We start from the raw sequence: 288,358 nt of genomic DNA on the forward strand, positions 1-288,358 counted from the left end.
TATGTTAATCTTAGAGTTCTTAAAGAGATTTTGATTCTTTATAAATTTAGTATATTGTATGAATATTGGAAGTTGACCAAATTATGTATAGTTTTTTAGTTAAAAGGTGAATTATAACTAAAAATTAGAAGGGGAAACGAAACCAAAAATGACTAAGAGAAACTACAATATGGAGAAAGGAAAGTTGGAGGTTTTGCATTTAAAAAATGAGAGAAAAAAATACAAAACAAAGCATTCATCATCAATATATTATAGAATATTATGGTTCATAGGAAATTGTTTATAAGCTTCTAGTGTTCACATGGGCCATTTTTGAACACTCATAGTGAGAAACAAAGCTTAAATTGCTCAGGATGGTGGAGATTGAGTTGATTTCCATTGGTAATAGAGCCAAAAGTAAATGGTTGTTTCAAATTAGATTGAGCTGATCTCCATTGGTAATAGAGCCAAAAGTAAAAAGTTTTCTCAAATTATTGTCACCCAACAAGCTAAAAGAAAGAGTGTCACTCCCTCTATTGACATTTTTCTATAGAAAAAGCCAAAAAATTGGAAAGCATAAATACTTAAAGACATAACCTAAAAACAGTTACCAATTTTCAAAACTTTATCATTAATTCATTATAATAGAAAATTAAATCTTATAATAAATATATATATATATATATATATATATATATATATAAATATAGTTGTATAATTATTTTTTTAGAAACATATTCACTAAATTATTTAACTACTGTTTATAAAAATAAATAGTGTGATTTTATAAATTTATAATTTTGTATTTAAAAAACTCACTTTTAAATATTAAATACAATGAAAACTCATTTTTAAATATTAAATACAATGAAACTGTACACTAAATCCACTCTTAAATATAATCCACACAAAAATTAAGAAATGTGACCAGCCTTTCACTGTTGTAGGGGACATCTTCCAAAATAAAATTGCCAAAAGAAACTGATGGTTTCTGGAGGAACCAGTTTGGTGGATTAAGAAACGAAAAACAAAACGCCGTTTTCCGCACCGTTCATACATACATACATAGATCATACAAGGTCTTCACATTTATTTACTTATACCAATGTTACATATTCTATATCATGATGGACTATTGTGCAAAGTTGATTTAAATTCATGGATGCAAGGGTGTATGAGTGTTGGTTGCAATAATATACATATTCGGTGGACCTACCATTGTCATTGTCATTACATAGACTACAATTTCTCAAAGCTCACTATTATAGCCATTACATGGATGACATATTTTTAAAGTAAAGTGAAGACAAAATCTTTGTAATATATTTAATAATTGTTATATGCCTATTTCCAAGGTTGGAATTTGGATTTCTCATTACCCGTTATACAATTTTTTTATTTTTTTTTAATGTTTTGGGTCCTTATGCTTACCATAAGAAACTTTATTTTTAAAATTTTGCTCATAATAAATTAACATTTCACCAATAAAAATTTAATTAAAAAATTATCTTTCAATAACATAATAATGTTAAAAAAATTCACATATATATCACAGGGGAAAAACAAAATTAACATAACACACAAATGATTTATTAAATCTTGAATCTTGGTTTGAAATTGCATGGAACACTCACAATAAAATCTTTGGAACCTAAAATCAAATGTCCTTGACCCTGACATGTCATTGCATTTGTATATATGACATATGACTAAGGAGATCTTATGGGACATATAAGATGACTAACACATTAAAACTATTGAATATTGTCACTAAAAACTCAAAAGTAGATTAATTAATATGGTTTATGTTATGGTTTACATAATCTAATATATACTATTCGATTTAAAGATAAAATATACATTTTATCATATATATTTTAGCATTGCTTTGGATCATGGGATATACACTAATATTAATAAGATTGAATGCATAGTATCTGAACTTTTTAAAAATTAAAAAACTAAACTTATAATAAATGAACATTGTGGATCTCTTAACATAATGTTATAAGATTATGTTATGTTTTCCTCCTTCATTATTACATTCTCAGCCAACATTGAAGCTTGAACATCTGTGAAGTACTAAAGGAAAATTGAAATAATAATTCGGTTGGTGCTTTTTTTACCCTACTCCAATGTGCCTCATATTCCAATGCATTGGCGCATTGATAGGTATAGGGCACACTGCTAACATGTTTTACTCTATAAAATATCTTAACCTACCTTGTTACATATGTTTATGTTATGCACCAATTTGTAGCTATGTTTAGTACACTTCAAAATCCATTTTCTAAATAAAATAATTTAATGGGATCTTGATGCAATGCTCCTTGTATAAAGATACATCAATGCAATAGTCTATTTAGAAAAAACTAGAGAAATGGTATGTTTAGTGCACATTGCACAACAATTCTTTTAAAACTTATTATACTACACATTGTATCACTTGAATCAATGTAGCTATTTTATTTATTGTATTAACAATTTTTTATCAAATGTTAGCCTAATGTAGTGTGCATGGTATTGTACACATGAGTGCCTCGTCTTTTTAAATTGTCATTTTAGAAAAACTTAGGTTTCATATTAACCCTAAAACTAGCATGTTTGGTAACATGATGTACATGTGTGTTGTACTTAATAACAAGCATTGAGAAAATTATATGTTTTCCTTACCATGTTGCATCTTTTTCAATGTATGTTTTTTACAAAAATTTAGCATATGTTATGAAAATGTAATTATCGAGACTTTATGTGCTCAAAAAATACACTGCTAAAATTTTTTCCTTGTCTATTCACCTCCACTAAAAAGAGAACAAAACCAAGTGTGTTTGTTAATTTTTTTATTAATTGGTGTTTTCTTTGTAGTGATTGGACTCTTCTTTGTTGGAGGACATTCCCTTACTTAGCTTCTATATCATGAGCTCGAGGTGTCATGAGAGCCATTAATCTCATAGGTAATTATGGAGATGGTGCATAAGCATGACTTGTGATTTTTATGGTGGAAAGTATGTATATATGATTTGTCTCTTAATATTTGGTGTAGTTTAATTGTTTTATATTTTGGTCTTTTTGTCAAAATTTGATGATAAAATTTTGGGCAAAATTGCAATTTTCTATTATTATTTATATTGTGTCTTTGAATGCATAAATGGATTGAATGCCCTAAAAAACCCTTGGAGCACTTAAATTGTGTGGAATACATAACTAAAATTTACGATCCAACAAATCCATTAACCACAAAATTTACTCAAAAAAATCATTAGACAATTAAACTACATTTTTACATTTTAATATCACCCTAGATTTCACAAAACCCTTTATCCACATATAAAACTACAAAATTGTATATTTTGTAAAAAAAAAGAGGAAAGAAAATTACTAACTAATATATTGCAGGGATTCCATCTAAAAGTAAATATGAAAAAAAATGTACTTGTTTTTTCCAAGTTTGTTTGAAGCTTAGTGCTTTGACATATAAATGCTAATATACATTTTTCTTATGGGTTAATGATTTTTTTTTTGTAAGCTTGGTAGTACTTTCTCTATTTATATTAACTAACCATAATCAAGTTTTTCCAATAGTAACAGGTGGCCTCAACCTGCCCATAGGAAACCAGGTTGGCCACCTGTCAGTGTTAAAAGCTGTCCAAAATTTGAATAAGTATTTTTCTATCATCCTTACAACATTGTCTATTTTATCTATACTGAATATCAACTTTGAAAAGTAAAAGCTACTCGGCATAAAAACAAAATTTTATCTGGAACTCTGTTTTACTCCTCGTCCGAGGACTCCACCGGGGCTGGGGCTTTAGCGTTGGATCCCGGCATCTCGCTTCTCCTCATGTCCTGCAGACTTTGCTCGATCCTACTCAGTGCCAGGTTGTTTCGGTATGTTTGAATATGAATTGCTGCTATCTCTCTGAGGAGATCTGCTCTGCTGGGTTCCTTCATTTTGGTTTCCTCTTGTGCCTCCTGTCCTTTGTTTACTACATATTCTTTGTTGAGAGTCATGGCTCGGGCCACTACATTCTTCATGACCCAGTATTGCTGGATCGTTTATCTGAACAAAGTGTGGCAGTCACGGGTGTTCCCTAGGTCTTGTACCATGTCTTCCCATTCTTCTGTGGGAATATCTTTGTTGGTGATACTGTCATTTAGTTCTCTCTCCCAACCCGCTATTTTCGCTCTGACCTTGGGTGGATTACCTGCCATGTATGCATCGATAAGGGTCTTCATATGCTCTTGTCCTATATTTCTTCCTCTCTTGCGTTGGTCTCTACTAGAGGTTCCCACCCCCACCCCGGGCGGTCTGTTTCCCTACTTTGCCTACTCCTTTGTTGCTCTTCTTAGCCACTTCTTTTCCGTCTCTCATCATTCTTACGTTGTCCCGGTTGTAGTTTTCTTCGCCCAATTCGCTTTCCTTTGTGTGCTTGGTTGCCTCCACACTGTACTAGACGTAGATTATAATTAAACCTAAAACAATACCATAAGAAGTATCAGTAGTCTGAAGTTATACTTCCTATTCTGTCTTGTATTTAAGTGTTCCGGGTTCGGTCTCTCGCTCAAGTCCTGACAGCTTGAGTTTGCCTTTCATCTCCCCCAGATTTCCCCCTGATAGCTCTTGGGTTAGCATTTTGCGGCCTCTCAATTATTCTTCTCTCATATTCATCTCTCCCCGTCTACCCACACTTGGATGGTTTACCTTAAAAGACCTATCGGGGAGTCTACAAAGGGAGACCATGTCCCTGTTGTGAATTGCATGAGGTTTCTTCATTCTATTCTCGCACCTCTCTATTGTCTTCGCTCTAATTGAGCCCCTGGTTATCCTCTCAGTTTTATTCTGGATATTCCAGTTAGGTTTCTCAACAGCCCAGATGTCCCTTGTCTTAGCTACTGTGGCCTCTAGGGTAGTTTCCTCTCTATACCAGCTACCTAAATTATCCCCTCCGTGCCTCAGGAGCCACCTAGCCAGAGCTATATTCTTTCTGCCTTCTCCCTTACCAGGTTCTCTCTTCTCTCCCTGGCCTCCCTCCTTCCCTCTCTATGCTTTCTTCAAAGGCGTTTCTTTATCTTTTGCTTCTCTCTCCCTTTCATCCTCGTTCCTGACCCAAATAGTGTTCCAGGAAACCCTAGTTCCGACTCTTTCTGAGTCCTAACTTTCCCATGTCTCTTTCCCTAATACCATTAAAATTGACATTACTGTAATTCTGATGTTAAGGAAATGGAGGAATACATACCATCAAATTGAGTTGACACAGTTGCATCCATCGGCCTGCGTCCTCGTCCTGTGTCCACCACCTTTCACTGCTTTTACCCTCGCTCTTTCTTTCTGCATGCAACCATCTTCTTTCTCTCTTACCTTTTGTTTTAACTCATTGTCCCTGCTGCCTTTCGTCACACCTCCCACCTATCCTCCTAATTTTCTCACCGCCCTTTTCCTCATTCCTACTCCTCGGAATGATGGCCCTCTGGCGCTTCCAGCTCTGTCCCTCATTAACTCCCTCGTGCCTCCGATTGCTCCTGCCATGGGTTCTTCTCTATACTCCTGCCACTTGCTGGCATCAATCTGCCCGCTCTCTCGCTGGCCCCCATGCCTTCCTCTCTGCCTTCCCTTCGCAACCACACCTGTCTTCTTTCAGGGCTTTCTCCCTTCCTGCCCTGCCCTTCATGCTGTCCTCTTCCCCTACATCCCGATGTGTTCTCTATCCTTGTGCTCAAGTGGATGATCCCTAACATCTCCACTTCCCATTGTCGCTGGCCCATCTCCTCTTCTCTGTCACACCCCGATCACGGGTGGGTTAATGAAATTTTTTTAAATTGTATATGAATGATTATTTTTTAATCATTAATGTTAAATTAATTTAAAATACAACTAAATTTATTTTTATAACTAATATAAGAAAAATATGAGTAAGTGACAAATAAATTGATTGATATATGTTAATCATTATTTTTTACCTTTTAAAAGTAACGGGTTGATTCACATGGTATTATTTGTTATTTGATCATTTGTGTCGTGATTTCATTATTGTATTAGGTAAATGTAAAAAGGTAAATATTGATAACTATAATATATCAATATCTTGCATTTATGACCATTAGCTAAAGATTTAGATTAAAATATAAATAAATATAAGAATCTTCCATAAAAAATGCCTATCAACCTAAATAAAAACAACTTTTTATAATTAAAAAAATCAACAATTTTCATAACAAAAAAACTATATTTTTTTGTATAGTAAAATTAAGTATTATTATACATAACCACATTCAAATTTCTTTCATTGTTATTTCAGTGATATTGTTATTCGAACCCATTAATGTTGTTATTCCAACCCACTTACTCATTATTCATATAATTACTCATTATTCATATAATTTTTAGAGGCAATCATCACATTTCTTATCTCCAATAGATAACATTGGTATTTACTTATTTTATCCCCATATTAAATTCAAGTCACATGCAAACGAGAAAACATGTAAAATAGTTGAACGAACCAAGTCACCACCCAACCACATACATCTATATATTATACATACATCTATATATTGTATTTCCTTCTGCATTAATCCTCAATCATAGCACCAAGAGGATAAAAAAAATTGATGCCTCATTCATGAACATATACTTGTCTAATTCTCCAGAAAATGAGAACACTAAATTATATATATTTTCAAAATCTTGATATAAAACTAGAGATAATTTATAGTGATTAAAAATTTGTGAAAATTTATAATCACTTTAATTTTTTAAATGATGAAAAAATTATTAGAAAGGTGGAAGACAAAGGTCTTCACTTAAGTTTCTTATCAGAGTTAATAGATAGATTGTTGATTAAATTTGCAACGCTGAGCGGCTTCTGAAAGTCACATGAGAATTGGAAGTAGGAAGATGTACCAAAATATCCCATAATGATAATAATTCCTATAATGATTCCCTAGAATATCCCATGGGACCACACTGTATACAATCTATGCCATGTATGGATTCATATCATCTCTTCCATGCCTTGTCATTCATACAAAAAAATGCACGTAAATAAAACGAAACGTAATTTTTTTTTAGCAATACCGTTCATGCCATGAGGCAATGATACTTAGAATAATATTTGATTTCGTGACTGCGCCGACAGCGTAGTAACTGGGTTCCTCATTTATACAATGCACTGAGATGCCAAGTTGCCAACAATGCCGACGGTAGATGCCAAGATGCCAACAATGCCGGGAGGCTGGAATTTTATCGGGTAGGAAAAGTACTTGCAAAATAGAAATTAACAAGGTCGCATAGTTAGCTTTGTCTGTCGCTTAGTTTAATTATTGAATTTTGAAAGGCATGAACCAACTTCCACATTTGAATAAGAGTTAGAGAGTAGCTACTCTCGCTTAGTTTAAACATAGTTAAATTAGAGTAAAAAACAATAAAAACAAACGAATTTATATTAATAAAAATTACAATTAAAATAGAAAGATAATTCATGATTGCATTATCTTTGGCTACTAGGCAAAGATAATAATAACTCTATTTTGAGATGGTTATTTTTATAAACTTTATTATCATAATTGTTCATTTTAATCTATTATTTGTATAGATTTGTATGGAAATTTTATTTTTTTGACAAAAGGTACAACTACCTTCTAGAAACGCTCTCATGGGAAAAAACAGATGTGTGGTGTTAGATTAAAATATAGTTAAATTAACTTAGTTTAAATATAGTTAAATTAAAATATATGTTAAGAAAGTGGTGGAAAATTGAGTCCACCTAGCCAAATGTGAGACAAATATGACCTTGTTCGTGACTAAGGGAACTTGAATTACTCCAACAAATACATGGTTTTGAATTAACCTTTCCAACTTCAAGTGAATGTGTATATGTGATTTTATTATATTAAATAATTAGATAAATATTGTTTAGATAATGGTTAAATAAAGTTTAAATGTTAAATAATTGAATGCATTGGATTTAAAAACTATTCTATAATGCTATTCCACATTACACATTGATCAAGACTAGGTCATGATGTACGTACTAGATTATAATTCAAATCAATGGAATAAGGCTCTCCTTTCAAATTCTAGTTTATGGTTATGATATATTTAATTTTGTTGTTTATCTATTCTATAAAATGACTATTCTTTGATTGGATAAGTTATTTCACCTATTGGTTAGAATGATATTATTAGAGATAATGGTTATCAATTAACTCTTTATGTGGTGATTTTGGTATGGTGATCAATGGTCTATAATATTGATTGTTTGCTAAGGATGCATTTTTAGGATGGACATTGATCATGTTAGCTATATTAATTAAATCCATAGACAACCATTGATGGTTGGGTATAATGCGGGTGAAACATCTCCCATCAAGGGGATTGAAAATGCTAGCACCTAGATAACAATGAACCTCTTATTGGACATCGATTTGTATCTAGGCCTCAAATTGATAAAAAAAATGGTTTCATCATGGGATATTATCATGAAGTTTGTATGGTTTTGGAAGTATTATTTTCATGTTAACCTAGCGCTATGTGGAGCATCATTAGTTTAGAAAAATAAACCTATTTTTGAGTCAATATGCCAAGGTTGTCAATGTGCATTATTTCATGATTACCATGACAACTATGATGTCATCTCAGTATAATCGCTAGTGGTGTTTTTTGACTAGATGAGTAGAGTAGGGAAGCATCCTTGACTAGCCTAGAAAGTGAGGAGAGGGATTTAGTGAAATGTTTAGAACCTAATTGTATTGTATATAGTCAATCTTGAAGTTGTAAGAGTTGTTGATTTTCATGTTAAAATCATAATAGAAGGATACATCACTGAATTTGCAACTAAATTTAGCCATTATTTTTCACAAGTAGAGGAGGAGTTCAAGAAGGGAGCTTTTGGAAGGATGGTAAAAGAAATTGTAACCTACGCGAAGATGGTTTTGGTGAAATGAGACTATATTCTTTTTAACGCACCAATCACGGTAGCATAAGAACTTGTGCTTGGTAGTAGTCTATGGTGAATCCAAAAGAATGAATAGTTAAATTCAAATGGTACTATGGAGGAGGCATAAGATCAAGGGAGAGAAGAGCAGTATAAGAAGTGAGGTGTAATATTTGAAAAGTGGTGGAAGGACAAGGTATGGGAGATTCTTTTAGAAAGATGAAGTGGTGAGTGGAGTTAATGAAGAGAAGGGAAGGACTAAAGCATGAATGGACAAGTTGAATATATGGAAAAGGGGATAGAAATCTAACCAATGGTTGAGAGAATTTTTCTTGGAAGTTGAAAGAAGGTTGTGGAGGAAGTGTTAGAGGAACCACAATAGGAGCATGAATGTGATATAGATCATTTATATTATATATATTTCATCAATAAGATACCTCTAAAACATTTATTGATTAGTCAATAGAAGAAGTCATGGGCATGGTTAGGTATATATTTTAATTTTCTTGATTTTTTTTCTCTTATTTGGTAAAAGGGAACAAAAATGAGAAAGCTAAGAAAAATAACATAATAGATGGAAGGTAAATAATTTTCAACATCAAATGTCATCTAGTAAATACTGACCCCCTTTTCCATTGAACTATATGACAAGAACAAGCTACAATAATTTCTACTACTTTGCTTTATTGTAAGCAATAGTAAGCTCTTGAAAGCACATGCATATATTATTCCATAACCTAACTATAAGTTTCTAGGAAAGATGGATAATTGTTTTAAAGATACACTATTATTTTATTATGTAAACACAAACTTATTATATTTATGGCAATGATATTTATCACCGCCTCTTTTCATTTCACTTCCACTAGTATAAACTTAATTCTAACATTATGTCACAACATCTTGTATTTTATTTCCAAAACCGTTTGAATAATAAGAATTAAACACTAAATTGTATATCAATAATTACTTATAAAAAATAATAATAAATAATTTAGTATTATAAATGATCTATTCATTCATGAATTTACCATACCTATTTATGATTTTAACCAATTTAAACAAATAATTATTAAAAAGTAGTTAAAATACTTATTTATTGTTTTCTTAAAAAAAAAATTAAAAATAAAATAAATATTTAATATTCAAAGTTAATTAAATAAATTTTTACTATTCAATTTTTACTTTGAAGTATTCATTTGACTTTTACAAAATGTCCGGCAATAAGATTAGTGAGAGTGGATGAGAAATCAACTCAAAAAGAAATGATAAATTCACCAATCTAACTACATGTATTATTGAGTTGAAAAGTTTCTTGTTTACTATTGATGAAAAAGTGTTGAAATATATATTTTCTTATTTACTATTGATAAAAAACTGTTGAAATATATATATATATATATTTCAAACAAAATAAAAGCACGGTTCCCTTTATACCAATTTTTTATAATATGACATTTATAGGGCTTGTTTCCCAATTAATAATCATGGTTAGTATATAATTACATGCCCATGGTGATGGAAGGAAATAAAGTTTATATCAATTTTGTCCCACATTCTTCCTATCTAAAACCCATGTATATTTATGTATGATATACACTTTCACAACTTTATTAAAGCCATCATTTAAAAGAAAAGATAACTTTATTAAGGCCATCATTTTAACCAGAAAGTATAAATAACTATTACAATGACGTGTTCTTTTTTAAGTTTTCCATAGTGTTTTGAAATTTATACGAAGTAAAATTGTTAAACATAATTTCTACAAATGTTTGGACATCTTTAGTCTTCCACTAATATCGCATGTAAATATAATATTTTCTCCCACTATGACCCCGTGTACAAACATCTTTAGATATAATTATTATAATGGTGAGAAAATATAGGACTTTGAAAAATCATGTAAATATAATATTTTCTCCCAACATGACCCCATGTAAAAACATTTTAAATATTATTATAATTGTGAGAAAATATGAGACTTTGAAAAATCGAGCCCTTTTAACAGTGATCATATGGTTTCTTTGATGTCTTCAATGGCATGCATTGGCTAATACTAATGTTTTATACTTCAATCATAAATCCATGGCTCTGGCGAAGTCAGATCTTCCATATGCTGTCAAGCTCACTGTAATGCCCCGGAATTGATGTAAATATTTAATTTTACTGTGGTAAATGGCAAAACTGTTGTGACATTACTATCTGTTGAATTTAAATAATATTGGCTTAAAAAAAAAAATATTTAAAGAAATGTTTTATTTAAAGTTGGCAACTTCCCAAGGAAGTAAAAAGGCAAGACAGTTGCGGATTCCCAACCCTAACTGTTTTCATTAACTGGAAGGGTTTCCAGAGGAAAAAGGAAGAAAACAGGGAAAAAAGGGAGGTTCTGCTGTGTTGTGGGGACAGACAGAGAGAACGGGGAAAAGATGGCTAAGTCTGGTGATGACCAGATAGCCAGGCACTGAGTGCAAATATCTTGCTGCAGACAGCGGTCCTGCAAGAGAGCAAGGGGGGAGATTCTGGTCCCGAAGGACGAATCTCACAGACAGGAGGCAGACTGGAAGCAGATGAGCAGAGGTAATCTCAGCTTCTTGAGTGATTAAGCAAGCTCCAGGGAAACCAGGTAAGTGGCTGAACTGTGTAAGAAACATTTAAAATATTGAAGCAGTAAGCTATATTTTATGGTAGTATTGCTAATGCTGTGTTAATTATTAAAGATTGAATCACGGATAAAATAGTATTGTTGTGTTAATTATTAAAGACTGAGTCACAGATAAAATAGTATTGTTGTGTTAATTACTAAGGAGAGAGTCACGGATAAAATAGACACTTATCAGTAAGCCACGGAAACTGACAGTTTCCTCTGTCTTGTTTTTTTTTTTAAAATACACATAAAAGAACACTGCTAGGATTATTATCATTCAAGCAAACGTACATTTGAGAGGAGACAATGCCCATACGTAAATCGGGACTCAGGGTAGAGAAAGCCTAATAAATGAGTTTGGAATAGCAGTGAGGTGGCTATTTAAGGATGCCGACTGTGGGACAAAAATGGCAGTCCATGCACCCAGAACCCTAGGAGCAGAGTTTTACTCTCCATAATTATAAGTCTGTTGTAGCCACAGATGGAAAATATATATATATATATATAGAGTAAAAGGGAGTCCTGAGTTGAGGGTCAACCCGGTTCTGTTAGTGAATAGTGGACTTACATTCCACAGATAGCACAGTACCCTTCACTTACAGTGTTTGTATGTGAACCTCGGCGGAGGTAACTCATCACCAAGCTAGTTTCAACATTGGATGAATTATGCCCAGCAATACTCTGTCTCAGCCGTAGTAAATAAGAAAAAAATCTCTACTATTATTGCCATAGCTAGGTTGCCTAGTGTCACATGCATGTCGTTGTATATTATTATCAAACAAAAAAAATACGTAGCTATCACCCCAGCATTCAAACGAGGAGAACGGCTACCTCATACTGGGTGTTATCAATAAAAAGAGAAGTGAAACCGTGGCTTACGGCCGACCTGTAATCGGCCAGACAACCTATAGGACCTTAAAACGTTGACCTGTACAACTGGAAGGAATAATTTGGGGTTTAGTGGTATTGGAAACAAACCAAAACTCTATGCAATAACAGATTAGGGTGATTCCTGCATCAATAATCACGGAATGTACATCGAATAAATATTGATATACCTGAAACCCAGCAGTAATAACAATAGAAACCCTTGTTGGGATAAACAAATGCGTAATAAACGCCTTGGGGCCATAACAGGTTGACAGTAGTCACAACCGAACAGAGAGCATTCCGAAATAGAGGAGAATAATTCATTCTACAAACATAAGTAAACAACAGGCGATTCCGGTAAAAATTAATGAGAATAACCACAAAGTAGATAACTGTTTCCAACTTAAGAAATTACATATAGGCCGCGAGGCTCATATAGTTTCAGAGGGAAACCCTCGCAGCTCAAACCCTCTTCCAAAATATGACATAGTACAAAAAACAGAGTTTGGCAAGTGCCAAGACCTGGTCGAGACAATATAGATAAGTACTAAACTCGGAAGCTAATACTGTCACAAACACTTAGATACCATTACAGAGACTGCATTTAAACTCTGAGATGAGCCTGTCGCAAGAGAATTAACATAGTTTTCATTTGCAACCATAACAGGCAGAAAGCCTCATACCCAGCCAGGATTGGAGCGAATCTTGGAAGGACGAAGGCGAAGCGGGGCTCAAGCTCATAGTCTGGGTTGAGGGAGCCTGCCAAAACAATCATCAAAATTTCATTAGGAATCCGACAGCCTTAGAATATATGGAGGAAATTAAACAACTCAGGCACACCTCAATGCATGAAAAACAAAAAAACAAAACTCAACCTTATCGCGTAAGGAGAATTGGCAATCCCTGAAATTAAAAACTTACCCGTGACAGAACCTGAAGACAAAGACCAGGGTAAGGCAGGTTGAGCGCCCCCCATGACCACCGTAGAAGCCTTAAGCAAGCAGGGGAATCAGAATGGGCGAGAACAGCACCCAAGCAGAGGGTCGAAAAGGCGAAGGAATGAGGACTTGGAGCCAGACCAAACGATGTGTACGAGGGCCACATACTCCACAGTCGTCGAATCGCCTGACTAGTTCCAGCACCGTTGATCCAGGAGGGATCCTGAGGGCGCTACAGAGAGCGAACAGCGTTGCACATGCCACGTACAGTGGTAGTGCAGGGTTAATGCAGAGTTTCCAACTATCAGCAACAGCAAATACGGAATCGACGGCCAGATCTCACAACTCGAATTTCCACGTTGACAAATGGCATAAATCAAGTTTGCACCGTGCCTACATTAAGGCTGGCTGTCGCCCCCATTAATACAGCAAATATGCGTACAGATATGGATAGAGTTAATCACATCAAACAGAATGTAAACCGCATGTAATCGCAAACACCTATACCTTGTAACTCGGGAACTTAACAATAGTAAACATAGTCGTAAAAAAAAATAATAATAATAATAAAATAAAATAAATAAATAAATAAATAAAAATATAAAATAAATAAAATTAAATATAAAATTAAATAAAATAAAATTTGATATGGGAATATGACAAGTGGTATCAGAGCCATGTTTTCAAAACTGTGGCTTCTGGGAGATAAGTGGCTGAAGTAGATTCATTATATATTATCTCTGTATTTTTAATTATTCATAAACAAAAGCAAAAAAAAAAAAAACTGTGTTGTGCTAATCTTTTTCTCTGTTCAGGTTCCTAGGAGAAAACAAGGGACAGCCAACATGAGAAGGGCAGGCAGCGAACCACATAGGTTTGTAGCAGGTCAGGTACCAGCAACAAGCCCTAGAAGGAACCCATAATTATGGGTACAAATTGGAGAGGAGGCTCAAATACGAACCATGCAATATTGGAGACAGTACAATAACTGAGAAATGAAATAGCTCGATTACGAGAAGATAACGCCAAAATAACCATGGAGTAGGAGAGAATTTTAAAGAGCCTATCAGACAAACAAAATCAGCAACCGCCGAATCCCAGTGCTAAGCAGCCAAGAATGTCAGAGGAACAGAATCTCCACACAGAACCAGAAAGGTCAGAAGGAAGGAATGAAGAACGGGAGGAACGATCTGATAATGCCTCCGAGCAACAAACATCAAAGAGGCAGCGGATCGAATTGCAAGGGGAGTTCCGCAAGATCAAGCCGCCGCACTTTGACGGAGAGCAAGAGGAAGCAGCAAAGGCATGGTTAATTAATATGAACAAATACTTCCAGCTGTACGAATATGATCACAACCTCAAGGCACGATTAGCCATCTTCCAATTACAAGGGAAAGCCACCTTATGGTGGGAGGAAGTCAAGATTGTGAGAGGAGTAAGTGAGAAGAATATTACCTGGGACAAATCTCAAAAATATTTTAAAGATAGATACCTGACGGAACGGTTCTACGACAAAAAGGCGAGAGAATTCCATGATTTGCGTCTGGGACAGCAGACCATGGATGAATTTATCACTCGCTTTACATCATTACTTCGTTATGTACCTTATATTAAAGAGGAAAAGGCTAAAGTACAGAGATTTGTCAGTAGTTTACCCTTGTATATGAGGGAAAGGATTGAATTTGACAATCCGAAGACAATGGACGAAGTAAGACGTAAAGCCAAAATTTGTTACCAGCAATGTAAACAGAAAGGAGAGGTTCCAGGGAAAAGAGGGGCTAATAAGAGAAACAACAGATTGGCTGGAAATAATAAAGGGAGTCGCGGTGGAAGTAATAAGGGCTTCGCAAAAGGACAGAACAGCAGAAATTTCCAGAAAAATTCACTCAGGTCAAAGCCAACCAGTGAGTCAAGAACCAGTGAGCCCCCTGGCAAATTAGACAGTGAAGGGACAGCAAGGCCTCCCGTGCAGTGTTGGGGTTGCAGTGGACCCCATTACGTTAAAAACTGCCTGCAACGGAAGGGAACCGAACAGGTTTCCCAGACCCATGAAGCATCGACAGTTGGTGACGTGGGACGTAGTATACCCTGGATTAATGCTGCCCTGGAGGACCATCAGGCGGAGTACCAGCCGACCATGGTGGAATTCGCAGGTAAAATTCTAGACTTTACTGTAACTGTTTTAATTGACCCGGGAGCCACATTAAGTTATATTAGTCCTAAGGTGGTAGAGCATTGTAAATTGTAACCTGTAAAATTCAAGAATCCTTGGCTAGTATAGCTGGCTACAGGGGCCAAGAGACGAGTGCTTGCTAAAGTCACTGACTGCCCCTTAAAAATAGTTGGACAGCCAGTGATAGCAGACTTAATTGTGCTTTCCCTTGGTTCTTACGACGTCCTAATCGGTATGGATTGGCTAGAAAAACATTGGTCCCTCGTCAACTGTAAAACAAAGACTATCTATTACAGGGATGAGCTGGGAATACAGCAGGAGATGCGGGGAATTAAGCTACCTGTGCAGATTCGACCGATAACTGCCTCTCAGTTGGCAAAATGTATTAGAAAAGGGTGTCAGATTTATGCTATCCAAGTAGGCTATTCTAACTCGAAAGATAAAACAACCGCATTAAACGACATCCCTGTGATACAAGAATTTGCAGATGTGTTCCCAAAGGAAATTCCCGAATTTCCCCCTAAAAGAGATATAGATTTCACTATCGAATTGGTACCAGGGGCAGCCCCGGTATCCCAAGCACCTTACAGAATGAGTACACATAAGTTGACTGAGTTAAAGATGCAGTTACAGGAACTTCTGGACAAAAACTACATTCGTCCTAGTGTATCTCCCTGGGGAGCTCCGGTACTGTTTGTGAGGAAAAAGGACGGAACGCTTCGCATGTGCATAGATTATCGTCAATTGAATAAATTGACCATCAAAAACAAGTATCCCTTACCACGGATCGATGAACTATTCGATCAAGTGAAAGGAGCAACAGTATTCTCCAAGATCGACTTGCGATCAAGGTATCACCAAATCTGGATCAAGGAAGAAGACATAGCTAAGACGGCCTTTAGAACAAGGTATGGACATTATGAGTTCGTTGTGCTACCCTTTGGATTAACTAACGCCCCAACAACTTTCATGTGTTTGATGAACAACGTATTTCACCAATAGTTGGACAGATTTGTGCTGATCCTTATTGACGACATACTGATATATTCCCGTACTATGGAAGAGCACAAGGAACACCTTAGATTAGTGATGCAAACCCTCCGGGAACACCAGTTATATGCTAAGTTTAGCAAGTGCGACTTCTTCAAGGAAGAAATACAGTACCTGGGCATGAATAACAAAGGAAGGGATCGCAGTAGATCCCAAAAAGATAAAGACTATAATGGAATGGCCAGTACCGAAGGATGTAGCAGACATCAGATCCTTCATGGGTTTAGCCGGTTATTACAGACGATTTGTGGAAGGATTCTCAACAGTAGTGTATCCTATCACCTCCTTACAAAAAAAAGGAAGGGCTTTCAGGTGGACCCCAGAATGTCAACAAAGTTTCGAGCAGCTTAAACATGTGCTCACCACCGCACCCATTCTAAGCATAGCTGATCCCAGCAAGGATTATGTAGTATGTACTAACGCAAGCAAAGAAGGCGTTGGAGGTGTGTTAATGCAAGAAGGGAAAGTAATTGCTTACGAGTCCAGGAAATTGAAAGAGCATGAGCAGAAATATTCCGCTTATGATCTAGAGTTGGCAGCCATCATTCACGCCCTGAAAATGTGGCGACATTATCTTTTGGGGAAAAAATTTCTACTCTTGACAGATCACCACAGTTTAACCAATTATTTTAGCCAGCCCACTTTAAATGCTAGGCAAGCACGGTGGGTGGATTTCCTGAGTGGTTTTGACTTTGAAATCAAACATTTGAAAGGGAAAGAGAATCGTGTGGCGGACGCATTAAGTCGAAAATTGCAGTGTTTATATGAAATTACCTGTAGTGAATGGAAAAGCCCCTTCGGGGAGATGATTAAAAAAGCAGCAACGCAAGATGCTGTATATCAGCAGACAAAACAGCGACTACAACAGTCTGCCAGCAAGGAAAATCAGCAAGATTATGGGGTGGATGATGCTGGAATGTTGTACTACAAGAAAATACTATATGTGCCCAATCATAACAGCATTAAGAATTTGATTTTAGATGAATTTCATATCAGTCACTACGATGGACACCCAGGATATCAGAAAATGATCACTGCTCTCCGAAAGGAATATTACTGGCTGGGTATGAAAAGAGAAGTGGCGGATTATTTAGCATGTTGTTTAGAATGTCAACAAATCAAAGCAAAACACCAGCATCCTGCAGGGTTATTACAACCATTACCCATTCCGAAATGGAAGTGGGAAACCATTTCTATGGACTTTACAACAGGTTTGCCCAAGACAAGGAAAAATAATGATTCCATCATGGTGGTGGTGGACAAATTGAGTAAATCAGCACATTTTATACCAGTGCAATCTACTTACAGAGCTGTGCAGATTGCTCATATTTTCATGTAAAACATATTTAAATTGCACGGATTGCCGAAAACAATAATCTCCGACCGTGATGTAAAATTTACATCGGTCTTTTGGAGAACATTGTTTGCAGAATTGGGAACTCAACTGAACTTTAGTATGGCATATCACCCTCAGAGGAACAGGCAAAATGAACGGGTGAACCAGGTGGTGGAAGATATGTTGAGGGCATACGTAATGCAGCGACCGACCAAGTGGGAGGATTACCTGCACTTGGTCGAATTCACATACAATAATGGGTTTCATACATCATTGCAAATGAGCCCATTCGAAGTACTGTATGGGCGGAAGTGCCGCACACCCTCAAGCTGGAGTGGATCAGAAGACAAATTAATGTTGGGCCCAGATATGCTTAAGGAAATGGAGGAAATGGTCAAGAAAGTACGGTCTAATTTAAAAGCTGCTCAGGATAGGTAGAAGAATTTTGCTGACCGGAAAAGGAGGTTTAAAGAATACCAAGTTGGTGATCATGTGTACGTAAGGATTCAGGCAAGAAGGAGTGCATTGCAATGGAGCAGGTGTACCAAGTTGGCACCCCAATATTGTGGACCATTCCAGGTCCTGGCAAGAGTTGGGCCGGTGGCTTACCAGCTCGCCCTGCCAAGTCACCTCCGAGTTCACAATGTCTTCCACGTCTTCGTATTAAAAAAATATGTTTATGATCCTAAACATGTAGTCAGGTGGCAGGATGCACAGGTGAGAATTATTTCCAGTAGACCAGTCTAAAAGTTGTCTTTAAAAGAAACTGACTTAAAATGTTGCATGTTGCAGGTCGAACCGGAAGGCGAAATATTGGTCGAGCCGTTGAACATTCTCGACCAGAGAGAAGTACAGCTGCGGAAGCGAGCTATTACCCAAGTTAAAGTGCAGTGGCAGCACTTTGGGCCTAATGAGGCCACTTGGGAAGATGAAGAGCTCATGAAATAGACATATCCAGGACTGTTTGTGGCCGCAAGACATAGAGACGATGTCTAATTTCAGGAGGGGGAGATGTAATGCCCCGGAATTGATGTAAATATTTAATTTTACTGTGGTAAATGGAAAAATTGTTGTGACATTACTATCTGTTGAATTTAAATAATATTGGCTTAAAAAAAAAAATTATTTAAAGAAATGTTTTCTTTAAAGTTGGAAACTTTCCAAGGAAGTAAAAAGGCAAGACAGTTGCGGATTCCCAACCCTAACTGTTTTCCTTAACTGGAAGGGTTTCTAGAGGAAAAAGGAAGAAAACAGGGAAAAAAGGGAGGTTCTGCTGTGCTGTGGGGACAGACAGAGAGAACGGGGAAAAGATGGCTAAGTCTGGTGATGACCAGATAGCCAAGCATTGAGTGCAAATATCTTGCTGCAGACAGCGGTCCTGCAAGAGAGCAAGGGGGGAGATTCTTGTCTCGAAGGATGAATCTCACGGATGGGAGGCAGACTGGAAGTAGATGAGCAGAGGTAATCTCAGCTTCTTAAGTGATTAAGAAAGCTACAAGGAAACCAGGTAAGTGGCTAAATTGTGTAAGAAGCATTTAAAATATTGAAGCAGTAAGCTGTATTTTATGGTAGTATTGCTAATGCTGTGTTAATTATTAAAGATTGAGTCACGGATAAAATAGTATTACTGTGTTAATTATTAAAGACTGAGTCATGGATAAAATAGTATTGTTGTGTTAATTACTAAGGAGAGAGTCATAGATAAAATAGACACTTATCAGTAAGCCACGGAAACTGACAGTTTCCTCTGTCTTGTTTTTAAAAAAAATACACATAAAAGAACATTGCTAGGATTATTATCATTCAAGCAAACGTACATTTGAGAGGAGACAATGCCCATACGTAAATCAAGACTCGGGGTAGAGAAATCCCAGTAAATGAGTTTGGAATAGCAGTGAGGTGGCTATTTAAGGATGCCAACTGTGGGACGAAATTGGCAGTCCATGCACCCAGAACCCTAGGAGAAGGGTTTTACTCTCCAGAATTATAAGTCTGTTGCAGCCACAGATGGAAAATATATATATGTATATAGTAAAAGGGAGTCCTGAGTTGAGGGTCAACCTGGTTCTGTTAGTGAATAGTGGACTTACATTCCATGGATAGCACAGTACCCTTCACTTACAGTGTTTGTATGTGAACCTCGGTGGAGGTAACTCATCACCAAGCTAGTTTCAACATTGGATGAATTATGCCCAGCAATACTCTGTCTCAGCCGTATTAAATAAGAAAAAAATTTCTACTATTATTGCCATAGCTAGGTTGCCTAGTGTCACATGCATGTCGTTGTATATTATTATCAAACAAAAAAAATATGTAGCTATCACCCCAGCATTCAAATGAGGAGAACGGCTACCTCATACTGGGTGTTATCAATAAAAAGAGAAGTGAAACTGTGGCTTACGTCCAACCTGTGATCGGCCAAACAACCTATAGGACCTTAAAACGTTGACCTGTACAACTGGAAGGAATAATTTGGGGTTCAGTGGTATTGGAAACAAACAAAACTCTATGCAATAACAGATTAGGGTGATTCCTGCATCAATAATCACGGAATGTACATCGAATAAATATTGATATGCTTGAAACCCAGCAGTAATAACAATAGAAACCCTTGTTGGGATAAACAAATGCGTAATAAACGCCTTGGGGCCATAACAGGTTGACAGTAGTCACAACCGAACAGATAGCATTTCGAAACAGAGGAGAATAATTCATTCTACAAACATAAGTAAACAACAGACGATTCCAGTAAAAAATTAATGAGAATAACTACAAAGTAGATAATTGTTTCCAACTTAAGAAATTACATATAGGCCGCGAGGCTCATATAGTTTTAGAGGGAAACCCTCGCAGCTCAAACCCTCTTCCAAAATATGACATAGTACAAAAAACAGAGTTTGGCAAGTGTCAAGACCTGGTCGATACAATATAGATAAGTACTAAACTCGGAAGCTAATACTGTCACAAACACTTAGATACCATTACAGAGAGTACATTTAAACTCTGAGATGAGCCTATCGCAAGAGAATTAACATAGTTTTCATGTGCAACCATAACAGGCAGAAAGCCTCATACCCGGCCAGGATTGGAGCAAATCTTGGAAGGACAGAGGCGAAGCGGCGCTCAAGCTCATAGTCTGGGTTGAGGGAGCCTGCCAAAACAATCATCAAAAGTTCATTAGGAATCCGACAGCCTCAGAATAAATGGAGGAAATTAAACAACTCAGGCACACCTGCATGCATGAAAAAAAAAACAAAAAAAAACAGAACTCAACCTTATCGCGCAGGGAGAATTGGCAATCCCTGAAATTAAAAACTTACCCGTGACAGAACCTGAAGACAAAGACCAGGGTAAGGCAGGTTGAGTGCCTCACATGACCATTGTAGAAGCTTGAAGCAAGCAGGAGAATCGGAATGGGCGAGAACAGCACCCAAGTAGCAGGTTGAAAAGGCGAAAGAATGAGGACCTGGAGTCAGACCAAACGATGTGTACGAGGGCCACATACTCCACAGCCGTCGGATCGCCTGACCAATTCCAGCACCGTTGATCCAGGAGGGATCCCAAGGGCACTGCAGAGAGCGGACAGCGCTGCACATGCCACGTACAGTGGTAGTGCAGGGTTAATGCAGAGTTTCCAACTATCAGCAACAGCAAATACAGAATCGACGGCCAGATCTCGCAACTCAAATTTCCACGTTGACAAATGGCATAAATCAAGTTTGCACCGTGCCTACATTAAGGCTGGTTGCCGCCCTCATTAATACAGCAAATATGCGTACAGATATGGATAGAGTTAATCACATCAAACAGAATGTAAATCGCATGTAATTGCAAACACCGATACCTTGTAACTCGAGAACTTAACAATAGTAAACATAGAAACAAAAACAAAAAAAAAATTGATATGGGAATATGACACTCACTTTGTGTTGTACAATTATAATATAATTAAATATTAAATGTAAAATATGGTATTTACTTAAAACATTAAAAATGTTATAAATGTTATATAGTTTGATTTATATTTTAAAAATGTTAATAAAATTTGACTTATATTTTAATATTAGAAGCTTATTAAAAATAATAATAATAAAAATAAAAACTATGAAAAGTCAAATCATAAATTATAACGTTTTACTTTCACAATGACTTTAAACTCAACATTATTACAGTAAAAAAAATTAATAATAAAAAATAAATTCCGAATTTATGTACGATTTTACAACCATCTTTATGTATGACATTTTTTAAAATTTTATTCACAAAATACCCTATACCCTGGGCCACACGATTTTACAACCATCTTTATGTATGACATTTTTTAAAATTTTATTCACAAAATACCCTATACCCTGGGCCACAGGGATAATAATGTTTTAGGGAAAAAAATAAGTTTTTCACCATTCCAAACCCATCCAGAAAAACGGGTATTGAAAATGTGTAAACGTACGGTCAAAATAGCAAAATGCCCATCAAAATGCCCATCAAATTGCATCCCTATCTCATGTGTTAATATATTTATTAATCATGAATAACAAAAAAATATTTAATAAAATAAAAATAAATATAATTTATTTTTTATATTTTTATCTATTAAAATTATGAGTTTTGAGGCTTTAAAATTAAAATAATCCATAATTTTATAATAAAGTTTATTGCGATAAGTGATAATATTACAATAAAAATTATTTTTAAAAATGCCAGAAAGAAATAAGTAAATGTAATAAATTTATTATTATCGTAATAAAGTTTATTGTGATAAGTGATTTATTTTTGTATGTAGTTTACAAGTTAATTTGTTTTCCATTTATTTTTCACGATGGTCCCTTTGTTAATTAACACATCATAACAATTCATTCCAATTTTGTTATCGTTGCATGTAAAATCAATAAATAATTATACTCATATATAAAATTAATACATGAAAATGGTTTCCGAAAAACCCTTAGTATATTGAAAATTTGTTTGCAATATCGAAATCGTAACTATGTGTGTTGTGCACAACTTTATATTTAAATGTATGTGAATATTGTACCTAAATTTAAAAATTGTATTTAAAGGAGAGGTGATTTAAGTAAACAAACTTTTATTTTTTTTCAAGGGGTGTGTATATTTAGGACGTGTGTATTTTGTAACTGTATTTTTTTGGGTGTGTATATTATATTATTTTTTATAAAATAACGGTGATCTCCCTGTTATTTGTAAATATACGGTGGTGACGTGTATATTATATTAATTAAACTTACTAGGCTGTGGATTGATGGTGAATGGGTGCACTGTTGAGGCACTCTTTATGATAGATCATTGGTTCAAATTCACTCTTTATGATAGATCATTGGTTCAAATCTCTCGTGGGTGTTTACCTACCAAAAAAAATATATTACATTAATTAAAAATAAAAAGTAATTATATATATATATATATATTTTGATTGTGTTATGGAGATATCCAAATTTTTATATTAATATAGATTTAGATAAATTATTTGAATATGTAAATTAATTAAATAAATTATTTGAATATTTATGTTAATTAATTTATTCAATATTGATATTATATATATAGATAATTTATTAAAAAATATTTAAATATCCAAAAAAATTTATTAAAATAAAAGAATTTAGATATTTCTTTAGAGATAGATGTAAAATTCATTTAATTATTAATATAAATTAATAATAGATATTTAAAAAATAATAATAATAATAATAAAATGAATGTGAATTATAACAAAGTATAAGTAATATTAATATATATTCAAAAATATATTAATCACAAGAAAAACATTTAATGTGAATAATGTGATTTATAATAAAATATTTCAATGCTCATGTTAAATAAAATATTGTAATGACAACTATGTATATATTATATATAGTTAAAATATATATATGATGATGATGATGGTTAACGTCCACTGAGACCAAATTTTGGTCTATCGGACCTATAAAACAATTAGAAAACAAATTATTATTATTAAAACATTTAAAGTAGTCTTACTATTCTCTGTTTTGGTCATTTTTCTAAAATAAAACAAGTACCAAGAAGAATCAACTCTCTCTAAATACAAACATTTTTCCAAAATTTATTACTTGAAAAATCAAAAAATTTAATCCATCTCTATCAATGATTAAGATAATTTTATATTAGTCTAATTTAAATTTATATTTGATTTAAACACAAAGTCAATCTAAACCAGTCAACATCAAAAAATTAAAAAAAAAACCATAATTTTCATATTTCTAATTAATTTAATATAAAATTTTAAAATATATATTTTACGACACTATATATATGACATTCCAATTTCAAATATATATCTTAATCTCTATAACGCCCTGAACAAAATAGGCTGCCGAGTGGAGGAGTGTTGTCGAAAGCATCCAACCAGGTGTTTTTTCCCTGCGTCTTGATGGTCTCCATCCTATAATCAACTTACAGGTGTGTTCTTCCTAACTGAGAAGATATAGAACCAATGCATGCCGCTCATGCTATATTTTGCCACGTTTTCCCTCATGTCGGTTACTGATTTCTTGTCTGGAGCGGTTCCCATGCATGCCTGATGTTTTTCTCCCCGCTACTCCTACCGACATCTGGCTTACACTGAGAAAGGTGTCTTTGCATGCTGGCCCATCCTGCGACACGTTCTTTCCTCTTTCATATCATATGCTGACCCCCCATCTTAGTTTTTCTTCTATAAAACCATCACTGTCTTAAGCGGAAAGTTTTTTTGGTTCCTCTTTCTATTCCCTGCACGTTTTGGCGCAGGGGTGGATCTTTTACACCGGTATCAACTGTCTGTTTGTGGTATGCTGGCGAACCTTTCAACACTCTTCCCTCGGCATGCACGCGGGTTAGGTCAGTGTTTCTTCTTTTTCCTTGAATTCTATACTTTATCTTGATGTTTTCAGCTCTCCTGAATTTTATATGAACTTCAAAATAATGTTTTTAGTGTTTTGACTTGAACCTATTTTGCTATTATCTGGGATGTGTTCCTTCTTCCTACTGGTTTTAATGGCCTAATATGTAAAATGGATTATCCATATGATACTTAACTGTTTAATTTCTAGTGAGATAGATACCTGGCTTTGCTATAGTTGATTCTGGTGTATCCCATCGATTACCCATGTTAGGGGCTGTTTCCTTTGAATGGTTCTGGGTTTCCATTAAAAATTTCAGAAGATTTTTTATTATTACTAGACCTTGTGAGGATTTTCGTATTAAAATTGGACAATGGTGGTGCATATATGAATTTTGTTGTTGTTGCATAGTATGCCCAGATACATCCTCATGATCTCTAGGCTATGCATATCAGATGATCCCTCTGGTTATTCCAGTGCGTTTTTTGTGCTTCCAGGTACTTTTCCGACTAGACGGACTGGCATCACGTACAGCGTTTAAATTCATAATCCTTCTAAATTTGAATGCTGCCTTTTTCATGTTTCCTTTCTCCTATCTATCTGACGTATCTGGAACCTTACTGCTCTAGGTTTTTTATTATCTGTGTTCCTCCTTCGTTGTCATTTTCTTTTTCTCCAGAAACCTCCGCTCTTCGTACTGCTTACTCTGCAGATCCTCGTCACCTTCTTTGACTTCACTTGACCTTTTTCTTAAATCTTTCCTTTTTCCATTAATTCCTGGAGATATCTTGTCCTGTCCTATATCTTCTCTGTACTTTGACCTGATCTTCTGGGAAATATCGTCTCTAACTTCCATAAATTCGTCGGAGATCTAAATCCCGAGGTAGCTATTTTTTCTGGGGTATGGTACTTTTCTCCAGTTTCACCCGTGTCTCTTTCTTTATCTTTGTCGAGTCATTCTTCACCTGCTTATATGGAGATTCTTCATGTTGAATCCGACACGTCGGATTTAGTTAAAGCTGCCATTGAAGTAGAAGCTTTACACTTTGGCACCATCCAGGCCTCAAACTGGCACTCCAAGCTGGCTAACCACGTGCTTCCAACTCATCACGCTCCTGATTCGCGAGAGGCTTCTCCTTCTGTGCCCTGAAGAAAACATCACCATCGGCCGGCCAAGATTACCCCTCCCCCGTCTGCTATTTGTTTGGATGGTGTTATGTTAGCAGACCGAATAGCAAGTCTACAATCGCGTGCACTGATTGGCAAATGGCACTTCCCTGACATGGAAGATGATCAGATTAGGAAGTGGCTGGGTTCTTGATGGCGTCCCCTCATTGGTTACACTCCAACCATTGTTCGTTTGATGAAAGACTGGTACAACTTTCATTTCCTAAAAGTCAAGGATCTCAACACCATCTGGGGTCTCCCTTGGGTGCACGGGAGGAGCTTTCTTGCTCTCCACAAATGGTACATAGGTTTTGACCCTCTTTGGAACACGCCGTAGAATAATTTCATCTGGGTCAAACTACCTGCCCTTCCTATTGAACTGTGGACGAGGGAATCTCTTTCCTTCATTGGAAATGCTATTGGAAAATTTATCTATGTTGATCCCAAATGTCTTGGGGCGAAAGATAAGCGTGTCACCTGGATCTTGATAGAAAAAGATTATAGGGGAGGGTTCCCGGATCACATCGACCTATTCTGGGGTGAATTATCAGCCCGTCAAAGGCTTGATTACTGGGGAGTCCCATTTAGGTGCTCCTATTGTCATAAAACGGGACACCTCAAAGATAAATGTCCTCATCATCCGCATGGAAAGGTATGGAATAAGGAATATAAGGTGAATCGTAAATCTAAGAATTTGGGCTCGTCCCACTGCTATGAGGAAGAGGAAAATAATAACTACAAAAGATTTTCTCCTTTGGCAGACATATCCTCCCCCACCCGCTCTCACAGTTTGGCCATTTCACGTGGCCTCTCAGGGATGCCATCTCAACGGCCTTTTTTCTCTCCCAGGCATCATAAATCCCCCCCCATTACTATGAAAAGATCGAGCTCCATGGAGAATCTTTTAAATGTGGGGGTTTGTGACTTTCCCTCTCAACCTCCCTAGCCCCTTGAGCCATCTCTAGATATTCCGGTCATCCCCCCTTCTCCTATTCCCAGATCTCGCTTTCTTACCCCTCTCAAAAATGGCATTACCATTATCCCTTCATCATCATCGCCTGCTGAATCTGGTCAAATCCCTAAGTTTTCACCTCCTTCAACCTCTGTTCATAAAACCTCATATAATGTCTCCCCTTCCTCAAAAGGTAAAGCCCCCATGACCTCGGCTTCCCCCCCGACTTCTCCTCTGCCATCTCCCACTAACTCCATTGGCAGTGACCTGGACATGCTCCTTCAACGAGAATCTCTAAAATTTCTTCCCCTAACCATTCACAAACCCAGAAAATCTTCTTCACCCGTCATTAGCCCCAATTCGGCAAAAAATATCACTGTTCGCCGAAAACAAAACAGGGGCAGTCGTCATTTCAGGGGGAGAAAGGGCATCTCCAAACTGGATTATCAGGAATCCTCTCTTATTGACATACCTATTTCTAATCTTCCTCAAAACGGGCCTCTTAGAGCAAATTTGCCTGGGGAGAATTACAAATGATGAACATCCTCTCTATTAATATAAGGGGTCTTGGGGCAGACCCGAAGTTTCTTGCCCTAAAAGAATTATTTCTTTCTGCTCCTTACAAGATAATCTTAATACAGGAAACCATGCACGCTCGACAAGATACAATCTCTTTTTTCAGGCGGATGCTCCCGACTTGGTACATTGCAGCTATAGAGGCGACGGGTCTCTCAGGTGGTCTAGCGGTTCTATGGGACCCAAGATGGATATCTGCAAAAACTTTTCGATGTCTTGATGGTATTTTGATCATAGCTAATTACCGTGGCAGAGCCGACAAGATCCATATTTTAAATGTGTATGCACCATATAAGGATCGATATTCTTACTGGAACTGTTTCATTTCCTCTGGAATCCTGGAAATTAAATCGCTCCTCATTGCTGGTGATTTAAACTGCATGTTGGGACCGGATGAAGTATGGGGAAAAGGGAAAAAAGTTGATCAAATTGGAGAGAAAATCAGAGAGGCCATTCTACAATTCAACTTTGTTGATATCTGTCCAAAATCTTTATTGCCTACTTGGGACAACGGCAGGACGGGGAATGCTTATATTGCTAAAAGATTGGACAGGTTCATCATTCATGAAAAGGTGTTGGAGAATTTTGGCCTTCCATGCTCACACACTCTTCCTGTTTTTATCTCCGATCATCGTCCCATCTCTTTGCAATGGTCGTTTCAATTTTCTCGAAAGAACTATCCTTTTAAGTTTAACAGAATATGGCTTGAAGATGAGACTTTCAATAATATGATCCGTGAAGCTTGGTTATCTTTTGACCCTTTGGTTGGATCTTCCCATTCAGATAAATTAATTGGAAAAATGAAGAGCCTAAGGAAGAAAGTAAAGGAGTGGCAGGCTATGAAAAAGAGATCAAACAAATTAGAACTTCTGGATATTAAAAAAGAATTGGAATCCATTGCCTCTGGTATGAACACGCAGTCCCTCCCATGGAGTGTTCACTCATAGATTTGGGAACTGGAGAAAAAAAAACAGAAGCTACTATCTATAGAGGAAGCGACTTGGTGACTTAAAAGCCGGGCGATCTGGTTAAGGGAAGGCGATAAAAACACTAAATTCTTCCATCGCTTTGCAAACAAAAGACGTGAAGCAAATTCTATATGGAAAATCAGGAAAGAAGATGGTAGTTTTATATACACTCAAGAAGAGATATCCAAGGAAGTTGTTAACCACTTTCAGAAGGCATACAAAAGGGACTCCCACAGAGAAATAAATGATATTATATGGGGAATCGATCTTTTTCCTCGTATGTTTGAAGAGGTAGAAAACGACCGCTTATTTGCTGCTGTATCGGAAGATGAATTGCTAGCTGTTATGAAATCCTTTAAAAAAGACAAATGTCCTGGCCCTGACGGCTGGACCATAGATATTTTCATCCACTTCTTTGACATGATGAAAAAAGATATTTTGGAGATGGTTGAAGAATCCAGAATGAGGGGGAATATCAATCACATCATTTCCTCAACCTATATTGCTTTAATCCCCAAAAAAAGAGATTCATTATCTTTTTCAGACTTCAAACCTATTTCATTATGTAACATTGTTTATAAAATCATCTCTAAAATAATAGCTGAAAGGATTCGTGGCATTCTCTCTCAATATCTCACAAAGGAACAACACGGCTTCCTAAATGGTAGGAATATACTAGAGGCAGTGGCTATTACACAGGAATGCTTACACTCAATGCATACGAAAAATATTGGAGCTGCCATTCTGAAAATAGATCTCAAAAAGGCTTATGATTGCCTTGACTGGAGTTATCTGAGGTGTCTGCTCATTAAGATTGGGCTGAGTGACCAATGTACAAAATGGATTATGGCATGTGTGGAGGGAGTCAACTTCGCCATTCTCATTAACGGATTCCCTACTCCCTTCTTCTCGGCTGAAAGGGGACTCCGGCAAGGCTGCTCCCTTTCTCCCCTTCTGTTTATACTTGTAATGGACACTCTCAGCCTTCACCTAAGAAGGGTTGTTTCGATGGGGACTGTAAGACCACTTTGCATAAACAGAGGGATATCTTTTTCTCATAATCTTTTCGTAGATGATATTCTACTCTTTGCTATGCTTTGTAGGCAAACATGGCAAAATCTGCATGTCATATTAATATCTTTCCAAAGAGCTACAGGTTTATGTATCAACGAAGGCAAATCATCTTTTCTTTATGGAAAGGTTAATATGGATGATATGGACTATATTTCACAACTCTATAAGATTCAAGCAATTTCTATCAATGAAGGCATGAAATACTTGGGTTATCAATTGAAACCCACGGGCTACTCCTTATCTGACTGGTCTTGGATCCCCAACAGATTTTATAAAAGGATATCAGGATGGGAATTCAAATGCCTATCCTTAGCTGGCAGGATGATTCTCACTCAATCTGTGCTTGCTCAAATTATTGTATATTGGGCACACCTCTATTACATTCCTACTGGTATCATCAAAAAATTAAACAGTTTAATGGCCACCTTTATATGGGGGGGCGGAAAGGAGAAGAAGAAATTCCATCTCACAAACTATCTAATATCACCCTCCCCAAAAAAATGGGGGGTTGGGGCATAATGAACCTTCGCCGTTTTGGTGTAGCTCTCTTATGTAAATCCCTATGGAGAGCGGTTTTTGGAGATTGCTTATGGAGTAATGCTATAAAAATGAAATATCTGAGAAGAAGAGACTTCATATATTGGTACAGAGACAGATCACTGGGTCCTTCACAAGGGTCAGCTATCTGGAGGAGTTTCCAAAAGGTGTTTCATTTCTTCTACAAGAATCTGGTATGGAAGTTTCAAACTGGAAACAATATTCTTATCGGCATTGACCCTATCATGGGAGTAGAAGTGGAATTCCCTTTCTCTCTTCAACTTTTAAACTTTCTTCATCAAAAAGGTTTATTTTTCTGGGCACAAGTTATTAAAGACTGGCAGGGAGCTATCCCGAGATGGAAATCTGCTAGTGAATTGGGTCTAGATGATATAATGACTGCTCAATGGGAAAAAGCTATATGGGAGATGAAACATGCAGGGATATACAGAACAGAGGAAAATGACAGCATGGCCTGGTGAGATGAAAGAGGCAGAACAAATGTTTTGGTAAGAGATATATATCTATCCATAACAGTAGAACAACATGAGTTTTCCGGAATATTTTTCCAAAAGCTTTCTGGAAATCAGGGTGTCCTTTAAAAATTATACTTTTTTCCTGGTTAGTATTCCATAATAAAAACCTCACATGGCCTAATCTTCAAAAACGGAACTGGCAAGGCCCAACAATATGCTCTATCTGTCTATCTGAGACAGAAGACAACTTGCACATGTTTCTATATTGCCCACTCACTCTGATCCTGTGGAGGCAGCTGGCTACTCATTTTGGTTTTACTATCATTCCTCATTCCTCCATTATGGATGCCTTTGAATGGTGGAGTGCCCAGAAAACCATATGGCAGCCTATTCTTCCTATTGTTTGTTGGTTTGTTTGGAAATGGCGGAACAGAAAACTATTCCAAAATAGCAGGGAGGATTTCAAACTCCTATATGACAAAATCATTCCTTTCTATCTCTCAATCCTTCCATATATACCCCAGCATTTGAAGCATCATGAGATAGAAGACATCAATCATCAATCTATCTTTCCACGGGCTCATTTTGATGGTGCTGCTAAAGATGGACGATGTGCATGTGGTTTTTACATATGTATTGATAAGGATCAGCATTATTCTGTCTACTGGAATGGTGGCATTGGGACCAACAACAAAGCTGAGGCCATGGCTCTGCATGGTCTACTCACCTTCTGCTCTTTTTTGGACATGGGTCCCATTCAAATCTTCGGGGACTCCAAGATCATTATTGAGCATGTTACCGGCATACAGTCCATAAAAAATGACAGTCTAACAGGATGGCTACACAGGATTTCATCATTATGGAAGCGCTCACTCTATCCTATTTCTCATATCAGGAGGTCTCAAAATGAGGAGGCTGATGAGCTTTCAAAGAAAGGACTGGAATCTCAATGCGGTGTGTGGTACCTGAACATCACGGTAGAATCCAACACATACTGCATTCAACCTTTCTCTATGCCCGGTATATAGCTCAGTATTTAACCTGGTATGTTTCATGAGCCCGTTCACTCATTTATATCATATGAACAGGTAGAAGATTTTGACTACAATCTCCTCTATGCAGAGAAATCATAAGTTTTTCTTAAAGCAAACTTTTTTGGACTATCATCACAAATATGAACAATGAGCTTGAATATATTGATATGTATTTTGATATACAGTTATCAACTTTTCCTTACTGGCCGGAATATGGTCAATTTCCATATTTGTATTCCACATTTAAAAATATAATCAATATACAGCTTTTTCTTTCTTGAAAAAAAAACAAAAAAAAACCAAAAAAACGTTTAATTCACTGATCGTATTGTTCTTGATTCAATTAACCACGTACATCGTTATTCAAAATCGCTGTGATATAAAATATACATTTCTATATATAACATTGTGATTTAAAATATATATCTTAATCTCTATCAGATTTAATTAATTGTATTGTTTTTATACAATTACCAGATACATCAATGTATATATAAACAATATATCTTAATCTATATAAGATTTAATTAACTTATTACATATACATCCTTATTCAAAATCGATGAATTTATTTATTTTGAACAAAGCATTAAGTTGTAGCTTTAGTGAACCTATTGGTTAATTAACCCAAGATGAAGGAGTATCATTTATTTTCCATAAGTATAATAAAATTTACCATTCTCTCCAATAATTAATGAAGATGAGTTGGTTTTACTCATATATCATGTTAATTGGTTTTACTCATATATCATGTTAATTGGTTTTATCCATATATCATATAGAGTAATAACTATATAAAGTAGGCAGATATTGAGGGAGTTGAATATTTTAGGGATGGTGGAGATATTCATGGTTAGGTTTCAATTTTTTTTTGGAAATTGAAGATATTATTTATTTATTTTGTGGTTAAAACCATTTTTTATCATTTATATAAATATTATTGTTTTGAAATTAAATGAGTATGTAAAATTAAAATATTGAATTGTCGAATTGTTAGATATATATTATTATTTTTTTATCGGAACTAAATTGAATTTCGGTATAAAACTATGAGAAAGTTGTGCGAATGATGTATTATTGTGGATGGAGAATATTTTCATTGAGTTAACATTTTCAGTCAGTTCCCATGTTGCATTGAAGATAGGCCATCAAGCACTTGTTGAAGCATGAGACAAGGTTGTTGAGTACATGCTACAAACCTTGTTAATGTGTTTCGAGTGTCTCTGAAACCAGATATTTCGATGCTGCAAAATTTTGGAAATGTGTCAATTGAGTTGGCCATAATTGAGAACAAGAGTACTAATGAAGAGAATGCTACATTCCTCACGATTTGGTGAAAACGATGGATGCAAGAAGGTGAATACAAGTTTGGAATTCATTTTGTTTTTTTGGATTGAAGTCAGTTGTTAGATCAAACCTAGATAGGCAATAACTATATGTGTGCATTTCAAATAGGAAAATCTAGGCATAATGGTTAATGGTAAAGTTTGATATTTCTAATGGGAATTTTCAAAAAAAATCTACTAGATTTTTTCAAAATCTTACCAGAATTTCCATCATTTTCTTAGACTATAAATTTTTTCAAAATCTTACCAGAATTTCCATTATTTTCTTAGACTATATTTAAAACTAAGAAAATTTCGATATGATGGTTATGTACCCTCGGTCGGTTGATAGACCGATGATAAACCAAGGAATGTTATTGTTATGGGCCTGAAAGGATTACGAGATTCATTCAAAGCCATTGAAGTGCATTTTCTATTTGATATTAGATTCATATTTGAGGATCTACGAGATCACTATTTGATACCAGATTAAGTAACAGGCCTAACCACCTAATCCATCAAGGAAGTAAGCGGATGCGAAAAGTGACAAATAAGCACATGATGCAGAAGTCTAGTCATCACTTAATCAAAATAAATGAAGTGGCTCATTGGAATTCAAAAGGAAAGTACAAATATTTTTATGTAAAAAAATGTGAAGTTTTTTTAGAAAATCAATGAAAATTTATAAAGGGATTGAAGCAAGTTACATAAGTGATGAAGAAAAATCACAAGAAAACATGAAATTAAAAGAAGAGAAGGAAAGTGTAGAAGAAAAGATTATGAAGGTAGGTTGTAAACTTTAGTTAAAAGTTTTTATGTATCAAGGAAGGGTTAATGTAAAAGAATTGAATGATTGAATTGTAATAATGGATGACTATTTTGAATATGAAGAGGTACCAAATGAGAGGAAAGTTAAGTTTGTTGTTACAAGATTGAAAGGTCATGTCTCATTATGATGGGATAAAATTAAAAATGAAAGAAGAAATAAAGGTAAACAATAGATTACATCATGGGTGATAAGCTTGTAATATTTTAATGCTACATGTTATTGAGATTCATATTGAGCTTGTTATGAGTAAGATTAGTTGTCATGAGTAACAAAGTACATATAAGCCTTAAATGCCCCATCTTGGATTTGTATCATTATTGTTTCTTTCCAAGAAGACTTGATTATGTTGTCCCCACAGTGCATTAATACAAATTGTTAACTTAGAGTCGAGATGTTGTACTTTAGAGTTGGCCGCAAAGGACATTCTGTGAGTTAATTCAAGTTTGCCTTTATTATGACGTGTTGTTTTAGATCCTTGTATAAAGGATTGCAAGAGTTTAGGTCACATTCCTATCCATGAGAGGATTGGCTCAATGTGCAAGACCACATTTGATGAATGTGAAGATGGGATTGAAATAATAGGGAGGGTTCTTAAGTAGAATTCAAATGAAAATGCTTCTAACATGAATACTATTAATCAAGGTCAATTGCAATATTGTTGACTTCATTATATACTTTCTATCGTGGATGGATCAAGCATTGAGTGAGGTTTGAAGGTGGGATATAGTTGGGATTGATTAGTGATCAATTCAAAGATTGTGGGTAATATTTGGAAAATATATATTCATTGAACCAATGAATTAGTGTTTCTATCTTATCATCATGAACCTTAAGAACATATTATGATTTTTTCACTACCCTTACAAAGATTTCTCTGAAAGTGCATTTAGTTGTGATTGTTTCCTAGGTAGAATTTCAACAACAATAACAAGATTTGGGGTCACTAGAGGTAAAATAAAAAGGCACCAGCCCTATTCATTTCAATACCAACCTCCCTTTCCTCTCATCCTTGTAATATAGTTTTATACACTAAGCCTTGGATATCTTCATGATGTCTCTCCAAACAATAATAAGATAACTCCCAAATATACATCCATGTGCTAGTTGGCCTAAAGTGAAGGTGATGCACGTAATTAACATATTGACACTTTTTTGGGGCCAAAATTCCTTCATATGAGGCCTGAAATTTGGCTTTTAGTGTTTTTTCAAGAATTTTATAAAACTATAATTAGCTTTAGATTTTTCGAGTTAGCTTTATATTTTTCAAAAATAATTGCCCACAAAGGGTGGTTTTTGTATTGTAGATAAAGAGTGTTTATTTTTCATTGTAAAGGGGATGGAGAAAAGAGAGGTTAGAGGACAAGCATGGCAATGGCATAAGGGAAGGCCATCACTGTGTAATCATGCCAAGGAGAAATGTGGATTACTAAAATGTATACAAAGAAAATTTTATTAATAAAAATTTTCCGAGTATGTTTAAGCCAATAGAAATTGCAGTCCCATTTTTTTTGTTACATCATCTGGTATTAGAGCAGGAAGATGGCTAGGAGTTCTTGCTCACATGCATAGAGATATGCAGAATCTCCAATGCCATGTAGTAGATCTTACAAACACGTTGGAGATTCAAAGAATGATACCAAGAGGAGATGTGTCTGATGAAGAGACAAACCATGAAGATCTAGATTAACATACAAAACTTCAAGAAGAAAAATTAGAACACACGCCTTTTGAAGAGAGATTACTCAGGGCTCTAGAAGAAAAAAAATGATGGGACAAAAATGGAAGTTTCAGAGTATGCAGGTAGTCTTAAACTGGAAGAGTTAATAGATTGGCTAAACAACATGGAATTTTTTTTTTAATGGAAGCTTATGACAGAGGAAAATAAGGTAAAATTCACATGCACCAAGTTGAAGGCTCCTGCAATGACCTGGTGGGGTCGTTTACAAAAAGAAGGAATTAAAAAGGGAAAATACATAATTAGGATCTAGAATAAGATGGAGAAGAATTCAAAGGAGAAATTTCTTCCTATGGACTATGCACAAACCCTTTTTCATAGATTTCTAAACTTGAAGTAAAACCTATCTACTATGGAAGATCTTACAAAGGAGTCTTATGAATTGTCCATTCGTGTGGATCACTAAGAAACTAATGAGAAATTGGTTGCAAGGTATGTGAATTATCTAAAATTTTCTATCCAAGATGAATTAAGCATGCATAGGGTTAAAAATATGGAAGATGCATAACAATTAAACTTATAGGCCGAGGAAAATCAAAATCAACAATACTTTCAAAGGAATAGAGGAGCATGGAGGGGCACATCATCTCCGTTGTGAGGCGGTTCAAACTATATTAGAGAAGAATCATCCCAAGGAGTAGAGAAATCAGAAGATACTTGACAAAATAACCCAAATCAACAAAGAGGAAGAGGATTTCATAGGGGTAGAGGTTATGATGGTGGCAAAGGATTGGGAAACTAGAAAAGACCATTTATTTGTTTTAGGTGTGGTGAAGAGGGTCATAGAACATTTGATTTCCTAAATTATTACATTTAAGAACACAAACAAGGAGAGCAACCTAGATTGAACTTGGCCTAAGATGAGAATGAAGAAGTAGTTGAATCTCAAGCTCCACCAGATGTGGGGGAGAATCTCATGATGATTATAGAAATTATGCTTCCAGAAAACAAGCAAAGACAAAGTAGTAACAATGAATATTCTTGGCTTTAGAAAAATATCTTTCAAACTAGGTGCACTTTTGGGGGAAAGGTATGTCAAGTTATTATTGATAGTGGTAGTTGTGAGAATATGGTTTCCATAGAGATGGTAGATAAATTAAACCTACACTATGATAAAAATACCCATCCTTACTGAATTGCATGGTTTAAAAAGGGGAATGAAGTCACTATTGACAAAAGGTATTTGGACAAGTTTTCTATAGGAAAGACTTACAAAGATGAAATATGGTGTGATGTCATCCCAATGGATGCATGCCATATTGATGTAGGAGCATCAAAGATTTTGGAGACAAAGCTCCAAACCAGGTCTTGACATGGAAAAGGAACTTTATTTCCTTATTGTAAATGATTTTAATTTCTTTATTTCTTAGAGAACTATAGATAGAGATAAGATTTAGTAGATAATATTTTTAAGAAGAAAATTTTCCTTTTAAGGCATGAAAAATTTAGGAAATAAATCATGAGAGGTTGTAGGAGAAAAAATCTTGGTAGCAATTAGCAAGTTGTTAGGATAAGAAAAAGTTTAGAAATCTTAGAAACTATTGGGGGTGATTTTAGGATTTAGAAAAGTTATGGATAGGCAAGATTTTGTCAATAAGGCAAAAGCGAGTCTACCTTGAAAAACATGAGTGATTTGTGGATTGATTTATGGATATAGGAAAATTTATTTTGTTTGTATATGTTATTATAAATATTGTAAGCCTAAAGGGAAAACAAATGGCCAAATGAATGTAGAATCAAGCCAAGAGAGAAATGTATGATTATGAGTTTATGCATGTATAGTTTTCCTTTGTTTAATGGAAATGTAAATTCACCAAAGCCTCTCTATATGACTCTTTGTATTATTGTGCGTGTTATTTTAACTGCTTTGAGATCTGGTGAATAATAGTTAATTGACTAAATAACGGAATCTGTGCATGTAATCCAGATTGAGAAGTTGAAATTTGCAGGAAACTTCAATTTTTCCTGCATCACATATGTTGTTGGGGAGGCCATGGAAATATGATAGAAAAGTCATGCATGATGGCAAGAAAAATACATATACATTTTGGAAGGATGGATCTAAAGTCATCTTACTACCCCTTAAGGATGAAGGGAAAGCTAAGAATGTGTTGTTTGAAAGATAACTTGTTAAGGAAATGAAGGTAACATGATTATGATACGCATTAATGGTGCAGAGAGGAGAAGGAGAAGACATACCAACACCTATTGAAGTGGCAAATGTACTAGAAGAATATCTAGATGTTATACCAAATGAGTTATGTGGTGGTCTTCCACCAAATCAAGATATTCAACATCACATTAATCCTGGGGCATATTGTTCTTGGATATTTGGATATTCGTACTGATTCAAGAAGCCTGGGGCATCAGGTTCTTTAAGAGGAAAAAATGGAGTGGAAGAATTTCAGCAGGGTTGTATGAGGTTTTGGGTGCCTCTCATGACACATTTGATTAGGAGATCAATTCCTCTTACTATAAGAAGGCTTTAAAGTATCACCAAGATAAGAATGCCAACAAGTCTAAAGTGGTTGAATGGTTCAAGGAAATAGCCTATTCTTATGGCATTCTGTCAGATCCAAAAAGCATTGTTAGTATGGTGCAACAAGTTTTAAGGAAATTGAAAATGAGAATAAAAAAATAGAATTGTATTTTTCTAGACCGTGAGTTGTGAATACCATGTTTGCTACTCTTTTCAAACTCAAAACCTTGATAATGGCATCTAGAGGATTGGTCAAGATGGCTCTCCTACTCACCTGTTTTGCTTTGATATCCTCCACTCATGTTTATCTTAAAGAGTGATTCAATGATGGATGGGAAAATTTTTGGGTGATATTCGATTGTAAGAAGGATGAGGCCACAACAAAGGAGTGACTTTACACCATTGAAAAATGGAATGGGGACACTAATGACAAAAGGATGCACATCTCTTCACCATTTGGGTTGAGTTTCTAGAGTTTAAAAACAAGGATAGGGCACTTGTTCTTCAATTTTTTATCAAGCATGAGCATAAACTTGATTGTGGTGGTGGATATGTGAAGCTATTGAGTGGTGATGTTGACCAAAATAAGTTTGGTGGAGATACACCTTACAATATCATGTTTGGTCTAGACATATATGGTTATAGTACATAAAAGGTTCAAGTAATTCTTGGTTGTAGAAGAAAGAAGCATCCTATCAAGAAGGATGTATCATGTGAAATGGACAAACTAACTTATGTTTATACTTTTATTCTTAACCCCAATGTTGCCTAAAACATTCTCATTGATAACAAGGAGAAAAAATCGGGAATTTTATGCACTTATTGGGATATTTTACCACAAAAACAAATTAAGGATCTTGATGTTAAAAAGCCAGAAGACTAGGAAAACAAATAATACATTCTTAATCCAGAAGACAAAAATCTCAAAAGATATGATGATATTTTGTAGGAAATTCTTGTTCCAGATGTCATAAAGCTAGAGGACTAGGATGATGAGGAGGATGGTGAGTGGAAAGCTCCAACCATTATGAATCCAGAGTATAGGGGACCCTAGAAGCCAAAGAAAATGAAGGATCCAAAGTACAATGGAATATGGGTTTCACCAATGATTGGAAATCCATATTTTAAGGATGATCCAAAATTGTATGTTTCCCTCAGTCTTAAATACTAAGGAATTGAGCTATGGCAGGTGTTAGGATCCTATAATCTAGGATCAAAGTGTGTTTGCCACTTATCATTCATCTAGGAGGTCTGCAGGCATTGGAAAAACTACTTCAAGAGTTATACACCATCACTCAGACATTTTAAGCCTACCCATTTGATCCATTTTTCCAGAGGAGGTGTGCAAACATACAGAACATGGAGGGCTACTTGGACTTGCTATGAATTTGCTGCGAAAATGATTGTTTTTGCCATCATTTTCAAAAGTTGTTTCCAACTAAATGGAGCTAAATTTTTGAAAACTAAAAGAGGTTTTTGTCACCAAATATCAAAATTGTCCTTCAGATTATGCATAAGTGTCATATATTGGAAGATTCAAATGCATCTTTACAATCTATTTTTCAAGTTTTGTCATTTCCTATTTTAGTTATGATGTTTGGGTGTAGATTGTGAGGAGTTGGAGAGGAATTTTCGGAAACAAAGAGAGGGTTCCCTCAAGGACACTCTCATATACAAAATCCCCTCTCGTTTTTCAACAACTATCTAGATTTAGGATATATGAGCTAGTTTTGGACCCCTATTTTTCTAGAAATTTTGTCCCTGTTTCGTAGTAGACTTGCTGTGCAAACATATCAGTCAATGTTATTTTGAGAAATTTCGAATTTTTGAGCTTCTAGAAGTAATTTTAGTTATTGGATAAGCGTAGATAAGTTTAAAGTCATGTAGTTTTAAGTTCAAAGTCATGTGTCGATAAGTTCCAACTTGGTTGATGTTTCTAAATTGTATTAGTCTTGATATAATAGTTTCTGCTTTTTTTACATAGCAAGTAAAGATGCATTGCATCTGGACCATTCAACTTTTATGAAGTGAATTCAACCACCTAGAGTGGTAATTCAAATTCCTCTTTGTATATAATGATGTAAAGACATGGAAAATGGTGCTGGTTGGTCAGATTGGAGAGGAAAGAACACTGTGCATATTGTAATTTTTTCTGAGTTTTAATGAAATTGGTGGATCAGAAGTACCTGGTTAAATATTTTCAGAGATTCATGTGATTCAGCTCTCTTATGTGAGTGTTTCCTATTTTGTGTGTGTTATATTTCTTCCTATGATGTTTAAATGAAAAACTTGTTTCATAATTCATCTATTTAATGGTGTTATGTTGTAGTCATTTAGACATTCCATATGTTTTTTCTACCATAATCATTTTAAGATTCATCCATTGTTTGATGCCTTGAGATGGTTATCTAATTTATTTATTCTTCTCACATCTGCAACTATTAATTGGCATAAGGAAGTGTTTCTATCTTGCCTCTAAACAACTTTTCCCAATTCACCGAGCACCCACCATGTCATTGATCTCAATTTTTACTAACTACATGCCTAATGGGTTTTTCTTTGCCATGCCTCCAAACTTATAAACTCTGCTATTTACCAAATATCTATCCATTTTTCTTCATTGAAACCAGTCTTTAGTGACAGAGTTGAAAGAGAGATCGCTCTCTGGGGTTGGAAGGGCTAGTTTCCAATTCTACAAGTGGATTGTGGTTACCTCTAGGTTTCCTTCCTATAGCAAAAGGAAATTACGGAGTGCTAACAACAGGTAAAATTAGGAACATTATTTGGTAACGATTTAGTGTGTGATGATCCTAAATATGTGAATAAGTTGGTAGAGGAGACACGGGGAAAACACAAGGATGTTGAAAACGAAGTTTTTGAAGCAGAAGAGAAAAAGAAAGACGAGGAGGAGGAATCTAAGCATTCCGACGATGAGGACAACAACTTGTAGGTATTGTCTTCTTTCCGACTAGCGGAGAATGATGCATGTAATTAGTATATTGGCACTATTTTAGGGCAAAATTTCCTTCATATGAGGCCTCAAATTGGGCTTTCAGTGTTTTTTCAATATTTTTCCAATAATGTAATTAGCTTTAGATTTTTCAACTTAACTTTGGATTCTTTGGATACAACTACCCAAGAAGGGTGATTTTTGTATTGTAGATAAAAAATGTTTATTTTTCATTATAAAGGGGATGGAGAAAAGAGAAGTCAAAGGAAGAGGATGGCGGGGGAAAAAGGGAAGGACATCAGTGTGTAATTGGGCCAAGGTGAAAGATGGATTACTGAAGTGTATACACAAAAATTTCAATTAATAGAATTTGTCCCAGTACATATAATCCAATAGAAATTGCATTCCAGTTTTGTTTTGGTTACATCATCATTGATATTTGAACTAGGATCAACCGAGGAATACATTTGAGGGAATGATTAATTGGGGTTAGGACTATTGCCCCTCCAAAGTAAAACCTCTCTCATTTTTCTTGAAAGAACATATTATTTTGGGGGACAACAAGAGTGCTCTACTTTAGCAACTATATTTTCATCATGCATAACACCTTTCCTTTTATCATCCATGGTAGAAATATAGTACAAGCATATGAATGTGGATGAAAAGGCCAAAAAGATAAGTCCAATAATGAGAAGGTAAACAGGGAATATAAGCACCATTTTGTCGAGGACGAGGCTCAATGTTTTAGGATTAAAAATATCAACTAGAGCAATAAATTTTGAGATGGAAATAACAAGTAGAATTCTAGAATAATCACTATTACCATAGACTAAAAAAAGTTAAACCAATATTGTATACCTCAACTATTCAAATCAAACTAGACACTTTAAGTGGTGAGGGCTATGAATTTTTCAAGGTAAGTTGGTCTTGAGAAGCAGTGCATAGCCACAAAAAATGTCCTATAGGACGGAGCATTGAGTATACAAGTATCCCAAAGGTATTCAACTTTATGCAAGTACTATGTTAAAACCAATAAAAATTTGATATTTACTTTAAAAACTAGCTATGTAGTGATCCACCATATATATAAACCCTAAGAATTTCCATATTTTGTAAGTTAATAAAAAACGATCATTTGGGGAAGTGCCTCTAAGAAATTCAAGCTTAAAAGCCCAAGGTTCATAATTAGTAAGAGGAAAATTGATGCACTACTTGTTGAAAGCCATCATAGGTCAACTTAGCAAAAAGTTTGATAACAAGATTTAGTATACTTCATCTCACAAGTTCAACTATAACCCAATGTGGAGATACAAAACCCAAAATGTATTTTGGAGAAATTTGTGAGATCCCTCCTTCATTTTAAAGGGTGTTAATCCTCATGTAATTAAACCCATTATAATATAAGAGTAGGCATATTATTGCACAAATTACAAGGATCTAGACAAATTTATCAAGGATACAACAAAACCAAACTAAAGTGGAAAATGCAGTTTTATTCAATCTCACCAAATCATGTTGGTGCTATAGTTTCTCAAGGAGGGGAGACATTTTGTTGTCATTGCGACAAAGACGCTCCAAATTTTTTGCCTAACTCAATTTTGGAGCCTACATGAACTATCGGTCCAAGCTATTTAGTGTCATCATATTGTTTGATTCGTTATCCTTATGTTTTCTCTAAGTGTCGCATCCTCCTAAGTCAATGTTTTCTAAGTGTCATCACTTACCTTTAGAAGCGCTTGTGTTATTTTCATCCTACTAACAAAATATCTCACCTAGGTTTTCCTATGAACCTGTCATGTTAGTATTTTTGTTGGTCCTTATTCTCCTTGGACCTCCATTCTAATATTTACCTACTCTTCACTCTTCTTTGTTCAAGCTTCACTAGATTGAGGGCTTCTTCTTGCCATCAAAGTCTTGTTAATTTTGCTTGCACTTTTCTCTTTGTCTTCTTCTGTCATTAAATATGATTCTTTATTTGTTTACTTCATTCATGGGGTCTTCTTCGTCATTGCTTCATTACTTTTGAAGTCTTCTTCTTCTTTTTTATTGATCATCATTCTTCTTTGAAACTTCCATTGTACTTGCATAAATGATTCTTATAAGAGAGGCACCTCTATCCAACAAGACACTTACAATTTCATGTTTACAAAAATATGTTTCCTATTGAGTTATATAATGTCCAACAAGGAAACATATGACCTTGGATGGGAAAACGTAATTGATGCACCAATGACATGACTTCAACTTCACTTTACTTTGAATCCATATTCTCACTTAATTACTCAACCAAAAATTGAAACCTTGGGTGTCAGGTAACACCAAACATGCACCCTTCTTAATACAACACATTACTGACACCAATTTCAGAATATTATTGACACCAGATGTGCTTCTTTGTCAACATCTGTTTACTTCCTTGATGGATCTGGTTAGGCATGTTTAGTATCTTTCGACCACTTGAGCTGGTATCAAATAACGATATCGTAGATCCTCAATAGGAATCTGGTATCAAATAGAAAATGCACTTTGATGGATTTGGATGAATCTCGTAACCCTTTCTGGCCCATAATAGTCCCATTCCTCAACTTATCATCAGTCTATCAACCAACCAAGGGTACAATTAACCACATGTAGGTTTTTCCAATCTAGGTTTGATCTAGAAAACTACTTCAACACCACCAAACAATTCAATAATAAATTTGCATCATCTTAATAATACATAAAAATAATAAAAAAAATAAAAATTAAATTAAATTAAAAAAATAAAAAAAATAAAGAATAAAGAATAAAAATAAAAGTAAAAAAAATAAAAATAAAAATAAAAAAAATTTCCAAACTTGTGTTCACCTTCATGCATCCATCTTTTTCACCAAATTGTGATGGGATGTACCATCTTCTTCATCAATACTCTTGTTCTCTATTATGTCCAACTCAATTGACATATTTCCAAAATTTTGTAGAACTGAAGTATTAATAATTATGCTGATAGACATGTCTATTTCAATTTAGTTATCAATAGGCTTTTATAATTTTAATTTAGTTATCAATAATTATTAGGTGGATGGTAGGGATTTAGTCTCCACAAAATATTATAGAATATTCTTATTATTATTCACAAATCAAAGATTGATTTACCTCGAAAGTAGTTATATCCTTTTTTTCCTTTTATTTGAATTGATTAATTAAAAAAATGTCATATGAAATGAGTTATGTTTTTTTGGGCATATCATATTGATAAGCCTTGGTATTGGCCCATGGTATTATAAAAAATTCCTATTTACATATTAAGAATCTCCATATTAATTTAGTTAATTTTTATGGTTTTTTATACTATTAAAAATATGAGATGTATCAGGGTGCTAAGAGCAGGGGAGTAATTTTTCCCTAAGAATCAAGAAGAACATAGGCATGCTTGGGTTTAGGTCACACTTCCAACAATGTTACTAAAACCTATTCCTTATATAAGGTTTTGAGGCAAATTCTGAATATGGGAATTTAAGTGGTGATTGTTTTTGTTGATTCCTTGAATATAATTCACCATTTATATTCACGAACTCTCTCCCTCGAATACAAATTTAACATATATTTGCAATCATATTTATCAATTGTACCAGTCTATCCCTAAGAAGAAATGTATCCATGTTCTCAAATAAAACAACTCCAAGGTTGATCACATGTCTAATTTTGGGTCAAGGGTAAATCAAGGTGAACTTTGGTGGTAAGGGAAAAAGGGGTAAATTCCCATTCCTTAATGGTTGATCAAGAGACTAAAAAATCAAAGCAAAGGAATATTTCCTCATGGTTTAATGTAACATTTTAATGCTTTGTAATTTTTAATTTTTGTTAGGTCAGTATTGGTGGATTTACAAGTGGAGTACTGTAAATATTGTAGCATTTTGTTCAAAAGATTCAAGGTTAGAATTTTGTAGATGGTCATTGATACATACTCCATTCCAACCATGTTCATTGGTTTCAATTTTCTTATGTAAATCATGTATCTAAATTGAGTTTTAGCACAATGTCTTTAATATAATATCTATTCTAAGTTCTTGTTAAAAAAATGTGAAATGTATCATGAAGTAAGTGTTTTGAAGATTATCATGGATTGATGCCTATTGACTTTTACCAACCATTTAATTTACATAGTTGCACTAGTTATTATCTCAATGTAATCTTGATTTATCCACCATAAAATTAGTATTACTAGCCATATTGATAACTTTCAATATTAATTATTGTTTTATATATATGTCTGCGTATGCATGTTTAAATTGTAGAAATTTTGAATAATATAACACTTATTCACAGAGATTATCCTGATTATACACTATTTGCGGAATGCATGCATAATACATAACCTCCTCTACGTTGATCATCAATTTTGCGGAATTAAAAACAATGAAACATCAATCGCATGCGCACATTAACACAGTATGTACTGGGGAAAGCATACAGCTGAAAACCCCCAACTATCTGTATATTATAATGATAGAGAACATGTAACAATACATAGTACAATACTCCTCACAAGTACTCAGTACTATCTCCACCTGCTACACACAAACTAGCTCAGATCTGAATCAAGTCACAAGTTCAAATCTCCTCCGCTGTCTGCCTGCCTCTACTGCGCAATCCAAAGTGAGAATAGATCTGATCCAAACTCGTTTTCCCTTGACTTGTACCATGCAATCCTCATTGGCAATCTCAATCATTGATTGTGCAAATCTCATGCACAGCTATAGTCACAACTGATAGTAGTCTCCACCTCTAACACCTGTCTCCACTGAATTGTCCATGCACTGAGTTAACTGATGTATTCTTTAGTTGCTTTATGAGTTAATAATTAGTGAATTAATTAATAATTAATTCACATCACTCATCACTAGTGTATTTTGCAGTTAGACTAAATACAACTAGTTCAACTAAGTCAAACTGAACACAACTCCATCAACTCCTCAATCAACTCCACCAAACTCAATCACTTGAGTTCTAACTGAAGTCCATCATGTAATAGCTCAACTGACCCATAAGAAAAGTGTATTTCCTTCTAGCAGCTGCATGTGCCACATCTGTAGCTCGAACTGAAGTGCTCCAAGAGGATAAGATAATGTTTATAGTCCAAATATTATAAGAGCTAATAATATTCGACTGTTCTATTTTTAGCCTGGCAGTTTAAAAATAGACTCTGCCCATATGTCTAAAAATATAAGTCCATCTATTTTTATCAACATGACCAATCATCCACAAATAGCATCCTGCAACTCATAGACCATGATCCATATGTCTAAAAATAGACATAGTCTAAAAATAGACTTTGCGACGAAAATAGCCTGCGGGCCCACTTAGTGAAGGCGACTCCTTTTCACTAAGCTCCATCATCTTGTTGCATTTTCAACACTCCCTCTCAACAAGATATGGATTATCTACAACCCCTATCCTGCAACTCTGGAATGTTCTGCATGCAACACATTTGCTCGGTCCACTTGCTCCAACAACACTTGGAACAAAAACACTCCCAACTGACCACTCTGTTGGGCTAGGAACATACTCTGATGCTGAAGCTCTACCTGCTGCTGACAAGTGCTCCCTCTCTGACATCTGCGCTACTGCAACATCTCCATGCATCTCGCACCATTGCACACTTCTCTATGCCACCTAGCACTGTGCAAAACACTTGTGCCTCTCGCATTGCTACAGCCTGCTAGCTATGCGCTGTCCTGGGATTCCCTACACTGTCGCTCTCTCTGTCGCTCCATCCGCATCTGTCTCTACCCAATCAGTCAGTTCTTGCTACTCCACATCGGGGCTCCCGTAGCAAGGTCTCATCCAAGAGGTTGGGTACCTCAAGGATCCTGCCCCTCCTCCTTGGGACGATCAGTGCACATCACCCCACCTCCTACCTAGAGGTATGGCTGCATGTGATCCCTCAGCCCACCTGGCTCGAAGTTTCCCCCTACTGGAGGTCTCTGTATGAGTAGATGTCTCTACTCGATCTCCTCTCAGCTTCCCTTGTTGTGGCTGCTCCACAACCTCCTGAAGCTGCTGCACCAATCGTGGCTCCTCCAAAATCGTCTGAGACTTCTTCTGGCTCTGCATGTTGAGAGGTAATATACGCTCCCTCTCAACCACCAAGTCTCCATCAGTTGCCTCGCTGCTCAAGGCTTTGCATGCATCTTGAACCTCAAGAGCATACAGGTTCTTGACCCATGAACCAATCTGCTTCACCTGTCTAGTGACGATGTGTCTAAGGAAAACATTTCCCTTACTGAAGACTACGTCATAGCCTCCGTCTTCCAGCATCGTGATCGACACCAAGTTTCTCTTCAGTCCTGGTACATACTTGACATCAGTCAAGGTAAGGTGAGCTCCATGCTCCCTCTGAAAAATAACCATGCCTACACCTGAGACACTATACTTCTCATCATTACCCATCGCTATGAGTATCTGGAGATCTTTCTCCTCCAAAGTACTGAACAAACTTTTGTCACCGGTCATGTGGAAGGAAGCTCCACTGTCAAGAAACCAACCACTTCTCTCCATGGATGAAACCATGCATGCGAAGAGTGTGAAATCCAACTCAAACTGTGAAGCAAGTGCCTCACCTTCAGATCCTTCCCCGGATCCCTTCTTGGATTTCCTCTGTGGACAATTTGCAGCGTAATGGCCCACCTCATGACAATGAAAGCATCGCACTTTCGATTTGTCAACCTTCTTCCCATCATTGGAAGAACTGGATTCGGAAAGAGAACCCTTCTCCTTCCCCTTCTTTGCTTTGGCAGCCAAATCTCAATTTTCTTCATCGGATGCCTTTGATGAAGATCTGTCCCTGGTATTTCGCCTGATCTCCTCTTGCACAAGTTCTTACCAAAGTCTCTCCCATCCTGGCAATTTCTCCCCACCATTGACAGAGTCCTGATAGGAATGCCAACTCTTCGGAAGACCAAGGAGAGCCAAGCTCACCAAGTCCTCATCATCGACAGTCACCCCCACACTTCCCAGCTCATCTCGGCATTGGGTGAACTTCGTGAGATACCTAGGCATACTGTCTCCATTCTCACACTTAATGTTTTTGAGTTTATCCTTGAGCGCCAACTTCCTCTGGTCGCTCTTGCTTTGGCATAAATCTATCAATGCTTTCCACATCAAGTATGGAGAAGCCTTTCCATGTAGGCTGGATACAATGTGATCCTTCATGCCCTCCAATAGAATCCTTCGACACTTTGTTGTCTTCTTTTGCCAAACCTCAATGTGAGCAACATCAGTAGGCTTTGGGACCTCAACCTCTATGAACTCCTTCAACCCATTGTTATCTAACACCGCCTCCATCCTGTCTTTCCATGCAATATAATTTGAGCTGCCTGCAAGAGCATACTCCAATCACAATCTGTTGAAAGACATTTCAACTTTGACACCAAGAAAACACTGCTGCAAACTTGAATTCCACCAGCTCAAAACTCAACCACTTCTGATCTAAAATTCATGAGAACAAAGTATTTCTCGTACAGAGATTGACTGTATGGGCTTTTACCGGATATCTCACCTTCCAAAGGAAGGATGAATCCAGAGGCTACCTGGCCCGATTACAGACTCTGCCTGAAGAAATAAAATGTAATCACTTTCTGAATAATAGATCTGATGATCAACTCTGCTCCGATACCATGTAGAAATTTTGAATAATATAACACTTATTCACAGAGATTATCCTGATTATACACTATTTGCGGAATGCATGCATAATACATAACCTCCTCTATGTTGATCATCAATTTTGCGGAATTAAAAACAATGAAACATCAATCGCATGCGCACATTAACACAGTATGTACTGGGGAAAGCATACAGCTGAAAACCCCCAACTATCTGTATATTATAATGATAGAGAACATGTAACAATAAATAGTACAATACTCCTCACAAGTACTTAGTACTATCTCCACCTGCTACACACAAACTAGCTCAGATCTTAATCAAGTCACAGGTTCAAATCTCCTCCGCTGTCTGCCTGCCTCTACTGCGCAATCCAAAGTGAGAATAGATCTGATCCAAACTCGTTTTCCCTTGACTTGTACCACGCAATCCTCATTGGCAATCTCAATCATTGATTGTGCAAATCTCATGCACAACTATAGTCACAACTGATAGTAGTCTCCACCTCTAACACCTGTCTCCACTGAACTGTCCATGCACTGAGTTAACTGATGTATTCTTTAGTTGCTTTATGAGTTAATAATTAGTGAATTAATTAATAATTAATTCACATCACTCATCACTAGTGTATTCTGCAGTTAGACTAAATACAACTAGTTCAACTAAGTCAAACTGAACACAACTCCATCAACTCCTCAATCAACTCCACCAAACTCAATCACTTGAGTTCTAACTGAAGTCCATCATGCAATAGCTCAACTGACCCATAAGAAAAGCGTATTTCCTTCTGGCAGCTGCATGTGCCACATCCGTAGCTCGAACTAAAGTGCTCCAAGAGGATAAGATAGTGTTTATAGTCCAAATATTATTAAGAGCTAATAATATTCGACTGTTCTATTTTTAGCCTGGCAGTCTAAAAATAGACTCCGCCCATATGTCTAAAAATAGACTTTGCGCCAAAAATAGCCTGCAGGCCCACTTAGTGAAGGCGACTCCTTTTCACTAAGCTCCATCATCTTGTTGCATTTTCAACATAAATATTAACATAATATTGCATTATATAGTTAATGAAAATACAACAACACAAGATAGGTTAAATATATATTATTGTTGTATTTTCACACACACACGCGCGTGTGTGTGCGCGCACACACAAACAAACAACCTACTTCTTATTGTTGTATTTACATTAACCGATATAGTAAATAACTACATCCACACACACAACCTACTTCTTATTGTTGTATTTACATTAACAGATATAGTAAATAACTACATCTACATTTATCATTAGTCCCTACCTTTTAAGCTATATGTGTTATGGTAATTAATTCACCTTTTGCCTATTGATTTTGCATGGAAACTAATGAGATGTATATTTTTTCAAGCTAACACTCCTTCAATTTATACTAGTATTCCATTCCATTTTTTTGTTTTTAGCCTACATTTATATTTACTTTGTCCATGGATAGCCCATATGCTCCTAAGTTCCATGAAAACATCAACCCACATTAGGGAAAATCATTACATTTGAAAAAGTAAAAATTTAAAGCAATTGAATTGCCTATATCTTCTAGCTTAGAATTGTTAAGATACCCCAAATCCCATGGTGGTTCTATCTCTCTAGCTATCTAGTCAACAAGATCACCCTTATAGTTTACTATAAATATTGAATGGATAAAGTGGAGATTAGAATATTAGGAAGCATACATGGGCGCTAAGAGCAACTAGGTAAAGACACTTGTAACTTCTACTAATGGATATGTTGGTCATGTATTCACTTATACTATTGGTGTGTCTAATTATGCTTCTGGTTCAACTGCTTCACTGACTAGATCTATTAGTTATGGCTTGCATCTATTATTTTTGGATCTACTAGTGCTAGTTCCTAGAATTGGCTTCGGGGACTTATCAATGTAGGATAATGCTAGTGATTGTATGACCTCCTTCTCCTTTGTTCATGTTGATAAGTAAATAACCATCCATCATACCTCTTTTCTTATGTCATTTACTATATACAATTAATTTGGGGAGCTAAAATGTTAAAACACGTATGAGACCACCTATGTTACACACTATGCTAGTTGTGTTAATCAACTATGATATAGTTGTCTATTGTTCGGTCAGAAATGCCCTCAATTTCAGTCATTTTACCTTCATTAGCAAGGGAATATATGTAGAAATTCTCATTGTAGATCAACCCAATAATGAAATATACTAAAGCAAAATACTTAATCTACTTCTACAATCAAACTTGCAGAAGCTTAATCGATTTGAGCAAGATCAAACAGAACACATATAACAGAGAAGAAGAATCAATACACATGAAACACAGAAGAATACTCTGGGGAAAGCCTCAACTAAAAACCCTGCTATCTATATTATCATATAAGGTGGAAATACATCAAGATTACACAAAGCTTTAGCTCTCACAGCTAGCCAGCTCTCAGTACAATCCTCCTGGATGCTCACAGGAAAACAAAGCTTCTCACAAACCTTCTCCTCTGCCCTCCAAGCTCCTATTTCCTTACACAGTTTCTCTGGGTGATCCTCCTATTACCAAGTGTAACATTGATCTCACACCCTGTAAAACTGCGCAATCCTCAAGGAACCTTATTCCTTCTGCATGGATGAGTTTCCTTTATAGGAAAATTCCTCCAACTGGTAGTACACTGTCCCTGCCTTTAATCTCAACTGGGTCTTTGTTTGAACTGAAATGCATGAGTTATTTATGAGAGAATCTTCAGTTATCTGGAGTACACTAGTTGGATGCATGCATGCATTAACTGACTGAACTCACAATTAGTTCCTCAAACTAATTGGAACTAATTTAACTGGACATGACTTAGTTAACTGAGCTAACTAATTACAACTCAAATACAACTCATCATTATCTCTTTAATTAAGGGATAATCTCCTTAATCAAAGATAACTATTGCATGACTTCACAAAGACTTCTAGCTTGAATTTCTCCAACTAATTAACTCAAGATGAATTAATTAATTATTTTTCAAGCAGCTGGTGAGACTAAATTCGAATTTTAATTCACAATTCTAATTCAAGGACAAACTAAAATTGGAATACAATGAATGCTATTTTTAGCATTTCTTGTTGTTATTTTCAACACTCACTCTCAACAAGAAAGGAATTCAACTTGATCCCGATCCTGAACCTTTGGAATGTTCTGCATGCAACACTTCTCTCAAGTGTTGTTGCTCCAACAACTCAGAAAAAAAAAATTGTCCAACCTGAATCAGAATGATGCCTCTGTTATGAAAGTCTCTAACTGTTATTGCCTCTGTCGACTGAAAACTCTGTGCTTCTCCTGACTCAGCCTTTCTACACTATTGTCAATCCTTCTATGCGCTCTTCAGTATCTGACTGCTCTAGCCTTTGTCACTTTGATCTCTGATTGCATCAATTCTACTGATTCCTCCCGCTACTATGTACTTTGAGCTCCTGTAGCAAGGTACGATCCATGAGATAAAACCTCTCAATGGACCCTGCCCAATTTCAGCCTTCTTGAGACTATCACTTTACATCAACCCACCTCTCCCCTGGAGGTATGGTTGCATGTGCTCCCTCTGCCCACTTGGCTCGAAATTTCCCCTTACTAGAGGTCTCTGCATGAGTGGATGCCTCCACTCGGTCTCCTCTCAACATCTCCAATTGTGGCTCCTCCACAATTGTCTGAGACTTCTTCTGGTGCTGCATGTTGAGAGGTAATTTACTCTCCCTCTCAACCACCAAGTCTCTAACATTTGCCTTGCTCCTCAAGGCTTTGCATGCATCTTGAACCTCAAGAGAATATAGGTTCTTGACTCGTGAACCAATCTGCTTCACCTGTCCCGTGGTGATGTGTCTAAGGAAAACCTTTCCCTTACTGAAGACAACATCGTAACCTTTGTCCTCCAACATCACGATTGATACCAAGTTCTTCTTCAGTCCAGGCACATACTTCACATCTGTCAAGGTGATGAGAGCTCCATGCTCCCTCTAAAAAGAAACCGTGCCCACTCCTGAAACACTAAACCTTTCATCGTCACCCATCTCTATGAGTATCTTGAGGTCTTTCTCCTCCAAGGTACTGAATAAACTTTTATCGTCAGTCATGTGGAATGAGGCTCCACTGTCAAGAAACCAACCACAACCCATCATCGATGAAACCATGCATGCGATGAGGGTAAAATCCAATTCGAACTGAGAGGCCAATGCCTCACCTTCAAATCCTTCCAAGGATCCCTTCTTGGACTTCTTCAATGGGCAATTAGTTGCATAATGGCCCACCTCATGACAATTAAAGCATCTCACTTTAGATTTTTCAATCTTCTTCCCTCCATGAGAAGAATTCGATTTGGAATGAGAATCCTTCTCCTTCCCTTTCCTTGCCTTACCTGCTAAGGCCAGATTTTCTTCATCGTCCTTGGATGAAGAACCAGCTCATGTGCTCCTCCTGATCTCCTCCTGCATGAGATCCGACCACAGTTGTTCCCAATCCGACAGTTTCTCCCTTCCATTCATAGAGTCATGGTAGCTATTCCAACTATTTGGAAGGCCGAGGAGAGCGAGGCTCACCATATCTTCATCAGCAGTAGTTATTCCCACACTTCCAAGCTCATCTCTACAGGTGGTGAGCTTGTTCAGATATGTGGAAATAGTATCGCCGTTCTCCATCTTGATTCTCCAAAGCTTATCCTTTAGCACCAATTTCCTCTGGTCACTACTGTTTTGGTAGAGGTCCTTCAATGTCTTCCACATTGAATATGGAGTATCCTTCCCATGGAGACTCGAGACAATATGGTCTCGAACTCCCTCAAGGATGATCCGTCTCGCCCTCGCCACACACTTCTTCCATTCAGCCAACTCTTGTGCATTAGTTGAAGCTGGCTTTGGGATTTCTCGATCAATGAAATCCTTCAAGCCGTTGTCTTCTAATATAGCCTCCATGCGATCTTTCCATGCTATGTAATTCGAGCTGCCATCCAAGGCATACTCGAGTCTCAAGCCATAGAACGCCATTGACCAACCTAAAGTATGAGATGAATTCGATTTGTACCTGCAACCTCGAACTTCAAACTTCGAATTTCCCTTCTCAGTATACTGTTCACAGCTTCGATCACCTTTGCTCTGATACCGTGTAGAAATTCTCACTGCAAATCAACCTAATAATGCAATATACTAAAGCAAAATACTTGATCTACTTCTACAATCAAACTTGCGGAAGCTTAATCGATTTGAGCAAGATCAAACAGAACACATATAACAGAGAAGAAGAATTAATACACATGAAACACAGAAGGATACTCTAGGGAAAGCCTCAGCTAAAAACCTCGCTATTTGTATTATCATTTAAGGTGGAAATACATCAAGATTACACAAAGCTTTAGCTCTCACAACTAGCCAGCTCTTAGTACAATCCTCCTGGATCCTCACAAGCAAACAAAGATTCTCACAAGCCTTCTCCTCTACCCTCCAAGCTCCTATTTCCTTGCGCAGTTTCTCTGGGTGATCCTCCTGTTACCAAGTGTAACATTGATCACTCACACTGATCTCACACCCTATAAAACTGCACAATCCTCAAGGAACCTTATTCCTTCTGCATTGATGAGTTTCCTTTATAGGAAAATTCCTCCAACTGATAGTACATTGTCCCTGTCTTTAATCTCAACTGGGTCTTTGTCTGAACTGACATGAATGATTTATTTATGAGAGAATCTTCAGTTATTTGGAGTACACTAGTTGGATGCATGCATTAACTAACTGAGCTCACAATTAGTTCCTCAAACTATTTGGAACTAATTTAACTGGACATGACTCAGTTAACTGAGCTAACTAATTACAACTCAAATACAACTCATCCTTATCTCCTTAATTAAGGGCTAATCTCCTTAATCAAAGGAATAACTGTTGCATGACTTTAAAAAGACTTCTAGCTTGAATTTCTCCAACTAATTAACTCAAGATGAATTAATTAATTATTTTTCAAGCAGCTAGTGAGACTAAATTCGAATTTTAATTCACAACTCTAATTCACAATTCTAATTCAAGGACAAACTAAAATTGGAATATATTGAATGATATTTTTAGCATTTCTTGTTGCTATTTTCAACAATATATATCAATACCAAAGAGGAATTTCTCCCAAAACCCTTTCCCTATGTTATTTTCTCCTGCTTGGTCATTTTCCTATTGGTGCTTCCTTATCTCCCTTCACCTAGTGGGGTTCGTAATAATACATTTTTATGCTAGGGAAGGATGCAAATTTTGTAAGATTTGAACCTTTAGTTGGAAGCTCTTGTATGTTCCCAAAAGGAAATCACCAGGCATTTTATTTTATAAATTTATGCATTAGGATGCTTGAGGAAAACATTTTTTACAACCTTCACCTTTATTCACTAGGATTAGGCACTTGCCAACACACTGTTACCACTTGAATAATCTATCCTAACATATTTTAGTCTATTGGACAAAATTTAGGGTAACTTTAGTTGATCTAGTAGCTTCTGTTAATCCAACACCAATACTATTAGTCTTTGTCATTTCAATTTTTTACTAACATGGGTGAAATATTAGATATATTTGATCATCAGGCCTATGGAATTGATGCACACCCAACAATTCAATCTGTTAATTATACATGCTCATTCAAAGCACAATAATAATATTTATACAAATAATGAGGAATTACATGAACCATGACATAATTGTTTGTATCCTCCATTCTTAGAAAATATCAAATCTAATCCCTTGAATATCTCCACCATCCCTAAAAATATTAGACTCCCTCAACTATATGCTTACTTTATACATTTGTTACTTGTGACGTTATATGAATAAAATCATCTCATCCCAATTAATTATTCTAGATAATTCTAGACTTTATTACACTTAGGGAAATGAAAAATTAAATGATGCTTTTGCATAAAACTCCCAGGGAACACAATTTTTTCATGGACTCCTATCTGTAAAGTCTTTGTTGTTGTTTCCTTCACTCAATTTTGAAATAAATTTAGGTACATTTCCAAAATAAAATTCTTTCTTCAAATATTTTCCTCTTGGATCCCAAGGTCTATTGTTGGATTTAGGCCTGGTTTGCTTCTCAATTGTACTTTCATATTTTTATTTGGAAACTTGATTTCTTCTTGAAATTGATCAAAACATAATGAAATCTTGTGTATGATTGAAGTCTTCTCATGATTCAATTCTTCAATTTATTTCTTCAATTTTTTCTTGTCCTCCTTGACTACATTTTCACATAAAGCAAACATGTTAAAGGAAACATTTTGTTCATTAGACTTTTGAAGCCCATCCTCAACCACAAAAATGACTACCATGTAGATTACTGCCATGACAACTTGAAAAAAATTGTCTTCTTCTTCTTCTTTTGTCTTTCCTTTCTTCCATATATGTATGGGCCACTATCTCATTTTGCACCTCATATGCATGAAATTGTACTTGCATCATTTGTTTATGCTCCTACTTTCTCAAATATACAAATACTTTCTCTTTCACAATCTCGTCACAACAATTTGTAATGATATAATTTTCAACGTTAGTTTGAGGTTCCTCACAAAGAAAATCCCTTGTCATTTCCAAAAACAACCTCTCGCTCTCCATTCTTCTATTGTTCACCTATTACAATTTATTTACTATTTCCTTGCATCACAAAGCCTTCCTAATTTTTTTCTTCTGTAGTAGGTATCACTAGATAATCTATACATGTTCTCATCAACACTTCATTGGATAATTCATTAGTCATCATATTATCATGCTCTTTATTTCCTAAAATCAATTCAATTACCTCAATGTTCGCAACCATTATCATTGACTTACTAAGTAATGTATAACTTGTCTTATCTTTTTCTTGCTTCAAAAATTATTTCTTACTCATCATCAACACTTGATTACTGATCTCTATTGCTACATATTCATCCTTTAATGGTAGAAATGTGTGCATCTCACCATATTTTTCAAAGGTATATGTATTCCCCCACACTCCCCCAACCCACCACAATGATGGATTGCATTTCTTATGAAATTGCAATGGTATACCCAATAAAACATGACAAGCATCCATAGGTTTTCCATCACAAAGGACTTCATCTTGATAACTACTTATCCTAAGTCCTACTCTGCATTATTCATACACCAAAATATGATGTTACTTATGGAACCATGAGACTTTGTAAGGTATTATAAGACGAATAAATTTTTTCAAGCCCAATTTCTCAACCATTTCAAGAGATACTTGATCATTTGTACTATCACCATCAATAATCATTTTGCAACACTTATCTTTTGACTTACAAGTTGTTCTAAACAAATTCTTTCTCTCTATTTTCTCTTTTGTCTCCCCTCTTGGCTTTAGAAGTGTCTTTTTCACCAATAATGATGATCCTACACTTTATGTATCTTTCACTTGGAAAATTTGATTATAATCTTCATGTAGAAAATTTGGGAATTCAGAAGATCTATGACCATATTCATTGCATCTAAAACACTTACCCTACAAGTGTTCACCTTCTAATGTTATTATTTTGTATGAATGGCCTCGACTTTGACTTGGATGCCTTTCTTCTCTTCCTTCATAAACATGAATTGAATTGTTGTCATCGTGTTGTCTCTTCCCTATGAAATGATTTCTTCTATCTCCTAGATATTGAGTTTGTTTCCTGAACAATTTTTCATTTTATTTCAGTGCAAGTTGATAAGCTTCCTCCACTATTGATATGAAATTCCTGATCATTAAAATTTGATGCTTGGTTCATAAAATTGTTAAGTATGTTTGCATGAGTTAAACCACTAATTAAAGCCTTAGTAAAAATGTGAAATTGCTTGTGGATATTTTTTTAACAAAAACATAAAATGAGAACAACAAACCATAAAACAATACACCTACAAATTGATAACAGAGTTCGAATTATCTCAAAAGCCTACGTCTTTGGGACCTTTGGTCTTCAGTGAGGAGGCATCTTCTATTAAATCTTCAGTGCTCAAAAAGAACATCAAAAGTACATAAAATGGATCTATGTTTGGTTCCACTGTGTTTTGCTTGAGCTCAGAAATCGAACGCAAATGGTGGCACTGAAAATACTGAGTACAATTCCTGGAATTAGCCTCCATAGTTTTTCTAGGTCGTTGGCTTTCTCTGCATAAAAATAATGACTTCTGCATGAAATTTTAACTTAACCTGTACTGGTACATTGGTAAAATTTTTATAATAAAATAGGGGAGGTTAGCGGTCCAAAACTGCCTCCCCTTCCTCTGACCATCCATTAATACAAAAATATTTTATAATATGGTTCGTTGAACCATATATTATACTAATCCATGTGGTCCAACCATATTAAAGTGATATATAATATATTACCATATAATATGGCATATTTTTAATAATCCACCATCTTTTTCTTGTAAGCTTCGTAAATATATTTCTATTACTATTAACTGAAATTACATTGATATCTTCTTATCGCCCAAAAACTTTTTGGGATCCCATATTCCCAATCGTGAAAACAAAATTCACCATTCGTATTAGTACCAACCTTAGATACCAAGGTGAACTTCCTAGATTATTAAAAAACTTGCAAAAACTTACAAGAAGGATCAAGCTAGGTAGATAAGGCTTGTTTAAAGATATAATGAACATGGTTGTGCCCATTGCCCATATATAGTTACATGTATGTGTGTTTAGAGGAAAGCAGACAGAAAACCAGTGTTGGAAAATGGTATACTAAGAAACCATGGAAAAAATACAAGCATAGAAAACCTAGGCGTAACCTGTTTGCAAAAGGAGATGCCAAAACCATGAGAAGTTGTTAATCTGATATGACAATTGGAGAGAGGGAGTTGGAGTTTCCTTGGGGCAGATTCTATGCTAGAGTGTTGATGACTGCTAGTGCTTAAGGTTGGGTATCAGATCCAGAGTCCGAGTCAGACACCACGAAGCACTCTACCTGTGTTAATCTGGTCACGATGTCATCTAAATTGTATTTAATATCCTGGAGAATATGCTTAATTTTCTCTTGTCTTATAAATAACTAATAATTTTCGACTTTCTTATCACTGATGACCATGTGAAGCAAGGTTTCTAGATGACGGTCACACAACCACTGAGTGAAGGAAATGGATCCTCCTCTTTCTAAATTTTCTTGGGTTAGGAGTCCACCTGAAGGTGCTACCATTGACTTTAGAGTAAAAAAAGTATAATCAGTCCCCGAACTCCATTACTTCTAAGTTAAGAATTTCATTCCTCACTTTAGGAGGAATGAAGTCGAAGTGATAGGCCACTGAGTTTCAACCAAAAAGACACCAAAAATGAGAGGAAGATGCGCTTGAAGCGCCACCTCGATGGTTGGGTAGATGTTGTCTGGGTGCCATGTAATGGAAGGGGATATGAGTATGGATGAGTGAAGGAAGTATGAATAGGATACTCTGATGGTCAACAAGCAGTATTACAAAGGTGTGGAGACTTGGAAGAATTATGGCATTGTCAACCATAAGTAGGAAGAACGACCTGAAATGTTGGAGAGAGTAAAACCCAAAATAGTAAAACTACAAATGAATGAAATACACTTCCAACAGGACAACTGAATGAAATACCTATGGAGTTAGTAATTTGGGGTGACGCATTGGGTAACACAACAACCAAATCAAAATAGGGACCCGTCATTGTGTTATGAAGAAACAAAGAAAAGAACATGAGCACCTGTAAGGACTAGATAGACTGCCAAAGAGAAATTACAGACATAAACTAGTAGATTGACAATGAGAAAGAAATTATGAAGTTGGGAAATACACAGACATACCTTCCTTGAAAGTGTTGAGCTCCCTCCTTGGCAACCAAGAGCAGAACGATAGTTCGAAATCTTCCACTTTCCCTTGAACAATGTTGAAAATCCACCACTCCGTGACAAGGCCCATGTGGCTATAAACGGGATACAACATGATAGCATCGAATGGGTAGGAGAGAAGACTTGAACGAGAAAAAATCAGAGAAGGACAAGTGTGTGTCATGGAATGCAATTCTACAACAACATTAAAAACCCAAATCATGTGATATTGGGTGTGTGCCTTTCTTATGTCAGAGTCTCGACACTTCGTAAGCAATCTTCCTTGGGATGAAGCCATAACAAATTGTGATGCCTGGAAACAACAAATAAGGAGAATGTTGTACTGTGACCCCTTTACCACCAAATGCTCACATTTAGAACAATGTGATGAGGGTAGGTGAGTTTGTAACTGAGGGTTGTGTGAACGCCATGTCGGGATGTGCTCGAGATAGGTGGACAGCTTGGCTCTCATCCCCATGTCTGCATTCACCTTCACCATTATTTTTTCAAGAATGCCAGTCATGTTAATCGTCGTGCCCAATAATATTAATGCCACCCCCATCGACGATTTAATAATCCACCATCGTAACAATGAAACATTTATGATATATGATAAGATTTGTGCATATGTCGTGGCAGATGTTATGGTGGGTGATCACCATTTACTATAACATATACAACGTATGGTATTTGATATAAAATCACCGCTTTAAATATAAATGTGCCATTAACATCTAACAAGCAATGTGTGTGGTGTAACAGTAAGTCATCGGATTTATTGTTGAGATGTTAGGTGTTCAATCCCCACCCAAGCCGTCGGCCAATAAATTTTGACCCATTCGGCAAAGCCACATGTCCTTCTCCAATAAGGCCACATGGTGCTTTCCAATAGGGCCACATGGCATCATTTCATATGGCAATATTCATGTATCTTGATTTGACCATGTGGCGGTCTCTGACTAGGCGTTGAATTTTGACCATTGACCTTTTTGCCTTTGTTGACCCAAAACTTCACACTGCAATAACTTTCACATACTGACTCAGTTTGGGCCTATTCAAATTGCATCGAAATCTATTTTTCTAGTTCTACACATTGACGCAAGTCTCGCTCGAATCCAGAGACTTTAAATATTTGGCCATTTACAGATACTTTTGGATCAACTATTCTTGGAGAAAATAAACAAATTTCATCCTGAATGTTGAATTGTAGACCATTTATATGCCTCACTACCTTTTCCAGATCTCTTCCCTTATATTCAACTTGAAGAATTCTTTTGTATAAGATTTCACACTCATTTCCTTATATCTCAAATTCTGAAGTCTTTTGAACAATTGTGTGGCGTAGTCCCTTGGCATGAATTTATATTTCAAATTAACTACCATTCTATTCATTATATTTATTAGTACTTGCACAGAGTTCTTAAACATATAATATCAAACCATAAATAACTTGTCCCACCCTCCCACAATTAATCAAAGAATGACACATTGTAATTTCAATAATTGATAAAAGACTATATTAATATCAATAACCACACCTAGTAAACCCTAGATAGAGAGAGAGCATGTCCAGTAAAATATAAACTTTAATCAATTCCATAACCATCACCACTAAATCATATCACAATAGAAACAAAAAAGGAAAAAAGTTTGTAACGACCACCTCCCACATCCAGCCAAGTAACCGGCCCACCGGGGTAAACATGTGATGAGAAGTTACTATGATATGATTCAATCTCCTAAGTCGCCTTAAGGAAGTGGAATCGATGGAAACACGCCATACAGACCTTCTACGCCAACTACAGGACTCCCAGAATGCATCTCAGTCATTCCCTTGACCAGCCTCTAGGTCCCACTAAAATTTTAAACCACTAAACCCCTAGAAGCTCCCTTAATATGGGCAAGGGTGTGTCTTAGGACCTCTGGACGCATGCACATCATGGGTATACTAGCGTCCAGGGACTTTTCTGCTTAGATGTGTTCTTGCATCGCTGGGATTTGAGCCACTTTTTAAGCCCAGAATCCAAGACACTGCCTAGAAACCGTTGTAGCTTTTAGAATCCATAAATACATTATGACCAGACTTGCAAATCAAAAACTGACTCCAGGACTAGGCCTGACCATCCCCAACTGGGACTGACATTTTTTCAAACACTTGGCATCAATGCAATCTACAGGAAATGAATACAAGACAGAGCATAAATAACTGATAACTCATATGAGACTTGACAAGAAGGATCACCACCCCCTTCCTTGAACTATTTTGACATCAATTAGGTCTTGCATCCATTATCCTTTGAGTTACAAGTAAATACCTGAAATAACCATGAAAATAACCAGTCACATAACCATGCTTATAACCAACATTAAACCATGAAAATAACAATGAGATAATAGGCATTAAATCCATATATTAATAAGTACAAAAGCAAGAAAACTTAGCTTTTATTAGACATAGGCAAAGCCAACTATGTTTGGGACTTCCACATACCACTTGACTGTAGACATGGCTGAACCAAATATTTATTTCAGCCAGTCACCCCCGTGCCATATTCCAAGCATGAATGTGGGATCTTATGGATAAACCAATCCAAAAACAACTAATGGAATCCATAGGTTAAACCACCTCCACCCTCACCAAACTATGATCTCACAAAAACCGACATCGAGACCACAAAACCAAACTGAGCTAGGAATGCCTTCAGACTCCATCATTATCCTTGAGAAATTTTCTATCTCCTTGCCTCTGTGGCTTTACCGCAATCCACAACGGATCACTAGGCCCTAAACCGAGACAGCAGACTCTCAACCTTTACCGCAATCCACACTAGATCACTGGGCCCTAAACCGAGAATCCACCTTCAGTGTTTACTGTGTATCCCACCAAAACCGCTCAAGGGATTCTTAGGCCTTTTGGATTTTGCTAAGACCACCTCTGCTCCAGACTCCGAAAACATCCGACAGTTCTAAAGTTCAAAACCGAGAAAGTAATCCCATCACACAATGGCTATCCAGAAAAAGGAAAGGCTAGGTTGAAAACCACTGTCATAACCCAGCAAAACCATGCCATCGACAGCAAGAGAACCATACACCAACATGTAAAGCCATGCATGTCAAAACCAGCTAGGAAATCACACATGTAATATGCTAACCACAAGTATTCATGTTGAGGCTGCTTGATCCTGCTCTTCCTTGTTTAATCATTTATTTCCTTCCTTTCCTTTGCTTGCTTTTCCCTTCCTTGCTCCAAAGCTAGAGTGCTCCAAGAAACTCTACATGTCCAAGAGTGAGTGAGTGAGAGAGAAAATAATGAGAGAGCTCCAAAACTGAACTGGAAAAAGGTTACAAATTGATCCTCAAAATCCTTTTTATTAATTAGGCCTCTATTTTCTTCATTTTCCTTTATTTTCCTCCAATTTCATCCTCACATGCAACTTGTAACCTTTTACCTTCCTTTTCTCCTATTTTCCTTTATTTTCATAAATAAATGTGCCAAAAATGCTTTTTTTTCCTTTTTAATGGCTTTGCCTTTGCCAATTTCCCTTATCCATAAACACATCCAGTGATTCCCACTAGGATATCTTTTCCCAACATTCAACTTGGAATATGTGTCCCTTAACCGTGGTCTTATTTTGCCTTTATTAACTTTTATTACATGAACTTTTAACCAGGGGTTGTTATAGACCCCTCCCCCTTGGGGAACACCATCCTCGATGTTAAACCACACCAAGACCTCAGCAAAACCACTGAAAAGAAAACATACTACCCATGGAGCTTTATAACTTAGCTCGTTGCAGTATTTACAATGAATGACCTACTCAAAATCAAAACATCATGACAACATGACAAGATAACAACCATACTACTTATTGGAGCTTTATAACTCATCTCATGGCGGTATTTACATCCATATACATATATACATATACCAAAACATCACCAAAACATATACCAAACATTAAACCAAAATTTCTTTGCCTCAACTGGCAAATAATGAAGGATACATGGCCCGCATCTGATCTGCCATCTCCCATGTAGCTTCTTCGGGCCTAAAGTGCTTCCACTACACTTTAACATGCTCTATGGCTTTGTTACTAAGAATGAGTTTCTTCCGCTGCAATATGCATTGAGGCTCCAGCCGGAATTCTCCTTCTTGCTCCACCTGCAATAAAGACCAATCAATAACATGATCAACATCCTTTATATACCTCTTAAGCAATGAAACATGGAAAACATCATGGACTTTGATTGTTGGAGGTAATGCAAGTTGATAGGCCATTGGTCCAATCCTCTTAAGGATTTCAAAAGGCCCACAATATTGTGGTGCCAACTTGGCACATGATCCAGTCCTCAAAGAGTTCTTCTTAGGATTGATGCGCAAATACACATGCTCCCCAACTTGAAACTCCTTGAATGCCTTGTGTTGGTCCGCATAACTCTTTTGTATATCTTGTGCTACCTTTAGATTCTTATTTATAACCTGCATTTTCTATTCCATGTGTTGGGCATGGAATCCCCCCCACGGTATGTTTTGGGGCTCAAAGCCCAAGTCTTGAGTTGATCTTGTTGTAAAGCTCTGCAAATTGCGGGCGTGAAAGTATAATAGAGTCATAGGGTTGTCCGCCCTAGTTTTGTAAAGTAATGTTGACTAGATAGACCTACCCATGGTCCGCGGACCATGGGATTGTATAAATAGAGCGAGGCTCTAAGTGTAGAAGCATGAGGATAGAAGAGAAGAATAAAAGTCTAAGTGATTGAGTCACAGTACGAAGTGTGTCTTTGGGTTGTAGAGTAGGAGAAGGCTCTGCACCTGAGTACGCAGAGGCCTAGTAGAGTCCACAGCTGAGTGCACGGACCCCTGCAGCTGAGTGCGCAGGGTGGAGTCGAGTCTGTAATCAGAGAAGAGATTAATAGAGAAAGGTTTTGTTACCAATTTTGTGTATCTGCTCCGAGTTATTATATGTTGGATATCAATTGAAAATATATTGTTTCTTTGCTGTGCGCACTTGTATGAATGGTGAATCTTGTTAAGTATAACTGAAAACCTACAAATAAGCTAAGTTAATCAACTAATACTAGATGACTAGTAAGGACTTGGGTAATCATTGTACGGCCCTCAAGTAGGGTTGCGCAAAGGCAGCATCTCAGGCTGCGAGGAATGGGTAATTGCACGTAGCGACGTTCGCGTAGGGTTGAACCACGGACCACTTGGAACCATCAAACATCTCCAGGGTGCGGAAACTTGGTTCTAGCACCCTCCCCTACTACTTCGGGTGAGACCTTAGTCCGCACTCCACGGACTGTTGCCGAAAGGGCCAATAGTATCGGGATTTGTTTGGCTAAATCACCTTTGAACCTGGGTCAGGCCCCAACAAGCTGACAAATGGTTCCATTTCCGAGATCAGGATCTACATGAGGGATGTCTGATTTCATGTCATTGGAATCCGATGAAGAAAGAAATTGAAGGGTGGTTGGACAGAAAAACTCACGAGTTCGCGGCGTAGGAAAATAGGAATCTACGAGTATCAAAGGAACAGTGGTTAGAGTGCTACTTATATATGGAAATCCACGAAATTTTCTTTGCATAATTCCCCTTTGAGTTGTATGAGTGGATCGCGAAGCTAGTAGACAGTCAGGGAAGGTGTAGGCTCGACAAACCAATTGTGTGGACTCCAGAATTGGTACGCAGACTAGAAGCATCGAAAGATAAGATCGCGTGCATTGTGGACCATTGGCTCGAATTATAGGTGGGTTTATCACCGAATTCACAGTAAACACGACATTCAACTATAGCGAGGCAGAACGACGCTTCCTCAAAGGACCGTAAGGTAAGTACATTAAATCTTTGAACACTTGGATTAAAATGCTATTGTGTGAAAAGCGGGTTATGCGAATAAATTGATGTTTGGGGCTACGCGGAGTGGGAGGATCTATAGAAATGAAGGTAGCGCAGAGATAGAGAATAGCCCCTTGATTTTACCTTCGTGAGAAAGCAAGGAGGAGCTCGCGAAAGTTTCACCAAGAAGTGCGATCAGTCTAATAAGGCAGCGAATTCCGCACATACCACCTCCACCTACACCACCACCAGTCTCACCACCTTCACCCCCATCTCTACCCACACCACCTCTGCCACCACCATAGTTCAATATGGCGAGCGCAATAAAATTTCCAGTGTTCAAAGGAGTAGGGAACAAAGATCCGGACCAATTCTGGTTCGTAGTAAAAGTGGTATGGGAAGCACAAGGAGTCGTGGATGACAATATAAAGAAGGCAACGCTGGTAAGCATGTTGCAGGATCGCGCACTAATATAGTACATTAAACATTCTAATGACCATCCAAACGCGGGGACCGCAGATATCCAGGCTGCACTGAGCAGGGAATTTAGCAGGCCAAAATCGGAGACACGGTCGATTATCGAGTTTAAGGAAATTGCGATGCTTCTAGGCGAGAACCCTTGGGAGCTGGATCAGAGACTAAAGAGTATGATTCACGAAGCCACCATGACCTTGATGGATCGACAACACCGCGCATGGTTTGTAGCATCACTAATGTCACATCTAAGGACCGCGCTGTTGCAACAGAAGTTATCCACCCAGGTTGAAGCTTTGGAGATTGCAATGAGACTACACGAGACCCTGAAATAAGATCCTGGCCTGGGAATCCAACAAATCCACCCGCAACTGAAAAATTTGTCTGGAAATGCAGAGTTTGAAACAAGACAGGACAACTCGCCCAGAGGCACACGAGGAGGTATGGTGCGTAAAGTGCAAGGAACAGGGACACGACAAGGACCATTGTCTAGTCTTCGCGATCTACTTGGTGGGAGGAGGGCTGGTGCCATTAAGACCAGAAGCACAAGCAGGATCAAGCACGACGCCTGCATTATGGTGCGCGATTTGTCAGATAGGAGGAAAACATACTACGGATAATTGTCACCAATTACAGAAGTATACGCAGACGTCCCAGTAGTTGTTTTGTAATTTCTGTAGATCAGTAGGCAATGACAAACGCACCTGTAGAAGTTATGAATTGGTGATGGATTGAACTCCTGCCTACAGAGTTCAGACCGAAACGTGAGCCCTCGATCAAAATGCAAGAATGGCATGCACTAGATTCCAGGGGCGCAGACGAGGTCGAGGCAGAATGGGACTAAGAAGGGGTCACGGACAGCTAATTTGTTACAATTGCGGAGGGCCAGGGCCTTATGCCCGCGATTGTACAAATCCAACGAGGGCATCATGTTTATATTGTACCCAGTTTGATCACGAGACGGAGGACTACCCTACACTGATAGCGAGGTTGCACGATAAAGGAACACTCCAGCCTGCCTCGACTCAGAACGTACAAATTATGAGGTCTGAGCCGCGTGAAGAGGACCTGAATGTAAACATCATGCTCCGAAGCGTTATCACAACAGGAGACGACAAGGACAAGTAGCCTGAAGAAAGTGCATGGTTTTGCAAGGCTCCCACAAAGGAACCTAAATTTGATTTGGAGCGCGCGAAGGAGACGTTCATGGAAGCTAAGAGGAGCTTCATGGAGGCCTCCACTTCAGGTAGTAAGGATCAACTAGAATCGGAGATGGATCCTTCAATGCTCACTACCTTTCTGGAGACATGCATGAGGTTGTTGCGTGACAGCAAAGTAGTAAAAGGACTGCAAGAGCTCATCACTAGATGTGTTGGATCAGGGGAACCACGCGTAGTCCAAAAGCTCGGAAAGCACACATTGCGAACAGGAAAGGAAATGAGATTGACTGCACAAATCGGGGAGTATGAAATGGATCAAGTAATTCTGGATCTAGGATCAGATGCGAATGTACTACCAAAGCAGACGTGGAAGCACATGGGCAGGCCCATGTTGCATTGGTCCCCTATTCAATTGTGAATGGCGAACCAGCAGAAGATACTACCGATGGGAATATTGCAGGGAGTAACAGTGGATATTGAAGGTGCGAGCGCGCTTGCAGATTTCGAAGTGATAGAGATTGTCGATGACAGTAATCCCTATCTCGCGCTACTCGGAATAGATTGGGCCACTAACATGAATGAAGTGATAAATCTAAAGAGGTGCAAAATGATTTTTGAGAAAAAATCATTGTGCATAGTGGTACCCTTAGACCCTACGGAAGGATCGCGCTACACGGAGCCAGTGCATGACGACGATCTAGACTGTATCTACAAGATAACTGCCCAGGAACAGTATTGGGTGAATCCAACTATGGATGGCAGGATTTCATGGGAACGTGAAAGCTTTTGCACATCAGATTTGGATGAGGAAATAGAACGATGGCAGAACCGGTTACACGAGGTAACCACGCTCAATTGCAACATGATGGTAATATCACTGCGCTGTGTGACAACAGAGGTAAGGGACCTGCCTATGTATGATGGGCTGACAACGGTGGATGAATTCCTGAACAAATTTGAAAGAGAGGTGACAGAACAACAGCGTTTTGATGCTCTAAAATGGGCACTGCACGCTACACCCACAAGGTGGTGGGGTATGCATTAGAGAAGTTTTGAGAACTGGCACAAATGCATAACGGTGATGCTTACACAATTTGGAAAGCCTCAATTGTGGATGGAAGCTAGGTATGATGGACGAAACAACGTGTGCACTCACCTCTCCAGATGGGTACAGGCGTATGGTACACGGCTTGCACGAACGCACACCGTCCTCACAATAGAAAACATGAACAACAAGCCGGAGCAGGCACGACAAAAGCACGAATGACGAAGTATGATACGACTAAGTGTGCCGAAGATTACACACAGGGAAGCCTTTCACAAGGTGTGTGAAGTGCTGAACACGGTCCACCATGTGAGACGCACTGACTGGGACCTGCGCATACCAACGGTTCTATGGGTTTATAGGACCATGTGCAAAACCCTGACCGTGCAAGCACTTCCGAATCTGAAGTATGAAGTAGGGGTTGTGATCCCTACGGAGCAGGAAAAGCCTACTTTGTGCATAGCAACACCCGTAGATACGAAGGTCCGCGAAGCTCGGAACGAAGGAATCACACAGCTACAAGAAAAGGAACACATGAGACTCAAGGAAGAAATCTAACAGGGAAACCTTAGCCTTCGCAAAATTGAAAAATACTGGGTACAGCTAAGGGAGAAAATCGCTTTGACAGACGCGGAGGTCAAGACGCTGGAAGACGAAATACAGGAAGAATTTCTCGCCGAAAAAGCGAGGATGGTAGAGCAAGGTGCATACGATCATATTGACAAGTTGAAGGACTATCGCCGTGAACTGGTTAGTCTGCTGCCTTGGCTTGGACCGCATATTTCCAAACGAAGTGACCAGGGTAGTACGTTGCAAGTAGTAAAGTGTGTGATGCCGATCACAAAAATGGAAGGTGAGGATTCTCCGTGAACCATGGTGGAGGATGGGATGGAGCCCTGCATGGGTGGTGCGACCACCTAACTAGCCGTAGGAAGAACAGTCTTAGCGCTCCGGGCAGTTGAAAGGGAGCGCGGGACTATAAACTATTATGCCTGGAAGTTGCGTGATATGGGAGATGCGCGCAAAAGTAGAATGTCACAAGGTTCGCGACCGCGCACAGAGGGCTGCGCTGCCATGCAGGTTGGCTGGGAAGTGACTGTTGAGGTCACTATTCACGATGGGATGTGCAATCTGAGGCCAAATGGAGCAAGCGACGGGAATTTAAGACGCGATTTATGGGCAAGATTTGGGAAAATCTACCGCCAAGAAAGCATTAATGTCCTGAAATTAGGGGGAATGGTCGAATTCGAATTCAAAAGGCGCTATAAAACATAAAGGGCTGGCCAGTGAACAACACTTGGTCATTTGAGAGTTGAGCGTTTGAGCAGAGCACTAAGCATTGAGAGCCGAGTGGTAAGTGAGCCCCTAAGTTCACGAGTGACAGAATACAGCCTAGATACAATGACGACCACTAAAGACGGTTTGGGAATCGAAGAGGTAACTACCGGTGAGGCCGCGCAGACCCCAATGGTGGAGGACGTCCCAGAAGGTGTCGAGGTTTTGGTAGAGATCCCCAAATCACCGCGAATGCCGAGGTCCAAGAAAGATAAATAGGCAATGGCTCTCGTACGCGTGTCCCCGAGGAACCCACTATGCAGTAAGTTATCAATGGCTGAAAAGGGGAAAGCTGTCACGATCTACACAGATGAGGAGGAAGAAGATTTGCAGGCTCTTATCATCGCAGCCAAAGAAGAAGAAGACATGGAGGAAGACATTCAACTGATCCGCTCTGCTACAAAATTGTCCGCATATGTCCCTCCGCGAAAAGGGAAAACCAAAGTGCCGAAGGACCTGGACGAAACCAAGAGTTCACTCCAGACCCCGCTCCTCCCAGATGGCATAATGTTTGAGGGCCCGCACCTGGGCCGCGTGCCGACCATGAAGTTCGAAGATTGGGACCTCACTGATGGCGAGAAATTCCCTCACCTGGAGACCAGGAATCTCATGAAGCAGAACAATGCGCAGACAATGTTAGAGCCGTGAAAGTGGTTGCGCGAAGTGGAAAAGGCCGGGCTGCTGAACTTATTATGGGTGCCGCATTTCCACCGCACGCCCATAACCATTTTCGTCATCAAGCAGCTGCTTTGCTTGGTGCATGATGGGTACCTATGGCTGGAGGAGCCTATCCCCATTACGGCAGACCTAATCCACCGCATCTCTTGGCTCCCCTACAAAGGAAAGGACCCCACGACCATATCAGAAGGGAAAGGTAGTGATTTGGCCCTCGCGGAGGCCATGAAGACAAAATACAAGCTGGAGAAGAAGAAGAGGGGATACGCTATCTCCACTATCAAGGACAAAGCGGTACGCGTAGCTACCCAGATCTTGGCCGGTAAAGTCATGCGAAAGTGTCGTGCAGATGAGGTACCTGCACCGGTGATCACACTGGTTGAGCAGTGCACGGAAGGAGTCCAGTTTAATTGGGCTGAATTCCTCTGTATGGAATTCTTGGAGAACTCTCGTGAAGCCCAGGAATAGGGTAAAACCTTCCACTACGCGTGGTTGTTGTTATCCATCATGCTCGTAGCAGGGGAACTACCAGGAGACAGTCAATTCCCCCCAATTGACAGAGATTTACAACAGGCTGCAAAGTACGCTTTGCTCTGGGCCACGAAGGACACGAAAAGAATACGCGACACCAAAATCTTCTAGGTGCTCATGGAGGCGAGCATCCGGATGTGGATCAATCGAAGGGCGTTCCTATCACCTACAGTGTACAATAGTCTGAATAGTTTTGCAAAGTTTAAATCCGACATGCATAATGTCTACATCAGGGTGTGCAAGGATACAATAAAGCAATGGATGAAGCTCCCATTTATAGCCACTGACAACACCATCAAGGATAATTTTAGGGGCGAATGTTCGCCCTTTGGCGAAATTAAGGGGTTTTAAATTTTTAGTGGGCGAATATTTTGTATCATAGTACATTTTTACAAATCACCTCAAATAGCCCACCTTATTTTAAGGGAGAGGGTAAAAAAGGTAAATTTAGCCCTTGAAATTAGGACTTACAACCTTCCATTCGCCCATTTTCAAGAATAGGTTTTATTTAAGTGAATCCATTCGCCCATTTTCAAGAATAGGTTTTATTTAAGTGAATCCTATGGGGCAAATACCATATTTATAAAAGAGGTATGGTAAATTAATAAAAATATAAATAAATGAGAGGTATGGTAAATAAATAAAACATTTTTTATATTTACTCCATAAGTCACCTTATATACATGTAAGGGTGTAAACAAATAAAAATATAAGTAAAGTGGAGTTATGGTAAATAAATAAAACGTCTTTTTATACTTACTCAAAAGGTATGGTAAATAAATAAAAATATAAATAAACTAGACATATCGTAAATAAATAAAACCTCTTTTTATATTTAGTCCATAACCCTCGTTCTATTTATGAAGGCTCAAGAAAGAGGTTTTATTTAAGTGAATCCTATGGGCCAAATACCATATTTGTAAAAGAAGTATGGTAAATTAATAAAAATATAAATAAATGAGAGGAATGGTAAACAAATAAAACATATTTTATATTTACTCCATAAGTCACCTTATATTTACGAACACTAAAAAAATGGGTTATATTTAGGTGAAACCTATGGCCAAAATACTATGGGACAAATACCATGGACTAGATTGTTATTAATACCATGCAAAAAAACCATTATTAACCCTAATATTAGAATTAATAAAAACAAAAATGGCACATGGTATTGACCCATGGTGTTCACCAAAATGGCACATGGTATTGACCCATGGTATTCACCTGGAATGTAGCCTATTTAAATGGGGGAATTAAACCAACATGTAGCCTATGCTAAGATTCATTAGGACTTTACAAAGTTTTATTATTTAGTGAAAGACTCGCCAAGATCTTACAAGATTTTATAAATGACTAAAATATTCGCCATGCCTGGTGAGAGATTCGCCAAAAAATTATATATACATATTATATTATTGATAAAATCGCCTTCCATTTTTCCTATATACCATGGAGATTCGCCCATTTATTATATTTATAAATTTAGGGGGGGTTCTTAAAATTTTCCCTGAACACCATCTTCACTATCTTGGAGACATGGCCTCCGGAATGGTGCGCCCCAGATTTGGCAGAACTGGAGAAGGCGACAGCACAGAAGAAAAAGGATGATGCCAAGCTGCGCGTCACACAATTGGCTGAAAAGAGGTGGTAGGAAGCAGCAACAGCTAAGGAAAAGGCAGCGCGGGAAGCGACGGAAGCAGCAGCAGCAGCACAGGTGGCAGTGGCAGCAACCACAAAGGCGGGTGAGGGCAAAGCAATATCCTCGCAAGGGTAGGAGTTTGAGGACACAGAAACAGCAGAAGGGGGCGCGGACCCAGGGACCACGTCCACACAGTTAAAGCGGCCACACATCACAGAACGAGCAGGACCAAGGAAGAAGGTCAAGGCCTTGAAGTTGGCCATTGACCCGATCACCTTAACTGAAGGTGATCTCCATGACATCGGCAAGACGGTCCGCGATGTCACAAATGAAGCGCTTCAAGATTTTATGCAGGAGCACTAGACTGTGTTGGGGGCCTTCAGAGCGGAGCTGCATGAGTTACAGGTGTGGCCCCCTTAGGTGGGTACCCTTTCTACCCACCTCGCAACAGGATCCTCGGCAGTAGAGTAGATGTTGGCACACGAATGGAAAACACGATAGTGTTACCGAAAGGGGCCCTAGTCGTAGCGAATGTGACCGATAGGTTTTTAGTTAACATGTTGAAAGGCTTTGCGTTAATTTGGCCGCCCTTCCACGAGAGACACTGTATCAACTACAGGATGGGATAATGGTAGAGCTGCGAGCCAGGGAGAGCCGCGCGATCCAAGTTCTCAGCGAAAAAAAGATCAACATGGAACAATTCAGTCTACAGCGCGAGGAATTGGTGTCACAGAACCAACAGTTGGGGCAGGTGGTAGATGACGCCTGTCGACGCGTCCCGGAGCTGGCCATCCCAACAGATCTACCGGTAGAGGTGTGGATCCATAGATTTGCAACCAGAGTCTACGAGGCCAGGGAAGAAACGAAAAAGGTTCAGCTGGAGCTGAATCTTTAGATCGTCGAGCTACGTTGAAGGCGCAACCTTCCACTCCCCCGGAAGTCAGAGAACAACACGCTAGCGCTATCGTAGCAGGGATGGAAGAAATTGGGGGTGCAGTGCGAGACTGTACCGACATGTTGGAACAGGCACTTGAGGTCCTTACAAATTTGCAGGAGGACCCCAACATCCAGCGCCTAGAGACAGAGGCGCAAGAACTCCAGCAGCAATACGATAGTATCCGAGGAACTGCGCAGACAATCGTCCTCACTCAGTGGCTTGCGAGGATGCAGCAAGCTAAGGAACTAAAGGAGCAGGTGGACGCTTCGCGACACAAGGAGGCAGTACTCAAAGCGCACGTTCAACCATGGATTGACGAGGCCTTCACAATCACGACGCATATCGAAGGAAAGCTCGCACACATACAGGGGATGCACGCGCAGATGTAGGGAAGCACGCCAGACACAAAGGTCTCAAAAGAACGGATGCAGCAGGTTTAGCAAGTAGCAGCTCAGTGCGCTGCAGATATCAGTACCGTTCAAGAACAGTTGGAGGGACTCCGCGCCAAGATCACCGCACCGATAGAGTGACTCGAGGGCGAGTCACGATGTTTGTGTTGGGGGCCTGTTGGGCATGGAATCCCCCTCATGGCATGTTTTGGGGCTTAAAACCCAAGTCTTGAGTTGATCTTATTGTAAAGCTCTGCGAATTGCAGGCACGAAAGTATAATAGAGTCATAGGGTTATCCACCCTAGTTTTGTAATGTAATGTCGGCTAGATAGACCTACCCATGGTCCGCGGACCATGGGATTGTATAAATAGAGCGAGGCTCTAAGTGTAGAAGCATGAGGATAGAAGAGAAGAATAAAAGGTCTAAGTGATTGAGTCACAGTATGAAGTGTGTCTTTGGGTCATAGAGTAGGAGAAGGATCTACAGCTGAGTGCACAAAGGCCTAGTAGGGTCTGCAACTGAGTGCGTGGACCCCTACAGCTTAGTGCGCAGGGTGGAGTCGAGTCTGTAATCAGAGAAGAGATTAATAAAGAAAGGTTTTGTTACCAATTCTGTGTATCTGTTCCGAGTTATTATATGTTTGATATCAATTGCAAATATATTGTTTCTTTACTGTGCGCACTTGTATGAATGGTGAATATTGTTAAGTATAACTGAAAACCTACAAATAAGCTAAGTTAATCAACTAATACTAGATTACTAGTAAGGACTTGGGTAATAACACTGTTCAGGCCCCGAGTAGGGCTATGTGAAGGGATCATCTCACGCTGCGAGAAACGGGTAAGTGTGCGTAGCGACGTCCACGCAGGGTTAAACCGCGGACCACTTGGAACCATCAAACATCTCCAGGGTGCGGAAACCTGGTTCTAGCACCCTCCCCTACCACTTCGGGTGAGACCTTAGTCCATGCTCCGCAGACTGTTGCCGAAAGGGCCAGTAGTACCGGGATTTGTTTGCCTAAATCACCTTTGAACCTGGGTCAAGCCCCAACAAGCCAACACCATGTCTACCAACATATCCGGTCCAATAAGCACCTTGTTCACCATATCACTCTAGTTTATGGGAGTATTACAACTCCACCCATATAGTTCCTCAAAAGGACTCATCCTCAATGACTCTTGATAACCATTGTTGTATGCAAACTCAACCAATGGAAGATACTCCTCCCATATTCTTTGCCGGTGCATCACATACATCCTCATCATATCCTCCAAGATCTTATTGACCCTCTATGTTTGTCCATATGTCTGCAGATGATAAGTTGTATTCAAGGCCAACTCTGTACCCAAACCTGCAAATAGTTCCTTCCAAAACTTGGAAGTGAACTTCGCATCCCTGTTTGACATGATCTTCTTCGGAACACCATGTAATCTCATGATCTCTCTAATGAAAACCTGTGCCACCTCACTAGTTGAATATGTAGTCTTTACTGGAATGAAGTGAGCTATCTTGCTCAACCTGTCGACCACGACCATAATAGAATCATGTTATGTCACTGTTCTCAGAAGACCTGAAATGAAATCCATGGAAATGACCTCCCATTTCCATTCTAGAATTGGAATAGACTACAGTAGACCAACCGGATGCTTACGTGCCGCCTTTACCTACTGATAATCCAAACATATAGCCACAAACTCCGCCACTTCCTTCTTCAGATTCAACCAATAGTAGAACTTCTTCACCGCCTCAATGTCTTCTGATATTCTGGGTGACCTGAGTATGGCTTGACATGAAACTCCCTCAATATAATCTTCTTGAGCTCATTGCAATCTGACACATAGATCATGTCCTTGAATCTCACCAAACCGTCTGCTGCAAGGCGATATTCTGCATCCTAGTCACTTGTATCTGTATCTAAACTTGTACATGTACCTATGCATGTACCTGTACCTGTAGTTTGTTGTAACCTGTGCATAATATCCATGTACCTGTCATCCCGTTGTCCTACCTGCAAGATCCTATCCTGTAACTTTGTCCCATAAGAGCTCATAGCTGCTATATGATTCACATGTACCTTCCTACTAAGAGAATTTGCAACCTGGTTCTCCTTTCCCTTAATGTATCTGATCTCGAAGTCAAACTCACTAAGGGTAGCCAACCATCTAGCTTTCCTAGAATTTAGATTCAGCTGGTCAAACAAGTATCTCAACCCACTGTGATTGCTCATCAATACAAATCTCCTGCCAAGAAGATAATGCCTCCACATCTTCAAGGCATGAATAATAGTTGCCAACTCAAGATCATGAGTCACGTAGTTCTGCTCGTGCTCATTCAACTTCCTGGACTCATAGCACACCACCTGTCCCTCCTGCATAAGGACTCCACCAAGTCCTCTTTTACATGCATCTGTACACACTACAAACTCTTTATCCAGATCTGCAATCTTAAGGACTGGAGCATTGGTCAACAACTGCTTCAGCTGCTCAAAAATAGCTGCACATTCTTCTGTTCATTCAAACTTCTTACAATTCCTCTGCAAGGATGTCATAGGATATGCAATGCATGAGAAGTTCTTGATGAACCTCCTATAGTAACCTGCCAATCCCATGAATGATCTCACCTCATCCACATTCTTAGGAGCTACCCACTCCATGATGGCCCTTATCTTTATGGATCTACTGCTATGCCTTCCTTGGAAACAAGATGTCCCAAGTAATGCACCTCTATCTGAAAGAATCTACACTTGCTAAGCTTGGCATACAACTGATTCTCTCTTAGCAATATCAACATTGCTGCTAAATGCTTGACATGCTCTTCTTCATTCTTGGAGTATATCAAGATGTCATCAATGAATACAATAAAAAACTTGTCTAGATAAGGATGCAACACACTATTCATCAAACACATAAATGTAGTTGGGGCATTAATCAAACCGAATGGAACTACAACAAACTCATAATGCCCATACATGATCTTGAATGTAGTCTTGTAGATATCCTCTTCCTTGATGCATACCTGATGGTATCTTGATCTCAAGTCAATCTTAGAGAACATTGTTGCTCCCTTCAACTGATCAAACAAATCATCAATCCTCGGCAATGGGTACATGTTCTTGATAGTTACCTTGTTTAGCTACCTGTAATCAATGCACAATTTGAGAGTACCATCTTTCTTCTTTACGAACAACATTGGTGCACCCTAAGGTGATACGCTTTTCCTAATGTATCCCTTGTCAAGCATCTCCTTTAACTGCAATTTCAACTCTACTAGCTTAGGTGTGCTCATCCTGTAAGGTGCTTGCGATGCTGGTGTTCCCCTTGGCACCAACTCAATGGATAAATCTACTTCCCTGTGAGGAGGTAACTCAAGAATCTCTGTTAGGAACACATCCTGATATTGTTGCAATATGGATACCCCTCGAAGATTTTTGCATCCTGACATCTTTACCCTTGTCACTAGATATATGCATTGCAAACATCACACAACCTTTCATGCAACTACTCTTAGCCTGCATAGTGGTAACCATCCTCACTAATGTGGGCTTCTTCTTTCCCTACAAAATTATCTTTTCCCCATTATCATCCAAGCACTCAATGGCCTTGTCGAAGAAATCCACTTTGGTCCTGTGAAGGTACAACCAATCCATACCCTAAAGCACACTATACGATCCCAATGGCAATACATTCAAATGTGTTGTTGTAGGCATACCATTTAACCCAAATGCATAAGCTCTTACGCCATTGTGAACTCTATTCTTCGTACTTGTAGCCAACTATACCAACCAAGATTCTGCATGCACTTCTTTTCTTAAACCACATTTATCCACCAAGTCAAGATTAATATAACTATAATTAGATCCAGGATCAATCAAAATATAAACAACTTGATCTCAAAGCTTACTGTCCATCTCAAGATAGATTCCTGATGATTTTCTTGCCTGTTGTTCATGGCTACATAAATCTGAGGAATGTTATGACCAACATACCCAACTGTATGTGCCATCTAAGCACTATAGATGCGGGGTCTACCACCCTGATATTGCAGACAATCCCTCTTACTATGATCCTTGCCACATATCCAACGCTGCAACGATGCTCTATCATCGCCTCTAGTTTGCTACTCTCCACGTCCCTTCTTATTTGTATTGAACTTCTTGTAAGAGACTACATTTTCTTTCTCACCTACATCTTGAGGTCTTCCTCGCTTTGGTGGCCATTTTCCTTTAACTTTCTCACTTCCTTTCAAGTCATGCTTATGCTCAACTTTGCACTTCGACTGCTCATAACAATGTTTCAGCTTTCGGATGGCCTCCTCCAATGATCTAGGCTCATCGAACTCAATCTATTCTCTGTATGATACTGGAAGTCCACTAATGAATCTCTGAACCTTGGCCTTGTACTCATTGATTTAAGGCATGTATCTCAACAACTCCAAGAACCTGCTAGTATACTCATCATCTGTCATGGAACCCATATGCAACTCATAAAACTCCTTAACTCTATCATCATAGTACCTTTCCGACAAATACTTCTTCTTGAAGAGCCTCTCAAACTCATTCCAAGTCAAGTCATCTTCCCAAATGCCTTTAACATTATTCACATCTTCCCACCAAATATCTACTTTACCTTTGAGACTGAAAGTGGCTATCTTTGCTTTCATGTTTTTTGAATAATCATGCAATCTGAAAAACTTCCTCATACCAAGAAACCATGCCTCTGCATCCTATGATTTCTTCATCTCTCCATCGAATGTAGGTGGCTTTGATTTCTTAAACTCATCTAGAAAATATCCCTTGTCACTCCTCCTATAAGGATGATGACAATGAAGGTCATAATTCCTGTACGAACCAGAACTAGAATAATACCTATGTCTATCACCCCTCCTATCTAGAGTATCCAAGGACCTGCCATCTTTGATCATGTCATCTTTATTCGACATGTAACCCCTATGAGACCTACTGCCATATGCCCCGTTAGTTCTATCCTCCTGTTCATGGTTGATCCGAAGTGGTCCCTGTCGCTGCAATTTTGAGAAACTCTGAAGTATCACTGCATTTACCTCTGCTTGTTTCTCTTGTGCCTGTATGATTATGTCATTGTCTACCTTACAACTCCTTATTTTTTCCTTTAAGCTTCTCAGTGTCTCTACCAAATCAGAAGAGTGCCCAACACCACACTGCTCATATGATCCATAAGGAGAGTCTCGGGAATTATAGTCTACCATCTTGCTAGTCATATTTATTATTCTTCCTGCAAGGTATATCATGTCAGCTAAACCAAATCACACTAAACCAACATACCTTAGCATAATTCGAGGAGGATACCTTGTCTGCAAGACCAACAAATCAACGTAATACATGTGTAACATAATCATGATAGCATATAGAAGTATAACACATAAGCATGTAACCATATATCCATCATTCTAACTAGAGTCCATTCATCAATGTATGACCATATCAACTACACATACCATGACCTCATGCATGACAACAACAACCATATCACTGTACATTTGACAACATGCAAGCACTGACACACATAGCAATGCATAACAAATCACACACTCATGATGACATACTCCGCAACAACAACATCCTTTTTCACATGGAAACATCACTACAACCATGACTGACACCTTGCATATGCAACAAGCATGCAAGGATGATTAACACACATGAAACCAATATGAATGCATGACCATCACACAATCCATCTAGTCCGAGGGGTGAACCATGCTCTGATACCACTTTGTAATCTACCCAAGTAACCAACCAACCATGGTAAAAATGTGATGAGAAGTTACTATGATATGATTTGACCTCGTGATTCACCTTAAGGAAGTGGAATCGACAGAAACACACCATACAGACCTTCTACACCTGCTATAGGACCCACAAAATGCATCCCAGTCATTCCCCTGACCATCCTTTGGGTCCCACTAAAATTTTAAACCACTAAACCACTAAACGCTCCCTTGATATGGGCAAGGGTGCGTCTGAGGACCTCTGGATGCTCCCTTGATATGGGCAAGGGTGCGTCTGAGGACCTCTGGACACTCCCTTGATATGGGCAAGGGTGCGTCTGAGGACCTCTGGATGCATGCACAGCATGGGTATGCCAGTGTCCAGGGAATTTTCTGCTCAAACTTGTGCCTGCATCCCCAAGATTTGAGCCACATTTCAAGCCCAAAATCCAGGACACTGCCCATAAAGCCATGTAGCTTTCAGAATCCATAAATTACATTATCACCAGACTTACAAATCAAAAACTGACTCCAGGACTAGGCCTGACCATCCCCAACCGAGACTGGCATTCTGTCAAACACTTGGAATCAATGCAGTTTACAAGAAATGAATACAAGATAGAGCATAAATCACTAATAACTCATATGAGACTTGACAAGAAGGATCACCACCCTCTTCCTTGAACTGTTTTGACATCAATTAGGTCATGCATCATGATACTTTCATTGACAAGTAAATACATGAAATAACCATGACAATAACCAGTCACGTAACCATGCTTATAACCAACATTAAACCATAAAAATAACAATGAGATAACAACCATTAAAGCCACATATTAATAAGTACAAAAGCAAGAAAACTTAGCTTTTATTAAACATAGGCAAAGCTGACCAGGTTCAGGACTTCCACGTACCACCCGATCGTAGACATGGCTAAACCAAATCTTTCTTTCAGTCAGTCACCCCCGTTCCATACTCCAAGCATGAATGTGGGATCTCATGGATAAAACAATCCAAAAACAACCAAGGGAATCCAGAGGTTAAACCACCTCCCCCCTCACCAAACCGTGATCTCACCAAAACCGGCACCAAGACCACAAAACCAAACCGAGCTAGGAATTCCTTTGGACTCCATCACTATCCTTGAGGAATTTTTTGTCTCCTTGCCTCTCAGGATTTAGCTCAATCCACACCAGATCACTATGCCCTAAACCGAGACACCAATCTCTCAGGCTTTCCCACAATCCACACAGGATCAATAGGCCTTAAACTGAGACTCCACCCTCAGGATTTACTGTGTATCCCGCCAAAACCAATCAAGGGATTCCTAGGCCTTTGGGATTTTCCTGAGACCACCTCCGCCCTGGATTCTGAAACCATCTGGCAATTCCAAAGCTCAAAACTAAGAAAACAATCCCATCACACCATGGATATCCGGAAAAAGGCAAGGCTAGGCTGAAAACCACTGTCATAACCCGACAAAACCATGCCATCGACGTCAAGAGAACCATACACGAACATGCAAAGCCATGCATGTCAAAACCAGCTAGGAAATCACACATGCAATATGTTACCTGCAAGTATTCTTGTTGAGGTTGCTTGATCTTGCTTTTCCTTGCTTGATCCTTGCTTTCCTTTGCTTTATTTTCCCTTCCTTGCTCAAAGCTAGAGTGCTCCAAGAAACTCTAAGTGTCCAAGAGTGAGTGAGAGAGAGAGAGAATAATGAGAGAGCTCCAAAACTGAACTGACAAAAAGTTACAAAATGATCCTCAGAAGCCTTTTTATTAATTAGGCCTTTATTTTCTTCATTTTCCATTATTTTCATTCAATTTCCTCCTCACATGCAACTTATGACCTTTTACCTTCCTTTTCTCCTATTTTCCTTTATTTTCATAAATAAATGTGCCAAATATGATTTTTCTGCCTTTGCCAATTTCCCTTAGACATAAACACATCCAGTGATGTCCACTAGGATATCTTTGCCCAACATTCAACTTGGAATATATGTCCCTTAACCATGATATTATTTTTCCTTTATTAACTTTTATTACCTAAACTTTTAACTAGGGGTTGTTACAAAGTTAATTGAAGGAATTTTCAAATCTTTAAATTAATATACTTGTGAATTACGTTGCTAACACAGTTTTAATTTTACATAATTCACAATCCACCCTATAAAAGTACTATATTTATTATTCATATCATTCTTCATATACAACAAAACAAACGTTAAATACCCACTTTTGATTGATGACTATTTAATCATGAACAAATAAGTTGGTAATAATTTATATTATAAATATATAAATAAGTAATAACATGGATTGTGAATAGGAATAGAAAGTGTGGGGGTCATTATTGACCTTGGAAGAACAAGTGAAATACCCTTTACATGGTATTCATAACATTTTCCAATAGTCAAGCAAAATCTTACACTCTCTTACAAGATTTGAGAATAACAAATGAATTTGTTACTAAGTCATTGATGTGGTGGGTGACTCGAAGACAATCATTAGTTATGTGACGACTTGAACCTTGCTCCAATTGATAACTCCTTATCATCTATCATAGCTATAGTGTAAGATGAAGGATAATGTTACACTAAAATCTCATTTTATCATGTCTTGTAGGAAAACAATTATGATGTAGACCAATGTGCTAACATTTCATTAACCTTAAAGGCGAGGGGTTCTAAATGTTAATGACATCATCAATCAACATCCAATCCCATAATCATGAGTACAAAGAAACGTAGTAGTCATTTAATCCTTCATATAGGTCACAACATCGAATTTCAAAATTAATGTTGGGAAAGATATGTAACTTGACATATGTTCCTCCATCGTATTCTTGGGGTAATGTTCACACATACATTTGAATCCTTGCGTGGTAATTTCCCTAATCAAGGTGGGACTATGGCCAATTTAATGCAAATTATTTACAGGAAGTTGGAAATCCCATTCCACGTGAATTGATAAGTTCTCATATATGTTTTGTAGTGGTTATATTTGCATTATTGTTGTTGGGTTCATTGGTTTACAAGGAGCATCCTTCTTCAAAACAATTTTGTGCAAGGGGGCCTCTTGCATTCTCTTGTTGTTTATAGCCTAGATCACAGAGGAGTGACCAACCTAGTCACCTTGTTTCCAATTCACTTCTAATCCTTGGCCTTTATTTTATAGTTCAAAATTCATCCTCTATTGCACTAGAGCACTATAATTTAAGGCTTAATTTCGACCCTAAATGCATGAAAACAAATTTAGGAATTGGGTTGCTTTAGGAATTTGGATGTAGTCGAGGATTTTGGTATTAGTGCAACATTAATGGAATATGGAGAGTTGTAGGATATTAGAAGTGTTCTCATAAATCACGAGGAACAAATTCTATGCAACAAGACATCTATATTCTCGATCACCCCAAAACTCCATGGGAATGATCACCAAGGCAATTCTTACATTGTAGTGATCATGAGCACTCTTATTAAACACAACCAATAGATTGTTGTGCTTGAAGCATAATGCAATATTATTAGAAACATGGTGATAAACTTGAGCATGAGAGATTAATCAAGAGCATCTAATCAAAGATTGTCGATTAAATCAATCTAGGGGAACCTAAAGGAAGATCAAATTGTGCATCAGCTTGATGACAACATGGACATACTAAACCAAGATTCTACCCCTCTAAATCTTGGTCGGGAAAAATTTGTCAGTATCCATGCCTTCTATCAAGTATAATGTTTTTTAAGGTTATTAGAATTTTGTGTTTATATTTTATCAAATATATATTGTCAATAAATATTGTGGAATATTGTATAATAATATAGAGAATATTTGCTATGGGAATGTAGTTGGTAAGGCTTTTTGTCTAAGAAATTCAAACCAAATCTATGATGTAATGTCATTGTAAGCATATTTATGGATTTAAATGAATAAATGGATATATATTTCCAAAGTTATGATTTCTTTTTCTTTTTCATAAATTAGGCAGACTTTATATTACAGAATAAAGAAAAGTGTTACATAGTTATGGCTATTGGTCCGCTACTAGGAAGCCGGACCAATAACATAGTAATAAGTTTGAGGTCATAAAAACTATCCCAAAAGTATAATAATATTGGTCTACATAACAAAGTTTGCAACTATTTAGAAAGCTAGAAAATTGAGCATTGCAAAACCTATCAGCAAGGTAGGTTGACCTATAAATTTTTTCAAAACACAAAAATGTTATATGACATGCCATGCTTAAGCTATAGGAGAATACACCTGAGTGGGAACTCGAACTTATTTTTCATCCTCATTACTATTGAAGTCCAATTTTGTGGGTTTCTTGGCAAGAATTGAGACCTTAGTATCCAATATGTTGACCCACTACTATAGGGAATCTATGTAGAGTAATATTTCTTGTTGAGCTTCACTGCACTCAACCGTGACTTTGCCCATCGAAGTCTAAATCTACAAATATAAATCAACCATTTGCATGTATTAGGTGTAGGTTTTAACCCTATAAAAATAATTTTGCAAATATACTCTTAATAACATAGAAAAGATGCAAAGACGAACACACACATTAACACAAAGATTTTACCCTAGAAATCTGAATTGGGAAGACTAGAAAGTTTTTATTTTTTATTTTAATATATATGTATGTATCCTACAACATCCATAAATTCGTAATCCATTTACCTTGGATTAGAATACAACCATATTTCCTTAACCGAAACTAAAAAACCATGGGCAAAATCTTATACGCCACAAAATAGCAAAAGGATAAAGTTGTGTGATGAAAACAACGAAAAATAGATGCAAAAAATTGGTCAAAATTCTTTTCAAGGGTGTTGCCCCCAAACCCCTTGTAGGGGGGCTTCCACCCTTCTTCTATCCCTTTGAATAGAGGGGGTTGTTGCCCCCATATGAGACCCTTGTTTTGCCCCACACAACGTTCATCATGTGGATGTAGTCAAGCAAATAATATAACACATACCCAACATTGGGTCTATCTAGATCAAATGTTTCTTATATCAAGAATCCATTGTCCAATACTCTCCACAATTTCAATACCAGACAAGGACTTGCATTCTACACAAGCTTCTCCCTCCTCTATATCGATTTCATCCTAAGCATATTGCAAGGTAAAATTGGTGGCGACGAGTTGAGGCCTCCACATTGGCTTGGGCTCTGGTATGGGGAGGCTCTTCTCTACTATTGCCACTACAACCAGAGAAGTGATATCCATGATGAGGCATAATGGTTACTAGAAAAAGGGAGATAGAGGGGATGGTCAACATGGGAAGAGAAGACCAAGGCCAATAGCTTGACAAAGGAAGACTCCAACAGAGCAGAGGAAAATAACCTAAAATAGTTAAAGGACCAGGTCGAGCTAAGACAAAGGGAGGTGAGGAAAATTGAAACCTAAGAGGAATGGGGCTAATAACATTGAGAACTAGAGGGATAAGAGGGAAGTGAGGAGGAGAAATCCACTTGAAAAATTAGTAAAACCAATATAAACCAGAAAGGAACCAAGGATATAAAGGGTAACTTACCCAAACCATGTGCTAGGGGGTAGATTGTCATTTAATGTAGGTAGCTTGCTCATTCCATGGCATAATTATTTTGTAATATACATTTCATGTGCTAACCTGCATCCACCCATGGTGGAATGATGTTCAAATCTGATGAGGTTCATTACACAATACAAGAGGAGGTCGATAAGGCTGGCCTTAATGATCATTGACGACCAAGTAACACATCCAACATTAAATTGCAACAATTGTCCCTGGACCATGTCCTTAAATGGTGGGTTCGGCATGGTGCAAGGGAATTTCATTTTAATCATTTCCCATAGGAACCCTTCATGGGGAATTAATTTTTGAATGAGATGGGGGTGTGCTTTGATCCAGTTATTTGTGCACAAGTCATGATACCATTTAGTATAATCTCTTTGGATACAGTTGCATGTTCAACCACTACCACAAGATGCCCCCATTTCTTTAGGTTGGATCCTCCTAGGAATTGAATCTTGCCCAATAGTGAGAAAATCCTTGCTTTCCACCATTAGACCTAATTCGATAGGATTTTTATTAAGGAGGACACAGGGATGTGCTTTGATCCACTTATGTGTGCACAAGTCATGAGATTATTTAATATAATCTCCCTAGGTGCAACCACATGTTTGACCACTACCTCAAGGCGCCCCCATGACTTTAGGCTAGGTCCTCATGGGAATTGAACCTTGCCCAATGGTGAAAAGCTCCTCACTTTTCACCATTGGATCCAACTGCTTTCGCTGATTAAAAAATATAACCTTAAGTTACAAATAAGCATATTATTGTTGGAGATAATTGATTTGTAATTAATATTTATTTTTTCTTTATAATTAGTTGAATTTATTTATAATTTTCTTTATTTAATTAAGATAAACATTAATATTAATTATTTTTAAATATATTTTTTAAAAATAAATTTATATAAATAATCTTATTTTATTATTTATAAAAGACTAATATAATTTTCTTAATAATTATTTAGGTTTTTTTTTGTAAGTTAAGTTGTATTTACATCACATATGATTAGAAAGCTCTATAGATTTCCTTGGTCTATCGGTTTGGAAACCAGACCAAAGATATAATCTAAGTCCTGAGCAAGGGTTCATTGTTAACATAGAACAAAAATGCTAAGCCCTTAGGTTGTGACAAGAGAAAGCAACTAGTTGACATCAACAATAAAAATCATAGGAATAACTAGACTTGAGTAATTAATTCCCATGTGCTAAAGGAACAAGATCAATTTGAGGAGGAGGATCATGATTATGAAGGAGGGCTATCTTAATGCGCTATAAGCCCTGATCCATAATTTCATATAATAAATGTTGTTCCTCCATCCTGAGTAGGAGCCCATCATGATTTTTATTCCACTCAAATAATATTTTACCCAACATTTCCTTGAGATTCCATACAACTCCATAATGAGTAAATATTGGTTGCATCGCCATCTCTTTGAGCCTAGATCAAGTATCCACCTAGAGATGGACTCAAGCACCTCAGTGTCTAATATATCTTCATGCCCATCTGCCACTTCTTGTTCAATATCCATACTTTCCTGTTGTACTACTAGTGGTGTATGAATCCTGTATCTTTCTGAGACTGCATATGCTCTAGCTTGGGCATGCACATTGTTGAGACCATCACAACCCCTAGCCCCTCTTTGAGAGCATGTTGTCTATCAAGGCACACTCAATAGGGATAAATCTTAGCAAAATAAAAGTCAAACATAACAAGGAACCCAAATGAGAAGGGATGAGAATAACTGCCTTTGAGGTGAGAATGCAACTACTCTACGAAAGAAACCCCATTAAGGATGAAGTAAAAAAATCTTGGAGTAGAAAATAAAAATAAAACGCTGAAACAAAGTTACCTTCCACCCAATAAGGAACACTGAAAAGAGAATGGACACCAGTAGGCCACCAGTATCACCCATTTCTACGCAGAGAAACCCACCAAAGCTTTATCCCCAAATGAGAAAGACATTATCCAATTGATGAGGGGCCACGAGAATAGCCTTAACCAAAGACAAAGAAAGATGCGAAGGAGAGGCACTAGGCCAAGGGGCCTGGTCCTTCCACATGTGTTACTATAATAACTTGATAAGATTGTGCATGCTTAGTTTGGCGTATGTTGAACCCAATGTTGATTAAATCACCACCCAAAGGCTCTAAATTGGGAAACAGTCCTTGGCTATGCATATAACTAACCAAACCAACTTTGGAAAATGCAATGCCTTTTGACATTTGCATGAGGTAATTCATTACAAAATCAAAGTAGGGAGACCCATTAATGTGTGAGTCCATCACCATATTGTCCCACAATCTCATCAAATAGTAGAGGCTCGTCCCAATTGTGAACATCAAATGTGTTTGCATGAGGTGAGCGCATGGAGGTCAGCAATCCAACCTCCCTCTCATCATTCCCATCACTCCCACCACTTCGAACATTGCCTAGAATTCTTAAATTTAAAGCTTGAGTGAACACCCCCATTGGGGATTTGTTGTCTTCTAATGAGAGTTTGGCAATCTTTGAGAGAGTCATCTTCAAGTGGGGGAGGCCAATGTTAAGTGGTGGGGGAGGTTGAATCATAAGAGCATCCTATATTGGCTAGGAAATCAACTACTTACGGTTGGCTAAGCGCCTAACATGAGATCTAATAACCATCGAGCTTTTGAGTAGAGAGTCCTATATACGCTTGAGAAAAATCTCAAGCCTCCAACTAATGGAAATTTTCTTAGTGTTGCCCCCATTCAACATGCACTTAGTTTTGATGATTACTAGCTGGGTATCACCCTCAATGATCAATTTAGAAAAGGAGAGTTGAATTCTATAGATCAGACCTATTTCTAAGGAGAATAATTTTGTTGCATTGTTGGTATTGTGGCCCATAGAACTAGTATAATATAAGAGAGCATGTCCCTACATATTTCAAAAGGTGCCTCCATAACCAACTTGGGTAGGATTGCCTTTGGAGGCACCATCAAAATTAAGTTTAATGAAAGAAGGGGGAGGGGGGGTCTAGGAGGAGGAAAGGAGGGCAGTAGGAGGAGGGGGATGGTCAATGGAGTGGGAGGCAACAAGGGAGTGGAAACATTTTTGGAGGATTCTTAGCTCCGAGGAAGGAAAGGACCAGGAGGATGATTCCTTGATTGCTCCGAGGAACTTGCACCAAATGCAATGTTAAGATGAGCGATTAATTTGGAAGATTTGATTGTTCCTTTCTTTCTAAGTGCACCAGAAGAGAAAACTTGGCACTAGTGTCCATGCTTTATTAAGGACAAAGTTTTCAAAGTGAAATAGTCCCAATTGGCTATGGTGTTTTCAATGTTATTCGGATCCCTTTCCAGGCATTCAAATATATTTTCAGCCTGATCCCATAGCTCTTTAGAGAAGCTACAAGTGTTGAATAAATAACTAGCCTCTTCATGTCAGCTACAAAAAAGATGACATAAGGATAGACCTTCAAAGCCGTACTTGATCAATCTATCCCATGTTAGATTTCTCTTTTGAATGAGGAGCCATAACAAGTGGGGGACTTTCTGCCAAAGCTTTTGATGCCATATGCAATTCCAAACTTGCTCGAAGGGGAGCTTCTTTACTAGAATGTAGGCTTCTTTGTTTGTGAAAGTGCCTCGAGTGCTATATCCCCATCTAAGCTTGTATGGGCCATATTAAACCATAATTTTTTGTTGTTGAAGATAGTTCTAAAGCCTATTCATTATTGCTTCATCTTCCCCATGAGCTCAATTTTCCCGAGGTTCCCATATCCTCTAGGGAGACAAGGATTGATCTTCTTGCAAGTAATCTACCACTTTAATGTAATGGTTGGAATGCAAAGTCTTTAATGCATGCGAGGGATCTAAGCTAGTATTCTTGCATTCCATAATGATTTTCCTCAAGCCTTTAAATAGGCTTCAACACAACAAATACAGTGGGCAAAACCATGGGTATCTAAGCTAGTATTCTTGCATTCCATAATGATTTTCCTCAAGCCTTTGAATAGGCTTCAACACAATAAATACGGTGGGCAAAACCATGGGTTGTCGAGCCCCAAAACAACTAACAATAATTTTTAATTAATTAATTTAATTATTATTTCACTGAGTCAAAATGTTTATGTTTACATTATAACATCTCTTACATACTCGACTAGAGAATGCCTCTAGACACAAAAAAACACTATAAATTACATCAAAATTTTACATAACAAATAATATATTCTCCAAATATAAAATGTAGTATCCATGAAATTAAATAAAAATAATAAATTATTATTAATTTCAATTTATGCTTTCATTTATTTTTATTAAAAATTATTATCAATAATAGTTTATAAGTTATTTATTTCTATATAAAGATTTGAAAAACATAATAAATAATCAAATTTAATATTATTAAATATACTTTGTTAAAAAATAATTATTTATTTGGAAAGATTAAACATTTTATCTTAAAAACAAAATGAGATTTTTTTGTTTGTTTGTTCTCGAGCTTATTATAAAAGAGATGTTGTAATGTCCTTTTATATTATGTAAATAGTTTCACTGGATCAAATTAAAAAAAAATAAATTAAAATTCCAATTATTAAAAACAAAAATGTATAACAAACTAAAGCTTATAAATATTATTACGGTAGTTCAAGTAAACTGATGTCATAGAGTAAATTTACTGTTGAAGGTTTTTGGACTCAAAGTTTGGACAATCCATGGTTTTGCCAATGGTATTCTTATGTGACGACTACGTCCAAATAAACATTGTTCAGGATCACTTCCCATCGGCTCATTAACGAAGTCTAATCTTGAGAGTGAGGAGGAGAATTGACCCCGTGAGCTCATCCAAATTTCTTTAGTTGCAAACTTATTTTAGAGTGCAAAAAACATTGTGTAGTTTTTATTGTTTAAATTGTATCTTTGAATGTTATAGAGATTACATAACATGTGTATTGAACCACTTTGTGAGAACACATTAAAATGTTTTTTTAATTATTAATATATTTTTAAATATATGTTACTCACATATTTTTTTTTTTACTTTTAATTACTTTTCATGAAATCATATTAGGTCATATGGACAACTAATTAAATATGCATACCATACATACATACATACATATATATATGAAATGACCATTTTTTAAGGTTTTTTCTTGGTTAATTTGTATAAAATCCCATACAGATTTTTAGAAGGCACAAGTTTAAATTGTTTAATTTGCAAATATCGAGTTGTTTTAGGGTTTTTCAGGGCGTTGAATCCATTTATGCATTCAAAAATGTATTTTAAATAACAAGAAATCACAATTTTGCTAGAAATTGCATCATTTCTACCAAAAACCATTTCGTTTATTAGTTAGAATACACACACATATATATAAACCAAGCTAGATCCATCTTAATTTCAAATCTATCAAGTGCCGAGAGGGATCAAGTCTCTCTAGGTGCAAATGTTTCTTCAAGTTTTGCACTAAAAAAAGGTTTGCACCTTCAGAGATTTGATCCCTCTCATTATCTGACAGATCTAGAGTTAAGATGGATCTAGGCTGATTTCAAAAATAAGCTTATATAAATGGTTATTAATTGTAAATTAAATTTCAGACACCATCATAATGACTAGATCTATTCCTACAATCCTATATATTAATTATTAATATTGTGCAACTAGTAATAAGTAATATATATACACACATGTTAATGTTTATAATGTTGTCAAAATATTTTGGTAAAATTATTAGTTTTATTACCTTTTAATTTAGATATTTTAATTTTTTTCATCTCTTTTTTTTTCTTTTTTCTTTTTCCATTTAGTTAAAAAAAGTCAATTCTATTAACCGATAAAATAATGAAATAGTAAAATTTGAATATATCACAAATATAAATAATGTAATAGTAAAATTTGAATATATCACACAGCTAAATAGTTTTTTATTTAATATATAATAGTTATATACTTAATATTATATAGTGGCAAATAGGAAAATATTTATAATCAAAGTATAATTAATGGAAAGTTAATAGCTAAAGTGATATTGATATCTATTTATCATTATGCCCCATTCCAAGTTAAGGGATTTGGCTGTAAGCCACGATTAAATCCTGTTGACTTAGCTAGAGCCACGATCAAATTAGGTTGACTTAGCAAGAGCCATGATCAAATTAAGTTGATTTAGGAGAGCCATGATCAAATTTAGTCCACTTAGCAAGAGCCATGATTAAATCCTGTTGACTTAGCTAGAGCCACGATCAAATTAGGTTGACTTAGCAAGAGCCATGATAAAATTAAGTTGATTTAGGAGAGCCATGATCAAATTTAGTCTACTTAGCAAGAGCCATGATCAAATTCCAGAAAATTAGGTTGACTTAGCAAGAGCCATGATCAAATTAGGTTGATTTAGCCAGAGCCATGATCAAATTCGATCCACTTAGCAAGAGCCATCATCATTCGAAGTGAAATATCCCATGGATAGTGAGGGTCTAGTCTTGAAGCCTTATCACAAATGGCCAAACACATCTCTTAACATTAAATCCAAGTAAATGGAAAAACAAACTGCACTCCCAATCATTCAAATCACCAACTCAAAATAACAATCCATGGCCACTAAATTTGATCTTAAGCCTCGTCTAGTTCAACAAATTACCAATTTACTATAGTTAAAAAAAACCTCCACTTTATATTAGGTTTGAATTTTGCCAATCTTGATGTGACACTCTGAAAGAGATTCTAAGTGATTATACATGCCATTAGAATTTGAAAGAGATTCAAGTGATTATACATGCAATTAGAATTTGAAAGAGATTCAAGTGATTATACATGCAATTATTTTTTTCCCGACTTTATAGTAGGTTTGGAATTGTGGTAATCTTGATTTTCAAGATTTGAGACTTTGAAAGCAATTCAAGTGATTATGCAATTATTTTTCTCCGACTTTATTCTGGGTTTGATTATGAAATTTAATGGAACCAAACCTTTATTGATGCCAATTCAGTTATAGCTCAGACGAGGAGTACATTTCTGTGACACCTGAGGAGTACATTCCTTTCAATTTTAAAATGGTTATAGAGTACTCTCTACCATATGGTGAATTGGATTGCAAAATCTCATGGAAGCAAACCCACGAACACCACTTAAGCCACAACGCAGGGCTGACTCATGCGATGCCAGAAACTTTCAAAGGCAGTGAAGCATTTGACGTGTCATCCCAGCGAGAGCCACATGGCAAAGGCCAGGAAATCCTACAGCACGAATGGGACTCTAATGATTTGAAGCTTCCAAGTCCCTTAGAGCTATATAAATGCACTGTTGGGTGTATTTTGAATATTTTTCTACCAGCGACTGAAGTCAAGCTATATTCACGAAGGAGGACAAGCGCTGGAAATCTTAGAGGGAATTTGAATAGAATTCAATGGAAGAAGGGCAGGATGGTCCTACTCGCATACTGATGGGTGTGAACCAGTCCTCTCTGAAGGGGTACCCTCATCCCTCTATCAGCAGCAAAAATGCATTCGACTGGACCATCAAGAAACTCATCCGAAGCAGAGGCAACCAAGATTTCAAGCTGCAATTCTTGCATGTACAAATCCCTGACGAAGATGGTATGTGCCCATAAACAAGAACACTTGTTATTCTGGACATAGTTAGTATTTTCAGAATTCTGTGGATGCTTGTTAATGTACATTGCTTGAATCTTGGCTTGATAGGACTCGATAACGATAACGGTATTTTGTTTGCTTACCCATTCAGTGGAATGATGATAGAGGTATTGATTCGATCATTTGGCAAAAGCTTTTTACTACCCATATTGTTAAACCAGAGCCCCTTCATATCCCACGGTTTTAGTTTTTCTTTTGAACTTTGAGCTAGCTAATATCAGGGTTCAATTGTAGCTCTATACTTTATTAGATACTTACTCATCCATCTTCTTACCGTGGGCTGGTGGCTTCGGGCTTCTGTACCATCCGAGTAGGAATTTTTGATCATTGTAGTCTGCCCATCTTGGATTTCACTTAAAGCGGTCCAGGATACTTGCTAAATCAACCTCCCTACATCCAGCAGAACTTAATTGGAAGGTAAAGGCCCATTAATTTACCTGGCCAAATCAACATCCTCAAAATGATCCAATAGAGCCAATTGAAAGGTAAAGGTCTCTATCCTGGTTCAAGTGTAACTCCATAATTTACTAGGATCCATGCTTTCACTGTGGCCTGGAAGTTCTCTATTAGCACCGTAGCCTATCCATTTGTGATTTCACTGAAGGTGGTGTAGGCACTTTCAAAACAACCTCCCTAAAGGGGGACCCAACAGAGCTGATTGAACTTGAAAGCTAAAGGCCCATTAATGCGCCTCTGTCTTGACTCTTTCCTGAACAGAGGACAGGCCCTAACGATATGGGTGTTGGCTTATTGACCACAATGAAAAAACTACGCTGATGTGATCTCACGAGGTCCTTGTTGCTGCGTTGGGTTCGATGCAGTATCCTTCAATGGGATTGGGTTTATCACTTGTGACGAGTTTGGCAAAGTATGTATTAGGAAACCCATATGAGCATTTATAGAGTTGGTAGTCACAACCCTATTGACTGTAAGAGCTTTAATTGCCTCATACTTGAGGAAGCTCAGTTTCCTTATCATACCTCAAGCTGACAAAGTTGGTTTGATTTACCAGTCCTATATGAGGACTGGTAGTATTAGTTGTCTCATCTTTCTATAGTTTTTATATATGAAGAAGCTTCGTTTTCCTGCCACACAATGAGTGGCTTGCATTATTAGTGCGCATGACCACTAAAAGCATCTGTATCCACAAACTTCTTGACTACTAGGTCAATATAGATACATGAACATCGTAGTTTAAAGAAACTTAGTTTTCTTGAGGCAGGTTGAGTTCATCATCTAGCATTGGTATAACAACTTTGATTATTGCAACTATGGGACCAGCTCAAATGCCTATAACTTGAAGAAACTTGGTTTTCTTATTATATTTTGAGCTGAGAAAGTGTCTTTGTATCAGCAGCCCCATATGAGTACTGGTTGCATCCATGTGATATGGGTTATTCTTGTATAGAGGTTGGTAATAGGTGAGAAGATATTGTCGTATCAGAATATGAATTAATGTTCATCATATTGTCTCTCTGTCTCGTGGAAACTTGATTATCACGTTGAATTTATCTAGATGCCATACAGTTTTAACTTTTATCTAATGATATTCTGTTTAATATAACTTAGTTGTAACTTCGCTCAGATAAAAAGAGTCTATTTAACTAATGCTTGGTCCACTTTTAAGTATTTTTGGAGTTGCTCTTATTAATGCAACCTTACTGTGGACTCTGTGCTCCTGGAGCGGGGATGGTAAATAATGGTAAATAATGCATTTAGTGTAAGGTTAGGGTGATGCACAATTGGTTATGAATAGACATGTTCTTTTATGATTAGCTGTTTTATCAAGGACAAGATGAATGGGTGAGGTCAGTGGTGAAGATGGTGGCATGTCAGGCTACCCACTAAGGTTCGATCCCCTGGAGGCACAAATAAGTGGTTGTGTCCTAGTGCAAGTCCTTGGTGAATTTTATAGAATATGACCCCCCTATTATGGCAGCTTAGCCAAATGTAAGTGCTCGTGATCATTGGAACACCCCTTGTGCTGCTTCACAAGTGAGCCACTTGTGGTGCCCAACCTCTTCGGGCCGGCTGTAATCCTTTTTTTTAATTTGAGGGAAGAATTTTCATAAAACGAAAACTCTTGGTGAGGATAAGAGAAGGTTATGCGATTAACACGTTTTGGTTGAATAGTAAAGACCGTATTTCTCAGATAACATACCTTTGCATCACCTGTTAAAGCTATTCTATTACACAGATATGGCTATAATTAACTCTAGACATCCACCTCAGAGTTAGATTCCTACCCTAGACTTGGTACAATGGGTTCCTTTTTGTTTCCCATACCATCCAGCCATTTGTATAAAGGCAATAGAAAGAGGTCTTTGAACAATTTTCATAGCTGATGTGAAGTTCAGTGTCTGTACAATTCAAAAAATGTCAAGATATTTATTAACAATTACTCATTGTTTTTTTTATTCTGACTTCATAGATATGGCTATAATTAACTCTCCCTTAGACACCCACCTGAGAGTTAGATTCCTGCCCTAGACCTGGTACAATGGGTTTCCTTTTGTTTCCCATACCATCCAGCCATTTGTATAAGGGATATAGAAAGAGGTCCTTGAACAATTGCCATAGCTGGTGTGAAGTTCAGTGTCTGTACATTTCAGGAAATGTCAAGATATTGACAAAAAATCACTCATTGATTTCTTTATTCTGACCTTTATGTAGAATAACCACAAATACAAGTTAATACAGTACATCGTCCAATTTTTTCATAGAGAAGAAAATAATTGCATTGATATTTCAAAGAAGAAATCAAATACACTTTGACTAGCTTTTCAGCCGATGTTCCAGACAGCTACCTCACTTCAAAACAAAGAAGAATTTACAGTTGTACCCTTTCAAAAGTTAAAACCCAACTTACAGCTATGCTATTGGCTAACTTTAAAACTTCCAACTGCTCCAAATAGAGCTGACACAAGAACATTCCAATGTTCATCCTTGAATACCTAAAGCAAACCTAAACATAAAAGAACATCAAAAGAGAATTTTCTGTATTGCCGGCAAGGGAATGTTGTCCTTTATGTTTTGTTCGATTACCATTCCTTCTTGAACTGAGATAGCATCTTTAGATAAAGCATCAACCTTTTGGTTGAGTTCCCCATATATATGAATGATGGAGATTTCATCCAGATTACTTTTCAAAGACTGAATTATTTTCATGATGGGACTTAAATACAGATTTTTGAATGTTATGTCTGCCAGTTGCCCGGGTGAAAACAATTTTGGAGTCACCAAGAATTTGAAGACTTTTCACCTTATGGTCGACTGCTGTTTTTCACAAAACCCATAAAGTGTACAGTTCTGCCGTATTGTTTGTTCTCACACCTGCTGCATATTTCAGAGAAAACAACTGTATTCTTGAGAAAGAGGAGAGCTCCCACACCACACTCACCTGGTGTATGCTGGCATACTCTGTCAAAATAACCCCATGGTTTGGTGAGATCTACATTGGGCATCAGGAGATTCCTCATATGGACTTGTTTTAAGGGCTTTCTTCCTTCCCCAAAGGAAATTCTGACCTGGTGGATGAGACACTAAATACTGGCCCCTTTCTTATAGAAAATAGCCTTATTTCAAGTTAACTAGAACCCCCAAATGGCATAAACTGGGATAGACTTGATTGAAGATGTAGCTCCACCCACTATCCAATCTTCAAAGCACTCTAACAATGTAGATTCAGACCACTGATTCTGTACTTCAAAGCATTGGAGCAGCTCTTCCCAAACAACCTTTTGCAGAAGAGCATTGAACAAAGAGGTGGGCCATGGTCTCACTGTCATTTTTACACAAGCAACACGACCTACGTCCATTGATGCCTTGCTTTTGACCGTTATCCCATGTTAGCATTTTATTTGCAAATACCATCCGTTGGAAGATCCAGATTTTTAAATGGTCATCTATCTTCCAGGCCACCTTCCACCACCACTGCCTAGCTTCTCCCACATTCTCACTCATCTTTGCTTTGTATCCTAATTTTGCTGTCAGAACCCCTGAAGCGAAATTCCATGTCCAACTTAATTCATTGTCTTGCTCCATAAAAGAAATGGCATTATGTTTAAGCTCAAAAACATATTGGAATTTTGGACCACTTACATGCCAAATCGCCCAATAGTTCCAAATCTTCAGCAAATTTCCAAACCTGAATTCCTGTACTAGACACTGCAGCGCCTGAAGCATCTTGCAGAGAAGTTACACCCCTATTGTGAAGGTCTCTCCTTAGAGGTTCTGAAAGCAAAAAATTCTTTCGACACTAGACACATGGGTCCACACCCACCTTCACTTTGGACCCATTACCAACCCTCCAAGCAACTCGGACCTAAGATTCCAAAAGCTTTAAGTAAATCTTTCCATGCGTTAGAGGAGCCTGTTGAAGATTTGGCTCGAGACTAATCCATTCCTTTGGTCCTTGTTTTCCAAATGCTTGGCTGTCACTCCCTTTCCTCAAAGACCTTGGCTAAACAAACACTTCCAAAGACTCTTTGTAGCCACTGCCTGTTCAAACACCTGCAAGTTCTTTAACCTTCAGCAATGATGCCCTTTTTTCTTTGCAATCCTTGACCACTTGACATTAGGAAGACTCTCCTTTTCCTTGCTACCCGACGACAGAAGTTTGAGCACTTCCTTCTAATCTTTTCTAAGATAAATTTTGGGACATATGCAATAGATAACCAATAGATGGGTATGCTCTCAAGAACCAACATAGCAAGAATCAACCTTCTCCCCGTTGATAACCAACAATGACACCAACAATTAATTCAATCTTCAATCTTCCTAATTAGCCATAACCAATCAACTATTTTGTAACTATTAGGTTTTAAGTTAAATCCCAGATAATTTACTATAACACCTCGTTTTCTCCCAGTCTATAATCGTAGTTATGACTTAGAATCACTCTAAATTGCGGCATAGATGCTTTGGTGATTTTCGCATTATGATGCGCCAATTTTAACTTATGTATAGTTAATTCATTAATTAATGAAAAAAATTGCCGACCAATTGATTTAAGGGTGGAGAACTGGTACTAGCCATGATAACATGAGTGGGAAACTATTGAGTGGGTTGGGAAATTGCCTCACCTGATAAGAAAACAACAATAATGAAAAACCATATTGAGGAAATTCCAAAATGCCAAAATTTGAATTTGAATTATTTTCCCTCTTTCCTACTTCCCCAAAGTCAGTTATTGAAGGGAGCTGGGTAGTTGGGCAGCCAACTGCCCATAGTTATGGAAGCATCGAGATGGAGTGGGCAGCTGAAACAGGTCAAAGATGGGTACAAGTACCCATCTCAAGTTCTGTGATCTGACCCATGGAATCCCCTGCCAGAGGTCAGAAAATCATAGATTTTCCTTAGGTGGAAGAGGGAATGCACGTGGGGATTGAGAGGGAAATTTTGGTGAGTATGGAGAGTACGCCAAAGGCTTGCCACCTGGGAAGTGTAGGAGAAGAGTTTTGTAGAGAGTAGAGAACACCTACAAGTGAAAAATGAGCTGAATCGTGAGTGGGTCTTTTGCTAGCAATTTCAAGTAGATATAACTTCCTAAGGTAGCTAAACTTTATGCCCAATCGATGTGGAATCCCATTTGGGACCATTCCTGAGTGTTTGGGCATGTTAAATCTTAAATTTGACTACAAATTCGGGGTAGGAAAATCCAACCCTGAACTAGGGAGAAGGGAGGATGCAAATTTGATGTTGGTTGGGCTAGATAACAAGCGCTGAGAGGGGAGGTTGCTGAGGGACTGCATTGGTAGAGAAGAGACTCCCTTGTGTAGTTACAACCAACTGGGGAGGCATTTGAATAATTCATGGAATTCCTCACCTAGTGAGTAGAGGGTGACTGCCATTGCTTCACTGTGAAGTAGAGTGGCTTTCACAGCTAAAAATTCCCTTGAGAATAGGAGATTCCCCCTGGGGTATCATGGCTTGGCTAGGGGGTGGCTAGATGTACACAAGGTAGGCCTAACTAAGCCTATGTTTGGGTGGAAAGGTGCACACACTTCTTCAATTGTAGGGAACTCTTTTCAGATAAGTCTATGCAATTGTTTTTAACTTGATGTTTTTCAATGGTGTATGTTTGTGGTTTATTGTTTATTATGATGTTACATGTTGTGCATGAGTTTTTGATAATGATTTTATGTTGTACCTTAATAAATTTGGGTCATGTAAGAGTGTTCCTGAAAGTGCCATTGGGAGCCAGGATACTAGGTTGACTTTTGGGCTGCATAGCTGATTTCTAAATTTTGTAAGAAGATTAAATGGGTTATAGTCTTGACTCTTCACAAAAGATTTAATGTTTTAGCGAAATATATTCCCTAATCCCCTTAATTTCCTTGCAATCCTCTTCTCGGGTTTAGCTTAGGCCCCTAAGCATGTAGGAGTGGGGTATTATTCCTAGGGTCTCCCTTATATTGCCATAATTCTTCCTCAGATACTATTCCTTAGCTAAGGAAAGCATTGGGTTAATGAACTAAGGCCTAGAGTGATGGGTTCGCTGTAGAGGTGGAGAGCCTAGAATGATACCTTAAAGAATTCCTCATACCCAAATTTATTAACCATGGAATCCAAGTTATAAGCCTCCTTGTTCACCTTACAAGGAGATATCATGACCTTACATAATGTACAATTGTCTCTACTTACAATTTGAAGGTCCATGTTTGTAAACATGGCCTATAACAAGACAACTTTCCTAGGTTTGATATGAGAGTGCAATTTACTAGTATGTTGTTGGTTCTAATCTTATGGTTGAAATTTTAAGGGATTGTAATTTTGTGACATAACTTGGATTTTATGGGTGGGAATTGACCTTGAGCAAACTATTTACACTCTTTCTTTAGCCCCTATACTCATTTCTCACTGTAGCTATGCTTTATGCACTTTGAGTGAGGGTTTTTAGTGTTGTTTGAAGGCAACGACTTTTACATGTCAATTCAGGGTTATTGATACATGGATGAGGGTGTATTACTACTAAATCAAAGCATCTATTACTAAAATCAATCTCCAAACCAATCCCACGTGATATTAAATATGGCTAGGGTCATGTGGACAATTATCAATAAAGTTACTTTATTGGTAGTCGAGCTAATATGTTTGAACAAGCTCTTATGACATGTTTGTGTGAGACTTTTCGACTTGCAGTCCTTTTCCTTTTCTTGATTTGGGCTTTTCGAGTCCTCTTTTTGTTATTGCTCTTGTATCAACAAAGGTTAGAGGATTGATATCTAGGGAGAAGGTGTTCCTTTGGTTCCCCTCCGATTTTGTGATATACAACAAAGTATTGCTAGCAATCCCATTGCTTGGCGTGATTAACTTCTCTTTTGAAAAGGCGAGCTTTTGGAATACATAAGGTGAGATGTGAATCTTAGATTGTAAAGGAACCATCCCCCCATTGCAAATCCATCATGGTGCGATAATGGTTTGAATCCATCCCTTAGTCTGTAATGTCCTCTACGAATTGAGGACAAATGGGACTCACTAGCCTATCCATCCCCGTAGGCTATAGTCCACCTAAAAGGGGAAAAAACCCCAAAATACAATGTCCTCTACGAATTGAGGACAAATGGGACTCACTAGCCTATCCATCCCCGTAGGTTATAGTCCACCTAAAAGGGGAAAAAACCCCAAAATACAATGTCCTCTACGAATTGAGGACAAATGGGACTCACTAGCCTATCCATCCCCGTAGGCTATAGTCCACCTAAAAGGGGAAAAAACCCCAAAATACCCATTGCTGGGCAAGTTTTGGGGGCGCTGGGCTTAAAAACCCAAAGCTGGGGTTTGGAGTAAGGTTTACTCAATCGCTTAAGGAAGATGAAGCCCTCTAGGAAATCTATAAATAAAGAAGGATTGAGTTTCTTTTGGATCATCAAACGTGGATCACTTCATTCTATTTTTGAGCATTGGCTCTAAGGGTTTTAAGACCCCTTTCATCTTGTCAATTTCGTGTTGAAAAATCTAGGGGCAGCAAGTGTAGGTGATTTTTCTTCTTGATAATTGCTTGTGAAGTATTTTTACTTTTTTGTGATTTACTTCTTATTTCCTTTATTATAATTAGTGTTCTCTATCATCAAATAACTACCAAAACATAAAGAATAATGAGACAATAGGACACAAGATGTAGGCGATCAACTAGGGCCAAAACCTCTCCAACTTGAGAGGAAAACCCACGAGAATTCTTTCTCTTCTTATAGACCTTCAATTGACAAATTCCAAGACCTTTGACCCTTGACCAATACCCTCCAAGACCAAGTCAAACCCTGCTTTTAGCAACTTTTGCAAATTATGACTTCCAACAACGTCTTTTGCAAGTTTGACCCGCCTAGCAGCTTATTTTGCAACTTCGTCCTACCCAACAACTTCTTCTGCAACTTTGACCTACCCAACAACTTCTTCTGCAACTTCGACTTGCCTAGCAACTTATTCTGCAACTTCGACTGCCCAACAACTTCTTCTGCAGAAACCCTAACCCTTGCTTGTATGAGTAACAATGGTGTATTCCTGCTCCTTTCTTCTTCGCTTGGGCAGATTCTCTCTCCTAGAGAATTCGACTTCCAAAATAGCTCTTCTTGATGAATTAACTTCACTTCTGTAACTCAATTTTACTGCAACAACATAAACTCTATTACCGCTCAAACTAGCAGGGGTCCTAAGAGAGGATCCTAGAGGGTAATTGCTAGGTCAAGGGCAACAATGGAGCGATAGCCCACTGTCACCTCAGCCAAGGCTCCCTGCTCTTTACGAACTTTCACCGATGGGAGGAGACCCAATATAAAAGGAATCACTAGATGAATGAGTCAATGAAAGGGATGAGGAGTGATTCCTAAGGCCTATTCACAAAAGAGACTCAATTGTATGGTTTGCTTGCTTGAGAAGCAAGGTATAAGGCTCCCTAGGAAGGGCCAAGGGGATTTCAAGGGCTAGGGTTTGAGGATAAGACTTGTAAGGAAGATACCTAGTCTTAGAAATCCTTGTGAAAACTTGTTTTCCAGGTGGTCTTTGTGAAATTAACTTCAATAGGTTGTGACCAAGTGGACCCAAATTTAGGTCAAGGGGATGGAATTGATCAACCAAGGGTGTGCTTGACCTAATTGAGGGGGAGAAGTGGATCAAAGGAAAATTTTTTTTTGATTTTGATGCGATGATCCAAATGAGGTCACTAGCCAAGGGAAACCTAGGGAAAGAAATGGTCCTTGAGCTAGGGCTTGCTATATCTCGAGATCCCATTGTCGGATTTGCTTCAAATTTGGAGGGCCTCTAGAGCAAACATCAGCGCATATGTGGACCAAAAATCAAAGTGTTTGGATGGCTAGATTGTGAGATAATTGATGCCCTAGGTGACCTATGTAGGCTAGGCCTAGAAAAAGAGGGAGGTGAAAGAGATAAGATTTTAATGTGATCACCTATGGAAGGATCAGTGCCTAATCCTTTGGGAGAGATGGAGTCAAGGAAGAATTTATAGCTTGAAATAGATTCATCTAGTCAAGGAGGCCTTTAAAGAACTTCGCATGGGCTTGTTAGAAGCAACTTCGAGGTCTTTACACTTCGATTTTGCAATATTTGATGACTTATCAAGATAAATTTGACACAAATTATATCTAGGAACATTCACTCATTCATACATGGCCCATGACATGATGCAACGCTATAAAAGATCAAATTTCCACAATTTCGCATAAGAAAAGCAGTAAATTTTAGCCTAGTATAGCGAAAATCCTAGCAACATGCATGTGACAAAAGTAAATAACAAGAATAACATTAAAAGAGCACTTACATGTAAGAAAAGAGTATATCCAATCACCAAGATATGCCAATAGAGAAGCTCCAAGACAAAATGAAAGAGATCTAAACATCAAAATTCATCCAAACTTGTCCTTCAAAAAGGATAGCGAAATTCTCACAAGAGGAGATAACCCAATCCAAGTGATGATGAGAGAATGAATCAACTCTCATCTATTTATACAATGTCTAATGAGTTTGATTTAGCTAATTTGGCCTAATTTAGCCCCTAGAATAAAATAATGTGCATAATAACAATAACTTTTGGTGACAAGCCCACCAAACAGCTCAATAACACATGAATAAGCCCCTCACGAGGGTCGAATGATCAACAAAGTGAGTTGTTGGGCCTTTGAGGAGGCCTAATGAAGTCCAAAGGATGCCATGATGAAGAAATGGACTCCCGTCATAGTGGACCAGGGGGTGGCCCCTTGCTTTCAAAGCAAGAACCTATGGTGCTCGCAGGTGGTTGTGGGGGCACAAGGTTATCTTCACGTGTCTCCAAATGGATCGGAAGTGCCTGTAGACCATCTATAAGGGTTGGAATGATGATATAAGACCTGCCTCTGGAGTGGGGGACAATCCCCTGGATTTTGGAACGTCTGCCAAGTGTGTGGTACATCTGTGGAGTTGGCTAGGCATGGTGAACTAGGTGCATCATCGTCATCCAAAAGGTGGAATCAGAGCAATTAACGAACGTTGTTGGGGATCCATGAAGTAATCTCGGCTATGGTGGAGGCCCATGGCTTTCAACGCTCACCCTACAAGTGCTAATACGACCCTTTGGAGGGCTAGGACCCCGTATAGGGAGACCAAGCGCCAAATGAGAATCCACTTGCAATCTTGCATAAGATCCAATGCATCCCTTGCCATCCAATACAACAAATCATTAGAATAATCAAGTAAAAGAGCTTACAAGTCACGAAATCATGGAGCACTTCATGGTGGCACGCCCTTCCATAGTGGGCTTTGGTATGTACAAGTGTCTCCAAGATCAACAGGGGGTTAGCCAAGGACCCTATTAGGTGGTTTCAACCTCTAAAGCGGATGACATGTCCATGGTACATCTCTATAAAGGATGAGAAGGGTAAGTAGGCTCTCTATAAATGATGAAGGGGTTTCCATCAGATTGTGGGATAGTGGCATATGACAAGTCCATTTGGATATGACCTCCAACAGTGGCTCCCCACTTCCTTGATAGGAGCATACTCCATACATCAGGGATATCTATGACCACAACATCCATAAGCAATGATATATCAGGGTTCATAGCCAAAGAAACCTTAAGATCCTTTATGAGACCTTCCACTTCCACATGTTTGGAGTTAAAACCACATACCTTCTTATATGGTCGAGTGATGTTAAGACCCAATTGCTTCATGACTTTTAGGGGCATAATGTTTGCAGAAGATTCCAGCATACAATTGTGCAACAGGAGGTCATTGATGCCTAAAATAGGCATGGATGGCTCATGTTCGGGATTTAGATTGGCAAGGTGAATGTTTTGCAAGTCTTTGGGTAATTCTTCCTCTTCGAAACCCAAGGATTTCTTAATTTGCCATTGTTGCTTGGGAAGTTTAGCAATCTCTTTTAATGGGATTGGCAAAATCATTTTCCCTATAGTAGTCTCTAGATCAATGTCAAGTCCAACCTCTTTGACCTTCCCTTTTTCTTGATGGCTTGCTTCTTTTGAGGATCCTTTTTGGGATTGGCCTTCTTCGGGGAATCCATTTTAGGAGGGTCTTTAAGGAGAGGTTGTTTAGGAGAGACTTGTTTGGGAATTGAGGTTGTTGGGTCTTTATTGTTGTCCTTTCGTGAGTATTGGACCCTTTAAATCTTCCATTATCATTAGTGTTAAGGATTGGCTCTTCCCTTTCTTCTTTGAAGGTGACCTCACTAATGGGAGGATGAGTATATGAACCTCCTAGCAGAATGTTGAAGACATCAGATTTTACAAGGTTGGCCTGCTCATCTACTTCTTCATCACCACTCTCATCCTCATCACTTTGCTCATCCTCAGAAGATGAATCTTTCTCAACTGCATTAGTTGGAGCCAAAGTGTTTGGGACTTGAGATGAGCTTGACTTGTCTTCTTCATTTCGCTTTTTAGGAAGGGCTTTCCTTTCAGGATGTAACTGGATTTTTGAGCCCTTTCCAAGGTAGTGATTTTGTTCATGTAGTGCCTATCTCGTGAGTTCACTTCCTCACTGAGATTTTCCATCTTTTTGAGGATGGCTAGAAGGGTTTCTTTGTGTTGATCTTTGAATTTTTCCCTTTTGACCTCAACTTTAGCCTTTGGGTGGTCATTAACGTCCATTCTAGAGATTCATAAGTATTCCTCAACTTCCATTGCTATCTCTTTAGCCTCAGCTAATGTTGAAGGTTTCTTGTCCCTTAATGCATAGGTTAGGTGGCCACCCACAACTTTGATGAATTTGTCAAGAATGTTAGCATCGGGGGGCTTCAAATGGTCGGGGATATCCCTGACTATCCTATCAAATTTTTGGATGAATTCTCGGATATCTTTCCTTCCCCTAGTTATTTGATAAAACTTTTCAATGTTGAAGGTTCCTTGTGCATTACATGACCACCTTCTCATGAACATGTCTTCAAATTGGTCATAGTCATCTATGCATGCTGGGGGAAGACTTCATCTATGCATGCTGGGGGAAGACTAAGGTACCATTCTCTTGCTTGTCCTTGAAGAGACAATGCGAAAAGCATCATAAGCCTATCCTCATCAAAAATCATCCTAGGTGACATGTGCCAATATAATTGTTCGACAAAGTCACAGGCACTTATGGTAGCATTGCCATTGAATTTGGGCAATCATCTATTGTATTTCTTAGGTAATGGTTTGGGATCATCACTTAACTTCAAAGGGGAAAAGACTCTAAACAAGTGCATTTCACTCTTGGTCATCTTGGGTTGGTCTTGTTTTGGGTCAATGGTAGAATTAGTTACCGTCTTTGGGGTAGGATCACTGACCTTTTCAAATTCAGGGAGAAGGGTGGTTCTAACAGGTGATGGAGTTTGTTTTTCCCTTCTTGTGGCGGCCCTAGTTAAAGGAGAAATATTATCACCTTCAAATAAACTAGGGGTTTGGACAATGAATGGAGTCGCCAGAGGAAATTTGAATTGTCGTCAATGAATCAATTCCTCGATGATTCACTAGGGAGGTAGACCTGCTTCCTCCTTGGCAACGACACCAAAATGTTACCGCTCAAACTAGCAAGGGTCTTAGGAGGGGATCCTATAAGGTGACTATTAGGCCAAGGGAAACAATGGAGTGATAGCCCCATTGTCACCTCAGCTAAGGCTCCTTGCTCTTTACAGACTTTCACCAATGGGAGGAGACCTGGTATAATAAGGGCCACAATAATAGGACAAAAGGTGATCCTAAAGGCCTATTCACAAGAGAGGCTCAAGTATATGGCTTGCTTGCTTAGAAAGAAAGGTGAAAAGCTCTCTACGAAGGGCCAGAAGGATTTCAAGGGCTAGGGTTTGAAGATATGACTTACAAAGGAGATTCCTAGACCTCAAAATCCTTGTGGAAACTTGGTTTCTAAATGGTCTTTGAAGGATTAGCTTTGATAAGAAGTGGGACCACACGAGACCAAGTGGACCAAAAATTAGGTCAAGGGGATGGAATTGATTAATCAAGGGTATTCATGACCTAATTGAGGAGGAGAAATTTTCTTTCAACTTGATGCAATGATCCCAATGAGGACACTAGCCAAAGGAAACCAAGGGTAAGAATCAATCTCAGAGCTAGGGCTTGAAATATCTCAAGATCCCAGAACTAGGGTTTTGGACAATGAATGGAGTTGCCAGAGGAATATTTGAATTGTCGTCAATGAATCAATTCCTCAATGATTCATTAGGGAGGTAGACCTGCTTCCTCCGTGGCAACGACGCCAAAATGTTAGCACTCAAACTAGCAAGGGTCTTAGGAGGGGATCCTATAGGGCGACTATTAGGTCAAGGGAAACAATTGAGTGATAGCCCATTATCACCTCAGCTAAGGCTCCTCGCTCTTTACGGACTTTCACCGATGGGAGGAGACCCGGTATAATAAGGACCACGATAATGAGTGGATCAATGATAGGACGAAAGGTGATCCTAAAGGCCTATTCACAAGAGAGGCTCAAGTATATGGCTTGCTTGCTTAGAAAGTAAGGTGAAAAGCTCTCTAGGAAGGGCCAAAAGGATTTCAAGGGCTAGGGTTTGAAGATATGACTTACAAAGGAGATTCTTAGACCTCAAAATCCTTGTGGAAACTTGGTTTCTAAATGGTCTTTGAAGGATTAGCTCTGATAAGAAGTGGGACCACACGAGACCAAGTGGACCCAAAATTAGGTCAAGGGGATGGAATTGATTAATCAAGGGTATGCATGACCTAATTGAGGAGGATAAAGGGATCAAAAGAGAAATTTTCTTTGAACTTGATGCAATGATCCCAATGAGGTCACTAGCCAGAGGAAACCAAGGGCAAGAATCGATCTCAGAGCTAGGGCTTGAAATATTTCAAGATCCCACCGTCAGAATTGCTTCAAATTTGGAGGGCACCTAGGAGACACACTAGCGCAGTAGAGGGAAAGTGAACAAACTTTTTAGTGGGAAAATAGATGCCCTAGGTCACCTATGGAGGCTAGGCCTAGAAAGAAAGAGAGAAAGGTGAGAAAAGTTTAGTTTTGAGTGATCACCAATAGAGGATCGATGCCTAATCCTTTGGGGAAGATGGAGTCAAGGAGATTCAAATGCTTGGAATCAATTCACTTAGTGAAGGAGGCCTTTAAAACAATTGCGCATGGCATTAGGGCATGAGAACAATTGCTTCAAGGTCTTCACACTTCGATTTGCAATATATGATGACTTATTGAGATATTTGAACAATTGCTTCGACCTTGAAGCAATTGTTCAAATATCTCAATAAGTCATCATATACTGCAAATCGAAGTGTGAAGACCTTGAAGCAATTGGTTCTCATGCCCTAATGCCATGCGAAATTGTTTTAAAGGCCTCCTTCACTAAGTGAATTGATTCCAAGCATTTGAATCTCCTTGACTCCATCTTCCCCAAGTGCTAGTGTGTCTCCTAGGTGCCATATAAATTTGAAGCAATTCTGACAGTGGGATCTTAAGATATTTCAAGCCCTAGCTCTGAGATTGATTCTTGCCCTTGGTTTCCTTTGGCAAGTGACCTCATTGGGATCATGGCATCAAGTTCAAATAAAATTTCTCCTTTGATCCCTTTCTCCTCCTTAATTAGGTCATGCATACCCTTGATGGATCAATTCCTCTCTTGTGAATAGGGCTTTAGGATCAAAGGAGAAATTATCGTTAATCCACTCATTATCGTGATCCTTATTATACCTGGTCTCCTCCCATCGGTGAAAGTCCGTAAAGAGTAGGGAGCCTTAGCTGAGGTGATAGTGGGCTATCGTTCCATTGTTTCCCTTGACCTAGTAGTCACCCTATAGGATCCCCTCCTAGGACCCCTGCTAGTTTGAGCGGTAACAAACCGTAATTCCTTTTGCATGTGTGAGAGAGGTAGCTCATAAACAACCCTAAAAACTTGATTTTTTCTTCCTCCTTCATCTTCTTCTTCACACTTTTTTTCTTTCTTGTGATCGAAGTTGAGTGTGAGTGTTGTGCGCCTTCCAATTGAAGTCGATTCTCCTTTATATAGGCTTCTCATTGGGTCAAATTGCTCCTTTTAGGCTGACTTGAATATTGCATCATGAATTGGTCTTGGAGTGTTCTTTGACTTGACTTTGACTCAAATACATTCTTTTTACAATATGTAACACGCCCAAATGGGTCTTTCATACATGACAATGACTCATAAGCCCTAGAAGCTCTCAATGGGAGCTTGACCTATAAAATAAATTCTTCTTGAGCATGAAACCCATGTCTCAAGAAAACAATAACAAATTTATTTCTCATTACAATTAAATATATAAAATCATGATTACACATGTCATTATGAAGACTGAACCTAGTTACATATTTCAACACTTCCTCTTAACTAGGGAGGTATTCATAATCCATACAAGGTACTTGGACATTCTCAATTTGAAGAATTCTCATAAGAAGAGTCGGATTGGTAACCCATCTATATAGCATCATATCAACCAACATTGTGACATAGCAAGGCCTTGACTAACAACTCTATATCTCCACAAGATCAGAGTATAATGCTGGCGAGACCAATGCTTTATAGACACCATCATCATTGTCTCTCAAGGAACATACCCCACTTGAGTGTTCACAGGGTATGTCCTTTCAGGACTATTCTTATCTTGGATTCCTAATCCTCAAAGAATATCGGTCCTCTGCGACTACTCTTATCTTGGATGCCCTACCACATCCTCAAAGAGTATCGGATGCCAGAGTTCACAGGGTATGTCCTTTCAGGACTATTCTTATCTTGGATTCCTAATCCTCAAAGAATATCGGTCCTCTGCGACTACTCTTATCTTGGATGCCCTACCACATCCTCAAAGAGTATCGGATGCCAGATGCTTACCCAATCCTACATTCTTTCTTCCCAAGTGAAGACAAGAATGATGTGCCCATCTCTCCCTCTCATCTAGGGAGGATATACCCATTCCTATGGAGGAATGTACCCAAGCTCCCTCTTAACCAGGGACTTGTCCAAGCTCCCTCTTAACCAGGGACTTGATTTTCAATCGCAGCTCTTTGTTGAAGATCATGGTACCTTCAACTGCTTGAAGAGCTCCTTCTTCCAATGTCATGAATTTTATGGAGCCTTCATCTTTTGGGACTTCTTTGTAGGGCATCGATCATCCATCACTTTCCTTCATGAATGATGTCAGTCATGTCATCCTTTTCTTCATCGGAAAGTGGTCTTCTAATCCACATTTGGCTTTTCTTCATACAACTACTTCTTCCAAATCATGTTTCCTTTAGGATCTTTCATCCAACCACATGAGTGCTAGTTGTAGGTGACATCTACAACTCTTTTTTGGTAGCCATGTATTAACCCATCCAGATGTTTTTCAAAAATCAAAATAAACATCAAATCAAAGTTACCTATTGTGATGGCCCTTCATCATGACATCTTGCATATATTGACACATCTCCAAAATATTCAATGTCAAGGGTCTTCTTTCTTTCCAGACTTCAACAGAGTCTTCATACCTTTCCATGGAGATGTCATGGTCAATTCCTAGTCATAGGATGTTGATTTCCTCGTGCTCATGGTTGCATCTTTCATGATCTCACCTTTCCTTCATCACTTGTTGTGCCTCCTGAACTTCCTACATAGTTCCTTCATCTTTGTCAACCACCTCATATTCCATATGAGGACATATTATGTTGATTTCATCTAATATGTGAACTATGCCTTCATGCATTTTTCCAACAGAAGAGAACCCTTTCCTTTGATCATACTCATGAGGTAGATTATTCACCCATGCTATTTGCAACTATATGATGACATGACTTAATTTATCAAACATATGCATACATGCCTCTTTTCTTCTTTTGGTCATCTAGATTTCCTTCAACAACTTTTTCTCTTTGATTGAAAGTATTCCAACCATCTTAACATGCTGCATTTCTTTGTCATCCTACCATCATTCTTTCAAACGGTGAATACCATCCAAGGTGGAATTCTCAGTGAGACACTTGCTTCTTCCAAGAGATGAATCTTCTAATGAAGATTCCAACGGAGGTCCTTGATTATCCTCATCCTGCAAATGCTCCTTTCCAATGATGTATGATGAGTTTAACACTAGATGACTTTCTTCTACCCATAAGTACTACTTATGCTTATAGTGAGGTTACCAAGAGCTTCCTTCTAATGATGATTGCCATGGACTTTTGCTGCAACTATCTTTCAAGCTTCTTTTGATATCATGAACTCTTGCTTCCATCGCACGCCATGATGTTATGTCCTAGAATAATGCATCCTATCATGCTTCTAATGCTTCCTACCATGATAGATTGAAAATAACTTTTCCATGCAGGGATTCAATTGTAGAATTGAGGCTTCTGTGATCCATATCAAGTTTACGAGAGATTTTTCGGCGTAAATCACATGAAATATCATTTGTCGACGCGTTTCGAACCAACCAGTGTGGTTCATCGTCAGGACAAGTTGAAGAAACAGATCCAACTTTGCATGTTAAATAGTTTGAGCAGAGCCTCCAACGACTAACTTGACCAACAACTAAATATGACTTTTGGATCAGGGTCATAATTTTTTTTAATAAATTAAATGGAAGTTAGTTAAATTAGGTGACCATGCCTTTAAATATCTATAATATATATATATATATATATATAAAGTAATTTTAATTGGTTGTTAAGTTAATAGTTAGTTAAAAAGGTATAATTTAATAAATACATTAAAAACAAAAATACATTATTTAGTAAATTAAATGGAATTAAGTGACCTTACCTTTAAATAAATAAATAAATATATATATATATAAAGTAATTTTTAATAGGTTGTTAAGGTAATAGTTAGTTAAAAGGTATTCATTTAATAAATACATAAACATATAAATATTAGAACGAGAAAATAATATTAATTTAAATCGAATATCTAAACATTAAATTAACCTTAGAAAAAAAGAAAAAAAGAAAAAAAGAAAAGAAAAAATAAAAAAAGAAAAAAAGAAAAAAAGAAAAGAAAAAATTTAAATTATCCAGATTTAAATTAATTGTATATATGAATATACCTAAAGGATTAAACTACCTTATAAAAATTGAATTCATATATATATATATATATATATATATATAATAAAATAAATTAATTTAATTAAGATCGTAGTTAGTTATAAAAGGTACCAATAGTATAAAAATATTAAAATAAGCCAAGGGGTGGAAAGAAAAAATATTAAAAATAATAATAATAATTGTATCTTAATATTATAATAGTCTAACAGATCAAAAATCAGATGAGCCAAGAAACGAGGAGAGGGCGGAGGGGGGGCGGAAAAGCAACTAGGAAGAGAGTGCTGGGACCCAACACCTACTGATTTTCCAGCCATCCTCTCTATTTAGATTGCTCGGCCTCTTTTCAATCTCAAGAGCTTCCCTAAATTTCCCTATATTTTTATGTATTTATTAAATGAATACCTTTTAACTAACTATTACCTTAACAACCGATTAAAAATGACTTTATATATATATATATATTAAAAGGTAAGGTCACTTAATTCCATTTAATTTACTAAATAATTTATTTTTGTTTTTTAATGTATTTATTAAATTATACCTTTTTAACTAACTATTAACTTAACAACCAATTAAAATTACTTTATATATATATTTTATAGATATTTAAAGGCATGGTCACCTAATTTAACTAACTTCCATTTAATTTATTAAAATTTTTTATGACCCTGGTCCAAAAGTCATATTTAGCCGTTGGTCAAGTTAGCCATTGGAGGCTCTGCTCAAACTATTTAACATGCAAAGCTGGATCTGTTTCTTCAACTTGTCCTGACGATGAACCACATTGGTTGGTTTGAAACGCATCGACAAATGATATTTCATGTGATTTACGCCGAAAAATCTCTCGTAAACTTGAAAAGAACTTGGTGAAGAAGATTATCTCAATCATAGTAGAGATCTTTCACTTCTTCCTTCTTTGGCTTCTTCTTCTCAACGTCTTCCACTTCTTTAGTGATATGGGCTTCTTCCCTTCCTCTTTTGTTGTTGTCCTTCTTGAGTTTGGGACAATCTCTCTTGTAGTGCCCATATTCTTGACATCCATAGTATTGAACTTTTGCCATATTCTTCTTTCTTGTCTGAGGACCAAACTTTCCAAACTTTCCTTTTCTCCTTGTCATGGCAACAAATGCTTGTGTTTGTGCGTTTGATCCTACATCACTTTTGCCCTTTAGCCTGGTTTCTTTAATTTTGCATAATGACCATAATTCATTGAACGCAGTAGCCTCCTCCTTTCCATAGATGCTTGATGTAAAGTTACCCCATTCCTCCGGTAGTGCATTGAGCACTATGGTAGTCATTTCCTTGTCGGACATTATTTCTCCCAACTCTTGTAGTTGGTCCCTAATTTCAGACACCCTCATAAAGTATGAGGCTAATCCATCTTCCTTTGATATCTTCATCTTGTAGAGCTCTTGTCTTAACGCTATTACTTCTCCAATAGTACTTACGAAGAACAATTCTACTAACTTCTCATATATCTCTTTAGATGTCTCCAACTTTGATACATATGGAATGAGGGGATCTTTGATGGATCATATAAGAATCCTTTGAGCCTTTACTTCACCTTTCATATACTTTGCATGAGCTTGAGCTTCTTCCTTCGGAGGTTTAGTAATTGAGCCCTTAACATGATTAACGACTTCATTTTCTATGAGGATCAAATCAGTCCTCTTCTTCCATGAAAGAAAGTTTGATGGCCCAACTAACTTGTTGCTTTCCTTGCAAAAAGACATTTTGATAGATTTAGATGTGGACACAAGGATACTTACTTGTGAAGATAACTTTTTGATGACAATATCTTCAACCTGTTGCCTTTTTTATTTTGATGATGATGATAAAGATCAAATATGTCTTATTGATGAAGATGTCTTCCTTTAGAAGCGATCCTTCAAAGAGAGGGAGATCACCTTGTTTCCTTGAGGATGAAGACAATGTCTTCTCCTTGATTTTTCTTTGATTTTTAGGGGCTTCAAGATGCTCCAATTTGTAGTCCTTCTTGCTTTGAGTAGGGTCCTTGAGGTCTCCTTCTTCTTAAGGTGATGATTATGTGAGGTTCCCAAGAGTGCTTCAAGTGTAGAATCCTTCTTTGAATAAACTAGGGTTTTGAGGTCTTCTTTTGTTACTTCCTTCAAGATGATGATGTAATCCCTATCCTTGTGGTGATTTTGATATGAGTGACCCTTCTTGATGGTTGAAGCTATCAATGATCTTCTAGTGCTTCGGTCCTTGAGTGTCCTTCTTTAAGCTGCACTTGCTGGACTTGTCACCTTACCTCTGATACAATGTTGAGAAATCTAGGGGTAGCAAGTGTAGGTGATTTTTCTTCTTGATAACTGCTTGTGAAGTATTTTTCCTTTTTCTTGATTTACTTCTTCTTTCCTTTATTATAATTAGTGTTCTCTATCATCCAACAACTACCAAAACATAAAGAACAATGAGACGATAGGACACAAGATGTAGACGCTCAGTGAGGGCCAAAACCTCTCCAACTTGAGAGGAAAATCCACCAAAATTCTCTCTTCTTATAGACCTTCAATTGACAAATTCCAAGACCTTTGACCCTTGACCAAGACCAAGTCAAACCCTCCTTTTAGCAACTGCTGCAAATTATGACTTCCAGCAGCTGCTTCTGCAATTTCGACCTGCCCAACAACTTTTTTTGCAACTTCGACCTACCCAACAACTTCTTTTGCAACTTCGACCTACCCACCAGCTTCTTTTGCAACTTTGACCTACCCAACAACTTTGACTTGCCCAACAACTTCAGCTTGCTCAACAACTTATTTTGCAACTTTGACTTGCCCAACAACGTCTTCTACAGAAACCCTAACCGTTTCTTTTATGAGAAACAATGGTGTATTCTTGCTCCTTTCTTCTTCGCTTGGACAAATTCTCTCTCCTAGAGAATTCGACTTCCAAAATAGCTCTTGTTGATGACCTAACTTCACTTCTGCAACTCGGCTTTACTACAACAGCATAAACCCTAATTCCTTTCGCACGTCTGAGAGAGGTAGCCCAGAAACAACCCTAGAAACTCGATTTTGTCTTCCTCCTTTGTCCTCTTCTTCTTCACACTCTTTTTCTTTCTTATGTTCAAACTTGAGTTTGAGTGTTGCGTGTCTTCCAATTGAAGTCTATGTCTCCTTTATATAGGCTTCTCATTGGGTCGAATTGCTCCTTTTAGGCTGACTTGTTCTTGAGTGTAGGCCGACTTGAATATTGCATCATGACTTGGTCTTGGAGGGTTCTTTGACTTGACTTTGACTCAAATAAATTCTTTTTACAATATGTAACATGCCCAAATGGGTCTTTCATACATGACAATGACTCATAAGCCCTAGAAGCTCTCAATGGGAGCTTAACCTATAGAATAAATTCTTCTTGAGCATGAAACCCATGCCTCAACAAAACAATAAAAAATTTATTTTTCTCGTTACATTAAATATATAAAATCACGATTACATATGTCATTATGAAGACCGAACCTAGTTACATATTTCAACATTTCGGTGGTGAGAGATTCCACCCTAGTTGACACTTCCTATTTTCTTAATTCTGTTCAAGCTACGTGGGTCTTTCTTTGTTTTGGCACAGGGATATCTGGAAAGGCAACGAATTTTGTTAATTCTGATTATTGTTTGGCGTAAGGAAGACTATTTGGAAGACAACGTGCTCTTTGCTGGTTTTGGTTGTTCATTTTGGCACAAGAACATTGTCCAGGAGACAAGATAGCGAGGGTTTTCATTAAAACCTGTTCTGGCATAGGTAGTTTGTATCTGAATGGTGGCAAGGCAAGCTTAATTTGGCGGATCTCTTTGTGTATTACCACGGTTTTGGAGGAGCATCTTAAAACAAATTGATACTCCTGGGGGCTGAGGCCTATCCAGAACGAAGTCATATTGAAGCCAAACGTCAACTCGGGTGGTTAATTTGGTAGACGACAACCCAATTTATGAATCCTCTGAATGTGTTGCAACAGGAATAACCCTTTTTAGGTAGACCGAGGCTTCTATCGTGTTACAACAACATAACCGCAGTATTGGAGAATCCACAATTGACGGATTCCTGAAGTAGGCAGTGTTTGGCTTATGTAAGCCTAAAATTGAATCTTATCTGATGCCAAGTTCTGAAAGACAAATAAAATCCTATCTTGGTAGATCCGAAAAGGAGCCGACACCTAAATCGAGTAGGAAGGAGCTCACATCTATTGAATAACTAATTTACACAACCCTGCGAATCGATCTGGAATATAGACGAACTGCATTGAAGCAGACACATCAAGTAAGAGATAAGTTGAGTACACGTCTGGCCATTGGAGAAAATTAATTCTTGGCAAATCGGGCCATTGAAATCAAGCAAAGATTGATTCAGAACCCTAGTGGTCGACTAAAAACATTGATATTTCCTATAGTGACTTCGCTAGTGAAGCGAGCTTTTCGTAATTGAAGTGAGTCACGTTGAGACCATTTTCATGGAACCGGATCATTCATTGAAGTAGTTATGGGACGAGTCCTGTAAAAGGATTCTGCGGCCAACAAGTACAAAGTAGAAGGATGTATCTTATAAACAAAGACAAAGAACTACTCTGGACCTGAGGCAAATTCGCTATATATTCTAGGTTTCGTTTAGGGTTTAGCAGTTAATGGAAGTTGAATTTTGGGTTAGGGTTGTGTCAAATACTGAATGTGGAATCATCTTACTCTATCGTTGTATGAGCCAGTGAACAATACTTTGTGTTGCTGATATTTACTACTGTGAAATTCGTTTCCCTATTCAGCTTGAAGTAGTAGACATTGTTTATTTAAAAAGAATGTTACTAGTATGGATTAATTATGTATTGAAATAAGAATTTTGTGAAACCCTACAAACCCTATTGCAAGGAAAAATTGCCCTACTTTGTTATAGTGGTATCAGAGTGCTAGACACTTGCCATCCTATAAGTTTTGTGCATGTTTTCGAGCGATACAAGTAACATTACAGTCAAGAAAAACAAGGGTAATCATGGGGCAACCATGGAAGGCAAGGAAGAACGAGGAGATCTAGACACCAGGGATCTCTTACATGTACTAATACATGGACAGACGAAAATATCAAATTTGATATTATAATGGCAGCAACAAGGACAACAGTTAATGCAAACATTAGCCCAAGGTCAACAACAACTTGCTCAACTAATGACTCATCTCATAGGGAATGAAAGTGTTGCTTGCAACAATAGAACTAACATGGAGGGGAATGGGAATCATAACCTCGATTCTCCTAATACTAGGGGAACCAACAAAAGGAATCATTGACCGTTGCTTCCTCAATTCACAAATAATCAAGCCACAACAAACCAAGAAGCTGCTGAACCAAATAGACTGCTGGACGATTATTTTCGAGAATATGCAGCACTAGAAGAGAACACGCGAGCTGCGATGACCTTCAATGAATATAGTAATTTCAGATTCAAAAACCGGCCTAGGGGACAACCTAATTTCGATCTAATACGCAAGGTAAGTAAACTTTCCCTCCCCTCATTTGATGGATCATCTAAATGTACAACAAGAGCTTGGGTGCAAAAATTGGACACCTACTTCAGGATCAACCCTATGATAGAAGCAAACACGATTCAATTTGCCATATTGCATCTAGAAGGGGAAGCGCATGAATGGTGGTATCATGGTCTTGTAACATTGGGGCATGCCAACATTACCTCTTTTGAAGATTTTACGCAAAGGATGATAGAAAGATTTGAGCGAAAGAACCCAAACAACCACTTTAGAGATCTAGCGCTTCTCAAGCAGACAGGATTGCATGAAGAGTTCATTTTAGAATTTGAACAGATTGCTGTCGTGGTAATAGATATATCCGAAGAAAGATTAGTCATGCTTTTTACAAAAGCTTTATTTGAACCACTACAAGGCTAGGTAAAAGCATTCAACCCCATGGCCCTTCAAGAGGTTATCAAGAAGACTCATGATATGGGGAATGCAACAGTCAAATCTAAAGCTCCTCCCATACCTTTCATTCCTCCAAAAGATAAGGAGAAGGCGCCTCAGCGTGATTGGCCCAAAAGGGACAGGTTAGATGAGGAAACTCAAAACGAACTAAGGAGGAAAAAGCTATGTTTTACTTGTAGGGAACCATGGAAACCTGGACATCGTTGTTTAGGAAAGGGGAAGATTCACTACATTGAAGTGCTTTCTGACGACGAGGAAGAAGAGGCCACCCAAAGTATCAAAGAAGGGCCACCCCAAAAGAAGCAAAATAAGAAGAAAAACCTAGCAGTTATAAGGAAGAACCACTAGAAGAAACGAAGGGAGAAGAAAAAGCCAGTGGAGAGAGGAAGTCTCCTCCCCAAGTCAAGATTGCAACCCTTTCAGGTACACCCAAGAATTACACCTTTAGGGTAAGGGGAGTTGTCAAGGGACAATGCATCACAAAACTAATTGATGGAGGAGCCACACACAATTTCATTGATGCAACACTAGTGGGCAAAAGAGGACTTCCCACTGAAGAGTTTGAAGGCCTGGATGTAATAGTTGCAGATGGATACAACTTGGATTGCACCCGAATGATCCCAGGTTTGAGCGTAGTAACTATTCTTATACTAGTGATTTTTATGTAATAGACATTGTAGATCTCAATATGGTATTAGGGGTTAAATGGTCATATTCTTTGGGCAAGCACATAATGGACTACCGGGCACTAGAGATGGAATTTAAAGCACTAAATGGCAATAGGGTAGTCTTGAGAGGCATGGCAAATGGCAGCCCACAGTCATTTCATCCAGGAGGATGGAAGTCCTATTCAGGCATGGAGATATAACATACGCAATTGAATGCAAAGTGATGAGCCAAAAGACCCTCGACCATGACAAACCGCAGTACCAATATAGATATTCAACAGGTATTGGACAAGTATGGTCCAGTGTTTGGTGATATTCCTCCAGGATTTCCTCCTAAGAGAGGATTTGAGCACACTGTAGAATTGGAAGAGGGAGCTAAGCCTGTGATCACCATGCCCTATTGACACCAGGGAAATTCAAGGATGAAATAGAAAAGACCATCTAGGAGTTGTTAGAAATGGGCCACATCATACCTAGCTCGAGTCCATTCGCCTCATATGTTGTCTTGGTAAATAAGAAGGATGGCACGTGGAGAATGTGCATTGATTACCGAGTGCTCAACAAGAAAACTATGAAAAACAGGTACCCTATCCCCAAGATTGATGAATTACTGGATGAACTCCATGGAGTAGTTTACTAATTAAAGATTGATTTACGATTAGGGTACCATCAAATTCGAGTTTGAGAAGAGGGCGTGCTGAAGACAACATTCCGATGCCATTATGGACATTTTGAATTTTTGGTCATGCCGTTTGGGCTAACCAACGCTCTCGCCACTTTCCAATCCTATATGAACAGTGTCTTTAGCAAGCAACTAAGAAAGTTCTTATTAGTGTTCTTTGACAACCTTCTCATTTACAACAACACATGGGATGATCATCTAAAGCATTTGGATACAATTTTGAGCATTATGCAGGAACAGTCTCTTTATGCCAAAGCGTCAAAATGCAAGTTTCGGCTGACAAAGAATCTTTATTTGGGACACTAATCAGCGCAAAGGGAGTACAAGTTCATCAAGAAAAGATTTAGGCAATATTGGACTGGCCCACACTCAAAACTCTAACAGAATTATGAGGGTTCCTTGGGATCTGCAACTACTATTGATGGTTCGTTGAGGGTTTCTCTTAGTTAAGTGCACCTTTGACAAACATAACTAAAAAGGGAGCGTTCAGGTAGATAGAAAAATCTGACAAGACATTTAACAAGTTCAAAGAAATAATGAGCCCATGCCCAATCTTGGATCTTCTCGAATTTGGTCAACCATTCATATTAAAGTGCGATGCATCAGGAGAAGGACTAGGGGTTGTCTTAATGTAAAAGGTCACCCTATCGCATTTGAAAGTTGGAAGCTTCAGGACACAAAGAAGCTATACTCCATATATGATAAGGAGATGCTGGCTATCGTGCATGATTTGGAAAAGTTCAGGCAATATTTGGTAGGAAACATGTTCATAGTTAGGACAGACCACAACAACTTATGTCATTTTCTGGGGCAAAACGACTGAAAGGAGCGACAACATAAATGGGTAAGAAAGATCCAAGCTTATGATTTTGATATTGAATATGTGAAGGGGAAGAAGAATGTTGTGGCTGATGCACTTTCCAGGAAACCAACAACATGTGCTCTCATGGAACTCACAGAAGATTGGAAGGCACACCTCTCAGCAGAGTATACTAAAAACTAGTTTGCCTGCGCACTAATCAACAAGATCATCCAGGATGACAGGTACAAAATAGTTGATGGGGTCATTTGTTATAAAGACAGGATATACTTGGTTCCTGAATCTATACCGAGGGAAAAGATTTTGAAGGTTACACATGATATTCCTTCAATTGGGCATCAAGGATTCTTCAAGACATATCGATAGATTAGGGAACGATTCTTGTGGAAAGGGCTCAATGAAGATGTGATGAAATATGTCAAGGAATGCATGACATACCAACATAATAAGATTGAGCATACACATCCTGCAGGTCTTCTCCAACCTCTACCAATCCTAAAACAAAAATGGGAGAGCATTTTAATGAATTTCATCATAGGGTTACCCAAAGCATAAGGGAAGGATTACATCTACACAGTGGTAGACAGAATGACTTAATTCAAACACTTCTTTGCCATCTCGGTTGATTACTTGGCCAAATAAGTGGCAAAACCTATTTTTCAAAGAGATCTTTAGACTACATGGGTTGCGAAAGAATAAAGTCAGCGATCGTGACAATAGATTTAGGGGCGCATTTTTCCAAGAGATTTTCAGGCTAGTGGGAACTGAATTGACTTGTAGCACTAACTATCACCCTCAAATTGACAGTTAGACATAAATTGTGAATAAGTGGATTGAAGGGTACCCACACAACTATGTGACACATCAACAAGAGACATGGATTAAGTGGTTGTACCTCGGGGAGCATTGCTACAACACCACCTACCACTTATCCATTGGGATGGCACTGTTCAGAGCTCTATATGGATATGATGCACCGTCCTTCATCGATAGAATTTTTGGAGACAACAAGGCACCTCTTGCCAAATACTAGATGTAGGAGAGTCAGAACATTCTTAGGGTACTCAAGGAAAACATACAGGTTGCTCAAAATCGGCAGCAGTTGTACGCAAACTAGCATCGAGCATAGTGCAGTTTTGAGGCGGGAGATCTTGTTTTCTTACGATTGCAGCGTTATAGACAATCTACACTCTAGAAGAGCGGGGCGGAAAAATTGAAGCCGAGATTTTATGGGCCTTACAAAGTTATTTATAGAGTGGGCGTGGTGGCATATGAGTTGGAGCTACTGAGTGACAGCGCAGGATCCATAATGTATTCCATGTGTCTTGCCTCAAAAAGGCTGTGGGTCAGTAGGTCACCACCTCTGTCGAACTGCCACAATTAGATGAAGAGGGGCAATTGGAACTGATTCCGGAAACGATCATGGCTGTGCGAGAAAAGAAGTTAAGAGGAAGAGTAATTTTGGAATACCTCATTAGATGGAAAAATTTATTGGAGGAGGATGCGATGTGGGAAGGAGTTTTGCAACACCCGAACTTGCAATTGCTTGAGGGCAAGCATTTTTGGGCAAGGAGGATTATAATGTCCTCTACGAATTGAAGACAAATGGGATTCATTAGCCTATCCATCCTCGTAGGCAATAGTCCACCTAAAAGGGGAAAAAACCCCAAAATACTCATTGTTGGGCAAGATTTGGGGGCAATTGGGCTTAAAAACCCAAAGTTGGGGTTTGGAGTAAGGTTTACTCAACCGCTTAAGGAAGATGAAGCCCTCTAGGAAATCTATAAATAAAGAAGGATTGAGTTCATTTTGGATCATCAAGTGTGGATCATTTCTTTCTGTTTTTGAGCATTAGCTCTCAGGGTTTTAAGACTCATTCTATCTTGTCAATTTCGGTGGTGAAAGATTCCACCCTAGTTGACACTTCCTATTTTCTTCATTCTGTTTAGGCAGTGTGGTTCTTTCTTTGTTTTGGCATAGGGATATTTGTAAAGGCAGGGAATTCTGTTAATTTTGATTTTTGTTTGACGTAGGAAGAGTATCTAGAAGACAATGTGCTCTCTGTTGGTTTTGGCACAAGAACATCGTCCAAGAGACAGATAGCGAGGGTTTTCATTAAAACTTGTTCTGGCATAGGTAGTTTCTATCTGAATAGTGGCAAGGAAAGCTTAATGTGGGTGAATCTCTCTGTGTATTTCCATTGAACAACATCACGGTTCTATAGAAGCATCTTAAAACAAATCGATACTCCTGGGGGCTTAGGTCTATGTAGAACGAAGTCATATTGAAGTCAAATGTCAACTCGGGTGGTTAATTTGGTAGATGACAACCTAATTTATGAATCCTTTGAATGACTTGCAACGGGAATAACCTTTTTCAGGTAGATCGAGGCTTCTATCGTGTTACAACAACAAAACCGCAATATTGAAGCATCCACAATTGATGGACTCTTGAAGTAGGCAGCATCTAGCTTACAGAAGCCTAAAATCAAATCTTATCTGACGCCAAGTTCTGAAAGACGAATGAAAGCTTGTCTTGGTAGATATGAAAAGGAGTTAACACCTGAATCAAGTAGGAAGGAGCTAACATCTGTGGAATAATTAGTTAACACTACCTTGTGAATCAATTTGGAGCATAGATGGACTGCACTGAAGCAAATGCATCAAGTAAGAGATAAGTTGAATACACGTCTGGCCGTGCGAGATAATTAATTCTTGGGAAATCGTGCCACTGAAATCAAGATAAGATCGATTCAGAACTCTGGTGGTAGACTAAAAATGTTGATAATTTCCTATAGTGACTTCGCTAGCAAAGCAACTTTTTCATAATTGATGTGGGTCCCGTTGTGACCATTTTCATGGATGCCAGATCATTCATTGAAGTAGTTATGGGATGGGTCTTGTAAAAGGATTTTGCGGCCATCAAGTACGAAGCAAAAGGACAAATGTTATAAATAAAGACAGAACTACTCTCGAGCTGAGGCAAATTTGCTATACATTCTAGGTTTTGTTTAGGGTTTAGCCGTTAATAGAAGTTGAATTTTGGGTTAGGGTTGTGTCAATTACTGAATGTGGAATCATATTACTCTATTGTTATATGAGCCTTTGAACAATACTTTGTGTTGCTGAGATTTACTACTGTGAAATTCATTGCCCTATTCAGCTTGAAGTAGTAGACACTGTTTATTGAAAAAGAATGTTATTGGTATGGATTAATTATGTACTGAAATAAGAATTTTGTGAAACCCTACAAGCCCTATTGCAAGGAAAAATTGCCCTAGTCTGTTACATAGGCGTTGAGTTTGCATTTCATAGTTGCTGACCCTGAGGAATCAATCTCTAGTGCGATACAAATCCATGCATCACAGGGAAGGGTGCCTTTGTGAGGTACATACTCTATATCATTGAAAAAACAAGATTTGGTGTGACATATATAATAGGTGTTTTTATATTTTCTTTGGAATATTATAAATTTGCAAAATCTCCCTTGGTTCTGGATATTATTTGTAGCCTTTGTTGAATAAAATTAATATCAGTGATTCTTTCTTCAATGGGGATATCCTCTTCTCAAATCCATATTTTAAAAGCTTTCCAACCCAAATTTTCTTTATCATGCATTTGAAGTTAATATTTGTGTATGGCAATGTAAAAACCAACGAAAGCTTGTAGCTTTGCAACACTAGTACCAAGCATAGCTGAGAGTAGGTGCTTGGAGAATCATAAGTTTCAAATAGTACACACCTCGGTCCTCGACTAACGCCAACATATTGGGATAATTTCTCTTTATCATCGACAATTTCATCTTTGGAAGCAATGTATCTTTGGCAACCATCCTATGTTAGTGATGAAGAAGAAATGAGAAGGCGCGAATCACTGTATTGCTGGAGAAAACAACTTGTCAAGCGATACATGGGATGGTATCATTGGGCAAGTCTTCTTTTACGTGATACATGAGCTGTATCACTTGAGAAACAATATCTCAAGCAATAAACATAGCCATGGTTGCAAAGAAATCGACTCGTGGGAGCAATGAGCTCTTGTGTGTTGTCTACAAAGTTGACCCCTACCCTCACAATGCACTTAGGGGCTAGGCTTGTTACATTTACTCTATCAAGAAGCTCAAGCTTCATGGGAACCATCTTCCTTATCCTCACCTTAAAGTTTTCACTTACCCCATTGAACAAAAAACAAGACTTTCTTAGATTATTGTAGCCTTGAAAAAGGTCTTCGGGACAATCTTAAGACAATTCAATTCTCGCAAGGTACTTCTTCCAAATAGGAGAATACCATCCACAAACAACAAATGAATTACAACTATGCCTACTGAATCAATCGCACTAAGCGCCCAACCCTCTTTGCCTCTAGAATCAATTTGCTTCGGGATTATGCAACTTAAAGAAACATAAAAGGTGAGAAGGGGCAGCCTCACCCAAAATCTGAGATGCCCTAAGGAACTCAGAAGGTGACCCATTTATCACGGTTGAGAAATTAGTAGAGTCTGAACATCCCTTTATCTAGTTCACAAATCGAAGATTCAACCCAACTTGCAAGTGCACCAACCTAAAAAAACCCAATTAACTTCATTATATGTCTAAAAGATAAATCAATTTTATGGCCACTGCTGCTTGTTTCCCTTGCTTAATAGAGTGAAAAATCTCTTGCATTGTCCCACTTGCATCATGAATCCTTTTATTAAAAGAAAGCCAAACTGCTCATAGGGATGACCTCAGTCTACTTGTAATAATCTTCACCATAATTTTGTACACAAGCTTGCACAAAGAAATTGGTCTAAAGTCCTTGAAGGTAATTGGGTTGTGCCCTTTGGATATCAAGGCTATGAATGCAACATTCATTGTCCCCAACACCTTTATTACCATTAACAAATCTTCCTCCAACATATCGTAAAAGCTCAAACAAAACTTTCAGCCCTCTTGAATGAGTTCAAGACTTACTTTAAATTTAAGTCTTCGAATAAACCTTTTGGAATAATCACCTAGAGGATTAGATCTTGCTTTCTCTTCCTAGACTTCGTTAGAATTCAAAGTTAAATTAAGATCTCCTCCTATAATCATGTTATCACTTGTAATAAAATGTTGATCCTTGACAAAGTCCCATAACCCTTGCTTGTCCAGATAAGGGGCTAAGATTTACTAAGTGCAAATCCTTCCCGACTCCTTTTTCCCTTCCATGCTGGATACCTTAGGCATGCAAAATGTGTTATCTTTGAAACATCCATTCCAACCAGTTAGAATACCCCCAAAATTGAGCTTGCACTTCCACCAAACAAAAATTCTACCCTTGTAAGACCCTTGATAGAGCCTCTACAACAATTGACCTTGCACACATTGTTTCTTAGAGCAAAATCACATAAGGATTGAGAACTTGGAGTAACCTTTTGAGGGTACTCTCTAAGTTACCCTCTCATGTTGAAGGATAAAACAGTTATGGGTGGACAACTAACAGGGTTTATTTGCTCTGAGGACCTCATTGATAATCATCTATTTACCCTCTCTTACTTCCTTTGATGACTTCATCTTTGCCTTGGATATGAAGGACTTCATCCCAACCGAGCTAGGCTTACACTGCAATTTCTAATTCCCCCATAATCCCCCGTACTTCCTCTTCCTTATCAACCTTCCTCAATTTCAAACAATATGAAGATCAAAAAGTGGGTTTACTAGGGAGACTTTGAGGTGTCATAGGAAACCCCTTGAACCTCAGAACCACCCCCCCTGATAATTGGCTTCTTTAAAACTCCTTGATTAATTGGGGAGGTTAAAGATTGTCTTAGACCAGGAGACTAATCACCACCCCCTTGGCCCCCCAAAAAATGTTGTTATTTGTAGCTCTGATAGGTACTTTTGCATAGGTTTTGTGTCTAGGCATGCAAAAATTGCCCACATTCTCCTTAGAACACTCGCTCTAGGTTGAGTAAGTTGTTGATGTAATTTAGCCTAAGTTTAACTTAAGAAAAACTATATATTAATATGTTGGCTTATTGAGCTAATAGAAACGTAGCAAAACTAAAGTAATTTACTTTAATGATTTTGCTGTAATCTTAACTGTTGATTTCAAGTGAGCGAGATCTAATCTCGACTATTAATCACTTTCAAATTAGGGTTACGATTAGGGTTTTATCTCAATGTAAAGTTCTAAAAGCAAGGCCGAGGAGAGGAGAAAGGCACACAACAACACAAGATTGAGAGAGGCATCTCAGTGAGCAGTGTGTTGGGTTCGAGGGAGTGCAAAGAGGCTGGAGATCTAGATCAGTAGGGAAGATTGAGTAATGATCTAGGGCAGATCTGTTGGATAAGATCTAGGTTATTGTATTATGTATTTTCTTAGGTGGGGCATTATCCTTGGATGGGAGCCCACATAAGTTTGGATTTGTTAGTGAAAAACTTGTTGATTAGAAATTTGTGTGTATCATTGTGATTGATATTGTTATATTTGCTTTCGTTGAATATTTTGTTAAGAACCTATCTATGTGTTTATTCAGTAAGTTTTTTGCTAGGAATTAAATATTGGGTGCTAGGTTCGCAGGAAAACTAACATGGTATCGGAGTTGAAATTATGAAGAAAATTGATCTCGGAATCTAGGTTCGTATTGGATTGTTGGGGATAGGTTTGACCACGATTGTAAGAGAATTTTTTTAGGGGCCAAAGTAAAATGGGTGAACGGTTGAAGAGATTTTTTTTTTAAAGGATGATTTTGACGATTTAAAAAAAGAAAAAGAAAAAAAGGGAAAGCATGGTGGGGGGGGGATGAAAAGCTTGACCACTCACTTGGCCGCCACATCAGTTGGCAATGCGTAGGAGAACCCCGTAGTGGAAGTGTGGAATTAATCAGGCCAGACACGAGAGAGTGGATGCGAGCAACAAGATTGAACCTATGTAGGCAGAGCCCAACAGATTTTGGGGTGGAGACTTGGATCGCAACAACATGGGAAGACAAAAATAGAGGTAGTCGTCGACAATGAATAAATCGACAAGAGATCCATTGGTGTGAATGAGCCGCGCACACTTAGAGAATAGTGTTTGGGCAATAGAGTAAGGAATTAGGATGACAATCTACAGTGCAATTAACATCGAAGTAGCAGCCGACCAGGTGTGTGATGTGGCGATTAAGTGCGGGGGATGGACGCTAGATGTCAAGTCACCAATAAGGTATTTCTGGTCGAAGGCAACAAGCTGCATGTGGGGTGAACTGGAAGAGGAAACACCAACACAATTGCATGCAGGGTTCTAGTCGACAGAGGTGTTCTGGGTTGAGTGATGTTGCACAAAAAGTGGGTTGAGGGCCAGTCATAGTCACGCAAGGATCATGCTGCATGGGGTAGCCTAACAGTTGATAGGCATGCGTAGGTAGTAAAAAGGAATTGGCTGATGTGGAGGAAACATCGACGAGCCACAACTCTCAACATGGGGAACATTGTCGATAGGATAGGGGCCGCAGTCATTCGAGTTGTGGAATCGGGGCTCCACCAAATAGAAAAGCAGCCCCGCAGGTTGGGCTATCAGCAAGCAGATTGGGGCAGATCGAGGATGACAACTGACTGACGAATAGAGTGTTAGGGCTGCAATTTTTCAAAGCATATGTAGGGATGGATCAATTGGATGGAGATGGCTACCGATCTCAGGTTTGAAGATTGCTTGGATGGGTTGTCTAACCATAGTGTTTGGAAGGAGAGAATTGCATTGGTGTCAGAGGAGAACGAAATCTAGGAGTTTGTATCACAAACTTAAATTCCTCCTATCGATGAAAACACTTATGGCCATCCATAATAAGAAGAATGTGACAACTAGGAGGATTATCCTTGATGGAGTGAAGGATCACATTATTCCTCATATATTTGGGCAAAAACCGCCAGAGAAATGTGGGAGGCATTGACCAAGGTATACTAAAGCGACAACTAGAACTATAAAATGGTGTTGAGAGAGAATTTTAGGAGCACCAAGATGTCCAAGACTAGCACAATTTTTTCTTATCTCACCCAAATATCTCAAGCACGAGATGAACTTGTTGCAGTAGGGGAGAAAATGTTAGACTCAGAATTGATAAGGATAGCTTTGAATGGGTTCATAGGGCAGTGGGTGGGTCAACAGGACTGATGACCCACCTAGTTGCCATACTAGTTGGTAGTGCATAGGAGAAACTTGCAACGAAAGCGTGTAAGTAATCAAGCTAGGCGCGAGAGAGTGGATGTGCGTAGCAGGATTGAACTTGAGTAGGCATAACACAACAGGTTTCGGGGTGGAGACTTGGATCGCAGCAACAAGGGAAGACGAGAACATATGTAGTCATCAACAGTGAATAAATTGATTGGTGTGAATGAGCCGCACACGCCTACAGAACAGTGTTTGGGCGACAGAGTAAGGCATTAGACCGACAATCTACAATACAGTTGGCATTGAAGTAGTAGTCGACCAGGTGCATGAGGCTGCGATTAAGTGCGAGGGATGGACATGAGACATCAAGCCTCTAGCAAGGTAACAATTGTTTCTAGTCGAAGGCAACGAACTTCACGTGGGGTGTGTTGAGAAATTTAAAGGCAATATAATTATTTGATTTCTCTTTCCAAGATAACTGCGTGTGATATTATTTCCTTTAGATTTGATTGATATTATTAACATGTATTGATATCATCAACGAACTATCAAAACAAGAAGATCAATCATGCACAAGTACACAAGATATTAGCACCAAGCCAGGGCAAAAACCTCTCCAAATTTGAGAGGAAAAACCCTTGAACTCTTTCTTATAGAATCTTTATTGATGAATTCCAAGACCCTTACAAATGACACAAGATAGCCTTCAACATCAAAATGACAAACCTTCTGAATGTACCCAAACACTGAATCTCCTTCTGCAACTTCACACTGGATAGCAGGTCTGTACCAAGGTGATGATAGTCAACAAATGATGTCGAGAGCAGCCTCTTTTAGCCTCCTTCCGCTTTCGCTTTCCATGCAAACTAATCACACATGAAGCAACTCCTTGACTTGAGCTTGATCCACTGCCTTACATGTCGAAATAGCGACTGTTCAAAAACAGCGAGATCATGACAGTCATCTTTAGATTATAGATGCACGTGCGAGGGTAATGATGGCTGTTCTAGGCTCTAGCCCTTCCACCACTTTGATCTTCAAGAGAATGGATTCACCTCTTAGATTGTAGCTAGATCCAACGTGTAACCCAAGCAATAGACCATATGCGATGATGCCCTAGCCCAGACCAGACCTCCGCACGCGAGAACAAACCTGATGATAATCTCGGATGAGGGAACAAACTTCCTCAACTGCCGCTGCCACTTCTTCGTCTCGTCTTCTTCGTCCTTATTGCGAGAATGAGAATGTGTTTCTTATGTTACCAGGGAGGGCCATCGTTGCCTATTTATAGGCTTGTTTACCCATCTTCAAGCCGACGTGATCTCCTCCATTACGCCATTATTACAAGTTGATTCCTTTTTCTTTAATTTTGGTGGGTACATTTCGGTGGTTTTCATTTGATGATTTGGAAGGACTCTATGACAAATATTGACTTGACTAGGGCTCTCAATTGGAGCAAAAATAATTATTTGATACAAAAATACATCGTTACAATATTTGACATAGTGAAGACTGAACCTAGTTACACTATTTTCAACACTCTCTCTTAACTAGGGAGGTATTCATACATACATGGTACATGGACATTCTCAATACAAGAGTTCTCATAAGCAAAGAGTCGGATTAGTTATCCGTCTGTTCTAGCATCATTTCAACCGACATTGTTTCCATATAGCAAGGCCTTGACTAACCGCTCTATCTATCAAATAGATCAGAGCACAATGTTTGTGAGACCAATGACTTATAGACACACTCGTCATTGTCTCTCTTAGGGTCATACCCACCCGGGTGTTCACCGAATATGCCCTAGGACTATTCTCTTCTTGGGTTCCCAACCCTCAAGAATTGCGGTCCTCTTGTCTAGTCTTGTCTTGGATGTCCTACCACATCCTCAAAGAGTGTTGGATGCCAGATGATTACTCAATTCTCCATTCTTTCTTCCAAACTGAAGACAAGAATGTTGTGTCTAACTCTCCCTTTTAACCAAGGACAAGTTCCAAGTTTCTCTTCACTGAGAAACTTTCTCGAGTTCCTTTACTCATAGGAACCTCCTAGAGCTCCCTCTTACACAGGGACTCTGTCATCAGTGCTTTATAGGGTCTTCTAGTTCACTGATGATCCAAGACTTCAATGTCATCAATTTCTTTACTTGTAGGGTTCAGCCATATATCACTTTCCTTCGTCATGTCATTCCTTCTTTCATGGAAAGTATCCTCCTTGGCTTTGCATCTGGGGCTTTCTTCATCAGGCCATCTATCTTCACCTTTTTCTTCAACGGTGATTTACAAGGTACATGGTTGTGACATCCTTCACAACTCTCCTGACCTTGGCCCTGCACACATAACCAAAATTTGTCAAGAGGTCAAACACCAAAAACAAATCACATGTTACCTTTTGGTGATGGCCTTCCATTAATGGCATCTTCTTGTAGGCATCAACATCCTGCATGCGTGTTGACACATCTCCCAACGATATCTGTTGTCAAGGGTCTTTATCTTTTCAGACTTATATCAGAGTCTATACATCTTTCCGGGATATTTCCTGGTCAATTCTTCTTGATCCTCTAGATGTTGATTGCCTTCATCATGGTTTCATACTTCATGATCTCTTCCATCCTCACATTCCAGTCCAGGAGTTTTCAATCATAGTTTTTCCATTATAGTCAACCGCCTCATACTTCATATGAGGATATTATGTTGATTTCATCTAATGTGACTTATGTCCTTTCTACATTCTTTTAGAGGAGGAGATCCTTTTCCTTTTGATCAAGCTTGATCTATGTTACCTGGAACCATATGACATGATATTACAATATTAGATAAATACAATCATACATACCTCATTTTACTTTTGCTACTTCTAGCAGCTTCCTTGATTGAGAATATCTTCAATCCCTTGATTTGCTTTCTCATGTCATCAATCCTTCATCTCATGAATTCCATAAGTTGGAATTCCTGATGAAGCATTTGCTGCCTTCCCAAACTAGGCGATCCTCCGCTAAGGTTTCTATCAGAGACTCTTCAAGATCTTGTATATCCTCATCTGGAAAATGTTCCCCTAGACCTAGATGACTTCTTCCTTTCCTCCAATGAGATTTCCAAGAGCTATGTCCTTCATGTTCGACTGCCATAGATTTCTATCCTTCATGATTTCCATGGTGATATTACGAGCTCTTGTTTCCAATGTTTTTTTTTTTTTAGTTAAGACTAACCTAAGTACCCACAGGGGATTTGAACCGGTGACCTATCGCAAGGAGTGCCTTAACAGCGCACCCATTCACCGTCAATCCAAAGCCCCGTGGGCTCTCTTGTTTCCAATGTTTCCATTACGTCATAATGCATTTTATTATCATGGTCATATCAGCAAGGGATTTTGAAGCCAATGATAGGAACCTTTTGTGAGGGACACCATCTCACTTAGAGATCTGCTACTCCCTCTTTCCTTGGTCCTTTTTCTTCACCCTTACGGCGATATCAACTCCTCTTCCATAGTACTATGTTGTCTTTTCAACCTTCCTTTTCCTCTTCCTCACTTATTTTAGTCCTTTCAACTAGTCTTTCTCTATCTGGCATAGAGAACACAAACTGATAACTGTTACCTTGCTTATCAATATCAATGATGATCATCATTTCATTATATTTCCCAGATCTCATAATTCAGATCTTATGAAGATATTTTTTGTTTCTTTACTGCATTTCAGAGAGTACCTCTTCTAGCATTTCTTATTTGTCTCCTTTCTTGCTACATAGAGATGAGAGGAATTTTAAGATTTTCCTTCTCATGAATTCAAAGGAGACCTGTTCGTTGACTTCTCTTTCCATAAGGATTCTGTCAATCCTTCTTATTCTATGCAAGAACCTTTGTCGACCCATATAACCTATAGATTATCTTGCAATTATGAAATCATTTCAAAAAGTGATTGATGAAAATACTTCCTTGAGATGTGAAGATGAATTCTTCATGTTGGCAGTAATTGGAGTAGACCATGACCCTTGACACTTTCTGCCATTCCAAGATCAAGACATCAACCCTTTTCTCCATCACTGCTGAGATCTTCATCATTGCTTCACTGCTGCTTCTTCACCATGTCAATGAGGTCTATTGAGATCTTTACTATGATCTTTATTCTATGCTTTCATCAATGTACCCAGAGCTTCATTATGACAATTATCATAATGACTGTTGCATCATACTTTCATCATTGCTGCACTCTTGCTGCGATCATCCTCACATTAACTGTGACCATGTCAATAGAGTATTCCGGGACTGTGATGATCCTTGACGCCTTTTTCTTATTATGCCAAGACAATGAATCTTATCACTGCTTCTCATTATGTAACCCTTGTTACTATCATTAAGTCTCCTTTTTTCAGTATACCGAGACTACTACAGAGATATCACTTGGATCTTGTTTAATATTAGTATGCCGAGACTATAGTAATGCTTTGATGTGTGCGGAGGTTGTTGGAGATAGATCTGAACTAGTGTTCCACGGGGACTCGCCCCCCCCCCCTAGGGGTCTAGTTTCCTCGCTCCCCCGTGCTCCGGGGACTTAGGGACTAGAAGGGTACGTTTCCCCACGCTCCCAAAAATGAGGAAACTCAGGGGGACGTGCCAGGGGGGCGTTTCCCTTCCCTGAGGGGGCGTTTCCTAAAAGGGGGACGAGGGGGGACGTGGGGGGACGTGAGGGGGCGAGGGGGGACGAGAGGGGGGGGGGCGTGAGGGGGCGAGGGGGGGCGAGGGGGGACGTGGCACATTAAAAACCATTTAAATTAATTAAACACTGAATTTAATATTTAATTAAGAGTTAATTAACGTTTAGTGTTTTGGAAAATGGCGGTTTCATGTTATAAAAACGGCACCTAAGCCATGAACAACACACTCACAGCCTTTGCAAGTTTGCTGAGCGCTCCACTCACTGTTTCACTGTTTGGATTTCCGATTCATTATTCCAGAACTCCTCCCTCTCTTTGGTCGAGCATCCTAGAAGTAGCAACTCCCATCGAGCATCGTGCGAGCAGCACCTCCCTGAGCAGCGCTACGTGTTGAGGAGCGGACTGCTACAGTTGAACAGGTTAGTAACAGACTAACAGTTCAATAAGTGATATAACAGTATAACTTATAAGTCTCCAACAGATCAATAGTGCGCATTGTTTGGTGTGTCTTGACGGCTGTTTAACTTTTTTTTAAGCGACAATGCTATTGTAACTTCCAGCCATCAGTTCTCCCGTAGAGTCACCATGGTCTCGAAAGAAACCAGGTTTCCATGTTTCAGTTATAAATTATAAATTATAAATATATTATGCAAGGTTTCATATGACGCCGGACGGCCTTGTCTACGGCCACACTAGTTTTCATATGATGGCCTTGTCTCGATTTTACATATATTCTACAGTTTTTATGATTTATCATTGCACAGTACATCAGCGCTTTCCGAATCATTGGGCATGTGAATGAAGTTTGGGCAATCATCAGAGTGTCTGTCTCAGAGCAGTGTCCATTGTCAACCAAATAGGCTAGCCGCTATTCATATATTAATATTATCAGTTGAAAATCTACGGCCTGCCTAACTAATATCAATATAAAATTTATTGCTGTGAAGTAGCCCTGAAAATTGAAATCGGTTTGCTTTTGTGATGCGTGTGTACTGTTGGTGTAGTTAGAGTTAAATTACAATGTTTTTCCATGGTTAAATCATAAATGCCCTTCTACACCCTGCCCAGTCAACTTCGGTATGATTGAGCAATATTGCTAATAATGTATATGACAACGCTCATACTGATGCCAATTAAGCTAGAAGCTTTTATAAAAACATGATTGCGGCTCTAAAATATATGAACCGTTTCAACTTTCAAATATATTATATAACACAAAGGTTTGGATGAAGTTTATCCATCTAAATATGAAACATTGTTTCTCGCCTGTCTTAGAGCTTATCCCAATACTCCATTATATAGTCTTTTACACAGCCTGCAAACTTATGAAGATGTTGATTTCCACACAATACAAAAAAACAGAAACTTTGGTTTTATTGAAAATAATCCAATGTCAAGGCCTCCAATATTTCATCAAGTTCTTGCAATCCTTGCTTTAAATTTTTACCTTCCAAAGATTTAATGTAGGTATCATATTCCTCCACTTCTGTTCATCCAATAATCTGTTCATTCAATGTTCATAGTAGGAAGTGGAACATCAATATGGTTTAAACTTTAAACTTTAATCGTAATGTATGATTATAAATTAGAATTTTAAATTTATTATTTTATATGATATTACAAATTTAGATAATGTCAAATGATATTCATATCAATGATCATGCTTTGCAGCTTTTCAATTCAAACCAAATTGGCAAATTGTCATAGTGGACTCAATTAATAAATTATATTTTATATTTATAAAATTTTAAGACCTTGACGCTCCCCCACGTTTCCTAAAAAATGGCAGGGAGCTTTTACATAGGCCGCTCCCGCGCCCCCTCGCTCCCTCGCCCCCTCGTCCCGGAACCTTGGTGGAACACTGATCTGAACCCTTTACAATGATATCCTTTGACACTTTTGCTTGTTACAATCATGTCGAGACTGTTAGTACTCTTGGAGATTTTTTTCATCACCGAAATATAATCACTGTGTTTACTTTCGCTGAGATGCGCATCACCAAGGAGGAGAAGACTATTATCTTACCTCACTGTGATCATCACCGAATTAGATGAGGCTTTTCGAGATTCTATACCCAACCTGCACCTTGCACCCATCGGAGGTGCAGTCAAATCTATATTGTGGATCTGCTCCTTCATTCATGCGAAATTTCAGAGAGAGGAAATGCAAATTCTATGTAACTCTTGATTGTGCATACTTGCTGTAGGAGATGGGTCGAAGATACCAATATTTAGACTGCTGAATATACTTGCGAGTTGCAGAAACTTGCCTCCCTTTACCCGAGACCTAGTCTATCTGCCATTAAACCCATACCTGCTTGATCTTTAGATTAATAACTGATCCGAAGCTAGCCAATTTCTTCATGAGTGAGATGATCTTCTTCACGCCCTTTATTGAGCCTGCCTCTCATACCATGTTGAGAAATTTAAAGGCAATATAATTATTTGCTTTCTCTTTCCATGATAACTGCTTGTGATATTATTTCCTTCGGATTTGATTGATATTATTAACATGTATTGATATCATCAACCAGCTATCAAAACAAGAAGATCAATCATGCACAAGTACACAAGATATTGGCACCAAGCCATGGCAAAAACCTCTCCAAATCTTGAAAGGAAAAACCCTTGAACCCTTTCTTATAGAATCTTTATTGATGAATTCTAAGACCCTTACAAATGACACAAGATAGCCTTCAACATCAAAATGACAAACCTTCCGAAATGTACCCAAACACCCAATCTCCTTTTGCAACTTTGCACTGTATAGCAGGTTTGTACCAAGGTGATGGTAGTCAACAAATGATGTCGAGAGCAACCTCTTCTAGCCTCCTTCCACCTTCGCTTTCCATGCAAACTAATCACACATGAAGCAACTCCTTGACTTGAGCTTGATCCACTGCATTACATGCCGAAATAGTGACTGTTCAAAAACAACGAGATCATGACAGTCATCTTCAGATTATAGATGCACGTGCGAGGGTAATGATGGTTGTTCTAGCCCTTCACCACTTCGATCTTCAAGAGAATGGATTCACCTCTCAGTTTGCGGCTAGATCCAACATGTAACCCAAGCAATAGACCATATGCGATGATGCCCTAGCCCAAACCAGACCTCCGCACGTGAGAACAAACCTGAAGATAAACTCGGATGAGGGAACAAAGTTCCTCAATTGTAGCTGCCACTTCTTCGTCCTTATTGCGATAATGAGAATGTGTCTCTTATGTTACAAGGGAGTGCCATCGTTGCCTATTTATAGGCTTGTTTACCCATCTTCAAGCTGACGTGATCTCCTCCATTAAGTCGTTATTACAAGCGGTTTCCTTTTTCTTTAATTTCGGTGGGTACATTTCGGTGTTTTTCATTTGATGATTTGGAAGGACTCTTTGACAAATATTGACTTGACTAGTGCTCTCAATTGGAGAAAAAATAATTCTTTGATACAAAAATACATCGTTACAATACTTGACATAGTGAAGACTGAACCTAGTTACACTATTGTCAACAGGGTGAACTGGCAAAGGAAACATCAACACAACTTCTTGCAAGGTTCCGGTGCGTAGAGGTGTTTTAGACTGAGTGATGTTGCGCAAAAAGTGGTTTGAGGGCTAGTCGTATCCATGCAAGGATCACACTTCACAGGGTAGTCTAGCAGCTAATAGGCAGGCACAAGTAGTAAAAGGAATCAACTGCCGTGAAGGAAACATTGATGATCCACAAATCTTAATGTGGGGAGCTGTTAGTCATTCGAGTTGGTGATCGAGGCCCCGCTAGACGGAAAAGCAACCCCGTAGGTTGGGCTGTTCGTGCAGATTGAGGACAACAAGTGATTGAGGAACAGGGTGTTAGGGCTGCAACTTTTTGAATCATAGGAAGGGATTGATCAATTGGATGAAGATGGCTATCGATCTCAGGTTTGAAGATCACTTGGATGGGTTGTCTAACTACAACATTTTGAAAGAGAGAATTGCATTGGTGTTAGAGGAGAATGAAATCTGGGAGTTTGTATCACAAACTCAGATTCCTCCTACCAATGTAACACTTTTGGCTGCCCATAACAAGAAGGATGTGAAAGCTAGGAGGATTATCCTGGACGAAGTGAAGGATCACATTATTCCTCATATATCTGGAAAGAAAACTGCTAGAGAAATGTGGGAGGCATTGACTAAGTTATACCAAAGCGATGACCTGAACTAGAAAATGGTGTTGAGAGAGAAACTTAGGAGCACCAAGATGTCCAGGAGTGAGATAGTTTCTTCTTTTCTCACTCGACCCGAATATCTCATGTACGAGATGAACTTGTTGCATTAAGGGAGAAAGTGTCAGACTCAGAATTGGTAAGGACAGTTCTAAATGGGTTCACAGAGTAGTGGGGTACCTTTGTTAAAGGAGTTGTGGCATTGGAGAATCTCCCTACATGGCAACCAGGTAAAAGGTGAAAGGGTCGAGGAGAACATTGCTCTTTCATGCCATGTAACAAAGGGCAAGGGGGTTGCCAAACCGAACAAACGAGAGTGTAATGTCCCTCTCCAAGAAGATCAGTGATTGTTCATTTTCAATGGAAGAAGAAATAAAAAGGTGAAAATGAATGATTAAAAGGGTGCTATTAAGTTATTTTATAAAGCCACTTTATATTATTGAGCGGGAAAAAGGTTAAAAGGGGAGATCATGGTATTTTGATGACCCATGATATTAACCCTTGATATTTTGACGACCCATGGTATTCTAATGATGAAAGTTGTAGAAGGAGAATTGGAGCTCACATTTGAGTTTGCATTGGTTGTTTGTCTCGTATTTGATTTGAGAGCTCTTCTATCTTGGTGCAAGGGTGTGAGTCTCGGCGAGAATTAGTCTTCGGTGGTGAGACATCCACCCTAGTTGATTCTAGATTGGTCTCAGTGGTGAAACTATCCACCCTAGCCAATCAATACTAGTTTCGGTAGTGAAACTATCTACCCATGCTGGTCTAGAGGAGGAGCCATCTAGGTTTCGCATTAGTGCATCAACAAGTTCGTTGGAGAGGCCATTGTCAGCCATATACATATCCAACCATTTGCGCTATCTTGTTGGTGCTTTAATAGGTTCTCAAAATCACATTTGACATGTATTTTCAGATTCATATTTAATATAATAAGGCCGAGTTTTGTTGCTACTTTGGAAGATTTCTTGTGCTTACCCTCAAATGAGGGTTTCCTGTTAAATGGTATGCAATATGTTTGACGAAATGTCCTTACCTTAATGATTATCAGAAATTCATTTGCCATGTCATGTTTGCAAAGTGTTTATTAAAATTTCTCAATCAAAATTTTGAGAATTATTGCAAAATCTAGATTGGGACATTATAGAGAGGGAGGATCCTCTCATGATGGAAGAAGAAGGAAATGATCAAAGTCAAGTGCTTTGCTTGTCACAAGCCAAGACATTATGCGAGCCAATGTCCAAACAAAAATAAAGACAGGGAAAACACACGTTGCAACATCAACAAAGATTGAAGAGTTTGTAGCAAAATTTGAGGAAGATTTCTCATTTGTGGCTGCTTGTCTTTCTAGCACTAGTGTTAGAAGTGCTTAGTTTGTGGACAGTGATGCATGGTTCGTGGATAATGGAGCATCTCACAATATGACAAGAACGAGGGAAGTGTTCCTTAATGTTTTAGAGACAGATTTAGACATGCATGTGAAAGTTGGTATGAGTACCATACATGTAGTCAAAGAGGTTGGAACAATATTATTCCAACTAGAATTAAAGGGATCTTTAGAGGTAGCAGAGGTGTTATAAGTCCCAGAGCTGAAGATGATGTTGTGTTCCAAAAAGGACAAGTATTCATATGTTCAGAGGGAGCTACCCAAGACATAACAGTTATGCTTGGTGTCACGAAGTGTAAGTTGTACAACTTGCACGACCAACCTGTAAGTAAATCCAAGGGGATCTTGGATTGAGGATTGATGTTAAGCGACAAAGAATGAGAAGGAGTCTTTGAGGATTGAGTTGAGACTGGGGACTTGGTCTTCTAATTTGGAAGATGTGCAGGGGGGCACTTCCAAATCTGTCAAAACTAGTTGGTATGAACTAACATTGATGGATGCTCAGGAGTAAGCTCTTAGGAGCATGGTTGGGAGAAACAGGTTTTCTGATTAGATTCCAAAGTAGGTAGCAGGGAAGTCTTCTAGTTCAGAGGGAGTAGCTACAACAACGAATGATGTGGTGGGATTGGAAACAAAGCTAGGTGGAGGAGGTTCTTCTAGAAGTACCACCTTTGCTAAGAGGGAGTTCTGATTTTTGTAGCTCGGGCTGTTATTTTGCAAAGGTCTTGTGTCTAGGCATGCAAAAGTTGCCCACATTCTCCTTAGAACACTTGCTTTAGGTTGAGCAAGTTGCTGATGTAACTTAGCCTAAATCTAACTTAGGAAAAATCACATATTAATTGGTTGGCTTATTGAGCTAATAGAAACTTAGGGAAACTAAAGTAATTTACTTCAGTGATTTTGTTTTAATCCTAACTGTTGTTCTCAAGTGGGGTGAGATCTAATCTCATTCGTTAATCACATTGATATTAGGGTTAGTGTTAGGGTTTTAGCTCAATTTAAAGTTACAAAGCAAGGCTAAGGTGTTAATTTTAGGTATGTTCTATGCTTAGAGCAATTTATTTCAATTTTCACAGTTAGCTCAATATCTTTTCCATATTAGCAATCACATCAGCTGCTCAGCATTAAAATAAACTGCAGATAGAACATAAACATAAATCGCAGAAGACAAGCTAAGACAAGAGGACACAAGATGTGGTGCTAGCCAGGGACAAACCCCAATGTGGGGAAACCCTTGATCAATTCTTCTTATATGTTCTTCAATAGTTCAGTAGAGAGAGAGAGAGTACGTTTACAACAGAAGTCAACACTTTGACTTATCTAGATAAGAGCATAGATCATCTCTAAGAAGATCATACATGAGATCAGTTGAAGACATGTTGCTTCAACTGACTCTCCAAGGTGACTCCTTCACCTATCGTTGTGTTGCATTTCGTCATCATGCTGCACCTCACTGTGCTGCGCCATGTTGCACCTATCATCACTATGCTGCTTCTCATCATGCTTCATTAATCATGACTGTACCCGTCACTGTACTGCATTATGTGCCATTGCTGCACCATGTTGCCATACTGACCTATGTGCTGGCTGCATCTTGCTTGCTTGTTGTCCCTAGCATGCTTGTTGTCCTTTGCATGCTTGCTATTACATGCTAGTTGTCCCTTGCATGCTAGCTGTAACATTGCATGCTTGGTGTATTTGTTGCTAAGTACCATACAACTGTCCCAATGTTAGTTAGTTGTCCCTTGCATGCTGCTATCCTTCGGAGATAGATGCTCTGGCTATTCTGTCAGTTTCGGCAATTTCCGCTGTTCCGGCAGTTTCGGCAATTTCCGCAGTTCCTGGAAGTTCCTGCAATTCTGGCTATTCCCGACAGTTCTGGCAGTTCCGGTAGTTTCGACTTTTCCCGGCAGTTTCGGCAATTCCGACTTTTCCTGGCAGTTCCGGCAGTTCCCGATAGTTCCGACTTTTCCTCTGTGTCAGCTTTCCCGGCTGTTCCGACTGTTCCTGGCAGTTTCGGCTATTCTTGACAGTTCCGACAATTACGACTATTCCCGATAGTTCCGGCAGTTCCGACAATACCTAGCAGTTCCGACAGTTCCCGGCAGTTCCGGCTTCTGCCTTCTGGATTAGGGCAGCGTTATCCCTTAGTATCTGTCCTCCTACTAAAACCCAAAGACAAGTAGAGAGGAAGAGATCCCAAGTGTGTTGAAAATGACTTGAAGGCCACCTCTATTTATACTAAAACGTTGAGCACAAGCGGGGTTTATTTGGTTGCTGGCCGACCTTGACGAATTGTCCCATAACACAAATAAATTCATATCTCCATGAATACTTATTAGAATCGGATAATCTTTAGATCAATCCTACACCTCTCGATGAGCGGGATCCAAGAAAAATGTCATCTTCCATTAATAAGATGACCCACATGGAGTTTGGCCCTAGTTGCCAATTTTAACATGAGGAGAGGAGAAAGACACACAACAACAAAACAATATTGAGAGAGGCTTCTCAGTGAGTGGTGGGAGGGGTTCGAGGGAGTGCAGTGAGGCTAGAGATCTAGATTTGCAAGGAAGATCGAGTAATGATCTAGGGCAGATATGTGTTGAAGTTTCTACGTTTACTTACTTAGAAACCCTCCCTGCACTTTATCTGATTTATTCCTACCTACTTGTTATTTTCCTTAACAAGTTATTTACAATGTAAATACTGAAAATAAACACTAGTGCATGCTCAACACATTACAGATCAACAACTAAAAGAAACAAGAACAAACACACCATATGACACCATTATTTTTGGACTAATGTCCTTGGAAAAATCCAATGTGGGAAAACCAGTGCAACTATCTGAGGCTTTTCTTATTAAGCAATATCAGAGTACAATTTGGGTGTCGAAACTGGCCTACCCAACAGAGAATTTCCTTGGCAGTAATACCTCTCCGTTTGTGACAAATTTACTGGCTGAAACCCCGGATATTCCTTCCGGCAGATACTTAGCACCAATCTGCCCCAGAAACCCCAACGTCTACCCAATTTGGACTGCGTCAGCCTCTCCTAGCCCAGCGCTAGCCCTGCGTCAGCGTCTCTTGGACTGCGTCAGCCCCAAGAGGCCCTGCGTCTGCTCTCTGAGCCTCTGCGTCGGCTACGCTTGCCCCTCTGGTGCTCTGCGCAATACTTAGCTGCCTTTGCGTGGGCACTGGCTGCTCCTGCGTCTCTCTCTCTGGCCGCTCTGCTGCTATCTCAGCTGGTCTCCGATCACTGATTCTATCTCTCTTAGCAACCCCTCTCTAGAGAATAGAATGACTGATCACTCTGGCGTGTTCTCCAAGTGACCCTCAAGCCTCCTCTTATACTTTTCCTATTGACATCTCAACGGTCGAGATTAAGTCCCTAATCAACGGCTAAGATTATTTCTGGCTTGATCCATGTCTTTTGGACCATTCTAACATAGATTCATATTAATACACATTAATATTTTATTTTCCCTAAGTTTAGACTCAGGGACTCCATTAAAAATATTAATTGTTTTAATATCTCCTGATCTGTTTAGAATTTGCCCAAACCCTTTCTGGGTATTGGAGATCTCATGTGCCCCAACCTCTCCACCAAATTTCGTGGCTAGAGCACATCCGATGCTACCCCAAATCAACACTCCCTCTTAGCGAGGACTATGCTCTAGCAATACTCCTCACTGAGTATTACTCTGATCATCCGGCATCGGTACCTATCCTGATGCTATGCCTTCCTGCCCAACATCCTCTGCACTGCTGCATCCTGTACTGTTGCCCATGATTCTGCCATTGCCACTGCTGCATCTATACGACAACTCCCCCTGCATTCGTGTTGCTGCTGGTCCTTTCTCCCAGCACTGCATCCGCACTGCACCTCCTCTCATCATGTTGCATCGTGCTACCCATTGCTGCACTGCAACTCAGTTACTGAGAAGTAACTGATCTCCCAATCTGACCTCCTTGTTGGGCTAGAGACACCCACTGATGCTGAAGCTCCCTCTGTCGCTAATAAGTGCTCCCTCTCTGACCTCTGCGCTGCTACAACAACTCCTTGCATCTCGCACCGTTGCACACCTCTCTGTGCCATCCTACACTGGTGCAACACTCCTATGCCTCTCGCACTGCTGTAGCCTGCTAGCCTCGCGCTGTCTCGGGACTCCTGCACTATAGCTCTCTCTGCCGCTTCTTCCACATCCGTCTCTTCCCACATTAGCCAGTCCTGCTACTCCTCGTCAGGGCTCTCGTAGCAAGGTCTAATCCAAGAGGCTGGGTACCTTGAGGATCCTGCCCCTCATCGCCTGTAGTCCATTTGACTACAACTCGATGTCTCCCCACTTCCGCTTAAGTGGTGCGTGTGCACTCATGGCACAGTGATCGTCTGTCAAAACTTCCTTCTCTGCCTGTGCTGGCGCTGCCTTAGTCTCAGAAGACTCTTCCTTACTCTTCTTTCTTGGACATTGGGTCACATAATGACCCAGCTCCCCACAGTGGAAGCACTTGATCTTGGAGATATCTTTCTTCTTCCGCTTTTCCTGCTTTCGCTCAGATGCTAGGGCCACGTCTTCCTCCTTCTGCTTGACTTTGATCCCCTTGCTGCTGCTACCCGTCTTCGACTACCGTCTGATCTCTTCCTGGCGAAGAGCTGCCCACATGTTGTCCCAAGGTGGAAGTGTCCCTCTGCCTAGTATACTTTGGACAAATACTTCCTAGTCTTCTGAGACAGCATTCAGGGCTGTCCTCACCACTAGCTCCTGATTCGGTGTCGCTCCTATAGCAGTGAACTGGTCTTGGATCTCATTCAGTCCTCCAAGGAAGGTGTCAATCGATTGTCCCTTCTTCATCTGATACGACCTCATCTAATTCTCAAACAACATTCTTCTCTACACAGAAGTATGTTAGTACAGCTTCTTGAGAGCCTCCCACATCTCAAATGCTGTTTCTTTCTCGGCTATATGTGGTACCACATGATCCTTGACCCTGTCAAGGATAATGCACGTGGCCCTCGCCATTGCCTCCTCGTACCTGTCATTATCACTGGGGTCGATTGGGACAACTATTACCTTCAAGGCGAAGTTCTTGACACGATTACTGTCAAGCACATATAAGATTTTGGCCTTCCAGACTGCGAAGTTCGATGCTCTGTCCAGTCTATTGTGGTCTCTTACTCTGTGTAGTGCCATGATGCTCCTCTACTTCCCTCCTGGAAGTTCTCTGTTTGACTCCTTTGAGTCTCTACTTCCCGTCTGGAAGTTCTCTTCTGGACTACCTCTAGAGTCCTGATTTCCCTCCTGGAAATCCTTCTGCCTCTTGTCGAGATGCCCCAACTCTGATTGTCTTGTGCAACTGCACTGCTGATCCGGGTTCCTCGGCTAGAAACCCTCGGTAACAATTCCTCTGGCCCTGCTTTGTCAGGTACTGTTCTGACTACAGTACCTCACCAGCTCCACTCTGCAATATTCCTGCAGCCTTCTAGACCCCAACAACTATCTCTCTGTGAACTGCATCAACCCCTCTCTGCCTCATGCTGGCCCTGCGTCACCCCGGATGGGTCTGCGTCAGCCCTCTGGCCCTTTGCGTCAGCAACGCTGGCCTCTTTGAGGCTCTGCGCAACACTCAGCTTCCTCTGCGTGGCCCAGCTGGCTCTGCATCACTCTTCTTGGCTTCTGCGTTGCTAGAAACAGCTTCTGTCACCTCGAGACAACTGTTTTTTGTTGCTATTGCTCCGCTCGGCTAATGTCTTTTAGTCCTCCTGTGATCTGCAATCATGCTCTGATACCATGTTGAAGTTTCTAAGTTTACTTAGTTAGAAACCCTCCATCCACTTTATCTGATTTATTCCTACCTACTTGTTATTTTCCTTAACAAGTTATTTACAATGTAAATACTGAAAATAAACACTAGTGCATGCTCAAGATATTACAAATCAACAACTAAAAGAAACAAGAACAAACACACCATATGACACCATTATTTTTGGACTAATGTCCCCGGAAAAACCCAATGTGGGAAAACCGGTGCAGCTATCTGAGGGTTTTCTTATTAAGCAATATTAGAGTACAATCTGGGTGTGGAAATTGGCCTACCCAACAAAGAATTTCCTTGGCAGTAATACCTCTCCGTTTCTGACAATCTACTGGCTGAAACCCAGGATAATCCTTCCAACAGCTACTCAACACTAATCTGCCCCAGAAACACCAGCGTCTGCCCAATCTGGACTGCGTCAGCCTCTCCTAGCCCAGCGCTGGCCTTGCGTCAGCCTCTCTTGGCCTGCGTCAGCCCTAGGAGGCCTTGCGTCAGCTCTCTGAGCCTCTGCGTCAGCTACGCTGGCCCCTCTGGTGCTCTGCGCAACACTTAGCTGCCTCTGCGTGGCCCTGCGTGAGCACTGGCTGCTCCTGCATCTCTCTCTCTGGCTGCTCTGCTACTATCCCGACACTATCTCTGCCTCTCTGTCTCTCTGTACTCAATGCCCCTCAGTTGCTCTCCGATCAGTGATTCTATCTCTCTTAGCAAACCCCGCTCTAGAGACTAGAATGACTGATCACTCTGGTGTGTTCTCCAAGTGACCCTCAAGCCTCCTCTTATACTTTTCTTGTTGACATTTCAACAGCCGAGATTAAGTCCCTAATCAATGGCTAAGATTAGATCTGGCTTGATCCATGTCTTTTGGACCATTCTAACACATTCATATTAATACACATTAATATTTTATTTTCCCTAAGTTTAGACTTAGGGACTTCATTAAAAATATTAATTATTTTAATATCTCCTGATATGTTTAGAATCTGCCCAAACCCTTTCTGGGTATTGGAGATCTCATGTGCCCCAACCTCTCCACCAAATTTCGTGGCTAGAGTACATTCGATGCTACCCCAAATCAACAATATGTTGGATGATCAAAGTTATTGTATTTTGCATTTTCTTAGGCCATTATCCCAGGACAAGAGTCCACATAGGTTTGGATTTGTTAATTAAAAACTTATTGGGTAGAAATTTGTGTCTATCATTGTGATTGAGATCGTTATATTTGCTTCCGCTAAATATTTTTTTAGGAGCTTAGCTGTGTGTTTATTTAGTAAGTTTTCTGCTAGGAATTAAATACTGGTTGCTAGGTTCACAGGAAAACTAACCAAAAATAATCAACCCCTATATACTGCTTTTGCCCTAACCTTTATTATCATCGGTTGGTGATAACAATAGTGATAGCTGATCCTTGAGTTTTAGTTTTCTTAAAACTTAGTTATCTAATCTGTGAATTTTTACTATAAGCAAAGAGCTAAAAACTGAACTTTAACTTTAACCCACAAATATACTAAGTTTACTAACTAACGTGCAATGAAAATAAGGAACAAATGAAGACAAACACACCATGAAACTATACACAACAATTTTACCCAAGAAATTCCAATTGGGGAAACCTTGCAATCTTGGTGTTTTTATTATTTTGTTCAGCAAATCTTCAAAAAAATGATTACAACTGTGAAAACTTCCCTTTTCCTTTGCTAATCCTTTGCGTAAGAAATCTACACACTTCACACTGACTTGGCCTCTCTTCTGCGCATTGTACGAATTCGTATAACTTGTACAACCCCTTCTGCGCATTGAATGCAACCCATGGAAGAAGTTTGTGCTTGTGGAAAAGATTTGAGGCTGTAACAACCTCACTTTCTCCCTATATCTATGCTAATTTGAAGCCTTAATCGCTGAACAGAACTCCCTTCTCCTTTGCTAAGTTGAACACCAAGATCTTAATGCGTAATGACCAAGTTCTGCGCCCTTTTCCCTCGTAAAAGTCGACCTGGGCCCACCACTACCATGGAGGGTTGAGATTAAATCTTCTTGGATGATTGAGATCGATCTAATTCTTGACTGTAGGAAAATTTAAATTTTTCTATGTCAAGGAATAAATAGAAAATGTAAATCTACGCCTTGGCCCCACTTGTGGGCCCCTTTACCAAACATAGTGCACCTCTAAATTTAGTTGAACCCTTCCTCCTTTAACTCCATTTAACACCCTCTTAGAGAGGAAGGTGTTTTGAACTATACCTAATTTGTCCTTGAAATGGACAAAGCTCCCTCTAGGCAAAGCCTTGGTCAATATATCAGTTGTTTGCTTTGCTATAGGAATGTACTGAGGTTTGATCTTGCCCCTCTGAACACAATTTCTGTTATGGTGGTATTGGATCTCGATGTGCTTGGAGCAGCCATGGAACACTGGATTGTCAGAGAGCTTAATGCAGTTTTGATTGTCACAGTGTATGACTGTAGGCTCCAACCTTTAATTGAAAAGCCCAACAAGCAGCTTCCTCAACTAGATGGCTTCACAAGTTGCCAAGTTCGCAGACATGTATTCATTTTCGGCTTGAGCTCAGTGCCACTAATCTCTCCTTCCTGCTGAACTAGGAAACAGCTGTTGACCCAACACTAAAGGTGCAACCTAAAGTACTCTTCCTGTTTGTGGAACCCCCTACATAATCTGCATCTATGAAGCCTTCCAACTTCACTCCATCAACTTGTATGCACATCAACTCATAGTCCACTATGCCTCTGAGGTAACTAAGGGTATGTTTGGCAGCAACCCATAGTACTCTATTAGGCTCAACCATGAACTGACTCAACCGGTTATTGCATAACAAATGTCAGGTCACGTGTTCACAAGATACATCAGTGACCCAATTAATTGTTTGTAGAGTGTAGCACCAACTTGCTCTGCTCTACTGGCATCTAACTTCCTCCAGTTTGTCACTAGAGGCATGGAGATGGGCCTGGTATCTTGCATGCGGAACCTCTCGAGAATCTCCAAAGCTTACTTGTTTGATCTCAAAAAAATCTGTCCATCTCCCTGCCAAACCTCCAACCCAAGGAAATAGTGCATAAGCCCTATATCCTTCATGTCAAACTCTGCTGCAAGGTCGCCCTTGCAGTCATTTATGAGTTTCTTGTCCCCTCTCAATATGAGATCATCTACGTACAATGCAAGAATGAGAGGTTGCCCGCAACCATGATGTAGTAAAAGTTAGGGTCAACTTTAGTTTGGGTGAAGCCCAGTCCCAGTCTCCAGAAGATAGTTGTCAATGCGAGAGTACCACGCTCACGGGGCTTGCTTGAGCCCATAAGAGCTCTCTTGAGCCTGCACACGTGTCTCCCTGCTATGTGCCTCGAACCCCTCTAGTTGCTCTATGTAAATCTCTTCCTCAACAACTTCGTTAAGGAAGGCAGTCTTCATGTCCATTTGGTGGATCTTCCACCCCATCTGCGCTGCAAGTGCTATAATGGTCCTAATGGATGAATAGCGGGCCATGGGTGCAAAAGTCTCGTCGTAGTCAATGCCCTCCACCTGAGAGAATCCTTTGGCTAAGAATCTAGCCTTGTACTTCTCCATGTTCCCGTTAGCTCCGTGTTTGATCTTGTAGACCCCTGGATCCAATTGCAAATCTGCGCTCCAGTCTTGGCACAATCTCCCAAACATCATTCTGCATGATGGAAGAGTACTCCTCCACCATAACATCACGCCAAACCTGCTGAGAGGAAACCTCCTTATAGCTAGAAGGCTTTATGTCTAGGGCCTTAGTCATCAATGCTATATAACCTGTGTATCTCTGTGGCTGTTTGCTCTGGCTAAATGTAGAGTTGGGTGGCCCAACCCTGTCCCGAGCCTCTTGAATCAACTGATCAACCCACCTCAACTTCCTTTTGCCTGTGCTAGGTGTCATTGCTAGAGTGGGCTTGCCCACTATTCTCTCTCCTCCTGCTCCTGCGCTGTCTACTCAAATAATTGCTATATGAATTGCCCAACAATTGGTTGTAATGTGGCTTGAGTGGTTGGTTGAGCCTCCTCTTTAGGAGCATGTAGCTCCTCCACTTGTGTTTTAGCTTTCTCACGCTCTAAGGACTTGTTGAGAGCCCTTTCCTCCTCAAACTTGACATCATGCCTGATAACTGCCTTCCTTAGTGTTGGTATGTACACCCTGTATTCCTTGGAAGTCTCACTGTAGCCCTCAAAAATGCCTTTTTTTGCTATGGGCTCTAGCTTCTTCTGGGTCTCTTAAGGCACGTGGTAGTAAACCAAACCGCGAAAGATTCAAAAGTGAGAAACATTTGGCTTCTTGCTGGTGAATGCCTCCTCTGGTGTAACTCGTCCAAGCACTTTATTTGGACTCCTGTTCTGTAGATAGACTAAAGTGTTGCATGCCTCTGCCAAAAGAAACACTGGCAGTCCTGGTCATGCAACATGGCTTTGGCTGCTCGAACACTGCTTTTGTTTTTGCGCTCCGCCACCCCATTATGCTGAGGGTTATAGGGTGTGGTGAGCTCTCTCTTGATGCCCTCCTTGGCATAGAAATCCTTGAAGGCATTGGAGATGTACTCCCCTCCATTATCTAATCTCAAAGCTTTGACCTTCTTTCCTGTTTGGTTCTCCACAAATGCTTTGAACTCCTGGAACTTCGAGAACACCTTGTCTTTCTTCTTCATGAAGAAGTTCCACGTATTCTTCAAATGGTCATCAATAAAGGTGACATAGTACCTATGTCCCATGAGGGATGGAGAAGGGAATGGATCATGTTGTCGCTCAGATTGTACATACACTGCGACAACGACTCAGGTCGGGGGCTATCACCCTGATCCCTAACCTCTCCGTTCTAGCTGTCTCCCAACAGTAGGGTATGGGGGGTAGACCCTATGGAAATGAGATGATGAAGGACAAGTTGGGAACCAACGAGTTCGGGAGACACAGTTGAGTGGCCTAGCTACTTGGTTAAATTTAGCAAGATTTTAAGGATTAGATTAAATTTATATTTGAGACCAGTGCCTTATGGAGTCAAAACTCTTGCTTATTGAATTAAGACCAAGTAACCAGATGAACAATTGCTACTTTGATGCTTCACTAACCTATATGCGATGCAAATCCTAAGACTTAGGTGTGATGCAAAGATCTTGGTTATTTTTAATTAAATGCCTAATCTAAGTATGACCTTCCCTTAACTATTTTGAAGCTAGGCTCCAAGGTAGGTTGTGGGAAGGAGGCCAATAGGACGCAAACAAGGGCTTGATTAACGCTACCTTCTGTTAGACTCCTATCACCCGATGCCTCCGACGCTGCAGAGACTGTGGCTCTGATGACTGCAAGGTCACCATGTTAACCACCGAAGGGTTGCTACGCCCCTCAAGCTAGATGAGAAGGGTGGCCTTGGAAGTCTATCGACCAAGCTTATGCTTGGAGTTAAATTTTAATTATGCAATTCTACCTTTAGGGTGAAAATGCAAGATGACCAATTTAGGAGTGTTTCAACGAGATTACAATGTGAAAAATGCTCCGATAAGATCAATATAGAATCACTTGTAACCAAGATCAAGATATTCAAATACCACTCATCAATTGCAAGATTACAACATGCCAACTATAAATGAAACACCTTAATGTTACTCAATGAAGCAACAATAGCAATGATTCTTGATTACTTAAATGTGCTTTTTAGGATTCTTCTTCCACTTATCAAATGTAGCAATTTAGAACTAGAGGAATCTTTAAGAGCATAACTATAAGTAAATTAGATGAGATTGCTAACAGTGAAACAAATTAAACCATGCAGTGTGACAAAATGCAAGAGAGAGACAATTTATGCAATTATGAAATGCAACTAGATTCTAACCATGCATGTATGCAATGCAACAATGAAATGCAACTATGAAAGATGCAATTAGAGAAGAGATGAGGGAGAGATGGTTAGTAGGAAATGCAAAGGTTATCCTTGACAAAATTTGAACCAAGAAACAAATACCAATCTTCTACCAATCTGCTGTCCAAATGCTAATGATTAGCTTTGCCAAATATGCACCAGACTTTCAATATACCACTGTCAACAAAGAGATGAGCTTATTGTATCTACTGTCAAGTATATATCAGTCAATTATCAAATGTAAATGAATAAGAGCCAATGCACAGTAATCAATCTAGATGCCAAGAGCACTATGTCAGAGCATAGAAATGTCACTGTAACTTCAAATCAGACCACCTTAACTATGCGATCAGTTAACTGTAGTGATAAGATCAGCCTTCCAACAACCAATATTGGTTACCCAAATAGCAGGGAATGAGAGCCAAATAGTTATGATTATTTGTGATGAATTTAGAATGTTTTCAGGCTTATTATTATGTGTTTAATCTTGAGATTAAGGTTTGTGATGAATATGTTTCAGATCTGATGTATGGACAATCAACAAAAGGCCACGATGGAGAGCAATAAGGTTCTGAAGGCCTGTGGCCTAGCCTCAAGGGCTGATATACCAAGATGGGCACCCAAATCACACTGAAAAGGCTTGAAACAAGTGCCCAAATCCTTCCAAATCCTCACGTTGCTCCTGCAATCACAACAGAGATTAGCCCTAGACCAAACATAATGCAATCATACCTCAAGATTGGCTTGCGGTCAAGGAAAAAGAGGCCTCCAGGCCTGCGGCTAGGCCTAGAGGGCTAGTAAATGAATGAGCAAGTTCCCCAAGCCAAAATAAAAAGAGAAAAACCCTCCCACAATGATATATGGGCTTGTAACAAGAGCTGTTAGTCCACTAATTCAAGGGATCAGAGATTATAATTACAAATTTTGAATGACAGATTGATACCGAACCTTAGCAAAACCTCTCATTAGCCCCGCAAGACGAAAAAATAGTCCAAAATTAAAATGCAATGAGTTGATCAGCCTCCACTGCTCTGTGTCCAAGGTATATGACCCTTTTAGGCTTGCGTTAAAGCTACAGGAGCCAAACAAGGCCCACGGCTAGGGTTTTAAGGGCCTTTTAGACTTGCGGCTAGGGCTTCTTGGCCTCAAACCCTTGTGGACAGCATGAATGAGCCACTTATGATGATCCTGCAATCAAAACACGTTAAATTGATGCCCAAAATTTCAATTTATACCCAAAAAAATTTGCAAATAGTTGAATATTAAACTCTTATATAAAACCCTTATTTGCAATGGAACTAGCCCTATAAGGGCTTGCGGATTCCAATTATGGCTGAGCGTTGATGGAAAAAGTGGGCTAAAATGATGGATCTAGGCCTTTGGAGGTCAAATCTAACCTCAAAACCCACTCAGCCTTCTTCCTTAGGCTGGATGGCTTCCTCCAACAGTGATTTAGTGCCCAAACCCTAGCAGGTAAGCTAGATGAGGGCTAATGCCTTGAAAAATTTCGAGTTTGTCTTTGATCCTGAAGTATGGCACCTGCAAAATGACAAAATGCTAGCCGTCCCGCTGGAATTACAAGAAAATGAAAAGTAGAAACCCCAAGATGGCTATATATACAAGGCAAAATGATTACAAGGCTTAGAAAATTTATTTACAAATTATCTACACTATTCACAATAAAATTTATGGTTCTTTATAAGCAGATCTATTCGTTAAATGCACAATAGATAAAAATAAATGAGCGAAATAATTTAGATGGGTGAGCAATGGCCAAGATCTCTGTAAAACCAATTGTTAGATAAGCCTTGAAATTTAACAAAGTGGGCTCTTAAGCTTTCTTGTCTTGGGAGTTGGCTTGTCCAACCGAAAACTTCCCCTCATGCCTAAGATCTGAATCCCTGAAGTCTCGACACACTTAAGATCAAGTTATTGGATCAATAGGGGCTAGATAGACACCATAACCCTCAATATCTAGAGATACTTGCTAGATCAATCAAGTTAAAATGCTTCTCTAAACCCAGTAACTAAAGCAAGATACATGTGCAAATAGTTAATCCAATCATTGGCTAATGAAATAATAACTTGTAAAATATTATTCAATAGAGCATTAAGAACATGATTCAAAAAATTACCACAAGAAACAGAAGAGGAACACCACCATGAATGAACCCCAACGTCTTTTGCTTGAACCATAAACAGTATTACAACTAGCAGAGTTTGAATCAAAGTCTTTTTACAAAATTTTTTGTCCTTGCGAGAAGCAAATGGTTTCTAATTTATAGATAAATCTTCCAAGTGGAAAATAACGGCTAGTTGGCTTGATCTCCATCAAAATAATCTCGACCATTGATAAATGTTTGATCATCTTTTAATCTCCACTGTTGAAAATTTTTATTTTTGAGGAATTTTCAAATTTATCATTTGATTCATTTTTTATTAGCTCAAAAATAATTATTTTGAGCTAATTTCCTCAAAAAAATTGACTTTGACCTAACCACCAACGTCCAAGGGTTCAATTTTTCTTGAAATTTCCAATATTCCCTTGGTGGGGGACTTCCAACCCACCAAAAGTTAATTTCTTTAAGACCCACGAATTTTTCAACTTGGAGAATTTAATTTCTTTAAGACTTTAATTTTGACTCCATTTAATTGAATTTTTGGTTTAGGATTTGTTGTCGCACAGATTGTCACGACAACGCTCAGACCGGGGGCTGTCACTCTGATCCCCGATCTCTCCGTTTAAGCCTGTCTCCTGCGGCTAAGGGGGGTGGACCCTATAGGAAAATGGGTGACCAACTGTGAACCAGTTGGGTTAGGAGACATAAAAGGAAACCAGCGCTTAATTATAGGAAAATGGGTGACCAACTGTGAACCAGTTGGGTTAGGAGACATGAAAGGAAACCAACGCTTAATTGATCTAGAAGTTAATGGACCAGTGCCTTGTGGAGTAAATGTTTAATCGATTAATTATCAGACACTGCAACAATATAAACCATGAAGAGCAATCATTTATCATGAAAAACTTAACTTTTGCCAGATACAAGATGATCAATAAAGGCTCAATAGCTTAGCAATTAAAAATTTTAAAAGATAAATGCTTTAAACAACCATCAGAGATCATATTTATGCAGTTAATCTTCAAATGAACATTTAAGCACGATAAACATTAATTCCCACGTCAAAATTTTAGCCTCAGCATAAAAGATGAAACTTAAGAAATTTTCGAGCCAAGACTGAAATTGGCAAAATATTTCCAAAATATTTTTTTATGATTTTCAGACAAAAATTAAAACAAAATTTAAAGAAAATCTAAATCTATACTTTAAAAGAAAAGAAAACTCCTTTTTTATAATTTTATAATATTTTTTTTTTTTTTTTTTTTATAATTTAAAAAAAAAAAAAAAAAAAAAAAATTTAAATTTCAAATCTAGACTAAAACCTAACTCTAAACCAAAATAATAAAATTACAACTAAAAAACATAACAAAAAACTTTTATGAATTTTTTATTAAAATAAAAATAAAAATAAATAAATAACAAAAATTTAGTTTTTTTAATTTTTATATTTTTTTATTAAAACAAAACTTTATAATAAAACCTAAACATAAAACTAAAATTTTAAATCTAAAATCAACAAAGCATAAAAAAAAATGAAATTTAATATATACATATATTTCATTCAGAAGAAAATAAACTAAACTAAATGATATCTAACCTAAACTAAGCTATACCAAAAAAAAGGAACGTAACTTACCCTTGAATAAAATTAAAAATAAAATAAAAAGATTACCATATGCTTGCAGATCAAATGGAGTCGCGCAGCAAAGAAGTCGACGAGGCTGCTGATTGATGGGAGCTTGGCGGTGGGATTTTGCTTGACGGCGGAGACAACAGGCTTCATATGGCAACAATGAATACGTTTTCTTTTAACGCGTTCAGCAATTGACGGCAGATGGTATTGCTTGCTGTTTCATGCAGGAAATATCTGATGCCCACAAAACTTTGAATCTTTTAGCTGCCCAGCGTATGCGTTCAGGCTCAGACAAGATTGCGTGATTGCTTACAGAACGCAGAGAATCGCTGAAGAGTGGATCGCTTGAAGGGATCGAGCTGCACGTCGATAATCCAACCACCACATGCCTTGAATCCCAATTTCTTCTTCTATCTCGTCTTGTATATGCGTTCTGAGACCAAAAACGACTGTACAGCCTCCCAAGATGTATCAAAATGACTAGTAAAATAAAACAAAATCGTGATCTCTTATGGCTTTTGCAGGTGACGGCGGGAGAACAACGATAAATGATCCGGTTGCAAAGGAAAAACGCGTGAAGCAGATAAGGAGCGGACAGATGCAGGCAGAAGGGGGACGTGGGTAGCTTAGGAAGTTGCTAGATGAGGTAAAGGGAACTGCGAATCCGAAGATGGCTGCGTGAGGAGAAAAGGCCAGCGTAAGGAGGGCCAAGGTGATCTGTGAAGCTGGCGCAAATTTGATGAGAGATTAGGAGAATGTGTGTGGCTGAGGAAAAATACGCAGGTATAAAAAAGTTGATTGAGAATAGGGATGGAAATTTGGATGGAAAAACGCTTCGTGACTGCGGATCTGAAAACAACTGATATCTGAAACCCCTGGATAGCTGAGACAGAGATCCTGCAAGAAAATAAATTTTCCACCAGATTTTATCTCAGAACTGCAACCTGCAATGAAAAAATCACCCAAAAAATGATATATGCATAAAACAAAATTTGAAAACCCTAAACCCAACTAAATAATTACAGTATTTACAGAGCTAAGGCTCCTTAGTAGCCAGATTTATCAATAACCACAGTAATATTATCAGAATTTAATTTAAATGTAAAATGCTTCAGAAAACCCTGCATGCATTCATAAAAAAAATATTTCGAATGATAAGCCCGGGATCAAGAACTGGCTGGGCTCTTTCAGAAAACACAACCCGGGAGTTGGCTGGTTCAGCCGAGAACTTCCCCTAATGCCCGGTAGTCTGAAAAAAGGATTTCCTGCACAACTTAAATTCAACCATCAACATAGAAGGAGAAAACAATAGTGAAACCCCGATCAAATGGAGATACCTGCCAATATATTTCAGAATCTAAACTATCATTCAAACCCCAAAGATCAGACAAGATACCTGTGCCTAGATCAATCTTCATTAAGCTATCATTAATGGCTGAAAATAAAATTATGCAAAACAAATAGAACAATCTTACAGCATTTTCAGAAGAGTAACACCAGCAAGATTTTTAACCCCAAAGTCTTCTTTATTGCACAAAAAATGAACTACAAGAGAGCTTCTTCAGCACAAGACTCACAGATCTTCTCCTGATCTCAAATGACCCCTAGCACCCTATTTAAAGGAAAAGATCCCAACAGCTAGTTCAAGTGATCCATGTCAAAATAATCTCGACCGTCGATGAAGATCAAGACATCTCTTGATCTCATCCGTCGAATTTGTTAATTCATTAAAAAATGAAATTTTGCATTTATTTACTCAAAATATTATTATTTTATTATTTTTAGGGTTTTTGCTTTATTTTTTTAATTTTTAATTTTTTATTTAATTTTTTTTTTTTTTTTTTTTTTTTTTTAAATGGATCCTTGAACTTAGCTTTTGGGAAAATTACCTAGGACTTAGGACTTATGAGGGGATTAAAACATTTCTTATCCCTCAAGACACTTTACATCATGACTTTTACAACTTTACATCCCAAGGGGGGAAAACCCATTTGACATAGACCCTCATAAACCACCCAGTTCTGCGACACAACTATAATCTAGCAGATTAACACACTAGGATTCTCCTAAGATTCTAGTGACAAAATCCATCCCGGCTTTGGGGTTAGGCTGAAGGAAAACTCTGCCGATCATGGATCGGTGAGACGAAAAACCTTCCGGGACGTAGATTATCACTTAGAAAATTAGGTCCACCTAGATAATCTACAGACATGACTCATATCTGCTAAGATTATTTACAATTTATACATGCAGACTGGGTTTACAACATAAATTGATCAAGCTGTCGATGACTGTAGAATGGCACGGACATGTCGATCAAGCGCTACCCTTTTTGCAAAGAAAAAGGGGGTGTACTGCTATGGGCAGTTGACCGGTAGTGGTCAACATCTGGCTCTACTTGGGGACACGTTGCTGCACTGTAGGAATGTGAGAATCCAGAATCTGCATCCATGCAACACACAACAAAATATAAGTAGCGTCCGTCCAAAAAATCATCATATAACATTAAGCACATGAAAGATATAAGCTCTTCATTTATTAACTATCTAATCCTAAAACAGAAATGAAAATGCTGAAAAAACAAGGAGTAGGGTTAGAAATACAGCGGATGCCCCTGGCATCAGATGTGTTCAATATAGTGTATACTAAGCATTTGCCTGCTTTCAGGCAAATCGGTCGGCTGTTTGTCGGACGTGCCATGTCCAATTCTGCATATGGTAGGACTTTTTCCTATCCGAAAATCAAGCTGCTCGCGGCCGTCTGATGCATCAAATCTTCTTCTCATTTTCTTTCTCTTGCGCTTTTTGTCTGTGGCAGGCTGTATTACTGATGACGTGGAACTTTCTGTTTCAAAGCTATCAAATGAAGTATGTAAGATATGCGTGATATGTCTTTCTTTATCCTGCGTCTGATCTTTATCATTTTTAAGTCTATCTGGATCACCTTCAATTAACCATCTTTCAATCGAACCAATGACCTCTTCATAATAAGATGGAACTTGTTGCAACAAATGAGAAGGCTCCTGATCTGTTGATGTCCCCTGGTTTCTCTCATCCTTTGACCATTGTTGAAACTTTTGAACCTGTATTTTAATGGCATCCATCTGACTAGAGTGTTCAACCTTTATAGCACTGATTTGCCTGGCATGGTCTTCTTCCATATCTTTTATTACTTTATCGTTCTTTTCCTTTATGTTTATCAAGCAATACTACATAGATTTTATTTCTTCTTTATGATTTGCTTGCATGGTAGCCAACTGATTATTATGATCGAACGTCATGATAGTCATTTCTTCATCCATAGTTAATAACTTGTTTTGCATAGAATTAATTTCCCTATCATGATCAGCTTTCATGGTCATCATATTTTCCTCTAAGCCTGACATTTTGCTTTGCATGAAACTAATTTCTGTGTCATGATTAGTCTTCATGGCCTCAATTTCTTTAGCATGCTGATTTTGCATAATCTCCATCTCCCTATTACGTTTTCCCAGGTGGGTGCATAAAGTTCTCACATCATTGACGTAATTAGTTTGATTGATCTCCATATTTTTTACCAGTAGCAATAGATCTTGTATAATTTGTTTATGATCTTCCTTTTCATTGTCAACACTACTATGATCTGCAATGGTACAAGTGGATGGCACATTCTGATATGAAGAATTGTCTTGGACCGCTGGACCTTTTACAAGATTACTTTCATTTTGTTGCACAATTTTAGGGGCACAAGGCGAGCTATCTAGATCACCATATCTACCTTTAAAAGCATTGACAATGTCTTGCAAAGAAATGAAGGAATCTTCAGGAAAACTATTAAACCAGTTCAAAGCATCACCCTTTAAAGAATGGACAAATAGACGCATCTTGAAATCTTCATGATTATATTGAGGAAGTCTACAATATATGATCATTACACAAGTAAACCTGTTTAAATGTTGTCTAACAGCGACCAAATCACCACCTGAGAACTTAAATAATTTAGAAATGGCCTCTTTCGGAAAATCATGGAGATTATCAGTAAAATGACATGGTTTAAATGAATAATCCATGATGAATAATAAGGGATCAAATGGATGATAGAAAGAGATTTCTGCTCAAGAAAATTTAGAGATGAAAGAAGTGGAGTCGCCACTTGAACAATGAATCTAATTCTAAGATCCAAAAAGCAACAAACAAGCAGATATGAGGAAGGCTTCTTGTTTGGGAAAAAAAAAAGAAAATGGTGTCGCCACCCAAACAAGAAACAAACCAGAAAAGCTGCTGATATGACGAAAGATAAGGCAAGATCTAAATGATAACCAAAAATGTTGAATCTGCCAGCTCAAATGAGAGATGAGAAAAAATGAAAGAATGATGAGAAATGAGAAGATGAATGTCGAATAAACCAAGGAAAGAAAAAACTCTTTCCCGGCAACGGCGCCAAAAAATGTTGTCGTTGCCGGCTCAAATGATAGAAAGATGAACAATGAATGATAAATAGTCGTTGAAACACCGAGAATAAAGTATCCCCGGCAATGGCGCCAAAAAATGTTGTCACACAGATTGTCACGACAACGCTCAGACTGGGGGCTGTCACCCTGATCCCCGATCTCTCCATTTAAGCCTGGGTCCTGCGGCTAAGGGGGGTAGACCCTATAGGAAAATGGGTGACCAACTGTGAACCAGTTGGGTTAGGAGACATGAAAGGAAACCAACACTTAATTGATCTAAAAGTTAATGGACCAGTGCCTTGTGGAGTAAATGTTTAATCGATTAATTATCAGACACTGCAGCAATATAAACCTTGAAGAGCAATCATTTATCATGAAAAGCTTAACTTTTGCCAGATACAAGGTGATCAATAAAGGCTCAATAGCTTAGCAATTAAAAATTTTAAAAGATAAATGCTTTAAACAACCATCAGAGATCATATTTATGCAGTTAATCTTCAAATGAACATTTAAGCACGATAAACATTAATTCCCATGTCAAAATTTTAGCCTCAGCATAAAAGATGAAACCTAAGAAATTTTCGAGCCAAGACTGAAATTGGCAAAATATTTTTTTATGATTTTCAGACAAAAATTAAAACAAAATTTAAAGAAAATCTAAATCTATACTTTAAAAGAAAAGAAAACTCCTTTTTTATAATTTTATAATTTTTTTTATGGTTTTTATGAATTTTTTTTTATTTTTATTTTTAATTTTTATATATTTTTAAAAAATTTAAATTTCAAATCTAGACTAAAACCTAACTCTAAACGAAAATAATAAAATTACAACTAAAAAACCTAACAAAATTTTTTTATGAATTTTTTATTAAAAAAAAAATAAATAACAAAAATTTAGTTTTTTTAATTTTTATATTTTTTTTATTAAAACAAAACTTTATAATAAAACCTAAACATAAAACTAATATTTTAAATCTAAAATCAACAAAGCATAAAAAAAATGAAATTTAATATATACATATATTTCATTCAGAAGAAAATAAACTAAACTAAATGATATCTAACCTAAACTAAGCTATACCAAAAAAAAGGAACGTAACTTACCCTTGAATAAAATTAAAAAAAAAATAAAAAGATTACCATACGCTTGCAGATCAAATGGAGTCGCGCAACAAAGAAGTCGACGAGGCTGCTGATCGATGGGAGCTTGGCGGCGGAGACAACAGGCTTCATATGGCAACAATGAATACGTTTTCTTTTAACGCGTTCAACAATTGACGGCAGATGGTAATGCTTGCTGTTTCATGCAGGAAATATCTGATGCCCACAAAACTTTGAATCTTTTAGCTGCCCAGCGTATGCGTTCAGGCTCAGACAAGACTGCGTGATGGCTTACAGAACGCAGAGGATCGCTGAAGAGTGGATCGCTTGAAGGGATCGAGCTGCACGTCGATAATCCAGCCACCACATGCCTTGAATCCCAATTTCTTCTTCTATCTCGTCTTGTATATGCGTTCTGAGACCAAAAACGACTGTACAACCTTCCAAGATGTATCAAAATGACTAGTAAAATAAAACAAAATCGTGATCTCTTATGGCTTTTGCAGGTGACGGCGGGAGAACAGCGATAAATGATCCGGTTGCAAATGAAAAACGCGTGAAGCAGATAAGGAGCGGACAGATGCAGGCAGAAGGGGGACGTGGGTAGCTTAGGAAGTTGCTAGATGAGGTAAAGGGAACTGCAAATCCGAAGATGGCTGTGTGAGGAGAAAAGGCCAGCGTAAGGAGGGCCAAGGTGATCTGTGAAGTTGAGGCAAATTTGATGAGAGATTAGGAGAATGTGTGTGGCTGAGGAAAAATACGTAGGTATAAAAAAGCTGATTGAGAATAGGGATGGAAACTTGGATGGAAAAATGCTTCGTGACTGCGGATCTGAAAACAACTGATATCTGAAACCCCTGGATAGTTGAGACAGAGATCCTGTAAGAAAATAAATTTTCCACCAGATTTTATCTCAGACCTGCAACCTGCGATGAAAAAATCACCCAAAAAATGATATATGCATAAAACAAAATTTGAAAACCCTAAACCCAACTAAATAATTACAGTATTTACAGATCTAAGGCTCCTTAGTAGCCAGATTTATCAATAAACACAGTGATATTATCAGAATTTAATTTAAATGTAAAATGCTTCAGAAAACCCTGCATGCATTCATAAAAAAAATATTTCGAATGATAAGCCCAGGATCAAGAACTGGCTGGGCTCTTTCAGAAAACACAACCCGGGAGTTGGCTGGTTCAGCCAAGAACTTCCCCTAACGCCCGGTAGTCTGAAAAAAGGATTTCCTGCACAACTTAAATTCAACCATCAACATAGAAGGAGAAAACAATAGTGAAACCCCGATCAAATGGAGATACCTGCCAATATATTTCAGAATCTAAACTATCATTCAAACCCCAAAGATCAGACAAGATACCTGTGCCTAGATCAATCTTCATTAAGCTATCATTAATGGCTGAAAATAAAATTATGCAGAACAAATAGAACAATCTTACAACATTTTCAGAAGAGTAACACCAGCAAGATTTTTAACCCCAAAGTTTTCTTTATTGCACAAAAAATGAACTACAAGAGAGCTTCTTCAGCACAAGACTCACAGATCTTCCCCTGATCTCAAATGACCCCTAGCACCCTATTTAAAGGAAAAGATCCCAACAGCTAGTTCAAGTGATCCATGTCAAAATGATCTCGACCGTCGATGAAGATCAAGACATCTCTTAATTTCATCCGTCTAATTTGTTAATTCATTAAAAAATGAAATTTTGCATTTATTTACTCAAAATATTATTATTTTATTATTTTTAGGGTTTTTGCTTTATTTTATTAATTTTTTATTTTTTATTTAATTTTTTTATTTTTATTTATTTATTTATTTATTTTTAAATGGATCCTTGAACTTAGCTTTTGGGAAAATTACCTAGGACTTAGGACTTATGAGGGGATTAAAACATTTCTTATCCCTCAAGACACTTTACATCATGACTTTTACAACTTTAATTCCCAAGGGGGGAAAACCCATTTGACATAGACCCTCATAAACCACCCAGTTCTGCGACACAACTATAATCTAGCAGATTAACTCACTAGGATTCTCCTAAGATTCTAGTGACAACATCCATCCCGACTTTGGGGTTAGGCTGAAGGAAAACTCTGCCGATCATGGATCGGTGAGACGAAAAACCTTCCGGGATGTAGATTATCACTTAGAAAATTAGGTCCACCTAGGCAATTTATAGACATGACTCATATCTGCTAAGATTATTTACAATTTATACATGCAGTCTGGGTTTACAACATAAATTGAACAAGCTGTCGATGACTGTAGAATGGCACGGATATGTCGATCAAGCGCTACCCTTTTTGCAAAGAAAAAGGGGGTGTACTGCTATGGGTAGTTGACCGGTAGTGGTCAACAGGATTTAATTTATTTTTGCCAGAAAATTTAATTAATTGACACTTGAGAGGTTTAATAATTTTTCCACCCTCTAATATTTTAGCCATGATGTCTAAATATGAGGGACCATGCACTTAAATATTATTTACATAAGATAATTACATTTCAACCCTCAAAGGGGGAACACTCATTCGTTATAGACCTTCAATTTATTATTCAATTCTGCGATTCAATATGATCTAGTAGACCAAGTGATTTGTAATAAAATAATTTAGCCAATTAGCTTAAATTATTTCCAAATCACTTGTACAAAAGACTCGACTGAAACACTAGGACTCACCTAAGACCTTGACAATAAATTCCACCCTGGATTTGGTGTGAGGCTGGAGGGAAAAACTCTGTCGATCATCCGTGTTTAGAAACATAGATGAATCAGTGAGACGAAAAACTTCCTAGGATGATACTCGTCGTCAAGATAATAGGCTTACCTAGGCTGTTACATACATATATGGTTTTACTAGTATCATTTACGTTAGAATTTTGTAGAATGGGCTTACAACTCTGATAAACTGACCACTGACGACGATGAATCCAGGATAATATGACTGCTCAAACATGATGGAATCCTTTGCAAAAATGTGTACTGCTAGAGGGTAGTTGACACGGAGTGGTCAACAGATCACATACATCTGAATGAACCAAGTCCAAAACGCCCTTGGCTCGGTTTTCATTGTTGCGAAAGGATGTCTTAGGATACTCGCAACCCTTGCACACACCATGTTGGTTTGTGTTGCACTGTGGCAACCCTATGGCTATATCCTTGAATATTTTCAACGCTCCATGGTGTAAATGGCCCATACGCCTATACCATACCTCCTCGAGGTCTCGGCCCTGCTCACAGACCCCACTGCTACTCAAGGTCGTGGCAGTCTTGAACTGTAGCCTATAGAGGTTCTTCACCCTACACCAATTTGCTTCATGACTCCAGAATTTAAGGGCTTGAGGTAGGCTTTTCATCTGCTGATAATGACCTCATACCCCAAATCCATCGTGGATGAGTTTACTACTTAAATGTTCTTCTTTACCCACACTTTCCTTTTGGCTTGACAATCCGATCTTCTTGCTCTGCACTAGTTCTACGTGTGACCAACCTCCTGGCATTTTTGAGCAGCGAAAAGGAACTCTCCAATAGTCAAGTGTTTGTACCAAAACCACATCTCCTTATGTGATTTTCATCTTTGCAGGTAACCCCTTCCGGACATCCACTTGTTGTAAACCCATAGCTAGGGATCTATTGCTTTTGGCATGGTAATTATCTTCTAGTGCTATAAATATCCCAGTGGATTCCTATGGTACTAAAAGTCTCTTCACAACATAACTTGAGTGGAAGGCTAGGTAGTAGAACCCACAAATGTTGGATGTGCATGGGTTCATGACGAGTGTCAAATCCCGTCTTCCACTTGTCTAAAACCAAACTTGAAGGTCCCCGTAACCAGGAATGCTTGAGAATCGTTTCTGCATCTGCCCTAGCCCCGAAAATGAAACAAATCCAACCTCTTAGAAGTAGATCGAAGAGTGGGATGTAGCCAAAAATCCTTTGCCACCCCACCTCCTTCTAGTGTTTGAGCAATTCTCCTTTCACCATTTTACCTAGGAATCTTTCTGTCAGAGCTTTCCCCACTAACTCCTCGACCCTGTCCAGCCCAACATCAAGCCCCAATAGTAAATACCATCTCTACTTTCTCTGTCTTGCTTTTGATACATTCCTCGCATGAACAACCCTCCCTTTCACCTCCTTTTCTTTCAACTACATAGCTTGCAAGGAGATGTTACACTTTTGGGGAGTGGGATCACCGTCATGGTAAACCAACTCCACCTCATACTAGGTGTGCCCCTCCAAAATTTGACTAAAAGTATTACAGATTTTGCTAGCTTGGCCTTCCAAAGAGGTGTCATTAGAGCGCCTATCCACCTCCTTTCCTCCCAGTAGATGTGGATCCCTACCTCGCTTGACACTTGTAGTATCCATATCATCCTCTGCTCCTTCGCCAGACCCAAACTCGACCTCCTTAAAATTCAGCGTGACTTGCCAGATGTCATGAAGCTCCTCCCAAGTACAGAATACAATAGGAGTGTTGGTGAGATCATCCTCCCTGTAATCAACCAAGTCCAGGCCCTTCTTTGTAGTATCACCCTCATACTATACCAGGATGGTTGACCTCCATAGCCTGCCAAAACCTAATGATTGTAACCACAGAACCCCTGAACCCCAGTACATTGTCCACTTTATTTACAATGAATTGCACAATCTTCTCAATGCTTACATTATGGTGTATGCATGCGAGATAAATATCTCATTGGGAATTGGACCAAGCCGATGAATCTGTTTGAACTTTTCATTTTAATTATAGGCAGTCGATCTTAATTAATTTAGTGCTGTTTGTTTACTTTTTTTAAAACCCGTTGATATATACTTTTACATTTGTGGTCTTCCAAGAATTTGTTTGTTCACTAATTTGTGGCCATAGAAATATTACAATGCAGGATTCAATGATATGGATAGCATCTTTGCTTCGCCACAGGATTTCAAGGACATGGAGAACAAAGAAAAGATCAGGGGGATTCATCTGCTAGAATATTTTGTGGGGCGCTGCAATGAAATTGGGGTAGGCACAAATCAGCTGTAATTCATCTTCCAATAATTTCTGATTTTTATATTTCAGGATGGCTAGTATGATAGGCTATTAGTTATCCAACTACTTAATAGATTGTGAAAACTATGCTGTATCTAATGATTGTCATCAACACTTGCAATTCACTTTTGTAAGTTTTCCTGTTTCTTGTTATTTGATTTCATTCTCTTGCCTCAAAGCTTGTCTTCTTCATACCAGGTTTCATGTGAGGCATGGATCAAAATAGGAGATCCAAAGGAGGTCATTTTCCATGAAGTGAAACGAGTATGCCCAGATATTCTAGTTGTTGGCAGCAGGGGTCTTGGGCCTTTCCAGAGGTAACCCAAAAACACCTGCTAATTGTTTGGCTATAGTATGGGTATTCTTTGGCTTCTCATTCTAGAGAATTTTACAATTTTTTAGCTCTTGAAAGTTGAAATCATGCTACCTTGCCCACAAGGTATGCTGGTTTTTAAAATGCCGTGCAAACATTTGTGTATTTTGAACCTCCATGTTCTGGAACATTTTTAAATGCTGAATATTTGTGGGGTTGGTCAAACAATTTACAGGGAGCTATTAAAAGAAATCCTAAAACTACAAGATCATTCTTAAACAAAGGGGCCTTGTACATCCTTTTTCTGTCCAGCGAGGATGTGACCTTAAAATCAGATTATTATTATTATGATGATGTTATCTTTTGTTTTTCCGTGTGGATCAGTGCTGCCCAAGTGGTATTTGCTTACCTTATTTGTAGATCAGTGTATTGACAAACTTCCTTAGTGTTAAGTTCAATGCACATGGAGGTTTCTTACCATGTGTCTGAAAATGTTCGCTGTTTTGGAGTTTCATACCATCTCTGGATCATATTCATTGGCTTAGTTATCCTTGCCATTCAACTAGATGGTAGACTTAGAAGTCAGGGGTGATAGGCATTTTTCTTACTGGCTTAGGTTTTTTGGGTTTCATCTTCAAACTATATCATTTGGGGAGCTATCTTCAACAAGGAAAGCATCATACTTTAGTAAATAGTCTATTATCTTGATGCCTCAATCTTAACTAAAGATCATCACTTCAAGTTTACTGTTTAACACAACTTCAGAGTCTGGCAAATAAAATGTTTCCAATTCTATGTTGAGAAATATAGCTTGAACAGGAGCTTCTTGCACAGTTTAGGTGTGAATGTGCAAGAAGCAGTTTGAGACAGGTTCTAGTGATCACTTAGTAAAAGTGGGAAATAATATCATCTTGTAATTTCACATAAATAAAATTGAAGGTCAAATTTCCTATGTTTTCCTGGTCTTAGAAATCTAAATGAAACATTTTAGAGATTCTAAAATACTAGTGTGTTAGATTTGATCTCATCTTAGCTGTATGCTTTGTTGTCAAGATAATGTGATTGTTAGAACTTAGGATTAAGGAGATTAGTCACTAATATTTGGGAAATTAGTTGCTAGGATTAAGGGGATTAACTGCTTAGATTTGGGAAATTAGTTGCTAGGATTGAGGAGTTGTATATACACATTTTGTACATCAAGAAGACTCCGGAGATCAGAGAGATTAGTTGAACAGATTCAGAGCACAGGAGAGGAGCCATGGTCGAAAAGTTGGCCAAAGGACAGATCCATACAGCCGTATGGACAGAGTTGAACAGTGCTGTATGGTAGTTCATGCAGGCAAATTCTCACTTGTTCTACAGGGAGATTTATCTTAGTAAGTGTCGATATGATTTTGTGTATACCGTACAGCTGTTAGTTTGACTTCTTTTGGAGGTTTCCTTGTAAGCTTGGAATGTTTAAATGAAAAACTGATTTGCAGGTGTAACTATCTGTGTATTGTGTTTATGTTTTCGCTGTTCATTTTCCAGTTATATGTGTGACTGTTGAATGTTCAGAAATATTTATTTGTGATTAAATAAGTTCAGATCTGATTTATTTAACTAAGAGGAACATAGGACAGCAGTCACCTAGGGCTTGAAATTTACATTGTAGGCAAAACTTTTGGTTTTTTTCGTTAGAGAATATATTTAGTTTGCTGTTATTTTCTATTTTGTATAAGAGTTAATGAAAAATCTATAGTTCTGTTACACATCAAGTTAGCATAGAAATTAAGACTTGGGATCCATGATCTGTGTAAATTTTATCTTGGGATCCATGACCTGTGTAAATTTTATTTTGTCTTGAAATTCAAATTCTATTAGTATCTTATTTGAAATTTAATCAACGTAAAAGTCTGCGATGGTCATGGACTTTATTCTCAAAATTGTCTATATTTGTGTACTGCCTATTTTTGCATGCTTTTTCTTTTACCAAAATGTGTTGAGCTATATCTTGATACCATTTTTAGTTTGCATACTTTCCATAGCTTTTGTCCATTGTGACGACGTTTGTAACTTTTAACTTCCCTTTATCATGTATGTCCATTGTAACTATCACGGCATTTTTTCTCTCAATTGAACTTCACCAATGAAACACTGGTGGACTTGCACCTTGACTAGAATATCTCAATTTGCATGGACTTTTACCAGCAACTAAAACTTGCCTTCTCATTTTGAAAGAATGAGGTGCGTTAACTTGCCACTAGGGTTCTTGAAAGACCAAGACAGGAATGCAGCTGTAGCTGTAGGTTAGAATTATGTGGTATGGAGAGCTTAAAGAGCTTATATTGTGAAATGCAGCTACATTAATACCATATGGGAGTTAACAGAGATGATATTTCTATTGATTTGTTCACTATGTTATAAATTTTTCTTGATAAATATTTTTTTTAACCTAAATGAAATAGGCAGAGATATGCACCACAGCTGCTTCTCATTTGTTTGGTTATATATTGATTCACAATTCATTTAAACGTATATGCCAGTAAATAATAAGTATATTTACATCACTCTAAGTTTCATGAAACTTGGAAATGGGTACGGTATAAAAAATATGGATGGTGTTGGAAACACAATGCCCAGAATTATGAATTGGGGAAATGACATTAAAAAAACCAAATAGACAACTTTTTCTTTAAAAGTACTATTACATTATGCAGTGTCCAATATCAGCCTTATAGAGTAGGTTACATGTGCCAAAATACAAAAGAGCGATGCAGAATTCTCTTAGTTCTCAAAACTCTTCAAATTTTGATTTGAGTCTGCATCTAATCCTCTTTTTGTATGGATCCTGTTAACTTCCAATATCTCCTTTTCATATGGAATTCTTTGATGTTGTTGTTTGTTTTGCTGACAACCTTTATGTAAAAAATATGCCTTCACTCGTGTAAGATGTTGAAAAATGTAGCAGAAAATTCTCAATTTGATTTTGCCTTTGATTAAATTGAGAATTTCCACATCAACAAACAACTTGGATGATGTTAACTTGTGTGACAAGGCTTGTGTCACCCAGTTTACTCAGTAAATTCAAGTTGGAACAGTGAGACTTCAGTTAAGAATGTGTGATTGTTAATTTGTAGCAATCAAGGTCAATTATCTAAGGTTGTTTTCAGTTAAACTAGTATCAACCGTTGGAGGAACTAGTGAAGGGTCAATTTTGCAGTGGGACTTCAGTCAAACTCAATGATCATCTAGTTAATTGATCAATCAGCCCAAAATAGCTAACACATGTAGAGAATTCGAGTTCCCCAGGCCAGGTGGAGATTCCAAGGCAGTGTAACATCAGTTGTAGACTAGTTTTGAGTGTACAAATGTTGCATGCAGTCAGATGGTCATCCTAAGGAATTGCACAATTCAATTTGAGGAATTTCCTAAATAATAGGGGCTTAATTCCTCAAGGAACAACACAAGGAAATAGGAGCTCAAGCCAAGGCAGAAAATGACTAAGTTTGGGTCAGAGGCCTTCAGTGAGCAGAGAGATAGGTTGTGCACTTGCAGGGTGAGCTCAGTTGAGCAAAGCAATTGTAATACATCTCTATTCATTTGATTAATGCAAGAGGCATTGGGGTTTTTAGCAGATTGCTTTCCCCAGATAAAAATACTTGTTGCATGTGTGTTATTTCTTTTTGCATGTCTGAGATTTTTGTTCTAAATTGTGAATTAATGTTCACAAAGCAGTAGAGTAGGTTTGTGTCTTATGATTTTGATTAAAACTTCATGAGCAGTTACAAATCTACAAAATAATTTTTACATGGTATCAGGGTAGGATTCACATTAGAGCAGGAACTTCGAAGCTGTTTGTCAGGAGGTTCGAATTTGAAGATCAGTGTTGCAGGATTTCTTCAGAGCTGAGAAGATTGCCTTAAATGGACTAAGGCTAGAGTATACCTTGGAAGGAACCTCTAATTTTTGTGAAATTTTTATCTATTGTAGTAATTGGAAATTATTCTTCTAACTGTAAATTTAATTATGCAGTTTATTTCCGTTGACAAACAACGAATAAAATCACAACTACAATTTTCACCATAAAAAATACTGCGGAAAATAAAATATTGAAAACTGAGAAATTCTAGTACAAACCCAAGAATTTTGGCACAATTATTTTTGGACAGTTGTCCCCAGAAAAACCCTATGTGGGAAAACTGGTGCAGCAGATCAGGGTTTTATTATTATTCTTCAGCAACAATTCTGAGTACGATAATTTAGATGCCCAACTGGCAATCTAATCTGAGGAAATTGTTGGCAAAATTATTGTGAGAATTTTCTCTCACCCCATAGCTAATTTCTGCCTCCGAAATTACTTCCCTAGCCTCTACGCTGAGCCTCTTGCGTCACCCTTTGCGCAGTGCTTATGTAGATCCTGTGGGGATTTCGGCCTTCCTTCCTTTGCCTCTTCTTGGAATTGGAAAACTTCCTCCTGGAATGCTGCTACCCTCCTCTTCCACCTGCTACTCACCCTCTGGCTCTATCTTCTTCGCTGAATCACTGCCACTTGAGAAAATTGAATTGCCTGGGCAACTCAGTATTTGCACTGGTGTATCCTCCATCACCACATCGATCTCCTCTTATAATCCACTGTTGGAGCACCAACGACCAAGATTAACACTTAATCAATGGCTAGGATCATCACTGGATCGATCCATGTGAGTTTTTAGATGATTCTCGCCTTATCTTAATAATACTAATTAATTAACCATATTCCCTAAGTTTAGACTTAAGAAATATTTAAAAATTGGTTATTAATCTAATTGAGACACTTATAGGCGGAATTTCCAGAAACGATTTCTGGGTTTTGGAGATCTCATGTATTCTAGCCTCTCCACCAAATTTCGTGGCTAGAACACATCCGATGCTACAAAAACTAACAATTTTGTTGCATGGAAGGATCATATGGAGGCGGTATTGGATGACAATGGACTGCTAGAATACATCAAGACATATGTTACACAACCACCGAAATCTGATGCCCAAAACGGTGCTCAGTGGAAGAGAAAGATGTAGCCGAAGCGAGGAGAATCATATTGGAGGGAGTACGAGATCACATTGTCTCAAATCTCCACAGAAAAGAAACTCCGTTTGCAATGTGGAAAGCACTGACAGAATTGTTTGAGAATAATAGTGACCACAAGAAGTTGGCGCTCAAGGAAAAACTTCGAAGTATCAAGATGTAGAAGAATGACACAATTCTGCAGTATTTGAGCAAGTTTACACAGTGTCATGATGAACTTGGTGGGGTCGGTGTTAATGTCCCTAAAGAAGACTTGGTAAGTCTAGCCCTTCTAGGCCTTCCCAAGAGCTAGCATAACTATCAAGATTCGGTGAATGGGAGGGAGAAACTACTGAATTGGGAGTGCTTATGGTCCGATTTGGTACAGGAGGAAATAAGGTGGAATACTAGAGATGGGACTTCATCCAAGGGTGAGGATGAAGAAAAATTTGCATTGGCTGGAAAGGCAAAGAAGGGAAAATGGAAGAAATCCCAATCCAAACTAGAATCTAGTCAAGGAGGCAAGAAGAAAGATTTGTCAAAAATTAAATGCTTCCATTGTCATGAATTTGGGCACTATGCCACGAAGTGTCCACACAAGAAGACAAGCAAGAAGACCTCAGGAGGAGCAGCAGGTGAAGCCTTGGCTTCACAATTCGAGCTTGACTTTACCCTCATTGCATGCATGGCCAACACAGTGATGGGGAGCGTGTGGTACTTGGACTTAGGTGCATTGTTCCACATGACGGGGAATAGATATTTTTCAGTGACTTGGAGGAGAAAGACTTGCAGATGCACATTGAGATGGGGGATGACGAAAGGTACAATGCGACTGGGATTGGTACAATCACCTTTCAGAGGGAGTCAGGCTCCCCCCTTAGGCTCAAGGATGTCATGTTCGTTTCGGGCCTAAAGAAAAATCTCGTCTCTATTGCAGTTTTGGAAGACCGTGGTTATGATGTGATCTTCAACAAAGGAAAGGCATTCCTGAGACACATAGCCACAGGACAAGTGAAGCAGATCAGGGTTCGTGTGAAGAACCTGTACAAGCTAGATGTGGAGGATTGTGTTGCATTGAGCACAAAGGCGGAGAAGGTGCAGAGCCGCGATGTCGGTGAACTTTGGCATATAAGACTTGGCCATTTGCATCATGGCGCTTTGAAGATTATGCAGCAGATAACCACAGGCCTCCCTAAAGGAGCACTTGAGCAGCAGGATGTATGCAAAGGATGTACTTTGGGGAAGTACACAAAATCCACTTTCCATGATTGGGACAATAAAGCACATGCAGTCTTGGAAAGGATCTACTCTGATGTTTGTGGACCTTTCTTGACAACCTTCCACTGCCAGGCACAAATATTTTGTCATTTTTATTGATGGCTTCTCACGGAAGTGCTGGATCTTCTTCATGTAGAAGAAGGATGAGACATTCTCCAAGTTTGTAGAATTCAAGGCATTGGTTGAGAAAGAAATGAGCAAGAAGGTGAAGGCTCTCAAGAGCGATAATGGAGGTGAGTACGTGTGGAATGAGTTTAAAAATTTCTGTGCAAAAGAAGACATTCAACGAGAGTTGACAACACCCCACAACCCACAACAAAATGGCGTGGCTGAGAGAGAATCGTAGCATTATGGGAGCAATAAGGGCAATGTTGCATGACCAAGGCCTACCACTGCACTTGTGGGCTAAGACATGCAATATAACAGCCTATTTGCAGAACCAGAGTCCTCATCGGATTCTGGGCATGATTACACCGGAGGAGGCTTTCTCAGGGAGAAAGCTGGATGTGTCGCACTTCAAGATTTTTGGAGCCTCTGTCTATTGCCATGTCTCCATAGATGCAAGGAAGAAGCTAGAGTCGACAACAGAGTTGGGGGTATTCGTGGGTTACACAAAAATGCCCCACAACTATTGTGTGTATTTGCCATCCCTCAAAATAATAGTTGTGTGAAGGGATGAAAAATTTGATGAGGAGAAAGTGATGCAATGCTCACTTGAGAGGGAGCTTCAGATCCCACCAGAAGAGGAGCTTTTAGCTCCAAACGAGGAACCTCAGGAAGTTGTGGAGCAGGCACAAATTGAGGAGCAGAGAGTGGAGACAGCCACTCAAGAAGAACCATCCAGAGAAGGCAGGAAAAGAACCAGGGAAGCTGAGAGACTTGTGCAGGATGCGAGGGAGAATGCGGGTGCTCCTTCAAATCAGCGCAGGTAGAGACAGTCACCAGATTGGTACACTAGCTGCATGGCTCTAATGACCGATCTTGTAGAGACTGAGCCATCCTCTTTCGAGGAAGCAGTAGAGAAACCTGTATGGGTTGATGCGATGGTGGAGGAGTACAAATCCATTGTAAAGAAAAATGTTTGGGAAGTGGTCTCAAGACTTACAGATAAATCAGTTGTTGGTTCAAGATGGATCTTGAAGGTAAAGCAGGCAACAGACGGAAGCATAGAAAAGTACAAGGCCAGATTTGTCGCGAAGGGGCATTCTCAGGTTGAAGGGATTGACTATGAGGAGACCTTTGCTCCTGTAGCAAGGTACTCATCCATCAAATCAATTTTTGCTCTGGCTGCGCAGATGAGGTGAAAGATCCACCAGATGGATGTGAAAACAACATTCCTCAATGGAGTTATTGAGGAGGAGGTGTACATCGAGCAACCAAAAGGCTTCAAGACTTTTGATCGGGAGTCTCATGTGTGTAGACTCAAGCAAGCATTGTATGGTCTCAAGCAAGCACCCCGTGCTTGGTACACCAGGATCAATAACTATCTCACTGGTTTGGGCTTCACCAAAATTGAAGCGGATGCAAACCTCTATCATATCTTGGTAGAAGGTAAATTGTTGATTATTGTCTTATATGTTGATGATTTGATTTTAACTGGTGATGAACAACTGATCAGATCTTGCAAGGAGGACCTTGCAAGAGAATTTGAAATGAAGGACATGGGTCTCATGCACTACTTCCTCGGGTTGGAAGTATGGCAAGGTGATGGGGAACTGTTTGTCTCTCAAGGAAAGTATGCAAATGAGATACTACAGAGGTTCCGCATGGAGAGTTGAAAACCCATGGAGACACCTCTAGCGACCAACTGGAGGAAGGAGGATGCCACTTCAGGTGAGGAAGTGGATGCTACTGTTTATCGGTAGTTGGTGGGTTCACTAATGTATCTTGTGAACACACGACCATATATGTGCTATGCAGTCAACCAGCTGAGCCAAACCATGGTTCGACTGACCAAATTAGTTTGGAGGGCAACTAATTATGTTCTACGATACCTCAGAGGCACTACCTAGTTTGGACTATGGTAAGTGAAGTTGCGTGGCTTCACAGATGCAGATTAGACCAAAAGAGTACATCAGGTGGAATTTTCAGTGTTGGGTCCGCATTAGTTTCTTGGTACAACAGGAAGCAAAGATCTGTGGCACTCAGCTCGGCAGAAGCAGAATACATGGTTTCCAGTCAAGCAACATGTGAGGCGATTTGGATGAGAAAGATACTTGTTGGATTGTTTGGTTAGATGATGGATCCAACTGTGATCTACTATGATAATGAGAGTTGCATCAAGTTCTCTAAAAATCTGTTTTTTACGATCGATCCAAGCATATAGATATCCGGTACCACCATTTACAGGACTGTGTGCATAGGTGGATAATGTTGTTGCAGTACATTCCGACAGAGGAACAAGATGCTAACATTTTGACAAAGGCCTTGTCAAGAGGGAAGTTCGAGTTCCACAGGTGCAAGATAGGGGTGGTTGATAATCCCTTTCTTGTTGAGAGGGAGTGTTGAAAAATGTAGCAAGAAATTCTCAATTTGATTTTGCCTTGATTAAATTGAGAAAATTCGAATTTCCACATCAACAAACAACTTGGATGATGTTAACTTGTGTGACATGGCTTGTGTCACCCAGTTTACTCAGTAAATTCGAGTTGGAGGAGTTAGAGTTCAGTTAAGCATGTGTGATTGCTAATTTGTAGCAATCAAGGTCAGTTATCTAAGGTTGTTTTTAGTTAAACTAGTTCCAACTATTGGAGGAACTAGTGGAGGGTTAGTTGTGTAGTGGGACTTCAGTCAAACTCAGTGATCATCCAGTTAACTGATCAATCAACCCAAAATAGCTAATGCATGCAGAGAATTCGAGTTCCCCAGGCTAGGTGGAGATTCCAAGACATTGTAACATCAGTGGTAGATTAGTCTTGAGTGTACGGGTGTTGCATGTAGTCAGATGATCAGCCTACGGAATTGCGCAATTCAATTTGAGGAATTTCCTAAATAATAGGGGCCTAATTCCTCAAGGAACAATGCAAGGAAATAGGAGCTCAAGCCAAGGCAAAAATTGACTAAGTCTAGGTCACAGGCCTTCAGTGAGTAGAGAGATAGGTTGTGCACTTGCAGGGTGCTTAGTTGAGCGAAGAAATTGTAATACATCTCTATTCATTTGATTAATGCAAGAGGCAGTGGGGTTTTTAGTAGATTGCTTTCCCCATATAAAAATACTTGTTGCATGTGTGTTATTTTTTCTTGCATGTCTGAGATTTTTGTTCTAAATTGTGAATTAATGTCTACAAAGCAGTAGAGTAGGTTTGTTTCTTGTGATTTTGATTAAAACTTCATGAACAGTTGCAAATCTACAACATAATTTCTACATAAGAACCTTGAAAGAGTTTCTCACAGAGTGTGCACTACCGTTACCAAGAGCCACTGCTTGGATGGTGTCGTGTTCTCTTAACATGCCTCCAAAGGGGATAATATGTAGGATAAAAAGTCAGAGAAAGGATGTCTCAAAACTAGCCACAATACTATTTTCTTGCTGTTCACTGCTTTAGAAAATTGAAATGCCTCCCAATGCTGAGAAATTGCTTGATCCTATCTTTTATAGATAAGAAGATCGTAGTTTTTTTTTTCTCTCTATGTTTCCATTGAAAAATAATCCAATTTCCTTTTTTTATTTTTTGTTTTTCGAATTGTAAATGCTAATTTCCTCTGCATTTCCAGTCTTTGGCCTTGTTTCGATTAGCAGAATGTTTCTGGGTACTGAAACAGTGGACAGGGGAGTGAGAGTGGGGGTGGGTGCAGGTATAGTTAGTTCCTTTCACAGATGTACTTGTTTTCTACTGAGAATTGAGGAGCTCTCCTCTTGGACTACATTTGTCATTCATCATATGCTTAGAGTTTAATGGAATCCTGGAGTTATGGCAACTTCTATGTGAGGCTTTTTATGCGTGCAGTGCTTTTCACATGTTTAATTTTGTTGTAGTAAACCCTTGTAGCATGTTATGACTTATGCGTGCCTTATAATGAACTGTCATTTTAATAGAGATATTTGAGGATTTCATCCCTCTAACTATGTTGTTATGTTAGGTTTGCATCTAATAAACCTAATTTTTGCTAGATTAACATTGCCTCACTTACATAAATTGCTTAGGAACATCACCTTTAGCCTTCCAAGGTAATTTTCTGCTATAAATTTCAGCAAGCTATGGCTGATTTGCTGCACGCATACCAGTACTTATTGCCTTACATCTTCAAGCATTCATCCTCTTTTATTCATACTTCCTTGACTCCATTTTCCCAAGGTTTGATTAGGCATTTGGTCTTGGGGGTTTTTCCTTCATCTTTCTTTCTAACACTAATCATTCCTCTACTTATACTACTACCATTTGTTTCACTTAGGCTAACTTTTCAATATATCACTTTGTGCATCCATTTTATAGCCTTTGCAATCCTTATCCTTAGGGAAGTCTCCCCTTAGTTGGAGAAGAGCCAACCAAAAGTCAGAGGAAGCGCTATTGTGGTGACAATAGGCAGCCTTCCTGAGTTGGTCAAGACTAGCCCTTGATGCTTGGGACTTTACATCATATGGGGTTCTAGATTTTGTCGTAACAAGGGGTCTTAAAGACTTCGCTGTAATAAGGTTTACTGATTTATAAACTGATTATTGAGAGTGGATGCTTACCATACACATTGTAGGGGCCTTACCACTATAAATCCTGGTGCTCTTCTCTTGTTTTATGTATTCTGATTTCCTTTATATCAATGGTGCATACTCATGGAAGATTACACTTTTATTGATGAGGGTTGTTCTCTTTATTCTAAAATGGTATCAGAGCATGCTTCCTATTATGGTGTCAAATTTCAGTTTCTAACATGGTATCAGATCAAGTTTTTCTAACATAGACCATGGAGATTTAGATCAAGGGACTTTTCACCTTAACATGTACAATTTATTTATGAGATAAGGCAGAGATATCGTTATCTTCCTAGGAATGATTGCTACCTTGCTCATGTGTGAGGGAAGTTATATAACGTTATTTGTTGGAGAGATATTTCTTCACAAATGCATTACTTGAGATTGGAGGATTGGACGATTAGTTTCCAGTTTTTAACTACTTACTTTTAATATTTGTTCATACCCATTGCGGACAAAAGGGCCTCATGACTTGACTGTATATAGATATCCACTAGACATTGCTTATTGACTAGAACTAATGGAAAAAAAATGCGGTATCCTGGTAGACTTGTTTTGAGGTCTAATTGTGCTACATTCTTTGTGACTAGTATTTGAGATCTCAATAATAAGCTTTTAACTTTTGTAGAAGACACATTGATGTTAGATGGAAGAAGAGCCACCTCCTAACTTGTCTTACTGTGAAGCATTTGCCTAATACCCTTCAGGATTGAGTGGTAGACCCCCATGACAAGATAGTACTCTCTAGATGGAGTTCTTAAACAAGTCCTAGAAGATTTTGGAGTCGCTGTCAGAGATGGGCAGGTTGTTTGGTGGTCTCAATTTTTGTGGCTACCAAGTTGTATTACATATTAGTAGATGTTTTGTTTGCTGCTTTGTAGCTTAGGGATATCGTCTACGCTATTATGGTGGCTTATGATTGAAGTAACTATGGTCACACTGACTGCTTTTAGTCAACCATGAATGTTAAAGTAATTCCCCTTTTTCCTATCTGTTTTTCTTTCAAAACATATTACTTGATCCTGTCCTTAGCAATTGATTTTGTTAAAGAAACTTTGCATATTCATGCATTCCCATTTCTGTCCCCATGCAAGTTTTTTGTTTCATTAAGGGACAACTCCTCATATTGACAATTTTTTATAGTTTGGTTGGAAACAAATCATTTTAATGCGCATGGGGTTTACCTATAATTGTTGATCTAGATTGTCATTGATGTCAATATGGCAATATTCTGGGATACTAAATGATGATGTGAAGCCAAGCAGAGCAGATCCAACAACATTATGTGCAGAGCTATCGGAAGAGCAGGAGAGTGAAGAGAAGTCACAGGAGCGAGAACCCAAGAGTAAGAGGAAGAAGTCGTTGGAAGCCATCGAGAATCAAAGAGTAGCTATCGAAAGTCATAGGAGCGACAAGCTAAGGAACATCCAAGTATTAAACCATGGAAACCCTTTAAAACACATATGCCCAAGAGGAAGAGCCGAGAGGAGTTAATAGTGTCATTGGAGGAACTTTATCGACGGTTCTATTATATTGAGTTATGTAACACTACTCAAAACCCCTGATTGCGATATACAACACGGACCTGATAGCTCCATTACAATACGACTTAATGAAACATCGTGTCCGCTGTATCAGAGTTGTCATATCACAAGTCTTAAAGGATGTCACGTTCAAATCCGCCGATTGCGATATAATATTGTAGACCCGCTGCACTGTTATAATATGCCCTAAAGAAATATCACATCCGCCTATCGGAAGTTACGTATCGCAAGTTTCAAAAAAGGCTCGACACATTCAAATTGCCAATTGTGATAGAGTCGACAGACTGTTGATTGCAATAGACTCTACAGACCGCCGATTGCGATATAGTTGTGGACCCTATGGGTGATCTGAAAATGGGGCACTAAAGGCTTCTTGTTAGCTTACAAGAACGTCTCCACTTCCAAAGCTTAAATATTCCCAAGACCTTATGATTAACCAATTGCGGACTTAAAAGTGCTTGAAATAGGTGTATGCATATGTTTGCTTTTAACTATTAAGTGCCTTAAGTTCTGTTGCTTATGCTGATATTTAAATACGTAATAGTAAATAACGCAGCAAATAAACAAATACATAAGACAACAATATAATCTGGAGTTCACCCTGATATCTTGGGCTACGTTTCCTTGAGCTCTAATCAACTCGATTAGGCTCTTTGGGATTATGGTTTGAATTCTTTTACAAGCTCCACGCTCAACTCCATTGGTTTACACAAAACCTATGGGTTTAGAGATACCATCTTATCCCGTTGGCTATCCTCACTCTGCAGATAGATCTAAGCTTCTCTGGACTAGACTCCTTCAATCAGCGCTCTGAGCGATCTTGCTCTAGCTTGCACCAACTCCCTTGGGATTCTTTCAACTGTCTCTGGAATGCCTTCTTCTATCTTCAGCACACTTTGAACACCAGCGATAGCTTGATCATTTCGACCCTTTGCTGTTCTGCAGCTTCACTATAGCATCATGGCTCTTTGAAGTCTGCTTTGAGCTCTTTGGCTTTGGCTCTGGCTCTGGCTTTAGCTCTTGGCTCTTGCTCTTATGAGCTTCTGGGTTCGCTTGACCTCCAAGTGACCATCTGCGCATTAGTCACACCGACTTTGCAGACTGCCTCTTGGCATATACTGAGCTTTCCAATGGATTCCTCAGCATGCAAACACCTCTGGGCTTCTCTGGTTTTCGCTCAACCTCCAAGCGACTCCAGAACTCTCTGCCTGCCTCTCAATCGTGCTCTCTGGCTTTTGTGAGGCATTCTTTGACTCTGCGACTTCCACAGTCGTTCCTCTGTCCCTTCGATCATGATGAATCATTCCTTTTCCCGGCTCTGCGTCTTCGTGCTTCAAAATGCATCCCTGTTACAGAAACGCCTGCTTGCAGCGTGGCGCAAGGGATGATGGTTGTTTCCAAATGGAAATGAATTGGCGGCCTCTTTCCGAACAAAATCCACAAAATCACGCATTTCTGGCTCGTAACGGAAATACACAGGAAAACACTATCGGGCGCAAAAACCCAGACTTCAAAGTCTATGAAATCGCCCCTATAAACCCTATCAAGTCCGCCTTCCATCAACATATCGCAATCGCATCATCGCATGGCCAAAACCCAACTACACGGGAATACACAGAAATCCTGAATTCCCGGATTTCAAAACTTATGGAATCGGGTCTATAAACCCATCGGGTCCAGCCCTTATCGGCATATTGCTATCGCAATCGCATTGGCCCTAGCATCGGGGATCACTGATCGCCGATTAAATCTGGATCGTTGATCTGCTCCTTGATCGGACGGTCGATATTGCATATCGTTGTCGCAACGGCCCTTTGTATCGGGGATCACTAATCTCCCGATCACCAATTAAATTTGGACCGTTGATCTCTTTTCCCCATCCGACAGCTATCGTGCGATTGCACATCGGCCCATCGCTTTATCGCATATCGCATTTGTAACAGCTCGGGGGTTCTTCCTTTGGCTATGGACTATGCCGACGCCGATCCGCTGATCCGATAATCGGCAATCGCAATGTCGCATAGTCTGGGGTCTCGATATCGCATACAGCCTGCCTCCGATTGCGATATGTCGGGGATCGTTGATTGGGAGTCCCTTCCGCCTTGGCCTTAAGTCCGCCCTTTGAACCTTTTGCGATGTGATTTCCCATATAAGGCCTTTTATGCCATTTTTAGAAGAAATGCCTCCTTTTCAAAGGACAAAGGCAATCTTCCTTTTGCGATAACTTCATCATCCGAAGTCCGTTTCAGCCCATTCAAATTGTAGTAGATTCAGAATGACAAGATGTATGCAATGGGACTATTTCCAGGAGCAACCCTTGACTTTCATTTTCCTCTGTGAGGAACACTTTAGACTTAGAAGCCTATTCTAGACCCATTTTGGATCAATGGGCTTATCAAAAACAGTTTAATATCACATCGCATCCGCTTCGTCGATAATAGGGGATTGACAATGTTATATGCAGACCTCCGAAGTTGCGATTGCGATTTAAGCAGTGACGTGGCATGTGGGACCTCCTTGTGGGTATAGTCTCTCCTTTATGTGGTTTTCGTGAATAATCAAGTCTACGATATAATTGGATGAAAGACTCTTCGATATATTTTAATATACAAGTCAACCTCCTCCCAATGAACGTGTCCTTTGGGTATTAGTGAAACCCGTATAAATACAAGCTAAACGCCTTCGATCTCGGGCATAGGGCACAAAGAAGAATTGACAGTTCACAACTCGTGAACTTGAAGAAATAGAGAGAGCTGAAGGTCGAAAACGAAAGCTGAAGGTCCAACAAAAAGGAAGGAAGCCGAAGCTCGAGCAAGTCTGTTGGTTGGGTCAATCTCTAAAAGGGCTTGAACTTGTAATCTGTGGAAGAAGTACAGAACACAAACTAGAGAACTGTTCTGTAAATGAAATAAGGGTTCATCAGTCATCGTATGTATGAGTATATTCCTTGGAAGTAAGACAATGAGAAGCAGTCACTCCTGAAGCAGTTATGTAGTACAGACCGCGATCTGTTACAAAGATCGCAAGGACAGGGTGCAGTGTAATACAATAAAAAATTTATTGACAAAGCAAAACTATAGGGTTGGAACTCTTGGGGTTGGTGCCTCAGAATTGGAAGGATTGGTGTCCTTGGAGTTGGTGCTCCTAAATCCAAGGTTGGTGCCTTGACTAGATAGGGTCGGAGCCCTAGAGGTTGGAGCCTCATCAAAGTCCAAGTTGGTGCTTGGCAAAATTCATCAGATATTGTATTCAATCTTTTTCTATATTTAATAAAATCATTTTTTTGATTAAAATTGTAAAGAATCTAAACTAGTAATAATAACAATTGAAAAGAGATACTGATTCACCCCCCTCTCAGTATTTCCAGCAATGTCGTAATTGAAGAATTTTTCTGGGTTATATTAGTAAAATGTTAGTATGCTAGTAAATAAGTTTATCTTTCCATTGTTATAGCCTTGTGTCAACAACATAAGGCATCCACGTGAAAATATTTTCATTGAATTTTCATGATTTGGTCTCACTTCATGCCTTGTGTATATTGGGAGGCCATTTTAAGTCAGGCCTACGAGGTTTTCCCCTATCTTTATGCTTCTTTAGGAACAAGTAGAGACCTTTGGTTCTCCTTGCTGATTTTTGTAGCAGAAAATTTACCTTCGAAGGCTAAGGGTGCCATAAGCATTGTTATCGAAATGAGTTATGTTAATCTAGCAAAAATTAGGTTTATTAAATGGTAGGTTAACATAACAACAATAGCAATAAGATGGATCAATGTTAATTTTCTTGAAACTCTGCAGATACTTTGATGAATCTACTGAAAATCAAGGCAACTGGAAACTGAAACCAAGTATAACTTTTACCAAGATACAAAGTTTCTTAACATTCAATAAGCAGCGAAAAAATACTTGTGATAAAAACACACACACATAAAATTGGCACTAATGTTTTACCCAGGAAATCCAAATGGGAAAACCTGCATTCATTGTTGTGGGATTTTTATTGATTGTTCTTTGAGAAAATAGATCTTTTACAAATTCAATCTGCTGCTACTGCAGCCAACAAATAGCCTCTGAGAATCTAATTTCCTAGCTCCACAATTGCTCTTGGCCCTGCCTTGATCACTACTCTCGACCTTGAGAAGATGTTCTCGGCCTTGCCTATTGATTTTGACCTACGTACACAATTGCTTACTGCTGAAACTAATCTTGGCTTGCTCCTCGAATTCCTGATCTTAGCTTCTCAACCAATGTGCTTTGCCAACAACAAAGAATCATGAATCTTGTGCCTTCACCCTTTTTTTACATTAATAGACTTTCGATCCATGCAGAGAGGTCAAGTTCAAATGGATATTCACACTAGTTTGATCAGTTCCTTTTGCCAGTTAATTGGAGCAAGTCTCAGTTACACTTTGACTAGATCTCAGTTAACTAGCTCGAGTTGCTCCTTGATTTCCTCTAGTTGTGAACAGAGCTAACCAAGGACATACTTGTCCTTTCTTCACTTGTTTCTATAGTCCTAAGTCATCCTAACTTGAACTTGACTTTGCATTCTTAACTTGTCCTAACTGACTTGTCTTTGCCACCTCATCTTGTAGTCTAACTAAAAAAGACTCCAACGAACTGAAGCTCCAACACTACGCATGCAATTTACTAATGACCATTCTAGTAAACTAGAAATTGACTCATCATACTGAAGTCTATCTCATGAATTCACATTCATGTTTAGAGAAAGACAATTTGTAATCTTTATTAGCTAAGGCACAAGCCGAAAGACCTTCCTTTGCTACATTTTCAACAATCGAAGCCTCAAATTGCTTTATCCAAATGAAGCACAATTCTTTACAAGGAAATCATAACATACTAAATAGTACAAGGTTTTTCTAATACAAAAATAAGCATGTGGAATGTAAGTCCATGAAGAACTAAAAATGACATTATATCTCTAGTCCTCCATCTTGTTAGAAAATTAGAGTGGCAGAAATATTTTCTTATATAAATAATTACTTGTGATTCTTTTATCTTTATGTTCTTCTTTATCATTTAGTTCATCAAGCAATTACCAAAACAATAACACAAGGAAAGCAAATGTAGGGGGACAGCCGGGGCAAAATCTCTATCTAGGGGAAAACCCAGTCAACAATTCTTCCTTCAATAGTTTCTCGAGATAATCCAAGACTCTAGACCCAGACAGAGATTCCCTCCACACCAAGTCAGCCCTCAATCCTTCTTGCAAATGACAACCCTTCCAAAGCAACTTCGACCTAGCAGCATCAGCACCAACTTCGACCTAGTAACAACTTTGACCTAGCAGCAGTGGCAGTAACAACTTTGACCAAACTTGGAGAACTTCGATCTCCCTTGATACACCTCGGAATGGAGTGAGACTTGTCCCAAAATTTCAATCTTGAGGCCTTCTATCCTTCTCCAGAAACTCGCACTTCCTTTTAGCTCCTTTTCCAACCCTTAACCAACTTTGCACTTTTCCAACTTCCAACTTCAGAGGTCGAACTATGAGAGAGAGAATGAGATACACCAAATGAATTCGAGCTCCTTGTATTTATAGCCTTTATGTGAGGTCGAATTACTTGTCTTGAGGCCGACTTGGTGTGGAGGAGAATAAATTCATTTTTGACTCAAAAATAATTCTTTTTACATGATCCGAAAGCCCAAGAAGGGTCTTTTTAAATGTAAAATGACTCTAATGACTCTAGAATAAATCCTAGAAGTCCTCAATGGGGACTTTGACCTAAAACATGATGACCCAAGCATGAAACCCATGCTTTAATAAGTCATAATAATAATAATAAAAATATTTTCTTCATTCTTTTGATAAGTACATCTCAAATACATTTATGAAGACCGAACCTAGTTACAAATTTCAACACTCCCTCTTAACTAGGGAGGTATTCATCAGTACAAGTACAAGGAAGATCTCAGAACACATGAACCATGAAGAACTTTAGGCACCGCAATGCCATGGACTAGATTCCTGACTAGGGCAATCTATCCAAGGTCCTCCAATAGTTTAGGCACCGCAATGCCATGGACTAGATTCCTGACCAGGGCAATCTATCCAAGTGGGACTAAGATGGACTAAAGCTTTTAGCCTCTCTAGGTACCATTAGGCTTACTTACTAACCATCAACCCAAGGAACTAGGCACATATCCGAGGTCAGAGCTCCATGACCAACGCTACCCTCCCTACTTCGAGAACTAGACATCAACGCAAAGTGCCGACCAAATGTCCTCCCAAGCAATGTCTCACACAAAGCCTTAGCCATTCAAAATACATTCTCCAATTTTCTTCTCTCACTCATGACCTTCACTAAAACTTACGGCTGTTAGTCCTAGTCTAGTGCATGACACATGGATAGAGAACCATATCCATCACTCCCTCTTAATCAGAGAGGATCTAATCATTCTTTTACAAGGAATATTCTCAACCATCCTCTTATCCTAGGGAGATTTCTTTCATAGCTCTCTCTTAACCTAGGGAGATTTCATCTAGGCTCCTCCTTAATTTAGGGAGTTCTACTTCTTCTTTACGACGTCGGAGAATCTTTCATGGCATCTGTTGTACCTTTGTAGACAGTTCTAGGTTGGGGAACTGTGCCAAAGAATCTAAAGTAAGGTTTTGATTTAAATGGAAACCAATTCATTAAACCTTTAAACAATTGTAATTTCTAAGTATTTTTGAGAAAACTAAAGGGTTGATTTTCATTCCTTACAGAATTAATCTTTGAATTGATTTGAAAAGCAAAAATAAAGAAGGTATATATATGTCAAACATTCATATTGAACATTTAATTTATCATATACAGTAGATGCATGTAGAATTTTTCTACAACCAAAAAAAACATATTCAAGAGATGACAAAAGGCAACAATTAAAAGATTTAGAGGAATTAACTAAGACAAATTGTTCAGTTAATTAATCTATTTTAATAATTATAACTTTGCAGGGGCTTTCAGGGAGATTGATATTCAATCTAGCCTTGCCCAAACTTCTATGTTACCTTGAACATGTGCATAAATAAATATGAAAAACATAATTGATAACAAGACAAACTCACATAGATACACAAGCTATTCAGAATGAATCCAGAATCCTTCAATTATCTTTAGAAATAACTTTGAACATTACAAGCATGTCACTGGTTCATTACAAGGGTTCAACCCTGACTTCTTCGAACTACCAAATACTTATAGAATCTAATTCCAAAAATATCTTAGATCTAAGCCAAAATTTATTACAAAATGAGATAATATTTGAAACTGTTTTTGATTTACAAAAATAGAACTAGAAAGTAGCTATTCTAAACTGATTCGAATAATCAACACACAATTTAAGGGTGTTGTTTGATGATTGTTGCCTTTAATTGAATTTTCTGCTTTCTGCTCCTCTTTCTTAGCTTACTGTTTCTCCTTTCCTTGTGACTGGTCATTGAATTCCTTGCATTTTGTTTACTCAATGAGTTCAAGTAACTTATCCCATCTCTTTTCATTTGGGATAGAAAATTTTGCTACTTTCCTATATGCCTCATCGACTTCTGTGTATTTTTCAAAAGTTGACCTTGTGATGAGAAAATGGCTAACTTCATACTGAATGAAAAGATCATACTCTAGGCCTTCTAGGAATGCTTTCCCACTGATTGTCCCTTTGACTTTAGCAAATTTGGTTTTGTCTATTGCTATATGGTGCAATTTGTACTGATAGTTTTAAGTGGAATCAATTGGCCAGTAGAATGTCGTAGAGCTGGAAGTCCCTTTTGTTGCAGAGTGTTAAATTTTCCGTGAAACATTCTAATATGTGATTCCATGTTTTGACACTTGTTTTCTATCTGTAACATCAAATTTTTCTTTGTCAAAAATCTCCTTACCTCTAGGACAATATCAGTTCTGTCCTCAATTCCAAATATTCTAATTCTTCTTTAGTTTTAGAATTGAGTACTTTAATTATTTGTTTGCTTCTCCAGGCATATGCTCCAAATCTTCTTTGATTCCTGTGATGATTGCCTTTGATCTTTCCACTAACTCCTCCTGTTCAAAAATAATTTGAATAGATGTCCAAAGTTCAATCATGGTAGAATTTATATCAATCTAGATCTTCTCTTTTGCCTCTGCCAATGTCTGTGCAATCAATGACTCATTTTCATATTTCTCTATTTGTCTGGTTAATCTGAAATTTTTCTGAACTTCGGCCAGATATGTATTATCAACCCTTATCTTGTCATTTTGAATTTTCTCTAGTAGAGTTATGAGTTTTTCAATTTCAATATCTTTCAATGACAAGTCTCCCATAGCTTTTGACAACTGCTCTGCTGAATTTTGGCCTGTGGGCTATGTTTCTGTTGTAGACACTGCTGCTGTAGAAATTGTTGGTGTTGAAGTCACTACTATGGAAGTTTCTACTCCAGTACTGAGTTGTAGCTCTTTTTCCTTGATTAACTTTTCCATTTATGCTTCCATCTTCTGTATCTGTATGTTTTGTTCAATGATCATTCGAAGCATGTTCTCCTTCTCCTTCTCTAACTGACTGATTTCTTGAGCCTGTGGATGTTCAGTTGTTGGCAACTTCAATTGTTTCCTCAATGCTTGAATATCAACATTTCTGCTTTTGATTATTTCCTCAGCTACCTTTATATCTTTAGGATCTAATCCTAATTTTATAACCAAATCTTCAAGCCCTTTGATTTTGGTGTCCTTTGCTAAAGAAGACATCTTTTCCAATTTTAATTAGGAATGAATATTTTTCAGAGAAGCCTATACCTTAGAATATGCCATGGCAGAGCTTGTCAAAGATGAATATATCTTTTCCTCTGCTTGCTTAAGAAGGTCAATCTGGTCAATAGGATGAATTTGCTTGGTGTCAAATGAAAACAAAAAAGTTTTATAATCTTCAATACTTTTAGGCACAGGGACATTTGGTTCCAAGAATGCTAATTGGAATTGGACTTTTTCACTGTCAAGGGCAGAAAGTAATCTGGTTTGAGTTGAAGACTGCTTCCAGAACTCTACATATGTGGAAGTCTTTAGGGCCTCATTTTTCTTCTTCATTTCTAAGAACTTTGCAAAAATACTTTGTTGTTTTGGAGAAGAAGGAGAATCCAATGTGTCTTCAGGAATCTACTGTAATGAAAAAGGAGATTGTGCTGATATTACAACTGTAGTAAGCTCTTCAGAAGTTTGAGCTTCTGAAGATTCTTCTTCAACATTTACAATTTTCCTCCTTTTGAATACTTTAAATGCTGATTTCTGTAACTTTGACCCTGCTGGAGATATACTTTCTCTTGGTCTCTTTAGCTCTTTCTCTGTCATCCTTGGAGTTTCCAGTGTTGTTTGACTAGAAACTGGCTCCTCAATCTCCTGCAATGTATTCTCTGCCCATTCTTCTCTGTTGGCATACTGCTCAATTTCAAGTTTTGCCACATGCATATATGGTGCAGATTTCTGAGCAATTCTCATTGATGAGATTACTCCTAATGGATCATATGACCAACTAAAACTCAACTTAAACTTCATCTGGCTCAATAAGTCATTGACCTCTTTCTCTGCAACTTTGGTGTTGACTATGAATGGACCAACTTGTGCTTTCAATTTAAACTGAGCTTTTTGTTTTCTGGAAACAAAATGAACCTCATCCATGTTCATCATTTGTCTAATGTACTCAAGTGCAAAAATCCTCATGGGGAGGAACACTGACAATTTGTATGGTTGAAGCTCACATCCATAAATCCCAAGTTTAGTGAAATTCTGGTATAAATACCAGTCTCCAACCTTTGTCTGCTCACTTAGATGCAAAATTCTCTTGATCTCTGTTGAAATCCTGGGGACTGCATCACTGTTTAACAAACAAGTAGCTATATACAAGAATTGATTAACAAAATCACTGAAAGAAAACTCTTCAGAGGTTTTCCTCACCAAAGATGTCCAATGGATCACTGATAGAGGTTTACCTTCAACATCCAACTTTTGTAAAGGAAAGTTGAATCTTTCAGACTGATGATATAAGAACAAGTAAACCAAGACTGACTGGTGTTTAAATGATCCTTCTGTGCTGAACTTTAAAAATTGATCATGAATAATATCGGAAAGAAACTGACTGTAGTTGAACATAATTGAAGGTTTTTACCAGAAGAAAACACTGATAGAAAGCCCAAAATGACTTCATCAACCCACTGATCACTGGGATATCCTAATAGACAAGACACTAAGGAAATAACCTGCCTAGACATCTCAGGAAACATTGCAGAGGGATAAGGTGGGTTAGTTCTGGGTAATTTTGAGTTTTCTGGTAAAAATGACTCAAATATGTGAGCTCTCTGTGGGAAAGAAAGTTTCTGATAGATTTCCATTAGAGCATTAGAAGAAAAAGGGTGTAAAGAGTCCTGAGGATTTAGCTGGAGGGCTTGGCAAATTGACTCAGTTGTAATATGGAAAAGAGTCTCATTGTTCTTAACAATTACTGCTCTTTGGCTAGGAAGATATCGGGCTCCACACCAGGCTACAAATTCTAGGAAATGATGGGTTTGAGGGAAGCAGAACTGGGGCAATAGGGATTCCCAAAAACAGAATTCATCACTGGCGTTTTCATACTTTTGAAATGCCCAATTGTGAAGTTCGTACAGATTGAACTCACAATTGGTCTCTAGAATCTTAAACTGAGTGTCAACCAATGGGAGTTCATCTAAATTAATGACAGGGAGCAGCAAAGGATTATCTACAGGGACTTTCGATTTTCCTTTATGGGAAGCCATTAGGAAAAGCAAAATTACTGAGAAAATCGAGAGAGAGTTACTTAGAAATATGGTGGTTGGAGGTCGCTGTCTACTAGGATTCTGCTTGCAGTGGCGTTCTGGCGAATTGCAGTGATAGGTAGAATTGGCAATTTGGAAAGGATAATAGAGTTTATTGGGAGCGAATAACGGTTTCTTTGTTAGTTTAATCGCTATTGGCGCGGGGTATTTAATGCAGATAAACGTTGGCGGGAGATATGACTGGCAACGCTCATGTGTTAGATGTAGCGGGGAAGAATAACATCAGTTAAATGTGGCAGGATATTGGTGGGTGATGAAAATAGCGGAAGTGTGTATGGCAGGAAATATGAATGCGGGAGAGTAGACTGTCAGATGAGTGGTTTGCAAGGAGGGTGTGGCACAGTAAACGATATTGAGTGGAGGGGGGCAGCAATTGTGGGAGTGCCATGTAGAAAAAGCGAGATTTTGGACTTTGCGGACCCCCCCAACTTCATTATCGTTTGGGGATGCAGGGGGTCCCACTATTAGCCGGGGGCCATTGATTCAGGTGGGTCCAATCTTCATTGTTGATTGTTGCGCCTTCGTTAATTGTTAATGGGCAACAGTCACATCAAATAGTTTTATTATATATAAAATACAAAATAAAATAAATATGATGGGCGACATTTAAACGTGCACACCATTTATTGGGATTTTTTTTTTATTCTTTTTTTTTTTATCCCTATATTTCTTTATTTTGATTTTTTTTATTCTCTTTTCTTTTGATTTTTTAATTTCTTTTTCTATTTTTTATTTTGAACTAAAGGAAAAACTATAAAATAATAATAGGGTAAAAATAAGTTACAACAACATCCATCCTTCTTATCAGAGTTATTCACATCATGCTTATCACATCAACTTTTCTTTACGAACATCTTCACTATCTTGAAGATCACGTACCTGCACAACTTAGAGAGCAAGTATAACCAAATCTATAGAAGCATGAAGTTAATCATATCGAAATCACGGAAGCATTCAACTTTATATATTAGATGCCCAAACTTACAAACAAGAGACACATACTCTTCAACATCTTGCTAAGGATTTTGTCATAAACCCTAGACTACTTCATCAAGGCTTCAAGCATTTCATAGCAACTTCCATTACATCTAGGGTTTCAATGTTTGTTCCAAAGGTATGACATACCCTACTGTAACATATAACAAACCCTAGAAATAATTCAAACAAAAATAGATCTACAAAGTATCTAACAACTTCAGAATTCATATGTTAGCCTTCCTACTAGGATTTTCATACAAACCCTAGATTTCATACATGAGATTTGACAATCAAAACCAATCACAACTCAATCAATAACATGACTAGCTTCCACTAGGGTTTTGTTAATTTTAGGCAACAATGGTATGTTCTATGCTTTAGAGCAATTTTAGTTCAATTTCTTTACTAGTCCAATATCAATATCTAGATTAGCAATCACATCAACATGATAGTAAAACGCTGATAGAACATAAACATAAATAGTAAAAGACAAGCCAAGACAAGAGGACACAAGATGTGGCACCAGCTAGGGACAAACCCCAATGTGGGGAAACCCTTGATCAAATCTTCTTTTAGTCTTCAATAGTTCAACAGAGAGAGATAGTACAATTTACAAATCTGATAATTTATAACAGCAACAAAAGAGCCGTAACCAGAAAAGTCAACACTGATCAACAACGCAGATTTGACCCTCAACAAATCGATCAACTTTAGTCAACTTCGACCTCCAAACAACAAGATAAAACAGCCCTCAAAACAGTCAAATTCAGCCCTGTCAAAATTTGGTCAAACATCGCACCTGCGGTCATCCCTAGCTGCAGTCAACATTTAGCCTCGATTTTTGTGCCCAAAAATGCGGCTTTCCCAAACAGAGATAACCCTCACAAAAAAGCAGTCAAAGGAAGTCAATGCATGCTGGTTAATGCTTGGTCAAACTGTCCAGAAATTCGGTCTCCTGAAATTTCGACCTCCTGAAATTTCACCCCTGAAATTTCAACCTCCTGAAATTTCAGCCTCTTGAAATTTGCTCTCCTAAAATTTCGGACGTGTGGAGAGAGAGAGGCCCAAAAATCCGTACCCAATCAATGAGGAGAGAGAGAGAGAAGTGTGAAAACGAGTGTGTCCAAATGAGGCTAAGTCACCTTCTATTTATATGCAACGTTGAGGATGAATAGATGTGATTGTTGGGCTTCTGAGCCTACATAAGTTTGCTAGCCAACCTTGACAATTTGTCCATAATATAAATAAATTCATATCTTCATTTGTACATGTCAGAATCAGATGATCTTTAGATCAATCCTACACCTCTCGGAGAGAGGAATCCAAGAAAAATATCAACTATCATAAATAAGATGACCCATATGGAGTTTGTCCCTAGTTGCCAATTTTAACACTCCCTGTTAACTAGGGAGAACACCATCTTGCTATTCCATCTGCCAATCTGTACTATCTCTACATTAATGCATTGTTTTGCATTGCACTGCTCTGCTGAACAATGAAGAAGAAGAAGTGATCGAGAATGTATCATATCATTCTCTACTGACTCGAAGTTAGTCCCAAAAAGAGTGTCTCATACCACTCTTACTGAATCGAAGTTAGTTCCAATCAAAAGAGAGTGTCTCATACCACTCTTACTGACCCGAAGTTGGTTCCAATTGATCCCAGATCAATATCGTCATCCTAGCATAGGGAGTACGGTAGTACACAATGCATCCATCGGTAGTACTATGGTCCCTATCCTCATTTCCCTACTCATTGGCCAGATGAGAGGTACTTCCCATGAGTCCCAGACTGCATGGGTAGGATGTCTTCGCAGGAGAAGGATGAACCACTCATCCTATGTACATCTTGCCAAGGGGTATCACAGGGGAAGGCTAAACCACTCACCTTGTACACAACAAACCACTAGGGGAACGCTGAACCACTCGCCCTGTGGTTGCTCATCACCCCAAGAAGTACCCCAAGCCCCCCGGAGCTCCTAGAGCTCAATGTCCATCTCATACAGGACCCTCATAAGAGGGTCTCTCCACGACTCCAAGTCGTTCTTGGAAGGCCAAGAGTTTGACCTTCCCTAGGGGCTTCGTCAGAATATCAGCGACCTGCTCATCAGTCCCAATGTGATGGACCCTAATTGCTCCTTGTTGTACCATATCCCGGATAAAGTGGTACCTAATATCTATATGCTTGGAGCGATCATGAAACACAAGATTCTCTGATAATCGGATCCCACTCTGGTTGTCGCATAGGATCACGGTGGTATCCAACACATGTCCAAACAATTCACTGAAGAGCTTCCTCAACCAGACAACTTCACCAGAGGCCATACTAGTAGCTATGTATTCGGCCTCAACAGTGCCTAAGGCAACCGATTTTTGCTTCCTACTCATCCAGGATATCGAAGTAGAACCCAAAGAAAAACAACAACCAGAAGTGCTCTTACGATCCACCACACTGCCAACCCAATCAACATTAGAATAACCATGCAGCCTCACATTTCTGGCAGTGTATCTCAGTCCATGAGTGATAGTGCCTCGAAGATATCTCAGAAGATTCTTGGTGGCAATCCAATGTATGTGACGAGGCTCAACCATGTATTAGCTCAATGTGTTAACTACAAAACATATGTCAGGACGGGAGTTCATTAAGAACATCAGTGCTCCTATGAGTTGACGATGCTCAGAAGCATTTCCCAATTCAGATCCAACAACACTACCACATAACTTCTTAAAGTTAAGTTCCATTGGGGTAGTCACAGGCTTGCAGTTCACCATCCCAAATCTTTCCAATATCTTCACAACATATTTTCCTTGAGAGAGGAAAATTTCGCTTGGCTTTTGCCAGATCTCCAACCCTAGGAAATAGTGCATCAGTCCTAGGCCCTTCATCTCAAATTCAGAAGCCAACTCCCTCTTACATTTGTGAATGAAAGGGTCTGCACCTATCAGAAAGTAGTACCAGAATGAGAGGTTTATCATTTTAAACCTTAAAGTAAAGGTTTGGATCTGCTTCACTTCTAGTGAATCCCAGCTTCATCAGATAGCTATTGATCCTTTCTTACCAAGCTCGTGCTGCTTGCTTGAACCCATAGAGAGCTTTCTTCAACCTGCATACAGAAGATTCCTGATCATGTACTTCAAACCCCTCAGGTTGTTCCACATAGACTTCCTTTTTGATTGAACCGTGCAAGAAACCGGTCTTAACATCCATCTGATGTAGGTTCCATCCTTGCGAGGCAACAAGGGCTATAATCGAGCGGATGGTGGTGTATCGGGCAACAAGTGCACATATCTCATCATAATCTACACCTTCCTTTTCAGAGAAGCCTCGAGCAACAAAGCAAGTCTTGAACTTTTCTGCACTTCCATCAGCGCCATGCTTGATTTTGTAGAGCCACTTAGAGGTGACGACCGATTTGTTTTGGGGTCTAGGGACCACATCCCAAACATCATTCTTCATAATTGACTCGTATTCTTCGTTCATAGCATCCTTCCATACTTGTTGCTTCATGGATTCTTCGAATGATGAAGGCTCATTTTGAATGATAGTGCTCATGGCGATCAAATATCCTTGATACGTGTTTGGCTTCTTGCTTTCACGGAAAGTCCCTCTTGGTGCAATGTGTCTCTCGACATCTTCGAGAGTCTCCCTAAGCCATGAGGGTCCCTTTTGGAGGAGGAGGGCTCATGAGGAGGAGGATCAATAGGATACATAGGTTCATCAACATCAGGGATTGTTTCGTCCTCTTTTTCACCCTGGTTTCCGATGTCAGCTTCTTTGACCTTCCTTGGGATAGGAAGGTTGTTGATCTTCTGAGGGCCATATCTTCGTCGAAGGTGACATCATGACTTATCTCAACTTCCTTTTGACCAGCCACATAAATTCTATATCCATTAGAATTTTCACTATAGCCCACAAAGATTCCTTTCTTCCTAGATGCACCCAATTTGCTTCTTTTCTCTTTCGGCACACGAAAATATATGAGACTTCCAAAAATTCTAAAATGAGAGACATTGAGTTTCTTACCAGTGAACATTTCTGAGGGACTCTTCGAGTCCAATGCTTGATGAGGGCATCAGTTTTGAACATACATGACGATATTTGCAGCATCAGCCCATAGGAACTTCGGAAGGCCTTGATCATGAAGCATGGCACGAACTGCTTCTACAATAGAGAAATTCTTTCTTTCAACCACATCATTTTGGTCAGGAGTGTGTGGCGTTGTAGTCTCCCTTTTAATGCTAGCTTCTCTGCAATAATCTTGAAATTCATTGGATTCATACTCTGTCCCATTATCAGTCCTCAATATCTTGATTTTCTTCTCAGATTAGTTTTCGATCAAGGCTTTGAAGTGTCGGAACCAGGTGAACACTTCATCCTTATTCTTCAAGAAGTAGATCCAAGTCTTGCGAGAATAATCATCTGTAAAGGTGAGATAATATAAGTATCTTCCCAAAGAGTTTACGGGCATCATACCAGATATGTCAGAGTAGATAAATTGCAATATATCTGTGGTCTTGCTATTACTTGAGGGGAATGGTCCCCTTGTAAGTTTTCCTTCGGCACATCCTGAACACATACATCTTCATACTCTACTTTGAACTCGGGCATACCTATCACCATCTATCTCACATCGGGTAAGACCTTAAAATGAAGATGGGCAAACCTCTGGTGCCATAGTTCAGATTGTAGAGATGTGTCGCAAGACATGGCTCCTAATGGACTTCCTCCAACTTGATACAAAGTGTCAACCCTGAACCCAAGAGTAAAAGCATATTTACAATTTCTTTTCCAAACATGTACCTTTCCATTGATGAATGCCACCTTAAATCCTTTGTCCTCCATGGCTGAAATGGGCACCAGGTTCTTCTTGAGATCAGGTACATATAGTACTTCTTGCAAATGAATAGTGTTACCTTGATTCAATTGAAGGGTAACATTCCCTACTCCATTCACAGGATAGGTGGCATTGTCTCCAAGGTTGATCTCCAAGTTTGTCTCCTTTTCTATCAGACTAGAGAGGGCTTCCTTGTATCTGGTGAAGTGCCTTGAAGCACCACTACCAATCAACCAATTTCCCAAAGTGTCCGGGGGAGAGGCAGTGGAGAGGGACGATATAAGATAGTACTCTTTTTTGCTTATTGTTAACAACATTTGATTCTTCATACCTAGAGTTCCTTGATTTCTTGGAGGGTCGACCATTTCCTTGATGTCTTGCATTCCTTTTTCCTTTGCCATTGGACCTGCCATTCCTTTGATCGTTGTTGTTGAAGTTGCCCCTGGAATGATTGTGATCATCATCATGCGATGTGTCCCTTCTATTTGGACACTCCCTTGCATAGTGGCCAAACTTATTGCAAACAAAGCACCTGCCCTTCCTTCCTCCCTTAGATCCAGGGTTTCCATGGAAATGACCTTTAGACCCTGCATTATTTCTCCTTTTGGCATGAGCAGAGAATGCAGTGGGGTTGCTTCTATTAGAAGGCATTTCTTGCTCCACCATTATTGTTTCTTCTTGAATGCATCTCGACATCAATTCTTCAAACCTTGGAATTCAATCATTGTTGAGGACGGTGGTTCTAAATACATACCACTCAGGTGGGAGTCCTCTAAGGGTGGTGAGAGTAAGTTCCCTGTCAGGAATGACTTCTCCAATCAAGAGTAGATCATTCTTGATCTTAGTAATCCTCAAGAAATAGGATTGAATGTCCTTATCCTTGCCCTTCTTAATATCCTTCAATTTATTCTTGAGAAATAGAATTTGATTAGCATTACTAACCTTGAACATGCCGACCAACCTCTTGTAGATCTCCTTGGAGGTCTTCAATTTGGAGATATAGGCCACCAGATGCTTGTCAATGGAATCTCGGATAATCTTCTTCGCTTTGACTTTAGCCCTATTGTACTTGGTCTTCGCAACAACCAATGCATTTGAAGGAGGTTCAGGGATTTTACCCTGCACATAATCCATCACTTCTTTTTATTCCAAGGTCAAATCAAGAGACATCTTCCATCCATGATAGTTAGATTTATCATGGAGCTTGTCTTCAACCGAGAAGTAGGATGAGGAACCCATTGAGTCTTCTGTACTTGTCCAACTGTCTTTGGTGATTGCTCTTTCACTCTTGCTTGGGCTTTGTCTTCACCTCACCTCTGATACCATGTTAATTTTAGGCAACAATGGTATGTTCTATGCTTTAGAGCAATTTTACTTCAATTTCTTTATTAGCCCAATATCAATATCCAGATCAGCAATCACATCAACATGATAGTAAAATGTAGATAGAACATAAACATAAACATTAGAAGACAAGCCAAGACAAGAGGACACAAGATGTGGCACCAGCCAGGGACAAACCCCAATGTGGGGAACCCTTGATCAAATCTTCTTTTAGTCTTCAATAGTTCAACAGAGAGAGAGTACAATTTACAAATCTGATAATTTATAACAACAACAAAAGAGCCATAACCAGAAAAATCAACGCTGGTCAACAGGGCAGATTTGACCCTCAACAAAGCGGTCAACTTCAGTCAACTTCGGCCTCCAAACAACAAGATAAAACAATGCTTAAAATAGTCAAATTCAACCCAGTCAAATTCTGGTCAAACAACCCACTTGCGGTCAGCCTTAGCTGCAGTCTAAGGAGGTCAATGCATGCTGGTTAATGCTTGGTCAAATTGTCCAGAAATTCGGTCTCCTGAAATTTCGGTCTCTTGAAATTTCAGCCTTCTAAAATTTCGCTCCCCTGAAATTTCGGACGTGTGGAGAGATAGAGGACCTAAAATCCATACCCAATCAATGAGGGGAGAGAGAGAAGTGTGAAGATGAGTGTGTCCAAATGAGTCTAAGTCACCTTCTAATTATATACAACGTTGTGGATGAATAGACGTGACTGTTGGGCTTCTAAGCCTACATAAGTTTGCTGGCCAATCTTGACAATTTGTCCATAATATAAATAAATTCATATTTTCATTTGTACATGTTAGAATTAGATGATCTTTAGATCAATTCTACACTTCTCAGAGAGAGGAATCTAAGAAAAATATCAGCTGTCATAAATAAGATGACCCATATGGAGTTTGGCCCTAGTTGCCAATTTTAACAAGTTTGTTGCAAACCCTAGATTTTTTCTCAATCAAACATCACTCACACTGAAACTCAAATTTCAATAATCTTAAACAACTCTTAAATTATCATATTGTCATCATATATCAAATATTTTCACTTCTGCTAAGGTTTATCACCAAAACCCTAGAATTCACAAATACTATCATCCTAGAGAAACAAACTTCGACTAGGGCTTAGTTCCAAACCCTAGGACTCATGATCATCAACAAATAGATCAACTCATACATCTAGGATTCCATCATCATGCACAAGCATATCACATGTGTTAGTCAAACCCAACTACAAATATCAATAAGAGTTAGACATATAATAGAGGATCAGATTAGGGTTTGATCGGACAAACACACACATCCCAAGGAAATCATTTTTAAAACATTATAATGGTCTTGCTTATACATTCTACCAAACCCTAAAGTTCTAGGGTTTCAACACAAAATATAGCAAACCCTAAATTATCAATACTTCAAAGGGTTGAGATTTCAGATATTACCATTCAACCCTAACAAGTTAGGGTTTCCATAACCATACCAAAATGCCAAACAACATATTATCAAAGCATCAGTCAGTTACTATAGACTTTATCAAGACATTAGACAATTTCTTTCAACAATAACCCTAAACAGATTAGGGTTTCACACATAATCATCGACATACCCTTAAGTTAGAGTTTTTCACAATGAACCTTTCTAGGGTTCCACAAAAGCAATCAGAGATATAAGGAGGGTAGATTTATCTAATGATGAATCACCCAATGAAGAATCTTTAAGATTCAAGAGTGCTAGATAAAAAGATGTTAGTAATAGTTTATCAAGAATGAATATGGAGAGAGCAAGAACTTGTAATTCAAAACATACCTCTTATCTCTCAACAAACCTTGTACTTCTAATGCTTTGTTCTGTGAGACCTTCTTCCTCGAGTCTTTAACAAGTTCTCCTAGACAAGGAAATAAGAGGAGAAATGAAAATGGTAATATGATACGTATCTTTGGAGGTTGATGAGGGCTCCCTCCAAGCTTGAGGGATACCTATAACCTTAAGAACAAATAAAAATGTTTTTCCATAATGTTAAACCTACAAAAATAGAAATAAAAAAGAAATAACAATAACTTAGATCAAAAGACTATAGTAGTGTAAGTCTCTTAAATCCAATTCTTCTGCCTTAGTCTTCTTTGAAGATCCTTCTTCAGCTAGATTGGCTTGATGCTTGCTTCTCTTCTTGTTCTTCGGGTTGTTGGGGCAGTCACTTCTATAGTGACCCATTTTGTGGCATTGGTAGCATTCTATTTTGGACATATCAACCCTCTTTCTTGGCCCTCTTGACTTCTTGGAGTGACATTTCTTGTGAGAGGCAGAGTAAGCATTTGATACCTTTACTTCTTCATTGTTGGGTACTAAAGAAATTCTCATTTCTTCTTGGGTGCAGGCATTCCATAGTTGTTCAAAGGTGGGAGCTTCTTTCCAACTATTGAGACCTGAAGTAAAAGAGCTCCAAGTAGGTGGCAATCCCAATAGTGCAGTGATTACTGGCTACTTCTCTGGCAGTATTTCATCTATGGCTTGAAGTTCATCTCTAATCTTTGATATCGTTACCAAGAAGGAAGCCACAGTATCATCTTTAGTCATCTTTGCAGTCCTTAACTCATTCTTTAAGCTTGCTACTTGACCTATGTTCTTGATAGTGAATAATTTTGTCAATGCTTCATACATTTCTTGAGCATGGTCTATATTGGAAATGTATCGGACAAGATTGTCCTTAATACTTTCTACCAGCAGAGTCATAGCCAATATTTCTAATTCCCTATACTTACCTTGTTTGCATCACTAGATTCTTCGGTAGGTTTCTTCACCTTCCGTTTGACCACATCCAAGACCTTGTTCTTTTCAAGAATGAGGTCAATCCTCTTCTTCCAAGATTTGTAATTTGATGCTCCTTCCAACTTGTTCTCACTCTTTAATGTATTAGACATTGACCTTGAAGATAGTGAGCTTATTCTCTTATAGGAGCTCCTTATATGATCCCTAGATCAATCATTTAGATCCTTCTAGTAGATTCTCAAGGCTGCCTTTTTCCTCCTTTACCTTAGCTTTGATACCATGTTAGAAAATCAAAAAGGCAAAAATATTTTCTTATATAGATAATTACTTGTGATTCTTTTATCTTTATGTTCTTCTTTATCTTTTAGTTCATCAAGCAATTACCAAAACAATAACACAAGGAAAACAGATGTAGGCGGACAGCTAGGGCAAAACTGTTATCTAGGGGAAGACGAAGTCAACAATTCTTCCTTCAATAGCTTCTCGTGATAATCCAAGACTCTAGACCTAGATAAAGATTCCTCCACACCATTTCAACCCTCAATCCTTCTTGCAGATGACAACCCTTCCAAAGCAACTTTGACCTAGCAACATCAGCACCAGCTTTGACCAAGTAGCAGCTTCGACCCAGCAACAGTAGCAACACCAACTTCGACCAAACTTGGAGAACTTCGATCTCCCTTGATACACCTCAGAATGGAGTGAGACTTGTCCCAAAATTTCGATCTTAGGCCTTCTATCCTTCTCTAGAAACTTGCACTTCCTTTTAGCTCCTTTTCTAGCCCTTAACCAACTTTGCACTTTTCCAGTTTCTAGCTTCAGAGATCGAACTATGAGAGAGAGAATGAGATACACCAAATGAATTCGAGCTCCTTGTATTTATAGCCTTTATGTGAGGTCGAATTACTTGTCTTGAGGCCGACTTGGTGTGGAGGAGAATAAATTCATTTTTGACTCAAAAAATTCTTTTACATGATCTGAAAGCCCAAGAAGGGCCTCATTAAATGTACAATGACTCTAATGACTCAGAATAAATCCTAGAAGTCCTCAATGGGGACTTTGACCTAAAAACATAATGACCCAAGCATGAAACCCATGCTTTAATAAGTCATAATAATAATAATAATAAAAATAGTTTCTTCATTCTTTGGATAAGTACATCTCAAATACATTTATGAAGATTGAACCTAATTACAAATTTCAACACATCCAAGGTCAAAGCATATGATGTACAAATAATGTCCAGGGCTAGAGCTCTTCAATCCCCAAAGTTTCAACAATCACTATAATGAATAGAGAGCTCTTCTTTCATACAATAAAATATCATTATCCTTATAACTAACTCTATGGCAAGTCAATAAAATAATAAAATAATAAAATATTGGAGTAGTTAGATCTCTCCTCAATCCATGTTTAACCAAATCAAGGCATGTGGACACTAGCTTCATCCAAAAATAGTGAAAGAATAGAATAATTTTCATGGAAGGGGGCATACCACTAAAAATAGGCCCCATACCAAGTGAAATGCCAAGTGTCCACATGGAATGTGCCCTCCAAGAATGCTTGCATGCAAAATATAATAAAAGAATTCTACATATAGGAGGATGCGCTCCACGCCCTGCTTATAAGAACTCACTAAGTGTGCCTTCCAAGATGCGTGAAAGAATACAATGTATAATAATCATCCTCAGAGAATGCTCCATATCAACCTCTTCCAAAAACAATAAAAAATCCACAAGATTGCTAAAATTTGGCAGCTTAGGGATGGCTTTTTCCTAGAAGAAAACATCTTTCAGTTCCATTTGAAACACCTATAATAAAATTTCATTTCTAACAATTTTAATATGACTTTCCAAAAATAGTAAGTCATATCTCAATTTGGAAGAGACTTTCTAAAAATAGAAAGTCATGTCTAAATGATCAAGGATGATCTCGACATATGGAATCCACTTTAAAATCAAATCAATCATGATTATAAGTGTTAAAAATTAATATATTTATGCTTGTTAGTATTATTTTTATTATGATACTATTATTTATAAAATAGGCTAAAGTCATTTACCTTTAATGGATTGATAAGAAAAGAATTCTCTCATGAAATAAGTAAATTAAATTGAAAATTTCTTACTTGGAAAATCAAACCTTTCTCTTGGAATAAAATAGTAACTCCACACCCAAGAGAATGTAACTCTCCCTCACTAATTCAATGTATGACAAAAGTGCAACTTCTCATTAAATGCACTTATAACTCCCTCATTCAATTCGATTTGTAAGTCTCACCAAATATTCTCTCACGTCTAAGTGTAACTCTCTCTCTCGATAATTTGAATTGTAACTCCTCAAGACTAGTGTGTCTCTCTCTCTATTCTTGGGACGAGCTACACTTCTCCACAAATAACTCTTCCCCCATGGAATTCAATTCTCTTATTATTGGCTCAAGGCATGAATTCATTTTGTAATTCCTCATTTTTCATCTATTTAAGCAAGAGCAAGTGAGAGTTGAGAGTAGCATGTTCATTGTGAAGGAGAGCTAGTGTTGAGTGTGTGTAAGAGAATTGTGAGATTAAGTCTCTTACTTGGAAAATCAAACCTAATTGTGAGATTAAGTCTCTTACTTGGAAAATAAAACCTTTCTCTTGGAATAAAATAGTAACTCCACACCTAAGAGAATGTAACTCTCCCTCACTAATTCAATGTATGACAAAAGTGCAACTTCTCATTAAATACACTTATAACTCCCTCATTCAATTCAATTTGTAAGTCTCGCCAAATATTCTCTCATGTCTAAGTGTAACTCTCTCTCTCCATAATTTGAATTGTAACTCCTCAAGACAAGTGTGTCTCTTTCTCTATTCTTGGGATGAGCTACACTTCTCCACATATAACTCTTCCCCCATGGAATTCAATTTTCTTATTATTGGCTCAAGGCATGAATTCATTTTGTAATTCCTCTTTTTTCATCTATTTAAGCAAGAGCAAGTGAGAGTTGAGAGTAGCATGTTCATTGTGAAAGAGAGCTAGTGTTGAGTGTGTGTAAGAGAATTGTCACAATTGTGAGATTAAGTGAAGAAGTGTAACTCTCTCTTTCCATAATATTCGAATTGTAACTCCTCAAGACAAGTGTATCTCTCTCTCTATTCTTGGGATGAGTTACACTTCTCCTCATGTGACTCCTCCCTCATGGAATTCAATTCTCCTATTATTGGCTCAAGGCATGAATTCATTTTGTAATTCCTCATTTTTCATATATTTAAGCAAGAGCAAGTGAGAGTTGAGAGTAGCATGTTCATTGTGAAGGAGAGCTAGTGTTAAGTGTGTGCAAGAGAATTGTGAGAGCAAGTGAAGAGTAAGAGCAAGGGAAGAGCTAGAGCAAGTGTGAAGAACAAGATCTGATCAAGAGAAGGAGATCTTCAAGCAAAGAGCAAGAGAAATTCAACTGCAAGTTGATCAGACATTGGTGACTTTATTCATTCTCATTCTCTCTCTCTCTCTCTCTTTCTGTACTCTGCTGAACAATTGAAGAAATCTAATAGAAGAAGAATCATTTGGGTTTTCCCTGGTCATTGGACCTAATTCTCAGTGTCTCATATTTGTGTTTGGCTGTTTTCATATGATTCTTAAGTTTATGTTCTATCTACAATTGTTGATCTGAAAAGTTTAGAAGAAGAAATCTACATTCTAAATAATTGCAACAACATAGAACATTTAGTTTTCTGCAAATTACATTCAGTTCCATTCAATTTCTGCAAAGTACATTCAGTTTTCTGCAAAGTACATTCAACTTTTTGCAGAGTACATTTAGTTCCATTCAATTTTTTGCAAAGTATTTAGTTTTCTGCAGTGTTCCACGGGGACTCGCCCCCCCACCCTAGGGGTCTAGTTTCCTCGCTCCCCCGCGCTCCGGGGACTTGGGGACTAGAAGGGGATGTTTCCCCACGCTCCCAAAAATGAGGAAACTCAGGGGGACGTGCCAGGGCGCGTTTCCCTTCCCTGAGGGGGCGTTTCCTTGCTGTACAAGATGTTTGTACTGGCACTGAGATTTTACCGAGATATCCCAGGACTACTGTGTATAACACAGTCCCTTCGTCCGAGATTTTCATCTTCTAATCACTGTTATATTATGCTATCCAACATGCTTAAATTGCTACAGAAGAACCACCAAGATCAGATGTCAAGACTGTTATAGACAACCTTGGATTTACCACACTGTCATCTACAGCTACGTGCCATTAATGTGGGACCTTGTACCTGGGTTTATAACTTTGACTGCGGCTGCCACACCTGTCATTTTTCAGCGTGAACAGTTCTTCTTTTGGCTGTAAGTTACATGTCTCCTAGACTGCGTAGAAGTTTCCTTGATCTGCGTGTAATTTCCCTTCATGACTGTGTTTTAAATTTCTTTCCTTACTGCGGCTATATGACAACGGATCTACGTGGCTGCCATCTATGCCTGCGGCTGTATCATGTCAATGGATCTATTGCGTGGCTCATCCTCATCAGCAGCGTGGATATCCTCATGACTGTGTATGACTGCGTGGTGTATTATATGAATGCCCAGCATATATATTCAATGTATATATTTCCAGCGTATATGCCATGTATGGACTCCATATTGCATTAACGTGGTTCTATATTCATATGACATGAACAACATTTGACATGTGAATAGCATCTAATATATGAACATCGTTTGTATACATATCACACCATGAACAACCTCATGAACATTGTTTAATATATGAACAGCGTTTGATATATGAACAACGTCTAATACATATCTCACCATGAACAGCCATGAACAGTTTAATGCATATCTCACCATGAACAAGCCTACACTATGCTTTGCAGCTTTTCAATTCAAACCAAATTGGCAAATTGTCATAGTGGACTCAATTAATAAATTATATTTTATATTTATAAATTTTTAAGACCCTGACGCTCCCCCACGTTTCCTAAAAAATGGTAGGGAGCTTTTGCATAGGCCGCTCCTGCGTCCCCTCGCTCCCTCGCCCCCTCGTCTTGGAACCTTGGTGGAACACTGGTTTTCTGCATAGAACTTTCAAGTTTTTGCAAAGAATTTTTAAATTTTTGCATAAAACTTTCAGATTTTAAGATTGAAGATCACCTGAATAGATCCCACTTGTTGCCAAAGTTTTTTGATCAAGATGACTTCGTCCTACTTGAAGGTAGAGGAGATGCTAAATGATGCATCAAACTTTGGTCCGTGGAAAACAAGGCTAGATATCACTCTTGAAGAACACAAAGTTCTGGAATATGTTGAAGGCACAATAGTTGATCCACTAGAGAATTCAAGTGCTGCTGTCAAATCCAAACATAAAAAGGGTGAAATCAAAAATAGGAAAATTATCCTTGATTCTCTTAGTGATAATCTTATTACTTATGTTTCTGGTTTGAAGAAAGCTAAAGAAATGTATGACAAACTAATTGGCATGTTTGCAATTAGTAACTTGAACTAAATTATTGCCTTGAAGAATCAACTGAAGGACATCAAGATGAACAAAGGAGAGACAATTCAAGCATACTTCCTGAGAATGACCAAAATCAGGAATCAACTGTCAACAATTGGTGAAGTTGTACTTGACAAAGAAATGGTGTTGATTGCGCTTAAAGGCCTTTCTCCTATTTGGGAGACTTTTATCACCACCATCAACAATATCATCACTATTCCCACATTTGATGAGCTCTGGGAAAGTGTATCCAAGAGAATGCCAAAATGATCTCTAGAGGGAGAATTTCACACCATGAAGGAGAACCTATTGCATTTTTAGCCTATGACAAAAGAAAGAAGGTAATAAAAAGAAATCTGCTTTCAAATCAAATAAAAGGAATCTAGACATGTCAAAAGCTAGATGCTTTAATTGTCAAAACCATGGTCACTTTGCTCGTGATTGTAAAGAAAGAAGAAGAACACCTAGATTCCAAAACAAATATGATTATAGAAAAGACTTCTGAAAATCAAAGAGAAGGGCATCCTAAGAAAACAAGAAATCCAAGATATAGAAATAATGCAATGGAAACTCAATCTGAATGTTTTCCTGTTTCTTCTCTTTCCAGTTCTTCTGCAGATTCATTTGATAGATGGTTAGTTGTGTTGGAAAATGTAACTAGGTTCGGTATTCATTAATGCATTTGAGTCATCATGTAATGTACTTGTCAAAAGAATAAAGAAACAAATTTTTATTATTTATTAAAGCATGGTTTCATGCTTGGGTCATCATATTTTAGGTCAAAATCTCCATTGAGGACTTCTAGGATTTATTCTAAGTTAATAAAGTCATTGTACTTTTAAAGAGACCCTTCTTGGGCTTTCGAATCATTTAAAAAGGTATAGTATTGAGTAAAAAATTAAATATGTTGCCTCGACACCAAGTCAGTCTTAAGATGATAAAGTCAGCCTCAAGGAGGGCTATTCGACCTCACCTAAAGGCTATAAAAGAAGCAATTTGAATTCATTTGGAGGAGAACATCTAAAGAAAGTTCGATATGTCTCTGGAAGTTGGGAAAAAGTGTGAAGTGAAGGAAGAGGGATAAAGAAGTGCGAGTTTGGTCAAAGTGAAGAAAGAAAGGAAAATTGAAATTTTAGTACATCTCTCTCTCTCTCTCTCTCTCTCTCTCGTGCCCTAGATTGGAAGGTTGAAGTTCTCTTGTTGATGCCATTTCCAGTTGCTGCTGCCAGAACAAGTATAGGTCGAAGTTTTTGTTGTTGGGTGCCGCTGCCTCAGGAAGTTGTATTCGGCCAAGATCGAAGTTCCTATGTCAAGGTCGAAGTCTTTTAGCCAAGATCAAAGTCGCCAAAGCAAGGTCGAAGTTATTGGGTCCAAGAAAGTGCTGCTAGGTCAAATAGGATCATCTGCAAAGGAAGAAGAACACTGACTTTGTGTGGAGGAAAGTTTGTGTCAAGGTCTAGAGTCTTGGATTATCTCAGGAAAACTATTGAAGGAAGAATTACTGACTGGGTTTTCCCCTAGAGAGGGGTTTTTCCCTGGTTGTGTGCCTATATCTGGTGTCCATTGATTTATGTGCTATTGCTTTGGTAATTGCTTGATGAACTAAAAGAAAGAATATATAAAGAAAATCTAATAAGAAATCAAGAACATCACAAGTAATTATCAAGTATAAGAAAATATTTCTGCCTTTCTAATTTTCTAACATGGTTTCAGAGCTTTGGTGAAGAAAGAAGAAAAAGGTAGTCTCAAGCACTTGATCAAGGAATCATTCAAAAGGATTATTCAAGGGAAGAAGTCTACTATCTTCAAGGACAATGTCTAACACAATCAAGGGAGAGAACAAACTTGAAGGAGCCTCAAACTATAGGTCTTGGAAGAAGAGGATTGACCTCATTCTTGAAAAGAACAAGGTACTAGACTTGGTCAAAGGAAAAGTAAAGAAGCCTACAGAAGACTCCAGTGATGCTAATAAAGTGAAGTTCAGAGAATTAGAATTAGTGGCCATGACTCTAATGGTAGAAGGAATAAAGGACAACCTTGTCCCATTCATAGCCAACATTGACCATGCTCAAGAAATGTATGAGGCCTTGTCAAAGTTATTCACTATTAAGAACATTGGTCAAGTAGCAAGCTTGAAGAATGAACTAAGGACCACAAAGATGACTAAAGAAGACACAGTGGTCTCCTTCTTTGTGAAGATAGCAAGAATTAGAGATGATCTTTTGGCCATTGATGAAATTGTTCCAGACAAAGAACTTGTGATCATTGCTCTATTAGGATTGCCACCTACTTGGGGTGCATTTGCTGCAGGACTTAACAGTTGGAAGGTAGCTCCCACTTTTGAAGAACTATGGACTGCTTGCAGCCAAGAAGAATTAAGGATCTCATTAGTTGCCAATCCTGAAGGAGTTTCAAATGCCTACACTGCTCATCACAAAGGAAACTTCAAGAAATCGAAAGGACCAAAAAGGAAGGTAGACATGTCCAAAGTAGAATGCTATCAATGTCATAAGAAGGGTCACTACAGGGGTGACTGTCTCGACAATCCAAGAAATAAGAAGAGAGAAAAGGATCAAGCTAATATTGTTGAAGAAGAAGACCTAGGGAAAGCCAAACCCAAAGAATTTGACATATGGAACTTCGCTACTAAGTCCTTTGCTTTTAGTCCTAGACATTCTATTTTGAATTTTGATGTTTAGAGTTTATAGGTTTTAACATCTTTTCGGAAAATACATTTTCTTTTGTTTTTTAAGTTTATAGGTATCCCTCAAGCTTTGGAGGGAGCCCTCAACATATCCCAAAGATGAGTATCTCATTTCTTTTCAGTTTTTGGTTTCATGTACTTATTTAAGTTTTGGTTATATTAAATACTAATAACCATTCTCCCTCTATTGTCTTGATTAGGAAAACATCTGCTAAATCCTCAAGGAGTATAGAAGAGGGCCTCCCAAGACAAGGTTTGTCAAGGAAAAAAGGTATGTCTTAAACTACAAAACATTGATCTCTTCATAATAAAGGTTTATTCATTTGATAATCTATTACTAACATCGTTATGTCTAGCTATATTGAATCATAATGATTCTTGTTTTGGGTGATTCATCATTTGATAAATTTACCCTCTTCATATTCTTAATTGATTATATAGAACCCTAGAAAGGTTCTATGGAAAACCCTAACTTAAGGGTATGTTAATGTGAATGTCTGAAACCCTAAAACTGCTTAGGGTTATTGAGAAATGCTATTTGAAGTTTTTGTTGATGATGTCATGTTTGGGGTTTCGGTATGATCATGAAAACCTAGCTTGTTAGGGTTGAATGATGCTATCTAAGATCCCAAACCTTTGAAGTTTTGGTATTGTAGGGTTTGCTTTTCTATATTATGAATCCCTAGATCTTTAGGGTTTGGTTGGGCCTATAAGCAAAACCCTTGTTATAGAATAAGATCCTAGGAATGAAACCCTAGGAATGTGTTCATTTGGTTGAAACCCTAGCCTAGTCTAGGTCGGTATATGTCTAATGTATTAATTGCCGACATATTATGAACTTATGCTACACATGATAATGAATTCCTAGATAGTGTGTTAACCTAATTATTGATGGTCATAAGTCTTAGGATTTAATATAGGCCCTTGTCTGAGTTTGATATTCTAGGATGATGCCATTCGGAAAATCTAGGTTTTTTGCAGCTAAACCCTAGTAGTAGTTAAATTCTCTAGTATGTGTGATATGAAAATATGGAATCTATGAATCTATTAGTGATTGTTGAAGATTGTGTAAATGAGAAATCTAGTGTGTACATCAAACCCTAGTAGAAGCTAGTTATGTTGCTAATTAAGCTGTGATCGGTTTTGATTGTTGAAGCTCATGTATGAAACTAGGGTTTGTATAAAATCCTAGTAGGTATTCTAACATATGAATTCTGAAAGTTGTCATTGGTCTGAATTGTTTCTAGGGTTTGCTATATGAAAGAACTTGTCATATCGTTGAAGGAATATTAAAACCCTAGACAAGTTTAATATTTTGAGCTGTTAATGTGATTTAGGGTTTAACTAAACCTGGGCAAGAAGTTGAAATATAGTCTCTTGCTGATTATGTTTGTAAAGTCTAATGCTTCCGTTATTATAAAAGATTTTGTTATGGCTAACTTCATGCTTCTATATTTTTTGGTTGTACTTGCTATCTGAGTTGTGTAGGTACATTATTTTCAAGATGGTGAAGATGATCGTAATTAAAGTTAATGTGATAAGCATGATACATGAATGACTTTGATAAGAAGGAAGGAAGTCATAAAAGATTCTCCAATAAGAAGAAGCAGATCTCCTTGGGTTAAGAGGGAGCTTGGATAGAAGAAGTCTCCCTAAGATTAAGAGGGATCATGGATAGAAGAAATCTCCCTAGTTGAGAGGGAGGGCATAACATAGATTGGAGGATGCATTTTGAATGATATGTTGTTGCATGTGAAGTAGGAAAGGAAAGTGTATGATTGAGAAATCTTTTGTCAAAGATTTGATCCTACTAGGATAAAGTTGAAAAGCAACATCTAGTTGTCTAAAATACCCTGAAGGTTTGTATTTGTTTATGAACATGTGAAAGTATATTATTAATTGGGGTTGTGTTTGTATAGGTAAATCTCTCGAAGGTTTTGATAACATGTTGGTTACCGATCAGTTTGATCGGGAGAGATTTGTTGTCTTTGATCTACTAGATCAAGGAGTGTTGAGGCTTTGTGAGTGAAGCATTGTTGGGAGGACATTTAGCCGACACTTTGTGTTGATGTCTATGTCCCGAAGTTGAGAAGGTGGTGTTGGTCATAGAGTTCTGACTTCAGGATACACATCTGGATCCCTGGGTTGATGATTAGTAAGTAAGCCTAATGGTACCTAGAGACGCTGAAAGCTTGAGTCCATCTTAGTCCCACTTGGATAGATTGCCCGGGTCAGGAATCTAGTTCATGGCATTGCGGTGCCTAAACTGTTGAGAGACCAATGGATAGATTTCCCTAGTCAGGAATCTAGTCCATGGCATTGCAGTTCCTAATATTCTTCATGGTTCATATAGTTGAGATCTTCCTTGTACTTGTATATGATGAATACCTCCCTAGTTAAGAGGTAGTGTTAGAAAATGTAACTAGGTTCGGTCTTCATTAATGTATTTGAGTCATCATGTAATGTACTTGTCAAAAGAATAAATAAAATGGTTTTTATTATTTATTAAAGCATGGGTTTCATGCTTGGGTCATCACATTTTAGGTCAAAGTCCCCATTGAGGACTTCTAGGATTTATTCTGTGTTATTACATCTGGATCCCTGGGTTGATGATTAGTAAGCCTGATGGTACCTAGAGAGGCTAAAAGCTTGAGTCCATCTTAGTCCCACTTGGATAGATTGCCCTGGTCAGGAATCTAGTCCATGGCATTGCGGTGCCTAAACTGTTGAGAGACCAATGGATAGATTTCTTTGGTCAGGAATCTAGTCCATGGCATTGCGGTTCCTAATATTCTTCATGGTTCATATAGTTGAGATATTCCTTGTACTTGTATATGATGAATACCTCCCTAGTTAAAAGGGAGTGTTAGAAAATGTAACTAGGTTCGGTCTTCATTAATGTATTTGAGTCATCATGTAATGTACTTGTCAAAAGAATAAAGAAAATGATTTTTGTTATTTATTAAAGCATGGGTTTCATGCTTGGGTCATCATGTTTTAGGTCAAAGTCCCCATTGAGGACTTCTAGGATTTATTTTGTGTTATTAGAGTCATTGTACTTTTAAAGAGACCCTTCTTGGGCTTTTGAATCATGTAAAAAGGTTTAGTATTGAGTCAAAAGTGAAATATGTTGCCTCCACACCTAGTCGGCCTTAAGATGATCAAGTCAGCCTCAAGGAGGGCTATTCAACCTCACCTAAAGGCTATGAAAGAAGCAGTTCAAATTCATTTGGAGGAGAACATTTAAAGCAAGTTCGATATATTTTTGGAAGCTGGGAAAAGGTGTGAAGTGAAGGGAGAGGGCTAGAGATGTGCGAGTTTGGTCAAAGTGAAGAAAGAAAGGAAAATCGAAATTTGGTACATCTCTCTCTCTCGTGCCCTAGATTGGAAGATCGAAGTTCTCTTGTTGATGCCGTTGCTAGTTGCTGCTGCTAGAACAAGTATAGGTTGAAGTTGCTGTTGTTGGGTGTTGCTGCCTCAAGAAGTTGTATTGGGCCAAGATCGAAGTTCCTAAGTCAAGATTGAAGTCTCCAAAGCAAGGTCGAAGTTACTAGGTCTAAGAAAGTGCTGCTATCGCTGCTTCTGCTGCCAGGTCAAATAGGATCATCTGCAAAGGAAGAAGAAGGCTGACTTGGTGTGGAGGAAAGTTTGTGTCAAGGTCTAGAGTCTTGGATTATCTCAAGAAAACTATTGAAGGAAGAATTACTGACTAGGTTTTCCCCTAGAGAGGGGTTTTTCCTTGGATGTGTGCCTATATCTGGTGTCCATTGATTTATGTGCTATTGCTTTGGTAATTGCTTGATGAACTAAAAGAAAGAAGATATAAAGGAAATCTAATAAGAAATCAAGAACATGACAAGTAATTATCAAGTATAAGAAAATCTTTCTGCCTTTCTGATTTTCTAACAAGTTGATAGTTGTGCTTCCAAACATTTTACTAGTTACAAAGAAGCATTTTTTAATCTAGTTGAGAGGGAAACTATTTTAAATGTTATCTTTGGAGATAATTCTACTCACCAAGTTAAAGCTTATGGTTTAGTTTCATTTCATTTAGATGATGGCAAATCTATTTTTCTGCGAGAAGTTTTATATGTACCTGGTTTGAAAAAGAATCTTGTATCCATATCTGCTCTAGAAGATAAAAGAATGAAAGTCGCTTTTATTAATGGGAAAGTTCTAACTTGGCCTTTGAACTCAAGTATGAAAGAAGCCTTCACTCTTGGATCAAGATGTGATGGGCTTTACAAAGTCAATGGTAAATCCATTCATGCACTGGTCGATGAAACGGATCTTCAGTGTGAGCTATGGCATACAAGATTTGCTCACCTACACTCTACAAAGCCTTACCTCATGTAAAGAAGATGGTCTTTGGAATGCCTGAGATCGGAATGGGTCATGAAGGAGTTTGTTGAGGATGTGCAAGTGGAAGACATATAAAGGGACCATTCCCTTCAAGAAGAAAAAAATCTAGTCAGAGACTTTAGCTTATACATTCTGATTTATGTGGACCTATTTTTGTTACTTCTCTTGGTGGCTACTTGTATTTCATGATTTTTTTTTATGATTTTTCTCACAAGACATGGATATTCTTTTTAAAAAAGAAAGGGGAAACATTTGACATGTTTAGAGATTTTAAGGCTTAGATTGAAAATCAAACTGGAAAGCTGATCAAACCTTTCAACTCTGATAATGGGAGAGAGTTCATCTCTAATGATTTTAATGATCTTTGCAAAGGTGCCGAAATAAAGAAAGAAACCACTGTGCCGTACAATCCGCAACAAAATGGTGTAACTGGGAGGAAGAATAGAACCATTATGGAAGATGTTAAAGCCATACTACATGATCAAAAGCTACCTAAGTTTATGTGGGGAGAAGTTGCAAATACCATTGTTTATGTGCAAAACAGAACTCCTTATCAGGCCTTAAACAATAAGACTTTTGAAGAAGTCTTCACTGGTAAAAGGCCCGAGGTGAGTCATTTGAGAATCTTTGGCTGTCCTGTATACTTCTATGTGCCAAAAGAGAAAAGAAACAAGTTGGAAGCTTCAGGTAAGAAAGGTACATTTGTTGGTTACTGTGATAATTCAAAAGCTTATAGAATTTATGTACCTGGTCAAAGAACTACAAATTTTAGTAGAGACGAAACATTTGATGAAGATGAGACTCTTAGAAAAGCAAGAGACTCTCCTCCTCCTGTCATTGCTGAAAGACAATCTGTTAGTGAAAAATAGGTTGCATCTGAGCTTGAATTGGAATTTGAGAATGAGCTTGCTGATAATCCAATGGGTTCCATGGATCCTCTAGATATTCCACCACATGATCCTCCTACTAGAAAGAGACCACTATGGCTGCAAGATACCTTGCAAGATGCTGAACAACATGCTGCCCCAAGAGGAATGTTTAGAGAAAGTAAAAAACCAAGTCGGTTTCAAGGGTATGTTGTTGCTATGAGCAACATCATTTAGGCATAACCATGCACCTTTGAAGAAGCTGCAAATGAACATGTCTTGAAAGATGCCATGACAAAAGAATATGAGTCGACCGTCTAGAATGATGTCTGGGAAGTGGTTCCTAGACCTCAAGGTAAATCTGTTGTCACTTCCAAATGGTTGTTTAGGATTAAACATGGTGCAGATGGTAGTATTGAAAAATATAAAGCTAGATTTTTAGCTAGAGGTTTTTCTCAGAAAGAGGGAATAGATTACGATGAGATTTTTGCACTTGGAGCTCGATATACTACTATTCGATCTATTGTTGCCTTAATTGCTAGCCAGGGATGGACTCTTCGCCAAACGTGAAAATCACTTTCTTGCATGACTTCCTCAAGGAAGAGGTATTTGTATACTTCTATGTGCCAAAAGAGAAAAGGAACAAGTTGGAAGCTTTAGGTAAGAAAAGTACGCTTGTTGGTTATTGTGAGAATTCAAAAGCTTATAGAATTTATGTACCTGGTCAAAGAACTACAAAGTTTAGTAGAGACGTAACATTTGATGAAGATGTGACTCTTAGAAAAGCAAGAGACTCTCCTCCTCCTGCTATTGCTGAAAGACAATATGTTAATGAAAAAGAGGTTGCATCTGAGTCTGAACCGGAATTTGAGAATGAGCTTGCTGATAATCCAATGGGTTCCATGGATCCTATAGATCCTACACCACATGATCCTCCTACTAGAAAGTACCACTATGGCTGCAAGATACCTTGCAAGATGCTGAACAACATGCTGCCCCAAGAGGAATGTTTAAAGAAAGTAAAAAGCCAAGTCAGTTTGAAGGGTATGTTGTTGCTATGAGCAACATCATTCAGGCAAAACCATGCACCTTTAAAGACGCTGCAAAGGAACAAGTCTTGAAAGATGCCATGACTAAAGAATATAAGTCCATCATCTAGAATGATGTCTAGGAAGTGGTTCCTAGACCTCAAGGTAAATCTGTTGTCACTTCTAAATGGTTGTTTAGGATTAAACATGGTGCAGATGGTAGTATTGAAAAATATAAAGCTAGATTTGTAGCTAGAGGTTTTTCTTAGAAAGAGGGAATAGATTACAATGAGATTTTTGCACCTGGAGCTCGATATACTACTATTCGATCTGTTGTTGCCTTAGTTGCTAGCCAGGGACGGACTCTTCACCAAATGGACGTGAAAACTGCTTTCTTGCATGACTTCCTCAAGGAAGAGGTATTTGTGGAACAACCACTAGGTTTTGAAGAGCACGATAGGGAAACTCATGTATGCAGATTGAAGAAAGCCTTATATGGGCTGAAGCAAGCTCCAAGAGCTTGGTATGCTCGCATTGATAGCTACCCGATAAAGCTTGGTTTCACAAGAAGAAGTGCAGACCCAAACCTCTACTTCAAGACAGTGCAAGGTATGCCTTTGATTTTGGTATTGTATGTTGATGATTTATTCTTGAGAGGAGTAGAACCTCTTATCCTCTAGTGTAAGAGGGAATTAACTTCTGAATTTGAAATGAAAGACCTTGGTTTGATGCATTACTCTCTAGGTCTAGAGGTTTGGCAAAGGCCTAGTGAAATTTATCTTTCTCAAGGAAAATATGTTGTTAAGCTTCTTGAAAGATTTGCTATGGTAGAATGTAAGTCCATGCATACTCCTATGAAAATGAACTTTAAGAAATTATGCGGCAAAGCTGCAGGACCTAGTATGGCAAATCTCACAAAGTATAGACAACTCATTGGTGCTTTGATTTTTTTGGTAAACACTAGGCTTGGCATATGCTTTGTCGTAAACACTTTAAGTCAACATATGATTGATCCCTTTCATGGCCACTGGATTGTTGCAAAACATGTACTCAAATACTTGCATGGAACTATCAATCTAGGATTGAAATGCAATGCTAAAAATGTAAGACTTCATGGATATACTGATGCTGATTGGGTTGGTAACTCTGTCGATATAAAGAGCACTTCTGGGTGCTGCTTTAGCTTGAGATCGGCCATGATCTCTTGGATTAGCAGAAAGAAAAAGTTTATTGCACTGAATACAACTGAAGCTGAGTACATTGCTGCTAGCATGGCTAGCTGTGAGGCAATTTGGTTGAGAAATATTTTTGGGGAACTATTTGAGCAAGTTCCAGACACAACAGTTATATATTGTGACAATAAGAGTGGGATTCATCTTGCAGAAAATCCTGTGTTTCATGATAAGTCCAAGCATATTGAGATCAAGTATCACTTTATCTGGGATATCTTGCAGAGAGGAGCAGTGAGGCTACATCACATCTCCACAAATGATCAGATCGCTGACATTCTTACCAAGCCTTTACTGAAAGGAAAGTTCTTGATTTCTAGAGAGCAACTTGGACTTATGGACGTGACCCTTCCGGGAAGCAGTCACAACTAATCAAGAACAATGAGCTGCCTTTCCCCTCTGTCAGAGCTCACAGGATTAGGGATTGATGTTAGAAATATCCTGAGGATGAGGGACCTCTTGTGTAGTGTGTGCCACAAGAGTAGGCCTCAGTATGCATCCGACCCATAGTCTGGGATGTGGGAAGAGCCACCTATCTGGCCAATAGGTGTAATTACTAATGAGACTTGTCTAGGAAGCAGGTGTTCCACCACTTGACACTTGGTTGTGTTTGATTCTTGTTTGTGTTACTTGTTTGAGTCTTGTCTATGTGATGCATGTGTTCTATCACCTAATTTTTGAAATGAAAATTGGTTGTGTGTAATTCTTGTCTATGTGACATGTGATGATCCTTTCCTTTCCAAATTTGTGTCAAGTGGATGATTCTTCTTTAGATTGCGACTTCATTGTTACAGATGTTTCAGAGTAGAGTTGAGTTGAGATGAATGAATGAGATTAGAGGAAGCAAAGATCTTTGATGCAGAAAGAAATTCCTCCCTAGTTGAGAAGAAGTGTTCAGGGATGACTTTTTCCTAGAAGAAATCATATCTTTCAGTTATGTTTGAACCACCTATAATAAAATTTCATTTCTAACAATTTTAATATGACTTTCCAAAAATAGAAAGTCAGATCTCAATTTGGAAGTGACTTTTCAAAAATAGAAAGACATGTCTAAATGATTAAGGATGATCTCGACATATGGAATCCACTTTAAAATTAAATCAATCATGATTAAACAAGTCAAGAATTAATATATTTAACCTTACTAGTATTATTTTTACTGTGATACTATTTTTATAAAATAATCTAAAGTCATTTACCTTTAATCGATTAATAAAAAACCGAATTCTCTCATGGATTAAGTAAATTAAATTGATACTCTCTTATTGCAAAATCAAACCTCTCTCTTGGAATAAAATAGTAACTCCACACCTAAGAGAATGTAGTCTCCCCCACTAATTCAATGTATGAAAAAAGTGTAACTCCTCATTAAATGCACTTGCAACTCCCTCATTCAATTTGATTTGTAAATGTCACCAAATATTCTTCCACGTCTAAGTGTAACTCTCTCTCTCCATAATTCGAATTGTAACTTCTCAAAACAAATGTATTTCTCTCTATTCTTGGGATGAGTTACACTTCTCCTCAAGTAACTCCTTCCTCATGGAATTCAATTCTCCTATTATTGGCTTAAGGCATGAATTCATTTTGTAATTCCTCCTTTCTCATCTATTTAAGCAAGAGCAAGTGAGAGTTGAGAGTCGCATGTTCATTGTGAAGGAGAGCCAGTGTTGACTGTGTGTAAGAGAATTGTGAGAGCAAGTGAAGAGTAAGAGCAAGGAAAGAGCCAAAGCAAGTGTGAAGGGCGAGATTTGATCAAGAGAAGGATATCTTCAAGCAAAGAGCAAGAGCATTTCAACTGCAAGTTGATCAGACATTGGTGACTTTATTCATTCCCATTCTCTCTTTCTCCATGTACTCTACTGAACAATTTGAAGAAATCTAATAGAAGAAGAATCATTTGGGTTTTCCCCTTGTGGGTTTTGCCTTGGTCATTGGACCTAACTCTCAGTGTCTTATATTTGTGCTTGACTGTCTTCATATGATCCTTAAGTTTATGTTCTATCTACAATTGCTGATCTGAAAAATTTAGAAGAAGAAATCTGCATTCTAAGTAATTGCAACAACATAGAGCATTTAGTTTTTTGCAAAGTATATTAACTTTTCTGCAAAGTACATTCAGTTTTTTGCAAAGTACATTCAACTTTATGCAAAGTACATTCAGTTCCATTCAATTTCTGCATAGTACATGCAATTTTCTGCAAATTCCATTCTATTTTCTGCAAAGTACATTCAGTTCCATTCTATTTTCTGCAAAGTACATTCAGTTTTCTGCATAGAACTTTCAAGTTTCTGCAAAGAATTTTTAAATTTTTGCATATAATTTTCTGATTTTAACAAAGATGTATGCAACCAACCTGTATATGTGAATCCCAAGATGACCAACTCCATGGATGAATGTACAAGATGCTAGTAGATGGAGTGTTCCATTAGAGATGTTGTCCAACCCCAAAATAGCAATTGGACCATCTCCAAGCAGACAAATCCAAGGAGATAAGGGCAAATTATGGTTTTGATCTTGTTGAAACTCCATGAAATAATAAATATATAGCTCCATGAATAGCAAGAATTATATCCACAAGTGTACTCTCCAAGTCGCCACACCAAGGTTGCTTGGGAGCGGGGAGCGACATTTTCAAAAGGTCCCATGTTGGGAGTGAATCCAGAGCGAATTTTTATATAATATATATTTTTATATAATTTGATACACATATGTCAACAAAAGCATGTAGAATGATGAATTAGATATAAAAAACATAAAAACATGGATTAAACCATATAACATCAATCATCTAGAAGTTATAATTTTTATCAAACACATGTCCACAAGTTACAAGTTCTCATTTATATAGCATGTAAGGGTGCACATAACCAAAATAGCATCGAGTGCAATCTATCTTTGAACCGAAAATACAACAACAAATAGGCTCCAGATGGCCTCTAACATCCAAAAAAATCATACTACAACAAATACCTACATATCATCAAAATCATTGCCTATCTTGGGATCTTTGTCATTAATATCACCCTCTAAGCATTAACATAAGATAGAAAAAATGTAGCATGTCAAGTCAAGATTTTGTTTGAGTGATGGGTACATTTTTAGTAGGGTCATGATAAAGGTGTTCGACAACCAATGTCACTAACATCAAGGTACATAGAGAGCTTGGTGATCTTGATTAAATACGAGTACCATACCCTAGTACACGACAAAATCCAATGGAAACATTGCAATCCCCCCAATCCCGAAATATTGAAAACCTGACAAGTCTGCTGAATTTTGAGTGAGATAAAAAATTCTACTTTCTCTATATGAAATCCAATGAGGTTGGAACCACTTTCAAACGTCTTGAGTCATTTCATCATAATGTTAAAAATTTAAGTAAAATGATGAAAATGGAAGATAAAGGAGAACGTCACTTTTACTTTAAGAATTTAACATTACCATGAATTGCATATCAATACTAGGGCCATAGGCTTGAATATTAGGCTGCCCCACTCTAAAATTCTTGTTTCATTGAAAAAATTTGCATTTGGGACGTCTTTGTGATTTTTTTTTTTGCGAAGAAGGCAAGGAGTGGTTTTTTGTTGTTGTTGCAGGAGCGTGCTCTTTGGGAGCGCACTCCTAGGTCGCTCCTGATTCTTTCTTGCTCAGAGCACGCTTTGGGAGTGGATTCGGGGGGGGGGGGAGCACTTCCCTGCAACCTTGTGCCACACACCTTCCAATAAAATCCCTCCATAACCACCTCAAATAAAATAGTAGGTATACTAAGTCAAAGAGGCGAGGACATTGTTAAATGGATGCCCTCCATAACCACCTCAAATAAAATAGTAGGTCTACTAAGTCAAAGAGGTGGGGGCATGGGCCAATGGAGGTTACAACCTAACTAGTTTAGTTGAAATACCCAGCAATAAAGATGAGAGAGCACCTAGGAGAGTTGCTCCCTAGAAAATTGTGCCATGTAACTATCTTAACCACCCAACAAATAATAAAATATCTCCATGTGAAGTGCACCCTAGGAAAGAGTGTGAAAAGTGGTTAGGTCTCATCAATATCATGCCAAAACCATGTGTTGTTTCCCAATACCATCAAGGAATCCCATCAAAGCATGTGCTCAAGAGAGAAAATGCACCCGAGGAGAATGTATCAACCTTTGCATCAATAGAATAATCATGAATGCTTTGGAAATTGTGCCCAAGACAGGAGCACTCCATAATAAAACCTCAAATAACCTCCAAATAACCCTTCCAAGTTTGCACAGCTACCACGTGAAGTATGGTGCTCAAGCCATTAACCTCTAACCTCTAAGATAAATAAATGGATTAAATTAACCATCAAATAATTAAATCAACCTCAACATGTGTGTACAAAGGTTAATGCTATCAACCTCAACATGTGTGTACAAAGGTTAATGCTGAAATAAAATCATAATCCAACCTCCTAATAGTCACTGACTTTAAATCAGCATTTCCATGCTTGCTAATGAAGTGGTGTGCACACTAACAAGTGTTGTAATGGAAACAAGATGTATCTCCTAGCTGAGTCCACTGTGATAACAACATAGTGACAAAGGGTGCACCACCAAAGGGCTATAATTTGATAAACCTAATAATCACTGACATTAAATCAGCATTTTCATGCTTACTAATGAAGTGGGGTGCACACCAACAACTCTTGTAATGGAAACAAGATGTATCTCCTATCTGAGTCATGATAACAACAGTGACAAAGGGTGCACCACCAAAGGGCTATATTTGATAAACCTAATAATCATTGACATTAAATCAGCATTTTCATGCTTACTAATGAAGTGGGTTGCACACCAACAAGTCTTGTAATGGAAACAAGATGTATCTCCTATCTGAGTCCACCGTGATAACAACACAATGACAAAGGGTGCACCAGCAAAGGGTGTACCTAGGGTGCACCACAAACGGGCTATAATTTGATAAATACCTTAAATCTTAGAAAAAGGCTTGATTAGCAAAGGGTGCACCTATGTTTGAACCTAGGGTGCACCACCAACGGGCTATAATTTGATAAAATACCTTCAAATCTTAGAAAGAGGCTTGATTAGCAATGATGTATGTAGTACCCCACCATTTAACTCCAACTTAGGAAGTACATCCACAAAGGTCCTAGCATCATCCATCACATTCTACCTGTGTGTTGTCCTAGCAAATGTTTCAATGTCAAGTCATATCACTAAGGGAAATTCCACCAAGCCAAAGTGCACTACCACAACATATCCATCATCTTACCACATCAACATCCTAAAAGAAGGGAACAATGGAACAATGGAAATGATAACCAACCCAATCATCATGTATGTTACTATGTCCCCGCCACAGCCCTCCTAGTGAGAAACCAACAATACAACATTACCATGTAAAAATCACTGGAAAGTGGCCCTCCTAGTGAGAAACCAACAATACGACATCACCCACAATGGAAATGATAACCCATCCAATCATATCCATCATCTTACCACATCAACATCCTAAAATAAGGGAACAATGGAAATGAGAACCCACCCAATCATCATGTATGTTACTATGTCCCCGCCACAGCCCTCCTAGTGAGAAACCAACAATACAACATTACCATGTAAAAATCACTGGAAAGTGGCACTCCTAGTGAGAAACGAACAATACAACATCACCATGTAAAAATCACTGGATAACTCCAACAATTATGGAACATCTACTTACTAATATTATTATTGTCTAACCCGTTGAGTCAGTCCAATGCTTCAAGGAACTAGCAACAAATCTTCGTTGATGTGATGAAAATCACAATGTGGAACCTCATACACTATGAGGTAGAAGACTCCAACAATCATGGAACATCTACCTACTTATATTATTATTGTCTAACCCTTTGAGTCAGTCCAATGCTTCAACGAACTAGCACCAAATCTCCGTTGATGTGATAAAAATCACAATGTGGAACCTCATACGAGTTCTGTTACACTCTAGGTAGTGGTTGTGGTAAGATATGCGTCTTTGGCAACAACTCCCGAGTCCTTTACACTCTAGGTAGTGGTTGTGGTAAGATATGCGTCAAGGACGCAGTGAACCAGTACAATGTACATCCATATTAAGGGAAGATCATAGATATTATGATCTAGAATGCTATTCTTTCTAGAAGTTGCAAGTTGTCATTATTGGTCTTTTTGGTTGCAAATTTATGGTATTATTTTGGGTGTAACTTTTCCATTGATCATAGCAAGTATATCCCAACACTGAGAGGAATCAAATTTCAGGTACACATTTTTTAATCCTTTAAATTCTATGTATTAGGTCATTCGTATCAAATTTCAGGGACACATTTTTAAATTCCTGGTTTTTGATAAAACCAGGTTTAAGATGGATCTTTGCTGGTTTATTTTTTATATTTTGTCATATACATATGAATTATTATTATTATTTATTTTTTAATTTCTTTTAAGGTTACATGACAACATCCCCTCATACTGAGCTGTAGAGCATGTTGCAACTGTTAGTGCAACAATAATATTGTATGAATCCACATTATCTTGAAATGATACTGAGCTGTAGAGCACGTTGCGACTGTTAGTGCAACAATAGTATTGTATGAATCCACATTATCTTGAACTGTTATTTTTGTGTTTACACCTGGAGTTTACTAGAAAACTGACTAATGCTGAATACTACTGTGATTATAAGCTTTGCTTTGGATTCAGTGAAAGATTTTCACTGACATGAAAATGGGAGGAAATTGCTCCGAAAACGTGGAAATATATAGGACAGTATGATCTTTCCTACCCCGTACTCCCAGTTTATTAGATTCTACATGTAAAACATATGATGTTGCATAGCTCCTTTTCTTAATAAGGAGGACCAAATGTTCTTCCCATATGTGTGTTTCTATGAAGCTATGGTTTTCTTTTCTCTTCCGTTGTAAAAGCAAGCAGTTCAATGACTTCACAAATCTGTGATAGCATGGGTGAACTTTCCATTCCTGTTTGCCTATGCAAAATTCTCCTGATTGTTTTGGATTTACTACAAAATGCAACAGTCGCTTTTTGAAGGTGGCCTGTTGCCTCGGGAAGATTTTATTAACTGTGGTACCAGTTATCTTTTTATAAATGTTACTTAATGATATATATTCCACATGACTGAAAAGAGAGTCGACTTGTTGCTTGCAGGGTATTTGTTGGCACTGTGAGTGAATATTGTTCCAAGCATGTCAATTGCCCTGTTATTGTGGTTAAAAGGAAACCTGAGGATACCCCACCGGATCCTGTTGATGATTAAGTACATAGGGGGCGTTATTGAGTTTATATCAGCTTTAAGGTTGCACATGGGTTCATTCTTGAGACATTTCTTCCACTTTATATGTTTCAAAAATTGTATATGATAAGACAAAATACTCTTGTTTCTGGAGTCTGGACCTAGTAGACAGCAAGGAGAAGATACTTTGGTAGAATTATGCTGTACATAATTCTTTTTCTATTTTGTGTTTCCAGATGTTGAATATAGTGTTATTGTTTCTCTTTATATGGTGATTTTTGTTCTCTTTATTATTTATTTTTGGGAAATTGTATTTATTTTGGGAAATTGTTTTAATTTTATGATTGTTGCAAGTCATATGCATTATCATCGTTAATATATATTAAAACACAATTTGGTTTATTCCAGTGGTCATTTTTTTGAGAAATTTTAAGGACTTTATGGTTAAAAGCCATAACATATGACACTGAGTTTACATTGACCAACTTTAAAGTTCAATAAAAAGGGCTGTCGAGAAGAATTCTTTGCGGACAAGTTAAATACTCATGCAGAAGAGGGTGTTGTAAGTGGCAGAGTTAAGAGTGGTCTGAGGATGTGTCATCAGATCTGAGAGCTTGGGTTACCTTCCCATCTGGGTGGGAAGCATGAGAGGTTAATCTCAGAGCTTGGGCTAGCTTCCCATCTAGATGGTAGCTTGAGTGGTTAATCTCAGAGCTTGGGTTAGCTTCCCATCTAGATGGGAGCTTGAGAGGTTAATCTCAGTCTCTTAATGTATCTTCTTCTTTACGGTTCTTTCTAGGAACTCTGTAAATGGAATTAGGTGATTCTAATCACCATTTTAATTGCAAATTAATAAGCCCAGCTATTATTGTATTTATATATATTCTAAACAATAGAAAGGCTTTTGTCATTTCCAGTATGACAGAGAATTATTTTTTCTTGGTATATTGTTTTTAGTGAAAGATTATGAGTGGATGCTACGGGCAAGGACTGTGCCAAGGATTTATGGTTGCAAGAGAACATAGTCATTAAAACTGTCACAGGAATCGTCTTACAACTGTCACAGGAATCAGCAAACTAACATGAGGTTGTTAAATAAAATTCATATTACAAACAACCTCATAAAATCCGTATTACAAATAAGGAGAGAAGTTGTGAACAAAAAAAAATTAGGATTTAAAATGAACTTAGAGAATGAAGGTGATGATGATGTGAAAATTTTATGTATAGAAATATTTATTTATTGCTGGGCATTGTTAGGTGTGATTATAACATTATTCAATAACTGATATAGATTAAAAGTAGGTGCCCTAGGCACTAGAATACCTTTGGTATTTAGTTTGGGTAATTGCCACCATTTTTCTAATATGAGATTTAAATGATAACTTAATTATGGGGTATTGTGAGACAGGATAGTGCGAGAGAGGAGAATAAGAGAGGTTATCATCGATCAAAATGGAACTTCTCGAAATGCCTTTTTACTTACGATAAGTTAAAAGAGTGGTTAATGTGTGTTTACTTAAGATAAGTTAAAATAGTGGTTAATGTTCTTTACTTAAGATAAGTTAAAGTTAAAGTTAAAATTGTGGTTATTGATAAGTTAAAAGAATGATTATTATAAGTTAAAAGAGTGGTTGATGTGTGTTTACTTAAAATAAGTTAAAAGAGTGGTTATTATTGAAAGAGTGGTTATTATTGATCAAAAGGAAAGTTAAAAGAGTGGTTAATGCATCCTTATCGGACTTACCCCGACATATTCCTAACCTAGAAAATGGAAACTCCACCAGAATACTTTCTAAAAGACTAGAAGCTATATCAAGATCATGCTCAGCTAATTTATCGAAAGGAATCCAATTCTCTCTATTTCGTTCTGATATAGACCAAGAATCTCGAGCCGCTGATCCGGCCAAGCAACCCAAAATATGGGGAAGTATTGTCAATTCCTTCATAGTTGTTTCGGCAATCGAAGGTTATTATTGATCAAAAGGAAAGTTAAAAGAGTGGTTAATGCATGTTTACTTGAGATAAGTTAAAAGAGTGGTTATTATCGATCAAAAAAGAACTTCAAATGTGTGTTTACTTAAGATAAGTAAGATAAGTATAAGAAGTTAAAAAAGTGGTTAATGCATGTTTACTTAACATATGTTAAAATAGTGGTTATTATCGATCAAAAGGAAACTTCAAATGTGTCTTTACTTAAGTTAAAAGAAACGATGTACTTGAAATAAGTTAAAAGAAGTGAAAAAAAAATGTGTGTTTACTTTAGATAAGTTAAAAAAAATGAGAAAAATACAATGTATTTGAAATAAGTTAAAAGAAGTGAAAAATACTATGATTCCACGAGACACAGACACATTCAAGCAAGCTTGCATTATGTACATATTGAGTCATGATAAAGGAATGAATTATTAGTCAACTTACGTCATTCCCTCATCAAAATGAAGAAGAACATGATTCTTCAACTTAAACAAAGAGAAATAATTAGCAATTATTTAATAGCTTTTCTTAGGTGAACACCTAACCAACCTATTTAGTAACCTAAGGGGCTACATAAGCCCCCAGTTAAACATCATAACTCATAAGGTTCTTACTTATAATTATGTATAAGAATACATGAGGACTTATAACATGTGGCCCCAATTAAACATCATAACTCATAAGGTTTTTACGTATAAATATGTATAAGAATACATGAGGACTCCTAACATGTCTATAAACACATTAGGACTTATAAGATGTCTATAGACTTATGTCTAAGAACACATTGGGATTGAAAATATGCCTATAGGAATTGGGATATAAAATATTAACCTATTTAGTATGTGGGTGGGTTGTAGAAGCTTTAATAGAACATTAGAACACATTAAGAAATACAACATGGCCAATTTCTGATAAAAAATACGAATCTATTTATTACTTGGTGGGTTCCATGAACTCTGATAAAAAATACTAACCTATTTAGCATTGGGTGGGTTACATGAACTCCAATTAAATATTAGAACATTAGAACACATTGGGACGTACATGGCAATATGACTTTGGTACAGAAAATGGTGACAAAGGATGATTATTCACAATTTTAGCATCTTATCAATTCCTTTTACGACATGGCAATAGGACTTTGGTACAGAAAATGGTGACAAAGGATGATTATTTATAATTTTAGCATCTTATCAATTCCTTTTACAACATGGTAATAGGACTTTGGTACATAAAATGGTGATAAAGCATGATTATTTACAATTTTAGCATCTTATCAATTCTCTTTATGACATGGAAATAGGACTTTGGTATGGAAAATGGTGACAAAGGATGATTATTTACAATTCTAACATCTTATCAATTCCTTTTATTTGTAAAAAGCAACATTGGAGTCTTATTTTTCACAAATGAGTATAGTAAATTTATTGGACCAAGCTAATGCTCTGAAGAATGAGAGTGGGAAATGGTATCTTGTGTGATTTGAAGTCAATTTTTCTAAAATAAGAAGAATATGTTTACTAAAGTGAATGATGCTCACTTGTTAAAAGTGTGGATGGACAAAAGATGAACTTATGGTAGGTAGAAAAAAAAATGGATTCACCAATAAATTCTAAGAAATGATTTTGAATACCGTGTTGAAACATGATAATGTGATATTGCTACTCAATGCCTCAATAGAGATGTTAGAAATATATGATGAAGATAAGAGGAGACAAATGAAGAAGATAATAGCAACCAAATGGCATAGTACATTTAGAGTTATTGGTCCAATAATACAATAAATATTAGTTAGGGAAAATAGTTTGGTGACTTTAGAATATGGGGAAGATAACAACAATGAAATTGTGAAGTAACTTAAAGGAATTTCAGTTTAAAAATGTGGTAAAGATAAGATATTCATATGATTGTAGTGACTTTAAAAACCAACGTAATTGAGTTATGATCAAAATTATCAAAAGATAAAGACTCATAATGTTGAGATATAGGTATGAGGGAACCTCATTAGAAAAACTTACAATATGTATGTTTTCAAGTTAAAAGGTTTCGACTTTTTATTTTTCTAATGCTTAGCCATGACAATGGTGTCCCATATTTTACTAAAGTTCATTGATGTCTCAACATGGTCTTAAAAGGTCACGTCATCACAATCTTTTTGTAAGGGTTTTCAAATTCTTTATATCCTTCTAGGTATTGTTTTGGTTATTTTGATTATGAAAATGGGTTTTCTTGTTAGTGAGTCATTTCAACATCTTCATTTTGATTTCCATTTAGATTTTGTCTGTCTTCATTAGTGATTAAAGTCATCTTGGTCATTGAAGTCTTTAGATACATTACATGTTTATCCATTCATCTATTTTTGTTAAGATGATTTTTAGTTCCTGATGTTTACCTATTTTTCCTCCAAGAGAAACATCTTTATATTTGATATGAGGAATATACATGTGTTAGTCCTCGAAGGATTTCTTAGACAACAAAGCTCGAAGCCATTACAAGAGGTTACATGTTACATGCTACATGTAGGAATTGAACTCACGTGGGAAGGATAACAACATTTCTCCCAACCACCCTCACTAAACCCAATTGACTTGATGATGCTTAACTTGTTTTAGTAGACTAGGAACTGTGCATAGGGTAGCTATGGATGGAATTAGTTACATGGTCAATTTGTGAAGCGAACAAATGATCATGGCATACCTTGGACTTGGTTGTTCAATGCAAAGGTAGGTTGGCAAATAATGCATAGTGAATACTTGAGTGACAACTTGGAGTTAGTTGAAGAGAATAAAAGATATTTATGAAAGATCCTATTCAAAATGAAAAAAGAAAAAAGTTGATTGTAAAATCTCAACATAAAAAGAGTTAAGTGGTGTAATATGTTGGAAAACAAGATATGGAGGGGTTTTAAGAAAACTCTATATTGAAGTAACAAAATGTGATATCCCTTGACTTGGAGTTTATTATGTAAATTTGTATATGGTTAAGTGAGGGTGTTGTTTTATTTTGAGAACTTATTTTGAAAAATTAATTTATTAGTATGGCTGATAAATATTAAATGTGAATTTGTAATTATTATTTTAATGAAATAAAAAGGAGTTTGAGAAATTAATGTTGAAGCTACACCTGGCTAAAAGAGATAAGACTACAAGTTAATGTTGGATATTGATTACCTATTCATTAAGTCCTAGGCATCTAATCTAAATGATTAGATTATTTATGGTTATCGAAATGATTGATCCATAATTTTGCTACAAGGTAGGACACTGTCTTCGAGAGTGGAAAGTAGAGCTCATGAATGAGCTAGTAACTTCCCGCCCCCTGTTGGGTGAGGTGGATGTAGTTACGAACTATCAATTGAATCGTAAGGAATAATCTTTTTGTCTTTTGGCTAAGAAGAGAGTCATGAAGTGGAAAAAGTAGTGTTGGCATGGAAGAACAAAAAACACTGAGATAGAAAGAAAAACTTGCAGTCTAAGTGCTCGGGGGGACCTCATTGAAGAAAAGGTTAAAGGTTGGGTGGAGTTGGTTAGCTTCAGTAATAATTCCCAGATTCCAAATTTATCATCTCAAGTCAATGTTCTTAACTCTATATATTTAGAAAAGGAGAATTGTTATTTTATGTTTGGATTTTTGTTCAAGTTAAGATTTAAAATAGAATGTTAAATTTAGTAGTAGATAATTGAGAATTTACAAGAAGTAATTATGAATTTGAAATTATTTCATGATATTAGATTATTGGTAATCTTACAGTAGAATATGCAAAGGAAGAAAGGGAACCATGGAATTAATTTTGTATTAGAAGATATCTATAAATACACATCACTGTGAAATTTTCAATAAAAATAGGAATGTTTAGTTTCTATCATAGACTTCTTTATATCTAACATAATACATAAGATGCATAGGCATTCATAAGTTAGAATTAATACATGACTTATTGAAATGCTATCTATGTTAAATAGAATAAGAAATATAATTAATTTCAGGACAAAGGGCCCTGAAGTAACATAACTTTACAAACACACAAACAGGAACCCTACATATTTATAATGTAGCCATTAATAAAAGCAATTAATATTAGCCTACACTTTAGGTTAATCTTTAAAGATTAACACACACACACACATATATAGCCATTAATAAAAGGAATTAATATTAGCCTATACTTTAGGTTAATCTTTAAAGATTAACACACACACACACACACACACACACACATATATATATATAGTAAAAAATGATAATACATTTTATAAATAGTTACAGTAGCAAAAATAACAACGTGACACCAATTATAGGAAACCAGTAAAAGTTATTGGAAAAAACTAGTCACTGTGAAAAAAATTCATGTATTATATCAATGATAAAAAAAGCTTGAACAGTGTAGCCTCAAATGGAGAAATTTGCATTATTTATAGTATGGGTCAAAATACATTACAACTGAAATAGTTCTAGGTTGAAAGTACCCTTATATACATGTATTTAGGCTTACGACTATGTAATTCTCAACTTTCCAGAAAAGAAGTGAAAACTAAAATATCAGTTTATGAATTGAAAAATAGAAATATAAAACCCTATAATTTTTTTGTCTCAAACACACAATATGCTCACGCAGAGAGATAGTCGAGGGGTTCAAGTTCAGATGACCTAGATGAAAGAGGTTGAATTCTCCATAAGAAAAAGGAAGACGCCCATTAGTCTCAAAGGAAAACTTTTGAAATTAAATATAATATATCATTACCTACAAATACAAACTAGGACAATAAGTTATATATATATATATATATATATATGGGGACTAAAATCTGGAAGGAAGGAGTAATATTGTAGGTGTATACCTCTTGGAGAAGATTCTTGTGTGTTGAAGGTTATGTTACAAACCTTATAATACAAACATGCATACATGAGAATAATTTCAAAGTTATAATTATGATTTCTTTAAAAGAAAATAAAAAACTATAAAAAATCTTCATGGATAGGTTAATTGAAGGACATGATAGGGATATTAAAACACTGTAAATGTTTTACTATTGAAATTAAAAAGCAACAAGAGTATTTAAAATATATTAATATTCATGAATGTTTAAAAACCATGCATGGAAGAACTTAATAAGATTTCTATAAGATTGCTAAATCATAACTCTGTAATGACAATCGTGGTAGTCCAATTCAAAGGAGAACCTATGTTATATTGGGTTTCCATTAAGAAAAATGATAAGTTATTCATATATTAGAGTATGAACAACTGATACCTTTATTTAGGTTCGAAGCAATTTAAATAAATAAACATTACAAAATATACCTTGAAAGGTTAGGGTTTACATCCTAGAAATCCTAGATATAGTAATAACTTTGAAAAGGAAACCAAAGAAGGATTTTTTCTAGCAATTCATTCACTTGATCCAGAGTAAGATGTCCTCCCAAAAGAATTGAAGGAGCCAAGAATGAAGAAACTCTAGAGTTTTGAGCTAAGTCAAAGTGCGGAAGTGACCATACAAATTTTCTTTAAAAAAATACCTACAGAGAGTTAAGAGGGTTAAACCTTAACAATCTATCTCCAAAAAGCGAAAGTAATAATAATACTTATAGATAACATCTATAAAAATTACCCTTTGAAAGGTGAGCTACAAAATCGACTTCATTTTTCCAAGGGCAAAGAAAAATTCCTTAAAAGATACCCCCACAGGTCAAAATATGGTTGATGACCCTAACTGACAAGTGAAACTAAGTCTAGTCTAAAAATTCTTAGACATACTTGCCGTAGATCTAGCAAGAAGCATTTCTAACAATTAGTTTTAGGGTTTGACCAAACCCTTGTGTCATCACCACAAGATAACATGCGGAAAGAGACATGCGCACCATGCTCATCCAATAATCTAGAAAAACCTTTGATAACAATATAGTACATGGACTCTGAATACAATGTTTACATGACATATAATATGAACCCTTTTAAATCGCTAATATGTATCGAATCTCCAACAATGGTAACATATAGTCATATTTGTGGTAAATGTTAGTTACATGATTTTATATGATAACAAAGAGTATAATGAGAACCATGATTTTATATGATGACAAAGAGTATAATGAGAACCTTTGTTTAATTATAACACAAGTTGAGAGATTTAAATACAAGAGTGCATATATATTTTAAACAATGAAAAATAAACCAAATCTCATTGATCCAAAAGTGGTCACAAACATGCTGATAAACAATAGGCAAATTTATAAACTTAAATTCGATTCTTATACATAATCCGAAAGTATATAAAAACAATATACCAAACATTTTATACCCTATAATATGAAAAAAAAAAATAGAAATGAATAAAAAAAATACATATAGTTTAAAAGTATGATCAAAATATAGAAAATGAATTAAACCTAATATATCAAATATCGTAAATTATATATATAGAAAGAAAATACCTATGCTCAATTGGTGAGTATAAAGCATCCTAATCTTTTACCTATTGATTACCGTCAAAGATTGTAGAAGATCCCATCCCATCGTAAGAAGAGGCCTCTTAGAAGGTGATTTATGGGTAAACTATTGACAAAGATACCTAAAATAACTCCAAGAGAATGGGAGGGTTTTAAGAAGAGACATTTGGAAAAACCCATCATTAGAAGAGGCCTTTTACACATTTTGAAAAGATTCCCAAAAAAAGGCTGAAAGCATGGAAGGGCTTTAGGAAGAGACAACGCGGTAATTTCTTTTTATTTTTTGTTTTATAATATGGCTTTGTTTCAAGTGTTTTAAAAGTTTTGAGTTTCAATTATTTAGTTATTTTTTTAAAGTAAATTTGAAACAAATTTCTGTTTTTTAAAAGTAAACTTGGAAGAGATTTTTTTTTAAGCACAATATATCTATTTGCATGTATGTAAGTTTATTTGAAATACATTTGTTTCTTTGCATTCTCAATATCCATCTGCATCTTTTTGGGACTTCAGTGTTTAAAAAACATTTATTACTTTTTATTCCATATCCATTTGCATGTGTTTGGGACTTTAGTATTTAAAAAACATTTATTACTTTTTATTCTTTATATCCTTTTGCATGTGTTTATCCATTAGCATGTGTTTGGGACTTTGGTATTTAAAAAACATTTATTACTTTTTATTTTTTATATCCTTTTGCATGTGTTTAGGATTTTATATTTTTTAAAGGAATTTTATGCTTCCACAAGATCTGTTTATATGTTTTATATATTTTTCTCACAAGATCTGTTTATATGTTTTATATATTTTTCTGTGTATTACTTATTTATATTTGTTAAAAATTTTAGGAACATTGGAATAGTAAGAATTATAGATTCAAGAAGAGTTTATGGTATTTAAAATTATTGTTATGATATAATACACAAAATAACATTATTTACATAAGTTTTATTAACCTGCCCGATGGTCCTTTCTGTATTGGCTGGGACCCTCTCTTAACGAGGAGCTACCCTAAACCGGGGTGGAGAAGGTCCAGGGAATCATAGCCCATCTTTCAGTATTGTTGGGGGCATCCATCCTTTGAATAATCCATCCATGAGGCAACGGGTGAGTGAGGTACCTATAGTTGTTGAGGTGGGAATGAAGGCTGCTATGTTGCCTACCCTACACCCCCGGTGTTCAGTTTAGGTAAGCTATAACTAGCTGGGTTCAGACTCGATGGGAGCATCCAAATAAGGTAGCTCGAGCTATCCATCCAAATTAGTTTGGCGGGGGTGAAGACAAGCCGGTTGGATTGTTCGGAAGAGGCGCTCCTACTAATAGTTCTATTGCAATGTAACTCCCATCCAAAAGTTGGTCGGATCGATGGAAAAAAACCAACTGTGGGTGGGGGAGGGTAGTTGAGGCATCCCAACAGTTCAATATGGAACTCAGTATCAATTTATGAAATTGAATCAACAGCTTGGGTGATTTCCCCTTAGCTTGTTTGGCGCCTTGCTTGGGTGAGTCGCCTTGAATAGAGGCCTGGACGCTACCGCGGGAGGACTGATCGCTAACGCTTGCCCCTTGATTTGCTTGGTTTGATCGAGCCCGAGACCCGGGAGCACACAACCGCATAGCCGAGAGAGACAGTGTGTGAGCTGCCGCTAGTCAAGACACTGGATCATTCACCCTACAAGAATCCCTTCATGAGAGGCCCTGACTAGAGGCCACGATAGAGGTCTGGACTCACGTACGCTTTAAGTTACATCCATTCAATTCAATCCATGAGATGGTAGCCCGGGCTACTCGATTTGCGCCTGCCTATGATGGTGTTTCTAAATCTCGATGTCTAATTATCTCACCCACAACTTTGCCATAGGTGCAGGATTTCGATCTACTGCTACTGTCTTTGCTCCAACTAGAACGGGTTCCACTATTTATAGGCAAACTAGGTCCACTAGATTGCCTGCTTATAGATACCCCGGTACCTTTGGAATGTAGGTAGAGCCCCGAGGCATACTCCTTCAATCTTATTAGAACAATATTGATATGATCAAATTTGATAAGCTAAATCAGTGTCGAAGTGGTTAGGAAATCCATGTTTTCACAATAGATCTAGTTGTGGCAACTCTAAAGGTCTTGTTTGACTATCAAAACTTTCAGGCAACTAGTTGACTTCTTAGCCAACTCATTGTTGGACATCTAAATGTTGGGTTTAAACTCAAGTACCAACATCTCGCCTTCAACATAATTTATTAGAGCATTAGGAGGTTGCACTCGCTTAGAATCCCCCATAATGAAAAATTCCTAAAGCCCGAGCAAATGTTGAAATCAAACAAATTTTGCTTATGTTGATGCCTTCATAAAGATATCAATGATATAATATGTCTTGCAATAAGTAAGAATTATCAGATTCTCCTATACCCACTATTGGAGATAGTGTGCTTGAATGTTGACATGTTTCATCTTGATGTACGTAACAGGGTTATAAGCCAATTGTATTGCACTTTGTTTGTCACAATACATTGTAATTGAGTCTATATGAGGATACCCATGTTCTCCCATCAAATTATAAGTCCAAATTTCCATAGTTCCATTTTTAAATGCTTTGAACTAAGATTCAATAGTGAATAAGGAAACAATCAACTACTTTTTACAAAACCAAACAATTAGACTAGACCCAAGATGAAAGACACCCAAAAGCCAATTTTTGATCATTCCAATCACCAACCCAATTAGAGTTTGTATCGATGAACAATTGATTTGAATAATCACTGAAATGCTTAATACGAAGTAGGTATGTTCCTTATGTACTGAACAATTTTCTTTGTGGCCTTTAGATGGCTTTGCTTCATAACCTTCATGAACCTAGAGGCAAACTAACAACAAAGCTAATATCAGGGTATTATGAATCGAATAAATAACATACTAACAAATTGAATGTATATAGTAGCATTAGTTTCCAAAGAACTGCATTCCTCATTCAACTAACATAGTTATTGAATCGATGGGAACTGTGACCATGAAACAATAATTCTATCTCTAAAAGCCCATATTTTTGGGTCAAAAGCATGAAAATCAACCCTTGAATTGGAAACATGTGCTATAGGTAGCACCCTTTTTTTGGGAGGGGGAGGGATTGCGTTAAAATTAAAACTTGTTGGAAACCATGTTCTTCACAAATGATACCATTGTGGAAAAATACCTTAAAATCGATCCCTGCATTGAAATTTGATGTACTTGGTAGCACAGATTTTCTTTTTGAGGTTAATATTACAAGTCAATTACAACTGTGGACTTGAAAACCAATATAACTGTAAATAAAAATATTAAAATTGACTCTTGAATAAAAAAGTTGGAACATTCTTTGAGGTCAAGGAAAAAAGGGCATAGAATAGATAAAAAAAATCTAATCATAAATTAAACAGAAGAGAAAATAATGCTCCAAGATGATGGGTGTCATGTTTAGAGACACCATTATAGCATTAAAGCATACAAAAACAATGAGAAATACATGAAAAAATAATTCTTCAATCTAAGGACTACATTTGTATTAGTACTAGTAATAAGTAAATCATCCACATAGACAACAATGTTCAAAGTATCACCATTGAGATGTAATACATAAAAACTATGGTGAAATTCATAGATTTTGAACCTAAGATTGAAAAAGAAGTGGCCAATCTTAGCATACCAAGCTCGAGGAGCTTGCTTCAATCATTCAACACTTTTACAGTTGATAAAAAAATCAATTTTTTCACATAACGGGGGGGTTGCTCCATGTAGATTTCTTTAGACCAGTCTCCATGAAGGAAGGTTCTTTTAACATCCATTTGATACATTTGTGATACAAAATGAGTAGCAAGGGAAATAATAAGTTGAACAAAGTTAATATTTACAACATGGGAAAAGGTTTTAGTGTATTCAGTTCCTTCTTGCTGTGATAAGCATTTTGCGACCAAACGAGCCTTATGATTCTCAACAACAACTTGGAAGTGAATTTGGTCTTATAAACCCATCGACACTTGAAAATGTTCTTTCGTTGCAGTTGAGGAACTGAAGTCCATGTGTGATTCTTCAAAAGAGAATCAACCTCAACCTGCATATCCTATTCCCATTTAGGTTGTCCTTGTGCATTTGGAAATGATTCTAGATCACATTTTTCATGAACATGAGCCATCAATGCAAGACTAACACGCTGCTTGTGACAGTGATTCATTTGACTAATTGGGAAAATCATTGGCATATGATTCAATGACTTCAATAGTTTTAACATACCACCTAGGTAAAGATGGTGGTGGGGAATGATCATTAGCTTCAAAAAATTGAGTAGTAGAAAATATTATTCAGTTGAAGATGACTGATTAACATAAATTCAAGAATAATAGTCGATGGAGCAGTTAAGATATGAAAGAAAGGTACAGTCGAACCAGAGTCTTCAATAATTCCAAAAGGATCATTGTCCAATGTATTGTAAGAAGATTTCAACAAATTAACGCTAGGAACATTATCATGAAAGGTGATATTTCTCCTTATAATTATTTCTTGCTTGATAGGGTCAAACAGTCGATATGTCTTTGACTCATCATACCAACCCATCATGAAGAAAGCACGTCTCTTTGCATCCAATTTGTTTATGCAATTTTTAGGAATATATACCCCAACGATGCATCCGAAAAGTTTTAGGTGACTGACAAAGGGTTTCTTACCATACTAACATTCAAATAGAGTCATAGAATTGAAATTTCTAGTTATAACAAGATTCAAAAGATAGTTGGCCCAGTAAACTGCTTTAGCCCAAAAATTCATTGGTAATTCCTTTGCTTGAAAAATGCAGCAATCTATTTCAACTATAGTGTGGTTCGTTTGTTCTACCACACCATTATGGTAGGGAGTACGAGGAACCAATCTCTACCAGGAGATACTTGATTAAAGTAATATTGAAATGGTTGATTCATGCATTCTCCACCATTATCTGGCTTCAGGAACTTAATAGAGTGTCTGGATTGCTTTTCAACCAATGTCTAAAATTCCTTAAATATTTCGAAGACAATGGCTCTTATTTCTCAAGAAATATACTCAAGTAAATATTAAAAAATCATTAATAAATGTAAGAATATTCTTGACATAGCCCAATAAAAGTGTATTTATGCAACAAAGATCAATGTGAATAAACTCTAGTGGTTTTTGCGCATGCCATGATTCCCCAGATTCAAAAGGAGCATGATGATGCTTTCCCAACACACATCCCTTACAAACTCAATTAAGTGGAATTATCTTTGGTAGGCTAGCAACCATATTTTTCATTGCCATAGGATTGATGTCATCAAAGTTTAAATGTCAAAATCTTTCATGCCATAGTTGATTCCGTTCATTTATCTGTGCCACAAGAGTAGTCGGTTCAGGATTGGGTCAAGATATGTCACTAAAATAATATATTCCATCATTCGAGTCAAGAATACCTTTGGTGGAAACTGAATGATCTTTCTTCAAATATATAACAAGGAACCAATTCAGCCAAAATTCAATAATTTTTCTAGTGTGTGTCAATTGTGAAACTAACAATAGATTTGTGCTCAAACTAGGAAAATGATAAGCATTCAAGGATTTTCCATGTTGACAAGGTACACCACCATGACCAACAATGATAAGAGCAAAGTCATCGGTCAAGGAAATATTTTACTCATTGTCTTTATCTGGAGAGGAAAACAAAGAAGAATCCTTTGCCATATGATTAGTACAACTAGAATGGATGACCCATTCATTTTGTGTAGTATGAGCATACAATGCTTGAGTTCCAACAGAAATTAAATTTGTCAACATATCAACTAGTCAATAATCTAGTTTCACGTGATTTGTCTTTCTACTCCAAGTCACTTGTCTTCTTAAATATGTTTTCTCCACATGTACAACCTTCCCACAATAAGTACATATCTTCTTCGTGTTGGCTGCTCGAATTGTTTATTTATTAAACAGTCGAGTACCACATTAAATTGTCAACCCGGGAAAGTCCTTTTGTTTCAAAGGTGACCTCGTACTGTATGCACTTAATTCTAAAAGTATTAAAAGTTGTAGTATAAATAAATCTACTTTTTATCAAACCCTTACTCTGTGTTACAGAAGTTATGATCTATTGCAGAAATGGAATGAAAACAATGAACTAAAGGTAACAAATCTACTGAAAGAAATGATGGCTGTCTTGTAACAGAGGATCAGGACCCTATACTCAGGGTAAGGATGCTCAACACCTGCCCCTGTGATCAATTTTCCAATGCACACTGCAATTCCTAATCACCGGTGACACACTCATTTACAGCGCCAATTGATTAAGAAAACAGAGTATCAGCAAAGGGAAATATCAGAAGCAATGCCACACAGAGGTCACACACACACTCAACAGAAAAGAAATGGGTGAATCTTGTGAAAAAGGTGGGCCCTGTCCCTCTCGCAAGATTCCCCAGGACGCAGATACTAAGTAAAAATGCTCAGAACAATGCTTTATTCATCTGCCAAAATGTCAGGTTACAATAAAGGTTTAGACTTGCTCTGTAATACAGTACCCCTGTTACTGCCCCCCCCCCCCCTAATGTAGATGTCTCCTCTTTATAGAGGAGACATCTATTACAATAGATTGTCGTTACCCGTTTAGTTGACCCTTTTGTACAAAAATAAGAAATGCTGTTACAACAATATGTAATTTTATCATATCGGATCCTTTTGCTGTTGCATAGCTGATAGATTTCGACCGTCCCTTTGAGATCCTCGTACAATCCTTGGCTGTTCCACCATTGTTGCTGATCTGGTAAATCTTAACTGTTCCCGTAAAGCTCTCGTGGTGCTCCCGGTGTTCCAATATCTGCGACTATGTTTTGCCAATTTTGGACAGTGGCTGATCATGCTATATCAGCCTCTGCAACGTATTGTTCTGACAGCTTCAGACGGTTACTGCTTCTGCTAGGCAATTGCTGTTCCAGATGTTTCAGCCATTGCAAAATGAGGATTTACCTGCTTTAGCCAGTTGCTGTTTCTGGTGGCAGCAACTGCACCGTTGCTGTTTCTGGTGTTCCAACAACTGTGAGTTATAATTCTGCAGACTTTAAACAGTTTCATCAATTGTCAGCGACTTAGTCAACTTCCAAAGATTAATTATAAAGATAACATGAATATGTGTTGAATAATTAAACTTATAGTAATGAGGAGAGTTACTTCATACCTTTGGAATAACTAGGTCAAAATGTTATCAAGGCTTTCAACTTATGGGCTAAAGAGAGTAATATAATAACAAAACACAAGGTCAAAAGTAGACAATATGGAGTCCTAACATCCCCCCCATCTGAAATGGTTGCATGTCCTCATGCAACGTTTATTCTGAATCGGAGTCGGGATACTGGGATGAAGAGTGTAAGTTGCTGATACAGTAGCTAAAGAAGGTATTGTCCATCTTATTTCTGAACCCACAGACATTCTGTATTTGCTGCCATACTGCCACCTCCTCCTTTTTGGTCAGTTTGTAATGAGCCTTATATTGCTGACCAGGTATCCACAAGAGCGGAAAATGAAAACAGTACCCAATCCACTTTTCAGCACACTGTTCCATACATCTGACATAATGGGGTATTCGTGACATTGCTACTGGAAGATTGAGGGGATTGTAAGGATGATATTCCTATCTCTCTTTCGGACAATGCTCCCAAAATAAATTGTTTGCTTTGATGGCCAGATCTCCCTTTGTTTTCACATAATGCTGGCAGTCCTGTAAGACTGCTGTTTGTAGTTGCCTCATATGATCAAGCATGCCAGGTTTAGTCAGATTCTGTTGATGTTGTGCAATAAAGAGGGCTGCATTCCGTGGTTCACTTCGAATCCAGAGGAGGCAATTCTGCTCATTATGTGTTGCAGACATAAAAGCATTTTTCCAGGTGAGTTGGTTGGCAAGGAAAGAGATGAAAGCCCTTATTTGGATATCACCAGCGATGGGGAGTATATTCATCACTCTATCTTCAGGCATAGCCTCATTGTGAAGATAGAGTTCACAGAGCAAGTTTTGATCATTATTTGGTGCTTCTGTGAATGTTTCAATAAATTGATCAGGTCTAGCAACTTGATAAGGTCTTCCATCTTTGATTGCCTTTATTTGTAAGAACGCTAAGCGTTCTCTCAAAAATGCTGCATAGTTAAAAGAGGGTTTTCTTGTAGCCAGTACCCTCTGGACCAAGTCAAAGATATTGGACAACCTTTCTTTTAATTTCCTGTTTTCTTTGCGTTGAGCTCGGAACTGTTCAAGTGCATCCCAGTTTTTGTATGCATAGCTGAACCAGGTTGACTTTTGCTGTTGGAATGCTTTCCCTTGTGAAAGCTCATATTCTGTTCTCCATGTATCCTTTAGTTCTTGAAAACTAAAGGTCTCAGTATGAGCATTGCTGACACTGGGAGATTCAGTCTGTGTAAAGGCATCAGTAAAGGATTTCTGTTCTGTAATGGTTCGGGTAGGCCGGGGTGGTTTTATATCCTCCTCTACAATTCTTGAGGGGCCTGCTGGTTCTTGTGTAGCAGCAGGTTGTTCTGTTTCTTCTTTTGCCATTCTTAGAGGGCCTGCTGGTTCTTGTGTAACAACAGGTTTTTCTGTTTTGACTACAACAGGGGGAGTTTGTGAGCTGGTTCCAGTCATCGGAACTTCGACTATCTTGTATCCCGCCTGAGTATAAAGCTCACCACACTCACTGCACATATATTCATTGTATTGGCTCTTTTCGACTGCAGAGGCTACCCGTGCTAAGGTGTGCAGATTGAATTCATTTTGATAAGATTCCTTAACCATTATTATCTCCTGCTGATAATCCTTAATTTGAGACTTTAAAAACTCAATTTCTTCCTGTAGGGAGGCTAAAGTGGGCGAGGCTTGTGTATCTGCAGATTCAAGTGGAGGCAGGGGCCGTTGTTCATCATCAATTTGGTCATTAGCATCCCCAACAGGTGGTTCTTGTGTATCACCTATTGGGTCAGTGGCTGGTTCTTGTGTATCAGCCACATGCAGGTCATTATCTTCTTGTTCCCCAATAGGTGGTTCTTGTGTATCACCTGTTGGGTCAATGGCTGGTTCTTGTGTAACAGCCACTTGCCCAATATCATCTTGGGTGTCTATTTTGGATTTTTCGGCAGCTGGTTCTTGTGTAACAGCTGCCTCTTTTGAAGAAAATAATGTCACAAAACTGTCAATGCTCTGCATTTCAGCCGCAGAGGGTGAGGGAGATGAATGCTCAGGGCTTGTTAGGATGCGGGATTTTAGGATGATGGGTGGGGAACTAGGGGTAATGGTTTCAGTTGCTACAGACGATCCTGTTCGTCGTCTTGGTAAGGGGACAGGAAAATCAATGATTTTTCTCTTGCCACTACTTTCTTTTAAAATAGGAGAACTATCGGCAATAGCAACTTCTTTAAGTGAAGCCCTGGTTCTTCTTCTTTTTGGTGGGGTTACAATTTCTTACTACTTTTTCCTTTTGCGAAAGATGATAGGTTTATTATCATTGGAATCATCAGTGGAAATATGGAGTACAGGGGTGGATGGTTGAGCTTCATTGGGGGATGGGGTCCTCTGCAAGGGTGTTTCTGCTACTGATTGTTGATTTTCAGCCGCCTGTTGGGAAATTTCTTGGGACATTTGCTCTGATTGTTGGGGAATTTCTTGGGGTATTTGCTCTGGTTGTTGGGGAATTTCCTGGGGTATTTGCTCTGGTTGTTGGGGAATTTCCTAGGGTATTTGCTCTGGTTGTTGGGGAATTTCCTGGGGTATTTGCTCTGGTTGTTGGGGAATTTCCTGGGGTATTTGCTTTGGAGGATTAACGAGGGGGGTGGGTGGTTTAGAGAAAAGCCTCTATTTATCAAAAGTTGGGCTAAGCGATGGTGTTTCAGGGAAAGGAGCTGATGCTTTGCATTTACAGTATAACGTGACATATTTTTTAGACAACCCAATAGATAATAAGGCATATTTATTAACTGACCATGCCTCAAATGATTTAACAAAACGAAGTCGTGTTGGTAAATTACCTGATAACGACCTTCGCATGTCAAATATTGCTTAACGAACTCTGCAACCTTTGGCCACGGTGGTGGCAGTGACCGAAGTGCGACCCCTCTGCCTTTGGCTTCAACATGTTCACCCGGTAGGAGAAAGTCTTGCTGCGCATTCAGAATAAGATGTTTTCTACTAAACCAGCGCGTACCATTGGTTGGTAACTCGGAGACTTGGGCTATAGCTTCTTTTGTCACTGGAATTTGCACTCCCTGGACGACGGAAAATCCTTCTCTTAAGTTGCATGCGAACTCTAGAACTTGCTGTGAGTTAAAATCCGACAGTCTTCTGAAATATTCTACCCATCCTGCTTGAAGAAAAATCTGATAGGCTTCCGGGTAGAGTTCCAGCAATGCTGTTGAACCAGGTTCATACGTAATTAGATTTCCTCCCATATTTGCTAGCTCAGACACAAACACAGTACAGAGCCGAGTAGCCGAGATCGAGACAGAGTAAACCGTTGCAAATGAGGTTATGACACGGTACAATACAGTCGAGGTGAGTTAGATACTACCGAGAGAATTAGGGGTGGCGGTGGTTGACGTGTTATGTTATCATAACAATATTTTGGTAATCCCCCCAAATCTACGGCCGAATGATCTGATTGGTAGTACAATGATTTCGGTAGTCGTATCAACATCTCCACATTAACTATAATTTAATACCCACACTTAAACATGCGTACCTTTATATTTACCTTTAGTTGTTTGCGTCATAAAGTCTTATCTTGTCTTTTGCTGGATCAATAATAATTAAAAAGGGTCTAAACTTATAAAAATATGGGCGGTCTTTATTATTGGCAGGAAGTGGTAATGGGGAAATGTAATTATCGGGGTGCATGGCTGGTTCCTTTGATGATGAATGATATGTTCCATTAGAATAATGGTTCATTTTTCGGGAACACAAATGAGGAGGTTGGTAAAAGAATGAAAAATATTGGTGTTAAGCATTAGAATGTAGTGTTTCAGCAGCGGGGAATGGTGTTGCAACGGAAAGTGGTGTTGCAGCAATGAGAAAATGGTGTTGCAACGGGAAGTGGTGTTGCAACAATAGGAAGTGGTGTTGCAGCAACGAGAAGTGGTGTTGCAGCAACGGGAAGTGGTGTTGCAGCAACGGGAAAATGGTGTTGCAGCAATGGGGAGTGGAAAGTGGTGTTGCAGCAACAGAAAGTGGTGTTGCAGCAACGGGAAAATGGGAGAGAACGATTTATGATCTGAAAGATGTTCCCAGGCTGCAAAGTGATTCTTTTGGAATTTTCGTTCTCAGCGATCCTCCGAAACTAAAATCTGCAAAATAATTAATTGTAACATGGCAACACTTGACAGGGATTATTAGTTTGAAAAAAATCTAATCTAAAAATAAATACACAAACAGAAAATTAAGTGCATTGAGGGATAGCAGATTGCCCCAAAAAGGTATAGTGTATTTCTGTCATGCAAGTGGCTTTGAAATCCTCCTTAGAAATAGGCCGTTGATACAAACGGAGTCGATACCCATTCACTAATAATGGTGTTCTGCTATCATCAATCGTTAGGAGTCTGACTGTTCCATTTGGAAAGACAACATCTACTTCATAAGGTCCTAGCCGCCTTGTTCTTAATTTCCCTTGAAAATTTTCAAAATGGGAGTCATACAGTAAGGCCCAATTACCTTTTTGGAACTGCTTGTGTTTAATAATTTTGTCATGCCACCTAGTTCTTTGCTGTTGTATCATGGTTGTTTGATGGATGGCGTCCAATCTTTTTTCATCTAATTCTTGAAGCTGCTGCAACCTGGCTGTTTGTGCATCTGTCAAATCAAGGTTAACAGCTAAAGCAGTCCTTAAGGTTTTAATTTCAAATTCCACAGGAAAAACAACATTTTTACCATAGACCAATTCATAGGGTGAAAAACCAGTAGTATTTCTCCAAGTGGTTCTGTAAGCCCATAATGCCTCAGGCAACCTTTGAAACCAATCCCTCCTATTCTCCTTGACTGTCTTTGTTAAAATGGCTTCTATGACTTTGTTTGTACTTTCTACTTGCCCATTTGCTTGGGGGTGATAAGGTGTAGTCATCTTATGCTTAATGTGATATTTCTGGAGCATATCTTTGAAGCCATGAGAATTAAAAGGAGGTCCTCCATCTGTGACTAGCTCTCTAGGCAAACCAAACCTAAAAAAGATTTCTTCAAATAAAAAAGTTAACACAGATTCTTCATTAGCTTTGATAAGTGCCTTAGCTTCTACCCACTTAGTCATATAATCTGTGCAAACCAGTATATAAACTCTTTGATTGGATGGAGGATTGATGGGACCTATAAAATCTAGCGCCCATCTTTCAAAAGGTTCAAGTATTACCTGGGGATTAAGAGGCATTTCATCCCTATGATTAGGTTGGCCCATTCTCTGACAGCTATCACAAGCCTTGACATATTTCCTTGCATCCTTAAAAAGTGAGGGCCAATAGTACCCCATTCTGAGAACTTTATGTGCTGTCCTTTTGTCTGCAAAATGCCCTCCACAAGGGCCATCGTGGCAAGCCTTCAGTATATCATAAACTTCATCTTCTCTGATGCATCTTCGAATTTCTTGATCAAGTCCTATGTGGAAGAGACACCCACTTATCCAGCTGTACCTAGAACTTTGCTGAACGATCTTCCTTTTCTCTCTGTGCGATAGATGTGATGGTAGTTTTCCTGCAACTAAATAATTGGCAATGTCTGCATACCAAGGTGAGTGAGCAGATACTGCAAATAAGTATTCATTAGGAAAAGAATCATCTACTGGAATGTTTTCATCAGTCTTTAATCGGGAAAGAAAATCAGCAACTACATTTTCTTTACCTGGCCGATCTATAATTGTGATATCAAATTCTTGTAGTAATAATAACCATCTGGTAACTCGAGCATTTGTAACTGATTTGTTCATTAAATATTTAATGGCCGAGTGATCAGTGTGCACAAAAGTAGTGTAGCCAGTAATGTAATGTCGAAACTTGTTAATAGCATAAATGACTGCTAAGAATTCTTTCTCGGTGACCGTATAATTAAGTTCAGCAGGGGTCATATTTTTACTAATAAAATAGATTGCATAGGGAAGATTGTTCTCTTCTTTACCCAAGACAACTCCTATTGCAGTGTCTGAAGCATCAGAGGATATATGAAAGGGGAGTGCCCAATCAGGTCCTCTTAAAATGGGAGCTGTAGACAATTGATGTTTGAGTTCATTGAATGCTCTTTGACAATCATCAGTCCACTTAAATTCAACATTTTTCATAAGTAACACAAACAAGGGAGAAGCTATTTTAGAAAAATCTTTGATAAATATTCTATAATATCCAGCATGTCCTAAAAAACTTCTTACATCAGTTTGTGTTTTTGGGATAGGCAAAGTCTGAATTACTTGTACCTTAGCTGGATCAACTTGAATTCCTAGGAATGAAATGAAGTGTCCTAAAACAATACCTTGATTCATCATCATATGACATTTTTCAGTACTTAAGGCAAGATGTGCTTCTATACACCGTTTAAGTACTTTTTCAAGATTTTGTAAGGCATCTTCAAAAGTCACACCATAAGGAGTAAAGTCATCCATAAATATCTCTAAGGAATCATTAAGCATATCAGAAAAAATTCCTATCAGTGCCCTTTGAAATGTTACTGGGGCATTACATAGTCCAAATGGAAGAACTTTATAGGCAAAAGTTCCCCATGGGCTAGTAAAAGTGGTCTTGTCTTGATCTTGGGGTGCAATCTTGATCTGATTATAACCACTAAACCCATCCAAAAAGGAAAAGAATCTCTTACCTGCCAAATTATCTAGCACCTGATCAATAAATGGTAAGGGAAAATGATCTTTCTGAGTAGCCTTATTCAGAGCTCTATAGTCCACACATACTCTCCATTTTCCATTTTTCTTAGGTACTATCACTAATGGTGAAACCCATTCGCTATCAGATATAGGATATATGAATCCTGCATTCAACAGTTTTTGAAGTTCTTCTTTCACAATTTCCCTTAAATTGGGATTCATTCGTCGTTGGGGTTGGCAGACTGGACGGGATCCCTCTTTAATATAAATTCGGTGAGTACATAATTCAGAAGAAATTCCCTTCATATCTATGTAATCCCATGCAAATGCTTGTTTATTTTCGTGGAGTAACCTCATTAACTGTTGTGTTTCAGCATCTGTTAAGTTAGGGTTTATATTTAATGCTTTGCCAGGCTCGATTTCGACTGCTATACTTTTGGAGGGAGTGTCAGCTAATGTCCGAGACAAGTTTTTAGTTTTAAGATTCTGCTATGATTCCGATTCCAAGATTGCAGTCAAGTGATCATGTAATTCAGAGTTAACCGAAGAAGGTTCAGAAATAAAACTACTAATTAATTCATCTTTGGTCGAATCTTTAAAAGTTAGGGCTTGTCCGACAGTCAAAATGGGTTGAGTTTCATCATCCTCATAATCTAACCATACTGAATTATCATTGTTAATCATAGGTGTGGCATGAGGGTACAGAGTAAGCTGCTTGGTTTCAGATCCATTAGAAATTGTCATTGATCCCGACCTACAGCTAATGAAGGCATCTGCTGTAGCCAGCCAAGGCCTTCCTAAAATCAATGGATGACCTCCCAACTTATTTTTGGTCTGTAATACAACAAAATTAGCTGGGTAGTTCCAAGATTCTACTGAAATTATCAGGTCTTCAATGACTCCTTCTGGTTTAATTGTGGAGCGGTCAGCCAGCTCTAGGATGGTTGGGGTTTCTCTAATAGATTTTTTTAACTGCAATAACTGTGCTGTTTCAAGTGTCATGATGTTTATTGCAGCACCGAGGTCTACCAGAACTCTAGAGACAAAGGTTTTACCAACCTGGACTGTAACTGTAGGGTGACCAGGGTCACCATATTTTACAGGGGGGTTTTTTTCTGACATGAGAGCAGCTAGATCACCCATCACATGAACTGTGAGGGGGTCTTGAGCTTTTCTTCCAGGTTTCTTAATACAAATATCTTTAACAGTTCTAGCATAAATCGGTACATCTCTTAATGCTTGTAAAAGCGGAATTTTAACATACAAATTCTGCAATTCTCCTAACAAATTAAAAGCAGGTGGCTCAAGAGTTTTGGTAAGATCCAAACATTCAGGGAATGGTGGCTCTGCTGCTTCAGCAGTCTTTTTAGAAGATGTTTCAGCTGTTTCGGCATTATTATTAGAGGATGATCCAACTGTTTCAGCATTAGATGATTTTTCTTTTCTTATTTCTTCTTTATCTGAATCAGAAGTGATGTCATCAATAATGGGTTCAAGTATTCTTCCTGAGCGTAAATGAATGTCATTGCATTGCAGAGGGGAAACTAGTTGGTTTTGAACATCAATTACTTGCAGAGCTTTATTATTATTCGGGTTGGGGTTAGGTTGTACAGGCAGCTGAGGTCTTATTGTCTGATTATTAGGTGGGGCATTTGATGGTAAGGAGAGAGTTTGCTGATATTGAGGTAATTGGTTTGGAAATGGGATCTGTGGAGCTGTCCAACTTGGGTTCCATTGATAGGGTTGCTGAAAAGCGCAGGGATTCCACATTGTGGGATCAACAAAAGGAGGATTCAGTTGCTGCATGGGTGGGAAATTCATCTAATTGAAGGGGGGGTACTGCATTTGATTGAAGGTTGGGTAATTTGCTTGAAAAGGAGGATGATTATTCCAACGATTAAATGGCATGTTAGAATTCATACCTTGTCCTCGTGGTTGCCATTGTCTTCTCTGTGTGAGGAGGTACACTGCTTCGGCTTCCTCTTCGGTTGGTTGCAGTGCTGCTTTTATTCCTGGCAGAGAAGGGCATTGTTGGGTCTCATGGTCCTTTTCACAGATAGTGCAAATTGGTACCTTGTCCAGGGGACATTCCCTTAGTGGGTGTTTCTCCCTGCATTTAGAGCAGAAAATAGCCAGAGCGGCTTCTGCTTCTGCCTGCTTCTTTTTAACCTGCAAGGTATCAATTTGTGAAGCAAAAGAGCTTAACATTTCAGTTTTAAATTCTTCAAGTAAGTTACCTATTTCGGCCCGTGTTTCTCCTCCACTTGCTGATTTCTGGACTCTTGAATACGTACTGTCCTTGCTCCTTGGTCTGCTTGCTGCTCCTCTTGAACATATTTTACAGAGATCAATAATCTCATCATAGGATTCCTTAGATATGTCTCCTTTCCCAATCATGTTTAACATATCTAAACAATCATCTCGTACCCCTCTTAGCAGTATTGATTTGAGAATATCCTTACTCATCTCAAGATGATCAGATCGCTGTAAGTTATATTGTAATCTTTCCACGAAGTCTTCTAGACTTTCGTCCTCTTTCTGAGTCATCTTGAATAATTCCTCCTTTCTTTCTCTTGTTCGACAATAGTCTTGGTATTTAGCCAAAAATTTCTCCATCTGATCCCATGTTGTAATCACATGAGCTCCAAGGCTCATGAACCATCTTAATGCATTCCCTTTTAATGTAGCTGGAAACAATTTTAATTTCTGAGCAGAATTAATATAGTCATAGCTTCTACACAGTATATCAAATTCAAAGAGAAATTCATCAGGATCTTCTGTGGATAACCCATGGAAGTTGGGTAATGCTGAAAGAGGGATATTCTTCATAGGAGTTGCACCTCTGGGGAGGTCTCCAATGGGGAATTCCAAGGTGGAGAGAGAATTTTCTCCCCTTCCCTCTATTCTGCGTCCTCCACCGAAAAGTCCTTCATTGTTATCCTCCATTGGTTGTTTCCCTGATGCGCTTGCTCGGTCTTCGGAGTTTTCTGTTGGGATTTCAATGTCCTGCACTGGTTCCTCCACCTTAACTTCCTCTATTGGTTGTTCTCTTGGTCGTTCGTCTTCTTCCTCCGGTTCCTCAGTGTATTCTGATGGTTCTAGAACCCTCTCTGGCCCCACTACTTCCTCTGTCTGAAAATCAGTCTGAGAAGAGTGTTGGATCTGTGGCCTCCGAGAGCTTAGCCTCTGGGATGTCTCAGCTTTTGAAATAATATCGTCAATAAAAGTTTTTCTTCCTCCTCCTTTGCCTTTTCCACCTGAATGGTTAACCTTCTTGCGTCCTCTCATGCATCCTGCCTTTCTAAAAGAAAGAAAAATATGTTAATACCTTTAAAATTTTCAGTCGCCTTCCCCGGCAACGGCGCCAAAATGTTGGCTGCTCGAATTGTTTATTTATTAAACAGTCGAGTACCACATTAAATTGTCAACCCGGGAAAGTCCTTTTGTTTCAAAGGTGACCTCATACTGTATGCACTTAATTCTAAAAGTATTAAAAGCTGTAGTATAAATAAATCTACTTTTTATCAAACCCTTACTCTGTGTTACAGCAGTTATGATCTATTGCAGAAATGAAATGAAAACAATGAACTAAAGGTAACAAATCTGCTGAAAGAAATGATGGCTGTCTTGTAACAGAGGATCAGGACCCTATCCCCAGGGTAAGGATGTTCAGCACCTGCCCCTGTGATCAATTTGCCAATGCACACTGCAATTCCTAATCACCGGTGACACACTCTTTTACAACGCCAATTGATTAAGAAAACAGAGTATCAGCAAAGGGAAATATCAGAAGCAATGCCACACAGAAGTCACACACATACTCAACAGAAAAGAAGTGGGTGAATCTTGTGAAGAAGGTGGGCCCTATCCCTCTCACAAGATTCCCCAGGATGCAGATACTAAGTAAAAATGCTCAAAACAATGCTTTATTCATCTGCCAAAATGTCAGGTTACAATAAAGGTTTAGACTTGCTCTGTAACAGTACCCCTGTTACTCTCCCCCCCCCCAATGTAGATGTCTTCTCTTTATAGAGGAGACATCTATTACAATAGATTGTCGTTCCCGTTTAGTTGACCCTTTTGTACAAAAATAAGAAATGATGTTACAACAGTATGTAATTTTATCATATCAGATCCTTTTGCTGTTGCACAGCTGATAGATTTCGACCGTCCCTTTGAGATCCTCATACAATCCTTGGCTGTTCCACCATTGTTGCTGATCTGGTAAATCTTAATTGTTCCCGTAAAGCTCTCGTGCTGCTCCTGGTGTTCCAATATCTGCGACTATGTTTTGCCAATTTTGGACAGTGGCTGATCATGCTATATCAGCCTCTGCAACGTATTGTTCTGACAGCTTCAGACGGTTACTGCTTCTGCTAGGCAATTGCTGTTCCAGATGTTTCAGCCATTGCAAAATGAGGATTTACCTGCTTTAGTCAGTTGCTGTTTCTGGTGGCAGCAACTGCACAATTGCTGTTTCTGGTGTTCCAGCAACTGTGAGTTATAATTCTGCAGACTTTAAATAGTTTCATCAATTGTCAGCGACTTAGTCAACTTCCAAAGATTAATTATAAAGATAACATGAATATGTGTTGAATAATTAAACTTATAGTAATGAGGAGAGTTACTTCATACCTTTGGAATAATTAGGTCAAAATGTTATCAAGGCTTTCAACTTATGGGCTAAAGAGAGTAATATAATAACAAAATACAAGGTCAAAAGTAGACAATATGGAGTCCTAACACTTCTTATGATTATTTTTGGTTGATTTAGTCCCATCATGTTTTTGAGGTTTCTGATCGAGATACTCATATTGAGTTCGACATTCCTTATGTGTCGAGTTGTTCTTTCCTCTGAGTAGATGAGCCTTGTGATTATTACCAAGCTCCCTTCTTTAAGAAAGATCTGTTGGTCCTTGATCAACAAATCGTAGAAGGTATCAAAGGTATAATCCTTACCATCTTCCTTGCATGATCCCTAATTAGTGCGAAAAAAAGAACAAAACACATCATAAGGTGTCTGTTTATTCATCATGACTAGTTCTATGAGTTGTCCATATTTCTTCGGATAGTTATTCCCTTAGTCAACTAATTTTAATTAGAGCTCTTTGATACAATCTAGATATTCCTTAATTCTTTCAAAGGAATGAGGATAAATAAACATTAATTCTTGTTTTAACTACATGACCTGAATTTCGTCGACTTTATCAAACAACAACCTCAACTTCTTTCAAAATTCACGAGGGCAGTCAATTCAACTCGTATGAGAATAATTTTTTCGAGTAATTAGGTTGTGATGACCCCAACAACCTCATTCTTCTTTCTATTAATGATAAAACTCTTATGATCATCCAATGGATATGGAACATTGATATTTGTATATTTCTAGATCCCTTTGCTCTTCAAAACTAGGGTTTCCATATGTGGCGCCCAAACTTCATAATTTTTTCCATTCAAAATAATAAGATCAATTTTTGAAGTCATGTCTAGGGGTAAAATGAATTCTAATCAAGGAACTTTTTAGAGGCCAATATTCACAGATGGACTAATTTTCCATGCTTTTTCCAATTTTTTTTTTTCTAATCTCCATTTTTTCTAAAAATACTTCACCAAAATTTTATAGGATAAAATTATTTTACCTTAAAAGCTTCAAAATTTTATATAAGGCTATATAAAATCATTAGAAATTTGAATATTTTTACAAAAATGACACTAGACATTTTATAGGTTGCATATTACTAGTAAGATTCACCAAGGCTTCAAAAATTTAAGATAAATTTTCATCTTTAAAAATTTCCTTGATTCTAATAGATCTACTCCTTTTCAAAAAATGGTTCCACCCAAAAAATCAATAACCCCAAAGTTAATCACGAAAAGATCCTATTCTGCATGATTTGAAAATAACAAAGCTAGGTCAAATCATAATCCCTAATACCATGTTAGGACATGCTCTGATGTCATGGAACTAAGGGCAGAGAATGAATAACATAATCTAATCATAAATTAAACAAAAGAGAAAATAATGCTCCAGGATGATGGGTGGTGTCTAGAGACATTGTTATATGTCTCTATATCATTAAAGCATAGTGCATTATGATCATAACATCAAAATGCATAATGAACAATGTTACATCATAGCAGTGAAGTGTATACACAAATGCACTACAATGCAATGAAATACATATTTTACCCACAGGGCCCTCTAATTATAGATACCAACTCTAACCAATCTCCTTGAATTTCAGAGGAGGATTTGGTCCAATAACAAAGCTCAACCATTCCAATAATTTTCGGTAAATCCACACTATCTCATCAAATATCTTCATACTGGTTAATTTTTTGTCCAAGTTGATTCAACGATTTGGTCAATTCTTTCAACCATTCAGTTGATGGTCCTACTATTTGGCCATTGTATTCTAGTTGACTACTTGACCAATGTGACGAAAACTCAATTGAATGTCCTACACAATGTTCTTTTGACTGACTATCTAGTGTTTTGACCCTTCGAATAATTGTCTCTAGAGGTTCTCGAAATGTGATGAACCAACATAATCTTAGGTTCCAACACAAAAATGGTGGTATTGGTCATTTCTTAGGGTTGGCATTATAACTTGTTTGAAATCTTGACCTAATAACTAGTACTGTTGTGGATAGAAACCTTAAAAAATAATCCTATTGTAAACATAATCATTAAGAAAGGAAAAGAACTTTAAAATGGAAAAATAAATTAAAAATGAAAATAAAAAAAACAAAATGTAAAGGAAAAAACTAAAAAACAAGAATAGACATATTTTAAAAAATTAACATTTTAAATTTATAAAAATATATTTTTCAAGGCAACATAAAAAAAGAAAGAAAGAAAAAAAGGAAATGCCACCTCCACACCTCTTTCCAATTAGAAATAAAGAAACGAAAAGAGTAAGGAAAAAAAGAACAAAGGTATAAAAAACATAAAAGTTAAAAAACATAATAAAAATAAAATCATTGTTTTTTTAAAATAAAAATTTAAAAATAAATAATGAAATAAATAAATAATGAAAAATGAATTTGTTTATGGGTTGGGAGGATGATTCTTAGAATCACCCTTACACACCCCATGAGTATTTCTCTACCAACTTGGTTGCCACTCCACCCAACACCTTTACCTCACCCTTGTGCCTCCCTTTTTCACTCCTCCCCAACTCTCCTATACCTTCTCACTCACTTTCCCTACATGAAATGTATGCACCAAAGAGTGATGGGATGTGGAAGATAATTAGGAAGATTTACCTAGCAAGTTATGAACTTAGGAAATGTATACTAAGAAAGGCAACTAGATGCCAAAATATTGAGAAATAGTGACTACTTCTCAAGAAATAATAATATCCATACATCGGTAGGTAGGTAGGTTGTGTACCCAATAAATGTATGCCTAAGAAAGGTAAATATATGCCAGAAATATCTAGAAATAATCACTATTGCTTATGTGAAAGGTTATTACTACTACTATGGAATTTATTTAGATATGTGGAAGGTTGAGAACATGAGATTGTGAAGTGGACAATGACAATGGATACAACTTGCCACTCTTTGGTGGAGGTCACTAATAGTGGGTTGGGGGGAGAGGGATGAGAGAGAAAGGGTGGTAGGGAGGAGGGGGATAGGGGGAGGTGTTGAAAAATCAAGGTATTTGTGATTAATTTTGATTCTCCTTCTTTGACAATTAATTGTGATAGTTGTTGGTTTTTTATTATTTAGTTTTACTTCTTCATCAAGCAATTACCAAAACATGAAGATCACAAAGACATAAAGAACAAAAGATTTAGGCTCTAAGCTAGGGCAAAACCACACAATTGGGGAAAACCCGAAAAATCCTTTTCATATAGAATCAAATAAAAATGAGACCTCCAATACCCAAAGACCAAACCTCCTCCAATCACCAAGTCAACCCTCCAAAATTATTCTTCAAGCAAGCCAACGTTTTCCCCAAGCCAATGATGGTAAAAAATTACAAATTCTGCTTCAACTCAAAGTCTCAACCCTCTGCTTCAAGTCCGAAATTCAGAATTTCAATCTTTAGCTTTATAACTCACACAAAAACTCTAGCATACTTGCACGTGTAAGAAAAACAGTTCAAAAATTTATGTCTTCTTTTTCTTCCTTGAGTTTCTCTTCTTCCCTTGTCCTTCACTCTAATTTCCTTCTTATCTTATGCACAGAAGGAACTTCCTTGTCATACCTTCAAATGAGGATGAAGTATTCCTTATATATAGTCATTCAGGAGAGAAAAAATTTCCTCAATAGAGCCAACTTATCATGGTAGGGCCAACTTGGTGTTGGAGGACAAAATGGCACAAAAAATAGTACAAAGGGTCCAAATATGACTTTAATATATGACAAAGACTCAACAATTCCTAGAAGCATGAAGAACATTCTTAACCTAGACTTAAGCATGAAACCCATACTTGAAGAATTAAAATTATTTTTATTCATTTATGTAAAATACAAATTGATATGAAGATAGAACCTAGTTACTTTTCCAACACTCCCTCTTAACTAGGGATGTATTCATAATGACTCAACAGGTCTATCTCAAGTTGAAATATTCTCATAAGAAGGGATCCAGATTGATAAGCATCAATGATGATAGTATCATCATAGGAAACATTGTCACATTACCAAGGCCTTCATAGGTACACTCTATCTCTCACAAGATTAGAGCACAATGCTCAGAGGCATTCGATGGGACACCATACTGCCACACTGAGGTACATACTCCACTTAGGATACTAGGAGTATGTCCTCCACTGGACCATTTTCCTTAAGGAAATGTTTTTCCATCGGACCATTCTTTATCCAAGTCCATGTAATTGAATTAGGATCTCCATCCTAATCCATCACAGTACATGAATCAAGAATGTCTGTCCAAGATGCTTATACAATCCATCATTCTCCTTATCCATCTCCATGTACTTGACTTAGGATATTAATCCTAATCTGTCATAGTACCTCACAAAAGGAGAACCATGCTTATTTAATCCATCATTCTCCCTATCCATGAAGCATGCACTAGACTTCCGGTGGTTAGTACTGGCCTAGTACATGACATAGGGAGAACCAATGTCCAACCTTACTCCCTCTCAACCTGAGAGGATATATCCAAGTTCACTCCCTTTCAAATAGGGAGAGTGCATAAACAAGCCTTAACTTGTTTTATAAGTACTCATACCTCCCTTACATCAACTACTTGTTATAGTTGTAGCTTCCTCAACCAACCCTCTTATCACTGAGTTTTCTCATCTTGTAACTTCTTGAACTAGGGATCCAAATATGCCTCCTAATAGTGTATGATCTTGTACTTGAGGTATTCACCTACTGCATCCTGAACTATGTTCAACACTACTTCCTACACTACACTGCTTCTAGTAATACTTTCTTTCCTGAAGGTAGTTCATCACACAATTCCTTTAATTAACTAATTATCACAGTAAAAAGTTAGCCAATATCTTGTTTGGTCAATATTCAACACAACTTGATTGGCCTTTCTAATCAGACTTGATTAGTCAACACAACTTCATCAAATAAATCTCCCCTCACACTAGTGGTTTGACCCTCAAACCATAGATCTAGGGCTAAAGGATCTTCCTTTTTGTAGTTAATACTTTGACTGAACTTGGCATCTCATAATACTGCTACTCATTACTTATGAGCATATTTTGGAAAATTATCCATCAGTTCGCTTTTTTACCTTCAATGTACAAGCCCATCTTGGCTGCCCATCTACTCATTCTTTGAAGATCTTTCTCTCCTCAAAATTGTAGGTTGACTTCTCTTCATCCTTGAGCGATAATAGTACTATGTATAGGGCATACCCTTAAGGTCTACATACCATGGAAGGAACCCTTGGCAAGGGTACAAACCACTATTGTTTAGATCTTGAACAAACCTCATTTTTCTTTCCTCTTCATGATAGTCCACAACATCCTTGCTTCTACTCATCCTTCTGGTCCAAAATGCGGCCATCTCTTGAATCTTCTACCCATACAAACCCTCACACTCTCTATTTCTAGAGCGATGATCTTGTTGCAAAGATAGTACCTTATCCAAGGAGCTCAACCTTTCCTTTTTATGCAGATCCAAATCACAAAATTTAGGGACTGTACATGCTAGGAAACTTCCCTAAATATGGTTCTATACTTCTGTCCTTATTACTTCAAAAAAGAGTCAATAAACCATGTCACTTTACATTAGTTTCTCCTTGAAAGAATCTTGCAAGGCCTCCAAAATGCTTTGGATATGAGGAAAGTGTCATTCCTTCACTCAACATTCACTTGAGAAATATGCACCTATGAATGTCTTCTTCTAGTAGCCCTACTAGGCCTACTCCGCCTCCATAAATACTACATCTCTATGATAATCATTAATCAAGATGATCCCTTTCTCTCAAGCTTGGCTGCTTTATTGCAAGAACAAGTCCTCCATGATCATGACTAGATTTCAAAACCCAACTTGCTCCTTGAGAACTTGATTCTTTTTCACAAAATTCTTATAGAAAAATTGCATTAGAATGGATTAGATCATGACCTATAAGTTGAATATTCACATGGACTACATTTCAACTTATTCTTAATATTATTTAGTCTTCTTGAGAGTCTTAAAGGGAATTCATATCACTGAACCTTGGAGAAACTTCAAATTCACAAAAAAATACCTTAAGATCTTATGGTAACTCAGATCATTGCTATGTAAATGATCAACTACAAAACTCGAACCATAGATAGATCACAACCAAGACGATGTGTTTAAAATAATGTCTTTGTCATAGTTTATTAGTCATGCTGTAATCCTTCAATAACAAGTGGATAGGATTCCACAGTTCATGAAACCCACAGTTGCATACTCTTGTGTTTGATCTTATCATGTTGTGATCCCTTTATAACCACAATAGATATTCATCTTAGAGTGAGAACAAAATGTAGATATGTGCCAAAAGGTAAATCATTGAACCACTATTTGTCCACAAGCAAATATGAACCATGGGAGGAAGAAATTCTAAACTATCCTTGGTTCCATCGCAATAAGCCACCATAAAATGAAACTTCATATTGTATATAAAGAAAAAATGACACTGTAATTAAACGATCCTTCTAAGTGCATACCAATCCATAAGTAGTCATCATATGTCATTATATCATCCTTGGATCATATATTATATATATATATACTTGAAGTCACTCATATCATACATTGTAATAGTCTGTAACCTTGGATTATGTACCTACTATAACATCATATTATTATGATTGTAACTAATAGAGTTAAAACCATATAATAGCAACATACCTTGCATCATCATCGACATTACATACTATGGCTAGTATACTATAAACATACCTTGATGATGACCTGTAGCATCTTAACTCAGATCATACTTCTTGAAGGAGCAGGATTCAGATTATAGTCGCATCAATTTGCATCACAAGAGAACTCGTATAATTGTCCTCTAAAAATCATCTATTATTAGGTCCCTATACTACTAGTGTAACCCCTTATTGTTATTAGTGCAACCCACTTATTGTATTATTGTGCCCATATAGTCCCCATGTTGTTATTATTATGCCCCATAGAAGCCCACTATTGTTATTGTTATGCCCCTACAATATTATTGTTATGTAGGCTTTGATTGTACTGGGACCCCTTAGACTCTTATATATAGAAAGGAGGTCTTGTCATTTGTATCATCCAATAATTGTTTACTTGTGTAATGTGAAGGAGTTTTCCCCCTCGAAGAAACTAATTTCTAAGTTGTTGATCTATCTTTTCTACCTTTTTGTGAGTTGGTTTCATAATATTTGGTATCAAAGCTTTGGATTCTAGGGTTTCGCTGCTCCAAACAGGTCATCGTGGAATTTTCATTATAACTTTTTCTATACAAAGTTTTCGAATCTAAAAAAAACCCATTTGAACCAAAATATTTCTGAACTTCGGGTCCGAATTTCAGATCTTGTCTCACTATATGTTCAGAGATACGATCTGAGGAAGGTAAGGTTTTTGCAAGCTCCATAATTCTATCAGAAACAGGGCATCGTGGAATTTTCGCTATAATTTTTTTCTATTAAAGTTCAAACTCTAAAATTAAAACCCATTTGAGATGCAATATTGGTGAACCTCGGGCCTGAATTTTAGATCTTGTCTCGCTATATTTTTGGAGATACAGTCCAAGACATTTAGGGTTTCTATAGGCTCCTGAATTACATCCCAAACATGTGACCTTGGGAAAATCGTCATAACGTTCTCTCTAAGCATCTAATTGAAATTTTGTAAGAAGTTACAAAAAGAGGATGGACTGCACATTTTTGTATATTGTTTTCAGGTCCGCAGGTCGAAACAGTGACATGTGGCACTTCGTACAAGTTCGCTCTACTAAAAAAGTATATAATCAGGTCAACTTGGGAGATTGGGCATAACTCTTTCTTGCAGAATCTAATTTCGATTAGACTGGTGGAATTGGAAAGAGGACACAGAGGGCTACTGTAGATCACAAGATCATACCTTGGAGATTTGAAATTTCAGATATACAATAACTTAAATATCGAGCTGAGAAAAGCAAGAAAAAGAATGACTCGAATCAAGAAAATAGAAACACCTAGTAAGCAAAATTTGATAGATGATTTCAAGAATGCGATCGAAGCTAAGATAAATAGTTTTATATGTTCCATGGAAGCTAATATTTATGGTAGGGAAGCATATTTGAAAAAAGGCATGGAAGATTTGAAGAAAGACATGGAAGGTTTGAAGGAAGGTGGGACAAAGCTGCTATAAGACAGGCCTCCTAATGACGAATAGGTAGTAGAGGAAACTCATGATGAGAAAAAAATAAATGTTAATAATGATTTCATAGAATCTAACATTGGATTGAAGACCCACAATATTTCGAAGATCGATATGGGGACGTTTGATGGCAAGGAACCCATAACATGGATACTGCAGATGGAGAAATATTTTGACTTGCATGATGTGCAACTGTTACAAAAGGTACGTATTGCATCTTTGTATTTAGAACTGAATTAGTTTTTATGGTATAAAGAGCTTTGTTCTCATAAACCACTTGTCCCCCGGTCAATTTTCACGGAGAAAATGATAACACATTATGAGGATACAAAGAGCAACACCTTCTTTAGCCAATTGATAAATCTGAAAAAAAGGGTTCAATGGTCGAGCACATTGAGGACTTCCAAAAATTGAATATAAGGTTAAATGATATTCCAGAGAAGCAAAGGATTGATGTTTTCATAGGGACTTTAAAGGATAACATTCAACATGAGGTTCTCCTTTGGGAACCTAATTCATTGGAGAAGGCATACAGGTTGGCAAGAAAAGTTGAAAGCAAAATTATGGCAACAAGGAAGCCTACCACTCATAACTATAAAGAAGGAAGTGTTGTTGCTCCTAACCTTTAACCACCTACAAGGTTGAGACCACAACAATTGGAAGAAAAAGAGAAAAGGGGCTTTGTTACAATTGTGATAGCAAATACACTAAAGGTCATAAGTGTGCTGAGAAGAAATTAATTTACATAGATGGGGAAGAGGAGCAAGAAAATGAACAAGAAACGTCAAAAGAAGAGGATATACAGTAGGAACTAATCCCAGAGAAAGAAGAAATGAATCTGACCATATCTCATAATGCATTAACATGAATGACCACTCCTCAAACTCTCAAGATAGAAGGGTATATTAAGAAGAAAAAGGTAACAATGTTGATTGATTGGGGTAGTACCCATAATTTTATTCATTGTAAGGTAGATAAGGAATTGAATTGCTTTCTATATGCAACACCAGAGTGTCAAGTGATGGTTGCAAATGGAGGAACCATAAATTGCTTTGGAAAGTGCCATAATGTCAAGCTATCCATGAGAGAATATGTCTTGAATAGTCCAATGCTTTCCATTCCAATGGGTGGTGCGGATGTTGTACTAGGAGTTCAATGGCTACAATCTTTGGGTATGATAACTTTTAATTTTCAAGAAATTTTCTTGAATTTTTTTTGGGAAGGAAAGGAGGTTGAATTAAGGGATATCACAGGGAAACCGAGAAAGATAATAAGCTCTAACAACATGACAAAGCTTCTAAAGAAAGAACAACAGGGCGAAATTTCATAATTATGTTCACTAGAGGTACCCACATCGAAATCACCTATTTCTCCAGATCTCCAAAAAGTTTTGGTTAATCATTCCAAGGTATTTGAGACTCCTAAAGGCCTCCCACCTATTCACGATCATGATCATGCTATTCATTTGATTCCAGGAAGTTTTCCCCCAAACATCAGGCCTTACAGATATCCATATGCCCAAAAGAGTGAAATTGAACGCATGGTTGCAGAAATTCTAGAGGTTGGTATTGGTACACAAGAAGGATGGATCATGACGCATGTGTTCGGTTTATAGGGAGCTCAACAAGCTTACTATTAAAGATAAATTTCCCATTCCTGTCATTGATGAATTATTGGATGAATTACATGGAGCAATTTATTTCACCAAGTTGGATCTTCATTCAGGATATCATCAAATCAGAATGAAGATTGAAGACATTACAAAAATAACATTTAGAACTCATGAGGGTCATTATGAATTTTTGGTCATGCCTTTTGGCCTTACCAATGCACCTTCTACATTTTAAGGTTTGATGAATTCCATTTTCAAACCCTTACTTAGAAAATTTATGTTAGTATTTTTTGATGATATACTAATCTACATCAAGTCTTGGAAGGGTCATGTTCAACATGTTGACAGGGTGCTCAAACAATTGGAGGAGAAACAATTATATGCAAAAATCTCCAATTGTTTCTTCGAAGTACAAGAGGTGGAATATTTGGGTATTCAGTTAGCTCATAACTCATCTTATCATCCTAAATCTGATGGGAAAACTGCTGTAGTGGACAAATTTTTGGAAGGATATCTTCGTTGCTTTGTATCTGATAAACAAACACAATGGGTCAAGTGGTTTCCTCTGGTTGAATGATGGTATAATACTTCCTTCCATACTGCAACAAAAATGACCCCATTTATGGCACTTTATGGATATCATCCACCGTCCATCACATCATCTTTAAAAGAAAATTCTAAGGTTAAAGAAGTGGAGGATCACATCGAGCATCAAAAACAAGTTCTCAAACTCTTAGAGGATAACCTCACTTTGGCGTAGAATAGAATGAAACAACAGGTAGATCAACATCGTAGTGAAAGAAGTTTTGATGTAGGTGACCAGGTATTTCTATGACTGCAACCATACAAACAAATGTCCCTCAAGCAAGCTAAGAAGGATACTAAATTATCACCAAAGTATTATGGTCCGTACAAGGTGTTACAAAAGATTGGTAAATGGCATACAAATTGGATCGTCCTGCATCTTCACTAGTGCACCCAGTTTTCCATGTTTCATGCTTAAAGAAGGTTATAGGTGAGAAGATCCCAGTTCAAAAAATATGGCCAAAACTTGATGAAGTAGGAAACATCATATTGGAACTTGAAGCAGTGACAAAAACAAGAAATCGACAGTTACGAAATCGATCAATTTCAGAGTATCTAATCAAGTGGAATAACTTACCCGCTGAAGATTCCACATGCGAGGATGATAATTTTATATAGAAGCATCCAAAACTACTCAAGCGTTGAGGACAACACTTTTTGAAGGAGAGGGCATGTTAGGTCCCTATACTACTAGTGTAACCCTTTATTGTTATTAGTGCAACCCCCTTATTGTATTATTGTGCCCATATAGTCCCCATGTTGTTATTATTATGCCCCATAGAAGCCCACTATTGTTATTGTTGTGCCCCTACAATATTATTGTTATGTAGACTCTGTTTGTACTAAGACCCCTTAGACTCCTACATATAGAAAGGAGGTCTTCTCATTTGTATCATCCAACAATCGTTCATTTGTGTAATGTAAAGGAGGTGGCCCCCTCAAAGAGGCTGATTTCTAAGTCGTTGATCTACCATTTCTATCCTTTGTTGAGTTGGTTTCATAACATCTATCAGATTTGTATTACTGTTGTAGAGGGTTTTTCGGATTTCTATCATAAATATCTCAGAAGAAACTCAAATTACTTGTTATGCCTAGAACAAGAACTTTTATACAATCTACTAGTTTCATAACTTGTTGCTTCTTGCAAACTTCAAATCCTTCTTGTAGTGGAACAATAATATTTATTCCTTTTCAGAGTGCCAACAAGATGTGATGTTCAACCTCCTTCTACCAACCTTAACTTTGATACCATGTTGGAAAATCAAGATATTTGTAGATTAATGTTGATTCTCCTTTGATAATTACTTGTGGCATTTGTTGGCTTTTTATTATTTAGTTTTACTTCTTCATCAAACAATTACCAAAAAATGAAGATCACAAAGGCATAAAGAATAAAAGATATAGGCTCCACTCCAGGGCAAAACACCACAATTGGGAAAAACTTGAACAATCCTCTTATAGAATGAGATCAAAATGAGAACACTAAGACCCAAAGACCAAACCTCCTCCAATCACCAAGTCAACCCTCCAAAAATATTCTTCAATCAAGTCAACGTTTTTCCCAAGTCAATCATGGTTAAACTCAAAGTTTCGGTCCTCTGCTTCAAGTCTGCAATTCAGACCTACAATCATCAACTCTGCAACTCGCACAAAAACCCTAGCATACTCGCATGTGTAAGCAAAATAGTTCAGAAATCCACGTCTTCTTTTTCTTCCTTGAGTTTCTCTTTTTGCCTTAGCCTTCACTATGATTTCCTTCTTATCTTATGCACAAATCAAACTTCCTTGTCATACCTTCAAATGAGGACAAAGTCTTCCTTATATAAAGTCATCCACGAGAGCTAAAATATGCTTCAACAAATCCAACTTATCATGGCAGGGGCGACGTGGTGTTGGAGGACAAAATGACATAAAATTGAATATTTTTTCTTTTGTTACAAAAAATTTAAATGAGACTTTAATATATGACAAAGACTCAACAACTCCTAGAAGCATGAAAAACATGCTTAATCTAGACTTGAGCATGAAATCCATCATTGAACAAATAAAATTCTTTTCTTCATTTACATAAAATACAAATTGATATGAAAACCAAACCTAGTTACTTTTGCAATAAGAAGAAGAGATGAGAGGGAAAAGGTGGTAGGGAGGAGGGGGAAAGTGGGTTTAGTTTTAGGAATCAAGCCCCTTCTAACATCCCAACTCTTTATTTATGTTTTTCAAAAAAATTAAAATTAAAATTTATTTATTTTTAATTTTATTTATTTATATGTTTACTTAAAATCTATGTTTCATTTATAATACTCTTAATTTAAGAATTGCTTCTATCAAGAATTTTGTTTCGACAATGTGAACGTTGGAGAATTGTTGTAGACCGTGTGATTCTGTTGGTATTAGTTCTATCAAGAATGTTGGTATTGCTTATATCAATAATTTTGTTTTGTAGTTTGTTTTTACAATGTGAACGTTGGAAAATTGTTGTAGACCGTGTCAATGCAGATAAACGTGTGAGGAGTTTGATGCTGTTGCAAGAATCGCTGTGTGTGTCTGATGCATGTGTAAAGTAACGTTGGACGTGAAGCAATGTTGGAGCTCGCGTGCACGTCTATGTGAAGAACCTACCATTCGTGTGTACCTGAACGCTGCGTGGAGTGGCCGAGTAGCTAAAATTTGCATGCTAAGTGAAGTGGCCGAGGAGTTTAGACATTATGAAGCCCACCTGTATGCATGAAATTTTTCTGAGGAGAAAGGTCAACGTGAAGTGAAATGAGCCGCATGATTTTTTTGTTTTTCATGATTTTTATGAACTTTAAAAGAGAACGTAAAATATAAACAAAAGATGGGTGACCTTTCTTGAAGTTTCAAAGTTTTGAGCGAACTGATTTTTTTATTTTGGATGATTTTTATGAATTTTAAAAATCACTTTTGTTTTGATGATGAATCACAATGGAGGGTTAGAGGGTTTGAAATATTGGCTCTAAAAAAATATTCAATATAATTTGTCCGGTTTTTTTTTTCTCCTAAACATTATGGATCACAGAAATCTAAACTCGGAAACTTTAAAAGAGTTAAGTGAAATATAAACAAAAGATGAGTGACTTTTCTTGAAGTTTCAAAGTTTTATTTTTAAGGTGCACTTGAATGTTTTTTAAAGTGTTCATGATACAATTCTTATTTTGTATAAGGGGCTTCATAAATTTGTAAAAAAGTGATTAATATTTATTTAATAAGGGAGATATAAGTAAATATGTTTTATAAGGTTTTGAAAAGAGAGAATTAATATTTTTTCTTATGAAGGGAGATATAAGATGGTTTGCAATAATGAAAGGAGATATAAGATGTAATTTTTGAAAAATTAAGTTTTTTAGTTTTTTTTGTACTCTTCCAATTAATAAAATTGATATTTTGTGGTGGTGGTTGAGTCCCAATTTTTGGGACATTTGGTTCTTGTTCCTAGTTGAAGTAGGACACATTGTGTTCTTTTGTGCATTTTCTCTATCACTCTTTCTTATTATTCTCATGACGAGAAGCAGTATTGTATTGCCTAAACTTGTTGGCACAAACTATTTTTATTAGAGCAAACATATACAACCTATATTCATCACTAAAGATTTATGGGAACTTGCAACTCATGGATACACTATGCCTTCTCCTGATGAATTTAAAGCATTAAGTGACGATGAAAATAAATCTCTTAAGGAACTTATTAAGAAAGATAATGAAACACTTTCACTTATACACAACACTCTTGAAGAATCTATATTTCCAAGAATCAATGGTGCAATATCATCTAAAGAAGCATGGAATATCTTAAAGAACACATATGAAGGTGTCGTTATAGCTAAACTGCAAACATTTAGGAGGAATTTTGAAAATGTCCATATGCAAAGTAATGAATCCATTCATGATTACATCACAAAAATGAAAGATCTTGTTAGTCAGATGAGGTCATTAGGTGAAGATGTTCCAGAAAGGAGGCTAATTGAGAAGATTTTAAGAAGTGTTCTGCCTAAGTTTCAGATGGTCACTACCAGTATTATGGTCTCCAAAGATTTAAATACCATGAAAATTGATGAATTAAGTGGATTCTTGTTAACTGTTGAAGAGAATCAACCATCTGAGCAAGTAGAACATGCCTTTTCTGCAAAGCATAAAGAAAGAGGAAGGAGTAGGGGTCAATATAATAATCAGAATCAAAACATAAACCAACAAAGTTCACAAGGAAATGCATCACCTTCAAGAGGTAGAAGCAAGAATCCTAGCCAGTTTAGAGGAAGAGGCAGAGATGGATCTCACGGAAGAAGACAAGGAAGAGATGGAGGAAGGAATAGAGGAAGAGGTGGAGGACCACAATGTTATTATTGCCAAAAAATTGGCCATCTTGAAAGAGATTGTTATGCAAAAATGTGAGATATGGAGCGAAAATGTGCTAATATGGTTGTTGAAGAAACTAGGAATGAAAAGTTATTCATCTCAAGTTTGATGGAACATAGTGAAGAAATTGAAGCATGGTATATTGATTTAGGATGTTCAACTCATATGACATCTCAAGAGGAGTTGTTTACCAAAATTAATGACAATTATTCTGGTAAAGTCATATTTGGTGATGATAGTGTTTTTGAAGTGAAAGGGAAAGGCACAGTTGCAATACCAACATTACATGGAAAGAAGAAGTTAATTGAGGACACTTTGTTGACATCAACATTGAAGAAGAACCTACTTTCTGTAGGACAAATGATGGAGCAAAACTACAAGTTAGTGTTTGATAATAAATAATGCTTAATCATGGATAAGTTGAATAAAAATGCAGTTGTAGGAAGAGGTGAAATGACTGAAGACAAAATTTTCAAGCTTTCCTTTGATTCAAGTAATTCACAAAGTTTGATTACAACACAAGAAGCAAATAGCAACATTTGGCATTATAGGATGGGACATCTAAATTTTTCAGAGTTTGGAGTTGTTAAGAAAGCAGAACATGGTGAATGATCTTCCTTATATCAAGTTGGATGATGATGTATGTGAAGGGTGTATTTTTGAGAAACAATAGAGGGACAGTTTCTCAGATATAACATGCAAGGTTAGAGAACGTCTATCGTTGATGCATTCAAATTTGTGTGGTCCAATGGAGATTGTGTCTTTTGGAAATGCACGCTATTTTGTCACTTTCATTGATGATTATTCTAGGAAGAAAGCGCCAAGGGCATGGTATTCAAGAATTGATAAGTATTTTCAGGACCATGGCTTCGTTAAAAGTTTATCTAATCCAAACCTCTATATCTTTAAGTTAGGACATGACATTCTGATAGTTGCCTTATATGTTGATGATTTGATCTACACAGGGAACAATACAAAACTATTTGAAAGGTTTAAGTTATTATTTTTTGGCAACATCGGATGTCATCTAGACAACATTTTTGCTTACCCTGTAGCAGATTTAAAAGTTATGGTAGCAGATGGAAAACGTATAGATGGAGTAGGCAAGTGCCATAAAGTTAAGTTGCAACTAAGTGTTAATTCATGGTATGTTCTATGCTTAAGAGAAATTTACTTCAAATTTTCTTATTAGCCCAATATCAATTTCCAGAATAGCAATCACATCAGCATGATAGTAAAATGCAGATAGAACATGAATGTAAACAGTAGAAGATAAACCAAGACAAGAGGACACAAGATGTGGCACCAGCGAGGGACAAACCCCAATGTAGGGAAAACCTTGATCAATTCTTCTTATATTCTTCAATAATTCAACAAACAGAGAGAGATAGTACAATTATACAAATCTGTAATTTTATGACAACAGCAACAAAACCCTAACCAACAAAGTCAAAGCTGGTCAAATAGGTCAGATTTGACCTCAAGTCAATCTCAGTCAAAGCTCAGTCAACAAGGCCTCCAACAACAAGAAAATGCAGCCCAAAAACAGTCCGAAATATCTAGTCAAACCTTAGTCAATTGTCGCTTCTTGATTTTTATTATGATGCACATGAAGTAAACCACTCTTTTTATGTATCATATGCCTTGTGGCACAAGTCTATATACTATGCCTGTTTAGATGTATAAGTTTTGGATGCCAGTGAACTAGTAAGGAATCTTTAGTCTCTTTCTGCTTTTTTATTATCACTATTGCTCTCATGTTTTTTTTTGTGACATAACTACTGAATGCCTCTTAGGCTGTGAATGAGAAAAATCGTACTTTTTTGGTGGAGAGGCTAAGGCACATGAGTTCTAAAGAACCCAAAAATAGTTTGGTGAAATTCCACTCGGATTGTATTTTATTAAAATAATTAATATTTTAATGGGGTTCCTAAGTCTACACTTAGGAAAATTAAAGTATTAATGGGCATTAATCAAAATATGGGTGAGAATGATCTAGAAGGTGGATCAAGTCAAGTTTTAATCTTAGCCATTGATTAGAGAGTTAATCTCGGCCTTTGAAGTCTCAACGAGAAAATTTTAAGGAGTCTTAGGGTTCATTTAGAAAAACACATGGAGAGAGTGAATTGATCTAGAGTTTGATTTCTAGGGTTAGGGAGCTGAGAATTTGAACTGAGTGATCAGTCTGTAGCATAGGGGTAGGGATAGTTTGGGATACTAGAAAGAGAGGTGAAGAGACACTAGTGGAGGCAACACAACAACTAGAAGGACTAACGCTGGGCCAATCTGAGCCCACACAGGCCCGACGCAGAGTCAGAAGGGCTAGTGCAGAAGCAGAAGTTTCCCTCATGTAGAAAGACAGAAATGTTGGGGAATTTCCTGAACAGCTGAGAAGGTTGACACAGAAGGCAGAAGAGACAAAACAGAAGCTGACATAGTGCCTGTAAGGTTGACATAGGGCCTACGCAGGGCCAACATAGAGATAACTTGGGTCAACCAGTTCTGTTGTAGGATCATCCAGAATCTGCCTGGTGAAGTGAGGTAAAACTCACTCAGTTTTATGCCATTATATTTTCTCTATCACTGGATCGCCGGGAGGACATCCAACATTGTATTCAGAATTACTACTTAATAATAGAAAATCCTAAGAGTTGCTGCACCGGTTTTCCCGCATTGGGTTTTTTCTGCGACTATTTTGTCCTAAAATAACTGTGTCCTATGTATCTTGTTCTTTGCTCAATTTTTTGTTTCATTTAATCAAATTTTAAGTAGTGTAGGTTGTAGAAGTAATTTAGTTCAGTATTTAGAAAATAACTTGATAACGTATATTAAAATCAAGTAGGAGAAGCAAATTCAGTTTTGTTGCAGCAGGGGTTCCTTGAGAGTAGGAATTTTCACATGGTACCAGAGGATTGATTTTGAAACAAGAAGAGCCGATCCAACGTTGAGCAGAGAGGTCAATAGCTACATTAGACAAAAATTCGAATCTCCTTGAAGGGATTGCACAACCCTTGTCGGGAAGCAAAGATTATGAGGAAATCTCTCTCTGAGAGAGTCGACAGGGATGTATTTCTAGTTCGTGAGTTTTCAGAAGTAGAGGGAGTGGCGCAGAGCGTTAGCGCAATGCTTGAAGGGCGCAGTTTCTACCAGGGCAGAAATTCACCGGAAAAGAGCGAAGACACATAGAAGGAGAATTTGATCCTCAGAGGACTTTTCTTGCCAAAAGCCTGAATTCTTCACTTGCCAGATAGCAGATTAGTGCTGAGCAGTGATTAGAGGAGTCAGTTCCACAGTTTGGGTGAGATGGCATCACATGGACTCAGAGATCAGGACAGGTTGGAAGGAGCTTCCAACTATGTCATATGGAAGACCAGAATCTTAGTTGTTCTAGAGGAGTACAATCTCAAAGCTTACATCAAAAGTGTTGTGGCTGTTCCCACTGACAATGATCAAAAGAAGAAGTACAAGGTAGAGAAGGGGAAGTCGAAGAGGTTCATACTCGATGGAGTTCGAGATCATGTGGTATCACACTTTCAGGGCAAAGCTAGAGACATGGGAAGATTTGTCTTCACAGTATGAAGGTTATTTCGAGCAATGGAAGGTGTACCTAGAACAAAAGTTGCAACGAACATTGATGCAGAAGGGAGAAGGGGTTAACTCCTATCTTCAATTTTTTTAGGACACCAGAGACCCGGTTGCTGAAGTTGGGTCTACTCCTCTGTCTATTGTGATGGTAAGGATAACCTTGAATGGAGTCTTGGATGAATGGAAAGGCTTTGTCCAAAGTATAATGGGTAGGGAAAGACTACCTTCATGGGAGGAGACGTGGGCAACTCTTCAACATGAGGAATTAAGGAGGGATCTAGTTAAGTTCAACCTCAATGGAAGTAGTGGGAGTGGCATGAAGACCGAGGAGGAGGAGGAGAACATAGCTCTAGCATCAAAGGGACAACAGAAGCAGAAGCAGAAGGACATTTCGAAGGTGAAATGTTTTAGATGTGGTGAGATGGGCTACTTTTCATCCAAGTGTCCTTTGAAGCAAAAGGATAAGGATGAAAAACATGATCCTGAGATTTCTCTAGAAAAAATTAACGAAGATGAGTTTTCCATGAGTGCCCATGCATCTCCAGGAGGGAAATGAGGTGATATTGAGCTGTAGTCGTGAGGAAAACATGTGGGAGGATCCTTGAGGAGTCCAGCTCTTGGATCAATTCCTTGCTATGGGAGCCCAAGATTCAGCAACAACGAGATGGACTTAGTGTCAGATGATGTAGTGGATTGTTTGGAGAGACAGATGTAGTAGCTTGAGACCAGGAACTGATCAATGCAGAGCAAGGTTGGTAGCAGTGCAGAAGTCAACAATGACACACAATATTTAGAGGGTCAGTAGTAGTCAGATTCCAACATTCATAGTATTATGCTGAACATAGTTAAGTTCAATAATTTTGGATGTTTTTTAGTTGCTTCTCTCAGCAACTGAGTTGCAGTAGGAATGCAGTGTTAGCAACATAACAAATGCAACATTTGAGAGGGATCTGTAGTACAGATGCAACAGTGGAAATGGCAGTGCCATGGGTAGTAGCACAATTGCAGCAGCAACACAATGTTGGTGGCAACAACAGTGCAGAAAGGAGGTGCTTCAGAGGTTGAGCAACATACAGTTGGACATTGTTGCTAGAGCACTTTCGTCGCTAAGAGGGAGTGTTAGTGTTTGGTAGCATCGAAAGAGATCTAGCCATGAAAATTGGTGGAGAGGCTAAGGCACATGAGTTCTAAAGAACCCAGAAATCGTTTGGTGAAATTCCACCCAAACCGTATTTTATTAAAATAATTAATATTTTAATGAGATTCCTAAGTCTAAACTTAGCAAAATTAAAGTATTCATGGGTATTAATCAAAATATGGGTGAGAATGATCTAGAAGGTGGATCAAGTAAAGTTTTAATCTTATTCGTTGATTAGAGACTTAATCTCGGCCGTTGAAGTCTCAAAGAGAAAAGTATAAGAAAGAGGCTTGGGGTCATTTAGATGTTGATTTTTAATGTACCTTAGACGAGTGTTTCCCATGGGTTAGTCTCTACCTAGGGAAAAATGTCCAAAATAATTCTTTTCCTAAGTGTGACTTTATAAAGTGAAAATGACTTTATAAGTGGTAAATTCAATGTTAAATTATAAAGTGAAAAATGACTTTAGACATAAAGTACAATGTGGGCACTTTATTTAATGGGTGAGTTAAAAAATAGAAAGTGAGAATTAAATGCACATTTGTTCTCATCCCTTGATCTAAATGAATATGATCCATTAGATCTTAGGGTTTCCTAGGAGTCATTTAGGGAAACAAAACGGGGAATAGAAAAGATAGACTGCATTCATTCTTGATGAGAGCAGATTGGAGAAAGGAGACTGAGAGATGGAGAAAAGTTTTGAAGGAGAAATTTGTTGTTATAAGCTGAAGGAGTGATTTCTGGGTAAAGTTGGGCATGAAAATAAAGGCATATAAGACAATAGAAGGTACAATACGAACATCATTTAATGTTGTGAGTTGCATGCCGTTTGAGAGAATTTTTTGAGATTTATTATAGAATATGTACAGTTCATACGAAATCCATATAGTATAGTCTGTATCCATACAGTACATATTTTCAGCTTCAAGTGGGCATGGAGATCAAGGCAAAGTGGGCACGGTTTTCAAGGAGTTTTGGGTTGAAGAGATAAGTTGTATTTTGTTATTTTGTTTTGTTTGCAAATGTATTTTTCCTGAACTTGAAATATAAATAAATTTAAAGATCTCTCTAATAGGTTTTCCTTGGAGAAGAATGAAGGGGTTTTTCCTGGGTCTAAGTTGACCAAAAATCTGTGTATTTTTATGTGTGTTACTGGTCTGTTTATATCCATATTTATTTTCAGCATGTGTTGATAGCCCCATGTGTTTTAATATGAAAATTTCATTTCCAGAATTCTATATGTTGAATGTATGTTTATGGGAAAGGGAATTTAAATGAATGGGAGTGATAAGGTGAAATTAAAACTAGGTTGGGATTGCAGGAAACTTTTTAGTCATCAAATTTCAACATGGTATCAAAGCTACAGATGGAAAATTGCAGTTTGAACAATAGACAATAGTTTGGGACAAAAAATAGTGGTTTGGACAACAAACTGATTTTTTGGACAACAAACTAATGTTTTGGGACAACAAGGTGAAATTTCACACAAAATGAACTTTTGGGACAACAAGGTGTTATGGAAAGTTCATTTCTCCATTTTCTTGGTTTTGTAAATTTTGGACAGTAGTCATGGCAATGTTCTTAAGGATAGAGGACATACTGGATGGGATATCCAACTATGCCGTTTGGAAGGACATAATTCAGACAATGTTTGAGGAGGAAGCAATTTGGGACATAGTGCGGCAAGTGGTTGTACCTCCTACTGTTGCAGATGAACTTGTTGAATTCAAAAAAGTAATGCAAAGGGAAAAAGGATATTGATGGATAGTTTGAAGGATCATGTGGTTCCTCAGGTGAAAGGAAACACATATGCATATCAGATGTGGAAAGATATATCCACTCTCTATCAAAGTGCCAATGAGAGACAGAAGATGGTACTCAAAGAACAATTGAATAACATCATGATGAAAAAGGCTGAAAGTGTAATTCATTATCTTGGTAGGGTCAAACAAGTACGTGATGATTTGACTGCTATTGGTGAGGCAATTTCACCACAGAGTTAGTCAGGATAGCTGTAGCGGGACTTCCTAAGTCTTTGGAGATATTGTTACCTCTAGGGAGAATCTTCCCAATTGGGACAAATTCTGGGATGATTGTGTGCAACATGAGATACAGAAGATTGACAGTGGTGGGGTGAAGGTAGTAGATGAGGAGGATGTAGCTTTGACAGGTAGGGAGAAGAACAAAGGGAACGTCAAGAAAGGGGCCTCATTAGATGGGGCTAAGGGAAAGGAGAAGAAGAAGAATAAAGATACATATATGTCCAAAGTCAAATGTTGGGCATGCCAGAAGATGGGACACTATGCTGCTACATGTCCTGAGAGGAAGAAAAAGGTGAAGAAGGGTACTGCAGCTTCAACAGAGGTGGAGCAGTTTTCTCCACAATTTAATAAGGAATTTTCCTTTATTACTTCTACATCTAGTAGGATTACATCATCCGATGTGTGGTACATAGACAGTGGGGCTTCCCGCCATATGACAGGTGCACGTGAGTTCTTTTCATAGCTTGCTGAGAGGGCACTTGATATTGAGATTGTACTAGGATATGACCACAATGTGAGAGCTATTGGTGTGGGGATTGTGACCTTTGAGAGGGAGCCTTTGCCTCCTTTGAAGGTCATGGATGTTTTGTATGTTCCAGGGATGAAGAAGAACTTGATTTTAGTGTCTGCTATGGAGTAGAAGGGGTTTGACGTCACTTTCTCAGGAGGGCAGGTATTGATGCATCTAGGGGAGCTTCCATCACTTCGGCCAAAGTGATTGGAGTCCGATCTAGAAAACTATACAGGTTCAGTTTTTAGTCGGCAGGAGCATTGGTGAGTAGCACATCTAGTAGCACTCACACTAGTACTACCAGCAGTAGAGACTTGTGCGAGTTATGGCACCAGAGGATGGTGCATATGCATCATGGAGCTTTGAGAGTACTAAGGGAGATCACTACTGGAGTTCCTAATTTTAGTGTTGATCATTATGAGGTCCGTAGAGGGCGTTCTTTGGGCAAGTACACCAAATTAGTTACCATTCCTAGTGAGCGACAATAGATCTACAGGTAGACTAGACTTGATTCATATTAATGTTAGTGGTCATATGTGTCATGTGTCTTAGGGCGATTATGAGAATTATTTTATATTCATTGATGAGTACTCTAGGAGGACTTGGATATATTTCCTGAATACCAAGGGTGAGGTATTTAGTCGCTTTAAAGAGTTCAAAGCTCTTGTGGAAAAGAAGACAGGTAGGAAGATTTGGGTCTTGAGGTCAGATAATGGTGGTGAGTACATCGATGGTGGATTTTCTAACTTTTGTGCATAGGAGGGCATTAAGAGAGAGTTCACAATTCCTTACAAACCCCAGTAGAATGGGGTGTCTGAAAGGAAGAACAAAGTTATTGTTGGGGTAGAGCGATGATTCATGATCAGGGGTTGCCTTTGTTTTTGTAGGTTGAGGCTTGCAATACTACTGTTTATGTTCAGAACAAGAGTCCTCACAAAGTATTGGAGAATATGACTCCGGAGGAGGCTTTGATTGGAGAGAAGACTCATGTGGGACATCTTCATATCTTTAGATGTTTCACATGTTCTTATATCCCCAAGGAGCAGAGGACGCAGTTGGAACCCATGGAAAAGAAGGGTATCTTTATGGGTTACAATGAGACTTCGAAGGCTTATCAGATCTTCATTCATTCTAAACAGAGAGTGGTGATTAGGAGGGATGTTAAGTTCGAGGAGGAGAGGGCCTATCAGAGATCACGCAAGTATGATGAAAGCGAGTCATAGACTTCTCTTCAGTAGGGAGGTTAGGTACAAAGAGTAGGACCTCAGGGTTCTAGATCGACTGGTACAAGAGGTACTTCAGTGTCGGTGACATTTGGGGCACTAGTGGCGAGTTCACCAAGCACTTCTCTAGGGAGTCCACTAGTACATAGTTCACATGGCACTTCAGCTAACACAGGCATAGGTTCATTGAGAATAGGTGCATGTACAGGCACACCAGGGTTAGTTGGCAGACCTTTAAGTTCACTAGATTGGTGGGCAGAGGATGAGGTTCCCTATGGGGAAGCTTCTTCAGGGAAGAGGAGGCCCAAGTGGCTTCAAGACACCTTGAAGGATGTAGAGTCCGTTGGTCCTCCGAAGAGGGTGAACAGGGAGAGTGTGCCACCTGAGAAATTTTACAATTATGTAGCCAAGGCTACCAACATTATTGACTCTGAGCCTACTATCTATGAGGAGGTTTCCAGCTGGGAGGTATGGAGAGAGGCTATGGTGGAGGAGTATGCCTCTATCATTAAGAACAATGTCTGCGAAGTGGTGCCTAGGTTTGAGGGCAAGTCAGTTGTGACTTCTAGGTGGCTCTACAAGATCAAGCATGCTGTAGATGGTAGCGTTGAGAATTTCAAAGTGAGGTTTGTGGCTAGAGGGTTCTCATAAATAGAGGGATTTGACTATGATGAGACCTTTGCTCCCGTAGCTCAGTACACTTCTATCCGGTCCCTTCTTTCTATTGCTGCAGAAATGGGTTGGTAGATCCATCAAATGGATGTGAAGACCACATTTCTGAATGGAGTTATAGAGGAGGACATGTATGTTGAGTAGCCATAGGGCTTTGAGGTACTTGGTCAGGAGACCCATGTTTGTTGGTTGGGGCAAGCACTCTACAGACTTAAGCAAGCTCCGAGAGCTTGGTATTTGAGGATTGATACTTACTTGCAGCAGATGGGTTTCACGAAGAGTGATGCAGATCCGAACCTATACTACATTGTTGTAGGGGATGATCCGCTCATTCTTGTGTTATATGATGATGACTTGTTCATTACTAGGGTAGAAAGACTGATTAGTGGTTGCAAGGAGGATCTTGCTATGGAGTTCGAGATGAAGGACATTGGGTTGATGCATTACTTTTTGGAGCTTGTGGTGTGGCAGGAGGAGGGGCATATATTTATGGGGTAGTGGCAGTATGCAATGGATGTGTTGAGAATATTTCATATGGTAGACTATAGACCCATGTCTACACCTATGATCACCAACTGAAAGAATATTCATGCTTTAGATTCTATCTTGATGGATCCCACATTGTACAGGTAGCTTATTGGGTCCTTGATGTATTTGGTCAACACTAGGCCAGATATATGCTTTGCAGTGAACAAACTTAGCCAGTTCATGGTTGCACCGAGGAGGGTGCACTGGGTAGCTACAAGGTACGTTCTTTGCTATGTGCAGGGGACTGTTGATTATGGTTTGGACTATAGGTGGGGAGATGAAGCGAGGTTGGAGGATTACATAGATTCAGATTGGGCAGGGTGTGCTTCTGATAGAAAAAACACTTCAGGGTGTTACTTTAGATTGGGTTTGGAAATTGTGTCGTGGTTTAATCGAAAGAAAAAGTTAGTTTCTTTGAGCTCTTTTGAGGTTGAGTATATGGCTGCTATCCAAGCTAGTTGTGAGGCCATTTGGCTTCGCAAGTTGTTGTATGGCCTATTTGATTAGGAGGTGAGACCAACTATTATTCACTGTGATAACCAGAGTTGCATTAAACTCATGAAGAATCCAGTGTTTCATAACAGGTCAAAACACATTGACATCAAATATCATTTCATGGGGGACTATGTTTAGAAGGGGGAAATGAAGATGGAGTATATATTGACAAATGAGCAGGTGGCGGATGTTCTCATGAAGTCCTTTCCAAGAGGCAAGCATGTCCATTTCAGGGACAAGATGGGTGTTGTGTGAAACAATTTCCTCAGTAAGAGGGAGTGTTTATTTTTAATGTACCTTGGAGAAGTGGTTTCCCATGGGTTAATCTTTACCTAGGGAAAAGTGTCTAAAATAATTCTTTTCCTAAGTGTGACTTTATAAAGTGAAAGTGACTTTATAAGTGGTAAAGTCAATGTTAAATTATAAAGTGAAAATTAACTTTAGACATAAAGTACAATGTGGGTACTTTATTTAATGGTTGAGTTAAAAACTAGAAAGTGAAAATTAAATGCACATTTATTCTCATCCCATAATCTAAATGAATCTGAGCCATTAGATCTTAGGGTTGTCCAAAAGTCATTTAGGGAAACAAAAGGGGGAAAGGAAAGAGAGATTGCATTCATTCTTCATAAGAGAAGATTGTTGAAAGGAGGCTGAGAGTTGGAGAAAACTTCTGAAGGAGAAGTTTGTTGCAACAAGCTGAAGGAGTTATTTCTAGGCAAAGCTGGGCACAAAAATCAAGGCATAGAAGAAAACAGAAGGTACAATATGAACAACATTTAATGTTGTGGGTTACACACCATTCGAGAAAAAATTTTGAGATTTTTTTTGAAAAATCCATACAATACAGTCTATACAATACATATTTTCAGCTTCAAGTGGGCATGGAAATCGAGGCAAAGTGGGCACGATTTTCAAGGAGTTTTGGGCTAAAGAGATAAGTTGTATTTTTCTATTTTGTTTTGTTTGCAAATGTATTTTTACTAAACTTGAAAGATAAATAAATTTGAAGAGCTTTCTAATAGGCTTTCCCCAGAGAAGATTGAAGGGGTTTGTCTTGGGTCTAAGTTAACCAAAAATCTTTGTGTATTTTTATGTGTGTTGCTGGTCTGTTTATGTCCATATTTAATTTTAGCATGTGTTGATAGTCCCATGTGTTTTAATTTGAAAATTTCATTTCCAGAATTCTATATGTTGAATGTATGTTTATGGGAAAGGGAATTTAACTGAATGGGAGCGATAAGGTGAAATTAAAACCAGGTTGGGATTGTAGGAAACTTTTTAGTCATCAAATTTCAACATTACAAACACATACGGAGAGAATGAATTGATCTGGAGTTCAATTTATGGGGCTAAGCTGAGAATTCGAACTGAGTGATCAGTTTGAAGTAGAGGGGCAGGGATAGTTCGGGAATACTGGACAGAGAGGCGAAGATACACTAGTGGAGGCAGCGCAACATCTAGAAGGATTGACACTTGGCCAATCTAGGCCCATGCAGGCTTGACGCAAAGCCAAAAGGGTCAGCGCAGAAGTAGAAGTTGTCCTCATGCAGAACAACAGAATTGCCGGAACAGCCGAGAAGGTTGACGCAGAAGGAATAAGAGACAATGCAGAAGCTGATGCAAGGCCTACGTAGGGCCAGCGCAAAGATAATCAGGGTTAGCCAGTTCTGCTGCTTGATCAGCCAGAATTTGCTGGGTGAAGTGAGATAAAACTCACTCAGTTTTCCACCATTATATTTTCTCTGTCACTGGATTGCCGGAAGGGAATCCAACATTGTATTCAAAATTACTATTTAATAATAGAAAACCCTCAGAGTTGCTACACTGGTTTTCCTGCATTGGGTTTTTCCGAGGACTATTTTTTCCAAAAATAACTGTGTCCTATGTATTTCGTTCTTTTCTCAGTTTTCTGTTTCATGTAATCAAATTTTAAGTAGTGTAGACTACATAAGTAATTCACTTCAGTATTTAGAAAATAACTTGATAATGTATATTAAAATCAAGTAGGAGAAGTAAATTTAGTTTTGCTGCAGTAGGGGTTCCTTAAGAGTAGGAATTTTCACATAAGTCACATATGATTGCTGAGTTTGTGATGACAGATCTTGGTGAGTTGCATTATTTATTGGGTATTGAAGTTTGGCAGAAGGAAGATGGTATTTTCATGTCACAAGCCAAGTATACTTGGGACATTTTGAAGAAGTTTAGAATGTTGAGTTGTAAGCCAGCAACAACTCCTTTGGAAGTTGGGTTGAATTTATATAGACATGATGACTCCAATTTAGTTGATGTTACTTTATATCATCAATTGGTTGGAAGTTTGATCTACTTAACTACAACTCAACCAAATATTTCTTTTACAGTCAGTATGGTATCAAGATTTATGGCAGAACCCAAGGAAATACATTGGAAAGTAGCAAAGAGGATTTTAAGATATCTGCATGAAATAGTTGGTTATGGTTTGGTATACAGGTCTATAGAAGATTTCAGGTTGATTGGTTATGTAGATTTAGATTGGGTTGGATGTATGGATGACAAGAAATCAACTTCAGGGTATTCATTTAGTATGGATTTAGCGATAGTTTCTTGGAGTACTAATAAGAAACTGACAATTTCTCTCTCAACAACAGAAGCAGAGTATAAAGTAGAAACAAAAACAACATGTGAAGCAGTTTGGTTAAGAAGAATTCTAGAGGATCTACATGAAAAACAAGAGAAACCCACTCAGTTGATGTGTGATAATCAAAGTGCTATTCAAATGACCAAGAATCCAATTTTCCATAAGAAGACCAAGCATATTGATATTCAATATCATTTTGTTTGGGATCTGGTTCAACAAGGAGTGATCAAGATCGAGTACTGTAAAATAGATGAACATGTAGCTGATATATTCACCAAAGCATTGTCTAAGGAAAAGTTCTGCAAATTCAGAGATGATCTTGGAATATTTCCAAATGATCATTATGGGGGAGAAATGATGGAATAATGGACCATTTGTCAAATATTAAATAATTAAGGTTGTTGTTTTTAGTGAGAAATTAGCGAAGAAATTAGTGGAATGACAGGTGAGATATTTGTGGATGACTGTTGAGAGAATTATGGAGTGATTTGTGGAGTTTTTGACTGAGAAATTTGTGGAGTTGACAAAATCCCAATACCTCTCCTCATGTATAAATATATCTTTATGTTAATGAAATAAGTTGAGTTGGTGTGCGAGAGTTGTGCATTATTGTTGAAAGTTTTATGCTATGTAATTTATTTTTTATGTGCTGTTCTATCTTTCATACTTTTTTATATAATGATCCATTTTAATATTTTTAGTTGCAATGGTATTGATTTTCAGAGTCTGTTACACAATATTTTGTCACACCTACTGCATTTCCTTGTGTCATACCTCGAAGTGCAAAAACCTTGACAACTATGCAGTGTACTCATCCTGATATGCAATCCAGATCCTCCATGAAGAACTAATGAAAAGTTGCATTGAGACTTTCCTAAGAAAAATGAGCTCAAAACCCTAATTTCTAGGTCAGTGCGACTGTGACATTGCCCTCTCGTGCTGATGGAAGGTTGCACCATATGAGCCTCGCACTACTAGCATGGCTTTTGCATGGATATTCTTGATGAACCCTAAAAGGAAAGTTTTCCCAAAGTGGAGAAGAAACTTCGTGATCTAGAGGCTTCCAAAATGACGAAATGGATGATGTTCATTATGGATGTGGTCGAATTCTCCCAGTATTACCCTTTGATGTTATCCCTATGATCTTCCTCCTTGAGATGATGACCTTCCCCTATCTTTGGTGAGATCCTAACTCCCTCTCTTTGCCTATAAATTCATCCCCCTCCATTCCCAAATGGTTGGTCTTTGATTATTTGTACCCTTATGATGAGATAGTGTTTACATGCTATTCATTTTGGGTTTGCAAAGGAGTGCTTGGAGAGATTTTGCTTGGACTTGGACATGCACTCAAGTAGGGCTTCCAACATCAAGGCTTGGGTTGTATGCTTCCTCTTTTGTTTATTAATATATACAACTGCTGGTTCACTTTCCATAAATGTTTGTGTTGATGCTTCATTTATCTTAATGCTCCTTGATATGTTAAGTGGATTACATTTTAATTATGTTGGTTTCACTTTTATGCTTTGTTGTGTTTTTGGTCTCTTGTGCAGGTATTCAAATGCCATGAGCAGTGAGGATTGAGCCTGAGGGAGCAAGCGATCAAGATCTTCAACAAAGGAATGCATCATAGCACCAGAATGAGGTAGGTCTCCTTCCTATTCTTTAATTTCGATTGTAGTCTAGGAAAGTGTCTTTTAGATTATCTTGTTTGTTGCTAGACCCACTCATTGGGCTAGCGGGATCGTCTCTGTCCGCAAAGAGGATTCACCTACACAACAAAATGGTGAATCCACTATGGAAGCTATAACATTTCCATCCATTTCTTTGATATGATCCTCTGATGAGTTTGACCAAATGTCGATTTCTCGGCTTGTGTGCATCACTGTAGGTTTATACAACTACTCATTTTTTCTTCAGAGTGTTGAGTCTAGTCTGATTTTTGAAACTTTTTGTTTTTTCCTTCTTTTCCTCTCCCAATGCGTTTTCTATTTTTATAGAAGTGCCGTCAGCGTTGATTTTGGATTAACAGTCGCGCTGCTTTGCCTTTCAGTGCCGCTTTGCCTTTCACAGGCGCTCTGATCCCAGAGCCTAGAGAAAATTTAGGGTTTCTTCTCATTTTTAGTGTGTCTCAACCTCTGTGAGTGTTTTTTCAATGTGATCTCATTGTGTTTTCCTTGATTGCTATCCTTTAATGGTTGCAATTGTCTCTTTGCTTTTGTTGGTGTGTGATTGAAGTTAGATTGTCTTCTAGGGTTTCTAGGTCTAGGTTACCCTTCACTCATCACTTGGCTTTTCTTTGTGAGATCGATTGTCTCCATTTAGGGGTTTTAATGTGATCATAACACCATTTTCAAGTTGTTTTCAGTTCATATTTGCGAAGTTGTTTTCATTGGTATTGGATCACATTTTTACTTTGAAAATTACTTTTTCTCCATTGTCAAATGTAGATTACAATTGTTTGCTTTGGTGGAACTGAAAGTATATGCTTGTTTTGATTTCGTTGTTTCGAAAAGAAAAGTGAAAGGATCTCTTAATTTAAGTATTTTTGAAATGATTTTTGTTTTATTCGAAACCAAATAGAATGAAATATTCATTTTAGTTGTTTTGAAATCCATTTTTCCTTTGCTTATGCATTAGTTTTCATTTTGAATCAAAGTGAAAGAAAACGAAAAAAAATATTAGTGCATCTTAGTGAAAGAAAGTGATTTTGTTTCTCATAAGATTGCATTTTGGCATTGCATTTGTTAGTGAAAGTGAAAGAGTAGTTTTCATTTTTTACATCTTGCATTCGAAAAGTTAGGGAGATATGTTTTGATGCATTTTTGCTTGATTGACGCATTGTTTGGTTGTCTCTCTTCCCTCATTTGTTTAGCTTTCATCAAATGAAAAGCTTTCATTTTTCTTGTTTACTTGCATCATAGGAATTCAGGTGACATCGTTTTGAGCCCAAAACTGAAACATAATTGAAGATAAACATTAAAATTTACCTCAATTAAAGTAAGGAGCATTCGGAACTTAACGCAAACATTTATAGGTCTAGGCTAGAGACTTGTTCTGATGTCTATAAACCTAGCAATTGTCGTTAACTACCTACATTATATCCCGGGGATTAAATCCTGTTCCAGTATGGAAGTATATCGAAGGTTCTCCGGTAATTTCGGGTATATCAGAGGCACTTCAGTATGGCAAGTATATGGAAACTCTCTCACTGAACAATTATGCATTAGACAATGCTAACACAGACTTGTGATTCTCGTACCGTCGAGTATATATTGGGAGACCCCACTAGGTTGATATATTTTAGCCATAGGTAACCGAGTCAAATGCCTTGTAAACATGATACATCAAACACAACATTCGAGGAGATTGGCCACCGTACGTTAAGTCCTTGGTTTCGGCTAAGGTGTATATTGCGGTTCACGGATACTTGGTAAATCCTTTTGCCTAGATTTCCCATTTTTGATTTATTTTTGTTAAGTTCTTGACCGCGGAAAAACATCCTTCCTGTGGAAATAATCCTTAGTAGATTTTAGGTTGATACCAATGAAAACATTTCCTAAGTCTACCAGTCAAGGAAGCCTCTCTGACAGGAATCCTAGTTCTTTTCCTTCTTTTGGAAATACCGGTTCTCCCTATATGGCAATGTTGTCTCTTCCTGGATTGACCATTGGTATGCCAGTTTGGTTATTTTCAACCTCGGTGATGCTGAGTGTCCAAACTTCTTTTTAAGAGAATTCTCCTCCACCTGAACAACATCAACCTCATATTGATCCTAAAGTTGACCCCTCTCCTTCTTTGCCTATTTCTTCACCTCGTTCTTCCTCTTCTCCTGGTGAAAGTCTGGATTCTAGTAATCAAGAAGCTAAGAAGAAGAAGAAGAGGACGAAAAATAAGAAGAAAAATAAGCAAGGGGGAAACCAAGAAGCCATTGCTACAGATCCAACTGATGTAGGAAAGTCTTCCAACCATCCCCCAAAAGTAAAATCCCCTTGCATGTTATGTAAGGGTGACCACCTTCTTCGGAATTTTCCTAGTATTCTAAAGGTCTTGGAAGTGTGGTCCACAGAATCACAGTGACCTTTTTCATTAGCCTCTAGAGATCATGCTGGTGATAAACCTTCAACTAGTAATAATAAGGTCCATGGAAGAAAGAGAAAAGTCAAATTTCCCTGTAAGTTGTGTGAAAGTAATCATCCCATTCACCTTTTTCCTCTTACGGATGAAGCTTCCAAAGAGTTGGAAAACATTACAACTTTTCAACCTCATCTTCTGGCTGGGTATCGAAATCTTTCCTCTGATCCTTCACTAGTTGATCTTGTGATTAATCAAAAGTCATCTTTGGTCAACCCCGCTCTCTCTGAAAGTGAGTCTCGTGAGTCCATTCTCGGCCAACCATTGGTTGAGAAAATGGTAGATCTAGCTCCACCTTCAATTAATCGTACCTTTCCGGTAGAGAGTGAACCTCATACTTCTCAGGTTCTTCTGGTTTCTTTAGTTTCAAATGAACTGGAGGGAAATCTACCCATTCCCGAGGTGCATGAGAATAGTTCTCTTGTTCCCATAGATCAAGAAAATAGCTCTAACATTCCTACAACACCCCCTCTGAGTAGTTTAGTCACTTATTTTTATTGGAGTCGACTTGCAGGATATTGTCTTCCGTCTTATGTGCCTTTCTAGATTATAATACTGGCTTACCATATGGCCATACCTAGTACAGTCATAGATGAGGGTGCATTTGTTAGCATCCTATCCTCAACTTCTTGGAAAGATTTAGGTTCTCTTCAGCTTGTCCCCGTCACCCAAAATATGTTAGATTTTAACAGAGGAACCAATCAACCGTTAGGGATCGTTCCTAAGTTTCCTATTACTTTGGGAGAAAAAATTGTCTATACAGACGTGATGGTTGTCCAAGGCCCTTTAGATTTTAATCTACTCCTTGGTCGTGACTATGTCTATGTCATGGGAGCTCTTGTCTCTTCCGTCTTTCGAGTGATGTGTTTCCCACATGAATGGAGCATTGTGATCATTTATCAAATTACATTCATTGGTCCTGAATCGACTCCCAATCAACCATCATCCATCAATGGTTCTTATGTGCAAGCGGTATCACCCCCGCCACAGGTTAATTACATGGCCACCTGTTCCATGCCCACATCTACTGATGATCTAGTAGGTGATGTAGTACATCATGTACTAGGGGAATTGGAGCCCTAATTTTCATTTGGATTAGTGGACATGTATCCCTTCCAGAGTGTTTTTCTCCCAGCTCATGAGAACCTCTTGGAAGCCATGGCCTCTTTTGGTCTGTGATCAAGGTTTTGGAGCAGAGTTCCTTGTCTTGTGTCAAGCTTGTTAAAAAATGAAATAAGGGACATGAGGATAATTCTTTTACTATGTAAACCTCGTTAAAAAATGTAATAGGTTCCCATGAGGATAGTTATTTTACTATGTCAACCTCATCAAAAAATGAAATAGGTTCCCATGAGAATAATTCTTTTACTATGTCAACCTCATTAAAAAATCAAATAGGTTATGAGCATGGTTCCTTTACTTGTGTCAAGCTCGGTAAAAATGAAACAAGGTGTCATGAGCATGGTTCTTTTTTGTGTCAAGCTCATTAAAAAATGGAACATATCCCCTTCCAATTTGAGTCTTTGATTAGATATCGTAAAATCCCAGTCGAGTCTTTCACTTGATCTCGTAAGTGAACCTTCATTCCATACACCTGTTAGTAACCAATAGTCGACTTAGGTGAATGAAATGAAGGTTAGGGGGTATGTACCTAAAATTGAGTCTTTATGATAGGGGCATGCAAAGTTATCTCAAGCATAATTTATCTTTGTTTCAAGCTTGTGTAAAAATGAAACTATATCCAAGCATAGTTTTTTCTCTTGTTTCAAGCTTGTGAAAAAATGAAACCATCTTCAGTTATCCTCAAGCACAGTTTACAATGTTTCAATCTTGTGTAAAAATGAAACCATCCCCACTTTACATCTCGTGATTTCTGTTCTTATTAGCTGATTTTTGCTAGATGAGCCTTGGTTTGTCCATTCCATCACCACCATCTCTTTGGCTGATCATTCACTTTCACTTGGTTGTTTTACCTTTTCTTGAGGAACATCTGCGATGAGTGGTCTTTTTAGCTAATCTCTTGACTTTTACATGTTTTGAGCAGTTACATCATGACCAGAACCAATTTTATCCTTTTATACCACGTGTTCCTCCAGGAGGAGTCACCTTTAAGCTCTTTTATGACTCTCAAAAAATGAAAAGATTGCTGAGTACTTGTCATTTCGAACTCGTAAAAATAAATGAATTGATGTCGTCTCAGTATATGTTTACCCCATTTTCGGGCCGGGATCGACTATTTACGAAAAAGGAACACCTTTGTCGACATGGTCAAGAGGTTCTCTCAAATATTGTTTTCTACCTTTTCAGGTTCGATAGACAAAGTAAAAAAAGGGACCTGATGGAGTTTTCCTTTTCGTCTCTTTTTCAAACTCTCTAAATATGAGGTCATGGAGCCCATCACCAAGTTGCTAGAATTTATCCCTCCACGTAAAGGGAAGGAGAAGGTCACCAAGGATCCAGACTAAGAGAAATTCGTTATTCACATGCCCTTGTTGCTGGAAAATTTAACCTTCGAAGGTCCGCACCTGGCGCGGGTTCCCCTTTTAAAAATGGAATATTGGGACCTAGATGACCATGAGAGGTTCCCCCACCTCGCAACATAAAACTATATGAGACGAGTGTATTATAAAGGCTCAGGTGTCACTGAGTTAGATTCAGTTGAATGGATCCACAGAGTAGAGAAATCTGGATTGTTGAACCTACTGTGGGTGCCCCACTTCCCTCGCTCCAACATTAATACCACCTATATACAAAAACTGCTTACTCTGGTGCACGATGGGTGCTTATGAATTGGCATGCCTATCCCCATCATTGATATGCTCATCCACAGGATCATGCACCTTCTGCATGAGGGCTTGAATCTGGCCAAGGAATTTGGTGGAATGACAAGCGAAAGGGACTTGGCGGAGCGGATGAAAAAGAAATTCGAGCTTATCAAGAAACCGCGCGGCTACTCCATAACCTCCATCAATGACCCCGCGGTTAAGATTCCCACCCAGATATTGGCTGGCAAGTTATGAGGAAGTGCCGCACATACGAGGTTCTGGCACCTATGGTGTCGTTGGCTACACAATGCGCGGAGGGCGTGCAGTTTAACTGGTTGACATACTTATGTAGTGAGTTCCATGCAAATAGTCATGAGACCCAAGATGAGAGAAAGACCTTCCACTACGCGTGGTTGCTGCTCTCCATTGTGTTGGTTGGTTGGGATCTGCCGAAGGACAGTGAGTTTCCTCCCATGGCGGTTGGATTGTCGGAAGCTGCATAATTTTCCTCCCTCTGGGCCACGAAGGACCCCACACGAGTCACTAAAATTTTTTTCCTGGATATTGATGGAGTCGAGCTTCCGCATGGCCATCAACTAGCGCCCACGGTTTTCCATAACTATGTATGAACAACTATCTAAATACGTTGAGTTCAAGGCAGACTTCCACTGCATTTATATTTGGGCGTGGAAGGACCCACAACATAAGTGGTTTGATCTACCGTATCTCGTCATTGATGATTCCATACAGGAAGTAATCAACCACTGGCCATCAGATTGGCATATTCCGTCCGATTTGGCTATAGTTATCAACAAAGGCACAAGGAGCTCAGCATAGAAAAAGCAGAAGGATGTAGCGAAGAAAGCGATGAAGAAATTGGTTGCACAGAGAAAAAAAGTAGGTCAAAGAGAAGGCCTGAATGGAAAAGGAGCACGCCACAAAGGAATAGGTTAAACAAGAGCAACGCGATTCCAAGCAGAGTGAAAAATCTCCTTCGCCTGAGACTGAGGAGGAAGAGCAGTCAGTGCAGGGCAGTGGAGGCGATGAGGGGCAAAGAACCCCATTTCTATTAAGGAAGCGCAAAGAACAACAGCAGGAGGGGTCCCGAAAGAAGACAAAGGCGACTAAACCGTAGGTGGATCCCATTACTCTGACAGAGGGCAATCTCGACGAGATTGAGGACAAAGTGAGCGACACTACAACCGAACTGTTGTAGCAATTCGAGCAACAACACATGCAGTTATTAGGTAATATTCAAGAAGATCTGCATGAAATGTAGATCTAGACCAGTAGAATACAGGTGGGTGCAGGTTAGGTCAATGCCGCACAGACGAGCCTGGCACCAGGAATAAGTCAGGCTGCCAAGCTGGTCAGGACAGTGGACCTTAATATAGTTGAACTGCCAGAAGTGTCCCTAAGCGTAGAATCGACCGATGACAAGATCATCATTAGCACCCTGAAGAACATCGGCCTCAACATTGTAGCGCTCCCTAATGAGTTTCTTCACGTGCTGCAGACATGCGTGACAACAGAATTGAGAGTGCGGGAGCAACACACTCTCAGTTTAATTAGCGAGTACATAGTGAACAATGAGAAAATGTTCACTGAGAAGACGCAGGCCCTAAAGGAAAGGGATACAATCTAGGCGTAGAGTGCCCAGTTGGCGCAACAGTTGCAGAGGCGTGCCAAACAGTGCTGGAGTTGCACATCCCTGAGGACGCACAACTAGAGGCCAAGATTCAGAAACTCGCTGCGGGCATCTGCGATGCAAAGGCAGAGGTGGCCAGAGTTCAATTTGAACTCAATATGAAAATCATAGAGCTGGAACTCAATTCACAGCCTTCGACTTCGCTCAAGGTCATGGAATAATGCAACTCTTCCATCAAGGAAGGGATAACTACTGTGGATGCCGCGGTCTTTAACTGCACAACTTTGTTTTAACAGGCCATGGAAGTGGTGACGACCCTATAGGAATATCCCATGAATATCCCACCTTGCAGATATTGAGTACAGAGATCCGCGAGCTCTAGCAACAGTACGACGAGGTTAGGGCGACGATGCACTCCATTGCTAAGGGCAATGCCTCACCAAGTTGCAGGAGGAAAAGAAGCTCCTTGAACAAGTGGAAGCATCACACAAAATAGAGGAAATGCTTAAGGCATGGTTGGGTCCTTGGTTGGACAAAGCCTACCAAGTCTTAGCCAACATTCAGGAAAAGCTGTCTAACTTGCAGCTCACACAGTAGAAGATCAAGCAAGTCGGTGAAGGACCAACTATAGAGAAATTGGTCGAACAGGTGAAGCAGGTAGCCATGCAAAGCGCGCCTGAAGTAGCAGTTGTGCAGGTGGAGCTAGGGGATATTCACAACAAGATCATTGTGCCAGCTGAGTGACTCGAGGTTGAGTCATGACCTTTGTGTTGGGGGCCTATTGGGATAGGGTCCCTTGGGTCAGTTTTGGGGAAAAAGCCCAACTTTGATGTAAAAAGATGCAAAGTCTCCATGAATTGTGGACACATAGTAGCTAAGAGTCAAAAAGGGTTTTTACCCTTGTTTATGTAAACTTGAGTTTGTTTCTGAAGATCTACCCATGGTCCACGAACCATGGGATTGTATAAATAGGTGTGTCTTAGAGAGTCTAAGGCATATCTAAGTCTTTTGTCTATGGGTACGATGAAAGGAGTCTAGAGAGCTAGTGTAGAGAATTAAGTCTTAGAGGGAGGAAAGGCTTTGTAGCTGAGAGCGCAGAGGCTTAGAGTAGTGTCTGCAACTAAGTGCGCGGACCCCTGCAGCTAAGTGCACAGGGAAGTATTGTGTTTGTAAATTTATACTGAAGATCAATAAAGAAGGTTGTTGAAGAAATTCCTGTGTTTTATCTCTATACTTCTGTTATTTATGATTGAGATATATGATATAATGAATGATGTCTTTATATAATAATGATGTATTGATGTGCGAATTTACTTGATCCGTCTTATTAACTAAACGCAATTAATGTTAAGTGATTACGCGAAGGTCATAACACTTCTTGTTAAAGTTATCGAACACTTAGGTGGATCTGAGTAAATACTGATCTAAGAATAATCTATGGTGCACGTAAGTAGCTAATTTTCCTATTCAGGGTCTGCAAAATCCAGTCATATACCTTCGCGGATGTTTGGAGGCCGATTGAGGGAAATTACAGTGCTAAGCCTTAAGGGCTTAGAGATTTGCGCAAAGGTATATCTAGGTCATAAAAAGACATCACATTGATCTCTGGATGTGAAAACTTGGTTCCAACATCCCCCCATATTGCTTTAGGTGAGACTTCAATCTGCGCTACATGGATTGTTGTCGAAAGGGCTAGTAGTGTAGGGTTTTGTTTAGTGCAACTAACTCTAAACCTGGGTTAGGACCCACTAAGCCAACAACACTAGAAGATTCTATGATCGCAAAAATTTCTTCTTTAATGGACAATGTTTCTCATGTCATAATTTTGGTCATAAGGTTGATCAATGTGTTGCATACAAAACCATCATGACTAGAGAAGCAAGAAAACAAAGGAATGAGACAAGAGTTAAGAAGAACACTTATAATAACTTCTCACCTCTTAAAGATGAAATTGAATGCTCATTTTGCAATAAATTTGGACATGAAGAATTTGAATGCAGGAGAAAATTACAGCCAACATCTCAAAAAGAGAAAATATCAACAAATTCTAAGGTATGGAAAAGGAAGGAGTTACAGTCTGAAAGCTGTGGCACAAAATTGTTTGCAGAAGGACAATAAAATCAATGGTAAATTGATAGCGAATTCTCAAAACATATGACAAGTGATAAAGATAAACTTATTTCATACAATGCTTTAGAGAAAGAAAAGAATTCCACTTTTGGAAATGACTCACCTGTTGTCATTAAGGGTACAGGCTCTGTTTTTCTAAAATAAAAGTTTAAAGATGGAAATGTTATATCTGTTGATGGATTAAAGCATAACATGTTGAGTGTTAGCCAAATGTGTAACCAAGGAAATGAGGTGGTATTCTAATCAAAATAATGTGTGGTTCATGAACTTGACACAGGAAAGACCATAATAAAAGGAACAAGAACCTCGAGAAATCTGTATATATTGAAAGGTGGCGAAGAACAATGTTACCTAGGCAAGGCAGAGGAAAATTGGTTATAACATAGAAGGTTGGGACATCTAAGCTTCTCTCAAATAAACAAATCAAGCAGGCTCAAAGTTGTTTGTGATCTACCCAACATCACCCTACCAGAAAGTACCATATGTAAGTCATGTCAATTCCGCAAGAAAACTAGAGTTCAATTCAATGCTAAAGAAGGATTAGAAAGTAAGCCTCTTGAACTTATACATACTGATTTGTTTGGACCAGTAAGGAAAAATTCACCTCGTGGAGAACAATACTATATCTTATTCATTGATGACTTTTATAGAATGTGTTGGATCACTTTATTGAAACAAAAATATGAAGCATTTGATAAATTTAAATTATTCAAAGCACTAGTTGAAAATGAATTATGTCTAAAAATCAAATGTCTCAGATCTGACCGAGGAGGAGAATACATATAAGATGAATTTTTGATTTCTGTGAACAACATGGCATAAAAAGACAATTTTATGTAGCTAGAAATCCTCAACAAGATGGCATGGTAGAAATAATGAATATAATTGTTCAACAAATGGCTTGTGCTATGCTTGATGAGTCTGGAACGCCTAACACCTTTTGGGGTGAATTTGCACATACCACAGTAAATATTCTCAACAAGGCTCATGTTCGTGTGAATAGTGATAAAACTCCATATGAACTTTGGTATGGTAAGCCTCCCACTGTAAAGCATTTTAGATTTTTTGGAAGCAAATGTTTCATAAAAAATACTGATGAAAAACTTGGTAAGTTGGAAGCTAGAGAAGATGAAGGAATACTTCTTGGTTACTCCTCTAGAAGATAAGGATATAAATGTTACAATAAGAGACTTCGGAAAATTGTTGAATGAATTGATGTTGTGATTGATGAAGCATGCACAGATACCAAAAAGGTAACATTAGTAAAATAGGATGATGGTGATGAATGCTTTCCCACATCAAATTGCAATGGTATAGAAGAAGAAACTAATGAAGCAACATAAGAAGACACATTAGACAAAGAAAAGGCTCCATCTAGGTATGTTCAAAAGAATCATCCAAAAACTAAAATCCTAGGAGAGAAGGAATATGGGGTACCAACAAGAAGAACCCTTGTAGGATCTCCTAGTTATCTAGCTTTATTATCCACCATTGAACCAAAAAATGTAAATCAATCTAGTAAAGATGAACGTTGGGTTAAGGCCATGGATGAAGAACTTGATCAAATTGAAAAGAATGATACTTGGGAATTGGTTCCAAGGCCTCATGATAACAATTCTATTGGGACAAAATGGATATTCAAAAATAAGTCGAATGAAAATGGATAGGTCATTAAGAAAAAAGCTAGACTTTTTCGTAAAGGTTATGCCCAACAAAAAGGTATAGACTTTGAAGAAACATTTGCACCAGGAGCCAAACTTGAATCCATAAGAATGTTTCTTGCATTTCAAGTTTTCAACATTTCAAAGTTTATCAAATGGATTTAAAATATGCTTTCCTTAATGGAGATCTAGAAGAAGAAGTATATATTGAACAACTAGAAGGATTCATTTTGGGGAATGATAAAAACCTTGTATGCAAACTCAAAAATTATTTATATGGGCTGAAACAGCTTCATGGTCATGGTATTATCATCTTGACAAATATCTTCAACAACAAGGTTTCACAAAAGGATCCACAAACAACAACTTGTACACAAAAATTGAGGATGATAAACTATTAATTATCATTGTTTATGTTGATGATATCATCTTTGGCAGTAATGAAGAATCTATGAGTCAAAAATTTACTTCTGTTATCCAGCAAGAATTTGAAATGTCTTTACTTGGGGAACTAACCTATTTTCATTGTCTACAAGTTCAACAAGAAAAAGATGGCATCTTTCTCTCACAAACAAAATATCTCAAGCAGATTATGAAGAAGTATGGGATGGAAGATTGCAAACTTGTATGTACTCCCATGATGACAGGATGTAGCCTTAGTTCTAATGATGATCCTCCCGCAATAAACCAACCAGAGTATAGGTCTATGATTGGAAGTCTACTTTATCTAACAGGTACCAGACCAGATATCATGCATGTAGTTGGTATTTTTGGGCATTTCCAAGCCAATCCAAAGGAATCACATCTTCAAGCAATAAAGGGAATATTCAAATATCTCTAAGGAACCCAAGACTTTGGTCTATGGTATCCTAAAGATGAAGATATTACCCTTCATGCATACACAGATGCAGATTGGGCTGGAAATGTTGATGACCGGAAAAGCACTAGTGGACGTGCATTTTGCATGGGGCCTTGATTGGTATCTTGGTTCAACAAGAAACAAAGTTCCATTGCCTTATCTACAATGGAAGCAGAATATGTGGCTATTGAATCTTGTTGCACACAACTTCTCTAGATGATGTAAACATTACAAGGTATACAAATCAAATGTTCTCCACCCATGCTCCATCCTATGTGATAATACAAGTGCTATTAGTATTTCGAAAAATCTTGTTATGCACTCTAAGACCAAGCATATTCCAACTAAGTATCACTTTCTATGAGAACAAGTGCTTGAGCTAAAGGTTAAATTGGAGTATGTTTCCTCCAAAGAACAAGTTAGTGATATATTTACTAAACCTCTTCCATTTGAATATTTCAAACAGAAATTGGGAGTTGTCTTTGCCTAATTTTGTTGTTAATCTAGTCTGCTCAATCTAGAGGTGAAAATTTAGAAGGTTTCTTTCTGTACACGGGTTTCATGAAGTATATTCGCGTATATATGAAAATTTCTTTGTATACGGTCACGTATGTTTTTCTTTGATAGAAAAAAATGGGGGACAAACTCAAGATCAACTTCTGACATGCTACTGATAGCTATGATTTTATTTTTCTTGACTCGCTGTTGTTGCGTACAGACTGCTGATATGGTATTGAGTTATGTTTTTCTCATTGATATTTATCTAATTGATGAAGATGCTTTGATGAATGATTTGTTTACAATGAACATGTAGCACAGGTTCAAGGGGAGCATTAGCCTTGTAGAATATAATGCATTGTTGGCATTATGGTTGCTGAATTATGCTACTATTAAGATTTTTTGGTCTCAGTTATT

At 38.0% G+C, this 288,358-nt stretch overlaps 1 protein-coding gene and 1 pseudogene across 1 annotated transcript; both read left to right on the forward strand.

The window, feature by feature from the left end:
• Positions 1-38,168: 38,168 nt before the first annotated feature.
• Positions 38,169-40,885, forward strand: LOC149181282 (calreticulin-like; annotated as a pseudogene).
• Positions 40,886-91,732: 50,847 nt separating this feature from the next.
• Positions 91,733-220,104, forward strand: LOC149181283 (universal stress protein A-like protein). The gene is made up of 4 exons (XM_089418297.1): positions 91,733-92,266; positions 163,149-163,270; positions 163,496-163,614; positions 219,705-220,104. Exons 1-4 carry the CDS (start codon positions 92,077-92,079, stop codon positions 219,811-219,813), a joined length of 540 nt encoding a protein of 179 aa, XP_089274423.1. The 5' UTR covers positions 91,733-92,076; the 3' UTR covers positions 219,814-220,104.
• Positions 220,105-288,358: the final 68,254 nt, after the last annotated feature.

The sequence above is a fragment of the Pinus tabuliformis genome, chromosome 3_2 (genome assembly GCF_031772625.1).
Source record: "Pinus tabuliformis cultivar Carrire ecotype Pingquan chromosome 3_2, CPIR1, whole genome shotgun sequence".
NCBI lineage: Eukaryota > Viridiplantae > Streptophyta > Pinopsida > Pinales > Pinaceae > Pinus > Pinus tabuliformis.

Coding starts and splice junctions, on each gene's coding strand:
- LOC149181283 (XM_089418297.1), top strand. CDS start 92,077: ATGGAAGAAGGGCAGGATGGTCCTACTCGCATACTGATGGGTGTGAAC. Junction 163,271..163,495: donor GGCGCTGCAATGAAATTGGG/GTAGGCACAAAT, acceptor TCTTCATACCAG/GTTTCATGTGAGGCATGGAT. Junction 163,615..219,704: donor GGTCTTGGGCCTTTCCAGAG/GTAACCCAAAAA, acceptor TGTTGCTTGCAG/GGTATTTGTTGGCACTGTGA.